Consider the following 286,015-nt stretch of genomic DNA (forward strand, 5'->3'; position numbering starts at 1 on the left):
GGAAAGTTCTTACCATAAGCAAATGAGTGTAATTCCAGGGGCATTGTATTAAGGTGTAGTGACAGGTTAAAATGTAGCAAATGCTATATTTAGATTTTTTCCAAGGTATAATTTTATCTGTTGACCTCTACAGTCAGCAACTCTGATTTTCTTTGCAAATATATTTTTGTGCGTGTTTCTATGTTGCTTGTTTAGGCCGTGATCCAGCTTCCGTTAAAGTCAGTGACAGCAGGTTTCAATAGGTTTCAGATAAAGTGAAATGTTTATCTGAGCCTAAAACGTCAGTTTGAGAAAGGCCATTGCATGAAACAGGTTGCAATCGGGCCACTCAAGCACGTGGAGTCTTTACTTCTGACCTTGGGGGTTAACAAACTATTAACAAATTGCTTTATTTCTGCTTATATTACATACCTCCCATTGCATACCGGGACTTAAAATGAGCTTGGGTTTACTGGTTTGTGATCTTTTATGCCTTGATTTAATTTTAGATTCTATGATTATCTTAATATTAAGGCAAAAATGACTGTTATTATTCATTATCTTAGCTATAGCAAGTTTCTTAGCAAAGCATTAAGAACATTCTGAGGAGAATAACTAGCTCAAGGTTAAGTTACAATATGCTGAAGATGCTGACACCATCACGGAAACAATTGCATTTGTCCTACTTCGTCAATTCCCAAAATCAGTTTACAAAGACAAAAGTAAATGACTTTGTGCAGCCTTTGAAAAGCAGACATGTTTCAGCACTGTTCTGAATTTTAAACATTTGTTCAAAAAAATTAATGGAGTATAATAGAAGATTCACAATCTTATATACCTGGTGTAATTCAAGGAAGTTAATACAGAAGTACCTGAATTATTTAGTGGTAACAGAGAATATTTGCACAATGAGGATTTTCATACACAGAACTGGAGGTAGATTTCTGCAGAGCTGATAAGAAAAACTGACTTCTTGGGAGGGAGTGTGTGGAGGTGTCCCACAGATCCGAAACTTTACTTGAGGGTTTTACTATTCTGCTTTGAAAAGAGCAGCAGCCAACTCAACTCTGGAAGCACCCATGCTGCTGAAAGAATTCTAGTTGGCTGAACTTCAGGTAACTGTGATTCCGTAGTAACTGGATTCCTAACAGCACTGTATCACCCTTTCTCTCTGTAAAGCCAACACCATCTCAAAGAACTGAAAAATTCAGGAGGCAAAAGAGGTCATATGTAGGCATCACTTGGAAATGGCATATGGAAGTATACTTGGTATAGCTCTGACAGTTTAGGATAATGAGGTCTTCAGTTGAGGTTGAGAAAGAGTCCGAATGTATCTAGGAGATGGAAGAACAGCTGTTTGTAATTTTTCATGTCCTTTTATAAAAGGAGGCTAATTCTGTGACTAACTGGACAGGAAATCCTAAAGCCTTCTATCTGACTTTCCTTACACTGATACTGCACTATGTGGGGTTTCCTTTGTTCCCATGGAACATGACATTTTCTTCTCCCCTTGTTTGTTTGGGCAACTGACTGTGGCTAATTTGGTGCAATATATGCAGCTTTTGCTTCCAGAAGCTGCAAACAGATGCCCATCAGTTACTGCTGCCTTCACAGCGCATGCTATGATGGATTACTTTCCACTAACTAATTGATATTCATGAAAAGCGTGGGACTCCTTGTGTTTTGTAAACATTTCTTGTTATGGGAACACATGAAGAACGGAACCATCAAATAAGCCTGATGTTCCTAAGAAAGCAAGTTAAAATCAGAATAATATTTCTAATAAATAATTAATACTTTTCCAAAAAACTTAGTAACAAGCATAATTTGAATCCAAAGAAAGTAGTTTACCAGAAGTTGTCCTGAAATGGAGAGAAACTTATTCTAGTGGTACACATTAGAAAATATCCAGATGCAAACCCTTTGGAAGTTTATGAATGACCTATGCAAAGGAAGGTAGGTCCTTGGAATGAGTTGACTCTCTGGTCCATCTTAGAGCTTATAGGTTGAGCTGGAACTCGCCTTTGCACAAAAAGCACAACCGTCTAGCTAACCAGCTCTTTGAAAGGAAATGAGTACAACTCCAGTCCACAAAACACTTGGATACCCTTCCTGCTCAGACCCATTAAAAGTATCAGCTGTTTACTGTATGGATTTTGCCCTGTGAATAGTGACATGCGTTTCATTTGCTGTATACCATATTCTGAATTTTCACAAAAGGCAAATTAACGCCTCAGATGCAGAGATCTCTTCTTATAAACAAACCAAAAAAAACACCAAACCATGAAGGAGACTGGGAAAAATAAATTTCCTCTAGATCTGTTAAAGCAATTACATTTTCCTAGTTTGGTTACAGCAAATTCCAGTCTTTGATTTTCTTATGTAATTTAAAACAAATCCTCAAATGCTAGGAAAGCAAACAAGCTGCAAGAAATGTCAAAGGCTGAGTTGACTCCTGAATTGCTGCATGAAATATTCCATCATATTAATGTGAAATGAAACCAAATGACGATTTGCATTACTCTGTTGCTGTTCCCAACCTCAAGTGAGAGGCTGAAATTTTACTGAAATTCTAATGCAAGTAGCAGTGTCAATGAAACATCAGAGGTGTAAACATTCTTTGCCTTACAGCCATGTGAATCGGGAACAGTTCTGTTAAAGTCAATCAGGTTTCATCAGTATGCTGTAGTTTCCTAAGGGTGAGTGAGAAAAAAATTTCAGTCCCCTGCTCTTACAGGCAGTGTAGAGCAACATGCTTCAATACTCAGTGTCTTTCCTAAATGGTCACTTTTACATGCAGAGGAATTCAAAGAGAAAACAGCTGATCTGAGGTATGAGAGAAGGTCTCTCTTTTTTTTCAGGCTTATCTCTGCTTTTTTCCTGAAATGCTCCCTTTTTTATCTTTCCAACCTTTGAACACCACCAAAAGCACCATCTGGTGACAAGGTACCTTGCAACACTTTTCCTCTGAAGCTTATATTGGGGTTAATTTACCCTTATCATGAAATTTGTCATTATAAATCACTCCTAGATCGTATCAACTATACCACTGAAACTGCCTGAAAATATTTCTGTTTGCAGAGGATGGGGGGAAAAAAACCCAAACCAAACCTAAGTTGAACTTTAACTATAGCTATTAAAGTTTAAAAGTTAAAGTTAAGATAGCATGCAGTTTACCAGACAGAGAGTATCTCCACTCTATCAGTGAAGAGAGGAACAAAAAATTGTGAATGATTTATTGAGTTTCTTTTGTAAGATTGATATTTATCTGATAAAGGAGTTCCGAGGACTTGGTACGTAGAGCTCGCACAGGGATTTCAATTGCACTCATCCATACCTTTAAACATAATTATTGTCAAAGTTAAATTCTCTCATCTGTTGTATTTTGACTGAATTTGCCTTAAAAATTGTTTTAAGCATTGTGAGGAGAAAGGGAAACAGACAGCCGCTAGATGGCATTTTTAGTCCAGCTTTTACCCCTGGGCAATTTCAGTCAGTGTCCTAAATGCGAGGCCTGTCTTCTCTGTCATGACAACTGTGATCCTATTACGAGTTAAGCTGGGTCTTGCTGGAGTAGTTAGATTCAACTGCTGTTTTTCCTTCAACATAGTTGGTGGAAGATAAGGATAGTGCATGATCTAGAATTCCAATGACCTTGATGGAGGAGCTTTGCTGGGTAATATTTGTGTGCAGAGGAAGACAGCTCAGAAGGAAAACAGAAGATGAAATTTCTGCAAATCCTTGAAAAGTACTGATGCATAGCACAGGTATTTGGCCCTGTGAATGGCCTTTGAGGGAAACATTTGTACTAGAAGTGCTAGCTAGAATACTCTTAGGAGTTCAGACAGCAAATTGGTAACAGTGGTTTGTTTGATTCCTATGGTCTTAAAAAATGCAGCATTTCTGTAAATTGATGGTTATGTCTGTATATGCAAGCACCGAAACATTGCTCAGATCAAAAATGGAATTGTTAAACAGTAGAAGTTTGTACTGTTACGGTTAGTATGTTCTGAGGGTCTCAGAGCATATCGTATAGTGCACAGTCCTTGGGTTTCATCATCCTCATCTCATGGATAACAAGATAAAATGATGTTAGTAAAATAAATAAAGGAGTTCTTGCTATGATGCTCTGAAGTTAACTGTATTTCAACCAACGTATTTACAATCAGGAACCTGAATGAGGAACACAAATCAATATGGTCCCTTGCACCCCAGAATATTATTACTAGGAGAACTTTGCTAAATGAGAAAGAATCATCAGTGAAGCTCTTCATGCTACCCCTTCTGAAAAATAACTTAGATTGCTGATTTTAAGTCTTTTGATGAGGAACAACCAGTTTTATTGTTATTACTTTTCCTGTGTTTTCCTGGTGGACTATATTTTCAGCTACAGGGAAAAGACAGTGCAGCAAAGCTTAATCTAACTGAATACTATACCTTCATCACACTGATTGCATTATTTGTTAAATATACAATAAAATCCACTATTTTGTATATTTGATATTTCTTTGTGCAGTTTTCTTTTGTAATCTCAAATAGGTGAAGTGCATTAAATTGTAGAATGTAGTTTACAGCTTTAAAACCACACAAAATTTAAATATTTGTGCTTTATTGAATGACCAGGGTTTCAAGAAACAAAGAATACAAAAGGCTTCCTTTTATATTTTGCTTCATCATGGTAAAGACAGATCATGTTCTTTAATCCAAAACCTGAAAAAATTGTAAATAAGATAAAATTTATTTCTGAAGGAAGGTGTAGTTCAGTTTCTCCCAGAAACTGAGCACCGGAGGGGATTCAGTATTTAAAGCTCTTTACAATAGCTAAGCTTTTACTATAACCTTGTGAGCTAAACATTATCCTTCTGTTGTTCATGAGTAAACCACCCTTAAAGAAGCTTAAGTACTGTGTTCAAGGTCAGAAAATGGACACATCCTGTGGATAAATAAGACTTCAATTTTGTTAGACTTCAATTTTGTTAGACTTTATTAGACTGAGTGGTTGTAGCTGAGAAAAAACTGGACAAACTTGTATACAAGCCCTCTAACTTTTGTGAGAGGGCACGTAAGCCGAAATCTACTTACATGCCTAGAATGAGAGAAAACACTGAAAATATTGATCAGGGACCTGCTCTGTAAAAGTATGTACTAATACAACAGTACTTTGGCAGCTTGACGGAGCTATATACGGGAAGTAATATTGGTTACATTTTAACCAGGAAAGTATTTTGTTTACCCCTAATAAAAATGCATTTGTGCTATCACATATGTAAGGTTCTTTCAAAAGACTTTTTACATTTTAAATTAGTCTCTTCGTGTAGGTTTTAAGAGCAACATAAGATTCATTACAACAATAATTTACCTGTGACTGGCCAAGAATTCATTTAAGATGCACAAAATGTCAGAATTTGAGTGAAAGGATTAAGCTGAAGTGGAAACTGTTAGCCCCAAAAGATGGGAAGAACTGTGGTATAGACTAAAAATAGCTTTGAATACAGGTAGGCTTTCTAGAACTTTATTTTTTTAAAAAAAGACAAAGACAAGAAAGTTGGGAAGGATAACTCATATCTGTATTTAGATTATTCTACCATAGCATAATCAAGGTTTTCATGAAACCAAAGGTAAACAATCAAATCATTCCTCGATCCGAAGTAAATGCATCAGTTGAAGGTATCAAACAGCATTTCTGTTAATGAAAGTCCAAAGAAAAACAGTGCTGTAAGTAGAGAGAGGTAGGTCTATTCAAAATAAAGGACAAAGAGCTGCACACTTGATTTTAAAGTCTCATTTATTTCATTTGTTAAAGAAATTAAGATACAGTAAATAGATTTTTCTGCAATACCAGTTTGCAATACTAGCAAAGTTACATTCATAATAGTTAAAAACACTGCATTTTGTAATGATTTTGTTTCCTTTAGCATCTACTGTATAAGAATCTCAGGTCTAAAACAATGCTGAATTAGCCCTCACAACATTCCTGTGAGGTAGGTCAGTGAGCAACACTAACTCCTACTTATGTAAGAGGCAACTGAGGAACAGAAAGTTTTAGGTCTGTGTACCAAGTTGGGTCTAGAATTCTGGTCTTCCATTCCTGATACTGTGCGTCACATCTGGTGTCTCTCACTTTCTGAAAAGTAAGAACAGGCCATAGTGGCAGCTGGTCTCCTTTCCCCGCCTCCCCTGCTTTCATTCACAGTGTGAATCTTTGATCATTTCTCCATCTAAGCTGATGAAAATGGATAAACATCAGCAACGTCCATCTGAACTACACAGATGAAGCAGAACATTTGAAGCCCAGAACTGAAGTAACTGAAAATAGACTGTGGGTAGTTACAAATAACATCACGGTATTTCGTACTGTAGACGCAAGTCTGCATTTTGTCACTAAGCTCCAGAAGCAGTAATATTAACACATGGCTTTTCTAAAGCAGCTTTCTTGTGAAGAGGTAAAAGGGCTCAGGACTGATGAAACCTCAGATCTGCAGGGAGTGTCCCCAGGACTGCCATAGTGAGGAGATGTGTGCAGCAATGCACGTTCAGTGCAGGCAAGGCCTACCCATGTTATGCCCCTTAAGTAAATGAAATATCTGTTTCCTTTAGGGCAGACAATGAAGTAGGTGGTATTGCAGAGCAAATTACTTAACTGAGGTAGAATTTGAACAACTGAACCACGGAACACATACCTGAATTGCTGTAGATGTTCCTTTCAACAAAATTAACTAGGGCATTATCATGTTGCATGGGCTAAAAGAACAAGTGTCTGAACAACACTGTGCTATAAAATGGCCTGCTTTCAAGCACAGCATTTACATTGTTGTTTTAAATTAGTTATAAAGTAGCATCTTGGAACAGTAACTTTAAAATATATATGCAGTTTTCATACCAGTGCCTACTTGAGGTGAGTAAAGAACTTTTTTCTAGTGCTACTTATGTGCACTGTATGTGTCAGACAGCAAGAATACAGTGAAAGCAATCTTTAAATCAGACAGAGCTCAGCAAATGCTAACAAGAGGTCAATAAAGAAAATTTCAGTCCAATTTGTCCAAAGCCCTTGACTACCCTTTCATCATGTATTAAAATAAAAAATTAGAAGTTGTGACCATCAGTACTAGTAGATCATACATGATTTCCCATTTCATGTTAAGTGGGATTTCACTTTAATCTTAATTTTTGGAGTTTAATGTCTTGGAGAACACTAGTTTATATACTAACTCTAATATTAAAAAGGGCTGGTTAAAAAGATCTCATTTCTCAAAAGAATGAGCAATTCAAATAAAATATAAAATCTGAAGATTGTCTCCCTTCAAGTAGAGCATTCATGGAAATGGCTATCTTGTACTTTGAAGCGAGCACCTCATGAGCAATCTGAAGACCAGAGTTTCCATTTATAGTATCTCAGATGTGGAAGCTCTTGGATATCTCAGAGCCATCATCAGTTTTCTTCAGGCCTTGAAGGAAGCTCGAACTACTCTCCCCTTAAGAGGCTGAGGGGGGCGGAAATTATTCACCATTTGGATCCTCTGGTCTTCCTCACTGGTGAAGAGGAGCATGCGGAATTTTTCCAGCTGTAAATTCAGGTGAAATAATTTGCTGCTTAAGAAGGCAATCAATGATGTTTTTAAAAAGGACCAAAGCAAAGTATCCAGTTACATTACAGTCTGTTAATAAAATGGGTTCAAGGAAAGATCCTAGAGAGCATTAACTGAAAAAATAGAAGCCCTGATTATCAAACCTGTTGATTATTCACAGGCTAATGGTCTTTTAACTTCGCCCCATTGCTAATCAAAACAGTCACTCCATTTATCCAGTGTTGAACTCTACAAGGACTGGGAGAGTATCGAAAGTTTACCTGTTTCTCAGAAATTCTGATGGGTTCTTTCAGCACTATCCATGTTACACTCTCATTAAGGGGTGGTGTTGTCAAAGAACCAAGGTATGTCCAATAATCTAGACTCAAAGGCAGGAGACATTTAGGGTTGAAGCTTCTAAATTGAGCTTTTGTTCCCTGGAAAAAAAAATTGATATTTGACATTTATCTTTTTACTTTTAAGTGCAGATTAAAGAAGTCTTTTTGAAAGGGGAAAAAATACTAAAGTAGTATTAAAAAAAATAGGGAAAAGGAAAAGTCCATAAAGGTTTGGCTGCCTTGTAACAACTGTTATCTAAAAGTAGCATGGCAAGGGTGATGTCTGCTGCTGGCTTACTGGACTTTGATTTCTTGCCTCATTGTCCCTACCAAAGTTCAGCTCTTGTCACAAAAGGTCTAAAAATAGTGCAGGAAGTATATTCTGTGTACAGTGTTCAGTGTGAGCTAAAGATAGTAACATGGTAGAATTCCTTGTCTCATTACTTGCTATTTTCTATGCTTGCCATGTATTTCAGTAGAAGGTTTGAAACTATGGAAGTCTTGTCCCGAAACAGTCATTATCTGCTAGGACAAATATTTCCTTTAAAAATCAAATATTCACATCTAAAATTAGAGAAAGGTGGATCAACCAAAGGATCAGTAGAAATAGAAGGAGGTGCTGCCTAAAGTATCAGTTGCCTTAATTACCACACTTTAGGGCAATATTTCTCAGCTTGTAGGAGTATCTGAAAAGTACTTAGTCACTAAGAAAGCACTATCCAATTGTCTGTAAAATTACTCATGAGGAATAGAATGAGTAGCTTGTCCTCAGTGGCAAACCTGCAGACCTTCCATCACTACAACAGCGGGATACCCATTTCTTCCCTGCAAGTGGAAGAAATCACTTAAAGCATTATTTAGTGTATCTGTAGCCTACATGTTGCTGTGTAACTGCTTTCATTTCTTGTTTTTCACAAGCATGCAGAGGAGCAAGGTGCCTACTCAAGTATTAGTGTAGTTTATATTGCATTTTAGAACTTATGCACATTATAGAATGTATTAACATCGTGTAAATCAAAGGATAACATTTGTAGTGGTCTAATCAGTCTGCACTTGAAGTGCAGCAGGTATCCATCTTCAGCAAAGCTCTCAGATACATCAGGTTAAAACCCACCTTCAGGTATCTCTAAGATTAGACTAGCTCAGGACCTGACTAAGATTGTCCCCTGATGGAGCTTTGCAGGAGATGATGTACTGTCAGTTTTGACTTGTTCAAGGTTAGGTTCAATGGAAAAGGATTATTTTGGTGAGTGTAAGAGCTGTACCTGGATGGTCATAGACCTTTTGATTTTTCATACTCTGGGAAAGGTAGAACCTGTGAATGACCAGTCGGGTCAGTGTAGCCTGGGGAGGCACCCAAGATTAGACAAATAAGATAAACTTTGGAGCAGAAGAGGAGAATACAGCTACAGTGATATTCTAACGGTGGGAGGATTTGTTGTGGGTGATTTTTCCATTTTTGCCTCAAGCATATACATGAGCTTGATTTTTAAAGGATATACCAGAAACAAATGTAAAGAGCTTAGAACTTACTTTAAATTTTACCATATATAAAGCATCAGTGAGTCTGTTCATATTGGCATGATCCTTCCCAATCTAAAATAATGGAATAAACAGGTTAAATAAGAATGGCTATAATTATGCTTTGAGTAAGTGTTTTCTTATCTGAATCTCAACATTCCTACTAAAGTAAGTTTAACAGCAATTTGCAATGAGTTACTGCTTCCAATAACTCATCTGTTTTCCTTAAGCACTTCTTAAATATGTGGCTTGGTTCTCAAACACTTGACAGCATAATACTTATCATGTAAACGTGCTATTTTTGTGATTCTTACCTCCAAGAAAACACCGACTACTGCCAAGCCATCTGGAGCTGCTGCTGCTTCTCCAAATGTTGAATATTTTCTGGCGTTCCAGTGAACTAAGTGGAGCTTCAAACAAAAATAACAAGTAAGAACTACACAAATTCGTGATAGAAGCTGTGAACACAGGTCATCTCATGTTAACAGGCACTAATAGTTGTTCATAACAGAATATAGGTTTTGCTCCAAAGGCATCTTTGGAAAGCTGAGCAAGTTCAGTCTTTTGGACTAGTCCATAAGGATGGACAAGCACTAAACAACATTTGCATACATCAGCCTTAATTTGAACCAAATCAGGCATTAACCTGTGAGCTAACTTCCCTGCTATAGACCTTCGTCCCATGAAGCACAATGCTCCACTACTCACTGGTAGACTCCAAGATGCTACTCTACAGTAGTATTTGGGATAGATTGTGCTGGGAAAGGCCTGCCCCTTGTCCTAGCTTTGCAGAACTCTCTCAAGAGCCCCCAGATGAAGCCATTTCTAAGCTATGGATAGCACCAGCATGGTCATTTAATTCTTAAAGTCTGTGCTGACCTAAGCATGGTGAATAAGCAATCAGAACCCTAAGGGACATCCAGTCCCCCCTGCAGACAAAGTCATTTGTCAACAGCATTTGCATGAATTAATCCCATCTGTAAAAACACATTGTTACCTCACAGGGAAAAGATTTGCCATCAACTGTATGCTCCGATCCCTGGCTGTGCTTTGTCCCCCAGTGAAAGTGAAACTGCTTTAGCCGAAATGGATTCTCAAAGGGACCACCACTGATTGCTAGAAAGAAAAAAAAAAGGAAAAAGCTTTTTAGCCTCCTGTTAGTAAGAACTAACCACTGTTGGCACAATAGTGGAAAAAAGCCAGGAGCATCTCCCAGTTGCCAATACAAAAGAGATGCATCATCCAGACATTTAGAAGTTGTTGGATTTCTTAATGGAAAGCACCTGAATTCATGTAAAAATTTAAGTGATGAACATTGAGTGGCTACTTGTGCAGAATTTTGTAGCTTTTTTGAAAGAGTATATTTGACATATTAAGACGTAATATCCATTGTTATGTTTATTACTGTCTTGTTAAACACAATAAATCCAAGTTGAATATTAAAAACATAAATCACAATTTGGAACTCACGTACCTAAAATATTTTTGACAGTGCTACTTGAGACTCTGTGTAAGAGAGTGTAGATAACTTGAGCATCAAGTAGACAATTTAGCTAAGTAATTCTCTTAAGAGTGTCTTTACTTGCAGTCGCGATTCTCTAAGTTGTTTCCTCTAAATACAAGATCCCATAAAAGAGGTAATATAATAGCTTGTACTTTACATGACACCATTCAGAATCTCAAGTCACCTTATAAAGGTGAGGAGATGCTACAGCGAAACTTCATACATAATTTAGAAATAATACTTAACAGATGAATGTTCAAGATGCCACCTATAAGATACTTTATCAACATCAGTAATCCTCCTGTAATTTTGTATGGCACTAAGTCAAATAAATTTTGCCCAACAGACATGAAAACCTGATCTAAGTCTTATATTAAGAAAATTAAAATTACATTTAGTAACTGTGAAGCACTTATCTTCAGTGTAGTCCATAAGAATTTATTTATAAAATTAAAACTGAGGCTTGCACAGTACTACCACATGCTCATCGTTCCAGCTGGCCTTTGTGCACGAAACTGGCCTTGACAAAGCAAAGGTTTTAGTATTAATTAAAAATGCAAGTATCTCTAGTATGTTTTTCCTGAACTTAGCAATGGAATGCATCACCTGTCTCAAATATTATTTTAAGATATCTAGCTATGATAGGTTATGTCAAAATTTTTTGTGCCATTTATGCAGAACCATGAGTCACTATATCTATTTCAACACTAAAAACACTTTAAGCCATCTTCTTCCACTCTTCGCAGCCTTCTTCCTTGAAAGTGCTATTAAAACAAGGCATGTGCTTAGTGCAGAAAAGGCAGAGATCTTCATTCCTGCATGTGCTGAGTCTATGCATCTAAATGCAGAGTAATAGATGATGTTCTTAAACTTCTAAAGCTGGATAAAGTTCACTGTTACATGGATATAGTTCCGCTTAGAGTCGCACAAAAGTAGTCAGCCATCTGAGATAATACTTTCAGATACAAATTACCTCTGTTGGATGACATGCTTAATGGATCTATGTAGTAAGGCTTTGGAAAAATGCACATTCAGTCTTCTCTTCAAATTTAGAAGAGATGCTTAAAAACTTGACCATTCAATTGAGCAGTTCTTAGATTCATTCCAGAAGAAAAACTGTTTTTTTAAAAAAGCTGGAATTTTAACCCCCAGCCCTTATTTCAAAGGGTTACCATCACAGACAAGTCACTTGACAGAAAAAGTAACTTGTTTTGAGTATCTAGGATATCCTGTTTAACTAGAGTCAATAACCACACCCAAATGGAAAATGGAATCAGCTGATAGGTTTAAGAATTGTTCAGAGTGTACTTTTAAAATGCAGTCTTTCCATTTATCAGCTACTTTATCATCTCCATTTGAATTTTCTTCCCCTACCCCTCCAGATGTAAAAGCAAGGTCTGCCATGGAAGTAAAATGAACAAAAGTAATCAATCACTTCAAGCATTTATATACTCTGCCAAGAGCTGAAAGACAAGAATAGTATGCAACTGCAGATAGCCCAACATCCACAAGCTGCTACCAACTCAGAATTAGCTGGAGACTTTATAGTTTCTGAAGAAACTGCTACGAGGTAGGGAGAGAAGAAGAAAACAATGCAAGGTAGCAGTTTAGCAGTTAGTGACTGGTCCATATACAACTTGGTGTAGTGGACTATGATTATGATGACTGTGCTGTATGACCCGATCTCTGCTAATCCTCTTCTCTTATCTACCTCTGTGGATGGAAACTGAGCAGTGAGCCAGGCAGAGCTGGCATGCATGTTAGCATCTTTGATTTGGATGATCATGGAAGCAGGGTAGTGAGGAGTGTACATACCTAATCTGCATGATGGATGCGGTCTAGGAGTGCTGGAGAGATGCATGGATTCCCTATCTAGCAAACTGACAATCCCCATTTAAAAGGGAAGCATTGCAAACAATCTTCTGATTTTCCTGATGCAAGAGCTTTTCCTGATGTAGAAACACTATTCTGCTGTGCAATATTACATTACTAGAGAAACTCAAGTGAAGACAAGAAACGTGAGGCTCAAGAAGACAAAAATATAAAGGGCTCCAGTCATACGTCTTCTTCTAAACTGAAGTTACACAGCATATAAAACATAATTCACAGAAAGTACTTCACTAAGTATTGTTTCCCTCACTAAGTCAGAAAATGGTATTCCGAGTTAGTTGGCTGTGTGTCAGTCTCACCTGTCTTGTCATCAGTGTCTTCAAACTCAACCATAACTGAATGGCCAGTGTTGGAGATGTTGAGAGATGTACATGATTCATAGGAGATAATAAGAGGTTTCAGATTAGGGTCATAAACTGCTTTTGCAGAAACTATATCAATAGGTGACTGACGGTTCCCTTGGGCAATAGGATAAGATTTGTGCCACTCTGAAGGTCCTTCAAAAGGAAAGAGAGGAAAGCATCATTATTTTCTTCCCACTATACACAAAATAATGCTTACAAGTTTTCATGAGGCTTGAAGTAAAGCTTGCTGAGCAGGAGTGACTTCAAAGTTTGGTATCCAGTGAGTTCACTTAAATTCTAAGCTGTTGTGTTTTTATTAGCACAAACATGCTGCAACAAGATGGGGGATTCAAATATTTTGTACAAAACACACTGCGGAAATCGCAGCACATCAATAGACTGCTGTATCTTCAGTTACTTGTGCCATTATTTTTCTGCAGAGTTTGTAATGACATTGCTAAGGTATCTGAAGACCTTCAAAGATGGGTGCAGGCGTAAACACACTTGCATGCACATATACACTCACCCAAAGAAACAGCATTTAATTCCTCCTGGGAAAGATAGTGTAAGAGCTCCAGTGATTCAAATTAGATGCAGATGACTCAATCTCTTGGCTACTGACTATGCAGTTATTTTTAAAACCATTTTATGACTGCAGTAAATCTTTGAGGCAGCTTCATTATGGTATCTCTCTACCCTGAGTGAAGGGTATAGTGTGATAATTAACGTTTTTGGACTTCCTCACCCCAATAGAGTGGAGAGAAAGACCAATTTAATAACACAGCTCTGCTGCCAGATAGGGAACATTCTTATGCTATTTGAGGTAACAAAACCTGATCTGTATCAAAGAATTACTTATTCTTGCTGCTTCTTTTTCTACTTTGGTACGATAGTACAAGAAGCAATTAGATTATTCTACTGCTTACGTTCAGTAAGCAGTATTGTTACTTAACAGTAACAATTTTATTTTAAGATTCCCAAGAAGCACATTTTTAATTATAATATTATCACATATTTTCACAAATGGAAACTTTTAATCAAACACAGGTATCTATCTTCCTTAAGTCTGTGCAACAACCAGTGATTTATTATACTCTTATTTGTCTTCGGCATTTTCTGAAAATGCTAAGCTTATAAAATAGTAGCTTTTCCTCGGCCTGCCTATAAAGTAGATTTAGGATTTAAATGCTGTTACACAAGCTTAGAAAATATAATTTGTCTCTTACAAGCTTTGTAAGAACATACATGGCTTTATTACTACTACCTATATATGCCAAAACACATAACACTATCTACTAGCACTAACCAGCTTCACTTAGCATTCAAACTTGCTTTTGGACTCACAGAAGCTAAAATAAATTCTGTTGAGAGAGAGACTGGGTCCTGAAGGTTATGCAAAAGACTCTTGTTGGACACTCAGCAGCTAAAATAATCACTGTCAAAAGAAAGAGACAGTCCCAAAGGATATGCAAAAGGTTGTCTTATTGGACAACACTAGTCACTCATCCATCCTTCTCTGTGAAGGATACAGGTGCTATAAAACACTATTGTAGGAATCTTTCAGTAGCTCACATATCCTCTCACTCCATGACACACATTCTTGGAGGCGGGAAGCAAAGGAGGATGACTAAATTAAAAACTGTCAAATCAGAAAGCACAAATTGTTCTATAAGAGATCTCTGATACTGATCTGTACAATTTATTGATGTTCTAGGAATATATAACATATACCTTATTGTATTCACCTTTGTGGAAGCTTAGATATCACATTTCAACAGCTGCACAGGATCAGAAGATCTATTACTGCTTTACTAAATCTTCTTTACTTAAAAGAATTGCTTTTGGAGAGACAGACACAGTTAGTCCTTTTCATAACAGCTTTTTGGAAAGGAACCTGTCTATAATATCTGCAGCCTGAAAAAAAATGCTCAGCACTGCTTCCCTCAGTTTTGGAACATTGATTGCAACAACGAAAGGCAGCAAGCATAAGTTTGTGGATGTATTGGTGCCACTTTCTGGGTGCTATTTGTTATCAATAAAGTAATTAATTACCTGCTGTATGTACTTGATGCTTGCAGACATCAAAATGCAGGCAGCTCTGCAGGGCTCAGGGAACAGCTCTAGAAAGAAAACAAGAGGGGGAAGATAGAGAGATGCAGCAGGGAAATGCTATAACCTACCGTCATCCTGCCCATATCCCCAACTGCGGTGGCCAGTCATTACAGAGGAGCAGCACCCTGCTCTGCTCTCAGCTCTTTGATCAGGGCACTGCTGCTCACCTGCCTTTATAATGGATCACTGTGGGATAGGGTCAGCCCCTTAAAGATACAGAGCAACCAAAGCAATTCCTGCAGGACAGGGAGAGCACCCGTGTTCCTCCTGCTCCCAACTTTGCTGCTCCTGCTGCTGCTCACTCTGTCTGCTAACTCAGCACATGAGAAAAGAAAGGTAAAACTGAGACAACTGAAGTTCCAGGACTTAGAGAGGAACCAAGACTGTCCCAATGGCATGGGGATCAAATTTAAGAAAAAGTAGTAGTATTTTCTCATTCTGTACTACAAGGAAGAAAGAGTCAACGTGTTCTGAGCAGCAGGGTGCAATAATGCGTGTAGATTGTAATGGGAACTGCCCTTCTCACTCTTATGTTCTGCCAGGGGAAACATCACCTAGCTACTGCCTCTCTTTTCTTAAACACGCTCTCCAGCTGCAAAAAACGAATGATGATTCCACCTGATTTTTGAGTAAAACTTCAGAATCAGTGCTTAGATGAGATGGAGAACATTCTCATTTCAAAAAAAATTACTTGTGTTACTTTTAAACAAGGTTAAAATCACACCAATTAAGGATACTTTGGTAATCTGATTTTTTTTTTTCTTTGTGACTCTAAAGAAACTTTTTAAAAAGACAAAAATAGAAGTGTGATTATATTAGGGAACAGAATGCAGCAGACTTTAGAGAAAGGAGTTGATCTGTGAAGGCTCAGTTATCTTATAGGATCTGGTAGTTGCCTGTACTCTGCTAAACCCATGAAGAGGCTACCATAGGATACCCAATCTGCAGCTGTAAAATGTCTTAAGGTATCTTTGTGGCAAGAAAAATGGCTCCTTTGAAGTAATTTTGTTAGCTCTGAGGAAATGGTGTCTGGCAAGCTACATTTTATAAACATATTGATTTTCACAAAGACGACAGCACACAGAAATAGGGATTGTTCTGTTATGCAATCAAGAAAATGGAAGAAAAAATCAATGAAAGCATTTTATACAACTTTTATGTTATGGTACTGCCTTGTAAGAATTAATTTCCTTTTTCAGTAGCTTTCCATAGGATTCAGCTGTAAAATCTTTGAGGTTCACTGATGCGAGCTAAATCACTCAATAAGGGATGTAAACTGCCATAAAAGTGTCCACAGAGTAGTTCTGCAATCACTTATTCAGGCCAACCTCTCAATTTATTTCTGTTCAAGTTCTGTGACCTGCTCAGGTCGCTGTATAGCCCTGACACGTGCACCAGGCACTGATACTGCAGGCATGGCTGTGGCCAGATAGTCTGCATACAGGTCCTCGTGGTGACTCAAATACTGGAAGTAGTACAGCAGTGCTGCTCTTGGGTTAAAATACTTGGCTGCTTAGCAGGATAAATGAGCTTCGAGAAGTTGTGATGCTTTGGTTCTTATTCTTGTGTGGCTCTGTGCTGTGTTTGTAGACAGGGAAGCCAGATGAGACAGATGCAAATAGTCAGGAAAGCTGTTCTAGACCATGGGGAAAAATACAAAAAATACCAACTTACCAGTGAAAAGAAGAAGCGGAAGAAGAATTTTATAAATTAAAAAAAAAAAAACAGACTGTAGATTGGGGGAAATCATATGCAAGATAGAGAATACTAAGCAACTGTTTCCAAGAGAAACTTGGAAAACTGAGGCTCAGATCTTGCTCGCAGGGCGCAGTGCCATTGAAGTGGCCCAGGTCTACATGCATTTGACACCATTCACCACTTCAGCTTTTATCTTCTCACACTCAAAACCATATAGATGTCTACATATGTGTCTACAAAGGCAAGGCATAGGAAGACCTCTCAGACAAGGAAACATGTTGAAGACATGGCAGGAAGCAGACTCCACAAAATGGAGATTTAAATGGTTGGATTTAGAAAAAGTGAAAAGGGGCAGTGACAGGAACTGAGAGGAAAGACGAAAATATATTGATTAAAATTTTACCTATGAATGATAGCCAGTGTGTATACGACAGTTTAATGTGCTCCCCCATCCAATCAGCCTTCTTTCTTTTTGAGGAAAATACTAAGTTTTCCTCAACCTAGAGTAATACTGCTGCTTATACAAATATCACATAATTCTGTAACCGTGATGCCTCTTGATATTGGCTGCCTCTAAGAATGGATTTTCACTGATTCTGTCCTCAAATTACCACTTGTCACTGTAAAAGTTGCGGTAGTGATCTAATCGTGATCTCAATTTTACTAGCTTGAATAGGGGAGAATTACATCACACTCATGAAGTCCAGCTTATGGAAGTGAGAAGAACAGCGTGGTAGGTGCCTAAAGGGTAGATTTCTCCAATGCTGGGCTAAAAGTGAAGTACTCATGATTTCCACAAATTTCTCATGGGCTTAGACTACATCTCAAAAGTATCTGCTTAGCTGTGAATGACAGGAAGATGTAGTTCCATCCAGTACCGCAAAACATTTCAAGCTGTCTTACAGAATAATTCTCTCTTCCCCAGTCTTCATACTTACAGTTTTATTCGTCTTCGACAGTAACAATGAGTGAACAGAGCAGCAGCCTAGGATAAATACATGGGTTCTTCTTCTGAACATGTCACTATGGTATGATATTGAACTAACAACAAACATTTCAGTTTTCCCATCCTTATATATGGAATAATTATGATTTGAGCTCCTTTTATTAAAATTGCTATATAAAAACTAATCATTATGGTTAGAAAGCTCCAAGTAAGATCGGAATGTCAAATAGAAGCTGAACATATTAAGCTTGGCAGGTTTGAGGAAATTGGATTTTTGAATCTCGAAGGCAAGTTGTCTCTATAATACAGATCTGGAATCACTGGGAGGTGTTCGCACAAGGACATCATGTCACTTGAGGATAATGCTTTTGGTACATATTACTGCATCACTGTAGAGGGGCAGAGCTGCATTTCAGGAGACGTAAAATGAAAGAACAGTTTTTTGGTTCCAAGGTGAATGGCTAAGTGGCACTCCAAATGTATTCGCTTAAGTAAATTGGCAATCATCTTTGCTGAGCATCTTTAATAACGGCAACGTACATTTGAACAAGGCGTCATGTGCCGTCTTTATTTAATGCACAGGAGTGTATCTGATGTGTCATTGCCTATTAACAAAAATATGGCAGAAATACAGTCAGTTTGGGTACAGGCTGCTCACTTGGGAGCCTTTGAAGTACAATAGGTAGGAGCAGATTAAATGTTAAAACATTCATCACTCCAGAGCTTGCCTACACCTCAGGTTCTTGAAAGAGTATCTTGTTTATCCAGGCAGCTCATCTCTCGTCTTACACTGCCATTACTAATGCTGGCAATTTCCAAATGGGAGTTATAATAAGGTGACATCTGTGCTTTATCTGTGCATTAAAATAACTTATAATGAATCCAGAAACCGCACAAAAATACTTCATAAGGTAAATATAAACAGGAGGATGTACTGCCCAGCACTAAACATTCAAAAGCAGAATAATTCCAGATTGTTTTTCGTTTTTCAGTAATTTATTTAAAAAGTGACTGCCTACACTTGTGGATTGGCAACAGAAATTTCAAATTTTATTTTCTCAAGTTTTTCTTTGCAAACACAAAAATGCCATGATTTATATTGAGATTCTCATGCATCCAGTGTAACTTCAGGAGCTGAAAGTGGTAATCCTTCTCCTACAGCTACATAGTGAGATTGATGAGATTTCTAAGGGAAAGAACTCAATGTTTATTTACTGGGAATATCTTCCTGGCATAAGGAAAAACAAAAAACAAAACAAAACAAAACAAGCGTCTCTAAGTAAAGAAGGGATTGAGAAGAAAAGGACAAAAAGGACAAGCATAAAATCAACAGACAATTTTGCAAGAGAAAAAACTTGAGTAAAGTATGGTCCAAGAGGGCCAAGAGAAAAGAATGAATTTATTTGGAACTTTCTTGGGAAAAGCGGGGCAGAAAAAGAGAAACAGGGTACTTGGTTCCCTAGGATTTTCCCAGCCTTCACATTTTTTATTATTACTTGTCTTTGACTTTTAAAGCTATGCACACTTGGCTGCTTTATACCAGAAATGAGGATTGTATTTTGGAACTAAGTCTGAAATAATAATTCTTACAATTTATGGTTTGTCCAGTCGAAACTGTATAATTATAGCAGATAGCAAGAACAGAATGAGACAATCTTTGATTTTGGTAAACAGAACATTCCTACACATATTGCAACAGTCACTGAAATTTCAACAGGGGGAAGGACTTACTGTGACATAGCAAACACAAAGCCTGAGAAAAATGAACTTTAGAGGAGATGCTGTGTACGGGAAAACAGAAGAGGAAGCACTGTACTGTGTTACAATGTCATCTGCAAGGTATGAAACACAAATTACACTTGCACTGCTGTATAATTTATTCCAACAGACACAGAGCAAGTTAAATTCACTAAAGAGAAGCGGATTAAAAGGATAAAAGAATACCCTCTTACAGGCTAACAAATCAGCTGGAATGATGCACACGTTTTCCAGCCTTTCTTTTGTTATTGAAACTGAGTGCCAGAGATGTTGGTTGAAATTTCTAAAGATGTGAAAGTTTTCTCTTTTTTTGTAGGCTTTTATAGCACGATCTATATTGATCCTATATGGAAATATTGTCACAACCGTAGATGCAATAAATTTCAGATTTTGTTGTCTCAATGCTAAATAGAAATAATTGTAATATTATTTATATTTATTATATTATTTTAATATATCTACAAAATAGATGTAAACTGATTTCTCTGAATGCAGGTATCTGCAAGGTATCTGGACTTGGGACTATTGTCAAGTGCTTCAAAACTTCAAACCAGAAAGTGAGTTGAGAGATGAACAGAAAACACCACTTTATTGAATATAAATTCCGGGAATGGCACATTATTTTTAGAAGTACATTCCTGGAGGAAACAGTGTCCTATCTTTCTATGCTCATGATTCCTACCAACTTCAGCGTCCCCCAAAGACATCACGGCCTGCTTTCTCAGCACAGTTTTTTCTGCTATTCCCCGAATTCCCCGAACTGCCGTCTCAATTTCACCGAGCAGGATGGCCGCTCTTCTCGTATCCCGGCCGGATTGGTAAGAGCTCCGTGTCCACACGAACGCTCTCACCTATGTCCGCAAGGTTCGATCACCGCCCGTGACTCTCAAAAGAAGGCACCGGACGAACGCGGCAGCCCCGCGGGGCGCTTTTAGCGGAGCCGGGCGCGACGGAGGGGTCCGTGTTTAACCGGGCCGCGTGGGGCGCAGCCCGCGGGCATCGGACTTCTCCCGCAGGGATTACCCGGGCAGGGCAGGGGCCCCTGGCGCGGGCCTGAGCCCCGCGGAGCAGGAAAGCCGGGCAGGCCGGGCCCGCGGCACCGCACACCGCCCGTGCCCGCTCCCAGGGGGCTTCGCCCCGCCCGGTCCCGCTCCCCGAGCTGACACCGCCCCGCCCCGGCCCGGCCCGGCCCGGCGGCCCCACAGCGCCCCCCAACGGGCCCACGGCCCCCTGGCCCCGCGCATGCGCTCGCCCGCGCATGCGCAGCGGTTGCGGTGGGGGAGCGTGCGGCAATGGCGCAGGCGGGCCGGGCGAGCCTCAAGGAGCAGAGATACGACCGGCAGCTGAGGTGGCGCGGCGGGGGTTGCTGCGCGCCCCGGCCCTGGCTCCGACCCGCTGGGGCCGCTCGGGCTCCGCGGGGCTGCCGCCGTCCTGGCCGGGCGGAGAGCGCGCCGCGGCGGCGCCTGGCGCTGCCTGTCCCTGCAGGCCGGGCCGGCGCTCCCGGGGCTCTGGTTGCCCGTTGAAGCCACGGGCCGCCTCCGCGGCCGGCTGCGGGGGGAGGCGCGGCAGGCGGCCCGCCGGCGGCTGCGCTTTGCGGGCTGAGCCCCCGGCGGGCGGCGGCCGCCTGGCGGAGCCCGTGGAGCGGGGGAGGCTGTCCGGGCCGGTCGCTTACCGGGTTCGCCGGGCGGCCGAGTGAATGTTCGTGTTGGGGGAGGGGGAAGAGGCAGAAAAGAGCACTTAAATGGGAGAAGGGCGGCTTGTCCTGCAGCCCGTCGATGCCTGCAGTATGGCGAGGGTTGATTTTCCCTTCATACTGTAGGCAGTTTCGGTAGTGGGTGTAACGCTTTGCAGCGTTCCCTTCTGCAGCCAAGGGAGGGAAGTTACTGCCCGCGTGAAATCATTGGGGCGTTTGCGACTGAGTACTGTCAGCTCCCGATTGCAGCATGAAGATGGTTTTACAAATGTCTTAAAAACGTTACGAAACTCATCACGAGTGTTTTCCATCCGCTTTTTCATGTCTTGTATTATAAGAGTATAAAAACGTGTTATTTATAATAAAACTTAAGAAAAAGAGAACATTCAGTTTTAGAACAAAACTTGTGTAAGTGTTTTGACCCACACTCATTTTAAAAAATTAAATATGTTACAACAGGAGAAGGTGTGTAGAGTATAAAGATGGAGAAAACGAGATGTCAGTAAAATTGAGTTGATCTTTAGAAGGTTTCAACTTTGTCACAGTAAGTTTTCTGAAGGAGAGCTTAATTTGGTTAATGCTGTCTAGCCCCTTTCAGCAGTGAATGGAAAGTAGTATGCTAGGCTCCATTTGTGATTGTTTTTTGTTTTTTTTTTTTTTTTTAATATTTGCTTTACAGTCTGAAATGAAATAATTTCAGAATGTTTTTTTTTCCATCCCAATGTAGATTGTGGGGTGACCATGGACAAGAAGCTTTAGAATCTGCCCATGTTTGTGTGATAAATGCAACAGCAACAGGAACTGAAATACTCAAAAACTTAGTGCTACCAGGTAAGTACATATCTGTATTTTCTTTGTAACATAACTGATAATTTCATAATGCCTAGTTATTAATAGTAATTTTTTTCACCCCAAGGTATTGGTTCATTTACAATTGTCGATGGGAATCGGGTCTCTGGAGAAGATGTTGGAAATAAGTAGGTTTCTTACTAGTTTCCAATACAAATTGAGAAGTAACAGTTTCATAAGTAGTTCCATCTCTATACTTGTTAAGAAATCCTGTAAAATTCTTAATAAAAAGCCTCCATATGTTCTCCAGGTCTTTTGTGTTTTGGATGTTTGTGACACATAACAGCATGCGTGATCATTTTCATATTAGCCGCTAAATTTTACATAGGTTTTTTTAGTTGCTGGTGTTGTATCTTTATTTTAAAATAACTTGTTTGCTGTAATCTTGAGACATGACAGTGTAAAATTTGCTTGTGTTTCAGTACAGCTAAATGCATTTTCCATAATTTTGGTGATGAAAATAGTTCACTTTTTGTTAGTTTACTATTGTGAAACTGTGATAGCAATTTATTAGCTTTTGTAGTTTTGAAAGGCTGAGTGCAGCAGGGGAAAGAATAAGAAAGTCTTTACAAATCTTATAAAAAAAAAAAGTTTACTAATTTTAATCACATTTTCTTATGGTTCAGATAGATTCCTACAAATACCTGTCTACTTACAGGGGTTATATGTGGGGGAAAGGTATTCCATTACATGAAGAAATGAGTACTAGTGGGTCTTTAATTCACCTAGTGAAAAAGAATCTTCAGTGTGATCCTGGCTTCTAGAGGAGATGGTGTGTCTTATTTTTCAGAGTTGTGGCTCAGACATTGGAAAGTTTCTTTAGGAAACTGATCATGAGGAGAATGCTATAGTGGTGGGGAGGAGAAAAGCAAATTTAAGGGAGAACTCAGTTTGCTGTGTATATGACGGTCAGCAACATATTCTGCACTTTTTTTGTAGTAGCTTTAATGTTGTTTTTCTTCAAAATAAAACTTCCCAGGTGACTCTCTCTTGTCTCCTTTTCAGTTTCTTTCTACAAAAAAGCCATATTGGTCAGGTAAGGAGATAAATGTCACTTCAGGTGTATTGAAAGCATGAAAGTATTGAGTAAATACTCAAATGTAGTATTATGAATAATGCTAAAATCATGTATGTATAGCTTGCTTATTCTCTGACAAAATTCCCCATGCTTGTTTTTTTTTTGCTCGTAAGTGAGAAGATAAGCTTAATTTTGACTAGAAAAAATGAACAAAATATGGCTAAAATCTTTGCAATAATAAGGTAGAGTAGAATTGTGGTTTAAGGAGTAAAGCTAAGAGTAGAGGGGTGGGTGAGTGGGGGGGAAACCTAGCTATCAAATAACTTTTGTTTTTAAAACGCTGTTACTAAAAGTGGTCTCAAACAAGTACCTGCTGTTAAGGATTTTATTTTCATTTCAGATAAGCTAGGCTTGGAATATGAAATCCTAGCTTTTTTTTTCTTTAAGCATGTAGCATATGTAGTACTGATATGCTATATAAATTACATTTCAAGACATTAAACGTCGTTTTGATTGTTCTGCAACAGAATCGTGCCCAGAGTGCCACTGAGCTCTTGCAAGAGTTGAATGGTGATGTTTCGGGAAACTTTGTTGAAGAGGTTTGTTCTCTTAAATTAGTTGTACGCTTGTTGTCATACAGTGTGATAAAAGTATGAAATAATAACTGTGTGTTATCTTTGTAATGTTGCAGTTTAAGTAACTTCATGATAAAATACCATATGAGGAAGAAGGTCTTAAGTTATTTGCAAAAAGTCAATTTATGTATTTTAAACATTATTCTGTAACTTCGTCATAATTTTATAGCTTTCACTTAACACTTTACATTGAACGCTAAGCAGATTTGCTGTTTAGAAGTTTTCAATGTTTCCTGACATTTTTTTTCCTACTATTTAGAGTCCAGAAAAACTTCTAGACAATGACCCTTCCTTTTTTAATCGGTTTAACTTGGTGGTTGCAACACAGCTACCAGAAAGGTAAAGAATCATCTAAAGTTGTTTGTTTTCGTTCGGTAGTAAAGCAAGTTTCAATTGCAGGCATATTCCTGCAGGAAAGCTTAGGCAAAACAGAACTCTGTCATTGTGAAGGAAACTTACAGTCAATTATGGCGTTTTTATGTGGATGTTTTTATATGTTAATACATAGTTTAAAATATCTTTCAGATCCATGCCTGGCTCCTAGGTGCTGTCTGCAGGTGATTTGTCTTTCAGGCACTCTTTTGTAGTGAAAGTTGTTTCTGGTCCAAAATTGCTGTAACAAGTATTCTTATGTAAAACTTAACAGGATAAGAGGAGCTGTGGTACCTGTAGATTTTTGCAAATGTATTTTATCGTTTTTATAGGTCTTTCCATTTTACCTGTGTATGTAATTACATTGCCCATATAAACTTTGTCAAGACCAGAAGTTCTTGATTTTTATTTTTTTTTAACATCTTCCTGCTGAGAGGCCTCTCCTATGCTGCCTTTCAGTAAACAGCACATGAAAAATGACAACTCTCAGAGTATGGAGAGAACTGAAGGAGAAGAGCACGCTCCTGTTTCAGTAGACAGACTGCTTCCACAGGCAGTGGAAGAGAGTGCTGAATAGACCTACAGTTAAATCTTGCCTTTCTAAGGAAGTGGCTGTTCTTACTTTATGTATCTCTCCCTCCCCCTGCGTACAGAGGAGCTAGAGGTACTGTCTCTTACAGAAATAAGAGCCAATTTGTCTCTTTCAAATGATGGTTCCCTTGCAGGCTTTGGTGAATAAAGAGTATTATGTGCTATTCAAAAACTTCTGGTTGGAGTTGGCCCTACTGGAACTTATGTTTGTGCAACACACAGGTGTAATTCTTTTTTCTTTCTTTCATGACTCATTGAAGTGTTTTGGTTTTTTTTTTTAATTGATGTTCGGAGCATTTGAGAGGATACAGTTAAATATAAGTAAGCTAATGGATAAGTATATTTCTGACCTAGTGTAAATTAATGTATAAAATTAATTACCTTATACGTGCTTAGAATCATGGTAATGTTAGAGTTCTCATAGAAAACTTTTCTTTCACAAGTAGCTTGCATAAGAATTAACTTTATAGTTAACTATTGTCCTCTTGTACGTTTAAAAAGAAACCCACCAACAACATTTTTCCTTTCAGTACATTGCTGCGCTTGGCTGAACTTCTCTGGAATTTTAGCATTCCTCTGCTGGTCTGCAGGACTTACGGACTGGTTGGTTATATGAGAGTCGTTATTAAAGAACATACAGGTTAGGGGATTTTCTGAGATAAAGACTTTTCTACAGGGTTTAAAGCTTCAATATGTAATGTCACTTTGATTTTATTTTTTTTTAAATCTTCTGTCTTGCGATGTGGTTAGTATTTGTTAAGTCTTGTGTAGTTTGCAGTTCATCGCTAGGAGCATTCTTTGAGGAATGCGTAGAAATTGTGGACTGCAACAAATAGTAAAATTGGAGATTATCCTGACACTAAAGGTAATTTACTCAAAACACTGATTTTGAGAATCAAGCAGTTAAATGAGCAGATGATGCACTGTATTTGATGTATGGCTCTGTTTCGAAGGCCAGACGTAAAACTGTGAAATGCATTGTGTAATTTTTTTCACAGTTGTTGAATCTCATCCTGACAACACATTAGAAGATCTGAGACTGGACAAACAATTTCCAGAACTGAGGAAACACTTTCAGTCTTATGACTTGGATCATATGGATAAAAAGGTTGGTATGTGGCTTGCACTATGTGCTCTAATCAGATGCAGACATAGAACAGAGTTTCTATGAAAATGACTCTTGGCAGGTGACTTTTTTTGGTGTAGAATCTCATCTGAGCAGAGGCAACTGTAGAATCGGTCACAAGGTACTATTTTTGGCTGGTGCCCTAAATGTTAGTCTGTATTTAAATCTTAGGCAAGCGATGATCTTGAAGTAAGGAATATTCTTGGACAACATGATCTTTTGTTAGAATGTGATTCTCCCTCACCACCCTTTTTTAATTGTTTTTATGGTTACCTACTGCTACAGAGCTTTGCAGTGTGAGTATTGGTGCATAACTTAAGTTTCATCCCAGAAAAATATTGGAGAACTTGGCTCAACCACCCTTCTTCTAAGTAAAGGAATAATTAATAATTTGTTTTATAGTAGTTAGAGAATGTTATTTCTGAATCAAAATCTGGAACATGTCCTGTGTTTTTACTGTAGTGGAGGGGATGTTAGTTTACATTTAAAATGGGTTTTTAATTTGTCTCCTGTTTTTATCTTTTCTCAACTTGACAAAGATTTCTCTGCTCCATTACAGGACCATAGCCACACTCCATGGATTGTGATTGTAGCCAAGTATCTGACAAAATGGTTCAACGAGGTATATTGCAAAACTGCACATCATCAGTCTATTACTGTTACTTTAGATATGTCTTTGTTAAACTAGATAATTATTTTGGCAATGCGTAACAAATAGAACAGGTGGAATAATAAAAAAAATTATTAACTGAAATACAAATGAATGTATGTGAACAGTGACAGACTGTAGTTCAGCAGTCCTAACACAGTGAGGTTAGTAGTAGGTATTGTAAAGACAAAATGTTTTTGTGTTTTTAAATTTAGAAAAGTGATCAGTTGCCTAAGAGCTACAAAGAAAAAGAAGCCTTCAGACAACTGATTCGGCAAGGTAATGTGTGTCCCAGGAGTCAATTATTCATACTGGTGGAAATACATAAGGCAATGTTTGAAAAATCATCACAAGTTCTCTTGGGGTTAATTTATGGAAGTCTGCTGGCATGTACAGTATGATTCTTCTGCTAAATGACTGTTTTATGCAGGTGGATCTTAAGACCCCAGATTTGCTTATAAATGAACTTTGGCAGTGTTTCTTCTGTTTAAGATCAAGAGGATGTTTTGATTTGGGTGGGAGGAGAGGCCTTAAGAGAAAATACTGTAGAAAATGTTGATATTTAACACAGAAAAGAGGAAAGCGAGTGGCTTTTGACACTGAAATTGTTATTAATCGCAAGTACTTGGTTGTCACCAAACTGTTGGTAATCGTTGCAGCTCTAAATGACTGGGGGGGGGGAGGATTGTGTAGTTACTGAATACACTGTAACCAGTACGTGAACAGACTTCGCTTTTGCAGTGCTAGATTTAATGAGATGTTTTTAAGATCTAGAAATAAATTGTGTTAGATGATTGTAGGATAAAAACAGTATCTGAATTTTCAGTATTTCCCCATTTAAAGCTGGCTTCTCTGTAAATTGCTGGGCGGTTCTGTAATCCTTATCCTCAGGTTGGGGCTAGGGAACCGATCTGATCTGTAGTAATGACCTTTGGTTAAATTAGGTTTTTAGTGGAGTCCATTTCTTGGTCTGACTGGCTGTGTGGGTTCACAAATGTTTGCCAAATTTGACTAAAAAACCCCCAACAAAATAAGACTGATGATGGGAAGGAGAGTTGAATTGCCTTTTTACCACCATCTGCATTAGTTCAGTGATCATGAAACTTTACTCTTTTTCTTGCACAAATAAAATGGTATTTTTGTGATAAGTAACTTCTATTTAACATCACAGAAAAACTAATCATATGCAGAATATATACGTAGTTAGTTTTATCAATACGTCTTACCAGTAATCAATTTTTGCTTAGTTACTGTGCCACAAATGCATCCAAAGCCAATCTGATCTGTTGGTAAGATCTAAATGACGAGATGTAATTCAGGGGATTGTATATTTAAATTTTTTTTTTCAATAAGGTATCTTAAAGAATGAAAATGGGACCCCAGAAGATGAGGAAAATTTTGAAGAAGCTATAAAAAATGTGAACACAGCATTAAATACTACAGAGGTAAAATAAACATCGATGTGACAAAATTGAAGAAATTTCAACTACCTCATTTTTTCAGAACTTATTACGCACTTTTAGGACAGAAAATCCATTTGCAACATTTATATTTAGGTAAAACAGGATTAGTACAATTTTTAAAATTGAAATTGTGTGGTAAAATAGACTTAGACTAGGTGGCACTGTAGCTTATGGAAATTCTTTTATTTCCTAGCTTATGCAAGGAAGCTACGTTTCTTTCCTCAAGACTTGAATTCAAGTATAGAATGAGTCAGTAACCAGAGTTCACTAGTAGCGTATTCTTGTCTTAAACTTTATGAGATTTTCTTTTACAGATGAAACTTTAAAGTGCTTGGTGCAATCACAAACAATTTAGCAGTTGCTGGTGTGGTTAGTGTCTGATTTGAATACATTGCTAGGAGAGAGAGACTCAGAAAGCATTTGTTGAAATGTACTATATTGAAGCTAATTGCTATAGTATATATTCTGTGTAGAAATGGAGTGCTGTAAGTGACCTTTGACAGCAAATTCAGTACTTTCTTCTTGAAAAAACATTATGAAATGCCTTTCATAAACTGATTAAGCTTAAAAACATTGAAAGTGAGGTTTTCATTGTTTTTAATTAATCCTGAAGTAGTTACTCATGGTTGAGAATTGATGTCTGATTTCCTTAATTTCTCATCCACGGTAAATTGCAGAAGCTACATGGGGTAAAAGCGTAGTCTGTGGTTCTTTCTAGATTACATTCCATGTATTTGAGCTCTGCTAATCCTTGCTTGGACAGTCACATTAAGTCTCCCTAGAAGGCAGCAGGTAAAGCTTAGTGCTGACATCTGTGTTGCTACAGTCCTTGTCCCAGGGTATTAATGACCGACTTCGGTTGATATGGCAGACTGAACTGCAGTAGTTAAGGGGCCAAAACACTTTCACTTTTGCAGCCCCTCTTCACTTCCCTGGCCTTTTGCTGCTCTGCCTCCAGCAGGTAGGATAGGCAGCTGGGACTGGTAATACCTGTTGCTGATGATGCTACCAGTTTTTTAAAATCTTCCATGTAGAAGACAGAAATAAGGTGAGATTTTATTTGTAACGCTCATCTTGATCAGAAGCATGTGCCTTGTTCTGTGGCAATGCTGCTGTTAGGAATATCTGAGAAGCACTGACTACGTAAGATTCAGAAGAGATTTTGGTGTGTAACTCTGAGGTTGGTTAGAGCTGGCTCACCTAAGTATTGTTGAGTGTTGACATGATTCAAGAAATTAAAGTCAAGTAAATACAAAACCTAATTATTTTTTTTATAGATACCAAGATGCATTGAAGAGATTTTTAATGATGATTGCTGCATAAATCTCACAGAGCAGGTAATGAGTAATGAAGGGTAAGACTTAAATGTAGAAAAAGCATCATAAATAACATTTGTGTACATGACTGTCTCTTGTGCATTTGCAGTCGCCCTCTTTCTGGATTTTGGCTCGAGCTGTAAAGGAATTCGTGGCAAACGAGGGCCAAGGGAGCTTGCCTGTCCGGGGCACTATTCCTGATATGATAGCAGACTCCAGTAAATTTATCAAATTGCAAAATGTGTAAGTATATTGTACTGTTGAATTGTTCAAATAGGAAGGTAATGTTTTTAATGGATTTTGATTATTTCTCCATAGATTCTGAAATGTAATCTCTACTAGAGAAAAGATTGTGGTCCTTAATAGTGTTTACTAATCAAAATCTGTAGTTTTAGAGATTAATTCCTCAGAACTGTGACAAATAGAATTAAAAAGATGGATATAAAAACATAAATCTTTGATACGTCTAAAATAACTGATCGTTATTTCTTCATGGAAGTTACTCTGTATAATGACAGTAAAGCCAAGAACTTGTATCATTTTGCTAAATGAAACCATAATTCGTTGAATTTGCACAGATAGCCTAATTTGTAAATCTGAATTCTGTGTCAGTCATGAATTTACAAATCATTATGTAATTGACTTCTCAATTCCAATAAGCATTACAGAGTTTTAACTCACAGACAAAACAATTATACTTCCTTAAAATGAGCTCTTAAATTGAATTTTATTAAATGCTGAGTTGTTCAGATGTTTTCATTGTCATAGTTCTTAACAGAACAAATATTGGCTACAAATATTAAAATACAGAAATTAATAAAATATTAGAAGCCCAATGAAGGACATACAGTTGTTCTGAAACTACTTAATATTCTTCCTCTGGCTGTGGTGATACTCATTTTCATTTTAACCAGTTTCTAGAAAACAGTTAGACGTAGTTTTTAAGCGATACAGTCAACAGCTCAGCCTTGCCAGGCAGTCATGCACGGAGGTAAGAAGTGCATTCGTAGCTGTGAGGTAGCTCACTTGCATTCATGCAGCTAGTATTTTGTCTTTATAAAACTAAAAGAAACGGTCTTCACTGTGAAGTTGATGACTGTATCCTGTAATTAAGACTTCTTTACTATCAACAGGTACCGTGAGAAGGCAAAGAAGGATATTGCTGCTGTGGGTAACCATGCTGCTAAATTGTTACAATCCCTGGGCAAGGTAATTACAATGTACAGCCCTTCTGAAAGTATAGAAATACTTTTTCCCTGGTGTTCTATACAGAAATAAGGCAAAGGAGACAGATACCGAGAGAAAGCGCTTAATTACCTCATTCTCTTCAACAGACTTAAGTAAGTTCTAATGACATTTAGTATCTGTGGTCTGTTTTACTTATCGCTTTTGGTTTGGTCATATAAAAGGCATACAAGGGTGTATTATTTACAATTTAAGATACTTTTTTTTTTTTCCACAACAACTGCTTATTTCACAAGGAATATATAACTGTCTCTGAAAACATAAATTCCCTGGTCATTGTATGTACTGGAATGATTATATTCTCTCTTTTAGGCACCCGAGTCTATTTCAGAGAGAGAATTAAAACTGCTTTGTGAGTATGCTTGGATTGTGTTGCTGTGTTTGTGCAAATGATCAAATAATCAAAACCTTTTGAATGACAATGTAGTTATTAATCAGTAACTCAATATTTGAATTTTTCAAATAAATCCTTAGCAGTTGCGTTCTGCATCTTCAGTAGAAGTAACAGATGTTCAGCATCTCTCAATAGCGAGTCTATAATGATTGGCTTTTAAGAGATACGATATTTTTTCAGGTCAAAACAACAGGTAGCAGATGTCCTCTCCTTTCTGTGAGTCGTGCATAATCACGTTTGCCCATTCTGTGATACTGACTTCAGAGTGCAGGGTCTGTAAACGTTCCGTAGTCTGAAAAGGTAAAACAGGGATGCAGTGAGTAGTACTGTTCATAGTGTTCTAGGTTATGTCTGTTCTGGATGTGTGTACATGTCCACACAGCAGCCTGGCTGAGTCTCCTTGCAACTGGAAAATTTTCCTGTAAGCACGTAGCCAAGAGCATGCTGCCCCTGCGTTGATACATTGTTTGCTGGGAGTTTTGAGAACCTGGCAGTGCCTCATTTTTGAGTGCTAGGGAGTAGCTGCACGTGGGTTGTTTCATAGCAGTGATACTGGAGAGGAACCTTTCCGCGCTCGTAGCTGTGCTGTTAGAATATTAATTGAGAATGCGGGAGACAGCGGCAGGTGCAGCAGGGATGAAAAGAACCCGTGTTCACTTGCAGCGTGGAAGAGGAGAACATGAAGTTGATGTCTGTGATTGATGAATTGCTGTAGGAGAGCTACATGTGTTGTAAGCTGTTCCGTTAACGTGGCAGATACATTTAGATTCTAGAAGTAAATAAGCACAAAGTATTTCACTAAAATACTTGTGATCATAGACCTAAATATAGTTTAATAGGTTTTATTACTGCAAGCTACTGGAATGAACAGAGAAGTGTTAAGTGAAATTATGCTAAGCCTTAGTCTTTCATGTTTAACACATCAGAGATACAGACTTACAAAGATTTAGTAATCATTGATGCATTCCAGTAGGTAACCCTCTCCTTTCTGCATCCTCTGCTTAGGTAGCAACTCGGCCTTTCTCCGGGTGGTACGATGTAGATCTCTGTCTGAAGAATATGGCTTAAACACTTTTAACAAGGATGAAATCAGTAAGTACTCCCTCTTGGCACATACTTTAATTGCATTTTCAACTTGAAACGGTTTTGAGATCTAAAAGAATTGTACGTTACATGTTTTATGTCATATAATTTGACAACAACTAGAAGTATGGGGGTTTTTAAGTCTAGATTGTTGAATTCAGTTTGATTTTGAAAGTTAAAAAATGACCTTACGAATTGATAGATGTTTCAAGTTGTTTTTTTTTTCTCCTGTGGATTTAATTTTTGATAGCACATAAATAAAACGTTGGTTTCCTCAACCTTCTCTTTTCTGTACCTCGGTTATTTCTGACAGAGCTGGAAAGGTGCTTTCTCTTGACCAAAGATATGAGAATGATTGTCTTGGCCCCTCTCAGGTTATCTTTTCAGTATGTGAACTAGCAAACTAGTTGCTTTATACTGCAGGTTATTTTTTTCAAACTTGCATAAATTAAAAACCCAAAACATGATGGAAATACTCTTAATCAAAGTTTGTTTAAATTAAGCTTGTACAAGTCCTCTGAATGTTTTGAACAAAATGGATATACAAAGTGTATACATTTTGTGTATACATACATTTTGTAATATTTTTAATTTAAGTGAAAGCTCCTTGCTTTAGTTGGTAATACGCAATATGATTTAAGTAGTAGTTAGTATTTAGAAAGACTACTGAGCTGTGTGTTAAGGGATTTGAGACCTGGTTTATAATTACAGTCATTACAGTTAAATACATGAAGCATATGTTTCAAATCCCAAAACTGTAACTAAGGAATATCCTATTTAATGTTATAGCAGCTGTCGGAGTTGAAACGTGAATATCTTCACTGAACAGTTGTATCAAATACGCACAGTATGGTTTTGTCATACACTCTGGAGTCAAAATCGTGTATCTGACAAGTTGACTCATTGAGATTCTCAGCTGCAGGTTGTTTTCATTAAGATCTCTCTTTACTGCAGATTTTACAGTTAAAGCACATGGGAAGTACTTGTTTTCAAGTAGTTGAAACCCTTTCTTATTCCATTTCATTCAGCTAACCAGTCCTCTTGCTGTTTTCAGTTTCCCATATGGATAACCCAGACAGTGAGCTAGTGCTGTACTTGATGCTGCGGGCTGTAGATCGGTTTTATAAGCAGCATGGTAGATATCCAGGTATGTTAATACTAGGGTTACTTAACGTAGTCAAAAGAAATGTAAAGATCCAGTAGTGACTATAATACTAGTTATAAACTACAAATAGAGCATTAACTGTGGTTTTGTTTCCAAAGTAATATAACTTTAAGAATGTGAGAATTTTTTCTGTTGGAGAACTTAAGGAATATTTCTGAATTAATAGCACCGTAATGGGTTGCGTGGATTATGAATTGGTTCAGCTATGCAGTAATTTGTCATTATCATGAGTAGCATCAACAGAATATTCAATTATTACTAGTTTAGTATTAATAATTTGATATATTAATCGGCTTAGAAACTTTTCAGAAAAATAAAATACTTATGCTGCTGTTTAAACCCATTAACTTTGAATATAGTCTTACAGTTCTGTGATGAAACATTTAACTTATTTTCCAGGTGTCTATAACTATCAGGTAGAAGATGACATTGGAAAACTAAAATCATGCCTTACTGGTTTCTTACAAGAACATGGGTTGTCTGTAGTGGTGAAAGATGACTATGTTCATGAGTTGTAAGTATTAAATCTCAAGTGTCACTTTGTCAGTAAAACTGACCTGAAAATGCTAACTGTTCTGTTGCTATCCAGCTGTCGATATGGAGCTGCTGAGCCGCATGCTATTGCTGCCTTCATGGGAGGTAAGAATGTCACTGTATTTCTAAAATCCATGCAAACAAACCAGCATGCTGTAGCGCATACTGGAGTCAGAATCTTCACTGTTTTAATTACTTTGTATTGTCAGAGCAAAGACTGTGATCACAGACTGTAGTCAAAGATAGTATTAGAACAAAATCCTCCCCTTTCATTCTCCAGATGTGACCTCCTATGGTGTATAGAAAAAGTGGGCACAGCAAGGGTTTAAAGTCAGTAAAAGAAATTAAATAAACTTAAAAAATAATCTCACTAGATCAATTCTAGTAGCTTGAAAATAAAATACTTGAAAGAGGCTTTGAGTCTAAAAAAAAAAGAGGAAAGGAATAACTGTAGTAATATACCACAGTATGCATCTTCCTTTAATGCAATAAACTGGAGTATCTATTAAATATAAATAGTCTTGATTGTTTACTTTAATTCAACCTGTGGGTATTAGCAAAACTATGTTTTAATGGATACTCAAAATTGGTATATCAGTTAACAACTTTATTTGGCTTCATGCAGTGCTGAAGGTAATTGTGTATTAAATACTCTGTGGATGTAGGATTTTTTTTCTGATTAAGGGAAACTTGGTATGTGCAGTGCTTTAGAAAAATATGTAAAGATAACTTCTGAAGAAATTACAAAATATCATACTACAGGAGAACACAAAGGGATCACAGTGAAGTGACCCCTCAATTTATTTTACAGTTTAACTGTCAGCTCACACATTTTTACTCAGCGTGTGCATGTACATGGAGAGACAAAGCGCATACAGCGAAGTGTGTGTAAAGCTAACTTTTGAAGGAACATCTTTCTGAGCCTCTTTTATACTGGGAAGCACTGAAAGGCATTTTTTCCTCTTAGGAGTTGCATCAGCCACTTCTGAAAATTCCAGTGTAGTGTGTTCTAGATAAATAACATTCTTTTACTGGTTTTTAAATAAGACCCTGCTAACTACCTTCTGTTTTTTCTTTCTTTTTTAATTTTCTTTTATAGGAGCTGCTGCACAGGAGGTCATCAAAGTCATTACAGGACAGTTTGTAATTTTTAATAACACCTATATTTACAGTGGAATGTCGCAGACTTCAGCGACTTTCCAGCTGTAGGACGAGGATCTGGCAGTCGTTGCCACCAGGCGCTGCTGCTGCGTTCTGTAAATACTGTGGCTTGCTGCCACTGGCTGGACTGCTCTGTGTTACCTGGGAATTAAAAGTTCCTTGATTTGTAATTATTTTATCTTTTTTTTTTTCCTGAGACAAATAAAGTCATACCCCATCCTGACATTTTTTTTGGATCTAGGGTGGAAGGGCTGTCCCGGTGCGGTGCCGCGCTCGCTGCCGCGGGGCGGGGCTGCGGGTGGCCCTGAGCGGGGCGGGAAGGGCGCGTGGCTGCGGGCGGTGCCTCGCTCTCCTCAGGCGGGCGGGGCGCGCCCGCGTCGCCTGCGCGGCTGACTGGAAGCGCGCCCGCTGCTGGATCCACAGGTAGCTAATCCGTGCTCTGTTTCCCATCCTTTTGGTAATCCCTACCGCTCCCAAAAGCTGGCGGAAGAATGCTTTTGCTGTTTCATCTTTAGACTGTTGGTCTTTTTTTTTAAAAAAAAAAAAAATCTTTTATACATTCTTTCCTCTTTATATTTGAGATGATCCAGAGTATTTTACACTTCAAAGTCGAGCTCTGATGATGAGCTATAAATCATACATGGCTCAATTGAGAGGGAGGAGGGATGGGATGAATGCTAAAATAGCACTGGAAGACTTCAAAGATCTGTTACACTGAACAGTGTTTCTCAAGGTTGGCGGGCGCATCCTCAGCTTCTGGCGTGAATTTGGATTTCAACAGGGCACCAACAATCAGATTGACTTCTTCCAGGGTACAGTATTTGAGCACTGGGTTTTCAGCAGGCGAGCTGCCCCGAGGCTGGTGTGGCTGCGGGGCGAGTGGCAGCCCGAGCCCTGACTGACGGGGGGCGTTGGCATCGGCCGCCGCACGGGCTCTGTGCACCCTTCTGCCTTGGTCCTTCTGAATGTTCAAGCCGTGTGCTCTAGTGCTGAACATACAGATGAATATGTCTGTACTTTTTTTGAGTGTTTTTTTTTAGTTCTGAAGGGATGTTACTGGGTTGTTGTCCATAACTGATGGGGAAGAGGTAATTATTTTTTATAGGCAACGTTTGCCAGAAGTCTGTTGTAGCAAATCCTGTTATTTATCTTTTCATCTTGGCCCTGTGATGCAACAATGGAGTTGAGCTATTTTTTTAAAGTAGGCTGGTTTATAAATACTATTTTCTGTACCTTCCCTAAGTTGCGAAAGAAGATCCAGTGGAGGTCAAGATATATCTTTCTATAGTGTTTAAGAAAACCCCGTGTTTCTTATATTAAAGGCTCTTTAATTGTATAAATGTGTATTTAAACTTTACTGAAATGACATTAGCTCCAAAGTGAGCTTGTTTTCACAGCCTTTCCTTTGTTAAGGAATATGTAGGTAGTGCTCGTGTTCTTTTAGGCTAGCAGGGTGGTATCAGAAGGGGCAAAAAGGTGAGGAAGACTTGCAAGCTTCCTGCTATTGTGGCAGGGTTAGATTTGCAAGAAAATAAAATGCATATATATTACCACTTCTGAAAGGGTAAAGGAAGATGAGCTCTATTTATTTCCCTCTCAAAACATGTGCTTCACCAGTGCTACTGTAAGGACGTATGTGGAGCATTTGAACTAATGGAAGCAGAGCTACTGATTGTCCCCAGTCCTTTGCTAAATGGAAAGCAGGGCTGGCTGCCTTCACTAAGGTGACACTGATATTTCTTAGAGCCTTTGCTCTACTTTGAGAAGGATAACTAATCCGTTATTAAGACGGATTTATGACTGATTTAAACTTTTACCTGGAGCTAAATAATTTCTGAGAGATTGAAACAGGTTACTGTGATGCTTGCATCAACCTTTTGTGTTTGGGACTTCGGGCATGGTTAAGGGACTGTCTTTCTGCTTCCAAACCTGAATTTCACTCTGCTGCTCAACTAACTTGCAGATGCTGGCATATTAGGTTTATGTAGAATCAATGCTGTGGGTTTTTCTGGTTTACGTGGCTCAGGTAATGTGATGATTCCTTTGGTGAATTAAAACAAATTCTCAGTTTAAGAAATAACGTCTCAGCTCATGCTCATTGTCTTTGGTTTTGATCAATACTGATAAAACAATAGTTATGGTTTAGTGGCTCACTGAGCAGCAGTAGGAGGCTGAGTGCTTTATAGTGCGTGTCAGACACTCGATGCTCTGCATAACATTACTCAGTGGTCTTACTGCCAGTTGTCTGATGGAAAAGTTGGCAACCTATTGTAAGGAAAATTGCATCAGATTTGTTGTGATAAATGACATAGAGCTAGGTATATTTTTAATGTTGGGGCAGTTTCGTTGCCCCACGATGGTAACAGAATCACCTGATTTCTGCAAAATGTTAACTTTCAAAAGATAATAGCACAATAGTTACAAATGCAGTGTTTCTATAAAATACTGTATTTCCAGAGGAAATCTTTGCCATGCAGGAGCATATTAAACTGCGATAGAGTAACACAAGAAAACTGGAAAGACTCTAAGAAAAATCATTTAATTTAGACTGCATGTGATGTTATAAACACTGCTAATCTGAACAGAAAACACTTTTTCTTGCTGTTGTAGAACAAGAACAGATACACAAAAATGGAAACTCAAAAGCTGCAGAAAAACCAGTGTGGTAAGATACCTAATATAATTTGTCATTTATTATCTGCGACAATTTTACAAGATTTTAGTAGACTGTGATAGGTCTGTCATGCAGTGGTGAGCCGTCAGGGAAATGTTCTTTTTCCTTGTTGCCAAATTTTCAGATTCTATTTTGGACAGTGAAGGGCAAATCTAATGACAAACTTTCAAACTTTTTTTTTTGGCTAATATTTACTCACATTTTTATGATATTTTAACCTTACAAGTGTTTAATATACACAATATCTGCTGTTACTCTTGCAAATAATTATCAAATAAGTCTTTCTATTATACCCAAAAGACTAAGAAGCAGATTTTCAAAGTGGTTTACCTACCTAGGGTTGTATGTAGGTGCCCAGAAGATGCTTTGTGTTAACTTGCTAACCTAACAACCTGATTGAAGATTCTAGCTGCTGTGGTAAGTGATGGAGTCTTCTGTGACTGAGTATCACATAGCAAGCCTTGCTTTGTTGGATTGTTTCCCTATTCGCTCTGTATATTTTGAATTGTATTTTCACTCCAAATATTTTCATGGCTCTGTAGTGTTCACTTAAATACATTTAATGTACCTTGCTATTGTGAATTTAATGTTTAGCAATATACATCATATTTACTAACAGTTACTAGTAATTAAAGGCCAATCAAGGCTGTTACTTTAGCAAATGAAATCATGCTCAAATAACAAACTCTGGAGAGCAATATTTTGAGGCTAAGTATGTTTGTTATTTGTAGATGCATAGAAGTGGCATAGCTCCATTTTTGCTTATGTATGTTTGTTTTTTAAAATACATATACATGCTATGTTTTTGGGCAGGTTTATTGTAATACTAAATAGATTGATATAAAGAAAAGATAACAATTTTCATAAAGTCTTTTTGTATTTGCTCTTAGATATGAAAACAGATCTGAACTTACTGCTTGAATGCCTTAAATACCAGATGGACTGCCCTGTATCTCAGAAAGAGGCTTTGATCACTATTTATTCAATTTGTCAACAAAACAGTAAGGAGCGTTTTTCCTTAGAAACAACGCAATCATTAATGTTCACAATGCGTGCTAAGCAGCTGTTTGTCACTGTTAAAAAAAATTGTCTAAAGGATATAAGGCTTGAGAAGTTATAAAATCTCAGAAGGTTTTCATTTTACAGAGAAACACAAAAGCTTAATTTTTATTCCTTTTTCTGTTACAGGTGAAGCAAGCGAATATTTTCGAGAAATTGGTGGTTTGATGTTTATAAATGATCTGGCAAAGTCAAGTGTTCATTGCATAGTAAAGGAAGCAGCTTTATTTACATTAGGAATTATAATAGAGAGTAATGGTAATGATAAATAATATGATTTGTATTTCTGAGTGAATTACGATCCCATGTTATTACTTCTTCTTGTGCCTTGTCTCTATCTTTTGTCTCAAAAATTCAGATTACAAAAGTATCAGCTCAAGCAAGGGGCAGTAAAGGTGCCACTGTTTCACTGTCCGTTCCCAGATTTGGAGAAATACCTTGTGGGTGTGTGCAGACAACACGTCTTTATGATACCAGACAGCTGTACTACTTCTCTTCCTTAGCAGCAAGCGTTAAATGCCTCATAGATTGTTCCAAAGTTTGCCTAGGTCCTGACTGGTTTAGAACTGACTGCAGGGGGAAGCCCTCAGTCACTTTATAGCCCTGGTTTGCCTCCATTCGCCACATACTGGATGCAACTGAGGCTCCAGTTACTACATTACAAAAATAATTTAGGATTGTGAATGGCTTGCTTTAGGACTTAATGGTTTTTATTTTCTGGTTTCAGTTTATTGTCAAGAAACTTTGTGTACTTCTGCATTATTTGAAGACCTCATTTTATTTTTAATTAATAAGGATTCTGGTGTGAACTTGAAAAGAATGTCTGTTTATGTCATCTTAGTACTGGTTTCAAATAATAGTAAGTTATTTTTCTGTGTTATAACACTGTTTTTTGCTATTTGCCAATCTGCAGTACAGGAATTTGGAACACTCCATAAGTAACATTTTGGTAAAGTTAATTTATAAAGATGAATGTTTGCACGTAACTGAACCTGAATTGTGTAAGTAGATCATCACTTACTGGTATTTCCTTAAATAGCATAAAGTGTTTTAATTCTAAAAATTAAATTACAGTTTAAAAAAAAAAATATATCTAATGCAAACCAGTAGTTTCTGACAACGTATAGAAAAAAAACGACATAGAAAGAAATGGAACGTTTTTCCAATGTGTTGGTGTGATTTTGTATTTGTCTTTTGGGGGAGACATATGCTTAGGAGATAGAAGTAGAACATATATATGTAAATTAAACTTAACATTAAGATTTTGTCTCAAGTTGCATGCGTGTTCAGTCTTGTATGTGTTCTTTTTTAGAAAGTGGGCAAACTTATGTCAGAGATACAGGCTGCATTGGTCTTCTGCTACAGTTGTTCAGGTAAACAAACAGTTTCAATTTCAACAGAAAAATGATGAACTATTTAGAACTTATGTTTGCTTAGCTATTTGGGACTTGTTTGCCTTGTTCTTAACAGGACAACTCTTTCCACATCTGAGATGAATCTGTCAGATGAAAACACTAACCAGTGCTATCAGCTGTGGTCTTCAGTCTGCAGTACTCTCTGTGCCTGTGTCAACAATCCTCAGAATGGTAAAGTGTTGCTGTTAAAATTGTGAAAAAAGTTTAAAGAATTTATCCAAAGCAACAACAGCTTGTTTTAATTTTTTACTGTTCAACTGAAATGTCATATTACATTTTGATTTTAGGTTATTTGTTTTTACTTTTCCAGAAGATAATCAAAACATTTGCTGTTCAGTTTTTCCATATGCCAAAGAATGGCTCGAAAGTTGTATAGAGCCTGAGATAGTTCGTCCTATTTGTTCATTTGTTGGTCTCACAGTTGCAAACAACTGTAAGTGCAGCTCAAGCTTTAAATAGTTTTTATTTTGTAAAAGTAAGTTTAATTTGATAGGTAAATGTTTGGGGTTTTTTTTTGTCAGTCGCTACAAATTGATTTGCTATTCTTCCAACTTTTACTCTGAATACTGTGTCCCACCATCTTTACTTACGCTGCATTGTGCTTAAGGCCACAAATAGCCACAAACTGGCTACATTTAGTAAGGCCCGAAAAAACTATTTGGAAGCTTTTTTGATTAAAAGTATTTTACAAATATAAGTCATTATGACATCTCTGAAAACATTTACTTAGAACTAGGGCCACATGTTTCCTGTAACTCTTTTATAAGACAATTACTACATTTCTTGAGATTAATATATATCCAACTTCTGTTGTATGGGTGGAAATGTAATGATTAATATGTGCACAGAAAAATTGTGATAAGCCTAACTGATAAAATGCTAAACCAGTTTGCAACTTGTATTATTTAAGACACCTTTTTTCTTTTTTTTCACTAAGCATACGTGCAGAAATATTTTGTTTCTGTTGGAGGATTGGATATCTTAGCTAAAGTTCTCATCAAACTTACGCACGATTCCTGTATGAGTCAGTCAAGCACAAAACTTGCAGTAGTAGTAACAAAGACTTTGGATGCCTGCATTGCTAATGACTGTGAGTGAAAAGACCACGACTGTTTTTCATAGATGGGGATTTTAAAGTGCAATTTTTAAAATCTGTTTTTGGTGGAAAAGTGATATTAATGGATGCTAAAAGGCAATTAAGTTACATAAATCCCAATTGATATTGCAGACTTTTTTTAAATTCAAACATGTATATGGGGAATGATTCAGTTCATCTGAGGTGGGTTACTTTCCCATTGTTGCTTAAATAAACATAGTGAAATTTAAACTATACTAAAAATTTAAAATAAGATACTAGAGCTAGTTTCATGCGAGTAAAGCTGAGAATGGGGTGTGGCAGTCATCTTGGATCCTGGAGTTAGCGCTGTGTCTCTGTAGGCCTATGCCTAAGCTACTAAACTTTGTAAGCTTTAAGAGTAGTAACTCAGGCGTGGAACTGAACAAATGTGGTATGTCAGCATAACACGTCTTTACTGTCATTTACTGTTGGGATACTTTTATCCTAACAAAGTCCTTGTGTATATGGTCAGAAGATTTTGAGAAACCTGTGAGCTTGATGAATCTGTGCTGCTTGTCATGATTATATTTGACACTTCTGCCATAAGTGCTTGCTAATGGAAGTTCAAAAAAGTTTAAAATCGTATACCTACATTAGTTTTGAGCCTAGTTTCAAAGAAGCTGGTATGTGACAGAATTAGGTTTCAGCATGTACGTACTAGCAGCAGTGTTCCCAGTTTCAGGAAGAGGTTCACTTCTACCAGAAACATTCCTAGCTCTTTTTTGGCATATAGTCTGTGTGTCAAACTCTTTCTTGCTCTATTCTGGAGCCGGTAAAGAAGGTGGAGAACCTCAGTGGAGGTCTACAAAACTTGCACATTGCAAAGCCCTTGTTTATCAGATCTTCTACCACATCTCTGTATAGCACAACCTGGGAAAGAGGGCAGTGTTGGATATGGGGAGTAGCACGGGCAGAATTACTGCACCGGGAGGGATGTGGCAATTGGAAGTGTTAAAATGAAAGAGAGAGGATTCTGCAGGCCCAAGGCTTTTAGAGGTCTGTAGCATTTCCTTGAAAAACAGTGTTTTATACTTGGATGATGCTTGTATACATACTGTCTAGTTTATTTTCTTCAAATTATTTTTAACATAATAGCTGCCATGGGTGTTGTCTTGACAAAGTATCACACTGTATCAGAGCTACTGAAGCTGCTGTCAAATGACACTCTGGATACAGGAGAAAAAATCAGTATTATTCTAACAATTGGACACTGTACTGAAGTTTGTGGTAAGGTTTTTTCTTTCTTCTTTTGGTCAGTTTCTACAAAGTTCTCATACTCACTAGTTCAATGGTGTCATTTCATCACAACTGGACCATGAGGAAAAGTTCTATTAAATAATATTAATATTCAGAAAAAAATGTTTGCCATAATGTTCCATCTTTAAATTTTAAAATCTGTTAGCAGATAATACCTTTAAGAGCTTAGAAAAGGTAGGCTATTGTGCAAGAATTCAGAGCTGGGCTTAGGTATCACAGGGTAAAATTAATTCAGACCTGAAAATTACTACAATACATACATACCAAATAAGTCTTTTGAGCTTTATTTTAATGGCCCTTTATTATACAGCTTCTTTCCACTGTTTGCATAGCTATTAATTTTTTAAAAAGCTATATAACTATTGTTTTTGAAGTAGCTTAAGCAGTAGGTAATCTCAAAATGTTTTTGCCAGGCTCCTCAGGGCTTTCGCAAGCAAATCTGGTGAAAATACAGCACTGACATTGTATTTTAGGGTAGCACAAGCGAACAAAATGGGAGGTTGTGAGATCCTGATCATTGTCTATTTATACTACTGTTTTTTCTCATGCATGTCCAGAAATGCAAGGAAAAGGAATTATGTTTAAAAAATCCTGATTGATTCTCATCCACTAAATGTCAATAACAAGTTCAATAAGTAGCTCAGTAGGTCATAAATCTGGTATTTTAAAAGACACTTTTTCATGAATAATTAATTGAAACAAAACTTAATGGAAAATATCTTTCAAATAGAAATATGATTAAACCAACAGAATAAAAATTTCTCTTAAAATGTTGTCCTAGTTTTAGCTGGGACAATGTTAGCTCTTCTTTTTAACAGCTAGAAGAGCTCCGTGTTTCGGTTTTACTCAGAGGCTCACTCTGAGAAGAATGCTGATAGCAAGTTGATGTTTGTGGTTGGACGTGAAACTCCAAGGACTTTTCAGTGTGCCGGAGTGCAGAAGCACGGCAGGATAAGGGGGGAGCATAGCCGGGACAAGGGGGACACGATTCCCCTTGTGATTTGTGGTGGAACTTAAGATTGAGGGTCAAACTGGCCAATTAATATTCCATATCATGCAGCGTCATGCCCAGTATAAAAGTGAGGGTCAGCCGGACAGAAGGGCTTTTGCGCTTTGGCTCTTTTGCCGCTTTTGCTCTTTTGCGCTTGCTGCGCTTTCGCTCTGTTGCCTTTTCTCTCTCTCTCTCCCAGTACTCCCACTCTCGGAGTACTCTCTCTCTCTGCCCCTCTCTATTTCGGGGCCTCGCGTTCGTCCGGGATTTGCAGCTTTGGGACGAGACGGGCTTCGCATACAAGGGGGTGGTGAGCATCTACACTGTGTATTAAATCATCTGTATTAAATTGTTCTTATCTCAACCCGTGGGTTTCCCGTTTCTCCTTTAATTCTCTCCCTCATTCCTGGGGGTGGGGGAGGGGGAGTGACCGGCTGTGTGTGGGATTCGGCCTAACCCACAACAAATGTCAACACTGACAAAATTATCGTATTTCATCTTTTGTTGATTCCTTTTTTTTGCTTTATCAAGTTTAGACAACAAAGAACTATTTTTAGAAAGTTGTCAGTTTTGTGAATACATACTGGAAATGAGATCACAATAAAAATATTTAGCTAATTACATAGTTCATGAGAAGGAACGTATTAGCTAGACCAAGATTAAAATATGAAAATAGTTTTATTTGAGTTTTGCTAGTAATAATAAACTTTAGCTTTTGATATTTCTGCATCTCAAGACTGACATAAATGTAGCGTATATACTTTAGGAGTGTATACCAGAGGAAAAGAAATACAGAAGGCGTAATTCAAGTATTTTAGGTGAATTAAATTAATTTGGATCTCCATCATGTAATTTGTCTCAGTTTTCCTTCAGTTTTCTTACAAGATCTTTGACCTATGGTCAAATCATCCATCTTGTGTGACCCAGACTGCTTCTGCTGCAACCTGGGCAGTAGGTCGTTACAGCATGCTTGGATCCATAATGAAAATCTCTTTTTCAGAATTTCCCTGAAAGTTACTAGTATTAGTTTCTAAAATTACTGTAAGATTAAGTGTGTATGAGGCTGAAACCAACCTATTTTCCTTTACAATGTCCTATTTTAGCAGAAAACCAGTGCGAACTGCTCCAGAACAATGGTCTTCCACTTATGATTCAGATACTAACCGAGTCGCAGGATGAGGAACTAAACAAAGCTGCTACTTTTGTGCTGCAGAACTGCAAACAAATGAGTAATCTTACTGTTATTGCTTTAAAAATTACAGAGATGACTTTCATCTTTAAGTTCTGTTGACTCTCTAAATTATTTTAACTGTAGCAGCTTTGTAATTCTGTGTACTCTGAGATGTTTGTTTTCTGCAGAAAAGTTGCGTATTTGCCACCATGGACTGATCATAGCATTTTGGCAGAAAAAGAAAAGATAATAAATAATTAATCACAAGCTCACCTTTTGTAACTTCAGTTTATATTTGAAGTGTATTAACACTTATGTGTAAATTTAATTTATATCAAAATATTATTTAGAGGTTTATATTTAACATTAAATTATTGGGGTTGTCCCTCAGCATACTAAAATATAATAAATACTTAAGGGGTTCATTGATAAAATTTAGAATATTAATGTTGTTTTGTATTTCATGAAGCTGAACAATTGTTCCTGAAAATAACTGATAATTCATTAAACGTGAACAATGCAGAAGAGTTGGAAGCGCAAGTCAGAGAAAGAAGTCTACAAGACTACTGGAAGAAAGCAGAAGAAATATTACACAGAATAAACTTGATTGAAAAAGAACATGATGAGGTTGGCCTAGTTACCAAAGTAGGATAAAACTAAGCAAATCTTTCCAGAGTTTAGGGAGAAATAAAAAGTAAATCCTTAAGATAATTTCAGTGTGAGCTAGAAAAGTAGGGAAAACATTGGATGTGTGTGAATTTACCATTACTGTATATCATGCAAAGTGAGCAGTATGCAGGGCAATCGAAGAATGCAGGCATCTGAATTTTTATGGAGCGTTTTAGTTTATTATAAAACCAGATTTTCTGCAAAATGTAGATCAGTTAGGTTGGAGAAACAAGAGTTGGATTTGTTTTTAATTCCTAATCATTTGAACCTATAATTTTAATATATGCGTGCATGAAATGCTCATGATTGTGCAGGTATGACGAGATAATAATGGAAAATGTGAACATAAACTGAAATTAAGCTGTTTCACATTTTCCTTGTGCTGTATAACTACTTGGTATCTCTGGGTGTGGAACAGCAAGTTTTTGAGTTATTTAGCTAGGTCTTAAGTTAATTAAATCTTTTCATTTCTAGAAGTGCCTTGTAAAGGGTTGTCAGCCATTGGAACAGGCTGCCCAGGGAAGGGGTTGAGTCGCCATCCCTGGAGGTATTTAAAAGAGGTGTAGATGTGGTGCTTAGGGACACGGTTTAGTTGTGGTCTTGGCAGTGCCAGGTTAAGGGTTGGACTTGATAATCTTAGAGGTCTGTTCCACCCTAAATGTGCCTATGACTCTATTAGTAGCAAATCCATTGCTTCAGCCTGGAGCTGTCACTTAACTACCCCTTCAGCAGCACTGCTGTTTTGTTGGCTCTAAACTCAACCAGGGGTTATTGAAGCTTCTCTGGGATTTGCTTTACCTTCAGAGTTAGACCGGTCTATCCTAGTTAATCTTGTTACTACGCTTATTTAATATTTTTATAGAGTTCATATAGTCACTAACTAGTATTTTTCAATGCAGGAAAGAGCGCAAGGAAGAGTATTTGTAGATGGATCTTCAGACGCCAATATTGAAGCATCAAAATACCATGAAGTGAATCCTTCTAATCCAAAAACTTGTATAGAAAGAACACATAAAGAAGTACAATGTCTACAGTTGACCCCTAAGTCAGATGATCAGGTTCTTGCTCCATCTATAAATTGGTCTCCACTGAAAAATGAAATAGCAAACCCTACGGATCCATTAAATGCTTCTACTAGACAAAGTGAACAGTGTAATATTCCGTGTGCAGTTAATGAACTGCAAACAGACAACAGAGTACTTCGAAGTCACAGTATAAATGAAAAAACTGCTTGTGTAAAAAATCAGCCTATTCTTCCAGTAAGGTAAGTATCTTACACCTAAGCAGCAATACTAAGCTGCTTTTCTTTAGTAATTTCCAAATTGAATGTCAACCTTTTAAATTATCTGTCACTAACTATGTCCTTTTCTCCTAGTGAAAGGACATAGCCTTTTGGTGACTCACTAGAGAATATTCTGTGGAAGTGTTTTTGACATCACAGATTATAAACGTAGTAATAAATGCTTCTGATATTTTCCTCTGAATGGTAGGCTTCCGAGGGATTGTATAGAGAGCCTGTTACAGGTTGTGTTCTAATGCTTTCACCATTGTGATGAAAAAGCATCCATGGTTTTTGCCTCAAAACTGTCACTGATTCAGTAGATCAGGATTGGATCCATTGGTTTGGATGAAACTGCAAAGATTTCTGTAATATGCACTTACCAGGAAAACCACAGTTACAGAACTGCTCTGCAAAGATTTGAAATTGGAGAGCGTACAAAGTAGGCAAAAATTGCTCCTCCCACCTCGCTTTTCTCCCCTCGTGTTCAGTTGTTTCCCTGCATGGGAAAAGAAAGATTCAGCCTTGTTTAGTCATTCACTGTTTTCTTGCTTGTTGCTCTAACACAAATGCTTATTTTCCTTTTTCTTCTGATTCTTATAGTTTTCTTTACTATTGATAAACAAACAAAAAAATTATAGGTAACTTGCAAAGATAAATACAGGATTCCATTATCTTGAATTTATATCTGGAATACACCTCAAGATGGGCAATGACTGAGTATGAACAAAACTGTTTCTTCTTTTTTTTTTTTGAGTTCCACATATCTATTGTGCTTTTATGTGGCTGGCTGGAGCCTGCTGCTGTGCAGGTTCCTTGCATTCTATCGTAGCTTTGCAGCTACCGCAGAAATTAGGAAGCGCCTAGGATATTCTCCATGGCACGTTCAGGTAAATTTTGCTTTGCTACTGATTAGCATAATTCCACACAGCTTCTTTATTTGTTGTTCTGACCTCTGAAGCACAAAACTACCAAAAAATTTTTTTTTTGGGGGGAAAAAAAGCTCTGTCCTTGAATGTGTATTTGTGTGAAAACAGGGGTTACCCAAGCATAACCGTGGATTAGGCTCCTTGCTCCTGCAGCATTTGGAGGTAGTCAATGAACAGAAAATGCATGATCACCGGATCATAGGAGCACGTTGGTTGCAGAAAAGTTAATCAGTGTAAGAAAAGAAGAAAATCAATTACCTTTTAGAGCAACTGCTAGACGTGGTGAAGGCTACAGTATTTTGAAGACTTTGTGAAAGTTTTATGTGCACTAAGTAATCTTCAAGTGAACTAGAGTTGCAAATGACTCTGGAAACCAGCATCCCTTGAAAGTGCTGCATTCCAAATGCTGGAGCAGACATGCTGGACAGCGCTGCAAGGAATGCAAATCCCAGACCGCTGGTAAACACACTTCTGACACACAGTGACTATATGCTGGGTATTGCAAGCCCAGTAACTTGCGAGAATTAGAATAAATGCCTTGGATTTTTTTTTATATATTTAATGTGAGTTTTGTTTTGCCTTTGGAATATGTGTCTTAATTTACAGGTAAATGTATGTTGTGAAGTTTGACGATTATTTTTTTTAATTTGTTCGCATTTTGATCTTACCAGTGAACACTTATTTAAACAACCAGCAGAGATTGTTAAAAATATGAAACAGACATGCACACCAGGTACAAATACCTAAACATATTCCTTTCTTAAATAATTTTGTTCTTAATGAGATTTTAATTAGTTTTGAATACTTTTAGCACTACTTTTTATCAGATGTTTTATATAATTTGCTGACAGAGTACATTATGTATAATATCCTTTAACTCTTTGCATGGTTTGGGAATTTTATATTGTATATAATTTTACCAGGAGAGTATTTATTCTATTTTTCTTCTAACACCTATTTTAGCTTCTTTTTTTTAATTGATTTTAACTATTCAAACGAATGTATCACAGATAAATGTTTTAAGTTTAGTCTGAATGCAATCCATAGTGAACAAAGAAAGCCTTTAGTGGAAAACATGTAAGGATGCTGGTTTTGTTCTGTACTTGTAATATTGGGGATAGAGCCTCCCTGTGAGAGTGACTTGCCTGAAGCTATTCCTACCTGTTGAACATGTGTTTAAGATAAATGTTTTTCAGATTTGCATTGATCTTCTTAGACAGATATATTTATTTCAGAATTGGGATCTGTTCAATCAAATCTTTATTGGTAATTTAGTTTCCTGTTAATTTATAAAATTTATAATTATTCATTAGATTTAGTATTTGCCAGAATGGTAGCTTTACCAGTGACCAAGCTGATCTCCAGGTTATATCTATTTAAATAGTGAATAAGTATTATTCCAGTGCATCACATTTTTCAGCATCTGATGCCAAATAGAAATAACGCTTATAGCGATTAGTTAAGCAAGGTAAGGTTGCAGGGTTATTTTGCTGTATTCAAGCTGAAGTAATGTGCTGTGGGAGAGTGGTGAAAAAGCACTGAATTAAATGTAATTATTCTGGATTTACAAAAATGTAAATGTGATCCATTTAACCTCAGGAATTTCATTTGGATTTTCTTGTTACGTAAATTAAACTTCATTAACCTACAAATAGAAAATACGATGTAATATAGGTATGCTGATACATGATTACCACGGCAAAGGATAGGTTGCATTTTCTTAAGTGTTTTTTTTCCTTCCTAATTTAGATCAACATTCATTCTACTCAGAGATAACCAAGGAAAAAAAAAGTATTTCAGCTACATCTGCATCTCATAAAATGGCAGATTTAAGGTGTTTAGGTAAATATTGTCTTAGGTCTTTCTTTCCTGAGTCCATAAAAGAAGCCTTAAAGAGTCAGTAATGCAGTAAGTGAACTGACATTGCAGAAATCTTAACACGTCTATTTGATTACCTATTATGTAATTCTTAACTGCTTCCTTTCCTTTTTCCGCCCCTACAATAAATCAAAAATATTGAAATAAAGCTTGCATATTCCAGTTTTGATCTATGTATCTTTTCTTAATGTAGGTTTATTAACAAACAATATAGAGCTGTTTAAAAGATGACGCACTACTTACAAGAATACTTAAGAAGAGATGTTTTCATCCTTTCTCTGATCAGAAAAGGGAGAAAAAACATGTAGCCCTGCTCACTTTCCTAATGTATTCTCCTGCTAAGGCTTCTAACTATTCTGCAGCTCTTCTGTTTTCTTTGCCATACTGCTATTAAGTACAGTCAGTTTTATAGTAATCCATGACTGCAGCCCTCGGTTACCCCATCTTCTATTTCCTGAACATGGTCTATCAGTAGGTTATAAGAATGCTACTGGTACTCAGGATTTGTAAGTGGATTTTGTAATCAAGCCTGTGTCTCTTTATTAAAAAAACAAAGCAAAACACAAAAACAAAACCCCACACCAAAACCAACCAAACAAAAGCCCATAACCCACCTTTGAACATCGTTAAGGCATATGAACCCAAGTTGTCAAACTAAATTCAGCCTGAGCTTTAGCACTGCTTTATCTTAAGCTACAATACTGCAGATGCGTACCAGTGCTGCCCTTATACTTCCTCACAGTGCAGAAGTTCTCTTCTTCAGGTGACGTAGCGAACTGTGAGAACATCCAAGAATAACTAAACCATAAATTACCCTAGGAATGTCCTCAAAAACGAAGAGGAAGGCTTCCTGTGAGGAAATTCATACCTAAGCTAGGCTTATCATTTTTTAAGGTCAATACAGATAACTGTTACAGAGACTAAGTTTCAAAGTACAGCAAAGACATCTTTTATGTTTTGGCTCCCGGATGAATGTGCAGAGAACTGAGACCCCTTTCTTCCCATCCCACTAATATTTTTACTTCTGTAGCGGATCTGTGCCTCATTTAGTACTTCTGGAGTTGAAGGTGCAGTATAACTTGGCCCCAGAGGTCATGTTGAAAACTCTTTTTAAATTTTTTTTTAAAGCAAGTATATAACAAGAAGTAAGTATTTTCAAGAAGATATGTAAAAGTGATGCACATCCCTTTTGAGATGGGTATATGGAAAACTGGACATCAAATTGTAGATCATAGTAAGCAAAACAAAACACTGTACTTTATGATGGCTTTTATACCATTTGTGATTGCTGTTTCTATAATATCTTTTCTTTTTCCCCCTAGGTTGTACAGCAGGAGGACTGTCCTTCAATAGTAAAACCTTTACCAAGATGCTGCAAAGTTGTCCATACCAGTGTGACCATCACAAAGTCATTCTGGAAGCTGAAGAAAGATATAAAAAGGAACTTCACAAATTGACTGCTTGTCACAACAGTAGATATGCAACTCATGAGAGTAATTATGATTTTTTTTAGTAGTGTTTTTTTTAAACTATTGTTTTAAATCATATTTAAAATTCTGAACTTTTTCTGTCTGATTCTGATTGTCCTGCTCTTGTAAACTCACTCATTTAATTTAATTACCAATGATTTGTCCTAAGTGAGATCAGAACTAGCTGCTTTTGTTTTGAGGATCTTGTGTATTTCTTGGCAGTAGTGATAGAGCCTTATTACAGCCTTTGATAAGATTCTGTCCTATTTGCTGAAGTTAGTCAAGCACTAATAGAAGGGAATATATTAAGTTGAAATAACTGGGAATGGATGTATGACATCATAACAAGGTCATTTCATTCTAATATTACATACAGATGTCAGAGGCTTATAATTCTTAATTAATTAAATGAAAGTGCATCCTATATTTTTCTGGTTTAAAGGAGGCATTTTGAAAAGTAAAAATTTATTACTTACTGGCATTTGTACTGGTGTCCATCTTATATTTTCCAGAAATACTGCTGACCCCAGTGAAGAAAGGAAGACTGCATACAGAAATAACACCTTTTAGAAGCAAAAAGGATAGTTTCCAAAGTAAGGGCTTGGTTTGGCAAGTAATGCAAAAAGCCCTTACTATTTAAGTAATTCTCTTGCAGGACTTTACCATGGGAGGCTGTGATAGGAAATTATGTTGTTTGTTTTTTTTTTTTAACGTGGATTCTGTGAAAATCTGTATAGTAATAGGCCAAAAAATGCATATTCTATAATCATGAAATTGTGTTAGGCTCATGAGTTTACAGAGAAGTTATTTGTAACATGCTTTGTAGATACTGCTTTGAATCCTGTCATGCCATCTGCTATTTTTAATTTCTGTGGCATTAATTTTTAAAATGGAGAGGTATAGTCAGGATCAGAACACAACAGAGTTTCCTGTGCCTGGATTCAGTGTCACACAGTTACAGACATCTCCTTTTATACCTGTTTCTTTTACTGCTTGGAGCTCTGCTAAGGACTTGGGTCTCTGTCTGCTGAATAGCTGAAAGTGTAAACCTTAACACGTACAGCAACACTAGAGCAAGTAACTGAGAACAACTTACAGAGAATTAAGTACAGGAGATGTGTTTGCCTGTCCTGTATTGTGAGGTGCTGAATAAGATGTTATTAACAACGCAGAGAAGGAAAAGTGAATATAAGTTCCATCAGTTTCTGTGGGGCAGTTTAGGAGCTCTATGCTTGCAGAACTATCCGTTGCCCATAAAAACTCGTATTTATAATACACAACAACTGTCCGTTTCTAAATAGCAGAGTACCTATCTTTTACAGTACTTTATTCTGTAAGGTAGCAAAAAAGTTAATGGTTATAGGCTTTTTCCTTACTCTGCAGATATATATTTTTTACACAATTTACAAGGAATTTTCTTCAGAATGTGGTGTTTGTGGGTATATCCTGCAGAGTTCCAACTACAGTCATACATTACTACATTCATCAGCTAGCTACCAATACTGGTTTTTAGGATTGATGACCAGAAATTTTCAAGTAGGCTGAAGCAGCTCTCTAAATCAGAACTTAAATTCTAAAACATTACTTTAAAAAACATTCTCTTTTCAAAAATAAGCCCATGAATTTCTTTAGTTGCTTATTTCCAAAACCTTGTTTACATCATTATTTTATTTAATGAATTTCTGGTAAAAACTAGTATATTGATTTTTTTTTTTTTCTTCTTCAGATTCAGAAATTAATTAATTTGGCTATGACAGCCATGGAGGTCTTTTAAAAATTTAAAATGTAAAAAACCCTAAAGCCGTATTTCATCTCGAGCCCATTACGCTAATATATTACCTTTCAGTAAACTGAATTTTCCAGTCTTTCTTCCAAGACTAAGTAGTAGAATAACTCAAAAGATGGTTCTTTTTAAAATTTTAATTCCTAAAACATTGCCTATGTTTTACGTTTTTTGTGGGGTTTTTTTTGGTTTGCCTTTTTTTTTTTTAAGATGGATGCATACTGTTTTATTGTTTTTTTTTTTTTAAGGTATTCTTTTGACTCCTATTAGAAAAAACAAATCTGATACTTCAAATAGAGATGAATATAGTAAAAATACTAGATTGACTGACAACTATAACTTGATACCTACGTATGAAAAGTGTGAGGATTACCGGAAAGTTAATTCTGTAATAAGCATGTATGAAAAGTGTGAGTATTACTGGAAAGTTAATTCTGTAATAAGCGTAACTTAAAGACCAAGTTTTGCATTAAGGTCCGGGTATTGAGAAAAGCACCTGTGCTCGTTATGGGAAAAAAATGGCTAAGAATTTAAATGGATACGTTCCTGTACCTTCGATCATAGTGTTACTTATATTTGAGTTAATTCCAATCATTTGCTAGTTACTTCCAATGCATAAATAATCCTTGTGTTAATTTCAATGATGAGAAAATGATCTAATGAAAATCAGATATTCCTAATAAAGCAAACTTCACATATTCAAGTTCCTTAGAGGAAATGTTCCTTTACAACACCATATCCAGTTTTACAGTAGATTGCAGTTAGTGTAAAGTAACTAAGAGGTGGCCTTGTTCACAATTTCATAGCTTTCAAAAAAACCCAAGATGCTAAGTTGAAGAGACAAAGAGTCAAAGAAATATGCAACCAGCAATGTCGGCGCTTTAAAGAAAATTGCGTATATTCACTTGACAGAGATGAGGTTAGTCATGCAAAGCCTGATCGTATTTATAAACATCCATGTAAAATCACTATGAATTGCATGGTTTCTTTTTAAGTCACCTTTAAAGGAGCCCGGCAACAAAGTGAACTTTATTAAAAAGGCGTTCCTCTCTGTTGATTCTACTCCAGTCATACTGGTTTATCCCTGAAATAAGTTTTTTTTCAACTGACAGTCCTTTCTAAATAATGGATATGGAGGTATGCTTTTTCCTGCGCTGATGAGAGCTTGTATAGTATAGGAGTAACAGAAACGTAAAGGAATAAACATACTAACGGTGTAAGCTATATAGGCATGACAGAAATGAAGGTAAAGGTCATGGAAAAATACTGTATTTCAGTAAGTGGGTGACAGTGGAGAAATCTTGAAGAACCATTGTTATCTTGACAAAGTGATCATTACTTTAGAACTACCTAAGATTGTATTGTCAGTAGTAATGCATTACTTTCAAATGTGAAATAGTATACAAATTTACATACTTTTTATTAACACCAAAATAAATATCTGCAGAACAACGAATATTCCCTGTACGCGAACACAAGAACTTTAAACAAGAGAAGAAGAACCCGAAAAGATTTCACAACTGAAGAAATTAACTGTCTATTGAATGGAGTGAAACAAATGGGTCATCACTGGAACTTAATTTTGTGGTCTTATCCATTTCAGAAAGGACGGACAAGTGTTGATCTTTCCAAGAAATACTACCGGTTACAGTTGCAAGTAATCACAATTTAATTTTCTACTAATAATATATGCCGTCAGCTCAGTTTTCAGCTTTTTACCCTGAATTGACTTGCAAAAAAAGGACAGGCTATCAGAATTTGCAACCCATGGGGTTGTGCTTTGTGTAAGTTCAATGCTACGCACACTAAGTGTTAGAATGATCTCCAGTGTAATTCAATCGGAGCTGGTGCTTGGAGAGAGAGAACTAAACTGGGAAAATATTAGAGACTCTCTGAGCCTTCCAGTGCCACCTGACAGGAGGCAAAAAAGATAGGAATTTCAGTTAAAAACTCTAAATTAATTGCTGTGTTTATTAGGAAGATTATGTTTTCTCTGTCCAGTTTCTTTTCTGATGATGTTTTTTGAAAAATCTCTGGCAGTTTTCACTGTGTTTAAAATGTACACTGGTTACACAGAGGTGCTCTCTGTGGATGGAGTGGATAGCATGTCTGCTGTGCTCTGGGGGTGTGTGGGAGTGTTCAGTGGCAAGTGTTACTCTACCGAAATGTTTTCTAAAGTTATGCAGTGTTTTGTGTCAACATTTGGCTTGATATTTTCTCTTTTATCTCCATTTTCTAGAGGCAAGAAAAAAACAAAGATCATCAATAACAAATTTCAAGAGTATTTTGGATCTTGTTGCAGAATGTTGAAGAACAGCATTATTAACAGCTGAGTTATTGTCACAACAGTAAGAGCCCTGAGAGAATTTAGATTGACTTGGACTCAAGTTTTTCAGTGATAACAGTCACTGACAGAGTTGTTATGCTTTGGAAATTTAAATTACATGTAATTTGATAAGGTAGTGTTTTGTTTCTTTTTAAAAAAATGCTAACATAGCTGACAAAACCTTTATCAGTAACATTTATGTGGTGTGGTTTTTTTTTTAATTTAACCTTATTGAACATTTGATTTATGTAACATTTGATTTGGCTTTCTGTTTGAATATTTTTATAGTCTGCTTTATACCATTTCTAAGAAGAGGCTCTATTGCTAAAATGAATATTTTATGTCAGAAACCGATAATGTTGTGTCTGAATTTGTTTCTTCTTAATCAGTGAAATGTTTAAGGCAGGTAAAATATTTTTACATGCGGTTAAAGTGCTCTATGTGAAGAAAAGTGTATCTGTGACAGAAACCACCAAATGTGTCGTTAAACACTGTTGCGTACAGCAGGCAAAGCTTCCACTGGTCCAGTAAGCAAACTGAAATGGGCGGCTTGCCGAAATGTCAGAAGGTCTGCGTACAAGCTTCAGCGCGTGGTTCAGCTGCAGTATTTCTGGACTGATGCTAATGACTGAGATAACGTTCCTGGACCTACATAAAACACTGCATGTTGAACAAAGTAGAATGCAGGTACTGATAAAATTTGGCTTCTGCTTACAGCTGGACATTTTTTGCTGTATTATTCAAGTAATTGAGCAGAAACACTGTTTAGTCATCTAAAACTAAAAAAAAAAAAAAAGAAAAAGTTTAGTCATCTTACTAGCACTAGGTTTTCACTACAGTGTAGCTTAAATTCTTCCAAGCAAGATTACTGCAAGTCTTTCAGTTTTCAGTTAAGATGGTGCCAATGCTACAGAGAATAGGTCTTCTAATATTTTCAGCTGTTGCACTTTGATTTTTATATCATTAAAATATTCAGGCATCTGTAAAAGATGTCTCTCAATGGAGCTATTCAAAGCAGCCCAGTTAAATATCGGCATATGTGTTTGCAGAATGTGAGCCCAAAGGACTACCGAGGAGCGGTGTGCACAGCGGGGATTTTGTTCTGTTACACACTCTGCCCAGTGTTTTTCCAGGGACTCGAAAGCTAGTCCAGACAAGCTGCTCTTCCATCTACTGACTGAATGTGTATTTGTCACCTGTATTATTCTGGCCTAAATGTAGTTCAGGCGGAGAAAATACGAAGCATAAATCTTTGCTTTGCACAAAGTCAGGATATCACAATACTGACCCTTCACCAAATCTTGGGTGTGATTCCTGTTGGGAAGGACCTCTGGAGCCTGTAATCTTAATGTCCCTCTCAGCGTGGGGCTCATTTCAAAGTCAGTCAAGTTGCTCAGCGCCCCGTTAAGTTCTTAAAATCTTCAAGGATTGCATTCCTGCAACCTCTTCTGGTGCTTGAACTGCTCTGGTAGTGCAAGTTGCTGAAAACAACATCATTAGAACATTCTTGGGTAATCTGGAAGGCAGGAGTCATGGACCAGGAGCAAGCAGAAACCTGCTCCGTGAGTTACTGCAAGTCAATTCATCTTTTGCTCCCTGTTTGATTGTACAATCTTATTATCACGAATTTTCTTCGATCAAGTGCTTTGAAATGCACACCTGATGGCCGTAACAGAAGCGTAACTGCATAACCGCCGTCATTCCCAGGCTGCTTACGCTCGCCAGCGCGGGATTTTAGCCCTCAAATGCCGAACTGACTGGTGCGTCACGAAGCAAAGCATGTTTATGAGAAAACTGCAAGTTGCTTTGCAGTGGTACCGGAAGAACAAAAGCTATCGGTGGGGTGTAAGAATGCGGGTGCCAATTAAAGCTCGATTTAGTAGGAAATAACTTAAAACGGGCAATTGTCTCTAAATACATCACTCCATTCAGTTTCCACGCCACGCGCAGTGCTCTGCGCACCCGGGCCGCGCAGTTGCAGCCAGAGCAGAGCAGGGGCCGTGCCCGCAGCTACCGGACGGACCGAGCTCGGCCCGGGAGCCTTCCCGGACGCCTGTGGCTCCACGCGAAGGTACCGCGGGTTACGCGGGAGCGGGCCGGACCCGCTGCCGGGGGCGGCGGGCGCTGCCGAGCGCGCAGCGCCGCGGCGGCCGCACCGCGCCGGCACCAGGGGGCGCTGCCGCTGGCGGCCCCACCTGCCGCGGAGGCACCGCCCAGGGCGGGGAGCGCCGCCGGGGCTGCCCGGGCGCCGCCTGATCGGAAAGCGGCGCGGCCGCGGCGGGGAGCGGCTGTGGGCCCGCGAGGGGCGGAGGGCGGTGGCGGGACTGGCAGCGCGGGGCGTCCGCGTAGGCGGGCTGGGGAGAGGGAGGAGCGGGGTCCTCGGCGGGCCCGGGTGAGGTCACTCTTTGTGGCTGCAGTTGGCAAGATGGCGCCGGTGCTGGTGGAGAAGAAGCTGCTGGGGCCGGACGGGCCCGGCGGCGCCGAGCTCCCCAGCGAGGAGGAGGAGGGGCAGAACCTCTGGTGAGCGGCCGCGCTGAGCCGGGGGGGGCTCGGCGGGTGCCTGTCGGGTCCCGGCGGCCGAGGCGAGGGGCTGCGCTCTGGAGTCCCGTGCCTGTCACGGCGGGGTCTCCCCGCTCTGCCGAGCCGCCTCAGCCCTCCCGTGGCGGGTGCGATCCCCCGCCTCGGCCGGGCCGGAGCAGAGCGGAGCGGAGCGTACGCCCCGCTGGGCCGCGGCGTCGGTGGGCGCCGGCTGTGGGGCCGCGCTCGAGCCCCCTGACAGGAGCGGCGGGCGGCGGCGCCGCCGCACACAGCTGCCCGCGGCGGGGCCGGTGAGGAACGCTGTCCGTCCCGGCCCCGAGGGGCTCGCGGGGGGCGTCGGGGGAACCCCGCACCCGCGCGAATGGGGCCGGCGTCGCTGTGAGGGGGAGCGGTGTGCGGAGCCCGAGAGATGTGGCTCTGCGGGAGATCGGCGGGATAGCCTCCGGGAGGCTCCGTCTCTGTGTTCCCGTCGCTTGTAACGCTTTTAAAAGTAGTAGTAGTGGCAGAAAAATTGCACATAAAATACAGTAATGGGTTGTGAGAACAGTTAGTCATCAGCTGAAAAGTAGTGTTTTGCGGTAATGTGACCTCTTATCTGGGATAAAAACTTAAGAAAACGTTACCGCATGGGTTTTGGAAATCGTGAAGCTTTTCTCAAAAAGGTGACATGCTTTTTGGTCTTCTAAAACGAACTTTAACTGTAACATCGTATCTAGTTTGTAAATAGAATGAATGTAACTGGATTGGTTCGCGCAGATCTGCTGAGCTCATCGGCGCTGTCAAATGGGTGATGTGTGGGTTGTGTGCGTGCATCCTGCATCCGGGCGCGTGTCAGCCTCACCAGAACGATGCTGGTTTTCTAGGTCCTCCATACTGAGTGAAGTTTCTACCCGGTCCAGATCTAAATTGCCATCGGGCAAGAATATTCTTGTTTTTGGTAAGTAGCATATGCAAGCAGTTGGATGGTTTGTTGGTTTGTTTTATTTTTGTAGAAACAAAGCATGTTTAAAACATTGATGTGAACGAACTGACGCATCAGTTTGTTGAAGTTAGGTAATGTATTATTATCTACGGTGTTATTGTCATCGGGCCGATAGATTTACTTTCTTTTTGGTTTGTACTGTTAGATTTATAACATATTTAAACAAATGGAATGTTATACGGAATAGTTAAGTTCTCTGTTCTTACTATCATGTTATAAGCTGTTGGATTTTGCTGGAATACGTGAAAGAAACAATAAATAATTACAGTCCGAAAATGTATAAGGATACTTCTGATTAGTTAAGCGCATCTTGAAAATCTTTTCTACAAAGTTAAAATTAATTCTGAAAGTGTCTTTTTTCCTGTAAAAACTTACTGGCAGGTGATGATGGTTCAGGTAAAACAACACTTATGGCCAAAATACAGGGAGCAGAGCATGGCAAGAAGGGAAGAGGGCTGGAATACTTGTATCTAAATATTCACGATGAAGACAGAGATGGTAAGTTCATTTTATACATAATCTCTTTACTGTAATTAAGTAGCTGACGTTTTTTTTTATAGCTGTGGTTTCATCAGTGTGTTTTGGGTTGCCCCCAAATAGCTGATTCCAGCATTGTTGCATATGTTTTAGAATCTGTATCAATGTTATAGAATCATAGAATGGTTTAGGTTGGAAGGGCCTTAAAGATCATCTAGTTCCAACCCCTCTGCCATGGGCAGGGACACCTTCCGCTAGATCAGGTTGCTCAAATTCAGTGTATGTTCTCCCTGTTGCCCTTCTTACAGCTTGACCTGTGTGTGAGGAAAAAGTACACTTGAGCAGCTTTCAGGATCCACTTACTTTTAGAGTAGACATATTTGCTGATGTTGGCTTACTAGCGGATGCATTGTCATTTGGTATGACTGCCTGATAACTATAGGAAGTAAGCGATACATCCGTGAGAATTTAATTCCCAGTATGGATTTCCGAGTATGGTGTTTTGGTGTTTTCTTGCGGGGGCTGTGTGCGGAAATGTGTTTACCTTTAACTGAGATGTTTTGTTAGAGTTCAATGAGTGAAGAACAGAACTGAAAATCAGAATTAGTGCTTCCTCTTCTCAAATTGGAGCTTGTCTCTTTGCCCCATGTCTTTCTCTTTGTTGCAGTTGATGATTGCTCTTCTCTACTATATGGGGGGGGGGGCGATGATGACAAGAGACCGTTTAAAAGCAAGTCTAATGATCAGAATATTCCTATTTTTAGAAAGGTTAGGGACAGGAAGAGATGGGGAGTGAGTTGTTATCCCTGCTTCTGTATCTGCCTCCTCTTGTCTCATTTTGGACAAACTACTGGACCTCTTTGTGTTAGTTTTCCTCTTCAAAAACGGAGAATGACAGTCTTCCTGTTCATGACTTCCTTCTGAGTTTTCAGTTCAGAAGAGGGAAACAACTATGGTGGTTCACCCATGTTCCTGAAAACAAATAAACTAGGAAGATCCTATAATGGTATTTTGGAAATGGAAATGTACTGAAAGCTTGCACGAGTGATTAAGTACCATATGTGACTGGTTGTTATGGAGATTGGTCCTGTGCTCACGTGGTAATAAACTGTCTTTGGATACTAAGTTAGGTACAATTAAAGGATGAGTACATTGCCTGTGTCTTCGGTGGCTGCCTAATCTTGCAGTTCCTAAAAATCTTCTGTGCAGTAATTTTATACCGAGCCATTCTTGGCTTCTTGAGGTTCTTGGTATAAGTGCTTTCTCACCATGCACAGTCTTCTTTAGTACGGCATAAATATTGTAGGGGGAGAAAAACCCCTATGATCAGGAGTGTTAAGAAAACTGGTGTGCTATTTTTCCTGGTTCTGTCTATCAGACCTGAAGCATGTCCCTTAAATATTTTAATTATTTAAAAAATATTTTATATTGTATTATTATATATTTAATATTTTAATTTCAGTTAAATATTTTGAGGCTATTCCTGAGTATCTGGAAATGAGAAGTATTTGGGGTGATTAGGAGAAGCCTGTCATAAGAACTCAGGCAGCACTAGGAGGAAAAAAAGGAGACTTTTTTGACTACCAGACTCAGCTGGAGAATTCAGGTCTTCATGCATCCCTTTAATGGATGTGTTAGGATCTAATAATACATGCGTTTTTCCTTTCTGTCTCATTAGTGTCATCTGCAAGCAAAATAAATAGCAAAGTGGGTCAGGACCTCCCAGCAGGCAAAGATAACGCTCTTCGTTCTTTAGGATGGGTTTGGGTGTGTTTCTTTAAACTCTGTGTGCTTTAGACGTGTGTATGCTCAGAGGTTTGGGATTGAAGCCTTTATAATTGACCCACAGTACTTGGGGCCGTAAAGGAGCTCAGGGTGGGCATTCAGGAGCTTACTATAGTGACGTACTTATTTTTGAGGGTATCTGCTTTTTATTATACCCCAACCTATCGAAGACCAGCAAACCACAAGGATTTCCAGGGGTGTCAGATCAACCCTGGTAGCTGAAACTGTAGTGGAGTGAGAGGATCTGTTCAGCGTCTTTCACAGGTGCTAGATTTTTTTTGCTCTCCTTGCCTTTTTCTTCTTTGTTTCAGAAGAGTTTATTCTGTCCAGGAGAAATATTTTGCTCATAGTACCGAGTCATTATCTACCTCCCACCTCCCTTTGGAAATCTTAAGGAAAATTCCATGTTGCTTCTTATCCCCGTTCCCCTGCTTCCTCCTTAAGTGTATTTGAATCTGGCTCCTCACTACATTTGAAGTAAAATTACTCTAGATTGCTAAGTGCAGAGTTTACAGTTAGTTTTGTTTTTTTCCCTAAAGATTAGATCAGTGATTAAATTGCTCTTTATTTTTTATGGGAAAGTTAAACAGATGCATAGAAAACACCTCTTTTTTGAGGAATGCCCATGGCTAATACAGGTGCCCACTAACTTTTTTGGTTTTCGCTGTCATCTGCTTTTTTCTTGGCAGTGGCTGATACCTAGCTTGGATGGCCAGACATGTCACCACTGTGTTGGTAATTAGCTGGTTCAGTTCTGTTAGACGTTAGTCATGCAACATAACATGCAGTGCTTTGGTCCCTAGGTCTCAGGGTAACTTCTAAGTCTGCTGCTGAATCTCCATCTGAAAAATGTCCTTCCTAGGGTACTGTCCCACATTTTGCCTAGGCTAAGGCGTTTGTTCAAGAAGAGGTTTGGAGACACCTGAGAAGCAATCCTGAGAGAGAGAGGATTCTCCTAGATCATTAGCCCCTGGTACAATATCCTTGGAGCATATGGCTTCTGCGTACATGACACCGTAGCTCATCTGGCTGAAAGCACTTACAGCACTAGCTGTAAAGTTAACTTAGAATATTAAATGACCTTGGAGCTCAGGCCTTAGGGTCCTCTGTTAGTGGAATTTCTCAGGGAGTGTGGCCAGTTTTAATTTTTTGCCTTTCTTTGTGATGAGCAGATGTTTTGTGTCTATGCTGGTGAGTCTGCTTTTGAGAGCTGAGAATCTTAATTCGTAGGAGGTAGAAGAGAGGCTCTGCATGATTTTGCTAAAGGATATGTATTTCTAGAGTAGCTTTCAGAGTCTCTTGCAGTGATGGGGCAGAGTGAAAGTGAGGATGTGCAGCAAGACAAGAGACAAACTGCATTGACTATTTCTGTAGCGATACTCTGTGGGTTACCTGGCAATTACAAACACCAGAGAGCTTTCAGTTGAACTGCCTAGGTTATGAAAGCAATATAGTTGTCCTGGCTGTGCCAAATGTGCCAGAGAAGTAGAGCCTTTCTGTTGTTGCATTCTTACTTGTAACAAAATCAAGTAGTCTTGGTTTTTTGCCTCAGGTTTGGACTGGCCTCAGTCATATCATGTGCATATTCCGGTTGAACTGGTTTCCAGATTAAGCCAAGTGCTGCTGGTACACTGATTTCTAATGGGAAAGTTGGTTTTTTGTCAACATCTTTAAAGCAGTTTTCTTGAAAGTTATTTTTTCCCTGTTTTGCTTCTCTTCACATCTTGGACAAGAGGCATCTAGTTACCACTGACACCTTTTGGATAAATGCAGTAGATGAAGTTGCAGTTCATAGAATCAACCATAAGTAGTAAAATTTATCACAGCTGGAAAACCGTTTTCATGGCTAAAGGGATAATGAAATATTGACAGGATTTAGAAATGTAGTTTTAGCAGCTATTGTAATCGTCTTTAATAACTAGTACCTGCTTTTCCAAGAAGATCTGGTAATTGTTCACTCTGTTTTGGTGTCTCATGTCATAGCCACTATGAAAGGCCCAGTTAACATTCACATCATATGACTAATTAGGAGCTCAATGTGCTGCTGACAAAGTTGAATTTGCCATCAAGTCCTTGCCAAATTGTGAACAACCAGTACTGTATTTTTAAGTGCGTTTTATATCTGTATCAAATGGAAATCACAAGCCATACCTCTTTACTTGAAGAAAGGAGGAAAACCTTTCATTTTCATACGTTTTCTTTTTTTTTAAAGTACATTTTAATGTGAGTGGTAAGCTTCCAGTCTTCCTAGCAGATTGATTTCGTTTGAGTGATAGTCCCAACTGCATTTTAGTTCCACCTCTATTCTTGTTCCAGTCTGTATTCTACATGTTAAGCAGAAACTAAATCCTTAAGTAAGACAAAGTTGTTTATCAAACAAAACTTTCGTGACTTTTAGAGATTGGCTTTAAAAAGTGACTTAGAAGCTGTGAATTAGGATATTTATTAATTTTTGTTGCTTGCTAAGGTGTGAAAGTCTTTTCTGTGATCAAAGCATCCACCACAGGAGAAACTATGACAGTGCTGATTAAAGTTGTTAGCTTTCATAGACTATAGGTAGACTTAAGTTTTTAAAACTTTCATGTTTGCTTCAAGGAGACAGTTGTGCACAGACATAGTTAATGTCTATTAATAACCTTTAATTCATAGAAATCTCACCAAGTTTTTCTCCTCTGGTAGATTTCTGCTTTTGGAAATATACAAATGATGCTTCTGGAATGCAGAGGATAACAGTCCTGCATTCATGTTTCATTTATTTACTATTGTGTAATAGTAAACATGTGAGTGTGTTCATATTATGTCCTAGCTTCCATTCTGATTTTCCAAACCTTTACTGGACTGTCCCTCTGTCCTTAGAGATCTTCCGATAGCTTTGGATTCGTACATCCAGTGCTGGTATCGGGAGACGGTTTCCTGAAGTGAGGGAAAGGGAGGGAGGAAAATAGGCAAAGGTCTTAGATACACAATGATTATCATAACTGTTCACTGCAAGGAACAGGTCTGAGATGCGCAGCTGGAAGTAAGAAGATCTTGAAGTTAAAAGCATAACTGTTGGCCTGTTTAGGTGACGACTGATGTTTGAGTGTCTCGTGACAGCCTAGCAGTGCTTAAGTAGGAGCATTTCGAATGCAGAATGAAGACTGCCCACGTATAGCATCTCGATGTCATCTGTTAGCTGTTTGTATATTTTATACAAGACCTGATTGGAAGGGTAGTACGTATATCTCTGTACTCTTCTTCCAATTTCCTTAGTCCAGTTTTTGCTTTTCCTAGAGGCAGCGTTTTTGATCCTGATCAATTCTTTCGTAGCATAAAGGTTATGATAGCCACAGCAACTGGATTTATTTTGTGAAGGTAAAAGATTTGGAGCACAGGACAGGGAAATACAGTGAGGCAGTGTAATTATGAAGCTCAGTAGCTTTTAAAACCCAGTTTTAAAAATCTGGGCTCTGCAGTGATTGGTTTGCTGATCCATGGATTTCATAATTCGCGTATCTTGCATGTAGTACTTATGGAGACCCACTGTTCCCTCTGGACAGCTGTAGTAGGAAAAGGGAATATGTTGGAAGAGGTACTAGAAAGATTCTAGAAGATAGAAACAAATGGAGTTGTTCCTTTCCAAGAGGAAGTTCTGAAGATAGTGTAAAGATAATCTTTTTTTTTCCTTTTTTTTTTTTTTTTTAATTTGGACAGGATTGATTGTTTGTAGTACCTGATACATCATTCTGGGATGATACTCCATTTTCAGTTTCTTCTGTTCTTGCTGAAGTTCATGTTTGGTGTAAATCTTCTCATGCCAGCTGATTCTTGCCCCTGCCCCTTGCATTTCAACACAAAATGACCAGTCAGTATCAAAACACTGGGAGGGAGAAACACAAAAACTAAAATACCAGATCTTTTGTCCAGTACTCTCTCTGTAAGGAGCGTGCAAGTAGGAGCCAATGTTAAGTCAATGTGAATTAAGAGCAGGTAGCACAACTTTGAAGGTTGTAAGTTTACCCTGTGGTTGCTCCTCCTACTCCTGTGCTATAAACCTAAGCTGCTTATTGCTTGTATCTTGTTTGCAGCTTATTTCTGTTGTGAGATGTCTTTAGTATGTTAAACCAGCTTATGTGTCTGAGGGACACCTAAGGCTTCCCTGCTGGACTCAGCCTTAACCACCCCGTTTTGAACTTGGAGTTACGGGTGTGTCGCATGTATTCTAGTTTTACTGGGAATATACGTACTTCAAATTCAGGAATGCTATGCGGAATCTAAAAACTGTTGTGTCAGCTGTCCTTAGTAAAAGCCAAAGAACAGAAATTATTTTTTAAATTAAAAGAATCTGAAATGAGAAAAAAGTCCTGTTAAATGAAAGCATCTACTGAGTAATGCACATGCACCTGTGTTAAAAATAAACAGGCAAGATCTACTGGTAGCTGGGCTTTGGTCTTTCATTTAACACTAATGTACTTGTCTATTTACTCATAGACTAGCAAAGCAGTAAGTTGCCATCTGTTGAGTCACAACTGTACCTTTTCCTTTCAGATCATACGCGCTGTAACGTTTGGATTCTGGATGGAGACTTATACCATAAAGGGCTATTGAAGTTTGCAGTTTCTGCAGAATCCCTGCAAGACACCATTGTAGTCTTTGTTGCAGATATGTCTAGACCTTGGACTGTCATGGAGTCTTTACAGAAATGGGCCAGTGTCTTGCAAGAACATATTGATAAGATGAAAATTCCGCCAGAAGAGATGAGAGACATGGAACAGAAGTGTAAGTCTTTGTGCATCCATACGTTCTTGTCTTTTTTTTTTTTTTAAACCAGCTCTTGCAACTTTCTTTTGTAATAAGTGTTTTGAGAATGAGTCGGGTAAAAATTACTTTGAAGTTGTGGTTACGACTCTTAATTCGAATCTCTGTTAGACTTTAAAACAACTCTGCCGGTTTTGCTGTGCTAACAAAACATCAGGTGAGTTAATGAGATTTTGATAATTTGGTTTTTAAAAAGGCCAATTCTTAAAAAAACTAACTCTGTAACGATTCACATTTTTTTAAAATCGTGACAAAATTCAGCGACGAAGTGAGCTGTCAGCTTTCCTGTGGTATCTAAGCCAGATCACGTTCTCATACTCTGTTTGGCTTCCAGTAGGTCTCTTTGCCCTTGTTTTTGAGGAGCCTCAGACTGTGATCCTGTCTCTTCCTACAGCCATTCCTACCCTGTGACTTTAGAAATGTTATGTAAATCAACTTTCTTTCCTGGCCTATCTGTGGCAGGAAAGAATCCGGCACTGGCAAGCAGTCATCGCTGCAGTATTGTTTCCTGCAGCTTCTTTTCTTTCCTAAAATAGTTTTGAATGTTTCTTGAGAGTTTTTTCTGTTTTCATATTGAATTACTCCAAAATAAATTCCTTCAGTAGAAAAGACCTTAGCAACATGCATTCCATTTCAGGTGAAGTATAGATTCAGACTGATCTTACTGGTTGCTGCTTTTGTTTAGGGCTGGAGGCTAGCTGTAGGGGAGTGTTTAAACCTTGCGAATGCCGTCTAGTAGCTTGCTTGGATTCACTTTAGGGAGCAGTGTAATCTGTTTGGCATGTGAGCATTCAGATGTATTTGTATAGCTGATCTCCTTTCTGAATGTTGAATATTGCTTTCCCAAAGGCTTGTGCCTACAGCATACTAGTTAAACTTAATGATTGAAACCACCTGGGTTTCATCACCAAGTTATATTTAAAAAAAAAGTAAACTCTTAAGTTTTTAGGGGAAAAGCATTTTTTTTTCCTTTTATTTTGTATATATGAGAGATTTTTTTGGGAATGGGAGATAGAAAGGCAGTTCTAGCCTCAAAATACAGCAGCTAACCCCATTTGCACTTTCCTGAGATGCACTATATTTTATGGCAGTCCAAATAAATGCGGAGTTTGTGCGCTTAGATTTTACTTTTGGAAAGAGATGTGTTTTCAGCCTTCACTAAGAACGTACTGTGTGGAGGAGGCACTTACAGCTATGGCAAAGCTTTAGCACCGTGTTTGGGGAACTTGGAAGACATTCCAGTAGTACCGTCTTAAAGGTTTCTAAATTAAAGTATCGTAGAAATTCCTAGTTTCTCTTGTGCTTTAGTAGAGTCGAGGGAAGAGGCAAATTGGAGAGGTGCTGATTCACACGCTCGCGGGATTCTGCTGCCATCCTACGGCTGAGCAGTGAACTGGTCCAGCGTCCACATGCAAGTGAAACAGAGGCCTTCGTTTCTCCGCTCCCAGACTTCCATCTCGCTCCTTTTCTCAGTCACTGTGTAGGAGACCTGTGTCATCTCAGATGCTTTTGTTCTGAGTTCTGGCAGACTGCCCCTAAGATCAGATCTGTGCTCAGAACTTTGGCCACCATAGCTTGTAGTTCTCTTAACAGCAAACAATGCTATAAGACATTCCTGTTACAGCTGAGGCTATATTGATGTAACTGCTTAGACAATATAGAGCACACATGCCTGAAGAATGCCTTGTGACTACAATTCATCAATCAAGCTACAGCAGCAAACTTTTCCTTACTAAAATTCTGCTGCATATGCTTCCCGAGATAAGCTGCCACTTGGAGACTCACTGTGTTGCAATAGCCCAGATACGAAAAACTGGGATAATAAAATGCGTATGCAAAGCAGGCAGTCAGAACATAGAAACAGGGTGCGGAGATGTGCTAAATTTGTCCCAGTAAAGTCCTGCTGCAGCATAACGCCCCGTGGATGTATGTGTTTCTTGACTTCAGCTCGTAGAGCCGTATTCCTCTACACCTGCTTCTAGGTGTAAGCTGGGGCATGTGGACCAAGCTGAATGTCTGCAGTGTTTTCCCCAGCTGTTACACTCGGCACCAGTAACCAGTAGTTCTTGTTGAGGAAACATTTTCTAGTATTATCCCATTAGCATCTGTTTAAAGTGCTGCTAGGTCGTTCTTTCTCACTAGGATCTTGTTACCAGTTTCCAGAAATCCTTTTGTTAGCTCACCATTCTCAATGGAATTGAACTTTGGACTACTTGTCTTTACTTTCAAGGTTGTCATGGCCTTTCTCCACCCAGCCTTTTGTCTTGTGTTTGCTATTTGAGATACTGACTCTGGGCTTTACTGGGCAGATGACGCTAGGCTCCATCTGGTATATGAGAAGCTTTCCTTTTGTGTTAAAGAGCTTCCAGGATGGGAGGCAGGATGCACATACAGAAGCAACAGGCTGCCTTGAAATAAAATAAATGATTCAGAGTGTACAAAAAGCATTGTTTGTCTGCACTCACTCCTATCCCTGAGCTGTCCTGGAAATTCCTTGCTAAAAGCTTGGCTAGTGTGGATTCAGAAAGTGATGTCAGTTCAAGTGTTATAATTTAACTCAGGCTCAGTTATGATAAATCATCATTTAAATAACACACATTTGAATAATTATTTCAGGGAAGATCTGAATTTTGGGTCTCTGTTTATGACAGCAAAGCAGAAAAGAAGATAATCAAGAAAAGCAGAAAGGAAATATACTGGTTAAATGGCTATTATTTTAATGTCCTCTGGAGCGTTTGAAGCTAATGACTCGAAACATAATAATATATTTTTCTGAAAATTAAGTAGTGTCTCATTCAAGCTGAATTAGTTTCAGGTTCTCTGTAGAGTGTGAGTATGGAATGATTGTCTCAGAAGATTTTTCTGTGTTTTTCTCATTCTGCTGTTCAGTGCTTTTGTGATTTATCTAGTTAAGTAAGTTAGTAAGTTGCAGTGTTTTCTGCCGTTTCGGTATAGCAGTTAAACAGTACTCCGAGACTGAGAATTTTATTTACTAGGACAACCAAACCTAAGAATAATGGTGGCTTACTTTCTTGGTGATACTTGGAGTCAATTGCTTCTGTGACATGACCGATGAATCTATTCTTGTTATAGTTATCTTTCAATAGCTTGTGTAAATAAGCAGTAACACCAGAACAAAACAGTTAACTGGAAACTTGCATTCATTTGAGCTGTTAAATGCAAAAGTCTATATAAGACGAGCTACAAGTTTTGTAGATAAATTAGCGTTTAAGCCACTTGCATTCAGAAACAAGTGTATCTGCGTTCAAAATACAGTAGCTAGAGGTTCTTAGCATAGCTTGTAAGTCCTTTTAACTCTAGTAGTTACTTGTTTAGCAGAGGCTGGTGTTAACTCAAGCTGAGTGTTTTCTGTAGCATTTATCAGTCGCTACTCAGGGATTAATGCCAGACCATATGCATTGTTAGTGATCCACAGCAACAGTTCTTCTCCAGAGTGAAGTTTTTTCTCTCTCAGCACATGGATCAGCCAGAGTGAGATATGGCCTTGTTGATGGCTAGTCTGTAGTGCATGGTGTTGGTGCTTCTTACTCTTGGGGAGAGGGAAGAGTTGGGAATCTCACCTCTCTAGAGTTATGGTCTTCATTTCTATTCAGCAGAAGTTCACGAGGATGTGCCATGAGATTCCTGAAGACTCTATGTTGTATTTGCTGTCATTTATATTAGTAAAATTCTTGGGATATCTCGAATAATGATTTGTATTACATTGTCAGTGTCTTACTGTTTTCGAGAGGCTTTTTTTCCTAAATTTAAAAGGGTTTGTACTAATAGATATCTTAGTAAACAAAAGATTTTTCTGCTTTAATACGAACAAAACATAAGAAGCTAATCTTGTCTGATTATAATGCTACAGTAAATTGATAGCAGTATTCTCAAATATTCTTTTACATCTGATTAGGTCAGAGAGGCTTATCTGAATGATTGTAGTGGGCGTAAATGGTATTCTTTTAACTACTGTAGTACACTTCAATAGGTTCTTTTCTGTTCTGAGCTAGGAAGAGTCTGAGTAATTAAATAAGAACTTTTTAAAAACCCTTTCCTAGTGAAACCCTCTGGAATTAATTTGCTTTCTGTGAGATAGTAAACATATTTAATGTGTAGAATGTGTAATGGAATTTTGATTTCCAGTTGCTGAATATGAAACAGTACTAAAGGAAAGCATCTCTTTGAAAGCATTGTTGTTTCCTCTCCACCAGAAGGCACTGCCTTCCCAAGCTTAAAAACAACTGCATTCGAGTTTTGGTTTTGTTTTGGTTTTTTAATTTCCTTGGACCTTGCGATATACTGAATTGGTTGTTGAAAGTCTTATGGTCTATATTTAATGTTGGATTTTTTTTAAGCTTTTCTCTGGACTAGAGCTCTCATCACAAATTTCCACACGTTTCCAAGAATCACATAATTTTATATTTCTAATAAAAATCGTAGATTGTGGAGCTTTGAACAGAAGTGTTTTTCTGATTTGTTCTTCCTTCCATGTGCCCATTCTGTTGCAGGAATCGTTCCTACTTTGCAAAGGTACAGTGACTTCATTTTGCAAGATTCATGTTATAAAGTTTTCTGAGGTTTTACCATTTCCTAAATCTCGGAAGTATCAAATGGCCTGCAGTACAGTTGCAGTTCCTTCCCTCTCACGTGGATGGATGTACTGAACAACACTCTCTTTGTGCAGGAGATTGGGAGCTTTTTCAAAGAGTTTTCCCTGCTGCACGTACAGTCAGCCTGCTCCCACTGTTTCTAAAATAAAGACGTCTTCATGGGAGCAAATCCTGGAGCTTTGCGTGCCTCTTTCCTGAGGACTCCTCATGGATGTGTGAGGAGGAGGCTTCAGGTGGGATTGTCATGTGAGGGAGAGCCCTAGGCCTTCGAGAAGTGCTGTGCTGGGGAGCAGCCACATCCAGTAGGCAGATTCATCTGGTCTGTGGCTTTCGTCCTGAAAAAAGACATAAAAGCTGTAAGTTGCAGCCCAGTTTTGCTAAAGCATGTGTGGGGTCACAGTACACTTACAAAATGGTATTAATACTATTTCTTGGGCACTTCAGTGTTTGATAGTATTCAGTATTACTGGAACACTCATTGTTACCATGAAGGTAAAACACTGAAAACATAGAAAGCATCTGGTTTCCTCTGGACTCTGTTGTAGTTTTCCAGAATATAAACTGAGTCTCCTCAGATAGCATTAAGAAGTCCTTAAGTCTGTATTTATGCAGTGTATTTTTTTTTTTTTTGTATTTCTAGCATTGGACTCCTGCAACAGAAATGTAGAGTAATAGAAACTTAATTTGAGTAATAGTTTATAAGAAGGAGTGGCTGTTCCAGCATGTTTTTTTCTGTGTCTGTTTACATTTTCACCATGCTTTCTTCCAAAACTAGGTAAAAATTACACTGAGCATAGGCTAGGTTGCTAAACTACATTTACATTTCCCGTTGTCAGCTCCCCTGTAATGAAACGCAGTGAATTGAGGAATGGGCATTGGTGCACACTCTAGCTTTTGCAGCTAGTTTTGATTATTTGTAATAGCTCCAAATTGCTCTTGATTTCGCCTGCTGTAAATTTTGGTGGCAGAGAGTGGTTGTGTTTGAAGGGGCAACAAGGCTAAGCTTGCATTCTGTTCTCGTGTAGTGCCTCATTATAAAAGGAAAGAAAAAGCTGAGATTTCTAGTCAGTCATAGACTAATTATGGTTTAAGAAGAACTGGTTCCTTTGTTGTACCTTGATGAGATCTCTCTTTTAATAGTTATAAAGGAGTTTCAAGAGTATGTAGAACCTGAAGAAGGGTACCAAGGATCACCGCAGAGAAGAGCCCCTTCTTCTGGCCAAGAGGATGAACATGTTTCTTTGCCTCTTGGAGAAAACGTGCTGACTCACAACCTTGGTATTCCTGTGCTGGTAGTTTGTACAAAAGTGAGTTTCTAGTTCTGTTTGCTTCTATGGAAAATTTTAATTTCTTTTAGAAGACATGCTTTATATAGACATGCAAAATGAATTCTGGGTTAATAATAAAGGGATTTATTTTAAAAGTCTGTTTCTGCCATCAATGTCAACTTTTAATTTTGCAGAAGGGTAATAACCATATCAGTTATATGATAATTACTTTTATCTTTTGATTTATTGTTGTAATATTAAGGAAAATGTTTTAAGATGTGCTGGGATTAAATGACTGGATTTTTCTGCTTTTGTTTTTCTCCCTTTCTTCCAGTGTGATGCAGTGAGTGTACTAGAGAAGGAGCATGATTATAGAGAAGAACACTTCGACTTCATTCAGTCACACATTCGTAGATTTTGCTTACAGTGTATCCTTTTCTGCTGTGGAGAGATTTGCTGTAATCTGGGAGGAAGGAAATAGATTTTAGTGTTGAATTGCACATAAAGTTAATCTGAGAAATTGCACTTCAAGATTGCTTGGTATTTAGTTATTTACTATGTAGCATTTGTTTTGAAAATATTGAGAGATGTATAAGACTTTTTATAGTTTTTAAATTGTGCATGGGATTTAGAGCTTTTGTTCCTTTACAAAGTATGTCTTGCATTTTGTGAGGTGGTTTTTCTTGTTTTTTGCCTCAGAACTTGGATTTCCATGTAAACCTGGGATCTCAACTGTCTATAAGTTTTTGACTTTGATCAGAGTTAAGTGCCTGGGAGGGTAGGTAACTTTTGTGTATGTCAAAGAAAAGTATCATGAGTCTTTTCCTGTTACACCCACTTTCTCTCCTCGAATACTAAATAGCTGTAGCTTTTGCCTTGAACTACTTCTCAAAATTAGGTCTAGCAGATATATGTCTATTAGCTCCTGTTTTGAAATTCTTACTATAACTCAAAAACTGTATCTTGCATAATTTTCCTTAAATAAATAATCAGATGGGGCTGCCTTGATTTATACATCAGTTAAGGAGGAAAAGAACCTTGATCTGTTGTATAAGTACATTGTACATAAAACATACGGTTTTCAGTTTACTACGCCTGCCTTAGTGGTAGAAAAGGATGCAGTCTTTATGTAAGTCCATTGTATGATCAGCATGGTTTCAGATTGTTTTCTGTTAAGTGCTACACTTCATATTACATATGTATAAAAACAACCTGAGTGATTTTTGTTGTTCAAAACCGTAGTTTGTGAGTCTTCTGAAATCCTGAATTAAAAAAAACCAACTTGGTGCATATTACTTAGGCTGCTTGACTCAGAGTATACCATACCAGCTTTTTAGTATCTCTGGAATTCAGCTGAGAATTAGGACTGACCTATAATAAAATTGCCTTATTCAGGTAGAGAGTAAATAAATGGTCTCTGTAGAAGTGCTTTTTATGACTGAAAAGGCAAAGCTTCTTCTTGTTATAGACCTGCTGGTTGGGACAATGAAAAGAAAATTGCCATTTTACATGAAAACTTCACAACGGTGAAACCAGAAGATGCATATGAGGACTTCATTGTAAAACCTCCTGTAAGAAAGGTAAAAAAGGGTAAACTTTGCCCTATAAAAACAGTTACAATAGTTTCAGTTGTTACTTCTAATAACAAACTGTTTTGTTCAACAGTTAGTCCATGATAAAGAGCTGGCAGCAGAAGATGAACAAGTATTTCTTATGAAGCAGCAGGTGAGAATGGAAGAATGAAAATAAGTCCTTATTAAATAAGATTTCACTTTAAGCTCTTCATTGTTACTGCCTTCAGTTTTTCATTCCTCATTTAAATCGCTATATTGTCACTATTCAGCTTTGCAAATTCAGATGTGATTGTGAAATAAGACTTTTCTTTATTTTAGCAAATACAAGTAGAAAATGTGGCCACTTACGCTGGCAAGTTGAACAGAAAATATGCTGAGAACGGAAATAATTTGCATTTCAAAAGAGAAAAGCAAGAAGATAATTTGAAATTTCACAACATAGATTTATTGATCTGTAGCATATAAACACTCCTAAAACATAACATCTTAGCATTGCAGTTGCCTTACAGCCAGAGGCTTGAAAGACTTTAAGGTGTCAAATTTGGCGGTGCTCTATCTTGTTATTCTCATTACTGCTCTATTGTTTAAAAAGCCTAATAGTACTAATAATAATACTAATAATGGTGGATTATAAGTATCATAGAGGTTATAGATTTAGATGTCTATGGTTCTGGTTTATAGTTCTGGAACGGCTGTATAATAGAAAAGATTGAAGCGTATTTACTCAGTTTAACTCTGTCCTCTAGTGGTAAAGTCTGAAAGTATGTAAATATCAGGAAAAAAAAAATCTAATAACTATTGTTAGTCACCTTCACCATATTTTATTCCTTTATATTTTCTGAAACATATTTAATATTCTTAATATGCTGTTTTTGCAGTCATTCCTTGCCAAACAGCCAGCAACGCCTACAAGAGCATCAGTAAGTAGATCCAAGAGAAGAGTAGGAGGTGTTTTGTTTCCTTCTAGGGAAGAGAGAATGATTCTAACCTGTAGATGTTCATTTTGTAAATGTAAATTTAAATACATATCGCCCTAAACTACAGAAATTAACCTGGAAAAAAAAAAGTGGCAATATTTAAAAATGCTGCTTACAAATTATTTCATTCTAATTCACTATGGAAACATAGAGATATCTGATCATTGAACTGAAAATTTCCTACAGTGATTCATCCTTTCTTTTAGTGGAGGCACATGCCCAAAATAACTGGTGGTGTTTTGTTTGTTTGTTTTTTTTTTTTCCCCCCCCAGTGTGCATACACTACAGTGCCAATATAAAGGTTTAAAAAGTAATTTGTGTGTAATATTACATTTGCTTTATGTAACTAATCCACTTAAGTTCTTCTCTGATTCATGTGATCTGGACTTTTTTTAAGGAATCTCCTGCAAGAGGACCTGCAGGATCCCCAAGAACTCAAGGCAGAGCTGGTCCCGCCAATGTACCCAGTGCCTCACCAATAACATCAGTTAAGAAACCAGATCCGAATATTAAAAGTATGAATAAGCGTTTTACTGCTTTTATCATGTGTTTTTTCCCTTAAAAAAAAAGAAAAATCCTCATTTGTAGAAAGGTTTTGGCATTTATTCACTAATGGGATAGTTAGTATAATAACAGGAATGAATGTATGGCATAGCTTCAAGTTTGATTTTGTTTTTTTATTTTTTTTTTTTTTTTTTTGAGTCATTCATATGACTTGAAGTAGAGTTGTGCTATTGCCGAGCAGTCAGACAGAGTTCGAATACATTAAATTCTTAAGTTGCCTACATACATTTATTATGCATCAGTTAGATTATTAGAGTGGGGACTGCTTTAACTACGCGCAGTTTTGCGCTGCTTGTCACTGGTTCTGGAATCCACGATGAAACCTCATCTCTTACTAAACCCTCTATAGAATGTCATTTTCTATGGTACATGGAATAACTTGGAAATCACACCCCTTCTCCTCCCTCAGCCCTGAGATGGAGCTCCACATTCAGTGGTTTCTTTCCTCTCTGTGCATTAAGAAAGCTGGTAGGGCCAGTACTGGTTTTAATTATGCTCTGTGGTGCCATACCTCACTTACAGTGGATAAAATACTCAGTCAGTTCTGGGTCTGTCTCATTGCTGCGTATCCAAGTTCTGATTTATGAAAAGTGCTGTGGCACGAAAGACAGCACTAAAACATCTATGCAGTTTGTTAATGGATGTAGAAATCTTTGAATTGCAAATCCATACTTAATACTTTGTTTCTTGTTGTCTACATTTAGAAAAAGCAAAAGCATACAAATATTTAGATGTAAAATTTTATGACACCCCCTCTATTCCAGAGGACATTAATATCCTTTGCCAAAGAATGCAAAGGACTAATGTCTTTAAATGGAGCAAGGAGAGACTCTCTCAAATTTTGAGGTTTATTTCCTTGATTGGTAACAGTGATGTATATATGTATGTATGTAAAAACAAAGTTCTGTAATTTACCAGCAATAACTATTCGGTGATATATATATATTTGTTTTTATTTAGATAATGCTGCAAGTGAAGGTGTCTTGGCTAGCTTCTTTAACAGTCTCTTGAGCAAAAAGACTGGCTCTCCTGGGAGTCCTGGTGCTGGAGGAGTGCAAAGTACAGCCAAGAAATCAGGTATTGGACTTGTTGCAGGCTGTTTTGCGTATGTTTAATGTTTTATTTGGCCCACATTGGTCTGACTGTGTGTATCTTTTAAACTGGTTGGTGAAGTGACAGACCTTGACTGATGACAATGCCAAAATGTGCAGTCTTTAAAAATGAACTAAACTACTGCAACTTCGCAACTCCAGAGCTTCTGTTAAGCCTGTTATAACTTGATTCTTTGAGTAAAGTTACACTGCAGGGATATAAATAACATTTGAGTCTTGGTTGTATTCAGAAAGTGCTGATTTCTTTTTTCACTTCAGAATTGCTTCCTTTCTTGACACTTAACTGTTGCTTGAAGGAAATGCAATTTATTGGGTTTGGACTGTAGTTTCCAGTCAAACTATTAAAATCTCTCCAGAGTTCGAGTTTAAGTGAATCACTTCTTGTGATAACATGAAGTCATTCTCTCATTAATTATTTAGTATTTTATTGTGATCCAGCACAGCTGATAGCACTGATCAAGTGGATTTGTTCTGTGTTTGTGCCTATGACTGTGTTGTATGAGATACTTGATGATAAGTAGTTGCACTAGTTTAGATGAAAATAAAAGAAACCTGTCAGAATACTTGGTACCTATGCAAAACTCAGTGTTGTAAAAGGCATGCTTGTTCCACTTGATATTAGCAGTTTTTTACTTTGATTATTTAAGTGTTTCTTTTTGATATTGGCATTGTCATCACACATTCAGGAGCTTCCTTCCAGAATTATTTTACTACTAAATTATCGATGGATATTCTACTTCTGGTCCTAGACTTGTGAAATAATGTAAAATTTCATGGTGATGCCAAACCCATGGGTTCTGATGCTTAGAGCAGAGTGTAAGGCCCAGATGTTCTGAACTGGAAATGAAAAATAGTTGATGCCAGCCACAGTGACGATATTGCTAGTAAGAGAACCAGAACAGTTGTTGGAGTGTGAGTATTTGAACTGAAAGTATTCCTGGAGAAAGGAAGTAAGGATTTTTTTTTTTTTAATTGTGAAGGATTTTATATGACATTTCATGCTCTGAAAGCTCAAAAATGGCTAGAATTCGACTTAAGGCAAGTCAATATTTTGTTGTGTTTCGTTTTTTTTTTAGTATGATGAATTCTGTAATTTATTAAATTTATTACAAAAATAACAATAAAAGAAGAATTTGTGTTGTGTATTATATACATAATATTATTTATCCACATTGTAAAAATATTTAGTTTTTCTTAATCCAGAATACCCTCTTCAGTTAAACACTGAATGGTGTTCACTGCTTCATCAAGTGCAGCCTTGTGCTGTTACTGACCATGGTGTCAAGTTAACTTTTTATAAAAATAGGACTAGAAATAATTTTTAGGGATTATTTCAACCATATTCTTTAATCTAAAGCAGATTCAGTTAGGGAGTTCCTGGCTAGCGATTAAAAAGCAAACGAACTCTGAGATAAAAGATGTAATGTCAGCTCTCCAGGAAGCCTGTTCCAGTACTTAATTTCATATTTATTTTTTTCTTGTGCAGTCAGTATTTCTTAATCCGTTTGTCTTATTTGAGTGGAGACAGGGATCAATGCAGCTTTTTTGTCTTCGCAGCAGTCTTTTGCATATTTGACAGCTATTACCCTTTTGCCTGTGGCTTTTGTCTGGACTACAAAAATACACTTCTGTCAGCCTTTCCTCACAGGATGGGTTTTAATGGCTCTAATAATTCTTGCTGTTCTCCTTTGGACCGCCTGCTCAGATGACCTGTTTCTGTTCGGGCTCAGAAGCCAACGCAGTATGTCACACAAGGCTTTGTCTGCCCTAAGCAGGGGTTACTTAGTCTGTGTTACATGTTGTGCTTCTGTTTAGATGTCTCAGTGTGATGCCAGGTTTTTCATCTGTATGATATTGATCAGGATTTGTTGAAAAATACAACCAGTTTAATACAATTTCTGTCTCCTAGTAGGAGGTTTTATAGTCTGTATCAGATTACCTTAGTATTTCCAAAGGTCATACATTTGCTTAACCATTGTTTTCCATTCTATTATTATGCACCACTTTGATAAATATAAATAATTTATATAAATATATAAATATTTTATATATAGTATAAATAGTTATATTTATATATTTATATTATATAAATAATTTTGTACCTCCAATCCTGTCTTTTAGAATCCTTTGTAGTCCCTTCAAGCATGTGTGCCTACATATCTTCAGCAGTTAGAGAGGGTAGATTGCTGAATAAAAATATTGACTAGTACTATGGGTAATTTTATGAATTACAATACATTAATTCTTCTGAAATATCAAGACTTCTTTTTTCCTAGTTTATTTATATGAAGGTTATGTGAGGTGTGATAGTGACCACTTCTCCCTTCTCCGCAGGACCTGTTATCTTGTCATAGTAAGGAATTTGATTGGCTTGACACAACCTGTTGGTAACATATCCTTGTTGATTGTCGTGCTGGTAGGCTGTTTGTAAGCACCTAAAATATTATTGCAATTTATGGAAAAATTACTAGAGTAAAAACTGACTAGTCTGTAATGGGCTTTACTTTTTCCTCTTTCAGTCTTCTAGAACATCATGTGCGTTTTAGGAGTTTTCAAAGATAACAAATGGCTATGTGTACCTTTTTTTTTCCCCTCCCCTGTGTCAGCATTAACTTCTAATTTAAATAGATTATTTCTCTTCTGAAACATCTAGAGATAGCAGTCATACATCCTTTCTTAACTTTCTTGTTTTGTTAGACTAAATTAGACAAGTTATCTTCTAAACTTCAGTTAGAGTTGACCTCTATTTTCCCTACTAGTTTGTTTTTCCTTGGTTCCCATCATTGGCTTATCTTGGATGCAGCACTGCAGATAAATCTCATTGTAGTGCCTAGTACAGCAGTTCTCTTTCTTTGGTGGAAGCATTTCTACTGAGCGATCTCAAGGTGGCAGTTGGCTTTTTTTGGCTGCATCAAGTTGGCATCCCAGCCTTACTCGCTGACTTTTAGAACAGAACAATTGGCTTACACTCACAAGAGAATATGGCTGTTCCTTGTCAGCTGATGTGCTCAAGTCTTGTATTTAGCCAATACAAGATTAAACGTTCCGCAGAAAGTAAGGGCTCCTAATACTGGTATCTGAAAAGCTCTTGTTGAGTTTATAAGGTAGCTGGTGCTGGTGATAACAGAGAAGATTACTTGCTCTTTTGTTGAAGAGTTGAGAATATCCTGGAGAACGTCTTATTTACGGCAGCATCTTCTGTGCAGGTGAATGTGCTAAAATTATTTTTGTAGGCATTTTAAATGTCTAATCTAAACTATTTAAAAAGCTCTAAGTTTTCAGAAGGTTTACACTAAAAATATTTAGCTTTAAAGAGACCATCTGTTTCTCCCACAGCTATGAATATCCTGTGGTTGAAATGCTGAGATTCTGTCACAGGATGAGGGAGACACTGTGAATCTCATCATACTGGTCAGCCCAGTTGATTGATTTCTGCTATGTTAACTCTTACTTGAGAGAACTCTTATCTGGGCAGATGCTGCAATATCCTGTCCATTTTTCATGCTGTGTGATTCCTCACCCATCTTATTTACCTTTATGTTTCTGAACTGTCTTTCTTCCATGTGTAGACCATGATATTTCAAAGAACCTCAGTTGGTGGTTTCTGTGGTGGATTATTTTTCTTCGCGTGGACTCCTAGATTTAAAAAGTTACTTCATTTATATTCATAAGAAGATTCTTGCAAATTCTAAGATTTGCCTTCACCCTTCTATTTCTGTGCAGTAGACAAAGAACTGTTGTTCTTTGTTATATCCCTGCTCCCACTCTAATCTAGAAAGGAGAATACATGTAATTGTATAGAACACATCTAATTGACTAAGGCCATTACCATCCTTGACAGCACTTTTGTAGGGAAACTGAAAGCAAGTACCGATTTACTTTACAATGGAGGGGAAATTTTTATTTTCTTAAAAACAACTTGTATTTCTTCTCCTTAGGCAACTGCTCACCTGGGATGGTGGTGAAGGGAAGTATGTTAACCTACATATCATTGAACAGTTGGCAATGCTTTTCCTGTCCAGTATGAGGAGGTTGCAGGAGACAGCTGCTTGGTGTTATTTTGGGGGCTTAAGGATCCAGTTCATCTAGCATAAAAAAAAAAGCACAGTTTTTGTTCAGACCTACTTCTGTTTGAGCAAGAATTTTGTGTGGTTTTTATTGGTTTAGGGTTTTTTAACTCCAAGGTACCGTTAGTGTACATGTAAAGTGTTTTGTATTGTATTACAGTTGATGTACTAATTTTTCATTTTGTTTAAATACTCATGCTTTGAATAGATGCTATTAAGAGTACTGTGGTTTACGACTAGTACTTAATCTTAAACCTTTATAGTGATTAAAGGTAACCTTTTAACTTGGTTATGTCTCTGTACTTTGGAAAAAAACACTTAAATCTCTAACAGTCAAATCTTGCCTTCTTAATGTTTTCAGCATGTACCCTGGAAAAAATCCACCTAATATTTCACACACATTTGAGCTGGAAAACAGATGCTTGTTAAATTCTTTGGCTATGTAAGGAAGCTGTACATGGTTATATAATCTACTTTTTGTCTAAAAATACAGCTTTTTAATCTTAAATGCTTGTATGCTCTAAGCATTAGACTATGTTGTTCCAATTTTAGTGATTAATTTGTCTGTAGATGTATAACTTTCGGAATGAGAGAATTAAACTGATGGTTCAGTTAGAGAATTGTTAAAGAGTTTTAAGTCTAATATAAAAATGTAAGATATGCCTTTCCATTAAATACTTCAGTGTGTCTGTTTCCAATTGAAGAAGTCCTTTGAAATGACTGCTCTGAGATACTACATGAATATGCAATTCGTGTCCCCTTTTTTAAAGGAAACATTGTCTGCAGACATGAAAGAGTTCTTCCTGTTAGTTGTTTAGTATTAAAACGCAGCAAGTATAAGTGTGACCAAACAAATGTGATTTTTATAGCAGGTGTCCTTCCTTGGAAAACTTACGGTTAAAATCTAGGTTTAAATAAAGTCCTTGCTATCAGTACTAGTAATAGAATTGTGTACAGCTGATTTTTATAGAAAATTCTAGATGTGGTTGTTTTTAAAATGTTAGATGCTGTGAAATGTATCACAGATATTTTTGTGCTTTATGCTGCTGTATAATTCAGCATTTCATCTCTTTAAAGTGAATCAAGCCTTAGTATTTATCAGTCTTTACACGGACATTACCTTGCATTGCGTCAGGCTCTGTTCTTGGGTAGGTGGTGAAATAATGAGAAATTAAATAATATATTGTCATATAAAAGTGATTTTATAAATACTCGTACTCTTTAGTTAAAACATCCCATTTTAATTAGATTGCTTTAACCTGGATCTTTTTCTTCTTAGGACAAAAACCAGTTTTGACAAACGTTCAAGAGGAATTGGATAGGATGACTCGCAAGCCAGACTCTATGGTAACAACAAACTCTCCTCCAACAGAGAACGAAGCTTGATAGCGCATTAAAAATGCATATGTAAATGACCAAATAACTATGTATATTGATCTGATAAGACCAGGAATTTTCTGCTATGGCAGATGCTATCAGTTTTCTTGGGGCAGGGGAAATGAGCTTACTACATCATTGCCTTGTCCCAGTAAAAAGTGCACATTCAGGAAGTTTGCATATAAAATCCCTCTGTATAAGATAACCATTTAGAGTTTATATAGGGCAATTCTTTTGGTTTTGGAGGTAAGCAGGTGCAGCTGCATTTCCTGTTGTGAAGAACACAGAGAAGCAAAATGGGGAATTCTTAGTACTACTGACTGCACACAAGGCAAGAAAGAGAAATGAAATCCTCTTTCAGAGTTACTGGAATTGGCTACTTGTATGTTTGCAAATGCATTATATTCTTGGAAAGGTGGTGGTGGTGGTGGTGTAACCGAGCATTAATTAGGTGAAAGAAGCCTAGGTGGGGAATGAAGCCCTAAAAGGGGAAACAGATTTGGGACTGTGAGAAACTAGAATGTTGGGTTGACTGGAGAGGAGCAGTGTTGTTAAATCCTGTGTTTCACATAGGGTAAATAATCACTTAAAAAGACTACTTTACATTGGAGAATTCCAGGCCAAACACTAAGCATCATGGGAATTTATTCTTGTTATAAAGCTTGTTTTAGTTTTTAAAAAAGTCTAAGAGTGTGGATGCCCTTTCTGGTGTAGCTGACAAAGGGAGAAACTATAACTTGTTTAGATCCAAGTGCCTGGCACAGTGTGGTATGTGTCTTTAGAAGGTGCTTGAACTTATTGTGCACTGTAGTACAAACAGTCACTGTTTGGTTTTATTTTAAAATCAGTAGTTTGGCAATTTGTATTTAATTTTAAATCCTGTTTTCTGATAGCTTCTGCCTTTTTTTTATGCCAAGAGGCTAGCCTATGAAGAATGGTGGGTGACGTATCATTTTCCCATAATGAAATGCGCTACAGAACACTCAGTATTTTTTTTCTTACTTTTTATAACTAAATGCTAGCTACCAAGCTAAAATTGATTCCTGCCTTACACCTATGGAGGTTTTTAAAAAAAACTTTCAAGGCCCTAGTTCCAGCCACATCTGCTGCAGGTGCAGCCAAATCCAATTCTGAAGGTAACCTAAAAAGTATGAATGTGTATGTGATGAACATACTCAATAACTTGTTTTGTATTTTCTTTAATGTAGCATTTCATTTGGAAAGATGGGTTGTGGTTGTCCCCGTTGCTCTAACGGAGCTCTGTCCATGGTCACATAAAACCATCATTCTGTAAAAACAAACAAAACTGCTATGGTTACTGAAATGGCACTTTGATTTTGTATATGGTATGCTTGTTTTACATGTACACACTACCGTAATTTAAAAATACCAAGCATATTCTGTGCTCTTAACGCTGAAGGGAAAAACCACAATTTGAATTATGCAGAGTTTACTTTTTATTGATATGAACTTGTTGTACTAAATCTCATGTCTGGATATAACTTCCCTAATATATATTGTTACTTAAATATACAGAATTAGATTGACCACTAACACAGTACTGGATGTTAACTTCAAATCCTATGTGACATCAAGAGGCTGTTCTTGTAAGTCTGTCTAAACGTTATCTAGAAAGCTAAGAGTATTTGCTTGCCTCTTTGACAAACATTAACATGACTATGTTATTTGTGCCATTTTTTTTTGTTGAAAATACTATTTTTATTTTTTTTTTTACTTTTTTTTAAATAAACGGTATGACCTGAAGTTACACAGTTGTCTAGATAACAGTTAGACCAAGACTGTGGATGGCTGATGGGTAATGTGGATGTACTTCCTGGTGTAATGGGTGCCAGTTGCAAGTTACCACACCAGAAGAAGTAATTACACACTGTCCTCCTGACACTGAGAATTGAGATTGGAGACTAAAACGTCAAAAAGTTGACAGGAAAATTGAAAAAGTGTGCGATCATAATGGGATATAGATTGAAAACCTCAGTCTGAAACTGCATTTTTTTTGTCATCTAACCTGAAAAGCACTTTCTTTAGCAATATGGCTAAAACTTAAAATTGAAGTACTCTCTGGTTCTATAAAAATGTTAAATATACTGAAATTGATCAAAACTGATAATGTATGATAACTTACCAGCTTTGCAGAAAGATGCTTCTGACAAAACAGATTTCCAGTTTCTAACTGCAAGTGAATGCTCCAAGTTTATTGAAAGGAAGTTGTAAGTAATGTAGCATCCTGTGGTTGCCAAAGTCTGTCAACTTTGGTGAGCTGCACAGTTGTTATTGTTATTCTGGTGTCTTCAAGCATTGGAACCAAAGGCCAAATTGCAAACAGCCTTTACATTTTCAAGTGAAACTTCATTTTATTTGCAGATACACTTGTATGGTAGACTGTTTAAACTATTATATGACTATATTTATATGCATTATAGTGACTGCATCTACTGTTCATGTTTAAACTAAGAAAACAAAAGATGAAAGCATTCAACTTGAAGCAAATAGCAAAGTTTAAAGATTGGCCCTCCATAAAAATGCTGTGGTTATGCTGCTTGATTTTAAGTTTGCACTTTTTTTATTGGCATTTAAAAAAACTGTTTGAACTGAACAGAATTTCATATTTTATTTAATTTAACTACGTTGAAAGTGACTGCTCTGTACATCATGAACTTAACAATATACATGCTGTAAATGAAAGTTCACTGTCCTGTATACTAAGTTTATTGGTTTTTTTTTTTTCCAACTTACAATTAGGACTGCAAATGTATGAAACAAACCTTAGTCCAGTTGTATGGCTTTAACCAGGTGCAGTATGCAGTCATGTGGAATCTTGCTTTCTAGTGCTGGCAAAATGAGGACGTCTTTAATTACTGGCTTCAATAAACACGAATCCAGACTGCTTTATGCTGTGCTTTTTTTGTTTTTTTAAGATCCCCCTTCTAGATCTGTGCCTGTGGGAGCAGAATATTAGTGAGTTTGTGAACCAGAGAAATAGGATGGCTTGAGCAGTTGTGTACCTTAATGACAACATCCTCTTGGGAGTTCTTGTACCAGCCTTTGCTAATGCAACTACTCTCTGGAGTTTAGAGCATGCACCTTGTGTAAGTAAAGCAGTTTGGTATGTTTGCAGAGAGGTGTGCTAGTGATACAGGTGTGCTGTGCTCTGCTTACACATAAACAGTTACGTCAGCAGAACTGGTTTTGATGCAAAGTAATAAGAGAATGGAGAAATAGTTGTATATTTTCCCAGGTTAAGATGTATACCTTCTAATATATTTTGTGGAATATTGTATCCAAATGGAGCTCTGGCCCTAAATTTTCAAGATTAAAATCCAGGTTATGACAAGTTTAAGGAGTAAACTTGCTTGAGTGGTGCAAATGCCTCTTCTCTGCCAATAGCAAAGCTAAGTTTTCTCCCTTTGGTGGGTGTAACAAGTTCTTCCTAGTAAGCATAGAAAGAGTAGACTGATTTAATTAGGATTCTACCTGTTCACTTCATCATCACTTTAACTGATGCATTCCTCTGCATAGATTGAACTTCTAGTTATTAATGTTTCTTAAGTCACCCTGCCTCTGAAATATAAATCAACTAAGCTTTTGGTTTCTAAAATACATAGATTCTCTAGAAGTGAATCCTTATGAACCCATGAAACAATTACCATTTTAGAGTTGCCATATGATTACATTTTCAGGAGTTCATTAATGTAAAGAAATAATTTTAGTCCTTTAAAAATGTACAGCATTTAAGATGGGTTTTAGAAACTATTTTTTGAATATATGAAGAGAATTATCTATTTTGTTAATTTGTGAGGAAACTAAATGAAGACGTCAGCTTCAGACTTGCTGAAGTTGAAAGTGACTTTCTTCAGAAAGACCATAACAGTGGATCGAAATGGAATAACACCTTCGTATCTTTTATGTTTACTTTGCTGTTGTTCAACTGTAACTTTTTTTTTTTAAAAGCAAAATGTCCCCAAATTTAAAACAAGAAGATTGGGATAATAACGTTTTGGTGTGGAAAACATCTAACTGGAGGCTCTAAGCTACTCTTACAAGATGAATCTTTTACTGCCTGTACTGTTCTAGATGGTAGGGTTAACCCCTCTGGCTTTTCAGCCATGGCAGGATTTTGTTGGGGAATGAACTTCTTGGACCTTTTATTCAAGAACCTTTGCTTGAATAAAATCATCAGTTTCTGAGCCTTTGTAGTTCAAATGCAGACAAGGGAAGGGCTATAGATTATTAGGCTGTTATTGACAACCTGAACCAGACTCTGGTTGTCTGGTCTATATGTAGAGCTGTATGGAATATCTAAATTGAATCTTTAGTACCAAAAGCAGGACTCCTCTGTTATTTGGTCTTTTAAATTAAAAAAATAAATAATATATTCATAGGATATGGGAAGTTTAATTCAGAAAGCACACTTTTGCTGGAATTCAGTTTCTCTTTCAAGCAAGCATTGACGTAAAGCTTTCTACCTCTTCTACTAGAGTCTTCTTAATAACTACTTACTTTTTCTCAGATTGTGTGGAGAAGATAATGTAAGCACAAATAATTAAGAAAGCCAACAGTCTGAACTAATGCTTTGGGACACCACATGGGCCTCGTTTCACAAACATCTGTGATTTCTGCAGTCAAATGTGACTGTAGTTCATAAACAGCCATTCCATGTAATGAGAGTTGCAGAAGTGCAGGTGAGGGCAGAATCTGATCTAGCATGCTCTCTTTTCCCTGGAGAAGTGGAATGAAGCAAGCTCTGACTTGTACATGTACATCAATGTCTCTTGAAATTCAAATGCTTAAAAAAGCTCAAGTTCATTTTCTCAAATGAAGCACTTTACAAGTGGTGGTATAATTGTGGTGTTACAACACTTCAAAATCACGCATGTCTCCGTAAATCTTAAGTGTAGGGCATCTAATTCTGCTTTAAACTGGCTTAAAACATAGATATAGTCGTATTAGCACCGCAGACATTTCTTTTGCCAAATACAGCAATGCACCTAAGAGCGTGGTGCTGACATTGTTTAGAAGTAGCTGATGCAAAAGATTTGACGTGTTGGTGTAAGATGATGTGTAGCACTGATGCTCTCTGGAAGAGCTGTGTAATCACTTTGGTTTATGTTCCAGTATTAATAGTCACAGACTTTGAGTTACTGGAGGGATTATATTGAAACCACGCGAACAGTTGTAAGTAAGAGGTCTGCAAGATAATGTTGTAAACGAGGGAAGTAATAGCTTTTCTTTGTTGCCTTTGTTTGCAGACTTTCTATGTGGCAGAATCAATGTTGCTAGTTGTAATTTTTATATGAAGAAAGAGATCCTTGACTCCCCTCTTCCTGACAATTAATTATGATTATGTTTTGCTGAAGGTTTCTGGAGAGGAAATGTTCCCAGTCCAGAAGGTGGCAGAGTTGGGATCATGCCTGTAGGTAATGCTGCTGAACGTGCCATTGCAGGATGCTATATGCATTGCTTGTGATGTTCCCGTAATGATTCTTGTTTGGCAGATATTATTTTTTTTTCCTAGGCCAAGTATCTTTCAAAGAGTGAATCACTGAACTTTTCCCAAACAAAAGCAGTTTAATTCAGTTCTAAAATTTTTGTTAATATGGGTTAAGCTTTTTTTCTTTCTAATTTTGAATTGTCTTAAGACACTCTGGTTCCTTACTTTCAGGACAAAAGCTGCAATAGCAATGTCCAGCACTAAAAGGAAACCGTTGTATTTGTGCACAAGAGAGCTGAATTAGGTTGCACAAGCTGCCATGTTTGATTCTGCAGTATGAATATTCACTTAATGAAACCGTTAGTACTTGTTTGTGTGTAACACTCACTATAGCTTTTTGGTGCATGTAAAAATGTCATCCTTGTCTCAGACTTGCCAAATGCTTAAAACCAAGAAAAATCCTTCAAAATATGTCAGAAAGATGGTTGCAACTAAAAGGTGCTAAGGAATAGTGTTGCATTAATATTTGTAAGCATGTGAAATATTGAAGTTGTTGAGAAAAGGAAACGTGCAATTGTAAATCTCTGGCACTCAGCTTACCAGATTGACAGCATTCCAAAAATCAGGGACTTTCCTTGTAGAAATGGAATGAAATGACCAGTTAGAAGTGAGTTAATTGACAGAGCAGAGATATTAAGACCACAGAAAAGATAATGGATGGAGATGGCTACTGAGGCTTTGACCAGATTGACCCTATGTAATGTTCACTGGACGTTTAGCTGAGGGACTAGAGGACAGAGTTCTCTGACTTGCATGCATTTGCCCAGGTGACTGGCTGCAATTTTTGTCTTGCCCTATTTTCCCCATTCCTCTCTGTGAAAGAGCCCAGCCAAGTTTTTGGTCTGACACCAGCTGTCCTGCGGTGCAGTTTGGGATAGGTGGTAAAGCCTGAGCGAGGTGCAGCGAATTCCCAACATGGACACAGTGCAAATAGGAATGGTGGACATGTGTTGTGGGAGGGTAATACATGCCTAGGCAGAGGCCCAGTAATTAAAGTTCGTGTCTGAACACAGACTTCACACGGAGCAAACCTGGATGTTGCACTCAAGTTTAAGTGACCATATTGATCATGTCTTAAATGGTAAGATAAAGGTAAAGATGAATTTTACTTGCTATGGTTGGTTAATAAAAACTGTTTTACACTCATAATAAATCACTAAGGACTCACAAATTAAAACCTCTCTTTTCCAGAGGAATCAAATGATTATCCATGAAGGACTTGGTATACTGAGTATGCTTTGGAGATTATTAGAATGTGAAGGTGTTCCGAATTTTCAGATGGTCTAAAAGTTAATGTGCCCATAGGCAGAGAGGGAGAAGTAGTAAAAAATTCCATTTTATTAAAGATCAGTCACTGACTGCACAGAAAATCTCTTAAATCCAAAACAAAGGCAGAAGGCTACGGGGAGAGCGCTGGGTGCTTCTAGCCAAACCCAGAACTGGATTTATCTAGCTTAGGTGTGGAGGTTAGTAAGAAGAGCCATACAGACTTCTCTTATCCGTGCTATAATCTCACTGTGTGACTCGACTCATGAAGACTCAACTGCTGTCAGCTGAAAATATCCTTTGGTAATAATTGTTAGTTCCTGTGGTAATGGGCTGGGTTTGAAACAAGCAAGTGGTATATTAGCCTTCGACATGCATAAGGTGGTGTTGGGGTTACTGAATTATTACTGAAATTTGTGTATGTTATAAACCAGAATTGTTACACACAGGTTTACTTTCCTGGGAAAAGCACGGATGCCTCAGAAAAATACTGGATTGTCAGTAGGCAACTATAATTGGCAACTGGTTGACTAGCTGTATTAGGATGTTTTGACCGATGCCTTGCAATGCAGTTTTGCTGGACTGAGAAATTGGAAGGATCTCAAATATTTCAAATTTAGCAAAAGCCTGTCAAAATCTCTCCAAGTCACCTTTTAGCTGAACAGAAGTACAACACAAGTATTGAGAAAATGTTGTCATATTTAAAATAATTTTAGCACTGTTTGCTCTTGCATTTGTGCTCTGTGCCATTCTACCCTCTCCTCAAAAATAACATAAATCTTTTGGCCAACTTCAGTAACAAGATAGATCTCGCAGATAGCTGACTTAATACCAGTTGCATGAAAATTAGTGGCTTGGTGGAGACGATAAATCCAAAGATTTCCTTTGCTTTAGGTAGGGATTGCCAAGTAAATTTGGCTGGTTCATAGGCGAGACAGGCCAAACAAAAATCTGTCGGTCTGCACACATGGAACCTGGCATAGCACTTGCTTCCTTTTGCTCAAGCAGTAGTTCGAGGACATAAATAGGAGCTAAGCCTGCTGTGTGTGAAAAGGGACCCTTGGGAGGGTGCTGGGTCATTGGGCTTAGTGGGAGGGGTGAGGTGGGGAAGGTAGGAAGAGAAGACTTAAGTCTGCAAGGAATCAGGATTTATTAGTTCCGCTGTGTATGGCTTTGTAGAGTTGGGGCTGTATGCCTGCCTTGAGTTTATAACCAGTGATGGAAGACTTTAAAATTATTTTGCCTGTTTAAAAAAAGAGAAAAAAAAAAACTTTCCCTTGCATGTAGAAGACACGTAACTAAAGAAATACTGTGCAAGGGAATGAGCCAAATTAGCTGCATATAAAGTTCTGTCATATGGAGGGAGTAAGGAAAAAAGGACTATCTGAACTGTTGTCATGTTAGCTGATGTCAGCAATAGCTGTAAGTGAAACGAATTCAACAGGATAATTAAAATGCACTTTTTTAACATTCACAGTTCCCCACCAGAAGTGCAGGGGACTGACTGGTTTGGTTACGTAACAACAAACGCAGTGTTAAAACAGTTGAGGTCAGTTGTTTTCACTGGCCCGTTTCGTCCATGGAAAGAAAGAATGTAGTGAGTGTACTTCATCTTTATTTTTTTTTAAAGCCAGCTAAGGGACCTTTAAAACTTTGCTTATAAAACATGGTTTATACAATTTTTCATCCTCCCCTTCAGCTTCCCACCTCCTCAAAAAATAAAAAACAGCTCTTTCCCTCCAAAGGCCTGCTGTACCCTACATCTCCATCTCTTACTATAAAAATACTGGATATCACAGGGGCAGCATGCCCATGCCCAGGCAGTCAGAGGGATGTAGTGTTTTCTGCCCTTCTGTTATAGGCCTGTGTGTTTTTATGGTATTATTGGAAGAAGACTACCTTTTTTCTCAGTTCAGGGCTTTTTTCTCATCTGTTCCCTGAATAAATGTAGTGCCATGAATAAAATAAACACTGCTGTCAGTCTCTGCATATTTTTCAGTGTGCTTCATTATACAGGATTCTTTCAAAAGAAATATAACCCACAGTCTTGGCTGGTTCCCAGCACCATTAAAGGTCCACTGGCACTTTTCTTAAGAATATGAGGTTTTGCTTCTACTTTTTTTTGAAATTAATTTCACCTCCCTGCTATGTAGAATGTCTGCTGCCCTTCAGCGCAGATGTGGCTGAAAGGTAACCTCTCTCTGGCACTTGCAGATTGGAGATGTCCTTAAAAGTTTTTGGAGGTGAAAGGAGTCAGTGACTCCTTCATCAGTGATGAAGGCAGGGGAAAAGAAACCAACTGTACTGATAGACAATACTGAAGGAGGTGTCAATTTCTAATCCTGGAGTAAAAAAAAAAAGAGTTGCTCTGTGAGTGGCTCATTGTTAGTAGCGTATAAAGTCATGTTCATAAGTTTGCACAGTAAGGGTCTAACTAATTTTATTGCCAGTGTTGCCTTTCTTGCTTTTGTTCGGGGGGGGGTGGGGGGTGGTGGTGGTGGTGGAATTTTTTGGCTGGTTGGTTTTTGAAGGGGATATACTGTTTCCTGATAGTGATGGTGAAATTTCAGGAGTGACACTTTCACCTGTCCCCTTAAAAAGTGAAGCCAACCCCATACTACTCCTTGGGACAGGTCCTGTGGTGACTTCCAGTCACTGCAGCCTTCTGGTCCCAGGTGTGAGACCTGGTGGCTGCCCCATGGTGCTGACGTTAGAGGAATCTGTCACACAAGCGTACAGGGCCTATAGGGCTTCCAGGGCTACTCTGTTTGTTTTCCAAAGCATAAGGGCTGGGATATAGGTGAAGGTGTTGAAAGTATGCATGGGCTTACGTTATAGTATAACTGCAGGACAGAAACTAACTAAGTCACTAACACTTTCTGTTACGAGATCTGCACTTTCCTCATCGGACAAGAAGCCGAGAGTCACTCGCTGTGCTGTCAGTTTGTGCCTAAAACACCATTACAGAACACTCATATTTGAGAAGCAGGCACTATGCTGTCAGCCTGTGAAACTTTTATGGATATTCAGCGGGAGAAGTTTTTATAGGTTGCCCTTCAAATTAGTTTCTGTCCTCTCTGCTTTGGTGCTTTCCTGGGTTGATATGACTATGCTTTGACTCCTAGCTGAGGAATTACTGAATTACTGTTCCTGAGGTGCCTTTGTGTTTACCCTGGGAGGTTGCACAGTGCTACTTCAGCTGTGGTTGGACATGCTGAAGTAGGAATCGCACTGTTCAGCAGCAGTCATCCTCTACCAGTTAGAGATAACCGACTGCATGAGTCCCCACTGTTCTGTCCAGTTTTCCTTGTGCTGAAAGTCCATGTCAGAACTTGCAGCTTATTCCTCTTGTATTAATTCCTAACTCTGACTCAGCAAAATTATTTGTCTGCTTCCCATGCTTCTCATGGCTACAGAATCAAAGTGTGCGTGCCACACTCCCACACTGTGAAAATGGACAATTTACTGAATTAAGGCACCTAAAACTACCAGATGTTTTCCGAAAGCAGGTTCTTTATTAGGGTGGGATGGGTGTCCGTCATCGTCGTCCCTCACCCTGAGAAATTTAGAAAAAACTTCAGAATGTTTTACATTGAGAAATTCAAGGGGGAAAAAAACCTCCTCTCTGATGCCAGAGTTAAGCTCTAATCACTGCTCAGCTCTCTTGGAATTTGGCAGCATACCAGTGCTCCTTCCCTTTGGTAGGTCATGTGGAAATACTGGAGCAGTTTCTTAAAGAACCTCTCAGCGCTTTTCAGGTACTTGCACGGATCTAACTTTCCTGTTAGGATTCTAATTCCTTTCACACTCTTAATGACATTTAAGCACCATTCATAGTAAGTGCCCTTCAGATCTACAAAATTTTATGTGTAAACATTAAAATATTTTTAAGTGTGTTAAAACTACATAAATGCAGCTTTTAAAATCTGGTTTTAAGTTGATATCAGTTGCAAGAGAATCACACACTTTAATCTTGAAAATAAAACTTAAATGTGCTTAATGAAATGAACCCACAGGAAGTTCACAAGTTTATTAAAGGCTGTATGAATAGCTGAGATGGAAGTTGAGAGGTGAGGGTTGTTTTGTTCAGTTTAATCAGTGATAAGATTCTCTTTCCACTGCTTTTTACACCTAAATCACCAGTTGATTTTAACTTATTACCACTGTTCTGGACATTCTTTCTGATAGGGAATTTTTAATTCTGTCAAAGCTGGCTTAACTGTTCTGTAAAAATACAGATCTTTGATCATTTTATTATAGTGTCTATGAATAGCATACTTGGATTTCCTCCCCTCTGTGCTGTTTCTTCCATGTTTTCTCTATTCAATCATATTTTAGCTGGATGTGAAATCCTCTGATGAATTCTATGATCTGATTAGCGTGTACTATGGTGGTGTCTTGAGTGCTGATCATTGACCTCGTTCCCCATTTTCCTAGTCTTGGTATGCAGCCACATGATGAAACGGCAGGCTGTGCTTGGAAAGCTCATGAACTTGTAAAAACAAAGTTATCTGAAAGCAACGTGATCTGCCTTGGATGAATGCAATGACCTTTTTACTGGATCAATACTTTTATTTACATATTAAACGTAGACATTTTTTTCCTTCAAGTGCTACGGAGCAGGCTGAAAAGGTGCCGTATCAGGCAAGAATGTGTGTAAAGGATTCCTTTGTTAAATGTTGGCAGCAACCTCACAAGCCCTTGCCAAGTCTGTCCAGCCCACCCACCCGTCCAGGAGGACGCCAGAAAATCCCCCAGTATGGCTCGGTATTGGCACTGTGCCACTTATAGCAAGGGGGACGCTGGCTGTACAGACCACGGTGCCGAAAGGGGCACCATGACCGTGGATGGCGATGCCAATATCCTGCTGCCCGGAGCGTCTGTGAAACCGCGGTCAGTGAAACTGTCAACACGCTCGCTGAAAACATGCCTCGCAATTGTTCAAATAACACTTCGGATAGAGCAGAGAGGACACTTAACTGTGACTAAAGAACAGAGGGGTTTCGGTGTGTGCATACCTGGCGGTATTCTCAAAATGCTCTAATGATTTCAAATACATTTAAACTTTGTGTCCTCCGCTTCATAGGAAAAACTGAGCTATTTAGAAGTTTGCTCAAAGCTGCGCAGGAGGCAGTGCCAAAAAACAGAACCAAGATCTCTTATCACCTAGCCTTTTTCTTAAATCAGTCAACCGTCTCTCCCTTTGTCCTTCGTTTGCCTTCTACAATACTGCCTGTTGATTCTCCGTCAACGTACTGATGAGTTTTGAGTAGAACTGCAACAGAGTCATCAAAATAGTGTTCACTGAATCTTTCGAAAATGTTTTCGTTATTTTTCTCAGGATAGTTTTCTAGAACTGCAGTCCTTCAAAACAAACATTAAATGTCTCTGTCGGTAAATGTGAAAATCCTGTGTTCCTGAAATAGCTGTGAAGCCTGAAGTTAAAAAGAATCCAAAGAAGATCTTGGAAGTGGCAGCCACCTACCCATGATACTTCCTGCAAGAAAAAGAGCTTTGTGAGACTTCTGATTTCCTTGGAGTTATATGGGAACTGAAATAAGAGACTGTAAAAACTTATTAGTCCATCATGGCCAGGCCTGTGCCAATGCAGGATTTACCCCTTTGTTTGTGATTTCTTATTGTTAGGCTAGTTTCATGTGGCCCAAGCAACAGAGTTTGTCATTCTCCCTGCCTTCCTCGTGTTTTCCTTCCTTTAATTTTTTTTTTCTTTTCCTGCCATTTATCCTTCACCACAGGGCAATGTTTTTGTTTTCTTAAGCATGTCTCCTAATTCTTCATCTTGCTTGAGAATATCAGCCTCTTCCAGCACCGGGGTGTACCGGAGAAGCTACAAAAGACTTCTATTGGCTGCATACTGTGAACTCTATCTCCAGTTAACCAAGCAGTGACTGTTAATGGTGGACAAGACTCCAACTCTTTCTCTAGTGCACCAGCTGAGTCTGTCTCTTTGGCCCTACTTTTTAGGGTCTATTTATACAGATGCCAAAGAAAAGAAGAAAAATATCTTGAAATTAAAAATCATGTTGTACTGGGCAGAACCCTCTAAAAGAAGAGGGATTAAAGAGGCTTCAACAGAACCGAAAGGGAGAGATGAAGCAAAACAAAAAGTCAACTGGAAAGGAAATCACAATGTTGATAATCCACAGTGTTTGTGGAAAACACAAAAACGGTAGCGGTAAGAAAGACTCTTGGAGGCCAGAGGAAGATGGTAGAAGAATTAATATATGTGAAAGTCCTGTACTAGTAATATGAAAGAAGAGAAAATGGTGTGGACTGTCAATGCCAAGAACAAGAGTAGGGATCTGGCCGATAAAGATGCAACACTGAACACTTGAATTTCAGCTTGGTCTGTGGTAGACAGCACTCTGTCTGTCTCCATGTTAAAAAATCACTTCAGCTGCATTTGGTACACCTGTGTTTGCCAGGTTATGTTGCAGTTTTTCCTTAATTATAGCAACACAGCAGGAGAAAGTGTCTCCAAAAAGTGATTCAGAGCTTGTCAAAAGTAACCGTTTACTTGGAAAACTTCACTATTTAAAATGACACTTTAAAATGTTTCTAACACTCACAGAAGAACACCCTGAGGATTTCCAGTATTCGAACTACTGCAGGTACAGTATCGTAACAGCTTGAAGGTGCAATTCTGAGCGGTGTGACCTGCGTTAGGAATCTCGAAGGGTTACGCCCGAGTTACGGATGCCATTAAACTGTCAGTATCGCTGACCTCCTCAGTGTTGAGCATCAACACCAATGCATTTCAAAACCCGCAGTCAAAAAGCCTGTAACGCAACAGACCGCTAACGCCTTCCAAAGCGCCGAAACTGCCGGGAGGCACCGGCTGCCATCTCCGATTACCTCCTGCCGAGCACGGTGACCCGGCGGCCGCATCCGCCCGCCGCGGGGCAGGTAAGACCCCGCCGGGCCGGGGGCAGGTGGCTGCCCCTCCGCTGCCCGGGCGGCGCGCAGGCCGACCCGGGGGCGGGGACGCGGCCGGGGGCAGGTGTCGGCCGCGGGGGCGGGGCGGGCGGGCGGCCGCGGAGCCGGTGGAGGCACCGCCCGGCCGCGGCGCGCCCTCCGGGGCGGGCTCTCTCCGCCCTTTCCGCTGAGCGCAGGGGGAGGAGCGGCGGCCGCAGCGTCCCCGGTCGGAGCTGAGCCGCCGTGCCGGGACCGGGGGAGGGGAGCGAGTGCGGGGCGGCCGCGCCGCCGCGGGGGTTGGGGGTGCCCCGGCGGTCCCGGCCCGTCCCGGCGGGAGCCCGTCCCGGGCGCGCCGCGGCGGCCTCGGGCACGGCGGTCCTCGCGCCCCTCTGCGGGGCCAGCGCGCCCCCGAGCGGCGGGGCGGTGTGCGGCGCCGCGGGCTGCCCGCGCGCCGTCGCTCTCCTCCCGCGCGGGGCCGGGGCACGCGCCGCACCGCACCATGCTGCCTTCGCGCCGCTCCGCGAGGTGAGCGCGGCGCGGCTCGGGCCGGAGCTCTGCGGTCAGCCCCTCAGTAGCGCGGCGGCACCGGCACCAGCGGCACCATGAGGAACGGCGATGACCTGGAGGGCTTCGACGGCGAGGCGTCCAGCACCTCCATGATCTCGGGCGCCAGCAGTCCCTACCAGCCCACCACGGAGCCCGTCAGCCAGCGCCGCGGGCTGGGCGGCCTCCGCTGCGACCTGGACTACCTGCGGGGCACCTTCGGCAGGATCAAGCTGGCCGAGGTGGTAGGTACCGCCGGCGGGGAGCGGGCCGGTGGCCGCCCACGCTCCAGAGAGACTCCCGCGGCGGGCTCCTCCGTACCGGTGCGGGCGGAGAGCAGGAGAAGACACCCGCGGTGGCGGGGCCGTGCTGCTCGCCCTCCCGGCCCGGCGGCGAGGTGCGTACCTGCGGGCGCGGCGCCTGGCGGCGGCCCAACCGTCCTCCATTTCAGGCGGCCGGGAAGCCCGCCGCGGGCCGGGAGCCGCCGCCCGGGAGCGCCGTTTGGCCGTGTTTGAACGGTCACCTCCGCGGGCTGCGAGGGGCTGTGTCCGCCCGGTGCGAGGGGGAGGCTCGGTGCGGCCCGGGAGCAGCGCGAGCTGCCGTCCCGGCTCCCGCTGTTCTGCCCCGCTGCCGTCCGCGGCGGCGGGAGGAAACGCTGGTGGATTTCGGGTGGCTCGAGGGAGGTCCGGGCATGCTCCCGTCAGGTGGTGTGGCTTCCCCTCGCAGCGGGAAGCGACCCGGGATCGGCCTCCGCTACGGCGCGTTTCGTAGGGCTGTTCAGCTGCCCCCCTTGGTTTTAGTAGGAGATTTTAGCTCAGTGTGTGTGCCAGCTCCTGCCGTGCCCTGGGAGCGTATGGAAAAAACCCCACGCTGCAGGTTTTGTGTGGGTTAAAAAAAAAAAACTGCCAACTTCTCAGTACATAAATATTTCGGTTGAAACATGAAATGTTCTTTCACTTCGGTGGCCTTACCGTCGCGAGGCGTTGGGAGCGGCGTGGCTGTGGCTGGAGGCAGCTCCCGGTTCTGACCAGGTGAAGCTGCCCCGGGGGCCGGCCCGGGGCGTGCGGGCAGCCGGGGGGGCTCCCGCCTCCCGGGCCCGGCGGGGTCGTGCGGTCCCGAGAGCCCCGTCGGGTGGGAGCTGCCCGCTCCCGGTTTCTCGGTGAGGAGGGAGTCGACTCGGGTGCCTGGGAAGAGTTCGCGTAGGTGCTTGCCTGTAACGGGTGAAGTTCTCTAAGTGCACAGAGTAAAAGAAAAGAAACCCTGGAAGAAAAAGAAACCCAACCCACGTTTTTCCCTTCGGAATAAAACATATGCTGTGCATGTCCATGTACTTCGAACAGCTGAACTGTTTAGTTTGACGGAGTCTGTGCGGGGCTTAAAGCACCATGGCAACTAAACGCGTAATGACACCTAAGCGTTCGGTCAGTTTTTCTGTTGATGCTGTTGTTTGCCTTCGTCTGATCCACTTTCAGAGTCACTTTCAAATTAATATTTTTTAAATCAACGAATATGTTTTTTTAAGATATTTTAAAATAGATGCTTTATGAAAATGGCGGTGATCTTGAAATAAATTTTTAAGAAGTTTCTTATATGGTACTGCAAATTGTTGTCTGTTAAAATGGATGAGTTCTTTGGGGACTGTGATGGCAGAAACGTTTTAATATTTCATATATATATATATATAACTGCAGCATTTAAATCCACTTCTGGTTAGTACAAGACAAAGCTTGCAGGTACAGGTTTCATGTAAAATATATTCAAAGTATCCTAGGTTCAACAGTGACACAAGTTTATAGAGGACTGCAGTGATGAATCTATTATCATTTTTTACGAATACCCAGTAAAATCCAGAATTTGGAAGTGTGATTTGTTTTCTTCTCATCTCGGTGTAGGACAGAATCTGTGGTCTGCAAGCGGTAGCAGTGAGCGTGTTACCTGAGTAGTCTAACAACAGGGAATAGCTGTATTTGCATTATGTATTCTCAGGACTGAAGCCAAAGATTCTGTCATCACTGTGCAACATCTACCTGTCTTTGAACTGTTAAAAACTGTCCATGTGGTGCAAGTCCTGGGGTGATGCTGCCTAATATGCTGAAATAATCTGCCCTCGGGATTTTTATTTCTGTTCCTACTGCTGATCCTTTCTGTAGTACACTAATAACTGTGGCAAGTCACGTTAAAAGCTTGTAATTAAAATGAGTGATTACTGATCATGAGTAAGTGAATCCTTTAATAATAAACTCCAATTTGCTTGGAACGAGTTTCAAAGCTACGTGGAGTACACCTCTAAATTTTTTAAGTCTTGTAAAGAAAGATGAGGGGAAAGTCACGCTGTGCTGGAATTACAGATAGGGGAGTTTTCTTGTCTCTTGAATAAAGATGTTGTACTTCCAGGACGTTAGGAAGATGTATCCATGCAGATTAGTATCTCAAGGGGAACTGAGTAATGTTTTGTGCCTTTTTAGTAAGAGTGATCTGAGCTATTGCCCATGGTTCCTACGGAGTGTATGAATCCAGTGGGTCAGAAGTTAACAAGAAATTAAATTAGCTAGTATAAGGTGGAAGCCTGTGTACCATCTCAACATGTTTAGTTTCTGCACAGTTGCACTCAAAAGGAACTCTATCTGATTCATGGTAATGACTGGTAGAGCAGACTACTGAATTTTGCAAACGATGGAACACTCAGCAGTTTTTGGAAAAGAAAGGAGAGAACATGTTCCACAGTGCACATAATTTGCTTATTTGCCAAGTATAATTATTTTAATTATAATGTTTAGTAATATCTTTATAAAAATACTGTAGGAACTAAAATGTTTCAAAGTCCATAGTGTAGAACTCTAGCTCTTAAAAACAAGGGAGGAACTCCCTTTATTGCCCACAAGAAAACTTAAACACTCAACCAAGCATTGGTTAAGATAAAAGGTCTCTATTCTAGTAAAAAGAATGCTACAGGAAAGATTACAATGCCTGTGCTTCATTTAGTGTCAGGTTTCGTCTTAAAATACGTGTATGATTGGCAGAAAAGAGTATCAGCTCAAGACAAACATTGCTGTTCTCTCTAATCTTCAGTTGAAGGACTTTCTGCAAATTAATTCCTTGTGCTGTGTATGAAGGATAACTGTTGGGCATTGTGGCTTAAATGGTGGCTCTTCCGAATGCCCATTTTTGATTGTCAGAAGCAGGAGGAACAGGGAATGGGGGAAAAACCAAGCAAGCGACTGAAAATAGGTGATTGTAGGGCTCTCTTATTTTGGTGTAGGTTTGTCTTTATTGATTCCAAACATAGTTACAGGAGTTGTTACAAGATGGAAAGCAGTACGATGTTTTAGGCATATGGAGTGGTTTAGGTGCTGCTAGAGGGGAGAATAGTTTTAACTCATATTTATTAATATTTCAAGAGAATATGCCCTAAATTGCCCTACAGGGGCACCGACATAATGTTTTATGATGATTCATTCATAATATTGTGCAACTTTTTAAGTCTTATTTAGGCTTTCTTTCCCTTGACTCTTAGAAGAGGTTGAATAGCATTATGTTTTTTTGTTATGCAAACTAAGAAAACTATTGTACTATTTAGAACTTCTTACTAATATTTAAGGCTAAGTTGAACAGTTATGGAATACGTACGTCTGCCTGCTGATGGTCAGTAATATTCAATATGAAGAATAGCGAGGAAGTAATAAAAAGAACCCATGTGGGATAACTTAGTATTGAACTGTTTTTCCTCTTTTTGGAACTTTTATTGTTAGGTAGGTGAGCTTTTCAGAAGGTAGCTCTTTTGCCTGTATCTGATCGTTCTGTTGAAATAGTTGTGTGTGTGTTTATTTGGATCTGTGAGGAAACATCTGCTGGAGCTGTAAGCCTCTTTTAAAGAAGCAGCTCAAAGGAACGTGGTGAGTGTTGGACCATATCTGGAAAGGAGTTTTCAGGGCCACTGGGGTGGCTGAGATACCTGAGCGAGTGTCATCAGGCAGGCGGGAAGGAAACGGTGTGGAGTGAAATGAATGGGAGCGGGGACAGACTCCAAGTGTTATGGAGCTCTCATGTTTGTTTTGGGGTTTTTGTTTTGTATGTGTTTGGTTGTTTTTTTTTTTTTTTTTAAATGAAGGTTTGAACTTGAAATGGAAGTCAGAGAGAAGCCAGTATGCTTGTGTACTAACCGAAGAAAGGCTTTTCCTTTGGGAAAGTTGAAACCTAGGTGGAAGTTGTCTCAGTTGAGTTTCTCGCATTTAGATGGAGCAGTACCTTGCCATATAGCAGACGTGAGAGATTAGATAGCTGTCCTTGGAGACCAGAGCAGAAAAGGTCTTTAGAGTTTATTTTCATTACTCCCTGGCATGGTTTAATGTTTCTCATGCTTTTGGATGCTTTAATAATAACTATGAAGATTATTGTACAATAATCAAACATTTATCTCTAGAAGACTTTCCTATGGACATCCTCAAATGGTTTGTTTCATTTCAGTACTTCTTCCCCATTCCCTTGAATTTCCTAAGAAGAGTCTCTCCTTTTTCTGAGTGTCCTTGCTGAAGAAGTGTTTACTATGTGAGGAATCAGGAGGTGCCCATTGCTGTCAGCAAAAGAGACAGATTGATTAGCAGGTACCACCTCTTTGCTGGAAATTGTTTCACTTTAGATGAGATTGCCTGTTTTTTTCTCCTCTTCTTTATTTTTCTCTTCAGCTTTTCTAAATGCAGTGTTATTTTTCCTTGATTGTTATAGTTCTGCACCTTCAAGGATCTTCCTGTCATTAAAGTTGGCTGTAGACATATATTTCCTACTGAAATTCCACCAGTGAATCATGACTGCCTGTTTTCTGCTTCTTGGTTTCTTTGGAAACTGTAGCTCCAGGTGGGCTGTTCATCAAGCCATCAGGTGAGCTATGAGAAAACCAGGCAGTATCCTGTTGGGAGCCTTGTTGGTTCTCACTGGGATCCTGCCAGGTTTTCACAGGCACTTGATTTAGAGTAACATATGTCACCTTTATCATTTGGGACAATGGATGTGAAAAATTGTGCCTGGCCAGTTCTTGCGACATTGGCAGTAGTTAGGAATGGTTTAATGGAGCAGTAAAGATCACAGAGCAAGCTTCTGATGGAAGTAGCAAGTGTCAGAAAACCCTTATCACATGCTGGCTTAAAAGACAATGGCCCTTGTGGTGGTTAGTGATGGCCTCTGTGGCTCAGACCACCCTAGACTTTCTTTTCGTCATGTGTCTGTTCCAAATGCTACAAAAATCCATTGGAGACTCTTTTTGAAGAAGATAATACTTCTGCTTGGGAGGTCTCTGGGCTACAAGGTGCTGATGAGTGTACTGGGAAGTGTCACTGTGTGCTTGCTCTTGTCTTGTTCTCTATAGCATATGCTATTGCCTGTCAGTGGAGGCAAGATTTTGATCTAAATGAAATCTAGTCGGAATAGCAGTTCATATGTTCATAATTTTTGGAATAAAAAGTTCCATCTTCATTGGTGGAGAGTAGCTGAACATTGGAAAAAGTTGGTTTGTGGCTTACTGTCATTATACATTTCCAGATCCAGAAATTGGTAAGGCCAGGACTACAGTAAAATTCTTTGCTATCAGGATCTGTTTGCGATGAAGAGAACGAAATCCAGAACGCCTGTAATGCACGTCTACCTGGTTAGTAAGACTAGTGAAAATTCTTATTATTAATTATATTAAAAAATTAGAGTGATAACATTTATGTTCCAAGGAATAAGCTAATTATTAACTATTAGAATCTGATTGAAAACTATTATGAGGTGTTCAGTAATCTCATATTTCATTATCTCTGCCTTCTTGTGCATTCAGCTCAGCATCTCATTCTGATCCCTTCTGGAGGGAAGGATTAGATGGAGTCTCCAGCCTCCCACCCCAGTGTGATTCTTGTTAGAATGGGAGCAAGGGTTGTTAGAGCAGGTAGCCAGGTGCTTTACAGGCATTGTCATTCTGTAAATCACAGAAGTTAACAGTTGGCCACTGAATCCATGTGAATAAATTGAGATTTCTTTTACTTTACTTATTGTAAAGTTTGGCTTTATGTTGAGGGGGTGCTAACTAAGCTACAGAAAATTAGACTGTATCTAATAGAGGTCAGTAGGTGATGTTTTTTCCATGATAAGATCATTCCATGGTGGTCAGGTTTTTGATCCTGATGTAAAGCATTCAGTGGTCTTGGTGAGCAGCAGACCACTGCAGGAGACATCTGAGCCTTCTAAGGCAGCTTTAGTGTCACAGACAGCCCTGTACCTGCTGCTTTTTTCCATAAGTGATACTTTCATCTTAAAGTTAGCTTTTGCTCGTTTGTTCTGCGCTTCGGAGATGTAGAAACTTCCTCATTTCTGGTGTGAACTTAATTCTAGCAAATTTATTGCCATTTGTTCTTGTGTTAGCATTGCCACTTTCCATAACTACTCCTTATTCCTTCGTGCACTTGGAAACAGCTGTCTGCTGTCAGCCAGCCTTCATCTTGCTGCACAAGGCAAGGCAAAATTGTTTTGGACTCTGCTCGTAAGAGAGCCTCTGTGGTGTCAGCACCATCGCCAGGCCTTCCTTGCACCACGCTCCGACTGAGGTGATCATTTCTCAGCAGACACAACCTGAGTAGTAGGCAGCCTTTCTGGAGTGCCTTACCAGTGTGTATGATGACAAGTCACTTTTTGAACCTCAGCTGGAGATTCCTAGGATTGCTTTGGTAATTCATAGTCATTCTGTGACTAACCGTATCTTCCACCTTTTATTCTCTTATAATTTCCAGACAATAAATGTGTATTTATATAAGAAATCCTTGTGACTCTGTGTGTTGTATGTTGAGCTTTTGTTCTCGGTGGTATTTATAGTTGCTTGTTCAGATGAAGTTAAGTGTGACAGTGGATACCGATGATCTTTGGCATTTGGTCTTACAAAAAGACTGTTATAATATCCTATTAAAAGGATCATATTTGTAATACACAAATATGCTTAGAAATCCTTTTTAGTTAAACCGTTTCTCTTCAGTGTCTCAAACTCTTGATTTCTCTTTGGAAAGATTTCTCTTTAAAGGTTGTAGATCTGCATTGCCATGTGGTGATATTTTTACATTGACATTTACCATAGAGGGAAGAATGATGAGATAACTCTGTTTAGCTTTGCTTTTTATTGTTTCTGTGTGCGACTAAAGAAAAAACTGTGGTTTCTTCCCACAGAAGGGTGAATGTATTTTGGTCTTTGTGGTGTCTCTTTAACTACCATCTGGCTGTGAGCTGGTGTCCTACTGTCAGTAAATTCCAAATTCCTGTTACAAATTTCTCTCTAAGATAGTGGACAGTTTTAAATTCTGCTTTCAGAAGAAATTTCTATGATCTCTGGAATAAGTATGCTCTATTTTTTTCCTCCCATTATGAATCAGTGTAATAGTAAGAGTTACACTGTACTAATTGTAGATGCTACAGTAAGAAATATAGTTCTAATGATATTATTATTTGGAAAGCTACCCTCTTTTCTTGTGATCTTTCTGGTAGTGCCTTTTGTTGATGAGCCTCTCTAGTGATTTAATTATCTTGAGATAAGAAGACAAGGAGAAGGACTAGAAACTTAAGAGGCTGTGTTTTTCCTGTAAAATAACAGATTCCTCCTATACTTATTATATAAGTATTTATGATTATGGTTATTTCTGATGCAAGTGAATGCATCATTTTGTCAAATCAGCTTGCACACTTTTTGTTAGTTGTCATCCTGTGCTCAAAATTGCATTTCAGATATACCTGCCTTGCTTTTGGACCTCAACAATTAATTTTGTACTGAAATTGTGTATACGAAGAGGACTAGATGCACAATGAACAGACTTCTTAACAGTGGGTCAACTGCTGTTACTTTGTTGTGGAAGTAGTTGCTACTTCTAAGTTCGAGCTAGAATAAAAAAAAGTTCTGATTTTTTCAAAAAATAAGTCAGCTAATTCTCAGATGATTTGAGTAGTCAGTTGCTTCCAAAACATGGAAGCAATGTTTAGATTTCTCTGCAACTTGTTCCATCAATTCTTCAGAATACGGGAGGAGGAAAGCAAAAGCTGGATAACACCAACCTGGTGTAGAATAGGTGTAAGAACGTACAACCATGAGTAGAGAAGATGGGTCAAAAATATTACTGACTATGGGCAAAGAGGTCTTAGAGCTGGCATAGCACTCAGTGGACGGAAGCCCACGCAGTACGCGACAGCGTGAATCAAGTAGTGCAGTCTTTACAGTGGTGGGTCTCCAGTGTTGTTTGATTCCGTAGATGTCCAGGATGAAATCTGTACTCACGCTGCAGTGTGCAACTAGAGTGACATAGTGCCTGAAATGTGGTTTCACGTAAGCAGAGTAACTTTTAATGTTTTAATTTCGCTGCGTGCAAATTAAACTGGGAACTATAACTCTGAGTATCACGTCTGACTATTGTATTTAATTAATTGTAATTAAGGCTCTGGTGTTCAATACATTTGCTTGTGAAGAATATGATACTTTTTAACCCAAACAAGTGTCTTCAGCATTGTCTGCAGCTAAACTTTTTTTTAATACGTAACTTGATATTCAGATTTTGATGCTTGAATAATGTCGTTTAAGGCACTTCTCTAAATTTTCTTTAGGTTGTATATACGTTCACAAAGTGTTCAGCTTGCAAGCGAGCTGAACTTGTTCATGACAGCTCCCGTAGTACAGTATAGTCTAAAAGCACAGCAGCCGTGTGCCTGGTGTGTAGAACTATGTCCTGTGCTTGGGTCTGGAGTTGCATACAGTGATGCTTCCGCTGTAGCTTTCACTTAGGCTGAACATTGTTATTTTCAAGTGCTGTAAATCTGCCCATGTTACAGCACTACTCATAACAGTTCTGGCATTTTTTTTTTAAATTATTTTATGAATCAACTACAGGTGTTTCCATATTAGTATTTTCTGTACTTTTGTACATTTTAAACTGAAAAGAAAGCAGCAAGCGCAGTTGAGAATATTAAGAAATACTTAAGTTCTACAAGTCTTTAATAACCTTCAGTAACTTTTGTCTTTTGAAATTATTTTAATGCTAGGAACTGATATTGCTGCTTGAATGTTGTGAACGAATTAATTTTTTGTTTGATCATATACTCTTCTAAAAGAAAATGTTGCATTTAATGCTTGGAAGCTTTTAAGATAATATAGATGAAAGCTTTTATTAAACATTGGGGTCTTTTAGTTTTATATGATGTTATCACTTAGTAACATTTTTTAAGTATTTTGGAAAAAGTGCTCTTCCAGAATTATAAGATGGTATCCTAAGTCTTTGGGATGTTCGTTATGTTTAGTTCATGATGGCACTACAAGAAGAATTGTGGCTGAGAAGGCGTTGTTGCCAGAGTCTTAGGGGTTTTGTGTTAACAACGTTTTATAGTCCTCTGTTTGCAGCGTGCCAAGTTTGTTTGCAGTCCTTAGGCAGATCTGTTCTTGAGTTATAAAATCACAAGTAGGTGGATTTACAGTTATGCAATGAAAGTTTGTGGGCTCTTTTCTATTTTGGATGAGACACTACTGTGTAATGCTTCTAAGACAGTCTGAGCAGCAAGACGAGCTTGAAGGTTTCGTGCATTCCCCGGTACAGCTGGCAGCGCTCTTTCATGTTCTGGCCTACATCTATTTTTTTAATGTTCTGTTTTACCAGTGTGTCTAGACTCTTTTTGCCTTTTAAGGCATGGCATCTAAGGGGGCCTTCAGATTGCAATCTTGGGAACCTTGGGATTGCAAGGACACTTTGCACCATTTCCTCGTAACAAAAACAAACCCAAAAAACTTTAATGGATTCCTTAGGACTATAAGTTCTTGATTGCTTTCTCATTAAAATTCCTTTCTTGTTTTAGTATTGTGGGATGTTTGATGTTTACTCATAATTGGGATTAAATGGGGTTTTAAAGGATACAGACTGATCCTGATAGTCTTAAAATAGAACTTTCACTTTTTAAAACAGCGTAACAAGCTAGTTAAACAAGAGTCTGTACAGATCAAATACTTGACAAATTTTAAGGGTACACCTTTACTGCTTAAAACCAATTAATTTATCTTACTGTTTGTTACAGGTTTACAGTACTGTGTTTTAATATTGTTTTGACTAGCCAGGTTTCCAACACAGATTGGCCTATGAATGCGAACGGGAACATGAAGCCTGGTCAAAAGTGTAGATTTTTCTCTTTTTTTAAGAGCTGAGTAAAGAATTATCGTAATTGAATCAATAGCCTTTTTTTGTTGTTGTTTAAAAATCATACAAACACAATCTCAGTAACTCGCTGTGTTCCAGCAGAGAGCGTGTGTGTATGTATGTACCATAAAGAACATGTGTCTGCGGCCTGAACACAAAGTAGGGTAACTGTATTTATCCATTTTGTTTAAATAGCAAAGATATGGTAAGTTTTGAGTTCTTACAGCTTGACTTAATAGAAAATACTAGGAAATGGACTGGAGAGGATACTGTACCCTTGATGGAAGATTGGAGGTGGGAAGTTGGACAGCGATACTAACAGGTTGCCTCTCCTGGACATGCTCTCTTGGGTATCCTGCACAGTTGTTATTAACAAACTAACAAAACTAGTGACTTCTAGTGACACTAAGTATTAAATTAGTCTTTAAGGCAATCAAGAATTACCAATGATTTTCAAGGAAGCTAAGTTGTATCTTCCCCTGCCTTGTGACTGAAGAGTGGGGGTTACTGAACTTTCTTGAACTTAGCTGTTGAGCTAGATTTTTTTTCCCCTGTATTGTTTCCTGTAGTCAGTATTTACTCTGTGCTACTAGTGTAGTAAAGCCTGCGTGAGTAGGGCTAGCGCCAAATGGGACTAAAGGAGAAATATTTTATTCTGCCTCCACTACATGCAGCTGGCAATGGCTGAGAAAAATGCAGAGGACTCAATGTATACAAATTATATTTAGTGCAGCACTGAAGAAATGTATGATATTTTTCTGACCTATTTTTGCCTAGCTTGTCCAAGAACATAATATGCAAATTCTAGTCAAATTGTGATAAAATTGAACTTGAAGAAACTTAGCTGAGTAATTCTACTATTTAAGAATTTCCACTTTTCTATTATGTGCGTGATTTAATTAGGGTTTTTACCAGCACTTCAGAGCGGTATTCTGGAGTCTGATGTGGAAGTATTGCAGTAGTAATCTGCAAAAGTTCCCTTTGCTTTGTGGCGTGTCCCTCTCTGCTCCTCTGGCGTGGGTGTGGATATGCCAAAGCTTGTTGAGGTGGCCATTGAGAGAATTTTACTGTGTGACCTCTTGTGAGTTGCAGCTCCCTCTGAGGAACGTGCTGTGTCTTGCACCAGGCGGTATCGTTAGAGACTCACTCGTGATGTTCAGGAGTCAGAGAGAGCTGGCTATAAAAAGCTGTGCTTGCAGTTGTCTGTCAAAATGAGTATGAGACAATGAATGGGAAAAATAAGCCTCAAATGTCAGGATGTGGTGAAAAGGGAGAAAAATCCCCTACCTCCTATGATTTACTGTTTTGTGTCCACTCACTGAAGCCATTGGCACAATTTGGTGTACTATAGATACAGAATAAGCCTTTTCATTTAGGAGTGGTTCATTTCACTGGGTTGCATAGGAATTAAGTGATTAATGCTGCTTATAAATGGGGAAGTTAGAGAAGTATGACTCAGTATGTTGAGATTTTGTTCATTATTGTCTTGCAGGACCTGTTTCTTGTGAAAATATTTTGAATTATGATACACATGAATTGTAGTTTCTGGGAACTGGAGACAACTTCCTGTGGAAAGGCATTGATGGGAGAAACTGGTTACATTTGCATGTTTTGTTTGCCTTTGTTTAAAGTGTGGCTCTGTACGATCTTCAAATGAACATTCCTATAGGATGGTGATGCTGCAAAACTATTGATGGGCTTTTGTTTATGGGACAGGTGGTGTGTTACATTCTTTTTTTTTGGTCTAATCTGGAAGGTATGTCTGAATTCATTCAGGTTTCTGTGAGGAAATGTAATGTGCTGGAAACAAATACCTCCTTGCAATATGCCTTGGCTTCAGATTCTGTTCAGTGGTGCTTTTGGTCATCTGCTTGGTTGGGTAAAACCTGAAATATACCTAAATCAGAGTGTGTGTGTTTGTTTGTTTGTTTTACTAGGAAGATGGCTGTATTTTGGTTAAGTGCAAGTACATAAGACAAACTTGCAGTCAGGTCTGCAAAGTCATGGAAAGTAGGGATAAGCAACTTTTTATAGGTGCCAGAATAACCATGGGCGAGGGTACTGGGCTGAGAATGGAGATCGCGAGGTGACTCTTCCAGCCCCAGTGGGGTGCACCCTAATGCCGGAAGGCACTGGTGAGAGCAGCCACTGGGTAGCAACCCTGCCTGCTGTAGGGAGAACGACGGAGGAGATGGTGGCCATGGCCGTGCTGGCGCTGCAGCCCAAGCCGCCCTGTGCGGAGCAGCGCGACGTGGGTCTGGTCACTGACACCTCCTGAATGAGCTGCGCGGGAGTTGTGCGAACCAGGGCTTCACGACTGTCTGCGTGCTCAGGTAGTGTTTGAATGCTAAAATGCATTTGCTTTGAGGACAATATAAACGTAACATTAAAAAAAAAAAATCTTAAATTTAGCAGTAACAGGAATAACTATGTTTGTTTTTTCTTTTAAAAAAGCCAAATCATTAAATACTTCTGTACGGTAAAATACTATTTGTTAAATGGCATTTGAAGTGGAATTGGTTTGCATTGTGTAGCAGATAAGAATGTTTGTGTAGGTGTGTCCAAGCAATAAGCAAAACACTCTGCTGATGCATAGTTAGCAGGAAATAAGTCACTACTTCATGTCTGCACCATTTTTTTTGTTCTAGACTCTATGATTAAGTTCATTTTTAAAATTGATGCATTTCTAGTTTAGCCAGTTGAGAATCTCTTTTGTTCACCTTAGTTCAGTCTAGTTAGTTATCTTTTTAGAGTGTTAATTTTGATGTACTCAGTGTTTCAAACAACTGTCATCTGTTGTTAACTTTGAGTGTTGATTACCCTGTTCTTAAATATGACCGTTTCTTATAATACGCCGTCAAAATGTTTCTGGCCTCAGAAATATGTTCTGTATTTAGAATTGGTCTTTTGCCTATGTTGAAAAAGGGAAGTCAGCAGTAGCTGAATCTTTCAAGGATTATAGAAAACTGCTGGAGGTCGCAAAAGATCAGCTGATTTAATAAAGATTCCACAATATTTAATGCTCTGAAGTCTTTTCACATTTTATCCAAAAACGAACTAAGAAATAATGAAAACTTAAGGATTGCAGCTACATGCAAAACCCTAGAGGTGCAATGAAGATCTGAAATTTAAATATTCTGCTATTATTTCTATTGGCACCACCAAACCCAAATCAGAGTTGAATTTGGAGGCTGGTTGAGTTTCTCTGGATCTGTTCAGTGTTGTATTTTGTGCCATTAGAACACAACTTAGTTTATGCAGAGTGCTGGATCACTGGTGCTTCTTAAGCTTTCCTCTGGTAAATGTTGTTTTCCTAAATTTTCTATCTTGAAAGAAAAGTTTAATACTCATTTGTGATTTAATATTCCTTGCAGTCCAATTACTGCAGTTAATAACACATTTCTTTTAGTCTTAAGGATGCAGACTCGGAACAGGCGGGAAATCAGTCATTCTTCTGCTTAGGGTAAAAGATGGTTTCCTGCTGGAGGAGCAGGACTGTGTTTAAGCCATATGATCCCAAATATTCGTATCCGTGCCAGCTGTTTTAGATGTGGGAAATGCATGTGCTTTGCAAGGAATGAGACCCGCTTGGTTTCATACATTAAGTTGGGACTGCTGGGCCAAGTAAATGAGAACAATAAATCTAGATTTTAATTCAAGAAAGTTTAATGTCTTCAGATACTTTAAGTGGTGTAAAAGCAATTTATTTCTTCCCTATTTTGTGCATATGTCTTCTGCTGTACCATTAATTTAAACAGTCTGGATGTAAAAATGTCTCGGTAGTGTGACATTCTTACTAAAATTCTGTGGGTATTTTTCAGGCAGAAAAAATGCTGACCATTTTGTGGTTTTTTGCAAATCATGCGTAATTATGTCATTTAACCACACATAAGGCTTTCTGTGGTAAGTTTTAGATAAACAGGAAAACTCATTTTTTACTTTGTTTTCATTGCAGAACTGTCTTTTTTATTTTTAGTACAAAGTTGTTTGATTGTTTTCTTCAAAAATAAAACACAACATGTTCTGACAGGAAAAATACACCATTAGCAACCTCCTAAAAGCTCTCTTTCAGCGTTGGTGCCTGTCGTAATGCATTTTCTCCATTTTGGGGAAATACAGTGTTTTATGCCTGACTTGCCTGTGTTGCCAAGAAAGTGATGTAAATATAAGCCATTTACATAGCCCTAAGGCAGATGATTTCTTCATTAAGGGCCCTTCTCCAGGGGAATTTGCAGGAAAGCTGAGATGAATACAATAATGGTAGGAGGCTAATGAGGCTAAATTAAAGGACATTGGATCTCCGTATAGAGGCTCTCTTTCAGGAATTAAATGGCCCTAAATTGAGGTTGCTGCATCCCCTTCCAGTGAGGGGCTGCTTCACTCTGAATGGAGCCTTATGTGGGGGTTCAGTGCTGTTTAATGGAAGTGCAATAGCCTCTGTACACGAGTTATCTTAGCAGTCCTAAACGTCCCCAAACAATAAAATTGGGTAACAATTTGCGGTTTATTCAAGAAAAAGAGCACAAAAAATCATTATTGGGAAAGACATCTCATACTTAATCCTCTACTTGGCGATTTTTTTTCTTCTGCCTTTGCATTATGTGATGATGGGAGATGAGGGATGAAGGGCGGGGGGAGGTTTGCTCTGTCACAGAGTTAGAGCTGTATTGCACACATTGGCCTGCAAGTCTGGGCAGACCCCCGGTCTTTACTCAACTTGCCCCGAAGCTCCTCCTTGTTGATCCAGCTTTATTGACCAGACTCTTGCATCTCCTTTGTTCAAGAAAACAGTTGTATTGCAGGTAGCCTAGGATGCCTCTGCGTGGACCTGAGCATCCAGTAGAATAATTAGATGCTTGTCATGACAAAGTTGTGGATCAACGCACTGTCCGCTGTACGTACTTCAGGAAGAGTGGAAGTAGAAGGGAAATCAAAAGCAACAGTTGAGAAAGAGAAAGATAGTAATAAAGAGAGTTATACAAATCTTAGGGCATTGGAGGAATTAGGGTGGAATAGAAAGCTCTGAAGTATTCAGTGCAGAGAAATCACATGAAAAGGTTTGTTTCATCCATCAGAGGAAACTTTCTCTGTTGATTCTGCCCGAGAAGGCTGTAGCTGTGTCATTTGTGAGAGAGGGCAGTAATTCATGCAAGAGGAGATCTCCACCGCATTCAACCTCTCACTTTTCCTCAGTAATCTGACCTTGAAGCTTCTGCTTGTGGAAAAACTTGTCAAAACTCATCACTCTAAACTTTGAGAAGAGACATGACTCAAAAGTCAGAGTCACCTCTTGCGCTGGACAGATGACAGTGTGCGTTTCGTTGGCTGAGACCCGTGCTTCGATACCATGCTGTAGTGTTTTTGTGTTTGGGTTTGTTTTTTTTTTTTCTTTAAACTAGTCCTATAACTGCAGTCATGGGAGATAGAGGCAGGCCTAGATAGATCCTCTTTCCTGGTTTTCCAAGATAGCATTGGTGACTTGTGTTACAAAGCTGGAGCAGAGCTTTAGCAGCTGGGGAGTGAGGATTTTTCCTCTACTGCAGCTTTGTGCTTCAGACACCTTTGTGCCTTCACAGAGTGTCTCTTCCCAAGAGAGTGTGTACAGCCAGTGTGGTGAGGCAAGGCACCGATTTCATCTTGGGTGTGTGGTGTGGCAGACGGAAGAGTGTAGGAGGCTCTGGAGAAGTGACTTTTTAGGTCTTTGAGCCTTGGTGAGCTGTGTGTAGATTAGCTAATTCAGTAGGCAGTGATGGGTGGTAGGCAGGCAACAGAGGTAAATGTAGGTTAGAAAGAAATGTTTTCATTATAGTTACAGAGCTCTGTGAGAGAACAGGAGAAAATGGTCAGTGCTAAACCCACACTGAAGTCCTTCGGAAACACAGCCCTTTTAAGTAATGTAGCTGTCTGAGTAAGTCATGGGTTTGATTCTATAATGTATTTCACTTTCATTTTCATGTGTTCAGAGTAGTTCACTTTTTTGCTGGACACAAAATTAGATTCATCTCTAAGTGGTGTAGCCAGTGAAAGCAGCACTAGTGTGTTTTTATAGAAGATTCACATTACTCGTAGTTAATTGGAAGGATGCTCCTGGCAAGTTTACAAATGTGTAGGAGGACAAGATTACGCTCATGTTTCAAAGAGAAAATATTTCATATTACAGCCTGAGATTTTTATTGTGTTTACGAAAAGGGAAGTTTCTGTGGGAGGATAGCTTTTTCTGATGTGGTGATTAATTTGGATTTCATTTTTTGTCATAGCATTCATTGCAAGACAAATAATGGGCAGTTAACAGGAAGGTATTATCTGTAGTACTGGCAGGATGGATAATCTTTGAGAAGGGTGAAATATATTTTTATTGAAAGAAAATTAGTAACACATGTAGTTGGAATCTTACTTGAAGTACAAAGCGTTACAAATAAATTGTATGCATGTAAATGTTCTCCTTTCCCTGTCTCCCCAACCAACAAGTGTTCAGGTGTCCTATCTGCTATGTGATGATAAGATTCCTGTTAATAGTCAGTTCTTGTGCATGTTTCCAAAAGACAGCTCCTGCTTTGTGGCCAGAATCTCTATCATAAACTGAAGCAATTGAGGTTTCTCCCAACCTTTCTGATAAACTTAGCAATAGACTTGAGCTGCCACAACCCAGACCGCTAGGTACACCTTAGTACACAACCTAAGTGTACACAACTAATAATTTTTTTTCTTATAAGGCTGTGTCACAGGTAAATGTGTTTTATAATTTCTTAAGGGATAAAATGATGTCTTAAAGTAGAATTGCTCTGAAGTTTATTAATTATTAATTCTGAGCTTGGGAGTATACAAGTAACACGTGGATTAGATTTCATTGCTCCAAGTGCCTCTTCAGTATGTAATTTATTTCTAATGCTGTATGCAAGGAACTTTCATTTTTTTTGAGTTTTGACAAAACAATGGAGACTTCATATGCCAAGTTGCAGTTGCCTGGTGCAGTGATTGGTGTGCCAGAATTTTTGGCTCCTGCAGCCTAATGTTGGTGGCACAATTCAGAGTGGTTCATATTTTAAGAAAATGAACCTAATATTGTTTGGGATTCTACAGTATTTCTAGAGAATGTTGCAGAAAAATTTCTTTTAAAAGAATGAAAATTTTAGAAGTGTCATAATGTATCAAAAATAGTGGCAAGAGCAATGGAGACTTTATTATATTGGAACATGTAAAGTTTTGCCAGCTAACATTTAGTGTTAATACCTGATCCTGCTTGAAGGGCTAAGATTTTTTTTTTGTGACTCACTTTTTTTTTTAATTGTATTCAGTATCATCCTCAGTTATGAGACTTGTGTTTGCAGAAAGCTGGACTCCATTACATGCTAATACTGTAAAATGAAGCTGTGTTCTGGACAGTATTTTTTTGTATGTGTGTTGTTGCTGAAATCATAGTTTGAATTTGATTCTGGTTTTCTGAATGTTCCATTTAATTTTTTTTTTTTTCCAAAGCTATTCAATGTCAAAGATAAAATCTGAAGTTAAGGTAGTTTAGTCACTGGTATCCGTTCAGAATTTGTTTGATGTGAATGGGCCTGTTCTATTAGCTGGCAAAAATTAGTATGACATGTGCTCTCTTAAAGACAGCATGCTAAGTGCACTGTGAGAGACTTTCTACCGAAGTGTGAGGTTTTTGATTAAAACTGTTTTACTTTGTTTTAATCCATTTTTAAACTTATTGGCAAAGAAGGATTTAGCAGAACTTGATTTGTATTGTGGCTCCTGTCAATCTTTTAAACTTGCTTTGTTTGTCCAACATCTTCAAATTATGGAATGTTTAGCTCTGAGGAGGCAGAGCAAAACAGAGTTCTTCATCCTCAAATTGAAGTGACTTACTACAGTCTCATTAGAATTTTGTGGCAGAGCAAAAAAGTGAATTCTTTCTGAAAAATGTAAGAGGGTGGGTGAGTTTTTGTCTTGAAAACCAAAGCAAAACACTCTCAAGGCCTTCCTTGTTTGCAATGGAAAATTGAAAACCAACAACAACAAACCAACCACTAAACAACAAAAAAAACTGTCCGTGCAGCTGTTTCACCAGTTATATTTAAAGAGGAATCAGTTTGAAACAGACTTACATGTGTAAGTTGTGCACTCTGTGGTAGCTCATCAGTGGTGTCTAATGGTATCTAAGTGGTAGCTATCAGTAGCAGCTACTATTGCTGTGTGGTTTTTATGTATTTTAGTTTTGTCCATTGAGCAGATTTTTTTTTAAGTGTAGTGAATTTCACTGTTTTATCCTAAATAGTAAGTTAAACTCTTGCCTTGCAGAAGTCTCCATTTGTGTTAACTCTACCAAGATATCTTCTGAATTTAGTGTGACTAACCATTATCCCAGTTAGATGTATGTGTTTGTAGCACCAGTTTTTCCTTCATCTATTAGTTTTATTGTCTTACAAGGAAATGGTAAAATATGTTTTTGTGTGAAAAAGCATATTGATGATAAAAAACCATGAAAAAGGCATTTTTGGAGGCTAGTAAAGATCTTGAATCTATTCTATTTTGAGTTGATTTAGATCTCAAGTTGGTAGTGAATTTTAGATAATAGCTTTATTGAAATGTCTTTCACAATCACACTATATTAATACTATGTGAGGTTTGCCCAATAGATAAATGCATTCCGTCTTCAAGTTTTGGAATAGCGTATCATTAATGGAAAATGAAATAAAACATTTCAGGTGCCCTTTGCATATTAGGCCAGTGATCTGAAGGGGTTTCATGCCTTTGTGGATGTCTCAGTCATCTTGATGTTAAACTTGTAATTTTGCTAAAATTTACTACTTTGAACAGGAGATGTCCAGAAAGTCTTGCATTAATTTGCTTTTGTTTTTGCTCTTTAGACAGTGCCCTGTTATAAACTAAAATCACACATTCCTGAGTGTAAACTGATCATGTTCCCAATGGAAATTTCAGGAATACTTGTGGCTACTTTCAAAATGTGGAAATCTATTTATATTTTTTCCACTTGTTTTTCTTCCTAGGTTTTGGCACTGATTGCGTTCATCTGCATAGAGACCATCATGGAATGCTCCCCTTGCGAAGGCCTTTATTTCTTCGAGTTTGTGAGCTGTAGTGCATTGGTGGTTACTGGAGTTCTGTTGATTATGTTCAGTCTAAATCTTCACACAAGAATACCGCAGATCAACTGGAATCTTACTGTAAGTTCATATAAGTCCTCACTCTGTTTTTTAAGTTTGGTCTTTGAACTTTACATTCTACTGATGTTTAAGTTGATGTATGAGTGTTCTTTACGCTGAGTAAAGTATACATTTTGCTTGTATTTATTTTGAATACTAACAGCAGAATGAGCTTTGAAATGTAGCAAGATTAAACTACATTAAATAGAACTGAAGTTGTCTTCTTGGTAGATTCTCTTTGGAAGGAAAAACTTCCTGCTAATGCCAGCAATTACTGTTTGTGGATGAAGTGGATAAAAATGCAGCCTGTAGTTATTTAACTTTGACAGATGCTGTATTTACAGTAGCCCATTGTTCTCTTAAGCTGTTTTTTTATGTTAGGGCAGCTGTGCTACGTATATTTTCTTGCACAGATTAATGCAATCTTCGGGTAGTAGTGTAAAAAATTATGTGCTTTCTGTGAAAATCAGATGTTTTGAAGTGCTTACACGCGTAACTATTAAACATTGACTGGCAATGCTTAATGTGTTCTCAAATATGAGAAGTTTTAGGAAGAGAACTGCTGGCAGTGCACATTCCTTTTGTACAAGTCTCTATTTCCATGCTGTATTATGAGTTAAACTTTCAGATTGGGTTGCATAAACACAGGTCACAAAATTAACACGTTAGTCACTTCTAGCAAAAGATCTGTCAGCTTCAAGGACAATATTTATATCAGCTTCTTTGGACAGTACAGAAACACATGTGCCTGTGTTCTGTTTTATTTTATAACATTAATTTTCAAAGTACTATTGGAGACCAGTCCCAGAGGTTTTTTAGACTTCTGTGTGATTTATTTTTTTAAAAAAAATGGGTTTAATGTAATTTATTAATGCTGCAATTTGCACATTTACAGTAACTGTTTATAAGCCTAAATGACTTAACTAAAATGAGACTGAAATGTGGAACTAGATGATCCTTTATACCCTAAGGATGCATGTTCTATTGAGGCACTCTTCCTAAAAGTACTTGGTAGATAGATTAGATGGACTGAGAACTGTGATTGGTAGATAGGGGAGCTCCAGGTGGCTTGCAAAACCAGTGGAACCACTGGAATGTTACTAGGTTGTCTTGCCTTTGCTTCTTCTGTCTCCACTGTGCCAGTACTGTCACCACTTAGCTTCGTGGCACGCTGAAAAGCAGCAGCTGCAGAGAGAAGGTAGTCTCTGTTGCCAGCTTGGTTGTTTCCTGAGCGTTACAACAGTGTGACAGCTGACGACAGCAATTGAAGACCATCTTTTTATACCACGCAGTTCCGTACATGCTAGTAGGATGTACAAGAGCATGATGACAAGTGTGTGTAAGTGCATCAGTGTCACATAAAATACATGATGGTTTTGCTGGTGTGATGCGCGTGGTTTCACAGTGAGTACTAGGTCTAGCTTATGTTCAGAGTAAGGTTGATCAAGATGTTTATCGGAGTGGTATGCATGGTATCCACGACTGAGCTGGAGTTCTCTCTCTGGAAGAGCCAGTTTAATGACTTCACATGCCCTTGGTTCTGTACGTCTGTACCTTTGTTCTCTTGAGCCCTGTGGCACGCTTTCACTGCCTACCAGAACAACTGACAATATGTTGAACATGTGTAAGTACAGAAGCCTAAATGCAGCCCTCTGCCTTTCCCCCAGATAATGCAGTACGTATCAGTGTGTAACTGGTAGGTCCTTTCAACCTAAGAAAGAAAAGAGGGCTTAAAAATCCAACCAGTTGTGAGAGTTTTTTTGTGGCTTTTTTTGTTGTTGTTGTTTTTGTTAAGTATTTTAGGTTTTAGAGCAATGGTCACACTCTGAACTCCTAAACAGCGTGGAGCAACATCACATGGTCGGAGTTCAACCTGAAGGGTGAATGGAATACACTGCACATGTTTTTGCTTTAGTTCATATTGCCAAATCAACAGAGGTGGAATTAAATTGTCATGATCTTGCAAGTCTCATTCTTTTAGTTATGTACTGAGGATGAAATGCTTCTTCATTGTACCAAAGATCTCTTAACAGAAGTGAGAAGAGAACTGGAAGCTTCTGACTTCCGTAAGACCATCCTTCTTCCTGGTATTGCTTACTGATTTTAACAATCATTAGTCTCTGTTCCTCTGAGAGGAGCGTGGCAGTATCTTCGTTAGTCAGACAGCTGTAGTTGCTGTTGCATGTACCGAGTGGGAGATGGAAGGCTGCTGATGAAACACCTGTGGGAGATTACTTTGGCAGTTAAGAGGAAACAAGAATGTAGAGTTGTGGGTGAATGTTTTTTTTGCATTTTATTCTTTACAATTAAGATGTATACTCATACATTATTTGCCTCTTTCCATATTTAGTACGTTCCCATGTTTTGATGGTTATTTTAATAATTTTGCAGCCTCTGTATATGTCATAGTTATCACAGGAGTTGCCTTCTGCATAACAGACTTTCATACTCCTGAATTCTCTAGGAGGAAGTCACTGCTGCTTGTGTAGAAATTCGTTAATACACATACTTTAAAAAAATGTGTGACTTCATAATGGGTAATTCCCTTGTAGAAAGTCTCAAACTTTGCTTTTAGAAGCTGTGTGAGAAGAAGAGGCTGTTGCAGTGCTTGAAAGAATTTAGTAATCTTAAATTTAGGAAGTTTATCTTTAAACACAGCACTTGCACTAACTTCTAGGAACTGTTTGAAACCATTTTCCTTCAAATGATCCTATGTATTAGAAAGTACCAGGCCACCAACTGCCATTGTGTTACACAGGATTGTTTCCTTTAGTACTTTATTAAAATTAGACTTCTTCCTAATTCGTTGTGAGTATTGTCTGATGTTCATTCTCCCTAGTTGGAATGAAAATGTGGATCAGTATTTACTAGCATCTAACATATATGCAAATTTGCTTTTTTTTTTTAAATATATATTTTTAGCCATTTGGGCAAAAGAGCTTTGTTTTGATCCTAATTAGAGACTTGCCAACCATTTTCACATTTTCCTGAGGTAAACAGGAAAGAAACATGGGGATGGTGAGGCCAGAAAAGGACCTTGCTTGGGTGTGTTGGAAAGAGGCAGGCCTGTTACAGTGAGATGAAAGAACAGTCACTTCTTTGTGTTGTGCAGCACTATCAATATCATGCAAAAATGCAAAAGCTGGGGAACCTGTCAGTGGAAATTTCCATTTCCTTTTTGCTTCACAGCTCAAAGGGAGCCTATTCTGCAAGGAGACTAGCAAGTGGCATAGGGGAATGAAGGGCACACCACAGCAGAGATTCCTGCTTGACTGATGAGCTGCTGCTTTGAAATGTTTGTTTTCAGAGTTAACTGAAAACTGAATGTTTGCTATAATTTTGTGTTTGGCTAAATTATTATTTTTTAATTCATTATTTGAATCTCATGTGATCTACAGGGATTGCTTAAGATCTTGCAGCCAAAATGTGAGCATGACATGGCCCTGAAGAAGCAGGGAACAGGGTAGGAGAGTTAGCAGAAGTGTTGGTAGTAACTTTGATATTCTGGAGAATTTGCATGTGGTTTACCAGACTTTCTGCTAATTACTGTGGTGGATCCACCAAAATGCTGCAGTACCTTTTTTCAGGGCTGACAACTGAGGTGACTTGGGGAGCAGAAGTGGTGGCAAATAGCTGAGAATACTGCAATTTGGCGGTGTCTCTTGGATGAGAGTTTGTATGATGAGCGATATCCGAGTCATTACAGATGTAAATGATTGCATAATCAGCCAGTAGAATGGACCATTTATGTCTGTGTATAGGAAAAAAATTTCTTCCAATAGATTTTGACCATTGATTTTTTTTTTTTAAAACATCTACTGGAGCTCTGATACTGTTTTTTGTGTTTGTGTGCAGTTCTGAATGCAGAGTTTTTCAGCCTAGAGCAGCCTCAAAGATGAGACACAGAACTGAGCACAGCACAAACCTATTAGCATTCTACTAGGTTATTAGCCTGGGCTCAGTCCCAGGGAAGCACTGCTGCAGAGATGAAACACAAGGAGTCAGGTGTGTCTCTTAGAAGACACAGATCAGCGGTGTATTTTGCGCTGCCTGAAAACTTACTTCATCGTCTTTGCAGGAATGAGGTTTTTTTTTTGGTTGTTAGACATGAAACCTTGTGTGCAAGCAACTGACACTGAAGTAGTTGGCAGAAAATTTGATGTGGTGCCAGAATGACAAACTATCTTATGCCAATCTTGGCTCTGAAGAGTGTAATTACAAAGCTGTAGTTCAAAGGCCTTCACAGGGCAATCTCTACTTTATTTTATTTTATATTTTTTTTTCTCTTTCTGTTTTGAAAAAACATCTTGGTTTTCTTTGGCTTGTTTAGCTATCAAAAGCCATCCTTCACTTTAATGTTTACTGCTGTCAAAATAGCAATACCTGTTAAGGATAAAAATGAATATTTTATGAATTTAAAAAAAAACCCCAAAGCCGATTAGAATTAATTTCCTCCAGGTTAGTGCTCTTTGTGGACAGTTCTTACGTGCTGCAGTATGGTGTAAACAGTGATGCATAATTCTATAAGCAATGCAAACGTAAATTGAGTGAGGTCTGTTGTTTTGTGATGATAATGGCTGATCCTGTCTGTGTGCAGGACCACTTACTGGAAAAACATGCAGGGAAAGCAGTGAGGAGCAGCTAAGAAAGAACTGGGAGGGAAATAAGCAGGTGATCTTCAAGAAACCGAAACAAAACGGGATTTGTAGAATCATCCATTCAGAAATGTATTTTGTCATTTACAGCAGAGTTACTACATCTAACAGAGCTTGTATTCCAACTCAGAGATAGTTAGAAATAAGACTAGAATCATGAATCTTGGTTTTGAATCCACTTCCATTTCTTCAAAATCATAATTTGCCTCTGACCTTTCGGAGAGCTGACTAAAGTTTTTGAATGCCACTTGTGTTAATTCAGGGTTTTTTACATCCTTTGCTTGAGATGCTGGAAATAGAACTGATTTGCAGCAAGTGCCAGACACCTGGGACTGGATCGAAATGCCTGAACGGGTGCACTTGCTGATGAATGCTCGAGACCTTTAGGGGCTGCTGTGTATGACGTGGGACCCACGGGGACCTTCAGCCCTGCGAGGGGGCCAGGCAGCATAGCCCCCCTGCGGTGAGATGGACGCAAAGATATCTCTGTTTGCACAGCATGAATCCAGCCCTCTGGGTCACTAACATATTGCTGAAATTGTTGGTCATGAACTGTTTTATCAGGGGGAAGAGATACTGATGTAAATCTTGGAGTAGCAGAGTCTAGTGTTTGAATAAAGGCACCTGTACCTATGTAAGCCTAAATAAATTAGAAAAAACGAGATGGGAATTGATGCTTATGCAGCTAATTCTATTCTTTCTACCTAGGACTTATTTTTGCTTAAGAAACCATGTTTCTATTTTTAATTGTGGTGCAAAATGCTGGTACAGTTATAGAGTAAAATTATGGGAGTTTGACCAGAGGTGCTTGATTTAGAGGAATGACTGGTATGTTTGTAAACTTCAAATTGCTAGCTTCATACAGAAACAATGCAAAAACTTCCCAAACCTTGCAAGTGAAGTACTGGTTGGAGGAAAAATTAGGGACAATTGTACAAAAAAAAAAAAAAAGAGGAGGGGCAGAAAAAAATAAATCAGTAACCACATGTCCCGTCCCTTCCCTGTCATCTGAAAGACAAACCACCAAAACCCAAACAGAGCTAAAAGGAAATGTTACTTCAAGCTGTCTCTTTTGTGGAAAATAACCTGGACAGCAGCACGCTGCTAACTTCTGTCACCTTTTGTGACAAGTCTTGAAATGTGCAGGTAACTTTTCCAGATTACATTCGTTTAACTACTTTAAACTCCATCTAAATGTAAACTCTTGGATTCAGAAAGCAAATGGCAAAAGCAACCACAGTTTAATGTCGTGTTTTTGTTTATACAAATTACAGGTGCCGTATGGCACTGTCTCCCTTTTAAATAGTACCTGGTCACTTGTGTGGTCTCTTCCGTCACCACAAAATACAGGATAAAAAGGCAGAGCATGTATTTGGATTGAGTGACTCTTAAAAGTTTGCATATGTGAAGTCGTGGAGAGCACTGCTGGAGGCATGTGGATATTACTGATGCCTCTGAGCATCAGAGCCAGCTCCTGGTAATGCACTGAGCTGGGGGACTAAACAGGAGCTTTGGAAGCTGATGTGCATTGCAGCTTTCAGGAGTGAGTTAGCGTGAATTTTCAGGTCTGTTAACAGACCTCTCATTCATAGCACCAGTTCAGCTTCTCCATCCTCATTAATTCAGGAACCATACCTGCTCAGACCCTTAAAAACGAAACTGTAGAACGCTGTCCGCTTTTCTTGAGTTTCTCACCTTTACAGCCGAATCGGCAGAACAGAAGCTTCACCCTTTTTTAGCATAAAACGCTGTTTTGACATAAAGCCATCTGCATCCACAAGTTAAGATGCCTCCTCTGCCTTGTGCTCGTTCTGTCTGCACAGATCGCTGGTGACTGCGGTAGCAAATGCGTGTCCTTGGATACTCTCCTTTGGACTGGTAAGGCTGTTGGTGACTGGACAGAATGACTTGCAGCTAACTAGCGAGTGACCAGAAGTCAGTCTCTCATTTTAAATCATTTTGGAAAGGAGAAAGGGAGCAGCAGCAGTCGAGAGTGGATTTGATTCAGCCCATAGATTTTATTCTGTTACGGATGGCAGCTTTGTACACTATTTTATGGCACAGCATACTGTCTCATGAGGTTGCTGTAATTTCAGCAGAAATTCTTCTGTCTGTGTGATGTGGTTTTTACTTTGTCTATAAATATAATAGCGAGAACTTCAGCTACATCATGGCCGGATTTGAAACGGCTCATCTTTTTTCAATTAGTTTATTGTTTTTATTGTCACGATTATTCATTTTCTTTTACGTGGAGAAAAAAAAAGCTACATTTTTTTTGGGAGTGTCCTTTACTACTTGAGTTCTTGCTGTAGTTCATTCTCTTTTGTTTTTCCTCTGACTTCATCCAAGACCATTGTGTTTTTTCTTTTCTTGTCTTTCTGCTCTAAGTAGTAATTACCAAATTTTGGGTTAAAAACCTCCACTGATATTTGCATCTGCGATGTTACCATTATATACATACATGATAATGTTATTGGTAAGTGTCATTGCTCCTTAAGCTCCAAACAATCTGATCTGTGGATATGAAAGATTGCGTTAGTTTTAGCTTTTTAAGAAACCAGCCTTATTGTATGAATGTGAATCAATTATTAAATGCAATAAAAAGTTTTGACCTGAACAGGGAAAATGGAATTGCAAAAACTAATAAATTGGAACGTCAAGATTGTTGAATTCTTTGCAAGGACGAATTTGGTATTATTTTAAAGAATACAACAAAATAAAATGCCAGTGATGATGACGACAAAGTTTCTAATGTACTTATCTTTGCTGGTGCCTTTGTCATGATTCTTCCAGGAAACCGGTCTAATTTCAGCAGTATTTCATATTCTGCAGTTCTCAAACTTCTTGCAAGAAGCCTTCAAGTCAATTTGTAGCATGGAAATGGATGATAATGTCTGTCATCTTGTGAATAGGTCTAGCTATCTTGCTTATACTATTCTGCTTTGGCAAGATGATCAAGCTAACAGTTTCAGAAAGTCGGAGCTTGGCAGCATTAATTAATAAGCACATCTGAGCCCATAAATCATAGTGCATTATGTGTCATCCACTTAGTCTTTGAGTATGGTACTAAAAAAGTACAAAAATGTGTGTCTGAAAAAACATAATCTGGATTATAAGTGAAAAGGTGGAACATTAAGCACATCTTTGATTGTTCTGATGATTAGCTCCATTAATTAAAACTTACTTCCTTTCGAATATGACTTTTGTCTTAACTTTGCAGCTGTTAATTTTGTTGTACTATTCCTTTGGTTGTGCTTTTCTATGTTAAACATATAAAACAGCTAGTGTCTTTTGATTATTTGAACACTGGAGTCTTCATGTACACAGCTCAATCTTTTTAATATTCAAAGCAGTTTAGGTTCTTTGATTGTGAGAAATTTTCTCCTCCTTTCAAATAACTTCTGTGGCTCTTCTCTGTACCCTGTCCAATTTTTCAACATACTTTTAAAAATGTGGCTACCGGAACAGGATGCAGCATTCCAGTGTCCCTTGCAAAGGTAAGATTACCACCTTATGCCTGTTGTGTCCATATGTCCAAAGGAACGTATAAGTGCTTTTTTCTCCCTTTTTTTTTTTGTCATGGCATCACCTCTTGAGATGCTTACCTACTGTAATTGCTAAGTTCTTCTGAGTTATTTCTTCTAGGATTTTGTCTCCTTTCTGTAGGTTTTTCCTTTAGATAGCAAATATACTCTGGCAGTAAATACACAACTTGACTTTGGGGGTGGAACTCTTTTTTTTTTTTTTTTAAGTAAAATCATTCAAGAACATAGCTGCCTTCTCCTTAGTATTTAGTATCAGCATTCTTGGTGACTTACGTATGTTTACTCTAGAGACTTGATGAAAATGTTGAATACTGTTGAGTCTGATATCTGTTGTCATATATAGTGAGACTTCCCCTCTAGTGAGAAAAGGTTTGTGAAGGTGAGAACCACAGCTCTTATTGGCAACCCCAAAAGCACAGTTAGAGCTGCTAAACTCTAAGTTGGAGAGGAGGATACTTGGAGAAATTGTGAAATGCCATTTATTTTCTAATATCTCTATTTCTTAACTTTATCTCTGCAAAACAAGAAGTTACAGAATTAAAACTGCAATAAGTATTTAATAAAATTCAAATTTTGTTTGATGCCATAAGTACTACATGACATCTATCTCAGTAAGCTTGGAGAGAGGTAAAAAGTATCTCTCATTATACACTGGCAGGTGAAAGGATGGTAGGAGTTTGAGACCCACAGTTTGCTCTTGTTTCCTTACTGTTTGGTAAGACAAGTCTTGCTGGGGTCATGAAATCTGAACATGTGGGTGGAAGTAGCAATGAGCAATGGAAGCCTTCAGATTTCTTGGGAAAGTCCCCCTTTTTAAATGGGAATCACGCCACAGTGATACATCAGTTTATCCCCAGGTATGCTTAATTTTGATAACCAACTGTCACTGTGTCAGTACCACAAAATAGATAGTTTTCCAGTGAATAACACAGTGCCAGAAACTTTCAGTTTTTACGATTACTCTCTAAAGCATTCTCCAGTCATGACTAGGAAAACAGATGTTTTGGGGGTGGCTGGATGACAATGGTCTTTTCAAAGTCTTTGTGCTATGTAACTGAAACTTAGTCATGGGATTCATAGCCAGGGAATAAGTTTAGATTATATCTTCAGTTTTCTAAGCCTAGCACTTCACAAGATGCACTTTAGGGAAAAATAAAATAAAATTTTTTAAAAAATTATACTGTAGTAAGTGGAAGAGCAGGAAGAGGAAGTGAGCCTGGCTTGCATGCGAAAGAGAAGAGTCAGGTAGAAAAAATTGTCCTTGAATTTGAATTAGAGTGGTGATGGGATTTTTTTAGTGGTGAGAGTTGGCATGTTGAGTGTGATTTTTATTGAGTTTTTTTTCTTTGACTCAAAATGGAAGTTGCACAGCAAACTTGTATAGAGGTTTTGTTTCCATCCCTTTTGGCTATGATAGTATTCACTTCACTGATTTCATCTTCCTTCAGGATATTAGTGCTGAACTGCCATTCCTTGATTCTTCTACACCTCTCTTTGCTCCCTAACTTCACCTATTCATTCAGTTATCATAATAGTCTATTATTTCCTACATCTCTGTAGTGTACGTGTAGTGCAGTGTGCATACATATCAAATGTTTTAAAAAATCGTAAAAGATGCCCCAAGTAACATACTGGACAGCTAGTCCCTAATGAGTCTAGCACTTTATTTCTTCTATCATTTTAAAGTCCCAACTCTTTAATTTTTTTTTTTCTTCAAGTCTGATCAGATGGTCTTATATTGATCAATGTAATCTTATATTGATGTAATTTTTCTTGTGCTGACCGCTGCCATTCAGAATTCTTACTTATGTTCCAGTAATATGTTAATGACCCTGCTTTGTGTAAGGCATGACAGCATAATCATGTGAACGCTAAGTGACATATGCAGCATATGTATAACTGAATTGGATGTTGCCTGTCTTTTTTCTGTGCTTGGAGCAAAGCAAGAATTTTCCCTGAACGTAGGTGCCCCTGGAGTGTTGCTGTGCATATATTGTAAAATGTCTGCGTGAAACATCAATTTTATGCAATAAATATGTAAAAATCTGTGTATTCTCACAATACAGGCAGCTGTTATTCATAGAAATAGCGTAGGGCGTGCAGTTTTCTACAATGAAGGCCTCAAAGAATTTGTAGAAAGATCCATGACTGTTATCTGGAGCACTGTTGTCATGTGAAAGAGAACGAGGGGTTCCTGGAGTGCCAGTTTGATATTCAGGTTACTTCAGCATCAGCTGAGGTAGAACAGCTCTACTCATTGTTTATGCTGACAGTACTTTTCTAATAAACCCAGTAGAAATTGAATAGAAATTGAGGTAACGCGTCCAGAATCTGCACTGGTGCTTTATGTGTACATACTGTTTGACTTCAGTTCACGGACTAATGCTCACACATGCCATGTTTCTTGTGTAACAATTTTTGCCTTCGTTTGTATGAGTGATAAACTGTGTAGAAAGTAGGAAAGTATTGCTATAGTTCTTGTTCTAACCTTCTTTGTTTCATCACTTCTAATAAAAGCAAGCAAAGAATCACTGTTTAGTAATGCTAATGAATTTATTTTTTTAGGATCTGGTCAACACTGGACTCAGCACTTTCTTCTTTTTCATTGCCTCTGTAGTACTTGCTGCTTTAAACCATAAAACTGGAGCAGAAATTGCTGCTGTGGTAAGAATTTGAACTTCTTCATGTATGACTCTTATCTTCTATTAAAACTAAGAATAACTCTTCCCTTGTGTTCATTGAATACTCCTGTTGCCTTTGCCATCACAATATACTTCTAATTTTACAGTTAACTATAAGCTGATTCTGATTTTAAAAGTATCGACATCCTTTGAGTTGTTTGTCTTAAGGCTTGAGGCAAGAACAAACAGAAAATGACTTGCAGAGAACACTTCAACAGTTGAACTTGCCTTGCTGCTTTCTTTATAGCTAGTTTCTATAATACTGCTTTATATTGCAAGCCTATGAAAGATAGGGCCAAAATCCACAAGAAATTGGAGCTGCTTACACATAATTTGCTCACTGCAGATCATTTTTGTTCTGTGGAATGAGTACAGTAGTACTTTACTCAAGATTTAAATGTAGAGCAGTAAGGTCAAGCAAACTGATTTTTGTGCTTGAGTTGGCAACCTTCTTTTTTCTTTTTTTTTTCTTTTTTCTTTTTTTCCTTTTTTTTTCTTTTTTTCTTTTTTCTTTTTTCTTTTTTTCTTTTTTCTTTTTTTCCTTTTTTCTTTTTTCTTTTTTCTTTTTCTTTTTTCTTTTTTCTTTTTTTTTTTTCTTTTTTTTTCTTTTTTTTCTTTTTTCTTTTTTCTTTTTCTTTTTTTCTTTTTTCTTTTTCTTTTTTTCTTTTATCTTTTTTTCTTTTATCTTTTTTCTCTTTCTTTCTCTTTTTCCTTTTTTCCTTTCTTCCTTTTTTTCCTTTTTTCCTTTTTCCTTTTCTTTTCCTTTTTCCTTTTTCCTTTTTCCTTTTTCCTTTTCCTTTTTCCTTTTTCCTTTTCCTTTTTCCTTTTTCCTTTTTCCTTTTTCCTTTTTCCTTTTTCCTTTTTTCCTTTTTCCTTTTTCCTTTTCCTTTTTCCTTTTTCCTTTTTCCTTTTTTCCTTTTTCCTTTTTCTTTCCTTTTTCCTTTTTTTTCCTTTTTTCCTTTTTTCCTTTTTTTCCTTTTTTCCTTTTCCTTTTTTCCTTTTTTCCTTTTTTCCTTTTTTCCTTTTTTCCTTTTTTCCTTTTTTTTTCCTTTTTTCCTTTTTCCTTTTTCCTTTTTTCCTTTTTTCCTTTTTTCCTTTTTTTCCTTTTTTTCCTTTTTTCCTTTTTTTCCTTTTCTTTTTCCTTTTTTCCTTTTTTCCTTTTTTTCCTTTTTTTTCCCTTTTTTCCTTTTTTCCTTTTCTTTTTCCTTTTTTCCTTTTTTCCTTTTTTCCTTTTTTCCTTTTTTCCTTTTTTTCCTTTTTTTCCTTTTTTCCTTTTTTCTTTTTCCTTTTTTCCTTTTTTCCTTTTTTTCCTTTTTCCTTTTTCTTTTTTTCCTTTTTTCCTTTTTTTTCCTTTTTTTCCTTTTTTCCTTCTTTTTCCTTCTTTTTTCCTTCTTTTTTTCCTTCTTTTTTCCTTCTTTTTTCCTTCTTTTTTCCTTCTTTTTTCCTTCTTTTTTCCTTCTTTTTCTTCCTTTTTTCCTTCTTTTTTCCTTCTTTTTTCCTTCTTTTTTCCTTCTTTTTTCCTTCTTTTTTCCTTCTTTTTTCCTTCTTTTTTCCTTCTTTTTTCCTTCTTTTTTCCTTCTTTTTTCCTTCTTTTTTCCTTCTTTTTCCTTCTTTTTTCCTTCTTTTTTCCTTCTTTTTTCCTTCTTTTTTCCTTCTTTTTTTCCTTCTTTTTTCTTCTTTTTTCCTTTTTTTCCTTCTTTTTTCCTTCTTTTTTCCTTCCTTTTTCCTTCCTTTTTCCTTCCTTTTTCCTTCCTTTTTCCTTCCTTTTTCCTTCCTTTTTCCTTCCTTTTTCCTTCCTTTTTCCTTCCTTTTTCCTTCCTTTTTCCTTCCTTTTTCCTTCCTTTTTCCTTCCTTTTTCCTTCCTTTTTTCCTTTCTTTTTTTCCTTCTTTTTTCCTTCTTTTTTCCTTCTTTTTTCCTCTTTTTTCCTTCTTTTTTCCTTCTTTTTTCCTTCTTTTTTCTCTCTTTTTTCCTTCTTTTTTTCTTCTTTTTTCCTTCTTTTTCCTTCTTTTTCTCCTTCTTTTTTTCTTCTTTTTTCCTTCTTTTTTCCTTCTTTTTCCTTCTTTTTTCCTTCTCTTTTTTCCTTCTTTTTTCCTTCTTTTTTCCTTCTTTTTTCCTCTTTTTTCCTTCTTTTTTCTTTCTTTTTTTCCTTCTTTTTTCCTTCTTTTTTCCTTCTCTTTTTTCCTTCTTTTTTCCTTTTTTTTTCTTTTTTTTCCTTTTTTTCCTTTTTTTTTTTCTTTTTTTTCCTTTTTTTCCTTTTTTTTTTCTTTTTTTTCCCCTTTTTTTCCTTTTTTTTTTTCCTTTTTTTTTTCCTTTTTTCCTTTTTTTTTCCTTTTTTTTTTTTCCTTTTTTTTTTTCCTTTTTTTTCCTTTTTTTTCCCTTTTTTTTTCCTTTTTTTTTTTCCTTTTCTTTTTCTTTTTCCACTTTTTTTCCTTTTTTTCCTTTTTTTTTCCTTTTTTTTTCCTTTTTTTTTTTCCTTTTTTTTCTTTTTTTTTCCTTTTTTTTTCCTTTTTTTTTCCTTTTTTTCCTTTTTTTTCCTTTTTTTTTTTTTCCTTTTTTTTTTCCTTTTTTTCCTTTTTTTTTCCTTTTTTTTTTCCTTTTTTTTCCTTTTTTCCTTTTTTCCTTTTTTCCTTTTTTCTTTTTTCCTTTTTTTTCCTTTTTTCCTTTTTTCCTTTTTTCCTTTTTCCTTTTTTCCTTTTTTTCCTTTTTTTCCTTTTTTTTCCTTTTTTTTTCCTTTTTTTCCTTTTTTTCCTTTTTTCCCTTTTTTTCCTTTTTTTTTCTTTTTTTCCCTTTTTTTCCTTTTTTTCCTTTTTCCTTTTTTTCTTTTTTCCTTTTTTTCCTTTTTTCCTTTTTCCTTTTTTCCTTTTTTCCTTTTTTCCTTTTTTCCTTTTTTTCCTTTTTCCTTTTTTCCTTTTTTCCTTTTTTCCTTTTTTCCTTTTTTCCTTTTTCCTTTTTTTCCTTTTTCCTTTTTTTTTCCTTTTTTTCCTTTTTTTTTCCTTTTTTTTCCTTTTTTTTTCCTTTTTTTTTTCCTTTTTTTCCCTTTTTTTTTTCCTTTTTTTTTTCCTTTTTTTTTTCCCTTTTTTTTTCTTTTTTTTTTTTTCCCCAACCTGGACATTGAAAATCACACAACAGTTCTGCAGAAGCATATAGGAGGAACAGCACATTAGCTCCTTCTCCAGGTTAATGGTCTGGACTGGTCATCTGTTCTCTTGTCATTCATTGACTATTATGTGCGCCCTGAGGAATGAACTATTGGATGAAGAGTTGTATTCTTTTTTACAAGAGGTTCTTCCATTGAAGTTGCATTGCAGGATTTAATTGTCATGTTTGTAGACAGAGAACTTTGTTTTCTGGGGTCATTGATCTTAGTCATTTTTGCAGATTCTCTAGTTCATTGAAGAAGGAAAAAACCATCAATTTTACAGGCCATAGTGATTTGTCAGTGCAAATAAAGTAGAAAACTAAGCTTCTGAGGAATTTGTTGTGAAACTACTGTTGTTCTTGCTTTCAAAAATTGTCTTTGACAATTCTTTCTACTTCTTATAGATATTTGGTTTCTTGGCAATGGCAGTATATGCTGTGAACACGTATTTAGCTATTAAAAAGTGGCGAATGAACAGCAGACAACAAAATAGTCGGCAGACCAGTGATTACACACGTGCTCGGTCAGAATCCAGAGAAGTAGATCATCGCCCTGAGATTCAGCGTCTGGATGCGTGAAAGCAACATTCAAATGGGACTGCAAAGGGAAAAGAAGTGCTTAACTCCCTCACAGAATAAAGGGTGTTTTCTTTATTTAAGGAAGAAAAAGAAAATCACATGATGGCAAAGAATGCCCAGCCCTGCATACATGCAGAGATGCATTGAGTCAAAAGCTGTTGTCATGAAGACAGTAAATGTTGGTCATTCCAAAGCAAGATCCATTTAAGATGTCCACATATATATACACATATATTATATAGTTTATATAATATATATGTATGTTTTGAAATATCTTGTTGTTTTGGATAACTGTACAGTACTTTCTTTCCCTCTCCCAAGTGCAAGCTCTGAATATACATCCTCTGCCACTGTTTCTGTCTGTCGTAAACACTAAGACCAGCACTACCTTGGTTAGTATAGGAAAGAAATCCACCAAAAGTAAATTTAATCCACGCGAAAAGGAAATGGGGAGCAGATCGCAATAACTTTCACCATGTATTGTGTCCAGCAAACTCTCTGTATCCATGCGCAAACAGCCTCAGCAGTGCAGCTCAAGTCTCACCTGCAGGATCCCCTGCCGTTTCGCTGTTGGTGCACTTACATAGCTGAAGTGGACAACGGTTTTAACATGCTTTGTTTGATGGATGTAGTGCTGAAGAAGTTACCCTAATTGCCCTGTTCAGTTCACGCGTGACGTTGGCCAGATCTGAGCTGGTGCAAAGTTAGCGTGTTTACTGAATAGTCACCGTAACGTATCAAGTGCAATTATGTGGTTTTCTGCTAAAGTTTGGGATACATTCCATTTTTTATTACAAAATGGGGAAACAAATATCTTTAGAGGCAATGTGGAGAAAGCGGGGTTGAGGGGCACAGCAGCTAAAGAAGTGGTTGTCATCCAGTAGACTTGCATTTCAGTCATGGGTTTCTTTTTTTTTTTTTTTTTTAAAGGTTCAACCTTTCTGAGAAGCCTAGGGTAAGCAAAAACTAGCGAAAAGTATGAAGTGCTTATGAAGTATTTCTAAGGTGAATATTTCATATTGTGATTCATGTCAGATAAATATTTTCCTTTTCGGAAGATTGGTTGTTTCTTCTAAATGAAAACTCTTGGCAGTAGGTGAAATGATTTTTTCTTTTTTTAATTGGGTGTTTCTGCAAATTTTTTCCCCTAATATTTCTTTTGAAATGAATTTAGATAATTGGAGGATAATTGGTTGTATTGATTTCTTTGGAAATAGTTTTTACCTAACTGAAGTTTTCTTACTTTACTTTACTTCCGGTGAGGAGGACATTTTCTCTGCTCAAACTCGAATTCTGCAGTAATCAGTTAGACAATGTCATGATGTTAATAGGAAGATGTACCTTGATATTTTTCTGATTTTTTTGATTGATGTTTTTATCTATGCAATCCATTATTTGGCATATGCATGTCTGCATGTTACATGAAGAAAGTGCGTGTGGGGAGATGATCTCGAGTGCTGAGTTCCTTTGTGGTTGTAAGCTGATGAAATCTCTGAAATTAGCGGAACTGTAACGCCACGTATGCCTGAATTTATCTCGCATTGACTCGAACACTTTTTGTGTTGTGTTCTTATGTAGCTGGAGTCTTAAGTGGATGAATGCAGTTATCTGGAGTCTTAAGAACAAATGGCGATACGTTGTAGATGGGTCACCGTTAAATGAGAAAGACAGGTTACACCGAACGAAAGATCAGTAGAAGTGCCTGGGCTTTTTTAATACTGGAGAGAACTGGGAGAGTGACAGGTGTGAACCTAGCGCTGCTTTGCTTGAACCAAGCAACAGAGAATTATTTTCATGGCTGAAAAATTGGTGACAAAACTGTGTCTTTTCATTTTAAGTTTACTGATGTCTACAGTGCGTTTGACCTTAGTGGCTAGAATGGAGATTAAAATTCAGAAGTACTAATGAGGTTTAAAGAAAACTTGCATTTTCTTGATGAGCAATGGTTACCAGTTACTGTAGTAACATTTTATTGTGCTTCATTGAAAGTTAATGCCAAAGGGAACACAAGTTGAAAAAAAAGATCAAACCATATAAGCCAACCTCTAGTGCTGGGCTTAGAACATAGACATTTTATTGAGGTGGTGTCTCGCCAGGGTTACTGTGTGTTTCATGAAAAGTAAATGACACTTCCATGTTCAGTGTGGTATGAAATAACAAGGTTTATTATTGCCAGTACAGTTCTTGTAGCCCTGCTGTTTTTCAGCACTCTGCCTAGTATTGGCAAAGTTTGCAAGGAGAGTTTGTAGATATTGTCAGTTATTAAAAGAACCTTTTTAAAAGTAGCGCAAGCATACCTAGGCTGGAATTGTAAACTGAATTAAAACAGTTAATATAGAGGTTGTGAAAAACCAACCCAACCCAAAGCAACACCTCCCCCACCTCAAAAAAAACCCCAAACAAAAACCACCCACAAAAAAACCCCCAAAAAACCCAACAACCAACGAAACCCAAAAAAACACATTGAAAAACGAAAACCAAACCCCCTACTCAAATACAGAATATTGTTCTCCAGAAGCTCCATGCTTTTAGAGTGGAGTCCTCATCTGGAATCAAGGAACAGAAGTTAGGTGATGCATAGCAAAGGCTTTTCATTCGGCGTGTATCCTGTTTACTGGTTAATGTGTAAGGTGAAAGGGTGTGTATGTTAAAGAACACCCTGTTCCTCTCCTATACCCCTATGCTGATTTGGATTTTTTTCAGAGATGTAGGAGGTCTTGTGCATCTCTAAGTGTATTAATTTTGTATCTTTCAATCCTTACACCTTTCCTTACCTAAAAAAAGGGATAACTTCACCAAGCTTTTTCTGGAGCAAGATCATAAAAAACTTTTGTTGCCTTTTAGCTGGAATGGCAAATGCAGAGTGGTACAGTTATATTTCTGATACAGTGTAGTATATCATCATGTAGTATAATATACCTGAATGACCTTGAGTGCTTTTACTTGTGAAATAATTTTTCTTGAGCTGAGAACAGTATGCTGTTATTTATTACTTACATCATGACTTGAGTTTAGCACAGCTTTCAGTATAGAATTCAAAGAGATCATTAATTTAAAAAATACTATCTGATACACTTTGTAAAACAAAAACAAATGTAAATTTGTAATTTCCTTATTTTGTGGACCAAAGAGGATTTTAGTGTTGTACAGTATATACTTTCTAAAAATCTAAGTTAAGCTTTTATTACTCTACAGAAACATTATGTACTATTTGGATTATACAGAAGGGAAGTAAAGTACCTGTGAGAGACAACTGAATTTGAAACATAAAGATCATATGATATATACACAATTGATTCCCCCCCGACTTAATTTTACACAGTATATTGAAGGGGTGGTAAATTTTTAAGACTGTTATCCAAACTGCAGTCATCATCAAAAAAAAAAAAGTCTAAAGAAAAATAGAGTAGAAAGTTAATTTTTTTTTTTTTTAAAGTTGCTTAGAAAAGAGACATGAAATTGCTTCTCCCAGCCAGTTAGTCTTGCCTTGTAATTGCTGAGCACATAGGGATAAAGTCCTTAAGAGTGCTGTTTAGCTCTGTAAAGAGACTTAAAACCCACAGTAAATAAAACTAAATTAAAGCTAAACAGTTCAACCTTGTGGGAACGGATGCTCGAAACTGTAATGGTTCTGTTTAGTCCTCTTGTGTCAAACTAAGCCCTCAGATATGCAGTCTCCTTGTATTTCTATTTCTGCATGTAGGAATGACAGTAAATTTTGCAACCTATGCACAGACATCAAAAGATTAAACAGTAAGATATGATTGGAGCAACAGCAGCATAATTGTGTATAGCATTGTAAGAATATATGTTTTCATCTTAATGCTGTGTGTGCTTGGTTTTGTCAACCTTGGTTCAAGTTATAATTCGTTCCTGTAATGCCTTGCAAACAGCCTACAACAGGAGTTTCTAAAACCGTAATTAAGAGCTGATGTGATAGTTTCATTGCTTCTTCGTAAAGTTGATTCCTCTTACTCTGCACTTATTCTTTTAATTTCAAATATTCATGCATCTATCTTATGTTTTAATATTTAATTTTTGTTAAGTCTTCTTCATTGATCTGTATAGTGTCTGCTTCCGTATAAGGAAGATAAGAATACTGTGTCCAGTGCCCTTTTGCTTGAGCGCGATATGCTTCCTGTAGATAGCGTATGATGTGTGGGCTGGATGTGCTGGGGGAAATTTTGTTGTTTCCCATAGGACTTTGGAAGCTTGCTGGTATACTGCACGTGTTTCTGTAAGCTTTCTGGCAGGAGCCACATGCTTAGAGGTTGAGAGGATTAGAGATCATCTACCTCTGCCTTTTTTCAGAGACAAGGTACTGACCCTAGCGATTTGACGCCTATATTTCAGTCTGTGCTATTCATCATGAGCTTCGCATTCAGAAGCATGGCATCAACAGCGAGCTGTGCCTTGGAAGCAGCTTCTCATCTCTTGCTTGTAAGGTGTCTCTTATATGTGAATTTAAATAGAATCAGTAATGTGGGGTGCTTCTTCACAGGCTTTGTCACGTGTGTTTCACTGTGCATCTCATGATACAATCTATAATAGTTTTATCTATATTTCATTGTTGATTCTATAATCTTATTATTTTCCTCTCTCACCTTGTGAATTGTTTTTGTACCATATGCTGATTGTCTCTTCCTAACACAGTGGACTTACTGGTTCTTAAAATGCTGTGGAACACAGCAGGAGAATTGATCTGCTACAAGCTGCATGTGGACTGTTATGAGTGAATTAACCACTAGTTTTCCCGTAAACTTTAAGGTCCCTAAACGAATTTGGTATTTGTCACCTTTGTGCTGTTTTGGGGATGCGTAAGCACAGCAAATGCTTGTCTAATATGTGGTTTTATTAATGCAAGCTTCCCCTCTCCGCCCCTCTTCCTCAGTCCTTGTTCTATGTCTGTTATTTTGTCTCATGACAGCTTTGTAAAAGTTCCTACTGTTCTCTTTTGTGAGGAGAAAAAAAAACAAAAAACAAAACCAAAAATAAGTAAGAATAATGTTTTAGGGCATAATTAAAAAAAAAATCACAAACTTAACAGCAATTCAAATAGCATAGAAAATAATATTCTCTCTCCTACTCAGATCAGATATTGAACAGCTTTTTATGTGAAAGTCAGGATAAAGAACCGGTCTTACACTGAAAGCTCTGGAGCCAAATATCTTCAGCAAGTATTTAGGATAAATAAAAGGCAGGCACAATCCAACATGAATTTGAGGTGTGATAAAGGGTGAAAGGAGAGAGAAACCCAAACTTGACACTTAATAACCCAGTGCTTTCAAAATTATGTGCGAATATTAGTAATCTCCAGCCACAGAAGTAAAAGTAGGTGTAGAAGTGTTTCTCTGTTCCTAACTCTGGGGCGGTGCTGGCTGTGTAGTACGGTTGGAGAGAGTCTACACCGATGGTTGTTCATGGTGCATCTTAAAAGCTGAGGTGTTTTGCCAAATTGGTGTGATTATCGAGTAACTTCTGCTCAGCTGAAGTGTAGTAGTTGGTTCACAGAGACCTGCAGGAGGTAGGAGCTTGCATCGCAAGGGCTCTGTGTGTCTCAAAGAAAGGATGGTTTCAGACTAGTTTCTTCTCAGTCCCACTGAAATGAGTAAAGCTGTCATGTAGTGTTCCTGAAATCAGATACTTGGGTTTTGTTGTTTATGGCATAAAATATGGATCATTTGGAAGGCCAACAAAACTCAAAAAGACTGTGCGGATAGAGATGTTGTGTGTATGAATTTTAATGGCAACAAAAGTGAGAATTTAAAAATTGTACCCGAAATAGGTACAAAAAAGAGAAGAATGTTTTAGAAATTATGCCATATTCCTCTCTTTATTTTAACAGAGGGAGTTGATTAAAAAAGAATTATACAAATATTCAGGAAATCTCTGAATGCTACTGCAGAGTTTTTCCTGGTGTGTTCTTTTCCCTGTTAGCCACTTGGCCAGCCGGATAGATCTGTTTGACAGTGTCAGAGCAGTGCTGTTCAACCTCCAAGGGTTCCTTTGTTGTTTTGGTCTTATTTTTGCGTTGTCTTTTTTCAATCTGTCTATAATTTAACCATTCATATTCTAAAAATAATCTTTTAAAAAATCTGCTTACACTGTGATTTATGATAGCCTTTAATTTAGCGCATACAACACAATCTAGTTTTCTTTTGGGATCTGCAGCTTTCAAAAGTGTTCTTATATATGCCCAGAAATGAAAGTTGTCTATTTATCATGCAAATGTGATTAAAGTTACCTATCCAGAATGCCAGTGCAGCTCTTTCAGATGTGCTGGATGGATGAGTTAGTGAAATTGCCTTTTAATCTCTATGGGTTAATAAATATTTTTTTATAACTAGCCACAGATATTCCTTTTTAAATTATACTTGGCAAACAGAAGATATTTAATTTTATATACAATATACATAGTTACCTTGATTGACGTATTTATAACATAGAGCTTTGTGTTTACTATGAAGGTTTTATCTGTATACCATGGACTTCATGGGTAAAATTTTAAAAAGCCAGTTGACATATATGGAAGGATGTGGAAACTATCTTCATGAATTCAGAACGAGGACATAGAAGCATTTCAAAAAGCAATAGCCAGATCATTTTAACAGAGTATCTGGATTTTTTTTTCTTGTGTTTTGATTGGGGCTGGTCCCTACAGCTGTTTTAATAACATCTGGATGTGAGTAACAGAAAGAATATGACCATATGCCTCTTCTGACTGTCACGGACTATTGTCTAGAAGATGGGAAATTTCAGGATATTGTATTTGTTTTGCTTTGGACAAACGTCTCAATAGACAATTTAATTAAAACTTCTGTATGTTTGAAAGAAAATACCCTCTCTTAACTAGGCTGATTTATCACTTTTGGTAACCTTTTAATCCCAAAAGTATATTGTCTAATATTTTTAGTAATGTTACATTTATCCTGATGTCTACAGGTTAAAGTGGTTCTGGCTAGCACCCTTTTATTATAACAATTGGTACCTTCTTTTTTCTACTGTTTATACCTTAATCTTGGATGTTTACCAGTTTCTACTTGTTGGCTATTGTGGAGGGAGAGTGTATCTTAGCACTACACAGTTCATCCAGCTTTAACTCATACATCACAGTTCTGGAGTAAGAAAATATTTTGATTTATATATTGTGGCCAATTTATTGCATTTTAAATGATTTCTATTCTTAAGGCACAACATTTATGACATAACAAATGACTTAGCTAATCATTATATCTATCTAGACTTACTCTCTTCTGTCTTAGCGTCATTTTGAAACTATTTGTATATGTTGAAGTTTGTAAGGGTTCAGGAACCCACAATAAAATAGTAAAGTATGTATTTATTTCTCATTATAATGCTCAATTTTGATTTGAAAGTTGACACTTTGTATGTCTTTTCACAGAATTGTAAACAATACTGAAAAACTGCTTCACCTAGTGTGCCTTCCATGTGTGGTATAAGCACTTGTCATTCACAAAAATAGAGATGTAAATTTATTAAACCAGTAAACACTATTTTTGTAATGTGAGTCACTAATGCATCTCTGAGCTCATTGTGCTTTATTTCCACTAATACCAGTTTTATGGCTACTGTAGTCATTGCTTTCCCTTGATGCACTAAGTAGTAAATCTGATCTCATGGCGAATGGAAAGATTGTGTCACTTTTGCTCCGCTCTGCCTTCAGCTGCTGCCTGAAAGATGGAGATAAAGCAGATTGCTGATGTGAGCTAGAAGGTACTCTGAATTTCTTTCCTTGAGACTTCTGTAAAGAGATGCTCAAGTGTGGGACAGCTTTATCCTTGGTGCTGATTCTGAGTCCTCTAGACAACATAGATGTAATCTAAATGTTCTGATTCTAGCTTATAATTTATGATTTATGGTTGTCTGAGGAAGGGGCATCCAGGTCTGACTGGAAGACTTTATCCCTCGGGGATATAGGTCCTATACTGACAGATATGAAATTGTGAACAGCTCAGAAGTATTAGTTGAAATAGTGGGTTAGAATTCCATCTCAGGCTGAGCAAGAGGGTGCAATTTTCCTTTTATCATATGAGCACAAGTCTGCTGTGTAATACCCTTGGTATATTGCTTTTGAAGTAAGAAAAATTGTAATGTTTTGCCAAGGAAATCTTACAAGCATACTGTATGTGTGAATGCAGAACCTGACTCTGTTGTCCTTACTCAGGCAAAAATCCCCGATGACTTAGGGGACTGCAGATCAGGTACCCGTGTATCACCAAATCGGGATCGAAGATTTGAAGAATGTCATAAGTTAGCAAATGTTCATATAGAGACAATTTACAGCCTTGAAGCAATTCCACGTTATTTTGGTAAGTGTTCTTGAAGTTCTCAAACAGCACATAAGGCCAGCAGATAAAACACATGCTTTCTGTAGCGGTACCTGCCAGCTGTGAGCACTGTCCCCTCAGTATCACAGCTGTAACTTACATGTGTAAGTGCAGCATCTTCCAGCTCTGTGTGTGAAAACTGTGCTGTTAATGCTTGACCGGTTCTCAAGGCAAGGTAACTACAAGAAAACATAACCTCCAGCTTGTTTTTACAACAGTGATGATTTTGCAATATGTTGCGTGCTTCTTTCCTGTTGGTTTTTATGCTAAACAAAAACGTGAGCTGAAGAATTGTAATGTCTTGCAATACAGAAGGCAGTCATGGTTTTGAAATCCATACTGTTATAGCATAATTTAAATGGTGTATTTATCAGTTTTAAATGTCATTTTACTTTTCCAGTCTTTTGTATATGGGCACAATACTTTTTGTAAATTTTTTTTTATTTAGTTGTCTTTCTGTCTTTTGTTTTCTTTCTGATATTTGAAGATTTGAGCTCTGTGAATTTTCATGGTACTCTTCTGATCATGTCTTCGTAGTGGTAAAAGTCTGTATTTTTGTATTTAGGGAAAATGGTAATTTTCTAACACTTATCTTGATCAATATAGTACGGAATCATTTGTGAAGGACTTCCTGTTTAATAAATGGACATATTAAAGTACTAAAACATTGTCTTCATCTGTAAGGCAACATATAAACTCAATATACCAAGTATTGTGGTTGATTAGTTGATAATCCAGTAAGTGCTAAATGCACTTCCTATGCAAGACATTGGCATAGGGGTCGAACGTCAAACCAGCCAACCCTGTCGGAGTTTTTTGTGACTATATCTCTGACAAAACAGACTTCATAGATGCAGGAGTTAATGAAAAACCATGTCTAAGCAGTCCTTGCTGAGAGGTTATATGTAGCAGAAAGCACATGGAACCACTTTATTGCTAAAGTGGATGTGGTGGAATTGCTCTTGTGGTGGTTTCTCCATCTGGTACACTGTAATGGGCCGAAACGCTATATCGTGTGGTTTGCAGCATCACATTCTGGATTTTAAAATACGCTTTTGTTTTCGGGGTAGCATTGTTTTACCTTCTGACATAGAAGTTTTACGAAACATTCAGAGTACTGTGACTTCTTCCAGTAAACGAGGAATCTGTGCTGCAGTGCCGTTTTTTTTTGATGCAGTCTTGTTTACTTAGAAAACCAAGAGATCGTGTCTCCATCCTGACTTTTAAACCAATACTCCGTACCAAAAGGTGTCTCAAGTACAAGATTCATGTTCTCAGTGCTTATCTAAATTTCTTCTGCTTCCATGATAAGTTCTCTCTCTCTCCATGCTCAGAAAAGAATTAAAGGAGGGCTAAGTAGAGCTTCTTCATGCATATGTTAAAATATAAGGTGATAGGTATCTTGCATTTGCTCTTTGGGGCAGTTTGTATCCTGGTCTTTGGAATGAAGGCACTTCATTTTATTATTTTTGATCTCTTACGAGGCTGGTTACAAGCTGCCTGCTATGAAGTGTTTAGCTCAGCCTAGTAGCAACATGTATGTTTTGTCATTTATTTATGCATTTTAGAAGTACAGATGTCAGAAAAGTGCACTGTTGGTATTTGGTTACAAGTACTTGGTCACTTAATGATAAAGGCTGATGGTCTCCTAGGAGGGGAAGATGCAGCTATAAAATTTAGACTTAGAAATTTGCACAATGAACACTTACCAGAAGCGTAATGAATGAAAACATCTGCTGTTATGCAGAGCATTAAATTATCTTCTGCTTTCCAACCCATTAAGCTGGTGGAAGCATTCTTCTCAAATACCACATAGGCTGAGATACACCACTTTTTACTTAGTATCTTGGAAATTAGTCAGTTGAAAATTTAAGACTTAGAGAACTTTGTACAATATCAGGTGAAAAGCAGAATTAAGTGGTGCAATAGACGCAGTGTTAAAAGGGCAGTTGAGCCTTTCATTTCAGGGAGAATCTAAAAAGGCTACTTGGAAAGATGTTTTGAATTCCTTAACATCACCTGTCCAAAATCATCATGCAAGACTGAACAAATCTTCTGAGATAAGTATAAAAGCTTTCTGATAGGAGAAGGTGGGAGAGAGACCTTCAAACAGTGTCAGAGCTGTATGCCGTCGTTCATCTGTGGTGCCAGCTGATTGTTTTTCCTTCCTGTTAGTGGCTGTGATTCACAGTGTTGATATCATAAGACTTCTTGCATTGTATCTACATAGATTTGTTCCGCACTGTTATTGGAAGCTCTCATTGCTCCCGAGGTTTGTCTACTGCTGAGTGCTGTTCAACAAGCACAGGGATTCAAAATGGGAGTAGTTGCACTCTAGTTGTAATGAAGGCATATATTAGTCTGTACGGGTTTTGGAAACGGCTCCTGTCTGGAACAAGAACATATTGTGATGGAAAACAAATGTTTGATTACAACCCTGCTGGTACACCGAAATAAGAACTTCAATAAGGCCTCCATGCTGCAGGGATGACATTACGCTTGTGTTGTGAATCCCAAATTGCTGAGAAACCAGTGCCCCCACTGTTTTGATCTTGTCAGTTGAGGAAAAACAAGCAAACAAACAAAAAAGCCAAAAAAACAAGCAGACTTTTCCTCTGCCTTACACCAGACCCTGAGCGTAGTGCAATATTGCTAGCAGAAGATGATCAAAAGACTGAGTCAGCCCACCTCTCCCTCCAAATCAGAATTGGCTTTAAAATATTTAATTGAATTCTCTTTTTTGAAATGATATGAATAAAATACAGAAGTGTATTCTATTTCAATCATGGGAACAGACCTTTTTAAATAAAAGGCTGGAATCTTGTACAAGTGCTTGACCCTGGGAGCAAACTGCTTAGAAATAAATGAAATCATCAAACACTTGAATGCCAATAATGAAATTCTCTGGACAGGCAATTCATTACATGCCTGCTGAAGTAGTCCTGAAGCAACTAATGAGCAATTTTGTTTGCCTCTTCTGTTGATTTTAGGAGTATTCTAATGTGAGAAAATTACTAGAAAAGCTTAGCAGATTTCTGGTTATAACATGTCTGTGAAGGGTAAACCCAAAGGGGATTGTGGTTTACAGTGCTATTAGTTGCCCAGTAAGAGCACTGTATCTCCGCTGTCCGCTGAATATGCTACAACTAACTCTTGGTTAAATTCTTTCATGCTGTGTGCTGACGATGAAGTGTCTCCTTGCAAGAGGTGTAAGTGTGAATGATGGATCTCCAGTGCTGGCTCTGTGCTGTTGTCGCCTCCCCGGCCTGTGGCATCCTTCCTGGAGGAGTTTCTTGAAACACCGTTGCTCTCACTGGTCAGAAGCAAGGCAGTAAAACCACGTCTTAAAATAAGTAGACAGCCAACACTTGTATTACAAGAAGTTTAATCCAGCATGGTTTCTAAATATTAACCATGTACTAGTTTCCAGCTGTAACATGCAGTACATTTTTTAATTAAAAAATAAAAAAGGAATACAAAACAATTGAATATAAAAATGAGCCCAGGTCCCCTGACGTCACAGTGTGTGCCAGTAAAACATGACAATAGAAAAGAAAGAAACATGGAATTTCATACTGAAAAAGGTCCAAAGATCTTTTTCTCAGAAAAGCAAAGATTATTTGTCACACTTGGAAGCAACCATTTGTTTTGCTTTTATTCAGTGGTCTTGGAAACAGGAAACGTAGGAGCTGCCTGTTAGACAACTCCAAATCTGGCCAGCACCTTCCCAAAGCACCTGCTCGCTGTAAGGTACCGTGTTTCTGCCTGTCAGCAGCCAGCTGCTAGCAGGGAATTGGAACCCAAGCAGTAATTTTGTTCCAAAGGAAATCTGCCTTTATTGTTTTATCCCTGTTTCTAATTTTCTCTATTAGTACCATCTGCTCTCATTTTAATTACTTTTTGTTAAGGCCACCTGCTCTGGTACTATATTAATTTTTTAAAAAATGTATACAGGTTTCTTTGAAATAGACCTATCTGGTGGCGTATATAAAGAACATGCCATGCTTTTTGCAGCAGTACGCATTTGTAGGTGGACACATACTTGAAGGTCGGTTGTGCTACACATGAAGACACCTTCTTGTAAATTCAAGTGGCTTTTCCCCCACAATACCAGACCACAAGATAAATCATGTCCTTCCAGGGGTGGGGGGGACCCAAAACAAAAACCACACACACCAAAAAAAGGTGTCTGTGAAAATTAATTTCATTGCAGACGTTCTTTAGCTTGACAGTTGTTTCTTTTCCTTTTCACAGTGGGAAGGATGTATTGCCCTCCTGGGGCCCAGGTATCCTGAGTTTTACAGAAACAGCTGTCTGTTTCGCGAGCCCAGCAGACTAAGTCCAGCATTGCTCCTTACGGGAGGACCAGTGTTGGCAACATAGAGCATGAGATCAGACAGTGGTATCTTGCACAAAGGTGCAAGAGGTATTGTTTGCAGGCCTCGATAGACACATAGTGTTGGAATGTATTTGGCAAACCTTCCTTACATGTATGTGCAAACACATACAAGGGCTTCCATGCAAATGGTAGGAAGGAGCTGGTAAGATGATGCCTCATCTGTTCTTCGTCATATCTGTGGTGAAACTGCAGAAGATGGGATGTGACCCCATCCAAGCAGCTTAAAAAAATGATACTGAATATTTGATGAACCAGCTACCCTCTGGCACAGTTATACTTTGAGGATTGTTCTTGCTGCAGATTTCCAGTTGTGACTTTTTCTTGTTGTAGAGAGGCAGTAGATGTAAATGTATTTAAACCAACGTGTTAACTATAATCTATGCCTTCAGTGCTTGAGATAGTGGAATATTCAGACTTCAGATAAAGAAATATTGTTAGTTATTCCAGAAAAATACAAATAAAGTAGAGGCACTCTGAGCCTCCTTCTTTGGCAGAGCAAGAAGTATAAAAGCTATAAGTGTTAAAAATTTGGAATTAAGAAAGCATATTAAAAGCTCCACTTACACATTTAAAATATTATGTTTCCATTTACTCAGTATGTTGTAGTGCTGAGTAAGGAGGGGCAATGGAGAATTGAGATGTGCTGTTTGGATACAGATGTCTGTGGTAGGTTGAACTACTGTAAAATCTGTAGTTCTGAAGGAGTGTCTGATGGCATTGGGAATAGTCTCCTTTTCCACATCGCTGCCCTGCCTGTGGTTTGGTGATTCCATAAACAGTGAGGTGGAAAGAGGATACCACAGCTGAAATAAGGGCGATATTTCAATTGGCAGTGCATTCAGCAAAGAGGAAAGTGCTCGATCATCTTCCCTTCACGCTTGGATGTTGTTTAGTTCTTCAATCTGAGTCGGAATCGGAGTCCTCATCTGAAATTTAAAAAAAGAGACAACAGTGAAAATGAAAACCGGAAATTTCCATGTCAGCTTTAGCTCTTGCTGGGAGAGACAACGCTGCTCTTCAGCAGATGTCTGCTTCAAGGGATGTGGCAAATTTAGGAAATGGCTTGTAAAATGACAGTTCTGACATGATGGAGCTTTAAATGGTGTTTCAAAGGACTTTAGAAAGGCTGCTGAGAGGCACTTAGACCACTGCAATGTAGACAACAGTTCAAATGAAAGAAGTTGCAGAGATGTTGCTGTTAGCATGACCACCAAGAGGAAGTCTGCTGACGACATGCTTCCTGTACTAGAATATTGCTGTTTGCTGTGGGTCACAGTTACGCACTGCCAGTTAAACGTATCTGAAAAACAGAAGATTTAAGACATTAAGAAATCCCAATGGACTTGTAGAGGTACATCTTGCCCAAGCTTGCAAGAAAGCAAGGGATTTCTGGCCTTGGCAGTTGAGAGCTCTAGCGTGAACGTGAGTTTGGTGTTGAAGGAACAGTGCTGCAGGGCAGAGCCCTTCTCACATGGTCAAATCATCAACATAAAGCTGCGTGACTTGTGTATTTGCAAGTTTATACGTTTCTTTCCTCCATCTCCAGGGAAACTTTAGCCTAATTTCTTACTCTTGTCACTTGATCATCTTGAGGTCAGTTCAGTTTGTGGAGAAAAACAGTTTTTATTCAGTTTGTTTTCTGTATCTGTTCCTTTAATTCTTTTTTTTCTTTTCTTTGTCTCTCTTTTTGGCCTAAAGCTTGCAAAATGTTTAATGGTCTACTAAAATACCTAGAAAAGACTGTGAGCATTACTATCTACCTTCTAGGATTCTGCACGTCTTGGGTGTGTGTTTTTGAGCATTTTTGTGGGTTTTGGTTTTGTGAGGGGTAGTTTGGGAGTGGGTTTGTTTTAAAGTGTGGAGCAGTCTTTTTAATCTGTGTGTGCAATGAGTGGTATCACAGGGGCATGATGCCTCATTTGGGCTCCTGAGTACTGCAAAATAGCTGCCTGTGTCCTGACTTGACTTGAAATGGGTTTGAACTCCCAACAGCAGGACCTTCTAAGTGGATCTGTCTGATTTAAGGTAGACTGTACCTCGTATATTAGAAAGAAATGTGATAACAATCTTGTTAATTTTATGCTGTGTGGCCCTTGGATTTCAAGGCCATTTGCCCCCAGATGGTCAGAGCTTGACACTGAATAAGAGGTAATCGTGATAAAGAGATGATAAAGACAAAAGCACAACTGGACATAAGAGACTGTGGACTAATGGATGTTATGTTATTAAGTTAACAAGAAAAAGCAGATGTTTATTTTTAAAGTTAAGACATCTTGATGGGAGGAAAAAAGTCGGTGCTGCACAATATTGGATTTGGGGCCTTTCAGAGTTAGACAGCACAAAACTCTGAGAAACTTCACATTCCTAGCTTTCTAGTTACCTTTATAAATCACTGAAATTCCAATTGTTGTATTTTAAGACTAAATAGCTTCATAATTCAGCATAATTGTGGCACACAAAACCAAGGTAGCCAAGAACAGAAACTGTTACTACAAAGTGAGTGCTCTTGCTCCCCTGTGAAGGGTGAAATGGAGAAGAAAATCTCACGTTACATGCTCGTATAACCAAAACGGGGAATTTTACCTACCTTCTGACTTGCGCCCTTCAGGGGAATCAGAACTGCCTTGCTTGAGAAAAGTAACCAGGTCATTGAAGGTTATGTAGAAATCAATGGCGTACACTATCGTGGCTATAAATCCAAACACCTAAAACGTCAAAATAATACTCTTTTAACAACAGTTCATGTCCATCAATGACAAACTAAAATAAGCCTAACCAACACAAGAAAAATTCTTAAACTGAGGCTTGACTTTTTTGGCCTGTGGCTTTCTAAAAGGACAGGGAAGGGAAATGTCTCGTGACCCACTGGCATCAACTAAATTACAGCTGATTAGTGAGCCTGATTAGCGATCGCTGCAAGTGCTCTATCAGATGCGTCCTTAGCCCTTCCCCAGGCTACATCGCTCTCTGGCTCTGGGCAAGTTCTGAGCATTAGCATTGCCCTGTGCCAGGCACTACAGGAGAATGTAATCTGCACCTCCACCATCCCGGGGTGTCTCTTTGCCACCAAGAAATCGCCTCGATTTCTCTGGAAATATTTTTTTACTGGTTTGCAAGGAGACATGTCTGTCGCAGAGCAAACTAGATTGAGAGAAAATGATTCTGGAGTTACCTATTTAGTGTCAAAGAAGCAGCAGTATGGCAAGAACAGGCTGGGTAAATGCTGTGTTGCTTTGCTCCATGTCTAAACCGAGTGACAAAGATTAAAAAGAGATCTTTGAAATTGTATATGACTTGGGATGGTTTGGTAAGATTGCTGGCTAACATTACTGGGTATTGTTCTTCCCTATGTTTTAAAATTATTATGCAAATTTTATTTATGTTGCATATATTATTGATGCTTAGAGTCAAGTTGCAGATGGAAAGGCTGTATCTTATTTCTGAACACAATCTGCTGACAACGAAGGCTCTCTCCTGGGCAGTCCCTATACTGGAGGGTAAAAGACACTGCTCTTGTTTCAACGCATCCAAGTAAAATTAAGCAGTAGAGGCAGGAGGTTGAAATTACTTAATTCAGACTGTCCTTAGTAGTCACAGGTTTGATTTCTTTTATTATTATTATTATTATTATTATTATTATTATTATTATTATTATTATTCCCTCCATTCAAGGATCTTGATGTTCCTTGCCAAAACAGAGAAGTTTTATCTTCCCTGTACAGTTGGTGAAATTAAAAAGCAGAATAGGTGCCTTCCCTAAGTGCTACAGTTAATGTTGAGCAGCACTGTTAGGATGAAGAAACTATTCATTGATTCAAAACCTGTTTCTCTAAATAACTGTTTCTTCCTTGCTTTTGGCAAATCTAATTCTCACTTAGTTAACTGAAGAAACTTGTACTACTTGCAATGAGGTCAAAACTGAATTGTTTCTGAAGTACATCCATAGGCAGTTTACAAAAATACCCAAGTGGAAAGCTCACGTCTACTTACTCCTGCTGCTTTGGATGCTCCATCATTATATTTTGAGACAGCAGCAATTGAAATGGCGAAGTAAATAATGGCAGCAGTGACGCACCGTAAGAAATCCTGTAAAATAAGGAATGTTGCGTTCTCAGATTAGTCATGTAATTCCAACATACAAACTCCTCTGAAAATTATTTCAGGAATGACCATTAAAAACCTTTGCTGTTGCGTCAGTGGGCTCGCCTGATGCTGGTGTGTGACTACGGCCTGGTATTTTGTAGCGGATGAATTATTCATCTGGGAAGTATTTTTAAATGCCAGATGACCGGAATCTTGGCATAAGCTTCTGCTGTTACAGATGTTGGTCTAAATTCTACTTTTAACATGCGTATGTCAGGCAGACCTTTCCTTAGGCTGAGAAGGGCTGTCTTTTTCTGCCGTTTAACTCGGAGCACAGCAAGGGCTCTAATGGAAGAATTGTTTGAATTGCCTTAAAAAGTCTTGTATTTAAGCAGAACTCCTGCAGTACCAGAGGCTCTGGAGGAGCGTAGCAGTTCCTGTGGGGAACAGTGTGCTTGTTTCTATACAGAAGTAGGCCTGTCTGTAGGAGCTCCTCATTTGGGAACTAAACTCTTTGAGTGTTTAAAACTATGATCTATACTTGGCACGTACACCTGTATCTCCAGCAGCTGGCCTGAAGGGAGCATACCCGTTGGTATCATGGGGATACGTGCCTCTGCGGCGGGGGCTGTAGCTCTGCAGGGCAGGGGCTGTGCCCTGGCCTACAAGCAGTGATGTGCTGGAGCAACAGCGTCTCCCACCTGTGCATTAAACAAACAGCCGTGCTTCCCGCGGCACCTGTAAAGCATGCGAGCTGAATGGTGCCTTGACCTCTGTGCACAATGAGGGCTCCTGCCTTTTCCGAACAGCCGGACGAGTGAGATACTGTCTCAAAACACAAATCTTACCAGGAACTGGACTCTTCTGAAGTCAGGACAAGGTCAGTTATCGGCATTCTGCGGCTGCAGAATGTTACAGTAATGGACGTAATAAACATACGAGTGCTTTTTTGTCTTAGTTCTGGAATGAGATCCATGTAGAAAACGGTGGAGCCGAGATTCCCGGCTGCAAGCCGTGCACGCTGCCATGGTCACAGTCGCAGCTATCGTTTTTCCCACCGGCGGCCCTGCTCACGGCGTTTTTGTACGCCGAGAGCTCCAGTTGGAATCTCGCTGCCGGGAGGTACCGCCGGGAGCGCTCGGACCGCCCGGGGGCCGCGCCCGCGGCGGCGCGCGCTTGGGGCGACAGAGCCCCCCGGCGGCCGGGAGCGGCACGCGCCGAGCCCCGCCCCCCCCCCCGAGCCCGTCGGTCTGTCCGCGTGCGCGCGCGCCTCTGCATCGCGACAGCGCCTCGCGACAGCGCGCACGCGGTTTAGCGGGGTGTGCCCGTCACTACGCAGCGTGCCTCAGTTTCCCCGCGTGTAAGGGCGGCGGTGTCAAGGAGCCCCCGGCACTGGTCAGGCTTCCTTAGGCCGGCGTTGCCGGCTTCTGAAGAGCCGTTTGCCAGCAGTGGGCACAGGCTCTGTGCTTTAACGAATCCATGCTTTGTTTCAGCACTTGGAACGCCGTAGTACGCAGCATGGCAGAGTCTAACAGCGCTTTGGGACCTCTGGAGCGAGAGGCAATACAGACGCGTTTCTAACGCGAGGGGGAAGTTGTTAACAGGCAGCCTCAGCACCCCTATAGTCCCTTTTACTTATGTAACACTGTACAATTAAATCTGCGTTTTACATCGCACATTTGACTTACCATCAAAGGCCAGTGGAGTCCTTTAAACTTCTCATTAAGTTTGGAGGCGTAGGCAAAAAAAAGAAACAGTGCCAGCAGAAACTCGAGGAGGGGTGCCGTCATGAAAGATGATGCAGCTAGAGATGCAATGTAGCAGATAAAGATGATAAACGACAGCACCTAGAGTAAAGGGAAAACTCTAGTTATTCGCATGGAATGGCAGAGCCTCAGGCAGCTGAGCAGCTTTGAAGCGTTTTTCTCCCTGCGTATTGCTGTCAGTGCTGCTGGGCACGGTGTATCTTGCTTCCTACTTTCTTTTCTCTTGGGCCAAATGAATTTTCTTGTTTAGCAAGGAATAAATCTAAAGTAATGGCATTTATTTCAATGCGTGTGAAACTGACTTTCCGGGGACCTCGGTGGATTTGCACCTCTCTGAGTCAGTAATTTGCTCTGGATTGTAAACAGTTCTGACAACATAATTCTGAAAATAGTGGGGCGTTGTCAAGCAAACAGAGCTTTAAGCTTTCAGCTGTGACAGTTCTCATTTGAAATCCATGTAATTGCTCAGATAGCCCAAAGTAACTCAGCACTGATTATCTTCTTAGAGCTGACAGAAAGAAGTCTGCTGTTGATGGCTAGAAAAGAGCTGAGAATTAATTGTTTTGTGATTTCTGGAAGTGTCTGGTTCTAGTTTTCCAGTGTAGACAACAGCTGTTTTAGAGAGTAATAGGATAGATAACTCCCATAGATTTGTTTTATCTCCATGGTATCTCCTAACTCTACAAAATAATAAAAATGGCATTTGTTTTCCCATTCAATTAAAATACCTTTAGTGGATAGTTTATGACTCAAAATAGAAAAGTTTCACAATGCAAAAATGGCTAAAGAAAATGCATTTTCACCTAAACCAGGTGGTATCAAAGTGCTGTGCTACACTTCTGGACTTTCAGCTACTGTATTTGTATGTGAAAGTGGGAGGTGAGGGAACCATGAAGAAAATAAATTTTTCAAATTATTAATTACTGGGCATTGGTCATCTGCAAGAAGAGGCTCCAGCCCTTGTGTGGTAACTGGTTGCTGTTTTCTTCAGATTAGTTTAAAATAAGAAAAGTAACTAGCATACTGAATAAAACATTTGCTGCAAGTGTGAGTATTATGTGTTAGTTCACACCTGAGCTGCTCTATTCCACCTTTCCTCTTGGAGACAGATCTCTGCCTTAGCACTGCTCAGAGATGCTTTTAGGCAACTCAGCAGTATATACTGTTTGAGCATTAGATTACAAGGATCTTTTGAACTTCTAAATTCTAAACTGGGACACTGACATTCTCACTTATACAATACAGAAAATAGATGTATTAATTTCTCCCAGATGGCATGTCTGAAGGCAGATGTGGCTTCTTGAAAAGCATGAATGTTTGGACTGTGACGATCAATGCATTTGTCTCATTAAATTTCAGATCTAAGGACTTCTTTGCTTGCTGCTACTGTGCGTTCCTAGGAACAACACGTACCTCGCAAAAAAAAAAAAAAAAAATCACTATTCTACTTGAAAGATAAGGCTCCTGTAATTAATTGTTAGTTAATAATTGCTCCTATGAGAGGTCAGTCAGTCCTCAAATACATGTATCAAAAGAGCCTGTTTATGTTTAGGGGGCAACTAAACAGTTCAATCCTTTTGCAATAATTTTTTAATTTAATTAATTAAACAAGCCTTTATTCTAAGCGTGTGTTTTGGGGAAAGCAGTCAGTTCTTGACCAGAATGCTAATAACTGGAGTATATTGTTTTGATCCATTAGGACTGGGTGGTGAAGTTTGAGAGGATGTGACATTTTTAGTAAGATACTATATTTATCTTAAAACGCCTATGCATTGTTCTCATTTCACTGGGTTGTAAGAAACTGATCTGCTATAATATACAGAGTTCACTTCTGTATCATGGCCTGTTACCTGTTAATATTTACCCTATTTGTCGTTATTTATCCTATTATTATTTCCTTTTTGCTTACATAGCAGGTTCTTCTAGAGTTTTCATATAGTGGAGGGAATTCTTTCAATGTATCTTATCCTTAATGTGGTATTTTATTTCTGTGAATGAGAAGTGACATGTACTGTTTGAAGAGAAGTGGATATAACAACTTGAAAACTGTTAAGAGGAGAGAGAGGACCTCTTCCTCCTTCCTATCACACCTCCTATTCCTTTCCCACTCCTATGGCATAAAACCAGAAAGGACTAGACTTTAACTTTGTCAATCTGCTTCAGTTGCATTTGTGGAATGCAATTTAGACGTTTCATGTTTTCTTTTAAAAAGAAATCACTATGTAGCTAGGACATTTTTCCTTACTTGTTCTGGTGTTTAAAAAGAAAAAAAAGTCACTTTCTGGCTAAAGAAAAGTGTGTGATAGCTGAGATGTAGAGACAGAGAAGTACACGGGGACAAAGAGCAGCAGGGAAGAGACGAGTTCAGGATAGGCCCCACCAACCCACTTTCAATAGCAGAACATGAGACCTGAGCTAAACTTGGTAGATCTCTTAAGAAAGAATTAAATGCATTGTTTAAATAATACATCATACTACAGCAGCGAGGGGAGGTAGAGAGGCACATTTCATATACATAAGTTGATGATGCACAGCAGAGATCACTTTCATCTCCATGATCCTGCGCTCTGTCTGCCTTTATACCAAGAAAAGGAAGCGTTAACTACCAAGTGAAATGAAGAGCCTTTGTGTTCTGTTGAGATCAGCCTTATGGTAAATTGTGTAATTTAAGGTTTGTGCTGTCTTCCCCTCACCCTGATGGCCCTGGGTAGGTCTGCAGTGGTTTGAAACACATTGCAGTGCCTGAGACCCTGCTGTAATATAGCTCAGGACATAAATAGAAACTTGTTTTGTGGCAAGAACATGCCAAGGGGCTCCTGCTGCGATGTGCTGGTGTGCTGGCAGGATTCCTGCTTGGGTGCCAGGTAAGCTGCTGAAGAGACAAAAGGACCAGTCTGAGCATTTCAGCTTTCTAATTCAGTCTGATCGGGAGAAGCTGGCATCTGGGGAAGCATTAGGTGTCCATTTTAAAATCTAGTTAACAGGCCAGTTACTTGCTCAAACAAACCCCTCGGTTATTGGTAGGATCACAGCAGCCTCCTGCTGTCTGTTGCTCAGCCCTGATGAACAGTAGTTGTACTTTCGCCATCACCACAGCCTTGAGTCCAACCTGTCCCAGCTCTCCACTCCTCAGTCTACTTGTCAGTATCCTGTTGTGCAGGGGAAGTGCACGTCAAGGCCACGTTAAAAAAACCCAACCCTGATTTGCAAGAATCCCCTTGATTTCAATGGATTACTGATGATAATAGTAAAAGGGAACAAATCTGACAGGAAGCATAATAATTGCTCTCCAATTAAGCACCATTCCTTGTTTTAATCATAATGGTTTGGGTTGGGAGGGACCTTGAAAGATCACCTAGTCCAACCCCCCGTTTTGGAGGCAGTCGGAGCCTGAAGTGGCCCAAGGAACGTTTTATGTTACAAACCTGAAAAATAGTGGGACCAGATTTTGAGAATGAAGGTTTGAAAGACGGTATTTTTAGATGCTATGGTCTTCATTGAGGCAAGGCTGGGAGTCGCTGGAAGGGGAGGTAGGCACACATGAGAAAGAACAAGAGAAGCAAAAGGAACGCAGCGCCTGAAAGCTCTGCCAGGTGAGCGCTGCTGTGCTACAGCCTGTTCTGCCTGGCGGCTACTCACAGCCCTGACATGGGTTTTGATGCCAGATACACTCAGTAACTCGGGGACAGCCCTATGTAACACAAGAGCCCACAAAGCTGTTGGCTTTTGATGGTGCTTCTCGTTTCTTTTTGTTTAGAGCCCATTTCCCCTTCCGACAGGCGGAATGCATGGACTCCTTCAGCAATAATGGATATTATCTATTACTGTCTTTTCTGAATTATAAAAGCGCGTCAGTATCGTTATTGTTAATTGTTTAATTGCAGTGCTACTAACTGAAGCATTTGATGTCATTTAAAAATTTGGATAGTTTTATACCTCTCCTCTCGCAATATAAACATTGATGTGCCAATCTGTACCCAGAAATAATTAACACCTACTTACTTGCTTTTCCAGACTTCAAGTCTTTGAGACAAGCATCTGGCAAACTGAAAGTTGCTATAAAAATGACAAATTCAAAAGCAACCTTCAGAATATAGCCTGACCCCTCTAAAGGCCATCAAGTGATCCATTGCACATCACACTTGTTTCACATCTTTTTTCCTGAAGCTGCACATTTAAAAGTGATTTCAGAGAAAGGTCAAGCAATGGGACCTTGTCATTTTTTTAACAGCTCTGTGTCTATGCCAAAAAAAAAAAAAAAGGCAAAAAAAAAACCAGAGAGGAAGTTTGTGAGGTTTGATACAGTTGCAAGTTCATTTCTAGCACTTTCAGACTCAGAAAGCACTGCTGCTTCTGGGAGGAAAAAAAAGGTGTTTTATCAATTTTGTCCATTTGTATTTGCTCAGCATTGATAGCAGCTAGAAGTCTGAGTTGTTTCTGCGCTGCTGTTGAGAGGTTAGTGTGATTGTTGCCACCTTCACTGTGGAGGAATACTTGGATGCAGAAAGCTTTAGTGTAGCAAACAGAGCAGGATCCTTTCGTAGTTTGGGAGTGGTAAGATTATAAAAAATCTTGACAAAACAAGAGACCTGATTCTTCGTTCAGCACCTTTTCTGTGAGAAGGGGAATATACATAACAGAGAAAGGACTGTTACGTATTGCTTTTTATTTTTTCAAGTAACTTCTTTGGTATTGCATTTTGAAAAGTAATTTTGTCCCATGCAATTACTACTTAATATTGTGTTGCGGGGCTTCTTAACTTGACCAGGCATTATGAAGTTATACTGCATCATGTAACCAGCTTGCAATTTAAGGTATAAAAAATAATTAGTTACAACGGTTAGAGAGCACTGTGCTCCTTAAGGGAGGGAGGGAGGGCTGCTGAAGGGCTGAGGTCACAGCAGAGCATGAGGGCGTTTGTCTCCTCCGTGCAGGGAGAGCAGACCCGCTGCAGCCCGTCAGGGATGATGCAGATGCCAGGAAGCAGCTGACATCACTGCACACTATTACACACGCCCCGGTGCCCTGTGCTTGCCGCTCCGTGCGGTCAATCGCCTGCTGCTCGTTTCCCCTCCACAGAAAAGAACAGGTTTGCTTAAACATTTTTAAAAGTGGTTAGCAGGGATCTCTTTTGGACAAGAGGCTATTTGTTGTTATTTATTGGCAGAGAGAGAAAGTAGATCACTCAGTGGCCTCTGCTATTTGGTTACTTTTTCCCCATTGTTACTTGTCACGGAGGTGAAGTCCTTGGTTCCCCTCGAAGTAGCTGCAAGGGTCACCTTCTGGCTACAGACTCAGAGAAAGGCACAGGGCTTGTCTTCAAAGGAGACTTTACACAGAGCAGCTGGAAGTTTCAGTTATGAAGGTCAGTTCAGAGAAGACTGAAAAGAGAGCAGACAGACAGGAAAAGAGGACAAAACCAGGCACAATGATTTCTACATCCTTTGTGTCACTAGCTTACACAGGACAACCTTACGTACGCATAACTGTATTTTTATTAAAAAAATATGTAGTGCCACTGGATACTGGCTTCAGGGGAATAAGGAGATGCCAATTAAAGCAATCACCAGGACAAACACAAAGCTTGACTGAAATAGCCAGGGTGAGCAGAAGAATGTATAAACGTGGATCTTGTCTGGACAAGCTCTGGTGGCAGGTATGAGAATGGCTGTTAAATGGTTCCAACATAGGACAGAGGGAACTGATGAAATTCGTCTCTTAAGGGAGGGGAAAGAGCATGGATGAGATCCTGATCTTCAAGACTGCAACTTGAGTATTTAGGAAAAATGAGTACTGAAGAGAAGAGTGTTAAAATATGTAGAAGAAATAATGGTATGGGGACATCCGAGTTTTGGAAAGGGAAAAAGAAAGGAAAAAAAATAACCTGGCAGATAAAGAATGGTGATTAGAAAGTGGAGGAGCAAGACAGTGAGAATATATAGGATCAGGAGAGACAGCAAAGCTTATACATGTACTTGATGTTACTGCTTCTTTGTGGCTGTGCAGCTATCCCAGGTGCAATAAAAAATTATTAAGGCAGGAAGATCAAAAGGAAAAGGTGCAGGGTGGGGGAAACTTCCTTCTCTGAATAAAATTTGAGAATATAATTAAGCTTCTAGCAGCGATCAGCTTCATCACCAGCCTAACTTGTTCTGGAGGAAGCACCAGAATGCCCAGACCCACCAGCCCACAGAGCAGTTTACATGCCGACATGCAAATTACACCTGAACATGGTAAAGATCCGTACTCGCTTCATGTGAAAATGTCTGTACCTGTTATTTTTCAAAAGTGGCTGTGGCAGTTTCCTTCAGTCTGAACAAATCAGCCCTCGCCGGCAGTGCTGAGCTCCCACGCTCCGGGTGCAGCTGCCTGTGCCACCTTCCCTGGGACGCCCCAAGCTGCGCTGCAGGCACCAGTGCTCCCAGCTGCCTCCCGCAGCGCCAGCGAAGGGAACGGGCTGGGGTGAACGTGGCAGTTGTCTTAATTTGCAAAGTCTGAGTTGGTCTGCTATAATTTGCGACAGCTGAACCGATCATTTGCCAGCCACTTCTGCTGGCCAAAACAAGACTTTTTAATGAGGTTACTTCCACCAAGTACGCAACCAGCACGGTCACTGGGCTGAGGGAATTTGCTGAAGCCAACTCCTGTTCCTTTTCTGCCACAGACCGAAAAAGAGAAGTATAACCATCTACCCCAGTCAAGATGTGTTTGCAAACTGCTGCTTTGCTTCGCTGCTAATGTATTTTTCAGTATATGGTGGTTTGCTTTTCGAATGTTGAAAAAACTGACTTGGCATTTCCAGAAGCTGAACAGAAAACCTCTGACCTACCTGCGGAGATGCCAGTATTTGCATGACTTCAAAGATGGAGAAATAAAGCACGTTTCTCATGACTTGCCAAGCTGCTGAATAATAATGCGACAGAGGTATTTGGGAACAATAATGAGAACCCCGTTTTGTTTCTGAACAAAAGGCACTATTCAAAATCTGTATCCCATGAATATTATTTACATACATTTATGCAGAACTCAACCCCACCCCACACTAGTACTGTGTCAAAGAGGAAAAATCAAACATTCAAGACAAGAAATACAAAGCTAAAGATGAAACACAGATTTAAACTATGATGGATTTAACTTGGACTCATCTTCAATTATCTGGCACTGCATTTCTCTAATTGTATACAGACTGGATTTATTCTGGGGCCTGTGTTGTCTTCAAGGATTTCTTCTAGCAAAGCTGAGACAACTGGAGAGAAACTACTGCTGCCTCCCCTCTGCCAGGAAACGACATCCTAAGCACGTGGGCTGGCCTGCAAGGAGCACACAGAAAGCTTTGCCGCAGAGTCGGCAGATGGGATTTTAGAGCTGCTTTCATCCAGCCGAACCCTCAGGAAACCCTGAGTGGCCTTACAAAGGATAAATCCCTGTTTTGTCAAGACAGAGCAGTTTTTATTACTCCAAGGAGGCATAATCAGTACTTCTCTATGACAACAAAAGGGTGAGTCTGATCCCGTGACCCAAACAGTATTCCTCAAATATGTCATCGTTCAGAGATGTTAAAAAGCCAGGCTCCCTAAAAGTCCTAATTAACTGGCTGTAAGCTTGTATAGGAAATTCCAGTATATTTTACAGTACGTAAAAAAAGCCACGTGCCAAAGGAGCAAAGGTGGCTGGACTTTGCTGTCTTCTCAATGTGTGGTTTTGTAAACTACATACGCTGTATGAATGATGGGGGGTACCTGGAATTTTTACAGCATTTTTGGTGAAGCTGATACAGCCCGTGGTCTGCTGCTACCCAGCCCAAAGCCCATGTTTCCCACCACAGAAGTCATCCTCCTCTCCCGAATGAAGGGTTTTTCCTCTCAAAGCCAGCTCGCATCTCCTGGCTGTTCCCCATGCTGCATGCCACAGGGCAGCACCCACACCTCACAAACTCACAGGGCTGGTAGAGAAGAGCTGGTCAGGGAGCCTGACGCGCTGCCTCCCGCCTGTTCCTTCCCTTTCTCTTGCTTGAATTTCCTTGTTTCCTTCTCTGAGCTAGCACAGAGGATAGCCAGAGACACCTAACGCATCTAAACAGCGCACCACGTACTTGACTACTAGTTTGGGCTGTCCCGATGTTTGACGACCTGCTCTCGAATCCCCAGCTACAATTACAGAGAACTTAGTGTTTGAATTTTTCATTATTTCCAGTATAATTGATGTTGAAGGTCTAATTCCAATCAACTAATTTCCTCTTAAAATTTAAATTTTCATTGTGAAATACCCACTACCCTAACAGGGGTAAGTTTTTTCTACCAGATGGGTACTGTTCCATCTGTCAGGTGTTAAGCCTTTACCAGTAAAATACTAGAAAGTGTTATGCCATGAAATCAAAGGCCTTTAATTACCACCAGCTCAGATCTCAGAACTTGGACCTAAAGGAAGGACCACAGTGTATTTCTAGGCCAGGAGCAGTGTTTCCACCGCCGGACTAAGCTTGTTTCTAATTCTTATTATTTGGTACTGTCACTGTAAGCCAACTGGCTCCATAGGAGTGAGCAAGTGTGTCCCTCCGTGAGGGCAGGGACAAACAAAGCTTTTGGAGGGCTCAGGACAAAAGTTGAGAGATTGCGATGATCATTGTGACGATGTGAGATTGCTGCACATCATAAATTAATGAGTAAGGTCTTTCTTGACATACTCAGGACAAGCTGTCTCATAAGCTATGCCTGCCCACTGGCACTGGGAGATAATGCACATTTGGTCAGTAGTGCTCACTGGATTCACCCTGCAAATAGGTTAAAACGAAGTCAAAGCCATTTTTAACTGAAAAGGTGTTCCTGCTAAAGGGGAAAACACTTAAGGCACTGGAAGCTTAACGTGACAAGTATTTTGGTTTCCTAACGTGCTCTGCCGGAACACAATCAGTAACCTTTCAGCCCTGAAGTTTCCCCCAGATCAGTGAGGTGGTTCCCCTGTTTCCCCCTCAGTTGTGCTCTCCCTCAGCTGGCATCGCGCACCGAGAAAGCTCTTCTGTTCGGCTTCGGGACGGGGCGAACCCGCTCCCGCTCCCACCGCCCCGTCTCTGGAGGGAACCGGCACGTTACGGGGGGACACGCCCGGAGCCCCCGGCCGTTCCCGGGACGAGAGGCTGCGGTCCGGCCCCGGCCACCCCCCTCCAGTCCGTGAGAGCCCCCTCCCCGCGCCCGGGCGGCTGCCCCCTGCCCTTACCGACTCCGCGAGGAGGAGCTGCCCTTTGCGGGAGCAGAGGAACTCCCGGGGGGGCAGGAGGGAGCGCAGCCCGGGCGGCGGCGCGGCGGCCCCCGCGGGCTCGGGCTCCTCCATGGCTGCGAGCGGAGCGGCTGCGGCGGCCGCGGGCTGCCGAGGAGCGCTGGCGGGTCGGGTGGTGGGTGGTGTTGGGTTTGGTTTTTTTTTTTTTTTTTGAAGGAGGGAAGCGGAAATCGTGACACTGCGGAAACGTGAAAAAAAGTTTCAGCATCCCCAAATCTGGGGGGTGGCGGCGGCCGAGCGCTCGGGGCGGCGGGAGGGGGAGCGGGAGCTCCGCCGGCCGCCCCGGGGCTGCCCCGCAGCGCGGCCCCAATCCCCAGGCCCCGGCCCCGTTGCTGCCCGCAGCAGCAGCTGCAGGAGGGGATCCCGGGGATCCCGCGGGGGCCGCGCGGACCGGGATCGCAGGCACCACCGGGCCGCGCCGGGCCGGCCCCGGGGCCCGAGTGCGGCTGGTGGCGGCGGCCGCCCCGCTCCGCTCCGCGCCTTTGCCGCGCTCGGCTCCCGGCGCTGCCCGCACCAACGGCTCGGGCCGGGGGGGTGTTCCAGCGCCAGCTCCCGCTTCGCAGCGCCTGCCCTTCGCCTCTTCGCTTCCGTCCGTCGCGCTGCATCAGCCTTGAAACCCTCTTCCATCGGCGCGTGGTACTTGGTTTGGACAATCGGGCTAATTCCGAGGGCGCCGAACTTCGCCGTTGACGTTCTGAGCGCGGGAGCGTCCGTAGCAGCGGTCCCCACTGGCGCCTGATGTTCCATGGGGCTCATCATACTAATTTCATTTATCTCCTGTCTTCCTTGTGCTGCACTACAGTCGCGATTGCGATACACTAGGGAGGCGGTGCGGTTATTGTCAGTGCTATTCTGAACATAAAAATGAAAAATTCAGGGATCAAAATGCCTCGGCAATAAAGCGTTCACATGGCATGAATCAGTCATCAGCCAGGAGGCCAATCTATGGAATGAGGAACAAAAGTAAAGGTGAAAAAGATCTGTTCCTAAAGATGTTTCCTGCTACATTAAATTTTTAGTTTAAGTACACTTAATACATAAATAATGTTAAATAATACACTTAGGCCCATTTGTATTTTTATTACAGAAACAAAACAATCTTGAAATTAATTTTCGTACAGGTAAAAATGTAATCAAGTTTAGAAAAATAGGACAATTTACTGTGAAGCTTGTACTGGCAAAATTGCAATTCTGAAACTACATTTGTAAATGTAAGAAAACTTATGAACAGTAGTTGCAAAAATGTACATCAATGCACCAGAAATTCAAGGGTGAACACAGGAAAATACAAATTCTTTAAAAGAGAACAGTAAAACAATCATCAATGGAGAACTCCTCCTTTTGCTAAAATAGTAAATCTTATTTAGCAGGAGTGTTCCTTCTTCTTGGTCCATTAAGGCTGATCTTCTGGAAGAGAAGAACCGCGTCGACAACACAGAGAACAAGCAATACAAGACCAAACACCTATAAAAACAACGATAACGTTAGTTTCTCCATAGAATCTCTATCTTTTACTGTATAGACTCATCTACCATTCCTCAAAGAAGCAGTAAACACATCTTCCTAAGTTGGTTCTGGCCTTCTAAATATACGTGCGATGTGAGACAGCTGATAAATAACATCCATATTTAAATCTCATCAGCCTTTCATACAGCAGTCTACACCCTGGCTTTGTTTGATGTTTGTCTGAAGCCTTGGAGATGTGTTCTCCTTGAAAGCTAAGCTAATGCTGGATTATGCCAGGCAATGCTTTTATCCTAAATGAAAACCCTTCTGTCTCTTTAAGGACTCCCTAATTAATGGTATTGGCCCAGAGAAAAATCAACATTTGTAGAAACAAGCCTAGCAGGAAAAAAGCAGTGCTTCGCTCCTCTGAAGCACTGAACGGGAAACACATTCCAAATTGAAGAAAATGTATGTAATTGTTTAAAAAAAATACACAACTTGAGGCAGGCAACTGGAAAAATGTGTTTGCAAAACAGCTGCTGAGTTAACTTGCTCAGCTCTTGCCCTTCAGCCTGATCCCACAGGCAAGCGATTTTTCCGGTGCAAGCATGTTCTGAAATGGAATGATCTGATCAGTGGGAGTAACGCTAAAGTGAGCTTTCCAGGAGTACAGTTCAAGGCAGTCTGTGCCCTTGGAGTATAGGCCCAGGGGCAATTCTGTTCCTCCCAACTTTGAAGATGTCACACGTTCTGCCCAAACTTGTTTTCCAAGCTACCTGCTTAGTCTCCTGCATCCAACTTAACTTTAATTTCTATTAACTTCACAACTGAGAATATAAATTATATTCTAGCATAGCCAGTCTGATAAAGTCTCCTGTCTGCTTAGGCTGTCATTGCCAGCACCAGCGCAGACAGCAGCTTTGCCCCTCCCTGGCTCTTAAGCTGACTTTGAAAAACTCCTGTGGCAAGTTCTATGTTTCTTTTGGTTGCTTGTCACATTTCAGCTTATCTTGTATTTCAGGAGACTGAAATGCTTTCAAAACTTGAGTTTCTCCCCTTATTCTTTATTAATGTTAGTTATATTAGTTTTAATTTGAATCAAAATACCAGTTGCTTAAACTAATAAGTACACAAAAATCTTTATATTCATAGTATGAAAAAAACTTTTCAACTGCCATAATTTCTTGTTTGTGTGAGAAAAAATAATATATACATCAGGAGGGAAGTACCAGCATGTCTGTTAAAAAGTTTCAGCTCCATTTGGCAGAATTTGAGACATTTCTTCTTAAAAACTGTAACCAAACTGGATAGTCCGAAAAGAGCTACGGAGTTTCCCACCTAGGATTTCAAGCTATGGAAGCAAATGCAGGTTACTCAAATTTGTTAAACTGCAGGAGTTTTCAGCATTAGTACTTCTATGTAGCAATTCCGACATCTAGCAGTATCTTTAAATTACCAGTGATCGGAGGATTTTTTTTTAAGTGAGACAAAATGAATGCATATACACTTGTGTTTGCGACTGCTGGGTATGTTCTTCCACGACAAGTTATTTTCATGGTCTTACGCCAATGTCAGTATACCCAGGGGTTCAAATGATGTCTACTTTAAGAACTGAAATTTGTTAGTAATGTTCCTACTTACTCCTCCAGCCAGTGTCCCATTGTTGGTCTTAAACGTTATTGCGAACACGCACACAATCAGGAGGAACAACGCTGCAATCACCGAGTTGAAAATATCCTGAAACAGCCAGAGGACGCAAAATATTCTGAGGTACACACCTGAAGAAGAACGTGAGTAGCTCCCAATATTGTATGAATCATTAAAAATTGCTGGTTTACTATGAAAATGGAATTACACTAATATCTGCGTAAGATCAATAGTGACACCCAGTGGTAGAGAGCGTTTAAAAAGAGCGTTTGTGGCAAAATGAGGAAGTTTTATCTTTTTTTTTTTTCCAGTCAAATTTATGCAACTTGGCTCTGCTTGATAGACTAATGCAGCAAATAAATTTAAAAAACGGAAGCAAGAGGCAAACTCGTTAACATTCAAGTGGCAGTGCATGTCTAATTCTGATGCGAAAGATGAGAAGTGCAGCAGTACGAAGTCGAGCAGGCGATGCTCGTTACAGGAGGGTCTGCTAACGGAGGCAGGCAGCTGCTTAGAGACTGATGCCCAAGAACAGTGTCACCTCTGTCAGGAGAAACTGGTCCAACAACAACGCAACCCTGGTTTTCGCTTTAACTTTACAGAAGCAGTAACTGAGCGGGCTGACAATAACCCCTCTCAACAGGCAATCACGAAATGGGTGAAATTACTTCATTTTAAGGGCCAGCCAATACTCACAGCCAGCGGCCAGAACAACCAGCTCATCTTTTTATCGAGCTTCAGCAAGTACAGCAGGAAGAACAGTGCCGTGATGACGGTCTCCATGGCGGCCAGCGCGGTGTACGCCCCGTGCGAGCGGGACGCCACGAAGCAGAGGAACGTTACAAGCGCCGTCAGCTGCAGGGGCAGAGGAGGAACGGGGGGTGAGCGCCGCGCCGCTCCCCGCCCCGGCCACCGCCGCGCTCTCGGGCGCGGAGGGACCCCCGGAGGGACCCGCCCCGCCCCGCCCCGCTCCCCAGGGCCTACCGCGCGGGTGATCTTCACGGCGCCCCGCGGGGAGCGGGGGAAGCCGCTGTCCACCGCCGCCACCGCCATAGCGGCGGGATGGGATGGGCTCGGCTGAGCCGGGCCGGCCGCACACGCACCGCGTCCCTCAGCTGGGGCTGGGGCTGCGCCGCGCCGCGACTCCGCCCCGGGGCTCCCCGGGCGGCGGAAGTGAGTGCGCGGCGGCCGGAAGCGGGGCGGGCCCGGGCCCGCGCCGGTGCCGATGCCGGTGGCGCCGATGGCGATGGGCCATGTGGCGGCTGGGCGCGGCCTGGGCGCGGCCCGCGGCGCTGCGCGGGGTCCGGGGCCGGCGGGGCGCGGGGAGCGGCGCGCCGGGGGCCGCCTGCGCGGGCGGAGCGGCCGCGGGCTCCTCGGCGGGCGGCGCGGCGCTGCGCTCCCGGCCCGGCCCGAGCGGCGCCGGCGGCTGTGAGTCCGCGGGCGGTGCGCGGTCCGCGGGGGGCGGCGCGGCGGTGCGGGAGCCGCCGGACGGGGAAGGGCGAGAAGGGCGGGCGGGGAGGTGCCGGCCGCCCCTGCGCGCGTTGCTGGTTCGTCGGCGCCCGAACGACAAACGGGATGCGGCGGTGGCGGCTCTGGGGAAGCACGAAGCGCCGCTCGGTTCCTTTTTGTGTTCTGCACCAGGGATTGCCCCGGTGCGAGGAGCCACCGGGTCTCCTAACGGGGCAGCACAGGACCCCCCCCGGCCCCCTTTCTTCGGACGGAGCAAACCTGCTTCTTCCCATTTTTGTACGTGGTGGCCCTGATGATCTTTGTTGGTCCCTCACTTGGCCGTGCTGGGGTACCGAAACTGCCTTTTTCATGTGTTTTGTTTTGTTATCCTTGCATTGCTCGCACAAGTTTTATACAGGCAGTTTTGAGATGTAAAGCATCTGATTTGCTTGTGTTGGAGCTGTTCTAAAATCTCCATCCTTACCCAGCACTGTAGGCCTGCAAAGTCAGTGGGTGTCGCACCATGACTGGCCTTTCCAAAATTAATTTTTTCCCTCAATGGAAACCAACTAATAAGCAGTAAGTGTAACAAAAATCTGCTGGGAGTGTAGGCACTCACCACTTGACTCTTTGTAGCATCAAGGACAATGGAGACCTTAAGCTAAAGCTGTGTCAGTGTATGTCACGTCTCTTGTGCCACCCAATGACTACCTAAAACCTTAGAGGTTGATAATTTAGCAAATACTCATATTAAGCAATAGAGAACCTAAAAACTTGATGGAGGGGCTCACACTAAGAGGCTCAGTATGACTGTAAGTTATGAAGATCTCCTTCTTGGGTGTAACTCCTGTTTATTTCCATTCTAGATAAACATCTGATAAAAGAAGATGATAGAAAGACGGTTGTAAGTATTTGCATTTTGTTCAGAAAACTATGTAAAGTGGGCAACCTTTTATTTTATTATTGTCTGAGGGTATGTATATGGCAACCGTGGGACATGGCCGTGTTACTGAGTGGTGTCCAGGTGGTGGGTCTGTACTGGGACTTACTTGGTGCAAACCTACGCTTATCCAGTTCCATAAACTGCAATGAAGTTGTGAGGGATTTGTGCAAACGCACGGTACCCTGTAGGGACACATGTCAGATTGGGGTCAGTGTTGTGTGTGTAGCATTGCAGTTGCCCTATATAACCCTGCCTGTGAGGGTGGTTTGCTTTTTTTTTCCTTTCTATTTGGAACCTAATTACTATAAGCTATACATTATTTTAAGGCAGCTAAAACAAAACTCCCTTAGTTTATTTTAATTGGGTGGGTTTCTAAAAATAAAAATGTAGTGCATCTTCAGGTTAAGTGATCTCCTTAATAGATACTGAAATTATTCCTTGAATTGGCGTTCATTTTAAGTTGAAAGTTAATTTGAATTCTCCTGAGGGCGAGTTGTGGCAAGCAGTGCAATGTGAGAAGAGGAGCAGCACCCCCGTAGTGACCCTCTGGAACTTCTAGGGGCCATGGGAAGGGAGTGGGATATGGAAGCACAGGCAGGCAGTGACTGCAGGGGGGACCAGAAAGAAGGCTGCCCCTTGCCTGGTAAGGAGACTGTTGGTATGTGTATGTCAGGGAGAGAAAAAGTGATGGTCTGCGAGGAGTCACAGCATCCAAACTGATCCCCAATGTCTTCCTATAAAGTAATCTCTTTGCATTGTAAGGAAATAGAATGCTTGATATGGAATCAGTGTATTTTTACATATGCCATTTACTGCTGTGCGATAGCATGGGTTTTAAAAGGTGATACTGTTTTTCCTCAGATATGTATTGAGGGGAACATTGCAAGTGGAAAAACAACATGCCTGGATTATTTTGCACAAACTACCTGCATTGAGGTACTGGATGTACATTTCTTTGTCTTTACATCACTAAGCAGTTGCTTGTCTTGACAAAATTGACAGTTAAGTTACAAGTGTTGTCCTTAGACTAATGAGAAAGGAGCAGCAGGTTGTGAACCAGTGCACTTAATGGTGCACGTGTTTAGCCTCTCCTTCCCCCAACTATTTATATGTAATTGTAGAAGAGAAATTTAGATCATGTGTTATACAGTACTGGGTGCTGAAATATCCGTAGAACCTGTGGGTTAGAGTTTGTGCCTCTGTAAAGTAACAGCAACCTACGTGGGCTGGGCATGTTTGGGCATGCTCGTTTGCTGGTTCATGTCACTTAAATCTTAACAGATGTCTTGTAATAACCAAAGTAAAAACAAAACTAATGATGTAAAAACACTGACGTCATGTAACTGAGATCCCAGTAAATGGATGGCTTTTTAAAAAAATGAAGGGCAGGCTTTTACTGCATTTTAAGCAAAATCGAGATCAAACCTCAGTGAGCAATTGCTTTTGTGTACATCAGATATTGATACCTTTCTCAGTGGGCCTGAGAGCGCGTTTGTTAAGTTGTAGGATTACTCACAGAATGCTGGGTTGTCTCATACTATTTGGCAATTTAACAGGAATCATCCTTATGGAGTAGATAACTATTAACCCAAAGGATAGCGGACTTTAATTTGCATATAGTGCAACATGTTTTAAAACACTATTTAACTTCCTAGGCTTATCAGATTCTCTTAGGCCTGGCTTTACAGTATTTACAGTTTTAGACCCTGTTTGAACCAGGTCGGTTTCCTGTGATTTTACCTATTCAGGGTAGAAGCTTTTCTGATTAATTTCGTAGGAGTTTTGAATATGTTTTGTTTGTTGTTAGATCACAAAAATAAAATGAAAAGTAATACGATAGCATTCTGATCCTCTCTCCCTTTGCTGACAAGCGTTACTCTCTGAGAAGTTAATATGCAAGGGAATGAGCAGCTCATTGAAGCGCAGTCAGTACTCAGCTAAGTTATTCTTTCCATCATGCTGATTTTGACTCAAAAAAGTGAAATTATATCCAGGCTTGTTAGGTAATCAATCCAGTGTTTTATTTTGGATGTTTAAAAATGCTAAAAAGATGTTGTATAACGATACTTCACTGTTTTTTAACAGTGTTCATTGTTACGTTTTGTATTACAGGATTCAGTGCTGTTTTTTGAAGAGGGATGAGCTTTCCAATACAAGTCCTGAATACTCTGACGTACTGAATGAGTATTCATTAAAAATAGTTATAGACTTGTAGGGTCAAATGAAACGTTTTAAATCTAAAACATGTTTAACATGGAATATTTCTTTTTAACAAGGTTTTGACAGAACCGGTGACTAAGTGGAGGAATGTTCGTGGTCATAATATCCTGGTAAGTGGCAGAAATTATTTCTACAATTACAATTACTGTTCTTTTAGAAAGACATGCATGAGGACTTCTTACCAGTCACCAAAACTGTTATGAAAGGTGTGGTCATAATCTCATACAGCAAAAAATAAAGCTCCATGATGCAAAAGATCTTTTACTGGGATTAAGATGTGCATATAATAGAAACTTTGCATGTAAAATGTGGTTTCGGCAAAGACTGGGTCTTTTATTGGGTATATGAGCTAAAGAAATTCACAGAAAGGTAAGCCCTGAGTGTGACAGTTGTTTCTAAATCTATTTATGCCTATTTTCACTCAAAGTGAGGGGTGGATCTGATCAGTCGATGTTGTTTGACTGCTGAAGATAAGGAAAATTCAGTCCTATGAGGTGTTGAGAGCTGCTGTTGTCTTTTTGCCCGTCATCCTTTCTCAGAACACTTAACCACAAATATGTCCCTTTGTCACAGCTGTGCTGGGTGACAGCAGTCAGGGTTTTGCTGGGGTGGTCGAAGTGGTTTCTGATGTCAGTCTTCCTACTTGCATGATCGCCTCCATTGCAAAAGTCTCATTGCTGGCTGAGATGGGTATTTATGCTCAAGCTCATGTGGAATTTGCTGTCAACACAGCAGTGTGGATACACCCCAAACCACACGTGCCCAAACATAACATGTATTTGATACCATCACTGCTAGCATAGGTCCTCTGAAAAAGTAAATTCTCCCTACTAGGTGTTGCCGATGCTTTATGGTTAATAAAGGGATGGGCATGCTTGGCTGTGTTGCACATCGTCACAGCGATCTGTGCACTTTGGAGTACTTTCTTACCCTCTTCTCGGGGAGGGAGAAAAGGAGGTCAGATCTGTGGACTGAAGCCATGCTGCTGACTTAAAGCGTGCACCTCAGCAAGTAGACACTGAGTGATGTTTTATTTTGAGTCAGATCTTTTCTCTGCTTTGCGGGTTAGAGCGTTGCTTGTAAATGTATGTGTGTGCAGAACTGCAGCAATCAATAAGAGTGGACGATCTGTGAACTGCTTTGAGGATCCTTTGGGAATAACAGTTGTCTGTGTTAAGACACCTTTTCTGAGGCCCAGACCATACTTATTGGAACCATATATGCATTCCTGGATGGATTGCGCATACTGAGAATTTTGTCAGAGCAGAAAAACAGACTAGCAGATACATTTTTTTTTTTTTTAATTACTAGACATATTTGAACTGTCTCAAATGAGCTATGCCTTGGTCCTGACCATTCCAGGTGCAGAGTAACTAACTCCTGTTGACTTCAGTGAGCGTTCCAAGTGCCCCAGTTAGTGTCTTTAAGGACCACAACTGTGATTCTTACATCTCCATTGCGGAGAGCAAATGATCACTTAACTCTTGTCAAACCTGGTGTCAGCTGTTTAGTGCACTTCTCTTAGCAGTTCTGTTGCAGTGAAAAACACAACTTTTTTTGCAGTTTGATCTAACAAAAATGTCTGTCCGTCTCGTGTCTATCTCTAACCCCAGGGCTTAATGTACCAAGATGCATCAAGATGGGGGATAACGTTACAGACTTACATACAGCTTACAATGTTGGAGCAGCATACCAGGCCAATGGTAAATAAACATATTTTTCTTTTTATTTAAAAAAGAATTAGATGTAGTTATGATTAATAAATATTTTAAACCTTTTATCTAAAAGTTAAGATGCTGTTTGCATCCGTTCTTTGTTCCTGCAGTGAGTATGAATTTTTATGGTGCAAAGAAATTGTTGATATGCTCCAGAGGCGACAGATCTGCCTCCTACCTGCTCAGAACTTCTACTTCCCCAAACTAATACTGCTTTTTTTGCACCACCCATATGAGCTGGACTTGCACTCTTCATCATCACACATCAGTGACTTGTCAGTAATTGGTATCTATGTAAATTTAGCTTTTTAAATCTTTGGCAAACATTGTCATCTTAAAGACAAGTGTTAGCATTCATTCTGCTACTCCACGCTGCCTAGCACGAATTTAGCCTTTGCTTCTTGTGTTTATCCAAAATACTTCCACCAAAGTTTTCTATTCTTTTTTTCAAATTGTTTGTACCTTTTTCTTGTGATTTTTTTCTTTGTCTGTATTGATTCACACACTTCATGTTTTTATTGAGTTCTGTTAATTTCTCTTTCCTTCAAACACCTTTCATTACATGCTGTGCTAAATCTTCCATTCCCTGATTACAAGAACTGTTCTTAGGTGGCATGCTTATATCTTAATGCTTGTTCTTGCATTTTATATTCTGAGTTTGTGTGAGGGCAAACTTTCAGAAGTACCACGTACGATAAGAGATGTTTTTCCAAGATAATAGAAATCTTGTTCTGTTGCAGAAAAAGTTCATTCAAAAGTTCCCGAGGATCACCCTGTATTTTAGACTGAGTTTTGCTGTCATTTGCCATTTGAGCCTCTGCAGGGGCCAGAGAGTGTCAGAGAATCTCTCTCCTCCAAAATGAAGCACTCTTGGAACACATGCAAGACTGGCTAAGGCCAGTGCTTTGTCAGTTGTAGTCATTTATTTTAAAAGTTCTGTTTTCTCGTTATAATTTTTCTGATATTAGGCCTGTGCTGTTGACACAGTAACACACCTGAAGGTGGCAACAATTCAGGTAGCAACAGTTCCTGTTGCTCTGCAAATCCTAGGTGGATTGCTGCTTCTTTGTACCCCTAGTTAACTTCAGCTGCTCAGTTGAATGCTTCTGCAGTTACCTTTGAAACTTGAGTATGAATAACAAATTAGTTACGTAGGTGTTTAATAATGCAATGACCCTAAGTATGATTAGGAGTACTTTTTTTTTTTTTTTTTGTGGTTCCCACCCTCCCTGTAATTTTGTTTATCACAAGATCTGGCAGAATTGAAAACATTATGTAGTTCGTAATGTAAAGGATGTGATGTGCAATAGGAGCTTGAAAAGAAACAAACTTGCTGAAAAATGTAAACTAGTCAGTGACTGTGAAGTTTTATTTTGTAGATTTCCCCCGTAAGAATGATGGAGCGGTCAATTCACAGTGCAAAATATATTTTTGTAGAAAACTTGTATCGAAGGTATGGTATATGGTTTTCTACTTTACTTTCTTGGCTTAATTAGATTAAAAATGTATGTATGATCAGCTGATGATTTCTTTGGTAATTTGCATCTAAGTGGTCTGTGAAATCTGTCAGTTCTGTGTTGGAGTGGCAGTGTGTTTTGTATGGGACGTGCTGCCTGCTGGTAGAATAAAACCTGTAGGACGTGGGCCAGGCAAGAGTCTCTTTCAGAAGTGCCCCTGTGTATTTAGACCACCATTTATTGAAGTTATCTGCTCTCCAGCTGAATAGGAAAGTCTTGCTTCAATCAAAGCAAACACATCCTGAACAGGTAAAAAACCATGAGGATATAATAACGCTGCAGCAGGGAGAGAACTAGATAGCGTTATCCAACCTAGCATCCGGGATTGGCGTTTCTTGCAGGTGAGGAACTCAAGTGACAAGCTGGAGCTTGAGTCGTGCTTTTGGTCAGAATCAGGATTCGAAGGATCAGAACAGACTGCAAACCTTGGTTTATATCTGTTGGGTAAAGAAAGAAGAAGAGCTGTTTGTCTCTAAATGTCACTTTCTGAATGAGATCCCCACCCCCAGGTGTGCTTGGGCCAGAGATGGATCAATTGAGCCTAACCTGGGTTATTTTGGTCTGAGGTATAAGATTGTGACCTGAAATAGAAAAAACATTTATCACCTGGCTGATGTATAATTCACCCATCCCGTGCTAAGTGAAATAGTGTAGTAAGCAGCACTGAATTGTGTTTTTTTTTGTTTTGGTGTTTTTTTTTTTGTTTGTTAGTTTTGGTTTTGTTTTGTTTAGAATGCTGACCTGCTGTTGAGAAGCGTATGAGATTGTTGTCTTAATGGATTTTTCAGTGTTCTTAAGGGACAAAACCAGTTTCTTGCCCCGTCTGCAGGGAGGATGGCTGCATGCCACAAGATGGCATCCATGCTACACAAACTCCTAGTCTTACTGGAACTGCTTTGAAAGTTCAGAGAGACATAGTCAGATGCGAGGCAAACAGAAAGAGACATTATTTATCCCAGTCTGTGTACAACGGAAGTGTACTGGAATGTCTTTCTCTTTTTTTTTTTTTTTTTTTTTATTGTAGACAAAGTGTTTTTGTCCCAAAGACTGAGAACTTTGTTGCTACGAGGCTATGTCTGCTTGTGTCAACTCTATGTTAATTTTCCGATGATGTTCTTAAGGGCATCTAAGATGTTTTGTGGCTTCAGCACTTTGTAATGTTGGACAGGAGGCATTTGCTTTGTTTTGTTACAGCAAGCTAGAAGCCAGCTGATGCTATCAATAGGGAACCAAAATATGATATAAGGGTATGTGAAAGGATTATAAATAAAACAAGGGAAAATTTGGGCTACATGAAATTAGCTGTTTTGAGTCCCATTAAAAAAAATAAGTAAATCTGTCCTCCCTCATATCCTGTCTCCAGGGGTGGCCAAAAGCACTTGAAAATTCGAGTATAAGAACAAGGTAAGCATTTACAATAATCTCTGAGTATATCCAGTAATTTACAGTTTAAAGACTTCCTTATCCAGCAGTGGTTCTCTCTATTTGGTAACCAGAGGGAATTTCTTTCCCATGAACCTATCCAGTTTCCCCCTAAGCTCGTGTAAACCTTTAGTTTCCTGGATGTCTTATGGCAAGCAGTACTATAGCTTTACTCCATGTTGTTTGATCACTGTCCTACATGTCATAGTTCTCCAGGCTTGGCTCAAAAACTAATACTTCTGTGTACAGGAAAGAAAACTGCATATAAGAAGGCAGGATGATAATGGGAGTATGGAAATAGTAACCACAACCACAGTAGAAACAAAGTCAGGGTTTTTTCAGGGTTCTGAAAGCACGTGAAATCTCATACTAGGAGAAGGTATTGTAACGTAGAGGGAATACCCCTGTGACATAAAACAACTACTGTAGAGCCCATATTAGGGGGAAGGGAAAGTCATCTTAGTAACTGTGGGTTTGTTCATCTGCCTCAGTATTTAGTACAACTTCAGAACAAATGATGAAGGAAAGAGTAATTAAAGCGTTGGACAAAAATGTAAAGTCAGCGACCAACACCACATCATGTTAGACTAATCTTGTAATCGTGTTTTGTAACGTTCCCCTCCCTGAACAGAGGCGTTCTCATCAACCTGAGCTGAAGTTAGGTATTTATCAAAGAGACTTTGGGACGCTTTCATGAATTCATAAGTGCAGAAGTTGTAATGTGATAGGAAATCCCGTTGAAGGGAGATATTGAAAGAGGATGTATCAGGCTGGAAGGAAGTTACTTGTATTGGATCAGCCTTTGGATTGATGCTCTGGTACAAAGGGTGAGAATATGCTAATAAAGTCTATAATTCATTTGAACTGACAACTGAAATTTCAACTATAAGATGAAAGATTCTAAGTCAAAAGCAGAAAATAATTTATAACTTTCTATATATTTATAGATAAATAAAAGTTGATCACAAAATAGTGCTAATATTGTGTAGCCCAGAGAAGAGTAAATGTGACTCTTGGAAGTATCTGACAAAGGGCTTCCAGGAGGAAGATGGAAATAGTGTGGCTTTTGTACAGAGCTTTTATGAGAGCTTTTTAACATTACTTTTTACACTTCTAACTGCTTGTTCATGCTCTATAAACTAAAACTGAAACAGGTGTGAAACTGAGATACCGGCATGATCGAAAGAATGGAAAGCCTGTTTAAAGAGACAAAACCAGCTTGATATATTTGTATAGAAAAGTTGGGACAATACACTTGTGACCTACGGGCACACCTGGTGCAAACACAAAAATGGGAGTTATTAAAATTGCAAGACTATAAATTAAACAAAAGAATAATTAGATACAAAAGGCTGTGGATACCTTAAGGGCTAAAAATTAGAAGATGATGTCTTAGCCATCAGATGGACAAAGGAAGAATACAAACTTACATTTGATACTTATATGTAGAAGGATAATAATGCCCTGTGGCAGGGGAAATGCCTTATAACTTAAAACAATTGCTTCCCATGCTGTGTTTTTTTGTTCAACTGCTGCATGAAAATTTAAAAATCCTTCTGTAACTAAACAACCTTGCAAAGGAAAATGCCTTTGTATCCTCCAGAGGCTTTTTTCTTTCCTTGTTATTATTTCCTAGAAGGAATCTCCTGCTTCTGTATGAGAGTAGAGAGATCCTAATTCTTGGGTAGGTTAGTCAGCATGCAAAAATCATGCAGAGAACACAGGAGAGGTTGCCCATTGTGGAAATTGAATTATGCCTGTCTGATGGAAGGTCTGGAAAACAAAACTGACCTGACATATCTTTTAAATTTTGCTGAAAATGTTATTAAAAAAAAAAACCCTTGGGCTCAAGCTATACAACAGGTATCTTCAGCAAAGGAATTGTTAAAATAGCTGTATGGAAGGTGTTTTCCCATTAAAAGTATGTAAAAACAAAATAGAACTTTTTCATTCAAAATAAGACTCAGACCAAATGGGGTAAGCTTGTTGCAAAGAGCAGAGGTTATTTTCTACTTTCTTTTCTGTAAGAGAAGGTATTGCTTAGGGTCCCAGTCTTAAAGATGGAGAAGAATCCCTTGTTATGTCTACTCTGCACAAGCTCCTCTCCTTTAGGAGAATGATTAGTTCAAGGAAGAGTAAGATTTACAACAATGATGGAAGGCTTAAATTGTGAGCAATTGCTGTGAGCTTCTCTGGCACGCAGAGATGAGTGCCCAAGTTCTTACTGTGAATGGACATCTGGATTTTGCTCTGAAAGACACGCTTATGTTAGGTGCGAAACTGTAGAAGAATTTTAAATACGTGCACGCGAGTATGCATGATACGTTAATAGGGTACGCACCAGCAGTTCACCGTGTGCCATTATTTGTGAGATAAAGCTCGTTCCATTCCTGTTCAACTTTTGCAGTAAAATCTTTACTTGGTAGTAGTCAAATGTCAGCAAACTTCAGAAATGAAAACACCCTTTTGTGCCTTTGACATTGCCTGTATTTTTATGGCTCTGGAGTGTGACCCAGAATCCTCACAGGATGATCCAGAGGACTCCACTGACACAGGGAAGGCAGTCATGTTGTCTGCAGGGCAGGTCAATGCAGAATTGACCTGGATGTATCTGTCTTTTAGGGTAAGAATAGTGGGGCTTTTTCTTATTCCTAATTCCTTTTGACCTTTCTGTTTTCCCCAGGTACCTTGGAAAAAAGTAGCAGAATCAGTATTTGGCTTATGTATTGCCTGCTACCCAGAAATGTACCCGACTGATATGTTAGAAGAATAGCAATGAATTGTGTTATCCCATTTCTTGGGTGCTTTGGGAGGCAAGATATTCAGCTGGACAGCAGATAAAGAAGGGAGGTGGTAGGAATACAGATTTTGCTTTCTTACCTACTTAAGTGGAAATATCTTTCTGGATTATTTTTACTCAGTTTTGCCAGTGATCAAGGCATGTTGCCTCCAGAATGGTTTAGAAATCTGTGGAATCTTTTTCTTCAGCACTATTTAAAATGTTGCAGTTGGTTGTAACCATTCATCTGGAGAGGACAGGAGACTCTCAACCCCATCTCTTTTTTTTTATATTTCTATTGCAGAGGCATTTAGGAAAGAGTGTGGCGTATGTGTTACTATCACCAGTTTTGAAGACAGAATAACGTAAAACTAGTAATATGTGACTAGGGGTATGGTAATATGTGAAAATTCAGATAGTAGTAAAAACATAATACGTGATTCTTAGTATGTCCTTTGTAGACTGCCTTTTACATGAGTTGTTTGATGTTTTAATATTCTTACTGAGATAACTTGGGGACAGTTATCTCCAATATTGTCTACGCTCTCTGAATACGGAGTTCAAATTAAGCATGTTGAATATTTCAGTGCTCCTTCCACAATACTTCTTACAGTGGGAGTAAATTTTATTACACAGTATCATTGTTTTTTCACTGGTCTTTACTATGGCTTCTGTCATGAATTGTCAGTGCTGCTTAGTAAATCAAGCCTTTCTGGTGACATGCACTGCAGTAGTTCAGATATATTTGAAACGATCCTGATATAAAGAACTTGAGCAATAGATACCATTGACACTAATTTGTTGTTACTGTATAAATGTCAATGTGGTCATGTTTTTCTTCTTAGTCACCAAGTAATTATTTCTTAACTGTAGTAGGAAAAATAACTAATATTTCTAACTGTTAATAATAGAAATGTTGTGTTAGTAAGTACTTTGTTTTTTAAAAAAAAAGATGATGATTTGGTCTTTCTGTTGTATAAAAGATGCTTTCTGAGGCCTTCAGTTTGGGTGGGCATAACATTGGTCTTGTTCTCATTTCACATATGCTGGAGTAAATTGGGAATAATTCCAGTCAGGTGAACAAAATATGAGTTTAAAATTGATCTGTGCATGCTGTTGAGTGAGTGATGACTTTTATGTTTATTCAGCGGAAAAATGCCAGAGGTGGATTATGTTGTCCTAACTGAATGGTTTGACTGGATCCAGAACAACACTGATGTTTCAGTTGATTTGATAGGTAAAATTTTTATATGGGATTTGGAAGGGCATGTTTGTGGGTGGGTTTTCTTACTGGGAGAAAAAATAATTCTTGTTTCTTGGGTCATAAATAACCACATTATTCAATATAATAGTGGTTGCAATGTGTAGCATGAGACAGCATGAATTTGTGGATGGTTCATGGATTGATTAACAGTAATGCCAAAGGGGAGTTCAGTGGTGGTACTCCAGTCAGGATTCTTTCTTTCTATAGTTCGTGAAGTAAGTTTCTTCTTTTCTTTTAAAGCTGATCTTTGAACGTAAGTATGATAATTTTTGTTATGACAGTTTATCTGCAGACTTCTCCTGAAGTTTGTTATGAGAGGTTAAAGAGAAGATGCAGAGAAGAGGAAAGATCATTCCTCTGGTAAGGAGTTCCTTCAATGTATGTGGTTACAATGAGCTTTAAAAACATAATTACTCCAATCTAAAAACTAAATCAGATCTTGAGTTTGTGGCCAAAATGTGGTGCAGTTGTTTCCATTGCAAACTAAAACTTCACTACTAATTTTTGATTTATTGAATAAAAATGATCTGTCATGCACACTGACTTTCCCAACTGTTATGTTTAGTAATCAGTGTACTGTAGCTGACTGTTTAGGTGGAGTATTAATCAACTGTTAGTCTTCTCTAAGATGTAAAAATGCAATTGCTTTTGTATCATTAAATGGCATAAAGGTACCCAGCTGAAGCACAAACACCTGTGCATGCAGGTGCTGCTGATTTACATGGGCACTGTCTGTTGTCTGCTATTTCCAGGATGTTTATGCACGAAGAGCGTCTCTGCTTGTGTCTGAAAACAAGCAACTTCTTGAACGTCGGTAGTGTGAGAATCTGCTTAAAAATAAACTAGTAATTGAACGATCACTTTCTGTGCCACAGGTACAGAATGGCCCTTCATTGAGCACGTTTTCTGCTAAAGAAAGCCTAACCAGAAATCAATGTAGTTGCAGAAGACATACTGTATACTACAAAGATCTCTCTAGCGTTGGGTAGTCCAGTACAGAAAAAATTGTCAGTTGAGGATATATGCAAAGAGCTAGATTTTGGGCCATGTGAAATTTTTTCTTGGAGAGTAAATCCTGGCTATAATGGATTGGAAGAGACGACGTGTTACTTCACAGCTCTACTGAGGGGTCGGGGGGAGTAATTATGAATGAAAAATGTTAAGAGGTCTCCATGAAAAAAACTAATAGTTGATGACAGGCAGAAATGCCTTTAGAGGAAGTTGAGTCAGAGTTAGGACACAGTGAACTGGGAATTTTAAGAAAATGTGTTGACACAGGAAGTGCCTTCAATACATACTCTTTGCAGTCTTGCCCTTTTTGTCCTTCTCTGTTGTATTTTTGTCTGTAAAATCTTTAGCCAGATTATACCTATGGTAGAGAAATGTGGTTTCTGATATTAAAAGGAGCTGAGAACCCCATGTTTCTGTAAGCTGTGTGTCTTTGAGGTTCTTCATGGAGTAAAACCTTATACTGGGAATTAATTTTCCTCAGAAACCTTCTGATGCTTTTTATTTCTGTTAGTGGAAATATCTGATGCTGGCTTTTATATTTAGTTCTTACCTACTTACCAAATGTGTAAAAATTGCAATGTGTATTTCGTTCCTGGGCATATGTATTATTTGAATGCCTCTTTTGTAGGAATATTTAGAAGCTATTCATCAGCTCTATGAAGAGTGGCTCATTAAACATACACTGTTCAAAGTTTCCTGTCCAGTGCTTGTGAGTATTATTTTAGTTATACCAATTAAGCATATGGAGGATTGTACTTTCCAAATACTAAGAGTGTTATTTAGTGGTAAAAGTAAATAAATCTGCTTTAGCATAAAAGTCTGGTCTTCTGTCTCTTCGGTGGAATTTGAGGGGCTGTTCACTGTGACTGTTTGCAGGATCAGACATGGAGCTGTTCAATGAATACCAAATTCTGAACAGAAAGGTAATTGGACACATCTCTAGGAGTGTATTGGTTTGGCTTCAGTGGTAGTCCTGTTCGATTTTGCTCGAAAGCTAACATGTTTTATGGTGTCATTATTTCTAATGTCTGTCTTTTTCTTTTCAAGGTTATTGGAGCTGACCATGACATGCAGAAAATGATGGAAAAGTATGAAGAAAACCGGGACCAAATACTAAATCCATATAACATGCAACACCATTTATAGATGTCAGCAGTGGTTGTATTTTAAAAAACATGTTCATGAATTCTGATTTGGGGGCAATTTTGAGTATATGTAATATTTCTAAATATAATGTTTTTCGATTTTTGAATTATGCTATGTAGAATGTTGTGGACTTACTTCTATGAAATGTTCAGAAACAAGTCATAAACAGCATATAAGCCAATTCCCTTTCATGTTTTCACGTTCTCCATTGGCTTTACTTGCCAATTTGATTCAGCTAAAATATGGCTATTTCTCCCATTTCCTACTTCACTGCTGTTTCCTATAAATAACCTAAGTGTGTGTTTTTGTTTTTTTTTCCCCAAGACAACCCTATTTTTGAAATTTGAAAGAAATAGTTCCGTACAAGAGGTGAGATGTCCTCTTTTATTATCAGAGGAAGCAAATGAAGTACATCAAGTTAAAGCAGTTCTGTTGAACAGGTCTCGTCAGGTTGAAATAGGAGTCTTACTCTAATCCTTCCTACAGTAGTGCAATTTCATTGAATTCAGTAAGTATCTTCTGCTTTACATGAAATCACAATATAGCTGTATTTCTGAAGATAACAATGCACTAGCATAGCTGGGGGGGATAAAGAAAGAGTAACAGTTCTCATAAGTGATTGCAGAATGGCTCTGAGGCTTTCTTTAAAGCCAGGTTTTTAAAAGGGCTTATATCTCTCTAGTGTTCATTAAATCACTGGCCGTACCATGGCAGAGTTGAGGACTAGTGAAAATACAGGGTGCACAGAACTGTATTTGTTGTTCCTTTCAAATGGTTATTAAAAAAACCCTAAATTAATTTATTTCTTAACTGTTTTTGATTGTTCGATTATACTTTTTTATAAAGTAAAATGCAGATGGTTCTTTGGATTTATATCTTGATAATTTTATTGTGACTTACAGGTACTCGGAGAGTGGAGGAATATAGTGGAGGTTTCATTCTTGCCCTTGTTAGCTAAAGTGTTGAGTTGCTCTTAATTTCTGCTTTACCTTCTGAGTGTTGTCTTCAAGATAATCCTTTTAATACAGCAGTTCTGACTGTTTTCACATTATTGTTGCTGTTTAATTTGGGGGGAATGATGCCTGAGGGTATGGTATATAATTTTTTTTTCCATAATAGTTTTAGTTGGTTTAATTGGAGCAAGCAAGGTTAACAGTGCTTTAAAACACACTTATATTAATGTAGTTGAGCATCTGTCATAGCTTTGTAGTGAATGCTTCTAAAAATGGCTCATGTCCAAGACTTCAGTTAATACTTTGCTCACTTACTGCAGACATTTGTCTGTAACTTGTTGGAGGATATAAATTTTCAGTTACTTGGCTTTTCCACGTGCCACCTGATTTTTGAACAGTAACTGATGGTATTACTTTCGAGATCACTTCACTGCTTTTATTTTGTAGTTTTGTGGTAGCTGGTCTTGTGGTATGCCTAAAAATCATTGTAGCTGAAATGACTGCACCATTTTCCAAGACAGGAAGTGCAGTTGATTTCTTGTTATTTCCATCTGGTGGGACACTTTTTTTCCAAATCAGTACAACTTAGTAATGATCAGTGCACCAAGAGAGCATTTCCTAGTAAAGTACTGTATTAGTGTACTAAAGCTTGTGAACTCAGTATTGCCGTTCTGTTGTAAAGCTTTAGAATTCTAGCTTAAAAATAACATTTTGTGTGTCAAGTAATCATCTTACTTATCGAAGCTTATTTGTAGGGAGATAGTAGTCATTCTTGAAACCTTCTGTTAAACTTTTCAAAGTTTTTTCTTCTGTAAGAGACCAAAGTTCTATAAACTTGAAGTTCAGACATCTTCAGCTTGTTCTTAATTCTAATTCTCTTACGGGTTGCAGAAGCCAAGGATGTATATTTTGCACACAGTCCAGAAAACAGCAGTTAATCATTTTGTACAGAGAATCTTACAGTACAAAGAATCTTGTTATCTTTCACCTTTTGAAAGGAATTTATGCTTCTTTTTGTTTTCAGATTTTTTTCTCCATTATATCAAAACAGTAGTTTGGATGGAGGTTATTGATATTCATAATTATAATGGAATAGCAAGGAATCATTTCTCTACCTTATTAATTACAGATGTAATGGCTACAGAGAACATGCTTATTTTATGTTTTGCTATCTATTGATTTTAATGTATAGATTTTCATATACAGGAGGGTTGTGGTATTTAATGAAAACTGGGAATAAAATGAAACAAGTTGCTTGTTATGTGTCATAAATGTAAAATGTTTGCAGACTGCTATAGACGTGTTGATAAAAATACTGTAGTAATCATAAATAGCTGTTTTTAAGCCTGGAATTTATTTGCTTGTGTTTCTTGAAATCTCTTAGTTGATGAGAGGAGGGGGGAAAAAGGGCAATCAGTGTTAGTCTGATACATATTTTGTTCCTCTTGTGACTGTTTAAAAAGCTGTGATTGGGTAGCAAGTCAGAAAATACCATAGAAAGCACTGTTTCTGTAGGCAGAGTGAACTTCAGTACCACTAGAATGGATCATACAAACAAGCTGCCACTTCTCTTGGCTTTTAAGATTTGTTCCATAAATCGATGAAGCCTATACCTGTAGACTGGAACTATTGTATGCAAACTGGTTTTGCATACATTTTGGCTATTCTGCATTTAATTACTTCTGTCACAATGAGTTCCACATCTAAACTATGTGTGAAAAGTGATTATCTCCTTCTGTATTGCCTTTTTATTACATACTAGTCTGGATAGAGGGATGTCTTCTCCAGACTTTGGTATTTACTTTGTCCAGGTGTCTCCACAAATCAGTAGTATCTGGGAGCAGCATATAAATTGATTTGAGTAAGTTATAGAGACTGGCAAAGTTAAAATGTTCAACAGTTGCATTCTCTTAGCCTGGCCTTTTGTGTATTTCTTCTAACATGGGAAGCGTGTTTAGGAGGCCTTCGGTGTTTGATTAAACATTTCAGAGGTGACTGTCCAAAACTGTTAGGTCTTAAGAAACCTTGAAAATTGTTTTCACCAGTGTAATTGGCACACAAAATGACAGCCTACACCAGGAGATAATCCAGCGCCTCTCTTCAGTGCACTTCCTCCTGCAGAGACTGGAGGAAGTGCTGCGTATTCCGCCATTAGTTGCTATTAAAAGATTCAGACCGGAAGGTCTCTGTCCCTCTCCGGAATAATAGCTCTCCTAGCAAGTTACTGTCCTGTTTCAGGTCTTGGAGAATCCAGTGTTTCCTGTAGCGTATGGAGGTTTAAGTAAACATTGTGCATTTCTAAAGCAAGATAAAGTCAGGTGAGAATTACAGTGGTATTTCCTCCGCCTCAGCATTTGAGGAAGCTGACAGAAAGCTGTGAGCCTTTTTTTGAAAGTAGAAAGTTTTGTTTCAGGACAAAAACTAGCAGTTGGTAGATTAATTCCTACATAAGAAAAGCGTAGTCTGTCTAGTCCAGATCGATTTTTTAAATTGATCATTTAATGTTTTTTTAAGAGGCTGGCATGAGATAATTATTTGTGCTGCATCAGAATTGGGGCACCGCTTTGCTGAGTGTTGTGTAAACACACACCTACAGGAGCATCTCTCTCTGAACATATAGAGAGGTTCAATGAGGAGAGAGATGGAACAGAGGAGCTCTGTTTGCCACCTGTGTATTGCATACACACTACTTGATTTTACTTCTTTCAATGCCAGAAGGCTTCAAGTTGAATCCTCTGCTCCGCCCTAGAGCCCCTCTGCCAGGTAACACTGATACATTCCTCCCTTGCATCCCCCCAAAAAAGCACTGAGCTGTTAGGGCTTCCACTGTGAGTAAGCTGCTCTGCAGATGTCACTATATTCCATCCCAATCCTAATTTCAGGTTTTTTACTATTCAATGCTGTGAAAAGGAGCCTTGTGGGATTAATCAGCTATCTCAGAGAGCTGTGCCAGTTAATTTCCAATGGGTGGGACCTTTAGCTGTGGTGGTGGGTTACTGGTGGTTATTCTCCCAGTGTTTATGTACAAGTAAGGTAAAAAATGATAAAGCAGTGTTTCAGAAATTGTCTTTTTGTGGTGGGACAACTTGAATAGAGACATGTATGTGCCTCAGTGCTTTGCAAGCCCTTGCCAGTCCCTCCCAGCTATACTGTCTCCGGGAATTGTTTTTTTAAGATGGTAATTTATAACTCTGAAGCAAATTGTAACTTCTTGTATTCATTTAGTGTCTGTATGCTTTCCAGTTGTGTGTTTTTGGAGTTTGTTTGTGTGTGTGTGGTTTTTTTTTTTTGTCTTAACACTGAAATTTGGTTTTCATTCTTGGCTTTAAAACCAACAAATTTTGTTCTAAACTCAAGCTATGCTTCTTAGCTCCAGATAGGGCAAGAGTGTATGTGCAACACGAATGTTAAGGGGGAAAACGACTGTTGTAAGAGACCCAGCAGGGAGAGGTGGTGCAGGTGAGTATCACTCAGCTACCAGGTCTGCTGCCCGAGCTGTGTGTCTGCACTGATGAAAAGAGAATTTCTCTAATCCAAGGCTTGGGAGAGCTGAGACATTCCAAGTGGTTGTGTGTTGCATATAAATTTGGGAACAGAATTGGCCTTATGTCTCTGATGGAAAGACATCCAACCAGTCAGTAAATCCCCATTCAATTCATAGACAAACCAGGACCAGCTGTAGCACAATTAAAGTTGACAGCTCACCAGAGGATAGGCACATATTTTACAAACACAAATCACCTTCCTTTAGAAAGAGACCCAGGCAGCCCTCTTGCTGGCTAGCAGTACTTCTTGAGTGGTTGCTTATTTAAGTTAATTAGCCATGGAGAGGGGCAGTGTTTACTACCAACAGGGACTGGAGGGCACTGGCAGACAGGGCCAGAAATCTTATGGTCCCTTTTGTCTCCTCAGGGTCCATATTTACAACTAGGATTTTAAACCCAGTTCTGCCTTACTCATGTGGAAGCAGCTGCACAAAGGACTGCTGCCTAAGACCTATTAAGTATGACTTAGCTTTTATTTTAGCTGGTTTTCAAATCATGTCTCTTCACAAGCATCTTTAACTGTAAAGCAGTTGTCTCTTTAGTTCCCAGAAATTTGCAAGTACAAAAGTAGTTTCTAGTATAAGACCTCAAAACCCTAACGTTTGTTAATGGTGTTCTGCAGCCATAAGAAACTCAGTTGAAAACATCTAGACAACTTTTAAGTGCATAGTAGCTCTCCCGGCAAAGGCAGACAGAACACGCTCTAGTCCTGGCCAATCTGCCATAAAGAGATTCTTCCTCAGTCCAGGTACTCAAACATTAACAAAAAGTAGAGTTGCAGAACATGGTCATCTTATATTTAATAATTTTTGTGCAGTTTAACTGTTGTTTGATGGGCACTGTCCATCATTACTATCTCCACCAGTGTTTCCGTGACTTGGTGGAGCTGTGGACTGTGATGGGCTGTTAGCAAGTTAGGGCTATGCCTCCTCCCTTCTGAAAGACCCTCTGCATATTTTGTTTTACCCATGTGAGGTTGCTCATAAGCTCCTGGACATGCAAAATGCTGGTCTAAAACTCTGTTCAAACAGGGGCAAAGTGAAGATCAGTATCTCCTGTATACCAGGTACCATAAAGACAGAAACAATTGTGCACAGGCACATATGGGGAAGTTTAGTAAAGACTTATAAGAGTGTTTCTTGCAGTAGAGATAAACTGTGCAACTTAATGAAGGCCAAAAGTACGGCATTACTGGAGTTAGATGCCCAAGGAGGTGTCTTTTCAAGTGGTAGTCTTTAGTTTCCTTTTATATTGGTTTTTCACATGTAAGTTGCTGTTAAATACTTTTCATCGTGTGGCTTCAGTAAAGATAAAAATGGGATGTTAGGTATATGAATCCTGTAGTACTGGTGGTCATCTATGTACTTAGGAGACATCTTCATTTGTGATGAGAAGAGTTTTTTGCAGTTTTAAATTAGAGTTCTTGAGTAACTGACACAATATGAGATTTAAACCACATAATTTTAATAACCCCCACAGGGGGAAGACATAGATTATAAAAACCAAAATGGTTAGGAAGAACAGATAGGTACTTGAAAGAAGAACAAGGAGGTTGTGGTGGGTTGACCCAGCCAGCAGCTAAGTGCTTACACAGATGCTTTCTCCAGCAGGACGGGAGAATAGGAAGAGCAAAATCAGGAGAGCTTTTGGGTTGAGACGGAGGTTTGTTAAGTGAAGGAAAGGGGGAGAAAAAAACAAGTGATGCAATGGCAGTAACTCACTACCTTCCACAAGCAGACCAATACCCAGCCAGTCTCTGAGCAATGGCCATCTTGAGAGACAAACCCCCCCCCCACCTCCTTCTGCTACCCCAGTTTTATTGCTGAGCATGATACTATATGGTATATCCTTTTGGCCAGTTCAGGTCAGCTGTCCCAGTTGTGTCCTCTCCCACTTACTCATTGTGGGGGGTATAATTAGAAAAAGAGAAAGCTGTAACACTGTGCAAGCACTGCTCAGTGATAGCCAAAACACTGGTGTATTATCAAAAATTTTAGCCACAAATCCCAAACACAAAAAAAACCACTAATCCCCAGTGTCTGCTATTAAGAAAGCTATCTCAATCCTAGCCAGACCCAGTACAGAAGTATTAATTTGTGTGTGCATATTCATAATACCTATTTCTCCCAAAGCTGGAGGCAGTCCTGTCACTTGATGTTAGCTTGGTCAAAGTTTTATTCCTCCTACACTGCTGGAATCAGGTGATGACAGGACTTCAAACATTAGTTGTTCGAAGAGCAGATTTTTACGTTTCAGCTTCTGAGGTTATTCTAGTGTAATCCATGTGCTCCTCTAAATTTTTGGGGGATGAAAGTCAATTATAACCAATTTATACTAAATTAATTTTCACAACAAAACATTCTTAGCATTGAAGTGCTACTGGAACAATTACTTGCAGCAGAATTAAAGTTAACTGTCTGTTCAGGAGGGCCAGTTGTGATAGGACAAGGGGTAATGGTTTTAAAATAGAGGGAGGTAGATTCAGGTTGGATATTAGGAAAAAATTTTTTACCATGAGAGTTGTAGAACACTGGAACAGGTTGCCCAGAGAGGTGGTGGATGCTCCATCCCTGGAGACGTTCAAGGCCCGGATGGATGAGGCCCTGAGCAACCTGATCTAGTTGGAGATATCTCTGTTCCTTGCAGGGAGGTTGGACTAGATGACCTTTGAAGGTCCCTTCCAGCCCTAACAATTCTATGATTCTATGATTCTAGGTAACAAGGGTATCAAGAAGCATTGAAGATTGTGCTGAAAGACAGTACCAGTGACTCTGTGCTTTTCTAAATTTAATGTTGTGTATGACAGAGGTTTTCAATGCTGAGACTCCAGCTTACAGCTGATCTGATCTAACAATCCTGCACCCTTTCCTTCTCAGCACAGTGCTCTTCACGCAGCACTCCCACCTTATCCTGTAATGCTCACTGGGCCCCTTCCCTGATCTGCTTTTTTTCCTGCACTAAAATGGCAGAGAACAGCAGTGAGATTTAGTGAGATGAAGTGGCTTACAGAATTCTAGTGAACTCCAGAGCTGGTGCAGTTAAGTGGCAGGAACAGGGGCATGGTAAATTGCAGCAGTAGCTGGATCTCCCTCTTCTGATAGCAGTGAACTATTAAGATGCTCAGTGCTTCTCTTGAAATTTGTGGTGGTAGCCACAAAAAATCTGAGCAAATAGAGACAGGTATAAAACCTGTAATAGAGGTTATTGCCTCTATAAGATCTAAACTATTATTCCTAATGAAAAAATAAGACCAAAAATGTGTGCAGGGATGTTTCCTTTTTTAAACCTTGAGGAATGTTATCAAACTTTTGAAACTTATTTTCAACTGAAACAGAAGCAAGATTAGCTCAAAGCACAGGAAATGTAATGAGTTAACAGAAGTACACTCTAGTATAGCATTTGTAAAGCTATAAAGTTGGGTCTTCAAGTTTTAGAAACCTTTACCTGGTTCTGTCATTGTACAGCATCCTATACTCAAAGAATACTACAGAAATGTGTCTGATAAAAAAAAAAAGGGGGTGTGTATGTGAAGTAGAAGTATGCTTAACTGAAGAAACCCATCTGGCATTAAGTACAGCCAGAAGTAATCTGGCTAATGAATTAAATAGATTTAAATTTATGGAAGCCGCCTATGCTTTAGAACAGTGACCATTCAGGTTTCAGTGTCAAAGGTGCCAGATGAGGAGGGGCCATTAAGAATTTCCTCAACTACTTCTCTTTTTTAATTCCTAAAAGCAATGGTGTTTTGCTTTGGTTTATTTTTTTTTTAAACTGTTTCGACAAAGCTAATCATCTCCTTGAAAAGATGACGAAGGCCACAAGTGAGAGAGGAAGAAACCCAGGCAGATTACAAATAAAGCACTGGTAGAATCAAGTGTGATGGCATAACATTCCTTGATTGGTTTTGTCAATGATGACATAAGGCTCCTGGATTTCGTTTACTTTTGAATTATAGTTCTCCAGTTGTGCTTCACTGGATTCAGGAGGGTTGCATTCAGGCTGCAAGGGGTTTCTTCTGTCCTGTGTGCTGGTCCTTCTTATGCACGAGGATCGAACATCAATACTTTGTGGTGGAATGTAGGTGAGGTGAGGGGGCTCTCTGATGTGTCTGAAGCACTCAGAACCTGTATGTGCATTAGGAGTATCCATTAACAGTCTCTTGCTGTCAGAACCAGTAGTAGGATCCTCCATGTTCCCAGTAGTACAGCATAGATCTGAAGATGGCTCAGTATGTGCAGCTGCTCTGTTCTGCGTTGGAGCATTAGTCAGATACGTATGTTTTCTTTTGGAATGATTAAATTCTCTTACATTCCTGTCACTTGTACTTGCATATGATACTGACTCAGGTTGCCCAGTTTCCTCTACTGGATAATTCAGGTCTTCCTGAGTGTCCTTGATTTGCAGTTTTGTGAAGGTTAAAGACAGCTCATAAACTTCCTCTTCCCTAGGGACACTGCAGTTTTGGACAGATGCAATGTCCTTGTACGGCAGAGACTTCAGCTCATTGGGTTCATCTGCAGGGTCTGGGTCTATGCAATTTATAGCATCGTTAATTTCTGCTTCAATTGATTCTTTGGGGACTTCTTGAGCTTTGTACTCCAAAGTGGTTTTGCTGTCACAAGAGCTGTCAGCAAATATTGCAAAGGCTGGCGGACCGCTTGCCCCTGGTGAGAGTGGCACAGGCCTGATCTCATTTGCAGTTGACTCTGCAGTGACTGCCAAAACACATTCTTCGCTTAGACTGGCTCTTGGCTTCTTTTCAAAAGCTTTTGGAGAAAGCTTCTCACTGAAAATAGGTGTTTGTCTTATGACAATGTCACTATATTTGATCAAGAAGTCCTCACTGTCTGAGCATTTGCCCGGAAAACGTACAGTGTTAATGACTTGCCTTTGGTGTTCCTGAAGCCTGTTAGTGGATTGAGTAACTGCTAAGTGAGGCATGTCATCTTTGATCTCCAGATTCCCAGCAGCTTCAAAGGATATATTGCTATTAGTTGAAGACTTCTGTTGAGTAGCAAGGCACAAAGATGCCTCACTGTTTTCTTTATTTTCTAGATTTTCAGTGTCTTCTCTCTGGGGTAGCTGATCCTCTTTGTCCTTATCTCCGTGATGCTGGTGCATTTGTGTTCTCTTCTGTAGCACCTTCTCCAAATTGCCATGTTTTTCTTCATTTGTCATTTCGAGGATGGTTTCACACTCTATTCTTGCCAGGAATATTTCAAATGCAGTCTGCTTTGTTTCCTCATTGTTTCTCTTTATGACAAGTGAAAACTCTGTTGCTGTTGTTGCAATGTAACCTATTTTCTCCAGTACTGTTTTTACAATGTCATCTGGGAGCACAGATTGAATATAGTAGACAAAATTACCGGTGAATGTCTGAAACAGAATGCAACATTGAAAAACAGATGAACACTAGGGGGATGGGGTGGAAGGAAGCTTGAAAGACTTCCTAAAAATCAAAAGTACTTCAAAAATTACTTAAATCTTTTAAAAAAACTGTATTCTTAAGTCTGAATTTTGAATCGAAGTGAGTGAGGCTTTTCCAACTGCATTATTTTGTCAGCCTCTCAAGCATTATAGCTGCTGTAGAACATTAATTTTAGGGAAGTTATGCCAGATTAAACCTGCTCAGATACTAGCTAACAGCATCAATATTCAAAAAGGAAGAGAGTAAGAATCATTTTAGTCAAACGAGAGAAACTCAAATAATTCTTATGTGGTGTACTGAAGAACGTATATTTTTTAAACAAATGAAGATTCATAGAATAAATCAGAGGTCTAATCTTTTACTAAAGAAACAGACATGATGCACTCACTGTTAATCTATTTCTTAACTGGTGACAAGGCAACATTTTCTTTCTCCATTGTTCACACTCGTGCTGTAACTCTACTACCCCCAAATTAAGTTGCCATTTCTTTGAAAACACCTTTTTGAAGGAAGACTATTCTAGCAGAAATATTGCCAAAACACGTTCTCTTTGCACAAGCTGTCTGCAACACATGACTTGAATAAAATGCTGCCGCTGCTTGTAACAACTTAATTGTTCAACATTTGCTCAGTTTTGGAGCTACTTCATGCATGAGGCTTAGTTCGTAAACTGGAAGTGGTTTTTGGTTTTGCCTGAAATGCTATGATAGGAGAGACTATGTGGACTGAAGCGTGACCAAATCCAGGCAAGTCAGAACAGAATGGAGGTAGGAATGCAAGGTCAAGGCTTCCAGAACTGGAGTACCTTACTTTCAGGCTGCTCAGCTTGAGACTGACTTACCCACTTCCTAAGGCTGACACTTAAGCATTGGTCTCAAAAGCATAAGTTTGAGGGACAACAGAACTGACCCCCAAAAAGTCCATTAACCTAAAAGGCCATAGTATAATGTAGGACTGAGCCTCAGTCCATTCTCGGGTGAATTTGTCAACAGTGCTTTTCACTCCCCAGCTTCTGTTCCTTCTAGAGGGGAAGTAAGGAGCAGGCACTGCAGGGGGGGTGACATCAGAGCGGGTGAGAGGCAGGAAATGTGAATTAGTATTCTGCATACGAGCAGTAACTTTTTATCATATGACCAGTAATTTTTTACCAAATCTGACCGTACACAAGACACTGGCTGTTCTTCAACTCGTGCCTTGCAGTATAATTATTTCAGGCCTTCAGCAGGCTGTCTTGCCCTTTGGATTACCCACAGTGGTCTTCAAAGTTCGACTGTAATGAAGCCTAAGATTCTTGTGTTATGAAAAGCTAAGCTCACTAACTGTGGACCTGACTAGCTTATGCTTTGCCCTGTTTTAGGGAGATGAAGGAGGAGATTAGGAATCTACAGCTGTTTGAGAGTATGCATATGGGACCTAAGGGCAGGAAGAAGGAAAGAAATGGCTTTTCCTCGCCAGGACCTGCTGCTGTAAGAAGGGAAATAAGTTTGCATTTTGGGTGTTCAGGGATTTTGTTTAAATGCAAGTAGATTTTGCATGTGTTGAAGATTTCTGTCTCTTCTGGGCAATGAGATGCATTCAGTGTGCCAGGGAAGCAGGGTAACCTTGACCACTTTGCTGCAGAAAGAAACATCATTTTCTCTTTTGAAGGGGGTTTTGATACCCACTTCACCAGCTGCAGTCACGGGAGCTGGGATAGGCAGTAAAATCACTGGACGAGAGAGACACTGGCCCACCTGGCATCAAACTGTGAGCCAAAGGAGTAACTGATACTAAAAAGCATCCTCTCCTTATAGACCGACTGAAGTTAAAACTCGGCATAACGGGAGTCTAAGCCTTTTGTTGTACCTTTTTACTCTTCTACCGTCTGACAATAACCGAAGGTCTCTGTTTCCAAATCCCTGGACGGCTCACCACTCCCGGGAAGGCCCCTGAAGGCCCGGCCCCTGCCAGAACACGGCCTGCAGCGGCCAACAGACACCTCGCAGCACCCTCGCACCGCCCGGGGCACCCCTCACCCGCTCCAAAGGGGCTCCTACGCGCTGCTCCGAACTGGCCGAGGCGTGGGCGCCGCTGCCGTGCCTCCTGCGCCGCCGGCCCGGGAGAGAGGCCTCGAAACCCCGAGGCCGGACGGGCCCTCCCCGGGGCTGGCGGCACCCCCCGCCCGAGTCCCCCGGCACTCCGCTACCTTCAGCGATCTGATCTCTTTCCGCCACGGGGAGAGGAGCAGGTTGACGCAGAGCAGCTCCAGCACCTCCAGCGCCTTGAGCAGGTCGCGGAGGACGCTGCCGTCCCGCTCGCCCCGGGCCCGTCGGCACCGCTCCGCCACGGTGCACACGTCCAGGGCGCCGCGCCGCCGCGGGCTCAGCAGCCGTCGCGCCCTCGCCTTCAGGGAGGCCTCATCGCACACCGCCAGCTCGCCCTCCACCCCTCGGGCCGCGTAGTAGGCCAGGTAGTCCCGCAACACCTCCTCCTCGGCCGCCGCCGGCTCCTTCATGGCGGCACCAGACCGGCCCGTCGGCGCTGCCCCCGCCCGGCCGCGGCGCCGCTCGCCCCGCCATTGGCCGCTCCGCGGGCGCGCCGGGCGGTCAGTGGTGCCCCGCCGTGTCAGTCAGGGCGGGGGGCGGGCGCCCCGGCGAACCGAAAGCGAAAGGCGGGAGGGCGGCGGGGGCGGGGTGGTGCGTGGTGGCGCTGTGCGCGGGCGGCCGTCGCCTCGGCCCGGGCGCGTGGCGGCGTCGCGCGAGGGCCGCCGCTGCCTTCCCCGCGCTGAGGGGAAGGTCTCTCGCTTCCAGCTCTGCGGCAGCGCTGCGTGACCGGCCTCCCGGAGCCCTCTCCTGTCTCCTTCCCGCACCTCGGCCCCGCTGCTCTCCTGGCTGGCCGCGAGCTCCTGGACGGAGGTGCCCGCTGCAGGCACGGGCTTGGGAAGGTGAGACCCCGTGCTCGAGGGCTGCCATGAGGGCGAGAGCTGCCCCAGTGGTAATTGTGCTGTGAGGTGAGGCGCGCCCGTCTGTAACGTGGGGTGTTCTTTGCGTTTGTGTCGTTGTTTGCTTTGCTGTATGTTGCCCCTGAGCTCCTGGGCCAGGTTTGGGTAACAGTCGGCTGAGAGAGACGTGTCTTCTCCTCCGGTGGCTGAAGCGTTTCCTGGAAAGGGTTTGAGATGGAGTCCAGCAGCTGGAAAACAGACTTGACCTTGGTCAAGATGATTCTGCCAGTCTTGATTTTTGGAATCTGAGTTTTAGAGTCGCTTCCTATGGCTGCCACATGTTGCGTGCCGGTGTGATTTCATAAAGTAGTGCTGGTGTTGGCCTCCCGTGGCCCTAATTTTTGTTGTGGACCTGCTGTGCTGGTGTCTTCAGCAACGTCTCCGCTGACTTGACTTGCTGCAAGCGTGAATCTGACTTGATGTTTTTTTAATGGCTCATCTTGTTATAGATTGTCTTCATTATATGACAGGCTTTAAAATTAATATCTGTCTCGCTGTTAACCGCTGGGAATGCATGGCTGCTTCTGGTTAAGGGACACATCAGGCTTACTTGACCGCAGTCCTATTTTGTTTCTTGCGGAAAAGTGGCTGTGTGGTGTCGCAAACAAACTGGTTTTCTCTGACTTTTCAGGCAAGAGAGCTTTCCAAAAACATATGCTTTTGATCACCGTTTCAAGTGAAATGTCTCCAAGTGAAATGTCATTAGGAAATACTTTTGTAGAATTTGTCTATGGATAATTGCTATATAAAAATTGCTGATCTAGCTAAGAGGGAAGGGGGCACAAATCCCTGTACTACTACCACATGTTCAAACGAGGCCATCTGCTGCAACGTCTGAGCTTCCTCCCCTGCCATATGTGCAAACATACACAGACAAGCCTGGCTGTGCTCTTAGCAGGGCAACTGCCGGCGGCTCCACTCTTCTTGCCATGTGCAAAACTTTATTGACCCAAACGAGGGGCTTGGATTTCACGTTTCTGCACACCTGCTCCCATGGGGTGGGAATGGATTCTTTAAACTTTGCAGTTCTTGTTAAAGTATTAGAATAGCTGTGTTTTGTTAAAGCCTGGTGCGTTTTAGTAGAACGATATGGGGAATTTTGCTTTGCTGCTGGTTGAGTGTTTCACTTTTCAATAAAGCATATTTACATAATACGGTAAATACCAAGTTTTCATCTATCTATCACTGCATTGTTGTTCTCTGAACTAGTTTCCTAGTGCAGCCTCCAAGAATGGGATTTATTTTCTATGTTTTGAAGGTCCTAATACTTTAAAAGCCCTTTCTCTAAAAGGGAAGCTTAATCACTTCCCTGCTGTGTGCGATACAAATCTCATCACTGCCAACAGGGCAGGGTGCTCACCCATGACCCAGGTGCCCAAAAGTCCAATTGCAGTTCCCTGAGCTATGAGGTCTCCCATCTTGCTCCTCCTTCTTCAATGAGATTTTGAAAGGTTTTTCGAAGAAGTTTTGCTCTTTTCTGGGTGTATTAATTTTGTTTATTACTGATTTCAATCTCTTGCAGTAATATAAAATCCTGCTAGGAGCAAAGCTGTGACAATATAATCTTAATTTTTACGGGATTCTTTCACTGCTTTGTTGCTGTTTGAATTTAAATTAAGAAAAAAAAAGTCTCTCTGTTGTGAATGTATTAGGTTCATTTGGAGTGTAACAGACAACAGAATCTATCAAGAAGTTGGTGGGTTTTCTTTGTTGTTTGTTTGTAAAGACTACAGCAAGGCAAAAACCTGATGATTAGTCCCAGGTGAGAAGAGGAATTCAGTAGAAAGGAATGGCCACTTCCAGCTGTGCATGCAAACTGTTGCTATTTCCCTGGAAGTTCAAAAGACACAATGTCAATACCTGGTAAATTGCATCAAGCTATACACCTGACTTTTTTCATTGCAATTAGGCTGATATAGGCAGAAGAAGGTTATTGAAACAATATTGATAGGAGATGCAGGAGAACAAGTAAGACAATCAAGGCATTGGACCCAAAACCTGAGTGGACCACCGTAGATACTTCCAGGTTCCTTAAAGCTTTAATTTTGTGCCTCTTCTGGACATGAAAGCTATTTTGCTTGTTAATTTTCTTGCTTTAATGGAAGTGAGGATGTATATGCATACTGACCTGTCTGAAATCTGAACCGTGAGTTTATGGTATGCTTGAGTTCAGTAGACAGTGTTCAAGCATATGTTACTGTGAGATGAGGAAAAGGGAAATGAATATCAGCTTCGCTAGCTGAGATGTTTTAATGCATAAGATGCTGTTGGGGATTCAGAAAACACAGATTTAGTTTCTGATCTATCTGCAATTCCCACTTCACATGTAGCACATCATCACTTCAGTGGAGCTGGAGCTGCTTGGATATAGTTGTGGTGATGAGTATTTTACAGAAAGCTTTTTGCTGTGACAACAGTATGGTGTTAGAAATCATGGAGTTCTCAGTGGGTCACTAGTGTGGTCTGGGCTAAAAGGGCCCTCTTCTCTGAGAGGGTATTGGCAGAACATCTAGGATTTGGAAAGCTGCTAATATCAAGCGACAAAAGTACAACTGCCAATTCCCAGGCCATGAAGCAGCGTCAGACACTGTCAGTGAGAGAGAGGACATGGAAAGCTCCACTAGAAGAACAGAACTGAAACTTGGCCTTTCCATTCCAAGTAAGGTGGAATTTTTTTTTCTCTACAATTTATAAAATACTAATTCTCCCTCCTTGATTCTAATACCTCATTTCTATATGGCAATGGAGAACAGCTTCTATTCTCTGTCATGCAAAATTAAGAAAAACAATAACCAGGCCTCTTAACTTTCTTGTTCCTTTTCTCTCGGCAGTCAGGGGTGTTAGCCTCCTTGCCTTGTAGAGCCTCAGCCTGGACCTTGTTTCCTAAGAGAGCAGTAATGAGTGGAGATCTCTTCAGAATGTTTTAAGAATAATAGCACTGTTTATATTCCCAGGCTGCTGCTGTTGTTTTTCCTTCCTTTTCCTTTGTAGTATGACATTATTGGCTCATAGTTAGCCCATGTTTGTCTCCGTCTAATTCTCAGACGTTCTTCTGCTGTCTAACAGGTCAGTCTGTGTCCCGCGCTTGTGAATTTGAGCCTATATTTCCCAAGTGCAGGAATTGTGTTTGTGTTCGCCGAATTGCATCTTGTTCTTTCCACTGTTTCTGTCTCTTCAAATTCCAGTCTTGATCTCCTAGTTTAATGTAATTTGCTGATTTTAATAGGTCCTTTCTCTCCCAAAGCTCTGAAATCCATTGACACTCAGTATTTTAATTAGGACACAGGTGATCCCACCTGACGCATCCTTTCAAACTAACAGAGAGCAATTGATAAATACTCTCTTGTATGATGATTATTATTTTAATTTACAAAAGTCTGTGGTTATAATTTATGTAGAGAGTATTTCTCTAGTTCAAGGAGGGGAATGATTTGTCAGACTGTACTGTGGTGAGTTACATCAGTTTGACGTGGTTCCATTCAGTAAATACACTGTTACTTATCTTGCTATGCTAAAAAACTATCTGCTTGAGTACTTCTGGGAAGATTGGCCTGTTAATTCCTGGCTTTTCCTCTTTTTCCTTGGCAGTATGTTGCCATTTTCCAGTCTCCTGACCTTAGTTATTTTCAGAGGTACCTATGAATGTGTTTGTGAAGGTTTCTGATGCTTCTTGAAATGCCTGGGAGCATTTCAAGGGTAACAATTGTCACTGCAGCATTATTGCAGGCTCTTCCCTTCCTGCTCTTGCTGAGCTGGGCTGATCCTGGCTGGGCTCGCATTGACTCATCCCCCTGAGCAGGAGAGACCTGACTGGTCCAATGGCTGCTTATTCCTGTGATCTCTGACAACTGTAAAACCCAAATATAACTGGCTGAAGCATGATGTTGCTTAGTTGCATGATTAACAGGAGGCGAAAGGCTGTGGGTAGTCCCAAAGTGATACCGACGCAATAAAAAGCACAGAAGCTATATCGAATACGTGTATGTTCTTTACTAAAAGTTTTGTGTAAAGATCAGTATACTAAAAATCAAAGCAAAAGAGATGACTATGGAAATACAGTATTGTTATCACGTAGTACGAAACAGCATGTCAAAACAATTTTCTTTCTGATATAAGGCCTGTGTTAAGCCTGTTTTAGGAGTGGCATTAAAATTATATGAGAGTTTAAGATAAAATCTGATAGGATATGAATTTCTTAAGAGGAGCATCAGGAGACACTGTTAACTTGGCTGAGATTTATCTGGCATCTTAACTATTCTCTAAGAAATAAAAAAATTGCATCCTTACAAGAAATCTCAACGCTGTTCCAGTAGCAGCAGCAGAAGCTGTTAGAACATCTCTAGAGCTATAAGCTCTTTCTACTGTCGTCTGTTTGCAGAGGTATATGGGTTGGATGGATAAGCTTTTTCTCCCACAACTTCCTTGGGTATCACCTAGTTAATAAGATTAACAAGAGCAGAAAATTCTAAGCCACTCTTGAAATTGATCGTGGCAAGATAACATTGAAGGTAGCATACTCTAGTTTTAATTCACAGTTTGTTTTTTTAATATGTTTGTTTATAATGAATAACATAACCTATGCATTTAAGGGTGATTTAGAAAAATGCTACAGTATGGAACTGTATGTTCTAGTTGGCTTCCATATCCGTGTGACAAAGAAGCTAGGATTATTTCGATGGACGAGTCCCTCATTGTGAACTCTGCCTAGTGTGATAACTAGATGACTTGACTCGATAAATACCACAAGAGGGAGTAGACAGCTCTATTTGTAAGTAATGCTGCTACATACAATCCAGATTGCAATGCTAAGGATGCATAACTGTTAGCAAATGAAAAAGACTTTGAATAGTCTTCTGTAATCTTAGTAACGCATTTCTATCATGAGGTAAAATACAAATCTCCCATTTTCATCAGAGGCTGACTTAAAATTAGTTTATTTTGTAAACGACAAAGTTAATGGAAGGTCATGAAATCCCTGCCAGGTTAAAAGCCAAGCAGGTTGAAAGGATTTCCCAAAATGCACAGAAACTGTAAGCACCTGTAACAGAGTAGACACTTGCCTGCCAGATGAAAAAAGCCCTCTGTACTTGCCTTCAGAAGAACCTTCAGGTTTACCATGTTACAGTAAAAGAGACACTCAGTTTTTTGGGGGAAAAAAGAAAAAAATCACATTTCGTTTCTAATATTTGTTTCCTCCTCTACCTCCTCAATAGCAGCCTGAAGTAAGCAGGGTCTGGTCCCAGTTCCTTACCATGTTCTAGGCAGGTCTCCAAGAGCTGCAGGAAGACACAGCTATGAAAGCATGTCCTATTCTGCACAGAGAAACCTCTGTGCTTTCCTTCACTTTTTATTTTCCTGCCTGTAAAATTGGTGCGTTTCTATGTTGGTTTTAGTTTCTGACCCCTAATAGATGGTATAGAGTTTTGCTTCTCTTATTGCAAGATACTTTGCATGCCACAAAACTGTTTACACGAATGCTTTATACAGAGGAAGACTTCTGTCCATTAAAAATACAAATGTGAAATACAGCCTACATTCTGGCAATGCCTGCCAGCAGTTTTGCAATGCAAAGTTGTGAATTTTTGTTGTTTTGGGTATAGTATACTGAGAATATTGAAAATCTTGCTGAACTGCAAAAGAAGTCTGTTATTTTAGCAAAATACATATTTGCTCTCATCTACGTAGCAAAAAACGCATACTTACCTTATCTCGTCACGTGCATGTGACTCAGTAATGGTATAATTTATACAGCAGTAAGAACCATATAATTACTTCCCATCTAAGTATTAATTATAATTGTGTCAATCTTTGGAGTGTTGAATGATGATTACAGTTGAAAATTATTTAGTATTTACAGAAAATCTAAGTGCAATTTTAATAATTTGGATGATGCTGCCTTTTAAACACAGTCATATATTTACTATACTCATTTTTACATATCCTTCAGTGGGGGCAGTAAACTGAAGTCTGTTTTATCAGTGTAACAAAGTTGTTTTTTTCAGTGAAAATACCTCTAAGAGATTTAGTGGAGATGAGCCTCTGATAACTCTGCTAACTAGTACTGGTTGAACGTGTAGTTTAGCCCTTACGTGGGGACGGAGTGCTTGTGTACTATGTAAGATTAAACTCTCCCATCTGCAGTGTATCTCTGCTGTTCCTGCTACTGTGCACCTCCACCTTGTATGTGTCTGGCACATGAAGGTGTGAGAAGCCCAGGTCTATGAACGAAGGCTGTATTTGGGTAGCAAAATTTCAGTGAAAAAGATCATACCTAACACAGAGCTTGCTGCACAAAGTGAGGTTCTCTGCCAGTGTGCGTGCCAAGTCCAGAATCTATTATTTACATCACACTAATGCAATTACTAGAGGTCAAGGTCCTTTTTAATGCTATGGGCTCCTTACTGAAGAAAGAGACCGCTTAGTGTCTGAAAATAATCATGCATGGGAATTGGCATGAAGCATTTTCTGGGATTCCAGACACTGCCCTTCCCTTGCCTATATCAAGTCCCCGTGCAGGGCATGCAGCTCCCAGGCCCGCGCACAGCTGCAGTATAGCTTCCGTAGGTAAAGCCAATTGGTGCTGGGGGATCCATTGCCACCTCTCCATCACTTGCCGCTGGTTTCTTTGGAGGAAGACTTACAGCAGGCTTTGCAATGGTCTGGAAAAATGTGACTATCAAAATATTATTCTCCTTTTTCTTTTGCTCCTATACAGTACTGATAGTCATGTTTTGCAGGCAGTGTTCTGTCTCTCTCTACTGAAACACATGTTTAGACAAAGAATTATTTAAAAATGCTTTGTTGCCAAGACACTGAATGAAATGTACTAGTAGGACACCTACAAAGACAACAAAACGCTCTTCTTTTTCCTTCTGCTCTAAAACATGCAAAGTATCATAAAATCAACAAGTAGGCTTGACTAGATAACATGTATCTACATTAAGAGTGGCTGATTTCAACGCATTTTGAAATGCCTCAAAAAGGTCAGATGCACTGCTTGTCACTCCTGCTCTTTTATGCTGTGTGATGCCATGGAACGCTGAAGCACAAAGAGGGAAGTATAGGTAAACTTTCAAAATTCACTGTAAAAAATAAAATCCCAATGCATCCCTGTTTAAAGATATAAAATAGGTAAAACTTTCAGAGGTTTTATTCTTCCACTTAAATGTTTTTGTCGGTCTGAGTTCTTCAGGAGAACTGAAGGCAAGAGCCACTTTTATTCACATGATTTGGTTCAGAAGGCTGTGATATTCAGTGGAAGAATTTTTCAGTGCTTCCATTGGAACGAGTGGGATGGGGATATTCTGTTCGCACACTACTGTCTCATACAGGGGAGCAGCCTCCATAGTGAGAGACGGCAGAGAGATGGATGAAATGGGCTGCTGCAAGTCCTGCAGCCTGACTGCATAATTTGCAGCCTGTCCTGTAGTCCCAAATGCTGCTTCCTCTTCCAGGCTAATGTTTATAGATATTTCACTTCTTTGACAAGGGTCCATAAGAGAATATGGAGGGGGATCATCTGTGGGAATATATATTTGTGTTGCTCCTGGCCCCACACATTCGTCGTAGCTGAAAGAAAAAAAAGATTTTTTCATTAGATTCCTGTGAAAAATGCCACAGTATGTTATTTTCAGCATAGCAGGGGCAGGTAAAGTGAGAAGAGAAGGATCGTCTGGTGTTTTGTTCCTCAGCCCACATCCTTGCTCATCCTGCCATGTGAGACACTTCAGAGCACAATACTTAAAAGCACATCTTGAAATACCTGAAGATAATCCCAGAGGTCTCAGTGACAGTTCAGACCCTGTCCTCCTGCATGAAAGTAGTATCTTTGGCAGCACTGCTCAGCTGAGGTGCCCGAGGATAAGCTCAGCTCCTTACAGCCGGTTGCGCAGGAGCCGGAGGGATAACACTGCTGGCTCACGCAAAGCTGTGCACGCCGCACCAGTCGCTGTAGGTGCAGCACAGCGGGCGTCTGCTCCTGCTCTCAGCTGCTTGTAAGCAGCTAAGTTAGAAAACGGCTGGGGAAAAGGAAGTGGTGTTGCTGTTTTAGTTAAGAAATAAGGTATAGGGAGCTTTAGATGGAGTCTGAAGTCCAGTATCACATCAAATGCTGTCCTCCTGACTCACAGGTCTCTGGGCTCAGCCAGCAGCTACTTGGTGGGTTGTCTGGGTTGCAGATCTGTGCTGGCAGGGGCTGCAGAATTTCTTGCTGAGATGCAGAGTTGTGGTGAATAATCTTGACAGACTCATGCTGGTCATTCTGAGACTTGGCAGACTCCCCATTGCATTCCTCCCAAAAAGGAGGAATACAAGACAGACTGATTTGTGGGATTTCTGTGAGGAGCCAGCTCAGGTCTCTCCAGGCTTCATAGTTCCGTCTGTGCCACCAAGCTAGAGCCAGAGGAAACTATTACCTTCTCATTCCACTACTGTGCCCAGCGCTTGCTGTCCCGGTGTGAATACAGGCAGGTGGTTTAGATTGGAGCTTGGACTTCACAGCCTAGGGAGGCCCACGAGGGGTAAATAATGAACTGGGATAGACCAGAGTGTCTTATACTTGTGTTTTTCCATGTTCTGTGTTGCAGGAAGGGGATGGGAACGGACAGAGCGGACACAAGCAGGCTCCATGTGTGCGTACCATGCCCAGCCCTCTGAGCTTAAGGGCTCTGCACAGATTTGCACCGTGGCCCCAAGGAGGGCTGAACCAGAACTGGTGAATCTGGTCCGTTATCTGGGTGATCTGCTGTTGGCTATTCCAGCATCACCTGTTTGTCCGCAAACTAAAGCTGACTCTGCTTTTGCTACCAAACCAACCCAGATGTAGTGGTCTGAAGGAAGGTCCTGTTTTCCTGGCTCACTGGCTACAGGCAAAGTGAGGAGGAGTCATAACAGCATCATCTTAAATATTGGACCTGCTTTGTCTGTGGCTGCCTTGGTTAACTGTTTCAGGATCATTTTAAATCCAATTCTGAAGGAAGGAATGTTTTCAGTAAAAAACCTTCGCCTACTCAGTTAAGCTGAAAAACAATTCTGCTGGAGCCAGACAAATTAAGAACCCATTTCCTCAACCACACTAACTGCAGAGCTATTAAGATCTAGGATATTTCCTGAAACTTAGGATATTTAGCATATGTCTTCCCAGTAGACTGCAGGCAGTCATTCTGCCCCCTGTAATTGCATTACTGCCAGGCTAAACCCAAGCTAATAAACCCTCCTTGTAGATTGTGAGTGGCTTGCAGCAGGGCAGCTTGCAATGGTCAGAGCACGCTCAAATCTACTGCGATCAACCATGGAGGCCCTGCCTTAGGAAAATACCTGGTTCTGCTGCATACCTTTCCCTCAGAGTGCTCCTGTTGATTTTGATGGTAGTGTTCTTAGTCGGGGTGATGGAAGTGGTTTTTGGGAAAGGTAAGAAAGTGAAATCTTAGCATTAGGTTACTAAGTAACTCAAATATCCACAGGTGTTTTTATTTTTACGCCCCTTTTATCTTATTTTTATATTCATGAAGACAATGGTTTTAAATTCAAGCCAGAAAATTTTGATTTCCCTATCAGAAAGAATGGTATTTAAAACCATTCCGAACTCTATTCCGAAACTCATTCCAAACTCTATTCTGAACGTTGTGAATAGGGCTGCTAGATACTTCAGAAACAAGTCCCAGCACATAGGAGGTCAAATTGTTTTTGTATAGCATGTGGAAAAGATTTCAGTCCAGCCTCTTAAGCCCACTGAAGCTTTCAAGCGTACTCTCTTAAGATCTTAGACCTCAGTCAGAGATTGAGGACTTGATGTCCCCAACTCAACTCTTCATGAACTCAGCAAGAGTAAAGGAAGAGCCACTCTTTGCAGGATTACTTACTATGAGCTGCATCTTTACTTAATTTACATTTTGCTGTAACTGGACCCAAAGCCCAGTGAATTTATTTAAAATCCTGTCCACAGATTTTGACGGACTTAATCAGGCTAATGAAGAGCACTTACTGGATCCTGTTACCATAGTAAAAAGGTTTCAGTTTTGAAAAGCCGACAGTAATGTGAATTTCAAGATGGAAAATTTTGAATCCTTTTGCTGTGACACAAAAGAGAAGAACCTTCTCTGTGTCCTGAATCTGGGCCTGGGCCCAAAGCAAGGGAAATCTGCCACAGGCCTAAAGCAGAAATGGGCACAGTATGAACTGTCTACTTACTGTTGTTACCTGATCATCTGCGTTTATTTCCCTTAGATTTAATTAAATATCTTTCATGGACCATAGTTCAGCTCTGTAGAACTAAAATGCTCGGTGGGATAAATAGCAAAATGATCTATTGTGAAGGAGACTTTTAAACATCAAGAGAAATGGGTAGGAAATTATGGTATTCGAGACCCGGCATTTTAGTGTTTAGTTCCAAATATCAATATAATAGTGCTAGGGCACTTTTTCTTCATACACACAATGGATAGAAAATAATTCTCTCTTTTTCTTCAAACTCCAATGCAAGTAATGTTCCCCCTCTCACTTTTGCCAATTAATTTTACATTTTAAAAATTGAATAGGGCAGTAAGGAACACATGCCATACTTTCAATTAAGTAACTTTTTGGCATCTTCACAACTGTACCTACAGATTGTTATGGCAAGGAGGCAACTGCAAATCATTCAAATACTTTTTTTTTTTTTTTAAATAACTTATTGTATTTCATTAGCAATTAATGGTCCTGATACTCAGTCTCCCATATTCTCTTCTGAGTATGGTATCTTTGCTTGTAACGCTGACAGTGCAAACAGCTGTTGCTGTGATACTGCTAGAGGAGGCTACAGATAAGGTTGCTAGCGTTTTCTGTTGAGGACAGAAAGGAGATGAATTAAGATCATACAAGCAACTTTAACTTTGTAATTTCCCCCCCTTCCCCCTAGCTTTTGAGTGTTTTGTAGTTGGCTTTTTTGTTTTGGTTGGTTGGTTTGTTTGTTTGTTCCCCCCCTCCCCATTGTTTAACAGCCTCAGTAATTTGGTGCTTTCAGAGTTCTGCTATAGAGGTATTCCTGCAGTATAATGAATTATCAACACTGCAAGCATGAATTTTATTTTGCAGACAGGAAAGCACAGTGTCTCCTTCAAAGAGACCATATGTAAACTTATGCATCTACTATTTACCAGTTCTATTTTTATTAGAGGATTCTAAGCAAGTATTATTAAGAAGTTGTACACACTTTGACAGGTACCCGCTGTCCATGTATATTGGTAGCTGGAAAATCATTCCTCAAAAGATTGAAAGGATTACTTATAAAAAAACTGTAATAGCAATCATTCCTTGCAGTTGATTACCATGTATTGATGTGAGTGATACTGGACTAAATCCTTACTTTTGTCTTAAAATAAAGCTTCATGTTTGAGGGGAAGAGGTGAGTGGACTCTTGCATTTCACTGTAGTGAGGTGTGTATCACAAATTACGTGGTACTGCCAAGTTGTCCTGCTGTGTGAGGTCTGCACCTTTGACATAGCTTTTAGGTTTCTTTCTTTTTACTTGCAAACAGTGCAAACCAGAATAGAATGAAGAAGCTGCTTTCTCATCAGCTTGTATGGAGACCGGAGGGGGCAAGATGTACTATGTAATGATGGCTACCATTAAAAAGAACCTGTGAATTCGTAACAATGAGTAATGATGATTAAAAAAATTAATTAAAATTATACTGTTATGTGCAGGTCACTTAAGTATGGTACTAATGCTGTTGATTTCATCTGAGAAGGTGGCAGCTGTAAAGCTCAGTGCTGTACGTGAGACAGTGTCCATGTCATTGGGAGAGAGCATCCCCTGCCCTGTTGCATAAAGATTGTGTGCATGGGTTTTTGTGTGTGTGTATGTTGTGGTGTGTGTTTTTTTTGTTTTATTTTTGTTTGTTTGTTTTTCTTGGTTTGTTTTGATGGTTGTGTTTTGATAGTTGTTTTCTCTGAGAGATTCAGTTCTGTAAAGTTATTGTACATGTGAAAAGTAGCTGACGCTTGAAGTTCAGTACAGCAGTCACAGGAAAATCCTTTTAGACATGAAAGCGAATGGTTTTCAAAAGTATTATGTTACCATAACTTAATAATGGACCACCACAGGAACTCATTACACTGCATCTCATGAATATCATGTCTCTTTCAGCCCTGAAGAAAATCCTTAGTTACAGTACTTGTGGTGAATTCACTTTAATTCATTATTTTTAAAAAATGATATTATCTTACAGGCAGTCATGAGAAGGAAGGGGTTACTGACCATGGAATGTGCTGTTGTTTATATATTTTTTTTTTGGGCCCTGTGTCTTGTCAGAATAACTTAATTGTCATTGTAGACTATGCTATTGAGTTTTTAACAGATAATTATACTAGGAAAGGCAAGGAGGACTGATGTCTGTTAACATCATCTTACTGCATATAAATGTGATCTGCAAAGAGAAGAATGGTGCTTAAAAAATACAGCAGCTCTTCAAGCTGACCTTGTTGACTCAAAATGTTGGGGGGAAGGGGGGAATAACTTCATGAATTTGTCAGGTCTCATTGCAATAAGTATTAGGATAGGTTTGTTGCCAAGGAGAGCCAAAAGAGCTTATTTAACTAGCTGTCATTCATAAATTACGACCTACTCTTTGGGGAAAGAAAAAGGTTCTACTTACAGAATTTTTTTAAGATGCAAACAATAGCTAGCGAAAAAAATCTGGGGAATACGGAATTCTTCTTTATGAAATAGATGTCTTTTTGTTTACTTCGTTCATTTGTTACACGTTATGACTCTACTAAAATTGCTCCTTTTGCATTGTTTCCATTTTGCTGATGACCTATTGTCTTCTTTTAATAATGGCAAACAGAATCACTAAATCTGGAAAATACTATGTGGTGACAGGTTTGAGCTATGATGAAAACACCACAAAGGATGTTTATATGATGTTGTTACCTAATAAAGAAAAGTTTAAATTAGAACAAATATACTGTAACTCTCTAAAAGGAGGATTAAAGGAAAAAAAAGTGTTTGATGACCATGTTTACTTCAGCTGATGATACTATCTCTGATCATGCAATATACTAACAGCTGGGTTTGTAGGACAGCAGCTTAGAAATGTCAGTGTTTCCTTTGAGGTGTGTTTTCTCAGAATGCATATATTCTTTGGAGATGTGTAACTACCATGAGGAAATGCATTATTTTTGACAGAACGGCTCTTATAGTGACGTATGTCATGAGACAATATTTTCATAGCGTATTTTTTTTTGATAACGACAGTTTCCATTTGAGATACTAGGAGCATTTGCTAACTATATTCTGACTTTTCTTTTGCATGCTTTGTCAGTGATTTACTAAGCATTAGTTTAATATTTTCATATAATACCATCCGTTACTGATTGTCTCATTCATTCACTTAGTTTAATTCTTGAATAGTGACTTAGAATGAAGAGCCAAAACATCTTTATTAAAAAAGGAACACCTTTGTTGAGGCCTAGTAATTAGGAGAATGATAGCGCAAGAATAAGCAGATGTACTTAAGTGGCGCCTCCTCCTATACAGCTGAAGTCAGCCTCTTTCATCAGGTTTTTCTGCTTTCACTGCTGCAGGTTTTTCTTTTATACGCAGTAATAGCTTGTGCTTGTAGAGTGAAAGTGGGGCAGGTGTAGAAAGGCTGGTCAGATGATACAGTGTCTTAAGAGGTATTTTTGATGACAGAAAGCTAAGAGAACTTTGTACCTTAGCATCACAACAAGCAGGCTGAAGTGTGAGAAGAGTTTTGACTACAAAAATTTTGTCCTGGTTGAATTTGTTCAAGTTTCTTAATTTGAAGGGAGAGCAACTCTGTGGTTTAGAATTGTTGCTAGATCACCGGATCATCTTTCTCAGATGACTTAAGTTTCTTAGAAACAAATCCTTTGCCATCTCTCATAAGACAGACAATGAAACGTTAAATTAACTTCCAGCACTGCTACAAGTATCTGTATGTGTTAGAAATAGGCTCTAAAATACATCCCCCCCCAGTATCTTGAAACTGCTTAGTGCATACCCACTGTATTTTGTTTTTGTATTTCCCTTCTACACTTCAAGTAAAATCAATCTGACAGATGCTAACACACATCTGAGATTCATTAGGAAGTCATTAATTGTCCTAAGGAGATGTTTATGGATAGGAGTGCTGTATGTTTGGGGCTGTCAAGACAAATTGACCAAATGGCATCTCTGTAACCACCCTGCAACAGTAGCAGGCTAATGACAAAACTCAGTGCATGGCATTCCTCTAAATTGGACGTAAAATCTGATGTTAGAAAGTGGTTAGTGGAAGTGTCTATGGTGATAATCAAATTGAGCCTCAAATGAAATTTGTGATTTAGATATCAAAGCAATTAAATTATTAACATCCCAAGGCATTTTTCATAAATTAACTTCCCAATTAAAGTTTTTATAGAAATAATATTTCTGCATTGGACTTGCAATTGGAGAGTCAAGAGTGGGCAGTCCTGAGCAGTCAGTGCTCCCTCAGCCATAGAAATGGGTACTCCGACCTCTGTTTCATCAGCCTTCCCCTAAAAGTCCTTTTCTACTCATTTCATGTTTTAAAGGCCACCTGTAAAACCAAATGAAAACATTCTAGATGGATTATAATCACCCCCTTGGCCAAATAGAGGTGTTGTGCTTTCTACTGAAATAATTTCGGGAAGTATGGCTTTAGCAAAAACGGTGTGTTCGAGAATACTCAGCCCTGCAGCACCTGGCGCACGGGGATGCAATGCTGCTGCCTCTTGCAGGCTGCGCAGCGGTTAAATGACGCGGACGCCTTGGTGTCCGCTCGTGGCAGCAGGACACTAGTTCTCACTCACTGAATTCTTTCACTTCAAGTATCCGCTGAGAGCTATTTGCCAATGCAGTTGCTTTTCTCACCGCTCTCTATTTCTGTTCTGTTTATGCTACAGTTGCATTATTAGCTTTTGGGCATGCTAGTTTAGCTTTCAATTGCACCATGCACTGCATGAATTAGAAGGAGGAATTGCATTAATTTAGCCAGTGCTACATTTCAACAAACCTACTCTTCAAAACATTATCATGTGTAACAAGATTGATCCCAGTGAGTTAATATTTTAAATGCACAAGGTCAAGCATGTCTTGTTTATGCTTCAAGGGCGTCTCTGGCAGTCAGTTTTGCTGCTGTTAGCACCCATCAGTCCAAATAATCTCCATGCTCTACTAATTAGAAAAAATACACTTCAGTGTTATGCCATGGAGGAGAGTGTAAAAGTAGCTATACAGAAATTTTTTCAGGCTTTTACGTAATGCAACGTATTCATACAATGCTTCTCAACCAATGCTTTTCTGAACAGAAAGTTACAATGGACTATATAATGTATTAATAGTAAGTGTAAATGTCTCCCAGCATAGCTTTGCTTACAGCCATCTGCTAAGCTCTACTTTTCCTGGAGTTTTTTCCAAGTTGTGTTGCTAAGATGTAAATAAGATTTTGATGATTTGCCAAAGCTACTTTTTCTAAAATACTTAACTATGGTAGCAGTGAGTAAACAGCAAAACCATTAACAATAACCTTTATTTTTAACCTGTCACGCAGAACTGCAATTAATGGCATAAGCAGTGTTTCCTTGTGTCTGCTGAGTCAGATCTTGGAGCTCGCTCAGCCCAGAAGGGAATCTTCAGGAGGCAGTGGCTGGACACCTTTATGTCTCTCTGATCCTAGTATTGATGTCCCAGAATAGTTTCTTAGAACAAGGTAGGCCACAAGAGAGTTAACTTTTGCCAGGCTTATTACAGAAGTAGCTGGAGAATTTACAGGAAAGCTCAGACCATCTAGCGCCATCTCTCTTTAGTACATCTCTCATGTATCTCCTTCCAGAGAACTCCATAGAGGTGGAAAATCCTCCTTTAGGCCTGTTTCAAACTGAAAATGGAAGCAACCTTTGGTGTAATCTTAGGAGACCTGTCTGCAAAAGAAATGTTCTCAGAGCTTGTTCACAGGAGTCTGAGCTTGTTCTCAGAAATCTGGCCAACTGCCCACTCAAGCTGTTGCTTGGCTGTCAGCTGGCTGGCTTTTATTAGTAAAGACTCGTGGGTGTGGGTCCAAAAATCAGTTTAAATTTTTAAGTAGATTTATATGAAGTTCTACAAATTTAGATGCCAAGCTCAGAATAATTTTTCACATGTGAGCTTTCTGCTAGAATATTTACATCATCTCTAAAAGCCCATTTATTATATAGTATGACTTTGTAATACCTAAAGGGTTGCTTGTAGAACATGCATAGAATAGAAAAAGAAAAGACCTATATATTCTATGTTCATACTACTGACTTGCTCTGTGTTGCATGTGTATACAACCAGTCAGAAAAGCTCTTATGAGCATATTGGTTTAACTCAGAACATTCTGAGTCTGCTTAAAAGGAAGAAAAGAAGAGAGGAAGGGGGGGAAAAAAAAAAACAACAGGGGTGTACGGCTGCTCAAACATGATTTGCTGTTTGTAAGATACAGCACTACAGAAAGCCAGAAGTGATGTTCTGTTTAAAACGATTTCTGTTGGTTCATTGGAGGGAGTAACTGAATTCCTTCATTTATTAACCTCAAAGTACATAAGGCACACAGAGGAGATACAGATGGCCTAAAGTACGACTCCTGTCACTTGTGATGGCCATGCTTGTATCCTGTGAATGCAGGCACTCAAATGTGGAATGAGCTGCTATATAATTTTTGGAACAACTGTCTTTGGAAAGAGCCTCTTCTGGCGACGTTACCTCCCCAGGCAATTAGAACTGCCTGATATCTGAAGGATGGTCTTCTCCAAAGATGCTACTACAATCTAGGCGACTGTGGCTCTCCAGAGCAGGTTTGGGTTAAACAGCTAAATGGTCGTTCTTCTCCTCCTTAACAGATTGCTGATACATGGTGAACAATTCCAAACAATTTTCTCCCTATTCAAAATTGGGAGGTTAAGTACAATTATTAGGTACGTCAGAATGGTATGTTTATTTCAGTTCTACTTTCTGATAGAATACTGGGGTTAAGAAAGCTGAGAAGTGAGACTTGCTGAAAAACACAAAGATTTAAAGGTTTCTTGCACTTCTTCCCTCCCTCACCCCCCTGCCTTTCCTTTTTTTTTTTCCTGTTTACTCTGATCTAAAGTCTCAAGGTCAGTATTAAATGTAACCTGAAAGTTATGGAAAAAAGTATACATTTTTCTCCTGGAAGTGGAACCCTGACTTGTACAATCATGACTTATGGACATCTTTCTATGAAAGCAATTTTATTTGTGTGTTTCATTAGTATTCCATCAGTATGATAAATTTTAATGTGAATATTAGTAAATAAGAACTGGCTGTACACATGCCTCTATTTAGTAAAGATATATTCTGCTAAGAAAAACTTGAACTTACACGCAAACTAAACAAAGTCTGTCTGTATTTAGAATTTGTGTGACCTGCACATTTTCATAGTGGGTATAGGTTTAGCAGTTTTATTTTCCTTAACAGGCTTTCCAAGCGCAGGACTATAACACTCAGAATCTTAGAAAAGTGCTTACCGTGGAGGTGAATCGGGATACATGATGTTGACCTGAGAAAGTGTATCCATATAGGAACCAAAATCAAAAGCTGGGGGGAACTCCTCCATGCAGGTGGATCTCAGCTCTCCAAAAGAGCCACCGTAGGAGAAGCCATCTGGAGCTGGAAAACAAGCAATTAATACTTGCTGCTCTTTTCCTCCATGGTGGATTCTCTGAGACAGTATCACTGTTTATAACACTGCCATAAATCAGAAAATAAAATCTATCTGAGGCAGAGGAATTACTGGTATTCTAGAACAATCAGGTTTCACAGGACATTTCTATTCCTTTAAAAGCAAGTTAGCATCATCTGTAGATGGGTAAATTTCCATAATGATGTCCAAAATGTCTTCCCAACAAAGTGATCACTGCTTTTCACTCGATGCATTAAAATAGTACCTGGAGAGAAGGGTCAGCTTCAACGTGACATCAAAGTAGTCTCTCTCTCCAGAGGATAAGGGACAGGACTCACTTGAGCTGCCTGTTCCTCCTTCTGGCAGTTTTCACCTCTGCCAGTTTTTTCTCGAGGAATTTACCAAGACTAATCCAGTCTATCACGCACTGTGCTTTCCTTTTGCTTGAGAAGTGAAGGAAGCCAACTTCACAGTGATTCCCGCTGCTCCCATGCTGGCCAGGGAAGCACGCTGAGAGATTAGCATGGCATGTGCTAATTTAAAATTTTTACTTGGGTAGACTGGAACAATTTAGTTTAAGATTAATCGTTTAAATTTCTCCGAAAATGTCAACGTGCTTTTCTTTTCCCATTTCTCTAGCATTGTTATTTCCAACAAGCAGTTTGAAAATTGTCCTTTATGGTTTTGCTTGGCTTCAGGATTTTTAAAGGAGCTGAAACTAACTTAGCAGTAGGTTTAAATGGAGTGATTGGATGGTCAATATTTTAGCACGCCAAAATATTGCTGTTCACAGGTAAAACAGTAACTCCAATTTGGGTTTAACTATTTAATCCCAAATTTAGCTGCTGAAAAGTAGATGTTACAATAATAGCAGACATTAGGGAATTTTTTTTTCTTTTTTTCCTCTGTATGTTACCATTTCACTACTTTTGGAGTCTAAAATTTATTCCCAAAACACAGACATTATTCACTTACCTAGATAAATGTTTCTGGAAAAGCCAAGAATAATTAATCTTGGCTCCAGGTGGATGAACTGATACTAGGAAATGTGTTTCTTTAGACATGAAAATTCCTGGTCCAAATAATTAAATGAATTTCATTTGACTTCAGTGAATACTTGATTTACCTCAGTGAAATCAAGATTTGAGCCAATGCATTTTTATGTGGCTCACTATTGTTTATATAGAAAATATAATAAGAAAACTGAACAATATGCAAAGAAGTGTACTTTTGCAACAAACTGCAGATATAGGAGCCTAACCACAGATGACAAAAACTGTTGATGCTCCACTCAATTCATTAATCCACTTATTAAAATTTGAATTTTTACTAGCTGAAGACTTACAAAGTAACTTTTTGTAACTACTTTTTCCTTAAATATAGAAATAATCAAATTCTATCATTTCCTTGACAAAGTGGATTTTAACTTGCGGTCAGCAAACCCAAAATTGGCCAAAAATGTAATTCTACAATTAATTCCTTCATATTCCCAAATCCTTTTAAAGTATGGGTCATGACTGTTGGGGCTTTAGGAATTGGCACTTTTTTGATAGCAAACCAGTTGCTTTAAGGATGATGACAGTTGAAATGACATTTTGACGCCCTGTTGTTCTGTTTATATCCAGTTACTAACTTATGTGGTCAGAAAATAAGTAATTGCCCGGTCATTGTAGGTTGGTGCACACTGCAGAAGTGAAAAGATTCCTGGCTTTCCAACAAATAGAAATTACATTTCACACTATACTGAGGCTATAAGGGGATATGAAAAAAAACAATCAGGAGTCTAGCGATGGAGAAGAAATTTTATACTGTAGCCCAGAGAGGTAGCAAATGTCCCATCACTGGAAACATTCAAGGTCAGGCTGGACAGGGCTCTGAGCAACCTGATCTAGTTGAAGATGTCCCTGCTCACTGCAGGGGGTTGGACTAGATGACCTTTAAAGGTCCCTTCCAACCTAAACCATTCTATGATCAAGGGAATAAGCTGTTTAAGAACTGCTGTTGGCATTGGCCTTGTTTGTTAACCATTAACTATGGAGCTGGTACTATGTGAATTCAGTGCCAGCATGAAGATGGTATTAAACTACAAAGCTGCCTGTGACCTACTCATCCCATTTTTTAATGGTTTTATTTCTTTATCCCTTGCACAGTGGCCAGAGGCTTTTTGTTGCCCATAGCACCAGACACTAATAAAGTTAAGCATTCTCTTGTTATAACTAGCTATCTTACCATAAACAGCATCTCTCCTCAGATGTGGGTGTCTCAACCGTCCGTCCTTTCGCAGACTGCCAACAATGATTGTAACACAGGATAGAAACAGCACAAGTCCGATCACTACTCCAGCCACCAGAAGCGGTGAAACAAGTAAACTGGTATCACTCCCATTTTCACTGTAGCTGGGGAATTCACTGGTTGGGCTGCTCTGGTTCAAGTGAACTTCTGTACAGCACAGAGAGAAAGAACGTGTCAGTTGTGAAAAGAGACATTTATAAAGTGTGGTTATACAGATGCCCGAACTAAGGGCTTTCGAAGTCCTAAGAGAGCCTGAGACAGATCCACTGTACAAATTCATGCTCTTATGGAAAACCCATTTATTAGATGATTATTAGATAATCAGATGATTAGAAATTAGAATATTTCTGGAGCTGTTAGTAGCTGACTCTGGGGGAGTCACTGGCCAATCATTTCCCTGTTATTGGGGAATATCCTGCAGGAGTCAGTGATGTATGTTGCATAATGGTAATTTTGATTGCTTATCCCTGGAAAGATTCTTTAGTGCACAAGGAGGAATGCGAGAACACAAAAATTTGAGTTCCGAGCAGAACAGAGGAATCGTGTCTTGTCACTAGGTGTGGAAAGGTTTTGCAGAGAAAGTTTTGGACAAAAGCGAATCAGAGGAGCACGCTTTTATAGCATAGGGCATGCTTTAGTTTGTGGGATGTCAGCATCCCAAGAAGATGTCTTTCATCAAAGACATGGCTTTCTAGTAGGCAGAAGCTCAGGCAATATGGTGGTCCTGTCATCCTTAACATCTAGTAAATGGTTGAAATGGAAAACCATCACAATGAGCACTTAAAACTTACTCATTAAAAACCTAAACGTAAATAAACTTAATTTATTGCCCCGTGGGCTCCCCTTTATGTTTAAACAGTAAGCCAATGATGGTGCCAAACCTGTGCTTTAGTCCAGGCTTTCCTAGTGTTCGAACTGGCTACGTACCTTGCACAGAGGTCAGGTTTGGTGCAGTCATCCTCATTTCATCCTCCCTCGTTTGACCTGATGCTGTGTAAGGAGGGAGCTGTGTGGGCGGGCAGACCTCACCTTTAAACAGTGTGGCCGTATTGTGGTGCAGTGGGTACACCCTGCGCTTCACCAGGCGGCCGCAGACTGAGCTGAGCTCTGGCTGGCTTGTGCACCTTTGTTCCAGGCAAGCAGTTCTACACAGTAACATCGCTACCCTTACTTCCACCACGTTTTCATTTTTCAGTTGAAATGCACTTGTATATGGCAAAAACTATAACTGCTTTCCTCTGTGTTAAAAACCACCAAAAACTCGCTAGATGTTTTATTTAAGTTCAATAATAAGTCTGTTTAAGGGAGAGAAATGGAAAATGCAAGAATATCCCGAACTATGAAAAGTCATAATAACTTCAGTAATTTATTCCCAATCAAATATCCTTTTGAGACAAGCTAAAGAGAGAGTATCAAAAGTTAAACAGTAAGCTTCCTCTAAAGAATCAACCAGCGACATATGATTATGTGAATTAATTGCCCATAGATATATTTGCGGGGGATTCTACTGCTAATGGAGTGGAGGTAAATGTTAGAAATGGTGGGCTAAAGGATTCAGGATTTCAGCAGACAGAATCTCTGCTTAAGTAAAAGGCTCAATATGTTTATTTGTGGACAAAAGTTCAGGCATGCAGTAAAGGTAACCAAATACGGGCCTAGGCCTTGAAAACAAGTTGCAATAAGCACCCATTTTCCTATCCTTAATCCACAGCTCATTAAAAAACAAAGAAACAAACACAACCCCCCAAATTAAAAAGAAATCTCTCATTAGCTGCTCAGAATCAGACTATGTAAACCAGAATTTTATTAATGCAAGTAATTATTGGAGATGCATATATAACAAGAGTAGCTTTCAAAGATATATTTTCGTATGTGGCTATATGCCAGTTGAACAGATAAATAAATTTGTTTCATACAGAAACTAACACTAACAAAATTTTGCCCTATTGGATGTTCTGTAAAGTGAATATGTGCTTTTGGAAGTGTAACTGTTTTTTACATGGATAGATGTTAGCAGATACGTTTCAGCAACATTTTCCCTGCTCTTTTCCTTCGGGATACACCACTTAGTGTGTTGTACTCATAATAAGCTTAAAAAGAAGATGATGGCTTCAAGCCAATGTACATTATCATTGGGTAACGCTTGACGTTGAGAGAACTGACTAGAAATATAAAAAGCCTGGGGAATTAGCATGTAGTAGGTTTTTTGTTAATTTTTTAGAAGCACTTGGCTGAGAATCTTTATGAGCAATTAAGATAGACGGCCAAGAAATGTACTGAGCTTTTATAAAGTGTTTTATGCCAAGAGAAAACTGAATTTTCTGAAAATTAAACTGATTCTGTAGCACTAAATCAAAAAGGTATGGAAAACTGTCCTACGTAATACTGTTAACCAAAGACTTTTTGGGTATGGGATATATGTTGGAGGGGTGGATTCCGCTGATCTTACGACTGTTGTACTAGAACTAAACTTCCTCGAAGTTTACAAAATTCTCAATTTGTACAGTTTTTTTTACTATCTCTGTTGGTAATGTGTCCAACAACGTGTACTCCTGCTGGCTTTCCATAGCCTTGTTTATTCAGATGTTTGCAAATTCTGTCTTTGAAAGATGCAAATATCACAGCAGTGCCAGTTTAAATCACAATTGCAGGGAATTGACACTTGAACTGAAAGTACTTGTGGATAATTTATTGGTAATTTTGGCTGACTTGCAAAGATAAAAGGGAAGAATCTTCTTTTTTTGCCATCAAGAGAACATGAGCCTGGAGTATGAGGTTGCTCCATGCACTATCAGGCTTGTGGTCTTCAAACTGAACTCAAGTAGAACTGAAACTGGACTCGATGATAAGCTTCCTGTCAAGTTCAGTGGAAAAGAAAAACGGCTACAGTGAGTGCCTTCGGATCTTTTGAAACTTGGACAACTTCTAAATGATCCTCTTAACAGGAAGAGACTGTCTGAGGAACAGCAGACTGTATTTTGTTGTTGTGTATTATTTAGCTATGGAAGCCAGCTGGTATCTTAACACATTGATTGTTTTGGAGATTCCTGTGGAGCCACCCTGTGTAAGCACTAATATTTGGTCCTGTTTTGCTTTATAGGAATTTAACAGGTTAGCAGTGACTTCAAATAGAAAGCACTCTTTCTTATACTCTCCACTTGTACTTGAGGTGTTATTTTTTTATTTCAAGACACCCCATTTATCTAGCACGTTCTTAGGGCTTCCTAGGCTGTTCCAAATCTTGTCTATTTTATCTCTTGTTTCTCACCATCGTGAATCTTTCTCTTTTTTATGTTCTTAATCTAATTGAACCCAGTCTCTGCCAAAGACAAGATATATTGCAATATTGCTCTTCCGAGAAGGAATGAATAACTCCCTTTAGCCTAGCTTCTAAAACAATATGCAGTTGATAAACTTCTCCTCAGTATTATTTTCCATTTGACACTGTTAGTCTAGTCCTCCAGACTTTACAGACTGACTTACTACTATGGGAATTGCTCAAGTGACTAACAAATACAGAATGAGACGCTGTGTTGATGTAAATTCTTTGGGGCTGAAATTTTTGGGGACAAAAGATGTTTACATTACTTTTAGCAAAGGAACATCTTGTAAATTTTACTCCTCTTACCGAAATACATCTTCTTTTGATAGACTGTACATTTCTGTATATAAAAATGCTGGTTTTGCATGCAGAATAGAAGTATCTGGAAATTTATGTAAAGCCCATAAATATAACAGCAATAGCAGAGTGCTAATTTTTTTTTTGAGGTAAGTTGTAGTTTTTCCATGAAACTGCAAACTGTAAACAATACATGCATAAATATGAATACCTTATATCTAATTCCCTAAATATGAACTATATTGGATGCACAAACCATTACTTTTATGCAGCGATGGAAGTTGTCTAACTAACCAGACACGGCACAAACAGAACGTGCTGGCTGTTGCAGCTGTGAATACAATGCAAGGGGCACATATGGCTGAGTGAACACTTAATTTAGAATAAGAGTACAGTGGAAAATTGCCTACACTGTCCATTCAGTCTTTGACAAGAAATTATCCATCTGCAAAATCCCTTAAATATCACATTATATTATTTTACTCAGTGCTCCTGCATCTCGACAGACCAACTATTAACCTTCAGTAACTCTACGTAACTGAAGGAGGTGTAGTACAACTCGACTGTTTTTGGTGTATGTTATGCTATTTCACCTTCTCATTAATCTCTCTTTGAAGGGACACTTTTTATTGCTTTCCAACTTGGCAGTAAGGAATGTTGAAGTTTCAGTTGGGTCAGATCCTGTCAGAGTGAAATGTCTTGGTGTGCAGATGTGTCATGGGAGTTTGGTTCATCCAAGATACAGCCCTTTATTAGGAACGGCTTCTCTCTTCGTTGGCTTTTACCTGCTTGTATCCCACATGAGACAGAAAGGAAGCACTACATATAAATGAAAATCGCTTCTCTCCATACTGAAATAGTTGTGAGGTTTTTGTTGTGGTTGTGGGGTTGGTGCGTTTGTTTGTGGTTTGGTTTTTTTTTTCTTTTTTTTTTTCCCCGAAGGCCCATCAGCTCTAGTGAAGCCGTAATGGTGTCTGTAATTGATAGGGTTTTCGTTGTTCCCTTTAGAAACTGGAGATGATTTTAAGGCTGCTAAGATAACTAAATATCTTCTCCTAGTTTAAGATGATAATTCATGTTATCACTGGTGGAGAGGATGAGAAATGGAGTGTTTTTGTTTCCCAAGCTGAAATGAGGATGAACAGCTCATGAACAAGTGCTGATGTGTTGTACTGGAAGGATTTTGTGTGCAGAGTCCTACTGCTCTACGTTCCTGCCAGCCTCAGTTAAGACTTGCCTGAGGACAAAATAGGCATAGTGTTACTTGCTGAACTAGAGCTGAAGCATGCTGACCGAACAATGTTGCACTACATGCACACCCTGGGTCAGTACAAGCTGTTTGGAGTTGATGATCTAGCACCTCCTATTACCTTTAAATACACTACATTAACAAAGTGTATAGTCAGTATAGGATACTGCATAATATGCTTTCATTTTTAAATAATCATAACAAAGTGTCTCAAGCACCGAAGCAATTTAAAGTATGTTTCTGATATCCTTACTTTTTTTAATTCCTGGTTGGGACAGTGTTGGAATATGCAGTCTCTTTATCAAGGAGAGAAGATTGACAGATGACAAGAAGCAGCTGAGATGTCCCAGTGAGGCACACAAATAAGCTCAGTTAATGGAACTGATGAAGATTTTGTTGATTCTGCCTTTATGAACAGTTCCTGTTCAAAGATGATTTAGTCTGGCCAAGAGTGACCAATTGGATTCTGCACTTGTTGCTGTACTGAGAAATAAGCCTCTGGCAGCAGCTGCTGTCAGGCTGCTGTCACACTGCTCATTTCTGTGCCTCCCAGGCAGGAGTTCTCAAAATGAGTAAGGTAGGTGCATTACAAAAACAAGCTGAAAAATGTTTTGGATCAGAGGTCATGGCTTTGTACAGAGCATCACTGTAGCAAGAGAGAGAGATGTATTATTCAAGTCATTGAATGAGAAGGGCCCATAGGAGCTAAGTATTTATTTAAAAAGTTTTGGTTTTATTTGTTTTAACCTTTCCAATCCCTAGGTGTAGTGAAAGTATTAAAAAAAAGTCAGTAATTCTGTAAAAGGAAAAGCTTATGAGAACAGCTCAGCTCTGTCAGACATGATACTGAAATCAGCACGTTTTCCACGGAACGCTTTTGATGGATCTATGCTTTCTTCTGACTCTCTAGTTAAACAATAAAAAAGAGGTAAAGATTTTGCTTTTTGATAATTCTGACCAGTTTGGATAGAGAAGAAACTGGGTATGTTCTCCTCAAATAGCTTCTTGCAATCTACTTTTTGTCTGCTCGCGAGACTACCTTCTGTGCCTCTGGCGAAAGATTAATCTTGGCACACCAACTGTTGAGTGCTCTATCCCATAAGATCTACAGCAGCTGTGATGGCAACTTATTAAGGTAGGAGTAACTAGGGACCCAGAAAGACTTAAAACTGAGTAAGTACAGGGAGTTTATATCTACTGTTAAAGTATGGAAGATGGGAAATAGGTCACTGCAGAAAGGGTTTTGTAGGTCTCGCTATGGCAATGGCTTGTGTCAAGTGTAATGAATTAGGTGGCATTGTCTTAACATTTGAGTGCATTGAATGTTTGGGTTCTTGCTCTCTAAAGCAGCTATACAGTAGCACAGACTATCATGCTACAAGGCAAGCTCACATCTGTGTGTTTCTAACACCAAAAGCATAAAATCACTCAGCTCACCAGTTACACGCATTTAGCTATGGGAACACTGTGCATCAGATTCTTCCTATATTCTAGAGAGAGACAGGAAGCAGGTAAGAACTGCTACCTTAGTATGTCAGATGTTTAAATAGTGTTTAAAAGGATTTGATGATGATGCTAAGCACAGGCAAGGCTAGTGGTCCTTTTGCATTTATCTTATTACCTTGTAGCATAGTTAAGCAAATGAGTGGAAGACTAGAGTAATCTGGGAAACATCCTCTCTATAAATCACTTTCGCAAGAGCCACACAAATAGTACGGGGAAAGGAATTTTCAGTTCAGGAGGCCCAGGAGCACATTTAATTCTCTCACACTGGTTGCCTCTGCTACCTAAAGCCTAGGGGCCAGTTGCGTGTTGTGCTCCCATTCTGTATGCTTTCCTGATTTGCACACATAAAATTAAACGGCCTCTTAAGCTACAATTGATATTCAGTAATAACCGTACAGGGATTGCTTTGAACTTTTACCTTAATGTGGCTTGTAAAGGGCACTGTATGATATACACATAGATAAAAATAGATTAAAGATTGGTTGATCTAGTTTAGGTCCTGTATATTGCAGCTCACGCTATTTGATCCATTTACTGCTTATGAGAGCCCATTAACTTGTGCTTGATGGTGGCTTATCTTCTGGAATGGCACTTAGTACTTGTCAAAGTCAATGATAAATAAATTTTTGCCGTCAGTTGCTGCAACTGTGACATTTAAACAGAACCAGATGATATTTGTTATTATTTTTAAATTTGAGGTAAAAATCTTTCTGTACAAATGGTTAACCAGTCTTGCTTGATTATTGCTACTGTGGGAGATACTTCAGCATAATCCGAACCCATATGAATGCTGTTAACCAGGCAGGACCCATAAATTTAGACTGTTTCTCTGCAGCTCACGTTGCCTCTTTGATCTTTTTCACTGCATATATATGTTCTAATTGTAATTAAAACTTTTCACTGATTAATAGTAAAAAATCAAAACCTTATTCAGAACATGAGACTATGTGGTAGGGACGTTTCAGTTTTATCTGATGCACTCAGCTTGAAGTGAATTTGGAGCATACTTACAGGTACAAAAGCTGCCCATGACCTTGAGAAGCTCATCCAAGGGAGAAAGGGTGGCCTTTCCTCTGAGATATCCAACTCTGCCTTTTTATCATGTCTGCTGGCTATCAGATAATGACTTTTCTCTCCTTGCATTGACATCCTTATTATAGAGCCAGAATGAATAAGATTGGATCACCAGCAGCCTGCAAATTGAGAATGTCAGAAGCGAAGAGAATGTGGCTGCATAAGGGCTCAGAAAATAAATCTTTTCAGATGCTGTGGCTTTAGGGTATTATGTTGATGTCACAGCAGCATGTCTAGGTGCTGTTTCAAATTAACAGGAAAATCTTCCAATTTTCTGATCCATGGTCTGTTTTATCAACATGATAAATACCACTGCAATGAAACAAATCACTCCGGAAGTGTAACAGCCTACTTTGTGATGGACAATATATTTCTTCCTCTATTTTTTCATATACAAACAACTTTGAACTAATAAAATTTTATAAGCACAACCCGAACCTATTACTTTTTTCAGCAACTCTATATTAGGGCTTGGAAATAAGTATGATGAGAATCCTATTTTACCTGTTAAAGTGAAGTTACCTTCATAAGCTCACATCCAACATAGGTTGGTAGTGACTTGACTGGGGCAAAAGCAGTAATTTTTTTTTTTATTGTGAGAAACTCTGGTATTTTGGCACAAAATCTTCTCGTATAGAATTTGGAAAAAAAATGCAGCAATGTAATTTTTCTTTTTATTCTGAGAGGGAAAGGTTTGAAAAATTGTAATTAGCAAATAAGTCTATATTTTACCTCAGCAGTCTGTCTGCTTGAACTGTGATCCAGATGTCTCATGTCTTGTCTTTGGGAGGTTGAGCTCTGTCTGAACTATACCTAATGTGACCTAAAGAGGTAGTAGCTATAGGGCAGATGACAGCTCATGGAAGATGTAGCCCAAGCAGGAAACCTAATCTAATTACAGGGGAAAAAATAATCCAAAAGCCAAAACTTTCCACAGAGAAGTTCCATTTTTTACAAACTTTACTTTCCACTTCTACAGAGAAAATGAGAAGGCATAGGTGAAATTCTTACTAGCTATAACAGTAACAATTGGTGAGCAGCTGACTTGTGTTCTACTGCTCGCTATATGCATTTACAAATCTGTAAATCAGTTACCCACTTCTGATTATTATAACATTGTCTCAAAGTTATGAGACTTTAAGTTATGAAGTCTTGTATTTTCCTTTTGTTGCACTGAACTATTCAATTTGTTCTATGAACCAGCATCTTTCAGCAATCATTAACCTGCTCACATGATTTGAAACCTTGGAAAAGAGCTAAAAAGATGCTATCTGCAACAAAGTTCTGAGATTGAACTACTAACTGAGCTTGTGGTGATTTGCTGCTTCTTATTTAGGACTTTTCCTATCAAAATAATCCTGTTTCTTTTTCCATCCTCATCTCCAGTCTTCCAACAGTAGTAATCTGCTAAAAAAAAATATATGTAGAGGAATGACTGATGTTCACTACTTAGAAAATAATGACAGCAACTGAAATACTGATCTAGCTAATTATGTAAGGAACTGGGTGCTAAGATAGAAACCTGTTAACAAATGCTGGAATCCAAAGATCCTTCTTTAAGAGGTGATATCATACGTGATATATGTTGGTCTTTCTTTCAAGGTGACTTGAATTTTTCAAAATAATTAAAATGTTTTTGCAGTGTTGTTATGCACTTCCATATGAATTATGGTGTTGGTGTCACAGAGTACACAAAGCCTATAGCATGACTTACATTATCATTTGTATCTGTAAAAGCTACAGCAGTATCTGCCTGCATAAATCAAGGAGTTTTCTCATACCATTAAGAAGTGATTTCATTCCCTCTGATTTTGTCTGAATAGGACTAGGAGTTCTGCTTAGACAACTGCAGGAATGTCAATAATAGCAAAACAGATATTGATTCTTGCGACGATTTCAATCACCTAGTCTCTTTGTTGCTAGAGGAGCCACCAAAATTCAAGGACACCGAAAGATCTATAGAAATTAAATTACTCAAAACATTACTATCTGAAAAACTGGGGGTAAAAAATCCCTTTCTTTAAAATCCCTATTGCCTACTATAGAAGAACCATTTGCTTAGAGGATTGTTACGGCAAGTCCTGTACTCCAATTTACAGTCAAACACCATTCCATACACATGCTGTGCAGTGTCCAGGGGCTGCTTGGTACACATCACGTATTCTGCCCTCTCCCATATTTATCTTTGGCTGGCAGAGCTGAGTCAGGCTTAAAGAGGAGAGAAGACTCGCACCACTGAAGGGCTGGAAAAAGTAACTTCCCCTCCAGCTGACAGGCAGTAGTGTTTTTCCTAGAATAGCATAACATTCTGCTGCCTTATTTTATAGGTTCCACATAGTTCCTCCTTATAAATAATATGATGTTGATTCCTCTTCCATTTGAGATGGCAGAGGAAGGACTTTAGAAACAAACAAGCCAGCCCCCTCCAAGTGTGGCCTTGTATATTTATTCCCCTTTCTATATAAGAAACTGCAGCGTGTGTATGTTAAATATAAAAATGTAGTTTCCACTTCAAGGCTAGTTTCAGCACAGGGTAAACATCAATAGCTGCTAGAGATGAGGTAACTACACCTTTCTATCTGCTGGGAAGTCAGAAGAGGTCCTGGGTGGTTCTCCAAACAGAAGACATCCGTTAAGAAGGACCAATATTTACAGATGCCCTGAGAAACACCCGTGTATGCTGTACCCTTTTCTCTCCAGGCAATTACATGTCTAGGCTGTGGGTATTCCTCCCTGTTCTTAAACCTAAGCTATTTATTATTGTCAAAGAGGATTTAGGATAAAGAATGCATTTCTAAAGGAAACAGAAGTTGCAGTGTGTGTTGTTCTGCATTGCCACTGAATGAGACTGAGTGAGAATAGTAACAGAAAGCTGCAGATTAAGACTGGAACAAGAACTTTGCCTTTTTCTGTGAGCACACTGTTTCTTAGATCAGACTCCATTTAAATAATTATATGTTACGGGAAAGCTGGTTACATTTTTGAATTATGAAGGCTTTATAAATCCCTTTGTAATGAATGGTGTTGCATGTATGTTAGAACCTCCATGATGCCCACAGAGCACCCCTGACAATATCTTAACCTGGAACACTGTCAGTTTTTAAGGCTAGCTAGATTTTGCGGCCTTTTGAACAAAAGGGACCAAAAAATGGTTCAGTCCCAGAAAATAAGTGTGCCCTGCAGGGGTGGCTCTAGTCAGAGTACCTAAATGAAAGCTCTTTTAGGCACACTGCCTGGAACAGGGAGAGAAATGCCATCCAGCTTCCACCTTCTCGCAGTAATGGTGCTCGCATCAGAGATGTGCTTTGTATATTTAGTCTAATGTTAAAGGTCACTAACTGTTGTTCGCAGTTTATCAGATAGCTGTGATTTCATCTCTGGACACAATTGGCTATTTCAGATGAGGCAGAGTGATCTTCCTGTGACTATTAAACCCACCAATGCAGCACAAATCAATTGTTTCCTGAGCCCTTCTGTTAACTCAAAACATGCTTGCATGCAACCCATCCTACCTCTCTTCTATTAATATTCATAGTGGAAATGTGTCTGTTAAATTGTTCTCATTTACTCACTGGAGAAAAAAAAAAATTTTTTTTTTTTTAAAAAAGCTATGGGATCCTTGGTGGAGAAATGAGTATCTGGGCTCATGTATAATATTTGTCTATCCTCTTTCAAGTGCATGGACAAATATATGAAGAAAGACATAAACAGCTTTGTAATAGAAAATGAAGTTATTTCTGTCCCTGGTTATCCTGATCACATATGGCTGCAAAGGGATTTTCATCTACATACTTGCTAACAGCAAGGACTTTTACAATTGCTGCTTAACAAATTAAAGAATCACAAAAAAAAAAGGAACCCCTTCTTCAGTTTCCTCTTATCTGTCTTAACTATTTATTTTAACTACATGCTGGCAGATACGAGTTACATTGTCAGGTTCGTAATGAGGCCAAGAGGATTCACATGGTGTGGCCAGTTAAGGTGCTTCTATTCAAATTAACTAAACATTCTTCTTCCCTATCAAAAAGGTACATACTACATTCTAGTCTTGCAACACAGGAGAACTCAGAATGTGCTTCAATATGAGGGCGATGTAAAAAGTTCACATTAGAAGAGTTTATCACCATCTCAAAGAGATTGCTAAACTTAGATATGTAAATTGTATGCACCTGCTCTTCTGTGGACTAGTGTTTGCATGAGATAGCCGGATACACTGCTACTTCAGTTCTGGTGTGAACACCCAAGCGTCTTCAGTTTCTTATGTGTGAACAATCAGATTAAAAGACTAAAAGCGAGTTGAAATTTTATATACTTTGCATTAGTAGACAATGAATTTTTTGTGAAGAAGCTGACAGCATGAAAATAGCTGGAGAAAAGTGAATGCTATTCTGAAAAAGGCTTATTCATTAAAGTGATGTAGCAGTGAAAGTAATAAAAAGGCAAAAATGGTGTTCCAGGGTTACTAAAGAAATATCAAATCTTAACGAAATACAGTGGGGTATGTGTTGTCTGTGTTGGACACTATCTTCATAATGACCTTGCAATTAAAGACTTGGGGTAAATCCTTTCCAACAGCAGTAGAGTCACAAGTATGGAACAGAAGTAAAAACTTGGTCCTTTCCTGTGAAAAGGTGCTAGGGCTCTTGGAAGGGACCAAGTAACGACAACCATGACTGAACCCCAGGGCTGGAATTTGCGTTTTACCACAGCGATCTCCACAGGTCACCTGTCCAAAGTCTGGTGAGACACACCGCTGAGATCTGCGGCCCCCACCAAAGATCACCAGAGTGCGTGAGCGCTAGCTGAGTGCGTGAACCAGGTGAATGCTAGGACGATGTGGAAGACTTGGACTTCAGTTGCTTAAAGCAAGAGCAATGCAATGACTGATTAATTTGCTGAAGTTGAACAAAAATAAGCTTAGAACAGGTGGCTGTTTTATCTTTAAAGATCTTGTGCTTTAATGTAAGCATAAACTCCTGATGGTTATTGTAACTGGGAAGTGAAATACGTAAAAAGCCGAGATGAGCCTCATGTTAATTATTAAAAAGCTAACCATAAGTTTTTGATCTACTGGAGAGACAAGATGTAAACTCAGAATTACCCTATTGCCTCAAAGCAGTTTTGAAGTATTATGTTACCTTGGAGCAGCAGGTGAACAGCTATTTCTCAGAATTTATAAAACCACGGACTTCACAGCATATCCTAAATATAATTGTACTGGCAAAACGCAAGAATGGCAATGGAAAGTGGATACTTTTGGGGTTGTTTCAATTTAATTTTATTTTTAACCTGAAGTGCCTACTGTCCTGAAGCTTGAGGAAAAACATTAAATGAGCAAGGCCTGAAATTTCTGCATGTATCAAATAGTTCCTGTAACTCCTCATTCTTGTCTTGTGCATCACAGGTACCTTTTGAGGAGTCTTAATCAAGAGTGGAGGCAGTGTCTTGAAACTGTATTGCAGGGATACGTTGTTCATGTCTTGGAGAAGGGAGAGGTCCTGCCTTTCATTGTAAATTGGTAAGGGAATGTGGTCTGAAGTTAGGTGTGGTTTTTTGGTTTGGTGGTTTGTGTGTTTGTTTTGTGTATATTTTTTTAGCTCCTGGAGATAAAGGGACAGATTTATGGAGCTACACCTACAGCTTTATAATGTTCAGACTGTGCATGTTGTCCTACTACAATTTGTCCTAAAGGCCGTACTGAGTACCACATAGTGGAGAGACTTCCACTTTAGATCCTATCTCTGATCTCCCTTGTGCTGACAGCATACGCTACAAGAAATATCATGCTGTTTGGATTATTAAAATAATTGATGTATTCATATTTACTGCCTCACTTGTTAATACTATCTTGTTAAGTCCTTCTGGGTATGAGATCACAGATTTTTCTAACTAGCAGCTGCTGCATAGTTACCTAAAATACCAGATTTTAGCGTTGGGCCAAGGAAGACAGGGTTGATGATCAAAACAGATGGCCTCATTGCTAACAATATACCTGAGCTTGCAAGCACTGAATGCTTGCGAAGGTGTGGGCAACCTTGTTGAGTCAAGAAGTGCTAAGACTGTTCAGTGAGCTTTTTGGTTCTGAACGTCACTGCTTCTGTTCATCTCCTACGTTACTTGGAGACAAACCTTGTCTGTGAAGAAAGATTAGCGATAGCCTAATAATGCGTGTGTTTATTCCTCTTGTTGCCTTTTGCCAGTGTTTGATTACCCAAAAACTCTGCAAAGAGAAAGATATACATATCAACCTTAGAAAATCACTATGACTGAGAAAAAAAGTAATGAACAATATACAATGCATTGATTTACAATATTTGTCAAGATGATTACTGACTGTATGAATTTGGTCCTATTTCCTCTGATTAATTTAGCACAAGATTTCTTTTTTACTCTCTCACTGACTACGAGGTAGATATCACTGATGAAGCATGGGTGCCCTGTAATTTCTTTCGCACTACTACTCCTCTATCTGAACAAGTCTTCATCACCACCAGTTCCTGAATCATTACAGGAGGAATCAATACAGTGCCCAGTCAAATTATCTTGTGCACTGGCTCAGTTATCTGCTCATCTCTCCATTATTCCCAAACATGAAATACAAAGAAGCAGACACTTCGCTGAGGTAGGGTTCCAAATGAGCAGGATGTCACTAAGATGCGCTGGGGGAATGCTCTCTTTTTCAAAACTGCATTCATACCAGCTTTACATGTGCAGGTTTAATGTACATGCATAATGATCATGGTATGAGATCAGATTAATTATTAATCTATGCAAACATCTTTAAATTAGGAACATAATGATAATCATTATTCGAAAAGTTATTGAACTAGATTTTAAATATACTTTTTTGTGTGTTATGGTTGTATTTTTTCAATGAAGTTTTTATTTTTCTCCACTGGAATTCTAGCAAATTGTTTTTGATCTTAGTAATTTTTTTTGTGCGGAAACTGTAAAAGCAATTCTAAGCAGAGAAATCTAGCTTCATGGTTTTGCCATGCCTTGAAGTAACAATTACTTATTCTAACTAATATGTTACTTAAGTATACTTAAGCTTCATTACTGGTATTGAATTACAAGAATAAACATAGGAGAAGGGCGCTTGAACCTTGGAATAACATGTATTTGATCTCTGTCATGTTTGCTTTAGAGGTGGCTTCTTTAGGGTGACCATACCTTCCTGAGTGGAAGGAGGAAATCATGGAGGAGATGGTATGGAAACTTTCATTTGTGAGAATGGGATCTTTCTTTTCAAAGACCATTTGCACCAAGTTGTTCCCTTAAGCTTTGTCCAAATAAAAATACACTCAACTTATTTGTCCTAGTAGTTAACATGGAAGAGCCAATGAAAACAGTAACACTTCTTCTCCAGCATCTTGTCTCTGCTCCTTGCACAGAACAGCTCTTTTAGGGTGGACAGTAGAGGGATGCAGCAAGTTCATTCACTAACCTGTTCAGTTAGGTCAAAAACTAGTTAAAAGGATTAGTTGCCTTATAACAAAAAGCAGTCCTGGCCCGCAGGGTGCAATTTGGGGCTTGGAGACCTGGGAAGAGAGGAAGGGGTTGCAGCCTTGGGCCCCATCAGTAGGTACATAACCTTTGTATGGAACTTCTTTCTATGGTAGGGATGTGGTGACATTTGTCATGGATGTCTTTGAATTAATGAAGTATTTCACTACTCTCATTTACTCTATAATCACTGTCCTTTGGATTCTTACTCAAGATAATTTAAAATGAATACATAAAAGCCACGTCTGCCTCCTACAAATGTGCATATACATGTATTATCACAAATAGTTGCTGTGCTATGATCTCAAATCAAGATTAATCTGAAATCAATTTCCCTAATGTCAGTCTTAATCGTAGCTTTCACTTACTTCCTTTAATAAAGAGCCTTTCTCACTCTCGTTGGCAATTTCTGCTGATAAAATTAGGCTTTTTTCACTGCAATTTAGCAAACTGAAGCAAGGTTTTCATGTTTCCATAAAGTGGTAAGAGAGATGTTGACTTTAAGGCATGTTTTATTTCCATTTGGTGAATGCCAGTTTGCCCGTCCTTCCTGACTGCAGAGGAGGCAGGCTTCTCACCCATCTCTTCCCTTCTGACTTGGATGAAACAACCGGTAAATGGAGTGGACTGAGAGCAGAACTGTCCCCATGGAACTCTGGCAATACAAGTGCCTCGTTTCTCTAAGCAACATGTGGCAAGGCATTGTGGTTCCCTGTGTAACAGGTCACATGGCTTTTGGTGGGTTACAGAAGGAAAATCTGCGGACTTTGCACTGTGTTAACTCCCTGTTAGGATAAAATAGCCTGCTATGCAGTGGGCAGGATGTGGTGCTTGCTGGACTTTGCAGTGCAATGGACAGTTACACGACTGGAAATCTACTGCCTGATATCCAACGTATCTTTTCTACCAGAAGAGAAAAAACTAATGTATGAGGAACTTGGCATCCAAAGTCTAAATGCTTGATCCCTTTTAAGAATAGCATGTTACCCAACATCATTAGGATGTTTGCATCTCTCATGAGACAATTTCTTAAGCACCAAGCAATAAACTAAGTGTGCACAATTTTAGCACATCCAGACTGTGACCCCTTTTTTTTGCCTTGTTCAGTCATGAAATCCCACACTGACCCCTGTTCGTACAAGTATGATGGAATTTTGTCAGATGAACACTTCACTGTGCCTACTGAAATGGCCGGCGGTGTCTGAACTGCACTGCAGGCTTCTGAGGACAGATGGCTGCGCTGAGGCCATGAGTTGACACATGGAGGCATTTGAGCAGAGCAGTGCTTTAGCGGAACGTGTTTCGTAAGTCAACAACTGGAAGGGCAATACCTTAACTCTGCTCTTTCTTGATTTGACTCGTGATTTAAATTAAACCAAATGGATGCTTTCTGTGGCACATGATCTATGTCTTATGCTTTGTGTTACGTCACATTCTAATTCTGCGTATTTTTCCCGCACTTTCTATGACCTGTGGAAGAGGGATGAATTACCAGCACATTGTTTCCTTAAGTTTGGCAATTCTGAGTGTTACATGGGTTATGTGAAGACAGAATATAGGAAAGAAGAGTCTTGCTATGGAAACGTGTTGGGTTTTTTTCCTTGATGCTTTCATCTCTTATGCAGTGGGGTTTAATGTGCTATTTATTCTTTATGGTAAAAGTATGACCCTTATGTCTGTTAGATTTTTCATGTTTTGCTTTATATTCCTTAAAAAGTGGGAAGTGTAACATTTCTGTACTATCTTTGTGTATTATGCTTTTATCCTGATGATGTTTCCTTTTTGAGACAACAAAAGCTAAGACATTACAGTATACCTGTCTCATTCATGTGTTTTTATCATCAGGTAAACTTTCTGTCCTTCTTATTAACTCATGTTCCATGGAGCATTTTCAGAACGGGGTCTCTGTAGTACTTTTGTGAAGCCCGTGCTGACTACTATCTCCAGCGTAGTATTCAGGGCAAGAAAACATTTGGAGCCCAACAAAAGCTTATAGACTGACCTCACTGTGTCTTACTGAAGTGATGAATGTGTCTTGTATTTCCATTGACTGACCTCCTTGTTTCTTTACCACTATGTACTTCGACATGTTTCTGCTGTACTATATCATAGACTATACTCCTAGTATTGAGAATCAGGATTCCTGCAGCAAAGTTTGTGTGAAAGAGCTAGCTGACAAGCACGGGGATACACGCTTTATTCTCTTGGTATTAAACTAGTTTCAAGGAAGAGAAATTCATCTCTGCACTGCTGACACTGAGCCAACAGTTTCAGTCTGAGAGGAGCAGAGAACAATGATATTTGTAATCCTCTGCTAAATGCAAATAAGTTCTGTGTCTCTTTCTTCTGGAGATTGCTTCCCTGAGTCAGTGGAGTTCATTTACATTTTGGTGACATCTACAAGAATTTTGCCAACACAGCTTATTACTGCAAACATTGTGTCAGTTCTGACATTTCTCTTTCCTGGGAGAATCCCCAGAATGCTGCTACTGTGTTTAGTAGCAGGCTTACGGATTCGCTAGCGGAGGCACACAGAAAGCAACACCAGCCTTAACCATTTCTGTCACCCATCTGGTAGAGCACCATTCCCTGAGTTAAGCCACCACAACTTGTTATGGCCATAGTGTGAAGCACACTGTGAGAATAAAAACCTGTCCCACAACAATTTTCTTCTGGAAGCAGAATCAGCACCCTGACCTCACAGATCACAGGTGCAGACAGAGGATCGGTCCCCAGGCCTTGTGTCTAGAGCAGATGCACAAACAACTACGTTGACACAACTCAGGAGAGCCACAATGTGGTAGTGGGTCTCACCTACAAACACCAAGCAGATCCAGCTCCCAAAAAGGCATGTAATTCAACTTCCAATTAATTTAGCACTCCTGGAGCCAGACAGCTGAGTCCATGGAAAACAAAGGCTATGCCTGTAATTGCACTAAAGGTTGTTGTAAAAGGATGATTAATTCCCAGCAAAGAATCTTTTTTTTCCCATGTAACTGTTACGGCAAATGCAGCATTACAAAGATGGTGAAGAACTGATTAGCGCTTTAGGCCTGAAGCATCGTCTAAGTTAGACCCTGAACTCTTTAGTCTTTTCACATCTCACTGGTTCGTGCAGTTCTCTGGCTGAAGGACTGAGGGGATTACTTCTACTTCTCTCCTCAGAGAAGGATGTTATCAGGGTCATTCATTTATAAACAGCCTTTGTAAGTTCTGTGAATTACTGTTTTTCATGAGAATCTCTAATGATACTTAGTAAGATAGATCAGGAGAATATTTTGTGGTCTACCATTACATATTTTTTTTCCTACCCTGCTTATGTATTTATATATAATATGAATTTATTTGCCACTTTTCTCCCTGGAACAAAGCCTGGCAGCTATAAACACTCCTCTTGCAATGTAATGATACGATCAAGCCTCTTCTGTTAGGCGCTCAGATGAAACCAACCAAATTATTTCAGTCATGACTTAAGGCATATCTGAAATCAGGATTTCAAGGAGACTTTATGCCCCCTGGCCCTGCTGACTGTTCTCTATTTGCTCTCTATTTTTCATCTTATTCTCAATTCTACTGCATATAGTGTTTTCCACTAACTCAGGTTTCATAGAGCTAATGTGCCAAAAAGCTGGATTCTGCTATTTATTTATAAACAGACTGTGGACAAAGAAGTTAGGCCTCAATTCAGAAAAGTGCTTATGTGCATACTTTATGCACTGTAAATGCATTCTTGATTTTATTCATACAAAATTTTCCAACTCAGGGAGCCCTGAGATGCATGTTCAAAAAATGTCTCTGTTCTGCCCATTTACACTGTGGGCACAGCAATTGCCTACTTGATGGTCTCTTTTTCTTGTCTTCTTGTTTTGAAAGTTTGTGTTATAGAGGTGTTATAATAAAACCGACTGAAATGTTTTAAAATAGCTTTTCCTGTAATTCATAGACTTATAATACAGATGAAGGAAAAGGCATATCAAGATAACTCTTTAAACTAGGTTAGTTTCTTGTCTGTGTTTGTGGGTTTACAGAACAGCCTTTGGCACGCTACCTTGATAGAAACTCCCCTTTTAAACCTTAGCTTCTCTTCCTGAAAAAATGCAACCATACAAAATTTTAATATATTTCAAAATGCAACAGTAATACTGATCATTTCTCACTATGAAAATGAACTAGTCATTCTTTATATCCTATCACATAATTTAGTATTATTGTCTCTACCTTGAAAATAGCTGTATTTAGCAGAACTGAGCGTTTTCTAAGTTCATGGGGCAAGGGGGACATTGTTAGAATGACTATCCCATTTCAGGAAGACCCGGCACTTGCATCTTTGCTTGATAGTACCTAATCATACTTCTTTCTTAAGGTCTACTGATTTCCAATAGCAATTGCTAATTTCTCAATTTAGCTAATTTCAGTTCAGCTAGGAGACAAAGGGTGCGAGAACCATGCAGGCTTGCCTTTTATGTTTCCTGTATGCCAGAACTCTATGCTTGGTTGTTATTTTCTAAACCCTCTATTCTTTTTACCTACGTGCTTATGAAAAGATAAGTTGTCAAACTAAAGATGCATAACACAGATAGTTCTGCTCTAATTGACAGTTACTTGAGGGTGATTTCAATTATGTCCATTGTTCATTTCTGCTTCCAAAGTTGGTAGTATGTGGGTAGGATTTTTTTTATCAGGCAAGATTAACAAATACTGACCCTCAGCAGTAGGTACAATACGCATTAAATAAAACTTAATGTCAGCAAATAAAGGGAAAAATATGCTGAATAAAGATAACAGCACTGGAAGAAGCAGTCTTTCAAATTAATCCTAAGAAAGGCTAAATAAACGTTGTAAGAGAAGAGGATATTGTTGTCATTAGTTTTGATAATCCAGACTAAGGTAGTATATGACATTTATAAACAAATTCAGCAACAGCATTTTTGTATGCAATAGGCTGCATGTTGTTGTAATAGGGAAAGAGTAGACAGTAATTTTCACAACAATCTAAATTCTCCTAATAAAACAGAAGTAAATTTCATGAATGCTCCAAAGAACTGAAATCTAACTGGAGGCCAAAGTGTCTTCTTGTGACTGAGCAAGCAAAGAAGACATAAGAGTAACAAGTAGCAGTGATTTCAGAATGTAAATTGCATGATAAATATTGTTAAAACTATCATTACAACAAACAATTTGATGCCTTAAGAAGCCTGAATTAGTCACCAAGATTATATGAATTGATTTACTAAGGTGCCCTCAAATTAGATGCAGACAGGTTTTGTTGATGTGTTTGGTTTTTTTTTCTTTCCTCCCTGCCTTTATCTTTTTTTGTGATGCTGAAGTCTTTTTTCCTAATAGAGAAGCTTGTATTATGAAGATATTCCTGGATATAAGGAATATCATTCTGTTGCTCCAGAAGACTGTTAGGGTGCCTATAATACAGCATTTTTCAAAACTGACAAGTATAGTTATGTATGTTTGCTAGGTAAGGAAGTGAAGTTAAAGGAAGACAAAATGACTTCTCAGGGAGAAACTGGAAGATACAGGACAGACTGGGTCTCTTTGAGTTTGGAGTTCTTTCCTGTAAGATAATGCCTCCTACATGCCCTCCCTTTTTGTTTCCTTCAATGGTCACTAAAACTAGGTTTTCATATCTATTTCAGTGGTGCATAACAGTATCACGCAGATTAAGTGCAAGTTCCTTTTGGAACTTCACTTTGGAGCTTAATTCAGGAATCAGTGCTTTCTAGGTCTCCCATGTGGGCAGTAAGACGAGACTGGATGCATCTACAGTGCAGGCTGAACCTCTATGAAATCACCTCCTGAGTACCTCCACTGACAATCTAGCGTATGCAAACCTGTATTCAGAGGCACCTTCCCTGAAACTGTTTGCAAGTACTAGGAGAAGCCTGGATACAAATTTGCAAGGAGATTATGAAATGACAAATTCCTGTTCTTCAGTTGGAATAACTTTAAAAGGACATCTAAGAGATTTAACTTGGAATGAATGGAAACAAAAGAATGCATTCATTAGGTTAAAATATAATATTTTCAATGACTGTTGTCACTCTTATGTTCACGTAATATCTGTTTAAATAACAGTCCTTTGCCTCCCTTGGAATCTGCTTTTCTGACAAGAACTGCCCAAAATCAAAGTCTGGATAGTATTTAAACCTGCTTTCCTCATGACAAGATTATGTTAAACATCCCAGTTGACTCTAGGCAGGATTATCTAGAGAGATCTTTCCACAGGCAGGATTACCTACGTGAGTTTATATAAAGCTGCATAGAGAGTGATGGAGATTATTAATCCAAATGGCCTGTGGTACGTAATAGAAAGGTAATCTGTGGGATTATCTGTGTAGATGCAGCTTTTAGAACAAACATAAACCTGGCTCCTGTTACTATGAGCCTTAAGTAAGGTCTTCATGGCAGAGTTATTTTAAGGTTTCATGCAGTGTTTAATTACTTTACTAATAAAAAGAGAAGTATCAAGTGACATAAGACACTTAACTTCTTTGGTACAAAAGACTCCAGTCATGTAACCCTTGGAAGTGGGAGCAAGGATTGCACAGGTTATGACTATCTTTGGCTTCAGTGGGCAAAGTGTGTGGTTCCCATGAAAACATATGTTTAAATCTGAAGCAGAATTCTAGCCTTTAATACTACTTTCTCATGGTTTCAGGAAAGTCTCTAGATACATAATACATCCTTAAAAAAAACCCCACATAGGTAATTTGAGACACTAAATGATACCTAAAATCTTTGTACACATGTAAGCTTCTATGCTAAATGGCTGGCTAGAGGCCTGGAAAAACAGTAGGCAAAGGCAAGTACATCTTCAGTGCTGCAGATCACCGCTATTTTGCTGAGCAATGTATGGTTAACCCTTGAGCAAAGATTATACATTTGATTTCCTCTTACGACAAGGGAAATAGTAGCTTGTTTTCTCAACTGGAACAAATCCATGCATTGCTTCTCAGGGCAGCTTGCCTTGAGTCCCTGCAGTACAATGCTTTTGCTAAGACTTAGCACTGGTTCTGCTTCTGATTCAAGAGGATTTAACAGTGAAAAATCGCCATGGATCAAGTTAAGAAAAGGAAGCACAAGGAAAAGAGAGAGGAAGAAAGATACAGGAATGCGTTCTTTCATAGGGTGATTCTGGTTGACTGACACAGGAAGGAATAGACAAATATATTCATACTTGCAATACACTTAAATAGTTCGTGTTCTGTCCCATTAGGCTGAATTTCATGGTAGCCACACATTAAATGAAAAACTTTTATGCCAGTGTTTTGCTTCTTAAATGCTAAAATTAAACTCCCAGGGTAAGCTAAGGAAGTAACTATTTTGTCTCTGAAAGCCAAGATGACTATGGAGGGTAAAAATTAAGTGAATTGTGAGGACTTATTACACTACAATATGAAATTAATTCCTGCTTTGTTTTTTTCTTTCTATGTTAAGGCACCTCTTTTACAGAGCTGTGTTTATATATGGGTATGCACAGGTCACCTGTTGGTAAACAAACACTGCTGGTTGTGTAAGAATCACGTCTATGAATGCACACCCGTAGCTTGTCAAGCTGCTGTGGATTACTGTGATTCCATAAACAGCCTTGCAGGAAATCAGAGCTATGGCTCAACACACTGACTGATACTGTTATTCTTTACTTACATCACCACAATGCCTAGAAGCCACGGTTAGGAAACTGGATGTGTGAGGTGCTGCAAAACCAAGACAGACTTCCTCCTCTCAAAATAACTTACCCCGCATTCTTCTTGTTTGATCCGACACTTGCTGAAGCTCTTCCTCCCAGAACTAGACTATAGTTTGCAGCAGTAACACGGACATTTTCCATCTTGTAGCAATATACCAAATGTATGATGGAAATCTCTACTGGAATATAGCCTCACTGGAAAGTCTGTTCTTACTCTCAGCAGATAGTGTGGATGTTGATTTTGAGGACTCAAGATTTTCCTGATTTCCTTCTCTTCCCTGAAAATTCACTTTACTGTGGCTAGCTGCAAAGCTTTTCCTGTACATGCCTAGGTCTGAAAGGGTGTGTAAAATACCATTCCTTTATAATCACCATTCTGTGTGTAAGCCCTCTGGGATCTTTCTTACTGTCTCAAATAAGAAATATTGAATGTCTGCCATTTCCTTATGACTGGACAAGTAATAATGTCAAGAGTTCAGTGCGACTGGACTGCCCAAAATAGTGGTGGATATCCTCAAAATACCATGACCTCATTCTTTTCTTACAGCAGTGGGCCGCAAGAGATTTCGCTGAGATACATGAGAGGAAAACTGGTGTAATATGGGTTGTGAAAGAGCTGTCAGTTTTGGTTTTCCCCTTTCCTAGGTATTTATTTCTGAACTCCTTTCTTAGCATCTCTTTTTCCTGTGCCCTTCCCATTTCTGAATCCTGCTTACCTGCATAGCTGATACATGGTGGTGGTTACTGGTACAGTGAGCTCCCATTACAGACACTATTGTATCTGACTTTATAAATGCTAAAACAAAAGGTTATAATTTTATTCCGTCACAACACCTAAGTATGTGAATCCAGAATATTAGGTTAGGCATTAATGACACAGTGAGCAGGATGTGATTTGAAAGTCATTTCCCTTTCACTCTATCATTAGTCTGCTTCTTGGTGTTTGATCTCAGTCTTCTGGGAATGGGGAATTGCAGCGTGCCTTCTGTCTGACGGAAGTAAACCACTGTGTCTTGTTTGTGTCCATGAAAGCCAAGTGGAACAACAGCAGCACCTCGAGTAGCTCTTGCTCGGGGTGCTCCACTGCCGTGCCCCGGACCCATGCAGCCCGCTCGGGGACTCCTCCTGCGGTGCTGATCTTCTAACAGGTCTTGCTGTTATTCAGCAAAACCAAGACATGATAGAGGTGCTTTGGCACCGTATTCTGTGACTGTGAAGTATTCATAAAGTGACAGATATTAGTGCCTCGCTGGATAACACTCTGCTCTCAGGTTCAGTTGTGAACAGCAAATCAGTTTTTCCATTGAAAAAGAATGAATTTTTCCTCTAGGCAATTTCTGATTTGTGTGTGCTTCTGTAATCATTGCAAATGATCTGTTGGTTTGTGGTTTTAAGCTCTTAACTATTGTAATGTGTTCACAGCAAACCTGTGACTATTTGACTCTCTTTGTCAGCTGTCATTGTTGTGATTTTTTCTTATTAGCATTGAATTGGCAGCTTTGCATTTAGAAAAAAATATATAATTACATATATTAAAAAGAATTTGTTTTCACTCACTAATTATTTTATGCACTCACTAATTATTTTATGCACACCTTATTGAAAGGCAGAAAATAATGCATACTTGTGTGTGATGTAAGTTGCTGAAAGGTTTTCATGTGATCCAGGCAAGATGCAAGATCATCAAAACAATGTCTTTCCATCAAATCTTCCTTGACCACCTCCAATATGTTTTTTCAGAGAAAAAATGAAACCACACATCTAGCACTGATTAGATTAGGAATTAAGAGCATAAGAATCTGAGGTCTTGCCTAAATTCAGGTCTTGTGTGTCCTCCCATGCATGTTAACTGTAGCCCTTCTGAATTCTCAGTTATAAACCCATGATCTTTTGTGCTCCATGGATTTGACCCGAATCCTGCTTTACTTAATGGACTATGATCAATTCTACAGAGTGCTTGTATTGCAGAGTGTTTGAACTCCACTGTAAAGCCAGGTGGTGGGTTGTGACAGACACAAATCTGTCAGACTAAACTGCTGGTGTTGAGGGTCTTACTGTGGATTAGCTCTATCTTGTCTCCATGCATCTGAATGCCAATTAGAGGATTGGACGTAGTAGGCTCACTCCTCAAACTCATTTTTTGGTTTACTTTCATCTGAAGTGTATTGCTAGTAGCTGTCAATCTGCTCTCCCTTTTGCAACTTCTGGTCTTTAAAAATTGCAGCTACGTTCTTCTGCGTACAATGTTGTGTTAACTAAAAACCCTACGTCTGCAAATATTTTTGGCAAGTAATTAGTGACAGCAGTATGTGATCCACCCTGCTTGTACCATGCAGAATAGAAGTCTGAAAGTAATTTCCCCTCTTAGATGTTGCCAGTTACAAAATGGGTGTGTTAAAAGGAAGGTTTCAGAGTTGAAACTGTAGCTTGAAATGAACAAGTAAGCATAACCAGGAAAAAGTAAAACCAGAAAAAGCTGAGATAGTTAAATCACCAAGTTTGCTACTAAACAGCAATTGCTGAGATTACACCACACTTTTGTTCACTGGAAATTCTCAAACTCATCTTTCAAGTTATTTGCAACAAATTTGGTGCTAAAACGATCTGCATTGTTTACGGATGTTACCCTATGACTCCTTTAAATACACTGGATATCTCTGACTTGACAGTACTTCTTACCTCTTCCCTGCCCAAGTATTATTTTAATCAGCTGGCAGTTCGTTTATTCACATTAACACTTCCAAATGTGGAGTGTCTGGCCAGCAGTCACAGCTCTACAGAGCTGCCAGTGTCTAATTGTTTCCGGCAATGACGACTTTTTTAGGCTTTTTTTTTTTGTCCTTTCTCCCCCTCAACTGGCATTTCAGAGCAGCAGCCTTCAAAATACATTAGCTTAATGCATTTTGAGCTCGACCAAATCTTCCATTCCCACTACTGCTGATTTGTCTACTATTCTGCTTGAAATCAGCATACAGCATAAGTGACTTAGCCATATGAATAAATAAACCTCTAAATATCCATATCCTTGCAACAACAAAACTAGATCAAATCTAATGTTTAGAACAGGGTATTTCTACAAACACGGATTCAGTGAGAAAATGGATTCACATTCGTAGGACATTGTGTCATGATTTAGGAAAGTGAAGGGTAACTCACTTGAGCACGTTAGTTTGATGGACATGTAGTCTCTGCCACAGTCCTTCTTATAGCGACAGCGCAGCCAGTTTAAGAGGCAGAGTCCGTCACCACACTGTAGTTCTTCTTTTTTACATGGCAGAATGCTCTGTTCATCTGAAAGGAGAAAAGAAACAACAGATGACTTCGTCTAACAAGCAACTCCTTCCTGAGTCACAAAGCCACATATCCACTGAAAGTCAATCTTCCTGCTTTTGAAAGCCCTGGGCGGATGAAAACACCCTCCCCTCTTTGTCAGATGTGAAAACGTTCTGACTCAAATATTTCCTATACTGTTGTTGCTGATCATTTAAATACTGTAAGAGGAAGATGAGGTCCAGGTGAAGCATACCAAGGAAATCCCAAGGGTACCATATCTCCGAGGCACCTATCCGATCTGCTATCTTGCATAAACCTGAAGGACTGGATTAAGGGCTGCTTAGCTGCAAGTATAACTCTCAATCCCTTTCCAGTTTGACAGTTAAGGGTAGGAACTCAGTCTAATAGAGGAAGGATTTTTTTTTTTTAATAATCTTAATAAACCCGTGGGTAAATTTACAGAGATATAAACTCAGGTTTGGTTTGCGGAGACATTAAATCCTATATAGTAGGGTCTGCAGCTCTGTGCAGGAAGCTGAATCTTTGACTGGCTCCTCAGTTGAAAGCTTGAAGCCACTTCCCAGCACTTCTTGGGGGCTGAGTAGAAAACTGAATTACTCGTCTTCTGAAGAGGAGAAAAAGAGTGATTTTATCTTGTCCTTCGATAGTGTACTATGGTTTGTTTTATCTTTATGCATACACACATGCATGAACACAAATTTCGTACCCTCAAAGGAGAGATGACGCCAGCCTAAGTCCTGTAACTTAAGAAAAATAGAGTTTCAGGCCATGCTAATATTCACCTGTGCAAAACATATTTGTACAAGAAGTGAGGATGCTGGTGGGAGTGTCATCGCTTGTCATACCTGAACAGGATCACCCCTGCCTAGTCCAAAAGTTTTGAGGGTACACCTGAGGAGAGAGCGGTCACTGCAAATGCAATGCCAGCAAGCAACAGGTGTTTAGCTTTCACTGACTACTCAAAATAGCTATTTTGTTTGATGTCCATAAACATTCAAGCAGTAGCTGCCTGATACAAAATTTAAAAAGGAGTTGGGGAATCTCTATGCAAGGAAGAGTATGTATTTTTTTGTTTTGGTACATTAACTGTACAATACAACATATGCAATGGAACGCTAGTGACCAGCCACACCATCTAAAACATACTGAGCAAATAATTGGGAAAAAAAAAAAAAAAAAAGATCTTGTTACGTAAAAGTATTCTAGTTTGTTAGGTTAAAAATCTGTTAACTTACTATAGGGTACAAACAAATTCATGGAGATCAGGAAGTCAGAAAATTATCTGAGAAAAGAGGGGAAAAAAACCTCCTACATTATTGGAAGAAGGTTTTCTGTTTTTTGTTTGTTTGTTTTGGTTTCCCCCCCCACGTTTCTCCAGTAGTGCTATTGAAAGTGGTTTTGTTTTGATGGTAGATAAAAGGAAACTGTTTTCTGACAAGTGCATCTGAGTGCACAAATGGATACACTGACATCATTTAGTTGCATGGTTTTGTAGGGCTTTCTGATAATGAGAAAGAGAAATAAAATAGAAGGTAGTTCGTTAAAATAGAAAGTTTTTAAGGTTGGCTAGGAAGACCTTTGTGCAGAAAGACTTTGGAAATCAGCTTTAAATTTCACTGGAGTACTAGAGCTGTATTCAGGTTACTTTATGTAAGCAATCTAAAACATTCCAAATAAAGGCAAAAAGGAGTCCAAGCCCAACTTGAAAAACACTACTCTTGAAAGTAAAGGCACAGAGGGCTAGTGTGCAAGTTGGTACCCAAAAGAATACAGGCACTTCTACTATGTCATGTTTTCATTTGCTCTTCAGTATTTTTAATTCAGAGCCTTCTTGTTTTCCTTTGTAGCTGCAAAATCATGCAGTTTGGAGTAATTGTTCATGATTTCCAATTCTTCACGCAGCTGCTCCAGGGGAAGATGTCAGCAGCCCCAAATGCATTTATAAACATCACCAGCATTGACACCATACTGGTACAGTAAATCTTAGATTCTACGCTTGTACCTGGCAGCTCTGCAATCTGAAGGCCAATAATTGATCATATTGTTTTGTACTTTCAGAACATCTTGCAGTACGTTTCCCAAATGGCTCCTGTATTTCTGGTAGGCATCTCAGACAATTTTGAGGTACGATGGCATAGAATTCCCAGCAATTAAAGTTGTGGGGATTCCTCTCTGATTTTGTTTGTTTGGTTTTTTCAGAGTTAAAATATTATAGAAGCAGCTAAGCAATAATTACTTTGTGGTACCAAACATAGTCATTGTGAACAACTTTTGTAATTCCAGACTGGTTACACAGCCATTGCAAATATCAAAAAGGAATTTACCTGCAAGAAAATGATGCAAAAGGAAAAAATAATATATTAGCACATTTATGAGAGTAATTGGTCCTGGTATGCATTTCACATGTTTAGATCTTCCATAAAGTCTGTTTAGTTTGTAATGTAGTTTAAAATAATTAGGGCAACTTCAAACCTCTTTGAACAGTCTACACCATTTCGTATCTTTCTTGTTCACCATTCCTATTTTTACTAGTTCAACACAATTCTCTATCACTGGCTATGATTTCACAACTTTTTGTATGTAAGAAAGTTTTCTACAGTTCCTGCAACATAAAATAGCTCTTTTACTTTTCACTGCTTTACTGGCTCTACTTTGAAGGTCACTTAAAGGTAAATGCCTCTTCTCTCTCATCCAGAAAGCAATACTATGCTTTCTGTTTCTGCTAGTTGTTGTTGAACTGTGTAAGTCACTTTGAGATACGGTCCTTATGAAAATGCTAGAAAACCACTGTGATGTTTTATTATCTTCAGGGAGAACCATTAGGATCGTAAGCTATAAGAAATTATAAGGGCAGATCCATTTTTTTTTTTTGCCTGAAAAGTAGTGGGGGACAATGATGGTTAAAAAAAATAGAGTGTGCAAACCTCTACCGTAAAGCTGTTATTTCCTAGACGTGGCAAGATCAAATTATGTCTTTTGTGAATCCAGATGATACAAATCTTCCATTTATTCTGAAGGGGAGGTGCAAATACCTGAAAAAATCATTAAGACTAAAAATATGTAAATGTTTTTTTGAGGAAGAAACTGAGGCACAGGCCAATATTCATGTAGCAGGCAGGTACAGAGGTGGGCATCACACTCCCAGTGGTACGGAGAGAACAAATAACAACGTTTAAGTTCTACGCAATGAAAATTCTTTTGAAACGTAGTTTCATTTGTGAGAAAATGCATTATGTTCCAAGATGATGTTTCTGTCTCAATAAAGGCTAACACAAAGTATTTTGCTTTAAGGTATGTTTTACCCTGAGGTAAAATTGATTTGAAAACAACTTTTACTACAGATAACAGGGAGCTAACAAAGTCTCTTTTGGAGAAGCACTTCCCAGTTCTAAGCCCACCTGCTCCCAATTGGAGCACGCCATGCAGTGGCGTGTGATGGTTTTCAAGCTTTTTATTCTAAATCAGCACACCTTTGAATGAATTTATGAAGTGAAAAATAGTAATTTAAGAACATCAAAATGATCATATCAAATTTAGGTTAAGGTGCAATATTATATAACTGTGATGCATAAAATTAATCCACAAGTTGAAAATTAACTTACACCATTAAAATACACATAAAAGTTTACGGCTATTTTATGTTATCCAAATTTGTATTTTCCTATGTTAGTAATGCCACTTTTTTTTTTTTAATTCGAATGACCATTGAATTATATATATCTGTTAAAGTGGGTACGCACTTCTCACATGAACCACTGAGTCTGATAAAGCCCTGATCACCCACCAGGAGGAACTACTCTCTGCAACGTAACCTTTTGCACTTTGTAAAAATCATAGTCCTTGCTCTTGTCTGCAGCTTGGCTTGGAAACCTCTGTAGCCAGCTGTGGGAAGATAGTCATGGCGATAGTCAGGATCCTCCAGTGACACAGAGATGAGTTAAGCACTCTTGAGCTTGGCGAGAGGACGAGAGAGTAAACAATGCATGGCACATGTTAGTTTGATGCTTAATGGTCTACGGTGCTTATATGATTTAAATGAGCATGACACACAAAACTGTACAAAACAATGTAAGGAAGACAGATTGTTATCTCTCTGGTGACTTCTTGTGCCCTTTAATTCTTTAGAATTTTTGCATTGATGGCAAGTAAAGAAATTCACAATAATCTTAAATTAGAGGACAGACACAATATGTCATTTCTATACTAGTAAGGTACCTTGATACTATCTTTAGCCCTGCATTTTACCATGTTGTCAGTGGCTGTATTTGGGAATCGTAGTTTCACATGTTTGAAAATCTGAGATAGTTCTTACTTCTACTAATACAGATGCTCCAGCACTCCTGAAGCATGATCTTATGTCTCCAACTTTGGGAAAATTTCCAATTTATAGAATCATAGAATGGTTTGGGTTGGAAGGGACCTTAAAGATCACCTAGTTCCAACCCCTCTGCCATGGGTAGGGACACCTTCCACTAGATTAGGTTGCTCAAAGCCTCATCCAACCTGGCCTTGAGCACTTCCAGGGATGGGGCATCCACAACTTCTCTGGGCAACCTTTTCCAGTGTTTCACCACCCTCATTGTAAAAAATTTCTTCCTCAGATCTAATATGGCTTCATATCATTATGGCTTGCTTCGTTCAGTAGAAACATTTTTTTTTTAATCAGAAGCACAGAAATGTAGCTCTGAACATTGTTGTTTTTTTTTTTCTTTTTTATTTTAGACTTCTATCAGGTTTTTAGACTTCTGTCAGGTTGGCTGATCAGATCAAGTTGCAAAAGTACAGTTTCTACTTACTTTTCCGTTTAGGATTGTGCTGTTCTAAAAGCAAAGTCTTTTCTAAAAGTGTTTACGTATATACAAAATCTGTGTTGGTGGTATTCTGATTTTGTGCTCTCCCTACATGTTGGGACAGTTTCTGATTGGGACTGATGCTAAGAAATGTACTATACAGCATGTACCCCAGTGCACAACAGCATGAATACTTGTAACTGCTTTTTCAATCTGTTATTGAATGTCCCACATTCTTTCTAAAGGAACAGCTGATTCCACAAACGTGTTTAGCGTGAGGAGCGTGGTTATTAACGTAGTTTAATATATGCTTCAAATGATGCCTAAAGTCATCCCAAATAGCTACTCTTTGTTGCTCCTCTGTGCAGCGTGTGTGTGTTCTTTCTCTAGCACAAAGTTCTAGGCCAAAACAGAAATCGCTTTGGATTCATGTTCCTCTCCCAATGTGTCTCCGAGGTAGAGTTATAATTACAATACCGAATGGCTAGATATTGTTGGGCTACTTGTCAACATGGCACCTGCAATAAACCAGGAGTGTTAATTTGTCGTTTGGAGCTTTTATTGTCTGTTCAAGTCTGCAGGGTTTTTACGTTTGTTTGCTGAACAGGGAATGAGAATTGCATAGTAGGCTGCCTTATCACTGCACCTTTAGAGGCAAGTTTCAGGGCAATGCATTAAGATGACGGCAAGAAAACACGGTTTACAAATTTCTAAAAACTCTAGTCTCTGCTGTTCTGCGTTGGACTTTCTATGACCTACTTTTTTAATAAAGTCTTGTACTTTTTGCCAGTTTTTAGGCCAATGACTTGCATACTGTGTGTGTTTGGAGAGTGAAAATGGCCGTTGTGTACCTCAGTAGTCTAACTTGTAAGTAATCATAAATGGGGAGCATTTAGCCCAAAATATTAACTCTGCTAATAAGAGTAATATGAGGTTGTCCTAGTAAGAACTAGTCTTCCAACTGGGACTAAACAGCTTGCAATCTACTGGGTGCTCTGCCATGTACTGTATTACTTTCTCCCTCAGAGGACCTGGGATCTCTTTTGTAAAACTCATCTCTTTAAGATCCTGAGCCCTTGCTGTGGAAATCACTGCTTGAACTCATTCTGTAAATTGGAGCCTGTTTTCAATGTTTAAAAATTGGAAGCAGCCTATTAAATGATTTAGAGTGACTCAAAAGGCTCTTCTACTGACTGAAGTGTTCAACTTTCTGATATGAAATATGTAATTTCTATACATCTCTTGGGTTCCCCAGTGGAAGGGAGACCTACCTGTATTTGTGATCTAACTAGAAAAACGTTATGGGCCAGCTGTAGTTACTTTTCTGTCCTAAGTAAATGAGAACTGAAAGTTGAGGTTAAGTGTAACTTCAGAATATTTCTATTAGGTCTGAGCCTGATACACAACAGGTTGTCTGTGGACAATTAATTCAGCTACATAAAATAATCATATAAAAAAGTAAAAGTAGAGCAAATGTTCTGGAAACTGTCTGGAGGAAAGTCTGTTCATTCAGCCCCAAGAACAAACACAGATGTGGGATTGGACAAAGATGGAAAAAAGATGCTACAAGAGAAAATAGGTAGTGCAGTATCTTGTTAGCAAGAATCAATGCCAAGTACTGGACAGATACCAATCCAGGAGCCATCAGAGCCTTGCTTTCTCCTTAAATTGCTATGTAATCTGAAGCAATTAATTTTTCTGCCAACCCTTTTTTCTCTGCCTGCCTTTTGTGTTATCTAGACACCTGCAATCTGGAAGGACAAGGCCAGTTATTTTGTGCAGGACCTAGCATGATAAAGCTCCAGTCTTAGCTGGGTCTTTTAAGTGACCATGGTACTGGCAGAAGTAATCCTGTAACAATTTTGCAGCTATTTCAAAATAAAACTAGGGTGCTAAAAACCTGTAAAGATCAGATGCTTACAGAGCTGCTTCTCTTAAATCACAAAACTAAAAAAGATTAATTACCAATAGGACTGAAAAGTAAAAAAATTTAAAAACTGCACATATTTCACTATTTCTTTTTATAATGCTTCTAATGAAGAAGGGAAACAATTGCTGAAAGGAAAATCCTCATTTTAATGATAGAAGTAAAGGGATTAACACATTTGCAACTAAAACCAGCAATTAAAAGATAAGAAACTTAGAATTAAAGAGGCCAAAGAAACAAAGTGTCATAGAAGCATTATTTGCATTAAGAATAGACAGTGATCAAGTGGCTTTGGCAGGAATGTCCTCTAGTGAATTATCTTCACACAGGTCCTTGAAGACAGTAGGTATCTCAATGTCGTATAATGTCGTCATTTTAAAAAACATTCTGAGGGACTTCAGGAAGTTCTAGCTAGATATGTGTTAAGTCTTGGAACTAATTTCACTGTTTGCATAAATGTCATCAAAGCCAACTGAATTGCTTGCTTCTGCCAGCTGTGAATTCAAGGCCAAATTTTCAAAGCATCTGAAGATAGAGACTCTTAAGTAGGCTTTACAAAAGCTCATAATCAATGAGATGTCCACCTCTCCTTGAAAGATGCTCTGCGTAAAGGCGTCTGGGCACCTACTGCGTTTTTAGGTGCTTGAACATATAGTTCAAATACAATCATTATATAATAATGAAATGTCGGACTGCAAGAGTTGCTGGTGCTCAGCACCTCTAAAACATCTCTCTCCCACTACTCTTCTCTGAGAGCTTTCTCAGTATGGCTGCTTGTACCAGTTTGATGAGATCCCCTTCAAAAACTAAAGCATTATTTCTACATATTTGATAGGGAGCAGAGTTGGACTCTAATCTGTATTTTTGCATAGTAACTGCACAGGAACAAATTCTAATATGCTATTCTTTCCACTAAAATGGAGGGAATGGGAGGTAGGAGTTGGGAGAAGCTGCTGAAACTAAAGCATTAAATCAGTAGTTACAGTGGAAGTGAACGATTTGGAGTTGTCAGCCTACATCCTCATAAACAAGGATGAGAAATTGTCAGGCTGGGAGAGAAACTGGAGTGCAGATTCCAGTCTAATAAATGAAAAGGTGAAAAAATGATTTTTGATGCAACTGAGATGATTTCAAGCAATAATAAAATAAATTGATGGCAGAAAGATACTGAGCATATGACTTATTTGGAGGAGAAGAACAAAGAATTTCCGAGTTGTGGTTCTGGAGATATTTGAATATCCTTCCATTATGTGTAGTTGGAGTCATTAAAGCCTGAAGTGCAATGTGGAAAACTGCAGGGAGAGATGGGTCCTTCAGAAAACATCCACATTTTTAGGAAAAAAAAAAAAAAATCAGTGAAGGAAAATAAAGAGCAGATTATTCTGGGGATTAAATTTTGCTGTGCACTTAGAGAAGAGGAGGCAACTAGACCATGTGTTTCCCTCACTGCCTGGCATCACAGACATACATGGTTTCTAGCATCCTCTATTAGAGGAGAGAGAGACTGGTAACTGGTGGTAGATGTTGGTGCTTTGATCACTGACACTTCTCAAGGCATCCCACAAGTGCAAGGGAATATACAGCTACGGGGTGCAGAAGTCTTTGTGCAAATCTGTCAGTCTGTCCCTTAAAACTTCCTGGCATGGTGTATCCTTTCCAGGACACCAGCTCTCAGAAAAGCTGTCACGCACAGGCTTGAAGCAACCTCTTGTCTTTCTGCAGATCTCAAACCTGGTGCAGCCAACAGAAGCACTGTAAGATACTTGCACAGACCCAAAATCACCCAGTTTCTTCACCTGTTTGAGCTCAGGCACTGGGCTCCACATGTGAAGTTATGTTCACTGAGTACTGGCTTGACTGTGTTAAACTGCCCAAGTTTGGAGACTGTTCTGGGAAAAATACAGGATTTGCCATCAAGAACAAGAGTTCTAGAGGAGAACAGACCAGGGAGTCTGCAGCAGTGGAGAAAGCATTATATTCTTGCTGTGTACAGAAAGATTTCCTTGTTTATGAGTAGAAGTTTGTTCAACCGTCCACTGTTGTCCTGGGGTTTCCGCACAGCTCGCTGAGCTGCAGTCAGTGACAGCACAGCTGGCAGCCAGCTGTGTTACGGTGTGTCAGCCAAATGCTGAGGGACAGCATCCAAAGTGTCTACTCAAGGGCCTACCGGTTTTAGGATCAGGTTTTTCTGCACTTTTCCTTTCTAGAAAGTATATCCCTGTGCCTGGCTTAGGTGGGTTTTCATGCAGAAAGACGAAAGCACCGCAGTCTGAATGCTTTTGTTCCTTCTTGATTTTGCGAGATGATTCTGTTTAGTACGAGAAAGTTTCTAAGTTCTATAAAGGTTATAACACAGGAGTCTTAATGCAGGATTTTAAAACACTGTCTGCATATTTTTATAGCTTTGGTTTTCCTGATTTATACATCCAAATGAATTTTTTTACAGATCTCTGGACATTCCTTGTGCTCTTAGACGTACAGCAGAGACATCGTTCAATACGGTTATCAAGAGATTTACTAATATTTAAACACATAACTATATAATCACTTAGTAGTTGTAAAATGAACAACTTTTTATAATAGGTGATATGTATTGGCAATCTGGATAATTGATTGGAAAATCGGTTGATTTGTTTGCTTTTACCTGTGCTTAAAGTCTGGTTCTTCAGAGATGAATCTCAGAACTGCTGGGGAAGAGGTGGAGGAGGCAGGGGCATGCTGGAAGGGAAGGCAGTTTGGGTAGAACCCTTTGTCTGCCTTCTTACTTCTCTGACGATTTTGGGCTCTCTTCTTTTAAGTATTACAAACACTGACTGAGGTTCTAATAATGATTTGTACTTATTGTCATCAATATTTTCTAGAGATAATTTTGACTTTTTACTTTAAAAAAACCCCACATAACTGGCAAAAAGCTAAAAACACTTTGCAAAGAAAATCCAGTGTTTCTCTCTGAAAGAAACATTTAAAGCAACAAAGCTAATGGCAAATTTTATTTCTGATCAGCAAGTTCCATTGAATGCTGGAACTGTCAACCCGCCTTGGTATTGCGCGTTTGAAGTCACATAGGTCCCTTCTTGAGTATTAGCTTGCCTGGACTTGGCTTTTGTGACTTTACCCCTTTGTCCTGTACAAGATGCAGTATTCATGAGAAACAGCTGACTCCATGTGAGAGAAGCTGCAGTCCTGCTCCTGGGTCTTTGCACTTGCTTAGGAAATTCAGTGTTGGGAGAGTAAACAGGTCTAGTACATGGCATACTTGAATTCTGTACACCTGAACAATCCAGTATGTAGTCTCCTTCCTGTAGTACATAGTAAGGGTCTGGGATAACACCAGTCCCTTTCCGTGTTCACTATAAAAGTATAATACAAGCCCTGGTTCGGCTTGTTCGTTTTTTCTTTTCTGGCTATTGCCCACGGGGTGTCATTTTAATCTGTGATTGTCAGTAGAACATTTCACAATCTAGACATTACAGTAATTAAACACGATAGCTCTTGTGTAGAAGGCCAGAATGTTGGGCCTGGCTGAATTGTACTCAGTTGAGGCCAAAGTAAAACAAAAATACTGTCCTAAGAACACTTAATTTTGACTAGACTTCGGCACCCATTTAAAAATTAAGGCAATACTCGGACTACTCTGAACTGTTTGCTGCAACAATGCTGTTACAAAACTCCACTAATCTAAAGTTAATGCAACACAAAGTTGTCTTGCCATGAAGAAGTGGTCTCTCTGGGAGAGGCAATGGCGGGGAAAAATCTGAGCCTAAGGGTCAAGGAACATGAAAGCGAAGAATGGATAAGAAATTATGTTATTCTGATACGAATCCCCAAACTAAACATATACTGGCTACATATGTAATGAAGTGCTATGAAATGTCATTTCATGCGTAATGTAAAACCAACAGTTCAGTGCAAAAATGTCGTGGTTTAATAACCTAAACAGTATTTTTGCCGGATTAACCTGTAACAACACAAGCACATCAAGTATATTTTGCCAAGTCTACAGGCAATTCGCTAATTCCTTTTTCTATGTTCCAAAGTAAATAAGATAGCTTTTTACCTCTTCTTGCTTTAAACTTCAGGTTTAATCCTATGATTTCTCACCCATAATGGGCATCTTAGCTTCAAAGTTGTTACTGAAGTCATAATCTGGTTACAACATTTCAGTATGGCTTTTCTTGAGCTGCAGCACTTGCTCTGAGAGATATCTTGCTTGTTTTAATTGTTGCGCATATCTTTTTATCATTATGCATTCTCTCATCTAAGAAATTGGATGTGCTACTCACTTCCCTGCATACATATGGTTTTCTGCCAAAATAGGACCAGTGACATGGGCAGAATTGGCTCCTATAATGTTCTATTTCCTTTTAAAAAAACGTCCATGTATTAACTATAAAAGTCAATCATAAAAAGGGGAGTGGAAGTAAGTAAAAAGTCAGGAATTGTTTTATTTCAATGATTGGAAGTAATTTTTTGCCACATTTGTTTCACTAGTGAGTTCCAGAATGATACAAATTTTGACTGATGTCAGTGTGTTCAATTCGTAAATCAGTTTTAGCACTTATGTGCTAATTTGTTGTTGTGGGAGAAAATGCTGAAAAGGAAGATTTTTTTAAAAAAGCTTTTAAGAGGAAATATTGAAGTACTTGTACCTGACATCAAATTTTATGGACCTCTATTTCACACAATTCTCTCACTCATTTCTATGCGTTTTGTCTGTATAAATATCAAAAGGTTAAGTCAATTTCTGTTAACTCAGTTGTTTTCTCAGTCAGGAATCTATTTGCTTTTTAATGCATCGATGTTTATCTGCTAGAGGGCTTTAAATATAATATTCCTACAGCTGTACATGACTGCAAGGCATATGCCATTAATGCAGTTTAAAAAAAAAAAAAGAAGAAGGAAAAAGAGACTACTTACAGAGATTGGAATAATTGCTGCCTATTCCAATACGGATGGAGCTTCCAGAGATGAGAGGAAGATGGAAGAAAAGAACTAAGGAGGGAAAAATGGAAAAAAAAAAAGGTCCTTAATAGCAGTTTGTTTTGCAACCAGATGTCAGTTGAAGACACGCTGTGTTGTTGACGTGCACCCACTCTCTCTGGGGCAGGATTACATGTTTCAGACTGTGAATATATGCACAGATGTAGTTTGAGTGGGGGTGAAAACCCAAGCAAGTCATTGCTTCATACTTCCAGGAATCACTCTGGTTCAGGAAGTGATACTATAGATGACTTTGATGTCTCTTAGATTCAAAAACCCATGTATTAACAACAACGTGTTATATAAATATGCTAATTATTGTTGTTAAGTCATTCACCAGTCTCTGAAACAGGCACCTACCGTTGTAAAACAAAATAACTGTTCCCTGATTTAAGTGCATCTTGAACACGTTAGGCGTGTGTGTGTCAAACTGGGTTGGAATAAATTTATTCTAAAATTTGATACACATACTCCCCCTATGCATTTAAGCTTTAATATTTATAACTTGCACTTCAAAGATTTATACTTGCAGGCAACAAAATGCACACGAGTGAAACGCGTCCTAAATAACAAAATGTTTCGATTTCTTAAAAGATGGGCTTGTTTGCTCCCGCAGTCGCACACAGAGCGGTCGGCTCTAACACAGCGTTTGCAGCGCGCTGCCTGGGCTGGGTTTACACCCGGCGGGAGCGCGCGGTGCCCCGTGCCACGGGGATGGTCCCGGCTCCTGCCCCTCCGGCCGCCCCCTCCCCGCTGCTGGTCCCCAGCCGGTTTTCCCCTCGGAAGCCCGTGCGTGCCGCCAGGGCCGCTCCGCGCTCAGCACCGCGCAGGGGGCGCAGCCCGCGGGGGTCGGGGGCGCGCTGCCTTTTTTGGGAAGGGGTTCCCGAGTAACGCAAAGTTTCCGCGGAAGCCCTCCCCCGCGCCGCGGCACCCCCCGGGGCAGAGCCCTGCCCGGCTGCGGGCCGCCCCCCGCCCCGCCGGGCCCCCCGCTGCCGCCCGCGGCAGGGGCGGGCGCCCGGGCCGCCCAGCGCGCCTTACCCCAGCACGCAGCGGCGGCCGTTGTCTCCATGCGCCTCCGCCGCGGCTCCCCGGCGGCCGGCGGGCGGCAGCGGGCGGCGAGGCGGGCGCAGCCGCCTCCGGGAGGCGCGCCCCGCCGCCTCCTCCTGCGCGCGGGGCCGGAGCGGCGGCGGATGGACGGAGCCGGCGCCCATGGGCGGAGGGCAGGGGGAGGCGGGTGACCTCCGCCCCACGGGGGCCGGCCGGAGCGCCGCCTTCCCTCCCCTGCCTCCGGCCGCGGCGGGGAGCGACGGAGCCGCGGCAGCGCGGCCCCCGGGGCGCGGGGGGGCGGCCCGGCCTGGGGGCAGCGGGGCCCGGAGGCGGCGGGGCCGGCGCAGGCCGCACGGCGGGCCGGAGCGCTCGGGGCTCCGCATGTGGGGGGGTCTCAGCGGGGCCTGGAGTAACCCCGGCTCCGCTCCGTGCTCTCCGCTCTGCCGTCCCTGGGGAAAGGGAAGGAAAGTGTCAGGGACGCTGCGGGGATTTGCTGCTTGGATAAGGAGCTGTAGGCGGATAACGGCTCTTGGAAGCCGAGTCCAGCCCAGCACTTGGCTAAAAGGGAAGGGACTGCCTGGGAATAAACCCGCAGGGATGGACGGGATTATTCGAGCAGTGCAGAGGAAATAATTCGCTGTGGCTGGAAGGGGGCCAGGAGAACAATGTAGTCCAAGTAAGAGCTAAAGCCACTGTACAATAGCGAGATCTACTTGTTACTAGCGATTTTGGAAACGTTTCTGATTGTGAATGATAAAATCCCTGGTGCTAAAGACAGAGAAGATCCGGTTGCAGTGGGTACTAAAACACATGAGCTTTCACAATAGGTTGTTAAAAGCATGTTGTTCACTATGTTGTTCACTGCTTAGGTAAGGAACGCAAGAAACAAGGCCTTTTTTGGCATGTCCTGTCAGCAGTTTGTGTATTTTGGGAACAAAGTTATATCGCCAGTTTCTTTCTCCCGTGCAAGCGTAAAGCTTGTGAACTCTCTAGTCTTTCTGTAAAAAGTTTCCTGCCGTCATTGATTCTTTTTTTTTCTTTTTCTTTTTCTCTTTTTCTCTTTTTCTTTTTTCTTTTTCTTTTTCTTTTTCCCTTTCCCTTTCCCTTTCCCTTTCCCTTTCCCTTTCCCTTTCCCTTTCCCTTTCCCTTTCCCTTTCCCTTTCCCTTTCCCTTTCCCTTTTTCTTCTTCTTTTTCTTCTTCTTTTTCTTTTTTTTTTCTTTTTCTTTGCAAGCATTAACCAAGTCTAAGGCCGTTGAATGAAGGTTTACTGGAAGTTTACAAATATGTTTCGTTATGGCTCAGGGGTACTTGGACGTTTTGCCAAAACTATAGTAGCTTGTTAAACTTAATTAACACATCTTGACCCTGAAATGCCTCAAAATGCTGCTGCCGAAGTCATCTTGTGATTAATTTCTTCAGCCTCTCAGATTAGTTGACTCTGAAAGACTCCTTCTCTATAATTTCAATAACTGGAAGCTGTATGCCTTCGTTTTAGGGCTCTATTGTTTAGTTACAGCGTGAAGGTGTGGCTCTGTATATGTATCAGAAAAGCTGATTTTCTGTTTGTTGTTTTTTTATGTGCCCCCTTGGCCTCGTTCTGCATGTGAGGAGTCATGTATGCATGTAACACTGTATTTAAAGTTATTAAAATATTTTTTCTACTTCAAATTTCAGGAATTAATAGTGTTTAGTGCTCCTGCAAATTTTGGTGATGGTATCCTTCCCAAATGATGCCTTATATTTAGCCATAGTATCAGTATTAACTTTAATCCTGGCAGACTTGGATTCTTATGTTTAGCTGAAAAATCTATGATTAGGCAATTATGTAAGCTGATAAACTGGGAAATCTATAGAGGCCTTAGTAACTGACTTTAAACACAGGGAAATGGCTTAGTGTTTGTGAAAAAAATCCCTATCTCAGCCTGGCTTTAGACTCCTTCCTGTGACAGTCTTGTCCTTTATCTCCAGTAGGAGTTGCAGCTACTTCTACATTCATTTCTGGGTCAGACAACACAATGTACAACGTCAAAGGCTGCAGAAACTTTGTCAGAGTTAACAGTAACTTTCTTGGTACTTATCCGTACTCAGCATGCTCATCTTCAATCTACTTAAATGTTGTAGGTTTTGCTCACCCTGCTAATTTCCAAATCTGCATCACGTGTGTAAGGAGATGGGATGTTTTTTTACCCTTTTATCCTGTGTGTTTTTCAGGTTTTAGGGATTCCAGTTTTTCTCATTCAGTTGTGCACCTGAATGAAACCTGGATTGTTGCGGAATTCAGGCCAGACCCTCATTTGTAGTGAGGGTGCAGTGGTATGTTGTGTCAGGTGATATTATGGGTAGTTTACATTTTTATTTGCTTCTTTTTGTTGCTTTTTAAAAATTAAAATAGATTTGTATTAAAGAAAGTTTTCCACAAATAAATGATTTATTAAGTAGGAATTTGCTTATGGACTGTATTTGGGAGAGCTGCAACAAACATAAAAAATACTCAGAATTTCTGTTGCACGTACCTATTGACATTGAGTCTGCTTGTGTTTCTCATAACATCACAAAACAAGGAGGACCAAAGCAGCATCTGTCTCTGGTGGTTTATAGCCTGTGTGTCCAGTCTGAATTCTGTCACTTTAAGGAAGTTTTTTCTTAGTCTTTAGAAATACGGAACGTGATTGACTAGGAGCTCAAGTACATTTAGGTAAAGGTTCAGAATGGCATTCTGTGTGGATGGAACTCTACAAAGTTGCTGTCCTTATCCTCAATGGCTGTTACCCAATTTACTGGTAAGGCAAAATCAGTGAGAAACCCTTGCTGAAGACAGATAATTTTATTCTTGGATGATTTTACGTTTTCTTCAATCTAGGGACCTCATTATGAAACTGTACCGTTGGTGCAGTCTGCTGAAGCAACAGACCTCCTCAACCCAGCTTACCATCTCCTGTGGTTTCATCTGAGATTCTTGGCGCTCAGTGCTGAACTGATGCTGAAGTGTGGTAGCTGCTGTGCTACCCACGTGGACGTTTTGTGACAGCCAATTTTTGTAAGGCAAAGTAAATTTTATTGCTATAATGAGATATCTTTTTGACTGAAAATTTTTATGTATTAATAATGAGACATTTGGGGGATACTGTTCATCACATTTTTTTTTTTTCTTAATGGAAAAGGTGGTAATGAAATAAATGTCAGTTGGATTATACAATTAGTCTCAGATAAAATGCCTCAGGATGAGCAAAATTGATCAATCGTTGTTTATGGGAACAGGAAAGTCTTTTCTGTGCAGAAAATTTTGTGCCTTGTCAGTGGTAATAGGATTGATATAGTAGCAATGAGATTTCATTGGTGGTGGCTGCTGCAGGAGTCTCATCACCAAATGTATGCAGATATATGTGCCTCCACGTTACTTGGCCAGGTCCTACAGCAGCTCAGCCAGCCCTGCACCTGTGCTAGACCAGCAGAGCCAGAAGTGCTGGGCATTCCCAGTGCTCTGCCGTTTCTGGCAAGCTGATTACACCAGGCCCTGGGCTAAGGCAATACCTTGCGGGGAATTTCCACTGTGTGGTGGACCAGGTTGTATAAATCTGTGCTTGCTGCTGAAAGCAAAGGAGATCAGGAAAAAAGGGACTGGAATTTGTTAGGAAGCATCTCATGTTTTCACTGCTCGCTGTGTTCTGAAACATAATAAAAAGAATCCTTTGGAGGAAAAAATTGCAAATTATTCTCTTTAAAAAAAAAAAGCACATATGTTCATTCTGCTTTCTGAAAAATTTTTTAAAATATGAAAAAAGACAGTCATTTTTGCATGATGAGTCTTAATACCTGACTTTTATTTTCAATGTCATTTTTGTGGAAAGCCTTAATTTTTGGAAGTGTTTTTCAGATATTTTTAACATCATTTTCCATTAAAGCATAGAGCAGCATTACAAACTTGGTATTTGTAGGCATAAATTTGTGGACTAATTACGTTTTGCTGTCCTTTCTCCCATCATGTAGTTGAAAACCTTTCCCATTGATCTCACAGTCTTGGTTACCAGCTACTGGGCTCACTCCAGTGTATTGATGTCTGTCTTTTATTGGGGAGCCCATTATGCTCCAGTTGCGGTCTCTCAAGTGCTGAATTGAGGGGAACGGTCACTTCAGTAGAAGGAAGGCACGAATCCAGATAGGTACTTTTTGCAGATCACTTTTCTTAAGTGATTTTTTTTGATTCAGCTTCAGTTTCTTATTCTCACAGGAGAGTTGTGTTTGTATTGGAACCTGCTTAGATGTCCTGAGCCCCTTCCAAAGAGGGTTTTGGAAAGTGTTTTTGTCTGTTAAATAAGCAGTTTCCCACTGAGCTCATTTCCAGAAGTAAAGGCCATTTTAGAATTCAGTATAATGACTATAAGCAATATATATTCTTTGATGTTGCTCCAATATATTTTTTGATGTTAAGTACTATGTTTAGGATTGATGAGCCCACTTGCTCCTGAATTTAGATGGAAGAGGGGCAGTTCTGGTTGATTTCAGGTTCAAGGCAACTCCTATTTGCCTTATGCAAGAAATCATTTTGCTGCCTATGGAGCTACTTTCCTGAGAATAGTGAGTAGGATTAGCCTCGTGGGCAAGGATTTTACTTTATTTGAAATGGGAGAGTCTTAAGATATTACATGCATATTGTAGCTTGGATTTTAGCACTACTGCTGTATAATTCCCTTTGTTCAGGCCAGTCTGCATGTGATACTTCTGGATTTTTTGTACCAGTGCCCACATTTTACTTTCCACGTTTTCATTGGATTTTTTGCATTTTTATGCTGTCTTTCAAGCAGGGGTAATGGGAAGCAATGAAATTGGTTATGGTTTTGAGATCTCTTGTGAGTGGAATTCCTGAATGGTTAGGATGGGTGGTAGATTTTTAAATTAATTTGTTTATTTAATACTCACTAAATCACATTTCTAAGAAATCTGAGGGTGAAGATAGTTTTCAGTTTTCAGATTAGCAATTTTCAAGCAATGGATTTGAATATGATCAAAGTAAAATGAATTCCCAGCAAGATCCTAAAGATTTTCTGAGTTTGGACATATTGTAGAACTGCTAACAAATGGAAAATCTTCTGTGCTGAAAGCTATTTTAATGAAAAGGATGGAATTCTAAATATATAAATTTACTGTATAACAATTTTCAGCTAGCATTTATAAGACAGGTAAATTTATTTTGAAAATATTTTCTAGAGATTTAAATCAAGTGATTTAGTCCTTTAAGTACAAAATTTGTCAAGAGGAGAAATCATTTTAAATTATTAATACAGATGAAACATATTAATAAAAAGTATTTTACAGCAGCATCAAAGCCCAAAGGCAGAAGTCCTGTTCTTTTACACGCCATGTAAAGAAATGAGTTCTAGAATGAAGAGGCTCATTCTTCTATAGTTGCTATGTCAAGAAAGTATTCGGTAGGAATTTTATGTTGTGCCCGAATTCTCAGAGGTTATTTTTCTGATTTTTAAAGCTACCAACTGCCTTTTTCTATTGAACAAAAGTTGCTCTTAGGCTTCGGAATGGGGCCAGATTTAGCTTCTTATTTATTCACCTGCTTGCAGGCTTTTGAGGAAGATGGTGAATTATGCTGTTGTTGCCTTCTGTGCATATTTTTTTTCGAATATGTATGTACGCGCTAGGAAATAATTTGGTCCAAGATTGTTATTGAAAAGCCAATAATATTTTCTCTAACTGTCTGTCTGTGATTTCAATCTTCCTGATGCCATCTGAGTTAATGTTTAAGGATGTGGAATGGAAAATTTGATCTCAGTGTTCTCTTCCCTCTCGTTCTGTGACTCCTTAATTAAATTTATAGTTAATTATGCAATTTATTTTGCGTTGACCTTTCAAGGACCTTAAAGCATCTGACAGTGAATGCAGAGTCTTAGTGTTTATTTCCATGAGTCCTTGTATGAATTTATCGTAAATTCTAATGGTACTTTTGGAATTATAAAGATTCCCAATGGATTACTAACAAATAATAAGATATGTGTCCCTGGAGATAGATAACTATAAATATACACTGATAGATAAAAAGAAATACTGAATTGTGACATACACAGCATTTAAAATTAGGTAACACCACTGCCACCGTTCATAATAGTGATTCTGCATGTCACAACCTTACAAAACATTTTGTATGTTGTAGGTCCACTCTTTGACTTAAGAGTTCCAGTCAGTGCTAAAAATCCTGTGTTTGCATGATCAGATCCACTTGCAGTCCCATAAACCACTGTTCCTAAGGGGAGAGGTATCTGTGCTCCTGGGGGGAACCATTTTCGAGAGCTGGTTCCTCCATCTGGAGGCCATGTGCTGTACGGGCAGAACTGAGCGACGGCGTGGAGCCCCACTGGTGTGCGTCAGATGTCGTGGGGTGGATCGGGGGAAAAGTAAAGTGAAATGAAAGAAAGCTTCATACTACAAGCTAGTTTCTGGACTGTTTAGAAGATTGTTGGTCAGTGTAACCCTTGTGGAGATTAGGAGTTTTATGATTTATTTCTTATTTTTTACAGACGGACGCTGAAGTAAAGCATTTGTCATTTACTATCAGTAATCTTTTTAAAAGAGGCTTTTGATAGAGACCTCTTGGGAAAAAAAAGACATACCCTACAGTATTGTTGGTATGGGCAAGTATATGAATCTAGCAATGCATTTGTTAAACTAAAACAAAAGTACAAATGAGAAAAAGCCAGTATGGCAGCAAAGGACAGCATGTATGTGACCTAAAATTGATTTTATCATTCCGAAACTATTGTGTGCTAGCAAGAAATACCTAGTGCACCTTGGCAAAGTACAAACTCTGTAATTCATTGTCTTTTGGTTTTACCAATGAATACACAAACCAGTATCTCTCAGTTTTATTACTATTTTATTTATGAAGTGTCTGTGTATCTGTAGGACCTCTGGAAGGTGGTAAAAATTTATAAATACACAAAGGTGCAAAGTTCCTTACTGGAACTGTGAACGTTTTTCATAACAGTAAGGAAGAGATGCAGACTGGAGATCAAAATGCGTGGGGACGTACCCTTAGGCTCATGAAACCTTTGTGCAACTTAAACCTGGTTGCACTGGCATTGTGCATGGAAAAGTGAGGGTAAAATAATGCCCTGGAAGTAACGCTCAGTCTTATGTCATGATGAGACTCCTGCCAGAGAGAAATTGCTGTGAGAATCAGAAACTAGTGACAGAAAAGAACTTACACAGAGAATGATTCAAATGCAGCCAGATTTTATGTGAAATAGATGAAAAAAAAAAAAAGAGCAACCTCCAGGTTGTGTTTCTCCCTGTATCCTGACAGTCTGACACCACTTATCAAGTGAGACATATTTTTTATAAACTATTAATGATTAAAGAAAGGATTTAACATGTTCTCTTGTTTAATAGTTCTAACCTAGTTCCAGTTCTGTTTAACATCTTTATCAATGACCTGGATGAGGGGATTGAATGTACCCTCAGTAAATTTGCGGACGACACCAAGCTGGGAGGCTGTGTCGATCTGCTCGAGGGTAGGGAGGCCCTTCAGAGGGATTTGAACAGACTGGATCGTTGGGCTGAGGCCAATGGCATGAGCTTTAATAAGGCCAAGTGCAGAGTCCTTCACTTGGGGTATAAAAACCCCAAGCATCGCTATAGGCTCGGGGAGGAGTGGCTGGAGAGCTGCCTGGCGGAAAAGGACCTGGGGGTGTTGGTTGACTACCGGCTTGATATGAGCCAGCAGTGTGCCCAGGTGGCCAAAAAGGCCAATGGGATACTGGCATGTATCAAGAATAGTGTGACCAGCAGGAGCAGGGAAGTGATCCTGCCCCTGTACTCGGCACTGGTGAGGCCGCACCTGGAATATTGTGTCCAGTTTTGGGCCCCTCGCTTTAAGAGAGATATTGAGCTCCTGGAGCGAGTCCAAAGAAGGGCAACTAAACTGGTCAAGGGGCTGGAAAATAAAACTTATGAGGAGCGGCTGAGGGAGTTGGGGCTGTTTAGCCTGGAGAAGAGGAGGCTGAGGGGAGACCTGATTACGGCCTATAAATACTTGAGAAAAGATGGTGGGGAGGTAGGGGAAGGGCTCTTTACATTAGTGATGGGAGATAGAACAAGAGGAAATGGGCATAAGCTTAGTCAGGGGAGATTCAGGTTGGATGTTAGGAAGTATTTCTTCTCTGAAAGGGTTGTCAGCCACTGGAATAAGCTGCCCAGGGAAGTGGTTGAGTCCCCATCCCTGGATGTGTTTAAGAATAGGGTGGATGAGCTACTTGAGGATATGGTTTAATGGGGATTAAGGATGGTTGGACTCGATGATCTCTAAGGTCTTTTCCAACCTAGAAATCTATGAATCTATGAATCTATGAACCTGTGGAAATAAATGTGCAGTAGGATAAGCAAACTGGCAATTAAATTAAAACCTCAAGAGCAGAGAAGTTCACTTGCTAGGAAAGAGAAGCACAGTGATAAATGATGCGGAGAGGTGGGAAACCAGGGCAGTTGTGGCTTGTGCAATTCGTTTGCAGAGAAATGTAAGGCAGACTTGGGGACAACAGGAACAGAGCAAAGCAAAGAAAAATGAATGGACTCTGAGGGTTTTACAATACAAAAAGATTGTGCTGGGATTTAGGATAAAACTTTGTCTCTGACAGCTTGGGCATGGTGCTTAATGCAGTGGAAGGAGCTACGAATAGTGTGGCACTAACTAGTAAAAAGATATCAAAAAGAAATCAGATGAACTGGGTTGCTGCAGCACTGGAAAGGTTGGTGAGTGAGACCGTGTTCAAGAGATGAGCTCCATCAATTTCTAGTCAGCCTTTGTGTATCCTTCTGACAAAACAAGATATTCTCAAAATTGTGGATACAATTATAAGGGAGCAGTTGTGGATGACCACTCTAGAGTACAGGTGAGCAAAAGCCAGTACAACTGGCTTCTGTCTGAAGAGGGAAATTATGATTAAGTATCAGTGGAGAAAACAGAAAGGAATTGAAGTGGAATGAAGCCGCGAGCTGCTTGAGTTAGTGACTTGTAATCATGAAGAACTCTTTTGTATTCCATAGTACTTAAAAGGACAATTGACTTTTGTCAAAAGCCCGATAGAAAAAGTGAAACGGTACGAACACACGCACCTGAGTTGTGTCTCTGTCACTCTTGCTCTCATTGCTTTACATTACAAGCTGGACAGATGAGCATGGCTTTGTTATTAATCCAAATCTGCTCAAGCTTAACTGGAAATGTACTGACTGTCAAACAGAGGCCAAAGAAAGTAAAGGACAACCAGGCTTTATTGGGGTATTTTTTCTTTTTTGGTTGTTAGCTTAAAAATTGACTTTTTAAAATATTCCAGTATATCAGGCTTTGCAATATATCAAGAAGGTCACCTTGCTTATTCTGGGGCACTTGGATTGTTGATACCACCCCAGTAACTGTAAGGGTTTTTACAGTGGCACACCAAGAACTACTGCATTTCACCAAATTCGGTTCCAAAGGTTAAGCCAGTGTGTTCATCTGTGAATTGTCTGTTGGTTATTTCTTTGTATCCATGCTCAATACAGCTAACATAAAACTTCAGGTTCAACTCCTGTTTGAAACTGGGCTTGTAACATATTTTGGCAGTATTTAGGGCAAATCAAAACCAGTAATGTCGATAGTAAACTTATTCCGGTGCCATCTGCTGTATTTTAGCTGCCTCTGCCACTATGTGGTGAATGAACAAAGATCAAGTTTAGCTGGTGCACAAGGAAGTGTAAATCCTGTTGTGTTCAGAAGAAGTTATTTATGCAATGGCAGACTTTGTTATTTTCTACATAATATATTCATTGCATGTCAATATTCTAAGTAATTTCTATGGCCAAAATGAAGATAACACATTTATTTTAGTACTAAAGCAAGAGTCAAGACCAAAACCAAATAGCTATTAAATCTTACCATTGAAGAGATTTAATTTTTTTAGAGAGATGTATATAAAATAATGTTTCTATATGATCTCTACTACCAGATTTTGGGATAATTGCTATGGAGCAATTGTAGTGGGTAGATTGTACCACCAGAAAGATTGATTGTAAACTCCCGAGGTTTAAGAAGGAAAGAGAACATGTGGATTTTGAAGTTCCAGATGCATTTACTGTCCTGAAAAGGTAAATTCATTTCTTGTCTTGTAAATACAACAAACATTAATAACAGAGAAAGAAGAAATACAGAGAGTGCAATGTCAATTTGTCTAGCCAGTTTCCAGCGACCACTTTAAAACAGAACAACATGTCTCCACTCAGCTCTGAAATGTCATACTAAATTGATAAAAATATTCCCGTGATAACTGTCCAGAAAATAGCTGGTATCACCACTCTAACCGCTGCCTTTTGTTGATTTGCTGTTATTTCGGCAGTGTGAAAGCCAGTGCCAGCTGACACACATGTGCATCTGGCATGGAAAATACTGATAAAAAATGCAGTGACGGGGCTTGATATTCAAGTCAAAATGAAAAAAAACCCATCTGTGAATATATATATAGAGAGAGACTGTCTCTGCGAAAGAAGAAAGGTATGAAGAGAGTTGATGCACACTATAAAAAGATGGGTAGCCCTTGTTTATGTTTTATATTACGTTGAGATAACATTCCTTGCAGGGACAATGATAGCAGAGTGACCATAGTTGTTGTTTGCTCGTTCTTCTCGTGCATCCACTGGAGAAGTTAGCATGTGGACTGCAACACGGTTGTTGCCCGGAGTCCAGCGAGGAAACCTTCCCGAATTGTAGAGTCGACGAGACTGCAGTGTTGGTGAAGCCTCAAGGCCCTTGTTTCCCCTGACTACTGCTAGTTCTTCAGGGTTTAGTTTAAGCTCCAGGTGAAGCAGGGAGAGGGCAGCCGAAACGCTGTGAAATTTTTATGTATTGGTGATCACTTCTCAAGGTGCAGATTCTTCCTGCTTCCCTGAAATCTTCAAAAAGTGGATGCACATTGGCTGTGAAGCTACTAGAATGTATTATCAAAACAATAAATTTAATGTACGAAATGATCACATATTCAGTAAAAAGCACTAGGGAAATGCATTATTTAACACACTGCCTCATGATGGTGTTTAGTCTGGAGCTAAATGCAGCTTCAGTTGTAATTATATATGTGCTTTTCCAGTGGGGCTCCCATAAATGGGTTTCAAAGCCATGCCGAGGACAGTGTTATTACACTGATTTTCTATTACTTTCAAAATCATTTTGTTTCTGACAATGTGAACTGACAACAAAATGATAATGTGTCCCACCCACTTAGGGTTTTTTGTACATGCTCGCTCTTTCTTTTCCCTTTAGTTGCCCCATGTGAGGGACTTGATGTAGATCTTACACTTGCTAGAAACCAATATCCGGCCGCATTTAAATTACTGCAAATGTAGGCCTGTGGGGCAGGAGCTTCAGGATGAAGGAGAGTAAAGAGCACTCTTTTTATTGATGGAAAGGGATTAGCGTTGCTGTGAAGAGATTCATTTCCAAAGTCTGTCTATCCTGAAGCAACTCTTACGCAGGCTGTACATGAACTTGGATTTGGGAACTGCATGGTGCTTCCCTAGACAGTCTTGTAATTTGCATGGATGAAATGTGCACGAGAGATAGGGAAACTGGGCATGTCACTCCCGTTGTTTATGTGGGCTTGCATGTGCCTTTAGAAGCTTACACGAGGTATGGTAAAAGCATACCTTTATGTCTTGGCATTTAATATTTCAAGTTTTATTACGTAAAGACAGCCAAGCCCTGTTAATTTGGTCAGAAATTCTTATTGAAGTGATCAGTTAATGAAAATTATCTTCTTGCTGTTGAGTGACGTTAATTGCTAATGCAAAAAAAAAAGGCTGTAACAAGACACATGACAATATAAAGCTGTCATATGAATAATGTATTTTTACTGTGTTTTGCTAAGTTAAGAAAAATTCAAATTATCTGACCTTATTTATTCCTTAGAGAAATAGAGGCCTGCAGTCATTACCTATGTTTCAGAATGCTTTATTAAAAAGTAAGCAATTAGTTGAGCAAATAATCTACCATTATTTGACAGATCATTAGACTGTTACATGAAAAACAGGATTACTTATAAGAAAAATCAGAATCCTAGGGAAGCTGTAGCTAGAGATGGGATTAAGCAAAATGTCTTAATATTTAAACATGATATTAAAGGCTGAGGATAAATGGCAGACAATTGATAATAACATTTGTATACAAATTGGCTTAGATCATGTCTTGCTGTTGAAGATGAGTTAATCTTGCATCTTAAAGCTGATTGACACTGAATAGGTCTGCTCTTTGCGAGTCAAATTTGTGCTATGATGCTCTGTTCATTTACAGTAGGTACTGCTGATGCAGATGTTTGTGAATTTTATGTAGACAAAATGGGCTTGATTCCCCTGTAGGGAGAGAATCTATTGCCCTGTCTTCTGTTCTAGAAAGTGTCTCCTGAGTTAGGTGGCATGCAGTAGAATTGTAGAAAAACAGGGCAGATAAGATTTTATGAATTTAGAGAGGAATGTCATGGTATTATTTGTAAAGATGTGGAGAAGCGTGGGTAAGAGAATTGATTGAGTGGATAAAGGTGTGACAAGAAGATGAGTTTTGGGACCTTGTTTGGAAAAGTTGGGAGTGTAAGGGAGGAGAAACGTGTGTGGAAGCGTGAACGGAGGGAACATTTCCTGGTTTGGGAATGTAGGATGAAGGGCAAACAAACTTAAAGCTGAGCAAGTCCAAACTAGTCTATAGAGGAGATGCCTCTCATTCCTTTTTTGGCATCCTGGTATCTCATGTCAGGGCTGGGAAAACTGTTTCTCTAGGTGAAACTACTCATACTGTCCTTCTCCCCACTCATACTGTCTTATCCCTTCCTTTGGCTATTTCTGTAGAAATATCTGGTGGATATTTCATTTTCTCAGGCTTCTTGGTAGGGTAAGTGTCACAGCTCTGTATTACCTAGCAGAAAAGAGTTACTTGGGTGCAGTGCAATCACATGCTCAGCATTCAGTAAGAACCCTTCAGTTTCCTCAAATAAATGAGATATGTGAAAAAGATATGCTTATTTTAGATTGAGTGAAGCTCCTCTAAGCTGAATCTGAAAATCATAACTGACTGGAAATGGCAGAAAAAAAAGCAATTGTGCTCTCTAGAGATAAGTGCAACTGATAGGTGGAGCAGCAGAAAAAAACCTGTTAAAATGAGTGCATTGGAAAGAATAAGATCAGCTGCTATAATGTTTTCTATGTCGCAAACCTGCTGTTGCAGCTTGAACTGTTCCCTTTGCAGCAAAGCATTATTGAAAGACTTAAATAGCTTGCCTAGCAGAGCAACGTACAGTAGTATCACTGTAATTAAGCTTGCACCAGCATTTCTGTGATAAACATATCTTCAGGGTCCTATAACCCAGCTTTCAAATCTTTATTTGGTGCTTGCAATATACCGTGCTGTGATTTAATATTTGTCCAAAGATTATAACGTGAAACTGTGCTCTCATAGTGGTGGAGCCTTGTTTGGATCAGAGGTGCTTAGAGCAATATATATGTTCCTGAGTCCTGTGGACAATGTTGACTCTTTGCAGAGTGTCCTGCCCGTGGGGAAATGGGCAGCTGAACAGGTGCGTATAGTGAATCACAGCGTTTGTGTTCAGTAAGAGCCTTATCCCTGCATGATTAAGTAGCTGTGCAGTGCTCGGAAGAGGGCAGGAGAGTCACAGTGGACTGACAGTCACAGCCTGATTCCTATTTCATCTCCTCTGCTTGAGGAGGAGTGTAATCAGCGCCAGTCCCTTTCTCTCCAAATGCGGTGTTGGAAAGTCTCTCAGGGTTAAGAGAATCCAGCAGCCACTGAATGTGCATTAGCACGTGGGTGGGCAGAAGTTTGGATCTGCACTCAAAATACTTCATCTGATAAGGGACATAGAGAAGATTGCTAGTTCATTGCAGTGAGGAGAAAGAGGCTCAGTATGCTTCAATTTCTGCGCACTCCGGGTGCTTAACAATAACTCAGGCAGGCATCCTCTGTATGAATGTCCTGTCTTTTGGCAGAAAACAAGGCAGCCTCAGGAGCACTTTAGCTTCTAAAGGCAGCATGTTAACAATACGCTTATACCCAGAGTGTGAATGTAAGGATGCTTTCCTGGGCCATTGAAAGTGCTCAGCATTTTGTGCTGTTTCTGAGAATCGGTGAATGTACAGTTCAGTTTTCCTTCAGGCACTTGGTGCTATCAGCTTAACTACCCTGGAGTTCAGTCCCTCTCATCTCCTTTGAGATGAACATAGATATTTCAGAGTCTCAGCAAAACAAGGTACAATATTCGTTCAGGGTTTTTGCCAGCCAGAAGTCCAGAGACTTAAACTAAAGTCTATAGCAATTCTGGACTAAAATTTGCTCCTTACTGGGCTTCATGTGAATGCTGGTGTGTGAAAGCCTCTCCTTACCTATCAAAAAATGAAAGTTTTGAGACGTTGCCTCTTTACTACTGACTGCTGTAAGCAAGTCTCTGGGACGAGCACCCTGTGAACAGTGTCTGTGTTACTGTGGGTTAGGGGCATGTCATAGTGATTCTGTTTAGTAGCTTATGCAGCCACATCTCCTGTCACTACAGTGACAACTAGAAGTAGGTCCTGTTTATAGTGATGCAATTGGTTGGACTCGATGATCTCTAAGGTCTTTTCCAACCTAGAAATCTATGAATGAATGAATCTATGAATTCTAGGCACGTTTGAGAAGCATCAAAATAAAATGTACTGCATAAACACATACGATACAGAACCTTAGTTGTGCATGTTACTTTTCGTTCTCTATCTAATTGGAGTCCAGTTTAGCCCCATTTGAAGTGCGTCAGCTCTTAAGTTTAAATTCTACATGCAAATACTTCTAAGGTTGATTCCTTGGACATGAACACAAACAGCTGCTGTCATGGAAATTAAAAATTTGCCTAAGTGTTCAGCTGTTCTTTGAGGTCTTCAGAACCGCCCTGGATGAGCTTTGCATAGTCAAAGGAAATACGAACTAGAGGTGAGTGTTTCATGAGTCCTTTCCTGTACTGTAAAGGATTTAAACCAGAGGGCCTCTGAACCTGGTGACTGGAAACATTAGAGGTGGGTAGAAATAAGAAAAGCTAATCTTAGAGCTATGCAAGAAAAAACAGCTGAGCGTTGATTATTTTTTGTGGTCTAAAATGGGTTAATTTGGGCAGGTGCAATGAAGGTCTGATGTCAGTAGTATAAATAGGTAAAGTAAACGTGTTTCTTGGAGGCAGAATTGAAAAGGCACTGAAACTTGATCCCTTGACTAAATGTCTTTTTCCATCCCATATGAAGCCACATGAGATATGTTGGTCATACAGTTAACATCATAAAAAAATCTTTGCTTTAGATCTCACCAGTTTTTTCAGCATGCAATAAATACTCTTTGTGGCTATGCCCCAGATTTTGAATGCCTAACATGGTAGTTTTAACTTCCAGAATATACATGCCTATCTTTCTCTAACTCTCCCTCATATTAACTGTGTTACCCATCTCTCTTGCTCACAGCGACCTGTGAAATGCAGGTTCTGCTCATGCCTTATGCTACAGGTTCCCTGTTAATTGCAATAGGAATGATACTATATACATCATGCAGAGCTGTAAATATGTGCAGGGGAGGGTGTTTTAATTAAAAGTCTTCATAGATGTTTTGCAAAAATCTCTTGTGCCTGGAAATGTGCTGCAAAATAATGAATAGTGCTAAAGTGTTCATCCTTAAAATGTGTAAGCATTAGAGAATGTTACTTATTCAGAATGTTTTTATATGTATTAATTAACCCTTGCGATGATGTGGGGAGGTGTGTGTGTATGGTATGTATGGTTGCTGTGACACATGAAGAGGAAGACAATGGCCAGATAACCTCTCAGAAGGGAGTCCCACTTTAAACACTTGATGTGTAAAAGCAAAAATCTAGGCCTACATGACCTACCTGAGATGAAAAGGAAGTCCATGTCACAGCTAGCATAGGACCCCAGAGTTCTGCTTTTGCGATTAGGCTTTAATTAGTGCATATTGTTTATAAGTCACAAATTTCCTTCTGAAATATGTCTACATTAAAGGCAGTTAGCTTTGCGTAGGTCTGTTTGGTGACCATTTAATGCTCTGCCAGATATCCTTCTCTTGGAAGGCCATGTGGTGCTTCTAGTTGACTCAGAAGTGATGTATGTGACAACAGATGCATTATATGCAGCTATGCCCATAGAATGCCTTGTCCGCTTGCCAAATTCTTGCATCAACATCCAAAAAAAATCCAGATGTTGTGACAAAATCCAAGAAACCCAGTTCTGATTAGGGTTGATGCTTAATCATCTATTTATAGGAAGGAATTATTTATGGAGGTTGTTGTACTAAGATTGAAGAGAATCACTTCATTTTTCCAGCTAACTCAAAGCTCTCCTAGTGAAGGAAGAAGAGGAGGCTGGCTTCGTTCTAACACTTTTTTAGGGCTCTTCAGTAAGGGTGTAACGCTTTTCACTTACTCAGAGCGATACTCTGCCTAGCTTGATGAACAGTTTTGCCAGATCCATGCAGGTACTGAGAGACAGATCTGAGTCTGTTCAAGATGTGATTACTCAGTCAAGTGACAAGTGGTCACTGCCAAATCACCAGAATGAGAAAATGATTTTTTGTCAGCATGAGACATAGCTCTGCTGCCTATCCCTGCGTCTATCCCTCTGCTAGCTTTCTAGGTGTATTCCTTGATGCCAGCTCTTTTGCACGGTTGACTTTCTCAGTGGATCCCTGCTAGGCTTGCCTTCTGCTGCTGCTGTCGGTTGCTGTTGAGTACTAGAAGGCAGCACAACCGGGCATGGCCATCCTGTGTGTCTGACACTTGTCCAGGCTGCATTGGTCACAAAGGTGGTGGGTTTTGCTGCTCTGGATCCTTACCTGGCTGCAAGCTCAGAGCTCATGTCATTCTCAAGCACAGCGCTGTTAGGAGGTCAGTGCCTTCTTGCATCTGCTTGCCCTCCGTGTTTGCAATGGCAAAATACTCCAGGTTTGGGAAATCGTCAGACACACAAAGCTGGAGTAGTTAGCAATGACATTTGGGAAGTCTCAGTATCTATGCTGGTGGCTCTTACCCAACTGATGATGCAGAGGAGAGCTGTGTATTCTCCCCAGCCCAGTTACATACTTGTATAATCTCTATCCATCCTCCCTCCTGTTCAAACAGTAGTTCCTCAACCAGGAAGCCACCTCCTCTGCTGTACACCAAGGTGTGGTAAATCACAGCAGCAACTTCACTGATGTTGGTGCTGGCTCCTCTGGGAAGACAGGCAGAACTTCCCCTTCCTGCCCTTTGAGCAGCCCGAGGCTGTGGTACCGGGCCTGCTGACTTGGGTGGAGGCTTCAGGTTGTCACTTTTGCTTGGCAGTCTGCCAGGACCACAGTTTTCAGAAGAAATACTCAGCTTTTGTCAGCTGTGCACGTATTGGTGAAAAGGAGGTGGCCTGGCAGGGTGGGACCTGTGGTCAGCGCGTGGTTTGCTCGCAGAGCCCTGTTGCTGGCTGTGTTGTACGTGGCATCTGCGGGAGGAAAGAGGAGCAGATGGCGTCAGGACGGGACCCACGTGCGACAGGGCGACAGATGCGTGAGCTGAGCAGGCTGAGGGGGCTCAGCTGCTGCTGAGGAGGGAGGAACTTCGTCCCTCAGGCTAGTCTCTGCTTCCCGAGAATTTGCTACAATTTGCTACTTGTATGTAACATAACTTTTTAGATCGAGGGAGAAATAACATATTTTTTTTTCTCTGCTGTTTTTGACCTACAAATTCGCACACTGCTGTTTCTCTTTCCTCTTCCCCTCTCATCCTAGCAAGATTTGCTTCCTACCAAGGAGCTGTTTTGGGGCACGTTCTTAGGCAAAGGTTTGCAAGGTCACCAGGCATGCGAGGGGAGGGGTGGCAGTGGGTAGGGAGTGCAGTGGGGGTGCTGGGACTCCCGGCCCTCCGCTGTGAGTGCGTTGCAAACTGTGGCTGGCAGTGGCAGAGGATCAGGCAGAATGCCGTGTTTGGGGAATCGAGTATGACATGGATGGGAGAGTTCAGTCTGTAGCATGAGAAAAAAGTAATTAAGGAGTGATTGAGGTGGGACTGGAGAGGCGACGGCTGCTGCCAAGTCCTTTGTCATAGTGGTGCCAGTATCAGTTGTGTTGGTGCTCAAAGAGGTCTGTGCAGTTCAGCTGGGTCCTTCAGTCCGTTCCCAAGGAAGGCTGGCTCTGCCGAGGCTCTCCGTCAGTGTAGTCCAGCACAGCTTGGATGTGGTTATGTGACGTAGGGGGTGACCTGAAATAAGAGGCATCAGGCTTTTTGCAGAACGGGGGGACATCACAGCTGCCACTGTGCAGAGAGGGGGGAAGAGAGTGAGGCTGGAGCTGGCTGTGAGAGTGAGAAAGGAGTGACCAGGAGAGGCAGTGGGCTGAAGCAGCTGCTGAAGACAGCTGTGGGAGACACAGCAGATGATCAGTGTGTACAATTGCGTATGCTGCCGTAAGCCTTTATCGTAACCTTAGCCCAGTACAATACTATAAACAGATTTTAAACTGGTGCTGGTATTTGCTTCTATTCTTTGTGGCTGACCAGCTTGAGTTCATTCTGAAAATCTGCAGACAGCATTGTTTTGGGTCCTGAAGGCAGAGCCTGCCTCTCCTGCCGTACTGCACACTGAGATTTGCAGGGCTGGTGGAGCAGCAGTCACAGTAATCTGTCTAGAGGAGGAGTAGTAGGAGAGAGGATGAAGACTGATTAAATTACTGATTACAAATACTAAATTAAATCCACTTGCAAGGAGTCTTTGTCTTTCATGAAGCCACTAATCTGTAATTGTGTGACAAGTGATTTCTGTGAATACTTTTAACTTTTAGGTGGTCACTGAAAAGTTCCTGGTACTTTTTTTTTACTGGTCTGTTTGTGTGGCTACTTGGGAAAGTTTTGCAGCAGGGTTATAATATAAAAATAATAAACAAATAATGACTAGTGGATAATGCCTGTGTTCATACACAGATATACTTGTTCAAGGCAAAACCCAACTGTTCTACAGGAGTCATTGAAAAAAAAAAATTGTTTTTTATTGCTTGAGAAAATCATTAGTAGTTGCAGTTTGGTTCAGAAGGAAAAACACTCTAAAGAAGTAGGGTCAGACAACAACTGTGTCATCAAAACCAGCTTTCAATGTCATATGACAAGCTAGCAGGACTTTGACTCCTTCCAGCAAACAGGCAAACATACCCCAAGTAGGGTCATCTGGACTGACGTTTGAATACAGGAGACATCTGGAGCTTGCGTCTTTTCCCCAGAGCTATTTCCCTGCCCTCTATGCTCTTCAAAACTCCTGCCTGAACAAGGTCACTAGTTTTTCCTTTATAAATTCAGGCTTTGTAGCCTTTCTGGCTTCTGGAACGGTCTGAGTGTTTTTGTGAGGTCAGACTTAAAGCATGAAACTGATTGAATTAACTTTCTGGATTTATTAATTTTATTGAACATGAATAAGATCCTCACATGAGCTGATATAGCAGAGAACAGAGTGGGAAGTCGATAGGAAAACCAGATGTGCGGGAAGGAGGACGAGTTGGCTGGAGAGCTGGGCTGGAGTGCCACCAGGCGTTCGCTGGTGGCCATGGCAGCCGGCGCTCCCTGCAGCTGGAGCTTTGCTTTTCCCTTGGTTCAGTTTATGAAATGGCACAGAACTGGCAGCATTGACTCAGGCCAAGCTCGCTTGTGATTTTCTGCTGTTGCACTAACGTGCATTTTATACATCTCTGGTGTGCGACATACTGTGTGCAGCCAGTGCAGCAGTGAAATCTGGCACTTCAGATTCCTTTCAGGTTTTTGGCATTTTCAGGTTCTTCAGTTTGCTCTTTAAATAAGGAAAGCATGGATGGTTGTTGAGAAAACACGTTTTAAAATTATGGAATTTGGACTCACATTTCAGTCTGTTTTCTCACTACTGCCCCAGTTGCATAAAAGTAGTTTGTAGTGGCTGGACATTGTCCCAAGATATATCTGGAATGTAGGAGGTTTTCTGTGGGTCAGAGCAGCAGATGGCTACGATGCCTGCTTTTGAACTTCTCCATTGGAGAATGTACTGGTTTGTAGAGGGCATTGCAGGTCAGGCCTTGAGCTCTAGTGATGCTGCCAGAGATGCTCCTTGGACCATTTGCAGTCCAGCTGTTACTGACTTTCTGAAAAACCTTATTTGGCTTATTTTTCAGTTGTGTTTGCCTGGTGAACTCTGTCTTGCTTTGTTCTGCTGCTTTTGGCAATTTCATTCAGAGCACTGGCTTTCAAGTAGAGGTTTCTTTTTAATGAGGAATGAAAGAATTGCTGAGATTTATGATTGATTGTGGCATTGATGATGGGCTAAACTAGAGTGAATTAAGAGACTTGTGGGAAAACAGGTGGGACAGCTTCTCATTGGGGACATGTGGAAAGAAATGCTGTTTTCTCCTTTCCTTTCAGGTCAGGCAGGAACAAAGTCAGGAAGCTGAGAAAGGTGGGAAAATATCTATGTTTTTTTATTGCTCATGAAAGAGTTTTGCGGGTTTTGTTTTCTTGTTCTTTTAGTCTGCATCAGAAAAAGGAAATACTTGCTGTTTTGTTTTCTGTCATGCTTTTTCTATGGACTAGATTTACACTGAATCATCTACTTTGATCTGATCAGACTCTTATTCAGTTCCTGGTAAGACTTGATAACTTGTGCTGCAGTAAAATTGTGATGGCTTCTTAAATGGGAAAGGTACCACCTTGATTATTTTTTTCATTCCAGGAAGAATGTATAGTTAAAATCACAAGAGTTTTTTTTCTTACTCCCTCACACTTGAAACATTTATTAAAAAAATGAGTAGGAAGGGAGAATAGCTTAGGAAAGATGGTGATTATTCCTTTTTTCTGTCCTAGCCCCACCTGAAATGTAATGGAAATAAGTGTAACTATTATTTCTAGCCAAACAGGATGATATATCTGTTTACTACCACCACGAGCATTTCTCCTGCATGTGACATATGCATAGGAGTGAAAACATTTAAAATAAATGTATCTAGGTGGATCTGTACACCGAACTGTAAGCTCCAAAAAACCAGTGTGGCTTTACGTGACTTGCTCGCTACAGAGTCCTGGCTGGATGACAACACCTGTGCTTGAGCAGGTCTGATTGCCAGGTCTGCTTGTCCCTTGTAGTGCTGTTGTAAGGCTTTGTTGCTGAAAGGAGGAAAGGGAAGAACTCACTAACTGAAGAACAAGAACTCAGGATTTTTTTTTTTTTCCCCCTTTTATAACTAATCCTTCTGTTTTCACTGGATTTGCTGTTATATTCTTCCTGACAATGTATCAGTAGTACTGGACTGTAATCGGATAATACACGATACAGTTGTTCCTTCTTTCTCTGAACAGTGGAAATTCATTTTGATAACGGGACCTTAGCTCACCTGACCTATCTGGGAAGTGCAGTACTGTGCCAAGTATTAATATTCAAACAGTTTTTCATTGCTGCTTTGATATGTATCAAGGATTCTGATCACAAGTCGTTATTTCATTAAAATTTCTAATGGGGTGGGAGTAAAAAACCTTTATTAAATGGCATGAACTTCTGCGTCAATGTAATAAAATAATAATTTATGATATATTTTTAGGGATGAGAGAGTAAAATGCATATTAATTAAATGAATAATGAAAACCTTTATGAGAATCTCTGCTACAAGTTGCAAGTAGCTGTTTAATAAAATTCTTTCTATGGAAAAATGCATTTCATTATAACATAATTAGCACATCTATTGTGTTTTTAATACAACTCTTGCTAAAGTGTGTTTGATCTGAAGTTTGCTCGTGGCAATTAGCAGTGAAGGAATTGAACTTTTTTGCTTTATTCCAGGCTTTGTAAATTATAAGTGCCATATCTGGGAAAAATTGATGTGGTTTTTTTTTGAAGTGCTAGAATAATCTTGGGAATATATTGAGGTAGTCATTGTTAGTAGCAAAAAGAAACAGTATGAAACTGTGCTATCTAAAGTGCAAATTTAGGGGTCTTTTCTTTTTTGTCTGTCCCAGATGTGTACTCTTCCGTCATGTCCTATCGAAATCCTGGACTGGGAGAAAGCTGGGGCTTTTTGTGTACTACAGAGTAATCCTGCTTGCGTAGGTCTGTAGCAGCAGATCAGAGAAGAAGAAGATAGCAGGCCAGGGGCGGGGGTGCTGGTGCTGGGGGTCTCAGCCTTTCTTCCCACTGAGGTAACACTGATAGACCACTCAGGTAGTGGGTATATATGTAGTTCCCCCATGGGTGGGTGATACGTGCTGACCCTGGGTGTTAGTACTTTCTGTTCTGCAGTGTGTCCTTTACCCTTTGAAAGGGGTACTTTTCCAGTAGGAAAAAAGGGCAGGATCTCAGTAAACATGGTGGTTCAAAATCACCGTGATGCCTGGCTGCTAAAATACCAAACATCTGCTCGGAAATTGAATGCATCCTGTAGCACTGGCAGACACGAGTCCTCCAAAGTCAGAGGGTTCAACCTTACCAGCTGCTGTAAACAGACTGGACTACTGGAGCTTTTCTCTTCCTTACCCCAGGAGCTTTACTGACAGCTTTCCAAAGAGTGAGAGAAAACTTTTACAAAAAGTCCTTTGGTGAATTTGTGTCTAGTCTGAGTTCACTTAGTGCCTGGGCACCAATGATTTTATGGTTGAGTTCACAGTGGTACAAAGCCTGTTACTGTCTTCTGTGTGAAACTCATTAATGCACAGAAAATCCAAGCTTGAGATTGTCTTTTATGTAGTAAAAAAACCCAAAACAACAAACAGTACAGGAATATAAAAAGAAACCATCCAGTGCAAACATCTTTATACAGTGGAAATTGATACAGTGTTCCTTAAAATACCTTTAAAAAAGAGGTTTAAAAATAGCGATTACAGGTAATACTGTCTGGATGATGCTTACCAAAGTACTTTACTTACTGCACTAAATAATTTCATAACTAACTTTACCTGTTGATAGCCAATACCTTAGTTACTGATGAAAACTTTAAACTGTAAGTATTATTAGTTAGCATTCTTTATAATATACTATGTGGAACCTCAGTAGCATGCACTCTTGACTGTGTTAAGCAAAACAGAAGAGAATAAACACATTAAAAATAAACCCAAGACTGTTACCCCAAAACGCACTTCTTTTATAAAGGATGTGATCCAAAGCTGATTTGACTGATGGACAGAATTCTACTTAGTTTTCCTTTAGTTCATATTTGAAAATTTGAGTGATTGTATTGTTAATGATAGTAGGCATTAGTGTCCAGCTAAGTATTGTATTGAACAACTTTTTACAGAGTGAGGACTAATGTGAGACCATATTATAGTGCATTGCTATTTCCTGCCAAAAAAGCATATTCAAGGAAGGGTGTGTGAATTAGTGATGACATGAATAAGTGAAAAGCAAATTTGTGAGGTTCCACACTACGGGTGTAGGAAAAAAAAAAAAGAGATTTAGTGTTATTTGGTTAGCTATCAAATTTAAATAATCAAATCAACTAAACTAATACATACAGCTCCAGCACAGAGTCTGAAGAATTGAGTATCTGTGTGGCAGGGCTCTGTTCCTGTTGAAGGCAACGGGAATCTGCATTGCCAGAAGCCAGAGACAGGCCATTGTCCCAAAAGACACGCTTTTACAAACTGTATTTGGCTGGATAACTTCCCACATGGGAAGTTTCGTTCTGTTCATTCTGTGGCTCTTCATCAGACAAGAAACTAAACGCACGCTTGCCAGGGACGTAGTACTTGCAGCTCCAAAACCTGACTTATATTTGCAGTTCTGTTATGCACACAATTGTGTGGGTGTGTAGAGTTCTGGTTTGGAAGTCTACAATATTTTCCTGGATGGAAAATACCCGTTTTACAGTACCTGCTCAGAAAAAAATCAAAACAGTTTCACAGTAATGAGGCCCTTCATTTGTTTGTCCCTGAAAAAATACAATTGCTTTAGTAATGTTGAGTAAAAAAACTATTCAACCTCTTTAGAAATCTGGAGAGACCTGTGTTGCCATCTAGAGAGATTTACAATATTGGAGTCCTAACATTCCTCTGATCTATACATTTCCTGCCCTGCAGGATATGTTCCATTGAGTAACACTGAGATCTTATTTACAGAAAGAAAAAACAATTTTGCTGCTAGCTAGAGTGATTGTAGCATGCCAGAAAGGTGTCTGAAATCATCATCAGCCTGTTAAAAATGACAGATGAAACCAGATTGTGCATCTAAAAATCCTGTCTAATTTTATCTTTAGTAACTCATATATGTAGTAGGAGACTATAAAGCAAGAATAATTAATAGATTGGAAAGAAGGAAAAATCATGCCTCTCTTCGAAAGTGATGAAATAATTTCTAATATTAAGTGATAGACCATATGTTCCTCCTCTCCTCTGCTGGGTAAGCATAAGCGTGGAATATCAATAAAGATGTTACCAGAGGCCAGGCAAACCAGCCGGCTGGAGACACAGGAGGTTATTCAAAACATTCCTTCCCAACGCCACTGAACCTCTCTGTTCCAGCGGATGGTGACCTTGAATGCATGTTGATGAAAATAGCAGGAGATGAGTGAAGGAGAAACTGGGGACAAAACCACTTTTTAAGGAGACACATCTATCTGGTTAGGGAGAGAAGTTGTGTCCTAGAAGACTTGAGCAGGTCCTCGAGCAGCAATTTTGGGTAAAGAGCTGAATGTTAGCAAGGATAGCAGTGCTGGAGGAAGTCAATATACATGATCTGTGTGTTTCTTTTTGACCCTACTGCTGACAAGTGTTTTTTTCATGTCTATTCGAAATCCTAGTATGGCTTGGGTGGAGAGCTATGAGTTCTTCTTTGGCCATTGGCAGGCTCTTGATGTCTATCTGTAGCAGGAGGGAGAAAATTAATGGCTAATTCGAACTTAATACACAAAATCTTCATTTGCTTCTGATCCATACAGCTCAGCTAACATTTTAAACCTGGGTCCCCAGTCATTTAGAAAGTCGTAATCAATATCTGAGTCTGAGGAGCCTGATTCCAAAGAACTGAGAGATTCCGCAATGGACTCGGCACCTTCATAGCCATAAATGTGAAGTGTGTCATATGGCAGCAAATCCCTGTCATTGTCAGCTTCATCCTTCTTAACCTCAATCATCATTTCCATTTCTCCAGCACCAGAAGTTATATTTCCAGGAGGCTTTTGAACTTGTGCATATGGAGAGGGAACTGCTTCCAGTTTTACACCATTTTTGCGGACAGAGTTGAGTACAGATACGTCATAGCTTGTGGTATCCATTTCACCACCACCTTCTTCATCGTAAGTGACAAGCTGCTCATGAATCTCTGCCACATTCCTCCCAAGACCGCTCAAATCCTTCTTGTGTCTTTTTCTTAGAAGAATGAGCAATGTGATTACTGCAAAGAAAACTTAGATGAGCATGTGTAAATAGAGAAGTAAGGAAATAAACCAAATTGCATTTAAGGTATGTAACACAGTCAACAATGTGTGTGTTTGTTTTTTTTTTCTGGAGTAAATTTTTTTTTGACACGTTTATTAAAAAAAAAATGTTTAAAACACTGTTTAACTGTAGAATTCGTATGTTCTCAAAGCTGTTCAGTCTGTACAGGAATTGTACAACTGACTCTTCAGCTGGAATCACAAGTACAAATGTATAGTGTCACAAGTTCGTTGAATCAACTACTGCTTCGAAGTGGTAAATCTTTTAATGCCAGGCATCAAATACTACTTATGTGGTAATTACAAAGGAGGCCTCTTCTCAAGCAAGAAAAAATGTTGCCCCTTCTCTGATAGATTCCAAATATAGCAAATAGGTACTGGTCTGCTGATTCATTACAGATTTATTTATGAATATATGTTCACTGTACTGTTCAAAGGGTTTCCAGACTAGTTCAGCCTTTGGAAACAGGAATCCTATTGTTATTGCCCCAGCATAAATTTCCTGTTTTATAGCTGCATGTGAGCCTAATAACAGTAAATCAAGTCTATTATGCATACGTGCAGTAACCTTTCCAGTGGCTCAGCCTTTCCAATAGAATGGACAGCTTTGTAGCTGAAATGATGCTAACAGGCCGAATACAAAGAGCAAATGAGATGAATCAAATAGTTACAGTATTTCTGCCTTCGTGGCCATTTTATAGCCACAAAGCTTTTGTAGATCTTGGTTAAGAAAAAACAAAACAATCTCCACGTTTTAAGTCAGAGAACATTACAAAAGGCAAATACTTACCAATGATTGTGAAGATACAGATAAAAATTGCCACCAGTGCTTGTATACTAACTCCAACTTGTTTAGCTCTTTCCTCACAAAAAGTGAAGTTGCCTTTTTCATTACACTTGCAGACACTGATGACAAGTGTATTTGTGCTGCTGAGCTCAGGATCACCGTTGTCTGAGATGATGACAGGCAGGTAGTGGATTTTGGCAAGTTCACGATTAAACTGCCCATATTTGACAGTGATATTAGCTGTGTTATCTGGAAGAAGTAACGACATCTAATTAAGTGATAATCTCTACCAGATTTTCCTTATAGATTATCAGTCAGTTGGTACATCTTCCCCTTAGACAGAGCCAGCCTTTAGGGAACCAAGTGAAACTTGGGTGGCAACAAACAACATTTTTTTTTGGTAAGTTAAGCCTGTAAAAATAAATAGTTACTTAGCTCAGCTAGACCAATTGTAGGTCATTGCTACAGCTTTTCTCCACCATGTCCTAGTGTCTCACTTTTGACTAGCTGAGAAAATGGGTTGCATGGATACGCTACCATAGTTCTCAACCAAGGAGAAGTTGCTATCTTCTGTGGCCAGGGAGTATTTGAAGAAACCTCTAGGTGATACTTCATCCTTGTCAGTAGCTGAAATCCTGATGATTACCTATGAAGATGGAAGAGGTCATAATTTTCAGTATACATTGCCTCCAGTGATAAAACCGCCTACAGTATTTAAGTTAGAGCTGGGCTGTGTATCCCATATAACCCTTCAGTAAAGCGTAGGACAAAGATATCTTGTGATTCTCCTCTTCAAGTTCTTTCAAGGCAAGTAATTTCCTTGTACGTCTTCAAAAAGAGCAGTCTTGCCCTTTCATTCACAGGTGGGAAAAAAAAGAGGAAATCTTGTGTAATTAAAGCATAAAAAAATCTTATACTCAAAGACATACGGCTCATTTAAATACCCGAGATGACTGTCTTCTAAAGTGTTCAACTTGCTTAGATGTATGACTCATTCAGTGAATGTCATTGAGACTGCCACTCCTGAATGACATGCTTGTTTTTGAAAACCTCAATCTGGGGTAGATTAGATGTATAAAATATAAAAAATGTCCCAAGGATATTTTAAAAATTAAATTAAAGGTGAAATAATACTTTGTGTGTTCTAACAGATTCCATCAGGGAGTCTAGTGTGTGACAGTCTCCTAATTAAACAAACATTACATGTATGGGCCAAATCCTAGAATCATAGAATTGTTTAGGTTGGAAGAGACCTTGAAGATCATAGAGTCCAACCATTAGCCTAGCACCACCAAGTCCACCACTAAACCATGTCCCTAAGCACCACATTTACACATCTTTTAAATACCTCCAGGGATGGTGACTCAGCCACTTCCCTGGGCAGCCTGTTCCAATGCTTGACAACCTTTCAGTGAAGAAATTTTTCCTCATATCCAATCTAAACCTCCCCTGGCGCAACCTGAGGCCTTTTTCACTTGTCCTAGTGCTTGTTACTTGGGAGAAGAGACTAATACCACCTCACTACAACCACCTTTCAGGTAGCTGTAGAGCGTGATAAAGTCTCCCCTTAGCCTCCTTTTCTCCAGGCTAAACAACCCCAGTTCTCTCAGCTGCTGCTCCTAAGACTTGTGCTCCAGACCCTTCCCCAGCTTCTTTGCCCTTCTTTGGCATCTCAATGTCTGTCTCTTAGAGAGGGGCCCAAAACTGAACACAGTATTTGAGGTGTGGCCTCACCAGTGCCAAGTACAGGAGGACAATTGCTTCTCTAGTCCTGCTGGCCACAGTGTTTCTGGTACAAGCCAGGATGCTATTGGCCTTCTTGGCCACCTGGGCACACTGCTGGCTCCTATCCAGGCGGCTGTCGACCAATATCCCCAGGTCTTTTTCCACCGGTCAGCTTCCCAGCCACTCTTCCCCAAGCCTGTAGCATTACATGGGGTTGTTGTGACCCAAGCACAGGACCTGACACTCAGCCTTGTTGAACCTCATACAATTGGCCTCAGCCCATCGATCCAGCCTGTCCAGATCCCTCTGTAGAGTCTTCCTTCCCTCAAGCAGATCAACACTCTCAGCTTGGTGTCTGAGGCCAAACATCTATACCCACAAATACTAATGCTATTTGTGTGTGCAGATACTTGCACTCTGATGAATACTGCAGTAATGTTATATGCAGCAATGTTTCTCATAGTGTTTTGAAATGGTTTCGTGCTCAGTATCATGTTTGAACGTTTGTGTGATAAAACTGAATTGCTAATTTTTGCTCTGCAAGGCTTGACTGTACTTCACGGTTCAATTGTTGATGCACGTACAGACTTAAAAGCCTGGAGGGAGAGGAACTCTACAACCCATGCGTGTAAGCAGATAAAAGTCAATATTCCAAGAGTGTGAAGTCCTGGAGAGAGATTTCTGACCACTGCTGTTTTGGAAATCAGGTGCTTGGGTATGAAAACTGAGACTAACTTTTATTAAAAGACGTCTTGAGCTTGCGAGTAGATGATTCAAGTTTAAAGGAAAAACTCTCCCTCCTGCCTCACCTTTCCTGGTGCAGCATTTTCACACACTCTGGGTTCCTCAGGATAAACAAGTTCTGGAGCATTATCGTTTTCATCAGTAACAATCACGTGAACTTGGGCATGAGATTCTCTGTCAGAAAGATGGCCTGAAATGACAATAACAACAACATTACAGGTCTCTGAGATGTCTGGAGTATCGGTACTGTGTAGCCCCTCCTTTTCTCTGCTTGTGTCCACCTCTGTGCCTCCTGAGTGATGAATATAGAGAGTTTCTAGCTCCATCATTAATTTAAAGTTTTCCTTTGACAGATTCAGGTATTTTCCTAAAAGCTCTCCTACTGGCCTAAATCATCAAGGATCTATAAGGAAGAAAACGACAATTGATTATGTTTTCCTGATTCTTCACACTGGGTGGCTATGGGATCCAGCATTGCTCTCTGGCACTAAGGCTGCAGCCACAGAACAGGCCATGTCTGTACTATTAAATATCTTTCAGCCTCCAGAAAAGGCCAGCCTCCCCCAGACTGACTTGTGCTTCCGAACCCGAGTGAAGCTACGTGGGGACGCCTGTGCCGCGATGCTGCCTGGGCGGCAGCGTGGGAGGGGTTTTGAAACTGTGTGAGTGGAGCTGACTGGGATGTTCCTGCTCTAACCACTGGCTTATCCCTGTCTCCCAAGCTGCTTCCTCTCCTCATGCCCTTTTTATTTCTTGTAACAAACTGAATGCGTTTTCATAATAGCTAGGGGCCAAATCTTTGAACTGTGTTTGACCTATTCGTGGGTACTCATTGGATTTGGAAGATTATTGTGCAAACCCTGCAAGCATCCCTTTCATTCGTAGCTTAGTGGAAACAGGCTCTCAGGTTGCAGCTTTCCTTTTTGATAAGCTACAGTCCTGCTGTAAAGTTGTACGCTGATTTCTTTCAAATAAGGAAGTGGAAGCACTTACCATCCTCAAGGATTTCCTGAGCTGCTACAGTGATGTTGTATGAGGAACTGAATTCTCTGTCCAGGGGCTTGGGAAGTTGAATGATTCCAGTATCAGATACTCTAATATAGTCTCCATTAGGACTAGCTCTTCGTCGAATAAATCTATATTTTGTTTAAAAAGAGATATGTCAATGCAAGGGTGATAACACTGTGTTTCACTTCAGTTCTTCATAGTGGAAGGTCAGAGAGTTCTTGTGTGATAAATTACATTAATATATTGACCAGGCAGTCTCAGAATATTTCCCTAAAACTATGCAAGCTGTGAGAGCAAAATACATCCATTGGAAAAGTTTCCAGATTATTGTCTTTTGCTGTTTCAGAAGTCTATTTTCTTTTCTAACTTGAGAGAGTTATTAAAATAAAAAATGTAACATATAGTAAAATTATAACCATGTAAAGATATCCAGGATTATGAATTTTCCTGTAAATATGCAGATGTCTTATCAGTAAGTTTACGTGGTAATATCATGGGTAAATGTAACTTATGTTCATATTTGTTGGTTGCCGTATATATGCATAGTTGCAGTGCTGGAAAAATCAGATTGGATTTTTTTTTTTTGGCATGCCTATTCTGAAAAATACTACTTTGGTAAATTCTTGGAATCATTAATGAATTCTCCACTTTAAAATAGAATTACTAAAGCTGGTGTGATGTTACCTGATTTTCCGTTTAGCTGCGTCAGGGTCATGTGCCCAAACTGAACCAAGTGTTCTTATTTCTGGATCATTTTCTCTAACTTTAAATTCGTATGGTAGTTTAGTGAAGACAGGAGGCTCATCAACGTCAGTGACTTGAATGGTGACTGTTGAAATGCTCCGAGAGCCACCGGCTTTAAAATAGCGAAGATCAACTGTGGGATCTGTTGCTTCAATGTCAAACCTATATTCTGCTACTTTTTCGAAGTCCAAGGGCTAGAAAAAAGACAAACACAGATATTCTTCCTTTGGAGAAGTCTTAAGTAAACTTTACTTTATCTACCTATGTAATTTGAGCTCTGTGCTCTAATTCACATTTGGAAATATTACCAAATTGTATCTTAGCTAAACTCTTGGGAGAGCATTTCCAAACTGAACTTCTCTTCCATGCAGTGGCTTGAGCAACTTCTGGTTTTGATCAAATTCGTTCAGTATTCTAAGTTCAGCAAGCATTCTTGGTTTAAATAATTTTATAATTCTGTAGCTACCAAAACTTGTTTAGCTCCTTTTTCTCAAAGGTTGGGGACCAGATTCTCCTCTTCTTCTGTTCTGAAGTCATTCAAGGCAGACTTCATAGCTGCACTGACTGATAACTGGGGCGTTTAGTGATAAACAACATCCGCTTCCTTGTTTTTCCAATTGACTGAGATTATAAAAGGAATCACACAATGGAAGGAAGGCCAGGAGTTAGGGCAGTAAGAAATGCCCAAGCTATCACTCATTTCAAATGTTTGGGTCTCTTTGCACAATTGCCTGAGATTATAAAAGCACCGTGAAATACACAGTAGTTAATTGTGGTGACTCTTATTTTTCTCTTTGGGTAGACGTAGCAAATGGAAGTGATAGTGCTTATCTAGCAGTTGAAATCTTATCTCATATGGCTGCAGATTTAAAATTATGACGTGCATGGCCAAAGCCATGTTACAAAACAGCGGAGTGAACTTTGCCCACTGCATGTTAAAAGATGAAATGATTCCAAATCACTCGGTGTGTCTATGTGTGGGGTCTCTTACTGCTCCTCTTCTGGGCAGAAGCTGCAAGCAATGCATTCCTCAGGTCCTGGAAAGACCAGGGAAGGGCCGCATTTGGTGAAGGAAAGCTGCTTGCACCTAGTGTGACCACAGCCAAAGACTTTACTGTCATTCTTGGAATACTTGGTACTTTTTTACCTCAAAGTTTTCTCTTCTTCTTAATGACATTTTTAGTCTTAACAGTTACAGAGAGACATTTGGAAGTGAAAAACACATGCCTGTCAGTTTGCGGATTACAGGAGGTGATTTATAGTCCTCTCTCCTCTTTTTTTTTTTTTTTTTTTTTAACTGTAAGTCAATGAAATCAATGAACTTCTAGCTTGGCAGTGCTCTGCATAACGCAGGAATTTCCCTTGGTAGAAGTCAAGTAGGTCTGAGAATTAAAAAACAAAGAGCAAACCATAATAAAGAGTAAAGACTTTGGAGAGTCTTGGCCCTCTTAAAGAGTTATAAGGAATTAGTGGGGAAGCTCTGAAAACACCCTGAGGGGAAAGTAAGGGAGCTGTGGCTCAGATCTGTGCAAGTGCCAAACTGTAAAGAGCACTTTTAGAAGATTGGTTAGGTGGACTTGTTCACATTTTCTACTTTGGTTTCACTTGGCCTGCAGAAGGGAAAGATTTTTTTACTTGATCAGTTGGTTTAACTCTTAAAATCACTGTAGTGATTTCTGAGGTTTCAGAGGAGCCCGAAGTGTGTAACCTGAATGTCTGAAATAGTCCCTGTTGCACTCTGCAGTAATTCTAAATCTTTCTGGGACTGGCAGTTGAAATGGGCTAGTAAATCACCAGCTCTTCTCACAGCACTTACAGAACAGAGTTTTCAGGATGAATGTATTTCATGCTGGCTTCCATGCATTTCCATTTTTTCCTGCTGCTAGTCCCAAACTGAATCAAACACTCTTGTGACACATGGGAAAACGAAATAATCATCTTTGTTACTAGGAAAAGTACCTTCTTTGGCCTAATAATTCCTTCATTTGTGAATGGATTTGCTACAATTTCAAAGGTGTCTCTGTAATCTCCTCTGACAAAACTGTATTTTGTATTTCTGTGTTGTGGTTCATCAACATCTTCTACTTTGACTCTGCCAACTTCTCCTCCTACTGAAATGTTTTCAGGAACGGTAAAGGTAAACGATGCTGTTTAAAAAAAAACACAAAACAACAAAAAAGACATAAAGAGTGTGTCCATGGAAGCTAGAACTTAGTTAAAAATTGTCCTTTGTCTATAGACGTACAGAAAAATATTTTGTTGAGAATTCGGCATTAGATATCCCTACAAACAGCACTTTGATGTATTTTTTATAAAAGTATGATTAATTATCAAAATTGTCAAGATCTTGCACAAAGTGATGAAATTAATACTGATTTTTATTTTCCTCTCCAGGTGTGTGTCACCCAGGAAATGTGGCTAGGGCTGAAAAATACAGAAGACCTGAGTACGTAAGATTCTTTAGTCCACTGTAAAGAAAAGTTGAATTGTGAAGAACTCTGACATAAATTTGTTACGGTTGTGTCAGCCCTTGTTTTCCGAATGCTACAGCGCTTGCACTATACTTACGGTGTTTGAATACTGGGAAGTTGTCATTGATGTCGGTTAAAGTGATAATGACTGTAGCTGTGCTTGAATCCCCGGAAGATCCTGGAGCATCTTTTGCTTTAACAATAATTTCGTATGTTGATTGATTCTCTCTGTCTAAATCAGCCCTTGTTGTAGAAATCACACCTTTGAAAAAATAGCATTGAATATGATTAGATTTTGCAGCATGTCCAACATCTCTTAATTTTGACAGCAATTTTGTCTTATGCCACATGTTCAGCTTTAACTAGCATTTTTACAGTGGTATTTTTCTAGGGCTAGAAATGTTAGAAGTCTTTCTACATGTGGGACATGTTGTGCAATAAATTCCTTTAAACTGATCTTTGCTGCTTAGAAGCAGGCTGACAATGTCTAAACTCGATCACTACAGCATCTAGAGTTTGTCTGAGCACCTCTTTGTCAGAATTATTTTCTCCAGAGAACTAGCATGGTTACAAGAGGTACTGAAATTATTTTTAAAACTAGGCAAAATTTGAACAAGAAAATTTAGAAAAGCAAAGAGTTAAGTTATTGATTATAGAATGCTTTTTCAGAATGTACATATTCTCTTTTCCTGTTTGGTCAAAGGAATGGTATCTATGCTAAACTGAAAACATGAACTTATATTAGCTCCTAGTCAGTCTCTTCATCAGTGGGGAAAAAAAAAAGACCTCTTATCTTCTCATTTAGTTCACGGCACCTGATATCCCAACTTTATTATTTCATTTCCAGATGCAGACAGTGGCATTGTGTGAGTGTGAATGAAGTGTCTTTCTAAATTATGGTAAAAATTGTATTTTTGAATTATCATCTCCCTTGTACAGAATGAAAAAGGCTTAAAACTGTGTTTTCTTCAAAATATAAGGTAAGGACAAAATGTAAGGATGCTTGAGTATCTGACCTACCAGAGTCATCAACTGTGAAGTATCCGTCTCCTTTGATGACTTGGTAGGTAACTGTGGCATGACCTGTAACTGTTGGGTCGTCAGCATCTACAGCTGTCACTTTGGTGACCGAGGTTCCTAGAAAAGGATTTCCAACAGCATATTTAGTATAAATTCTGCCTTTTAACCAGAAATATGAAGGGAAATGAGTGGTGGAAAAACATACCTACTGGTGACATTTCTGGGACAGATCCATTGAATACTTTTTGTACAAACACAGGGGCATTGTCATTAATATCATGAACCTTGATGATGAATTTAGCTGGGGGTTCCAGTGACTGGTTGTTTCTTCTGTCAACAATGAGAGCTGTCAGCTCATACTCTGCTTTCTTTTCTCTGTCTAGCCTCTCAAATGCATATACATCACCATTGGTTTCTTCCACTTTAAAAATGGTGTTGGCATATTCACCTTCAATAATGTACTTAGCGTACTTATTCCTTATACTCGATGCAATCTAGAAGGGAAGTATAATACAAAGAGAGAAAAGTGGGTTTTGGCATCTGGATGCGACACAGTTTCTACCAGAAGGTACACAAAATCAGGACTTCTTCAGACTCAGTTTGAAACCAGAGTAGCCATCAAAGATTTTGGATGTCAGCTGGAGTATTACTTAACAAACAGCACCACAGCAGCTACAGCTGTGCAGGGTTATAGGATGAAATTTGCGTTCCGACTGAAACTTGCTTGCTTATATATCAAGAAGTATTTTTTTTAAAATCATATTTCGTATTTCCTAAAAATAGAAATTGTTCAGGAAGTTAACGCATACAAATCATTAACCTCATTATGTCTGAAATAACACACACCACCACGTTCAGTCTGAGCTACTCTTGTGTGCAAGTAACTTTCTGAATTTAGCAGAGATTTTGCTTAGATTTCACGGAATTACGGAATCAAATCTAGATTCACAACTACTGACGTTATTCAGCATTAATCTCTATTACTTAGCATTTAGCAGAATTCCTACTATAGCTGACAGCTTCCTTGTGTTTATTCACATGCAGTTTTTTTATCATCAGTCTTTAGGCTCATGCTATGACAGCAAGATTAAATTTCCACCCCACAAATTTTAATATTTAAGATTATATGCCATGAAAAAGGGATGAAGTTAAAGGAATGAACATTAATCTGTTTTAAAATGTAATTTAATCCAATCGCAAATGGTTTTGCACATTATTTAACCTGCAGATAGTCTGGTGATCCTTCTCTTTCTATACCTTCACCTGTCTGAGGACCCTGATAGAAGGTTTAAACCACAATTTTCCATGCACCATATCAGCATTCTTATTTCAGCTAGCTATTTATCAATAATTGAGTGGTTTGACCAAGAATTTCTAGTCTTTTGTTACTGATGTTATCATAAATTGCAGCTGTTTGGTGTTCAGGATTTGATTTATCCTGTAGTTGTCATTTACTCTTAAACGTTCTTTCTTTTTTGTTTTCTCTTTTGAAATGTGTTGTTAAAATTTGCTTCCCTCATTCCACATACTTAATCATGCTTCTGGCTTCTAGGGCTGCTAAAGAGCAGTTTACAACTCTGGAGATGTAACATGAGAAATAACCTTACCCTTGTCTCAAAGATAGTATAGTCTGTGCCTTCTTTCTCTATTTTTATTTACTTACTCAGTGTAAAAGGTACAGAGTTCCAAGATTGCCTTTTCTAAAACCGAGGACGAACATACAAAGGAAAGCATCCAAGGTCATGAAAGATAAAATCAAAATGTATCAGCATATTCCTGCAGCTGTCACTTAGTTCTGCTGCGCTGCTGCTGTGGCCTTTTTTAAAGGGTTTATCAAGTGTTGAATCCTGCAAATACAATGCAATGAACACAGCCATTGCAAAAGTAATCAGAAGCATTCCACTGTTGAAAGACCACAGAGCACAGTACAAAGTGAATTACTCTTATTTAGGACAGCTCCAGGAATAGAAGTGTTCTCCTCAATCTGCTGCTGAATTCGTCTGAAATGAAACAGAGATACCCTGCCTTAGCTGAGTACCCGATGGCCCCTTTTCTCTCTCGCTTGTGCTTTCTGCCAGTGAGCAGTACTGATCCAGAAAGGTCTGTTTCACTTTGCTGAGACAGCCTTGACAGATGCTGATTGTTGTACATGGGAGGAAAATGTACAACTGCATTTATCTGAAAAGCATCAAAGTAGTTCAATTTGAAAGACTAGACTGGAAGAACTTTGTCTGGGTGATATGCAGTTAATCATAGGATTTTATGAGCACTGCCCTGGAGAAAATGAGTTTGCAAGCAGGTCAATGCTCATTATTTTTAAAAATTATTTTCTTTCACTTTGTGAAACAAGTTTTTTGATTGTATAACAGTATTCCTAAACATAGCACTTTTGTTTTGTATCCAAACTGAGAGGTGTAAACTGTACGTTTTTTAATGCATATGTTTTTATTAGCTGATCTCCTAAGTTTGTGAGAGAATCTTGAGCTGCTAGAAAAATATTGACATACATCAGCCGCCAGACTTCCTTCCTAACTCTGCACCTGCATGCCATGCAATTGTTTCTGCACTGCGGATGCTCCATTCTCTAAAATTTATTTGTATTCTTCAGAAGAATTAAAATCCCTTTGACGTTATTCTTGATTTACTCCATGTCCACATTCTTAAGATTTTAACACGTTAGTATGTTGGTATTAAGTCCTATTTCTATTCCCTTTTTTTCCTCTTTTATTCTGCCTAGACTGCAAACAAGTAATACTTTTCAAGATACTAATTTGATGTCTGCATTTCTAATGATTCATCGCTAACAGACTGCTATTTACCTTGCCAACATGGTGTGGTAACGGCGCATCAATCTCTTCTTGGATATACATTTGGTTCCATATCCAGGCTCTCTTCAGTCGTTTATGACTGACATTGTTCGAAGAAAAGTTTTGGTTTGTTTTCTGACTTTCTTTGTCAGCAAATGCTGGAGCCAAGAACAATGGGAAAAGTAGAATAAAGTGGTTCATCTTCTTCTGTAGCCTAGAAAGTAATATAAAATATGAAAACTATATAAATAATAACAGAATCAGATTAATCAGAGAGAGCACACACACAAGTGCAAATGGACTTTCCTTCTATGGGAAAGTTCGATTACTTTCTGTATTTCTTTTCAGCTGCTTTAGCGTCAAAAGTTGAAGTATCAGGCTTCTTCCTTCTATGAAACAGTTTTGACTAGATGACAACTGTAAAAACCAACAAAAATAATTTAATGAAATAAAAAATGTGCAAATTTTGAAAGCTAGCATAAAAGCCGTCATCCGCTTGAGCTACCATAGTTAATCTGAAGAGAGGATTCGGTAGTGAAGATCACAATTTCCGTTGTGTATTACAGAAAGCGTAGTCCAAGCGCGGAGCATAGCTCCTGGGGAGAGTAGCCATGGGAAGCAACACCGAGGCTAAGCCAGATCAAAGTTTATGTTAACTCAAAATGTTCCAGCTTGACAAACCCGAATGCAATGTTTTGACTTGCCCCCACACAAAATACACTGCAGTCATATCTTCATATGGAAAATACTGATTTAGAGTAAAATCTGAGGGTTTTTTTGTGGAAAAAATGATTCATGTGAAACTTTCAGTCAATCCCAACTACAATGTAGCAAATGATCTCGCTCAGAGAATTCATTTATTGATTCAGTTTGTTGTTGAAGACACATATAAAGTTCCTTTATTCCCTATTCTCAGGTTTTACCATCTACAAAATGATAATTTGTGAAATTATTCTCAGGCAGAACTATATTTTTGCATCATATGTTAATGTTAGCAAACTTTAGACCTGACTTTCATATCAGATTGAGAAGTTATGTAATGTAGCAAAGCTGATTTATTTTCTTACTAGATTTCTGCTTTCCAATATAAAGACAATCAGGGAACTTTAACATTCAAATAATCAGACTTTGAATTACACATAAATGACTGTCCATGCTGTCAGCATGCACATCAAAAATCAAACCGTTAATTGTGATAGAGAAGTTGACATCATACAGGTTGCTAGATGCAAGATTAAATTAACATTTTTGGCAGGAAGGTGCTGAACGTTTCCGGAATTACTCTTTGGTAACTAGGCAATCTATGTTATCCCGTGGTGCAGCACTGTTGTCAGTAAAATGATTTTATTTATTGTGAAATTTTGTTTGCCTTTACTTTTCTACATTGTTGCACATCAGCTGAGGAACATTCCTTTTTCTTGTGATTGTGTAGGAAATGACCAAATAAGGTGGCTTTGAAGTTGCTTTTGAAGCGTTAAGCTATGTTTTATACAGTTTTATGGATTCATACAAACTTTTTGATATAGCTAGTTTTTTGTTTTCTATGCACTTACTTTGGCTCTGAATATTTGTGGAAAAATGAGCAAGATTTAGTTGTTTTGGTTTGGTTTATTTGTGTACATGAACATTCTACAACTGGAAACTGGAAGGCATTGATATGATTCTGCTGTGATCACCTAAGTCTGTCTTTTATTCATAAAATTACAAAACATGATAACCAAAACAAACCAGTTTGTTAACACTGACTAGTACAGGCTGTAGTTTTGGAAAAAGCAGACTGTAGTGTTAAAAATGTAATTTTTTCTTGTCACTCTGGTACAGTGGAGATCTCCTGTACTGCTGAAGTGAAGAGATTAATTGGGAAAACTGAGGACAATACTGCCCACTTTAGTTACCATTCATTTCACTGGAAGTGATCCATTTACAAACATCCTTGCAGAAAGCATTTTTAACTTAAATAGTCGAATCTCCACTGAAGCATACTGCTCT

The 286,015-nt window shown here is 39.4% G+C and overlaps 11 protein-coding genes across 15 annotated transcripts; 5 read left to right on the forward strand and 6 right to left on the reverse strand.

Annotated features, from left to right (window-relative positions):
• Nucleotides 1–7,418: 7,418 nt before the first annotated feature.
• CA7 (carbonic anhydrase 7) lies at nt 7,419–15,361 on the reverse strand. The gene is made up of 7 exons (XM_009992524.2): nt 15,322–15,361; nt 13,097–13,294; nt 10,401–10,519; nt 9,718–9,813; nt 9,416–9,478; nt 7,826–7,981; nt 7,419–7,541 (listed from the first exon to the last, which is right to left on the reverse strand). Exons 1-7 carry the CDS (start codon nt 15,359–15,361, stop codon nt 7,419–7,421), a joined length of 795 nt encoding a protein of 264 aa, XP_009990826.2.
• Nucleotides 15,362–20,942: 5,581 nt separating this feature from the next.
• On the forward strand, nt 20,943–35,172 carry NAE1 (NEDD8 activating enzyme E1 subunit 1). The gene is made up of 20 exons (XM_086620702.1): nt 20,943–21,003; nt 22,076–22,179; nt 22,265–22,325; nt 23,203–23,233; nt 23,743–23,814; nt 24,110–24,189; nt 25,344–25,453; nt 25,812–25,921; nt 26,499–26,561; nt 26,804–26,867; nt 27,942–28,033; nt 29,329–29,388; nt 29,477–29,610; nt 30,501–30,576; nt 30,925–30,964; nt 32,012–32,098; nt 33,144–33,236; nt 33,654–33,768; nt 33,844–33,893; nt 34,888–35,172. The coding sequence occupies exons 1-20, from the start codon at nt 20,948–20,950 to the stop codon at nt 34,995–34,997; spliced, it is 1,608 nt and encodes a 535-aa protein (XP_086476828.1). The 5' UTR covers nt 20,943–20,947; the 3' UTR covers nt 34,998–35,172.
• A 2,408-nt stretch (nt 35,173–37,580) lies between these two features.
• On the forward strand, nt 37,581–54,909 carry TERB1 (telomere repeat binding bouquet formation protein 1). Its single transcript, XM_086621256.1, has 17 exons — nt 37,581–37,614; nt 38,514–38,624; nt 38,812–38,940; nt 39,410–39,541; nt 39,995–40,055; nt 40,153–40,268; nt 40,408–40,530; nt 41,035–41,187; nt 42,310–42,441; nt 44,566–44,691; nt 45,103–45,278; nt 46,202–46,566; nt 50,517–50,533; nt 50,711–50,860; nt 51,370–51,413; nt 54,109–54,297; nt 54,880–54,909. The coding sequence occupies exons 1-17, from the start codon at nt 37,581–37,583 to the stop codon at nt 54,907–54,909; spliced, it is 2,088 nt and encodes a 695-aa protein (XP_086477382.1).
• Nucleotides 54,910–57,388: 2,479 nt separating this feature from the next.
• Nucleotides 57,389–84,145, forward strand: DYNC1LI2 (dynein cytoplasmic 1 light intermediate chain 2). Of its 4 annotated transcripts, XM_086620790.1 has the most exons (14): nt 57,389–57,486; nt 58,368–58,441; nt 58,868–58,984; nt 65,276–65,506; nt 71,299–71,465; nt 71,761–71,854; nt 72,420–72,555; nt 72,895–73,006; nt 73,092–73,151; nt 73,879–73,920; nt 74,375–74,492; nt 75,502–75,618; nt 81,000–81,067; nt 84,034–84,145. In XM_086620790.1, exons 1-14 carry the CDS (start codon nt 57,392–57,394, stop codon nt 84,106–84,108), a joined length of 1,506 nt encoding a protein of 501 aa, XP_086476916.1. In that variant the 5' UTR covers nt 57,389–57,391; the 3' UTR covers nt 84,109–84,145. The 4 variants fall into 4 exon arrangements, with proteins under 4 accessions (XP_086476916.1, XP_086476917.1, XP_086476919.1 ...); XM_086620791.1 differs by lacking the exon at nt 84,034–84,145 and having other exon boundaries at nt 81,000–83,805; XM_086620793.1 differs by lacking the exons at nt 65,276–65,506; nt 84,034–84,145 and having other exon boundaries at nt 81,000–83,805.
• Nucleotides 84,146–95,410: 11,265 nt separating this feature from the next.
• On the forward strand, nt 95,411–129,502 carry CMTM4 (CKLF like MARVEL transmembrane domain containing 4). The gene is made up of 4 exons (XM_086621072.1): nt 95,411–95,596; nt 114,529–114,705; nt 125,450–125,548; nt 129,110–129,502. The coding sequence occupies exons 1-4, from the start codon at nt 95,411–95,413 to the stop codon at nt 129,281–129,283; spliced, it is 636 nt and encodes a 211-aa protein (XP_086477198.1). The 3' UTR covers nt 129,284–129,502.
• Nucleotides 129,503–142,850: 13,348 nt separating this feature from the next.
• On the reverse strand, nt 142,851–157,206 carry CMTM3 (CKLF like MARVEL transmembrane domain containing 3). The gene is made up of 5 exons (XM_086621160.1): nt 157,093–157,206; nt 147,802–147,960; nt 146,021–146,116; nt 144,618–144,735; nt 142,851–142,956 (listed from the first exon to the last, which is right to left on the reverse strand). Exons 1-5 carry the CDS (start codon nt 157,204–157,206, stop codon nt 142,928–142,930), a joined length of 516 nt encoding a protein of 171 aa, XP_086477286.1. The 3' UTR covers nt 142,851–142,927.
• Nucleotides 157,207–158,222: 1,016 nt separating this feature from the next.
• On the reverse strand, nt 158,223–161,306 carry LOC104383828 (chemokine-like factor). Its single transcript, XM_086621008.1, has 4 exons — nt 161,230–161,306; nt 160,942–161,100; nt 160,240–160,335; nt 158,223–158,616 (listed from the first exon to the last, which is right to left on the reverse strand). The coding sequence occupies exons 1-4, from the start codon at nt 161,296–161,298 to the stop codon at nt 158,512–158,514; spliced, it is 429 nt and encodes a 142-aa protein (XP_086477134.1). The 5' UTR covers nt 161,299–161,306; the 3' UTR covers nt 158,223–158,511.
• Nucleotides 161,307–164,913: 3,607 nt separating this feature from the next.
• TK2 (thymidine kinase 2) lies at nt 164,914–176,018 on the forward strand. Its single transcript, XM_086620703.1, has 8 exons — nt 164,914–164,967; nt 166,471–166,560; nt 167,952–168,025; nt 173,439–173,527; nt 173,836–173,914; nt 174,913–174,928; nt 175,194–175,274; nt 175,613–176,018. The coding sequence occupies exons 2-8, from the start codon at nt 166,477–166,479 to the stop codon at nt 175,709–175,711; spliced, it is 522 nt and encodes a 173-aa protein (XP_086476829.1). The 5' UTR covers nt 164,914–164,967; nt 166,471–166,476; the 3' UTR covers nt 175,712–176,018.
• A 6,906-nt stretch (nt 176,019–182,924) lies between these two features.
• Nucleotides 182,925–188,131, reverse strand: LOC104378911 (uncharacterized). Its single transcript, XM_009986058.2, has 2 exons — nt 187,823–188,131; nt 182,925–185,585 (listed from the first exon to the last, which is right to left on the reverse strand). The coding sequence occupies exons 1-2, from the start codon at nt 188,129–188,131 to the stop codon at nt 184,080–184,082; spliced, it is 1,815 nt and encodes a 604-aa protein (XP_009984360.2). The 3' UTR covers nt 182,925–184,079.
• A 7,706-nt stretch (nt 188,132–195,837) lies between these two features.
• Nucleotides 195,838–234,514, reverse strand: BEAN1 (brain expressed associated with NEDD4 1). The gene is made up of 4 exons (XM_009982110.2): nt 234,388–234,514; nt 208,513–208,722; nt 206,129–206,270; nt 195,838–196,186 (listed from the first exon to the last, which is right to left on the reverse strand). Exons 1-4 carry the CDS (start codon nt 234,410–234,412, stop codon nt 195,838–195,840), a joined length of 726 nt encoding a protein of 241 aa, XP_009980412.1. The 5' UTR covers nt 234,413–234,514.
• A 37,669-nt stretch (nt 234,515–272,183) lies between these two features.
• CDH5 (cadherin 5) lies at nt 272,184–284,236 on the reverse strand. 2 transcript variants are annotated; one of them, XM_086620950.1, is made up of 11 exons: nt 284,039–284,236; nt 281,425–281,713; nt 281,220–281,336; nt 280,297–280,461; nt 279,688–279,875; nt 277,669–277,922; nt 276,970–277,112; nt 276,042–276,166; nt 274,045–274,153; nt 273,511–273,756; nt 272,184–272,677 (listed from the first exon to the last, which is right to left on the reverse strand). In XM_086620950.1, the coding sequence occupies exons 1-11, from the start codon at nt 284,225–284,227 to the stop codon at nt 272,184–272,186; spliced, it is 2,319 nt and encodes a 772-aa protein (XP_086477076.1). In that variant the 5' UTR covers nt 284,228–284,236. The 2 variants fall into 2 exon arrangements, with proteins under 2 accessions (XP_086477076.1, XP_086477074.1); XM_086620948.1 differs by having other exon boundaries at nt 272,184–272,689; nt 284,039–284,227.
• Between the last annotated feature and the right edge of the window lie 1,779 nt (nt 284,237–286,015).

Source organism: Tauraco erythrolophus, chromosome 15 (assembly GCF_009769465.1).
Source record: "Tauraco erythrolophus isolate bTauEry1 chromosome 15, bTauEry1.pri, whole genome shotgun sequence".
Classification (NCBI taxonomy): domain Eukaryota; kingdom Metazoa; phylum Chordata; class Aves; order Musophagiformes; family Musophagidae; genus Tauraco; species Tauraco erythrolophus.

What these genes read in the sequence shown, in the direction of transcription:
- CA7 (XM_009992524.2), bottom strand. Translation starts at nt 15,361, where the DNA reads ATGACTGGCCACCGCAGTTGGGGATATGGGCAGGATGACG. An exon ending in TAGTCGGTGTTTTCTTGGAG is followed by an intron (nt 9,479 to 9,717) that starts GTAAGAATCACA and finishes CCATTATTTTAG; the next exon opens with ATTGGGAAGGATCATGCCAA. An exon ending in TATATATGGTAAAATTTAAA is followed by an intron (nt 7,982 to 9,415) that starts GTAAGTTCTAAG and finishes TTTTTTTTCCAG; the next exon opens with GGAACAAAAGCTCAATTTAG.
- NAE1 (XM_086620702.1), top strand. Translation starts at nt 20,948, where the DNA reads ATGGCGCAGGCGGGCCGGGCGAGCCTCAAGGAGCAGAGATACGACCGG. An exon ending in CGGGAAACTTTGTTGAAGAG is followed by an intron (nt 23,815 to 24,109) that starts GTTTGTTCTCTT and finishes CCTACTATTTAG; the next exon opens with AGTCCAGAAAAACTTCTAGA. An exon ending in TGTTACAATCCCTGGGCAAG is followed by an intron (nt 30,577 to 30,924) that starts GTAATTACAATG and finishes TCTCTCTTTTAG; the next exon opens with GCACCCGAGTCTATTTCAGA.
- TERB1 (XM_086621256.1), top strand. Translation starts at nt 37,581, where the DNA reads ATGGAAACTCAAAAGCTGCAGAAAAACCAGTGTG. An exon ending in TTCAATTTGTCAACAAAACA is followed by an intron (nt 38,625 to 38,811) that starts GTAAGGAGCGTT and finishes TTTCTGTTACAG; the next exon opens with GTGAAGCAAGCGAATATTTT. An exon ending in AAGGAAGACTGCATACAGAA is followed by an intron (nt 51,414 to 54,108) that starts ATAACACCTTTT and finishes TATTCCCTGTAC; the next exon opens with GCGAACACAAGAACTTTAAA.
- DYNC1LI2 (XM_086620790.1), top strand. Translation starts at nt 57,392, where the DNA reads ATGGCGCCGGTGCTGGTGGAGAAGAAGCTGCTGGGGCCGGACGGGCCC. An exon ending in GAGAGACATGGAACAGAAGT is followed by an intron (nt 65,507 to 71,298) that starts GTAAGTCTTTGT and finishes CTCTTTTAATAG; the next exon opens with TTATAAAGGAGTTTCAAGAG. An exon ending in AAGTACAGCCAAGAAATCAG is followed by an intron (nt 75,619 to 80,999) that starts GTATTGGACTTG and finishes TTTTCTTCTTAG; the next exon opens with GACAAAAACCAGTTTTGACA.
- CMTM4 (XM_086621072.1), top strand. Translation starts at nt 95,411, where the DNA reads ATGAGGAACGGCGATGACCTGGAGGGCTTCGACGGCGAGGCGTCCAGC. An exon ending in AGATCAACTGGAATCTTACT is followed by an intron (nt 114,706 to 125,449) that starts GTAAGTTCATAT and finishes TTATTTTTTTAG; the next exon opens with GATCTGGTCAACACTGGACT. An exon ending in GAGCAGAAATTGCTGCTGTG is followed by an intron (nt 125,549 to 129,109) that starts GTAAGAATTTGA and finishes TACTTCTTATAG; the next exon opens with ATATTTGGTTTCTTGGCAAT.
- CMTM3 (XM_086621160.1), bottom strand. Translation starts at nt 157,206, where the DNA reads ATGGAGGAGCCCGAGCCCGCGGGGGCCGCCGCGCCGCCGCCCGGGCTG. An exon ending in AGCTCCTCCTCGCGGAGTCG is followed by an intron (nt 147,961 to 157,092) that starts GTAAGGGCAGGG and finishes CCTTTACTCTAG; the next exon opens with GTGCTGTCGTTTATCATCTT. An exon ending in TGAAGGGCGCAAGTCAGAAG is followed by an intron (nt 142,957 to 144,617) that starts GTAGGTAAAATT and finishes TTTAAATTTCAG; the next exon opens with ATGAGGACTCCGATTCCGAC.
- LOC104383828 (XM_086621008.1), bottom strand. Translation starts at nt 161,298, where the DNA reads ATGGCGGTGGCGGCGGTGGACAGCGGCTTCCCCCGCTCCCCGCGGGGC. An exon ending in GGTTGTTCTGGCCGCTGGCT is followed by an intron (nt 160,336 to 160,941) that starts GTGAGTATTGGC and finishes TGGCTGTTTCAG; the next exon opens with GATATTTTCAACTCGGTGAT. An exon ending in ATGGGACACTGGCTGGAGGA is followed by an intron (nt 158,617 to 160,239) that starts GTAAGTAGGAAC and finishes TTGTTTTTATAG; the next exon opens with GTGTTTGGTCTTGTATTGCT.
- TK2 (XM_086620703.1), top strand. Translation starts at nt 166,477, where the DNA reads ATGTACCAAGATGCATCAAGATGGGGGATAACGTTACAGACTTACATA. An exon ending in AGCAGCATACCAGGCCAATG is followed by an intron (nt 166,561 to 167,951) that starts GTAAATAAACAT and finishes TTTATTTTGTAG; the next exon opens with ATTTCCCCCGTAAGAATGAT. An exon ending in GTAGAAAACTTGTATCGAAG is followed by an intron (nt 168,026 to 173,438) that starts GTATGGTATATG and finishes ATGTTTATTCAG; the next exon opens with CGGAAAAATGCCAGAGGTGG.
- LOC104378911 (XM_009986058.2), bottom strand. Translation starts at nt 188,131, where the DNA reads ATGAAGGAGCCGGCGGCGGCCGAGGAGGAGGTGTTGCGGGACTACCTG. An exon ending in AAGAGATCAGATCGCTGAAG is followed by an intron (nt 185,586 to 187,822) that starts GTAGCGGAGTGC and finishes ATTCTGTTTCAG; the next exon opens with ACATTCACCGGTAATTTTGT.
- BEAN1 (XM_009982110.2), bottom strand. Translation starts at nt 234,412, where the DNA reads ATGTCCATCAAACTAACGTGCTCAA. An exon ending in CATCAAACTAACGTGCTCAA is followed by an intron (nt 208,723 to 234,387) that starts GTGAGTTACCCT and finishes TGTGCTGTACAG; the next exon opens with AAGTTCACTTGAACCAGAGC. An exon ending in GAGGAGAGATGCTGTTTATG is followed by an intron (nt 206,271 to 208,512) that starts GTAAGATAGCTA and finishes CTTGTTTTCCAG; the next exon opens with CTCCAGATGGCTTCTCCTAC.
- CDH5 (XM_086620948.1), bottom strand. Translation starts at nt 284,227, where the DNA reads ATGAACCACTTTATTCTACTTTTCCCATTGTTCTTGGCTCCAGCATTT. An exon ending in CCCAGAAATGTCACCAGTAG is followed by an intron (nt 281,337 to 281,424) that starts GTATGTTTTTCC and finishes ATCCTTTTCTAG; the next exon opens with GAACCTCGGTCACCAAAGTG. An exon ending in CTTCCCAGTATTCAAACACC is followed by an intron (nt 279,876 to 280,296) that starts GTAAGTATAGTG and finishes TTTTTTAAACAG; the next exon opens with CATCGTTTACCTTTACCGTT.